The 275,495-nt window shown below is 38.3% G+C and overlaps 3 protein-coding genes across 5 annotated transcripts; all 3 read left to right on the forward strand.

Moving 5' to 3' along the window:
• The first annotated feature begins 101,045 nt into the window (after positions 1 to 101,045).
• LOC113109150 (activin receptor type-1) lies at positions 101,046 to 141,669 on the forward strand. 2 transcript variants are annotated; one of them, XM_026272734.1, is made up of 11 exons: positions 101,046 to 101,285; positions 117,924 to 118,024; positions 122,645 to 122,899; positions 130,977 to 131,240; positions 131,858 to 132,063; positions 133,635 to 133,734; positions 133,916 to 134,062; positions 134,809 to 135,084; positions 136,685 to 136,882; positions 139,873 to 140,003; positions 140,856 to 141,669. In XM_026272734.1, the coding sequence occupies exons 2-11, from the start codon at positions 117,931 to 117,933 to the stop codon at positions 140,982 to 140,984; spliced, it is 1,800 nt and encodes a 599-aa protein (XP_026128519.1). In that variant the 5' UTR covers positions 101,046 to 101,285; positions 117,924 to 117,930; the 3' UTR covers positions 140,985 to 141,669. The 2 variants fall into 2 exon arrangements, with proteins under 2 accessions (XP_026128519.1, XP_026128520.1); XM_026272735.1 differs by lacking the exon at positions 122,645 to 122,899.
• Positions 141,670 to 157,091: 15,422 nt separating this feature from the next.
• Positions 157,092 to 224,637, forward strand: acvr1c (activin A receptor type 1C). Of its 2 annotated transcripts, XM_026272737.1 has the most exons (9): positions 157,092 to 157,249; positions 189,390 to 189,620; positions 199,860 to 200,102; positions 200,235 to 200,465; positions 205,668 to 205,835; positions 216,478 to 216,634; positions 217,043 to 217,167; positions 218,780 to 218,910; positions 219,545 to 224,637. In XM_026272737.1, the coding sequence occupies exons 1-9, from the start codon at positions 157,186 to 157,188 to the stop codon at positions 219,668 to 219,670; spliced, it is 1,476 nt and encodes a 491-aa protein (XP_026128522.1). In that variant the 5' UTR covers positions 157,092 to 157,185; the 3' UTR covers positions 219,671 to 224,637. The 2 variants fall into 2 exon arrangements, with proteins under 2 accessions (XP_026128522.1, XP_026128521.1); XM_026272736.1 differs by lacking the exon at positions 157,092 to 157,249 and having other exon boundaries at positions 189,306 to 189,620.
• A 32,884-nt stretch (positions 224,638 to 257,521) lies between these two features.
• Positions 257,522 to 263,534, forward strand: LOC113109153 (cytohesin-interacting protein-like). Its single transcript, XM_026272738.1, has 8 exons — positions 257,522 to 257,777; positions 258,065 to 258,114; positions 258,202 to 258,256; positions 258,693 to 258,795; positions 259,606 to 259,699; positions 260,593 to 260,659; positions 260,876 to 260,942; positions 261,527 to 263,534. The coding sequence occupies exons 1-8, from the start codon at positions 257,604 to 257,606 to the stop codon at positions 261,943 to 261,945; spliced, it is 1,029 nt and encodes a 342-aa protein (XP_026128523.1). The 5' UTR covers positions 257,522 to 257,603; the 3' UTR covers positions 261,946 to 263,534.
• The last annotated feature ends 11,961 nt before the right edge of the window (positions 263,535 to 275,495 follow it).

Genomic DNA, 275,495 nt, shown 5'->3' on the forward strand with positions numbered 1-275,495 from the left:
AAAGCTTTAAAGGAGTAACGGGCTCCACCGAGTTGCAGGAAATGGGCAACATTACAACAGAGGCTGGTACATGGTGGGGATAATGCTAGGAGAGGTGTCTGAAAGAGCTCAGATACAAGAGGAAACGTAAGGTTTGCAACTCCATCCGGTGCAATTTCTCTCGGATGCGGGTGAAAGGGCAGAGCTGTACAAATAAGAGTTCTTCAATTATTCTTTACTGAACTTGCTGTCTTATTAAAAAAAAAATTTAACTGTATGCTCTGAAAAGACCAGCATGGTAGGTCACAGGCTGGGTATTGTTACAGATTTCTGTATGCTATTAGATTATCATTCTTTCAATTTAGGTTATATTAGTTTTGACAGTTTTACATTCTTCTTCTCTATATTTCTATCTATCCATCCATCCAAATTCATTCACGTTTATTCAGTTCTGAATTGTACACAACATTGCTTGAGTTGGCTATTTAGTTCTAATTAATTAAAAACATGATGAAATTTATTTAGATCAACCTTTTTATTTAGAATTTAGTCTTTCTTGATTCAATCTATTCATCCATCCATCCATTGCTTTTCTAGATAAATATGCATTCTAATTTAAACTGTAATTGAATCATAAAATTGAAAATTTATAATTGAGATGTAAAACAAATATAAAACAATGTTTACAAATTAAAATCCTCACTGCTTGAGATTGCTATTTTGTTATTTTTAGATTGAAAGCATGAATAAAACATTCTACAGATCAACCTATTTGCTTCTGGGTAGCCTACTTTAAATGGTTTTCTCAAGAACTAGTGCAACATAAAACAGTTTTTCCATTGCATCATGCTGTAAACTAACTGGAATCTGTATTTGCAGTCTTTTCAGTGTTGGGCAAAGAGTCATTGTAATAAATGTTACAATATCCAGGTGTGGTTCTGCTTAAGTGATTCCTGAAGATCCAACTGCAGGAGCCAAGCCATGTGGGAAGTATGGGGGCGGGAAAAACTTTTCCATGCTGAAACGGTTGGGTCTGGTGATAGCATCATATATACACAGACTGCGCGTGTCATTGACTATCACACATACTGAAATGCTATTCTCCTTCCTCCCTCTTATCCAGTTCTGCCTTGATTCAGGCCGGGCCCAACATCAGTGAGAGGAAGAAACCTGTAACTTCAAAGAACCCACTGCGGGCACAAACGCACTGTATGGAAAAGAGCCCAGTGTTGACTCAACAGTTCAAAGCTTAACGCTCCTTAACGTGTGCCCACTAATATTCCTACACACGAGAGATCACAAAATGCTCCTCATTAGGAACGATTTCAGAAGCAAATTGAACTTTATCAAAGAGCGATTGGAAAGATTGAGCCATAAACCAGGTCAGCTGGGGGTCAGTTTACACAACCTGAGAACAGCTGAGACTCTAGAATGGTCACTATGCAGACGCCCCATACAGGCTCAAGCCATGAACCATCTGTCTCGGCTTGTGGACTGAATTTCCACAGAGGCAATACCAGACCAGGGACTGGTTACACCAGCTGTGAATGTTAAACATTAGCATAGTTATGGCATAAATAGGCACTAAGATACAATTTATGTACTAGAAAATATTTTGTGTTGCGCCACAAAACTTGAAATGCAACCCAATCAATAAACAAAATATTTACAGAAGGAACACATACAGACTAATTGGAGTAGATTGATTTGCTTATTAATCAATCAATCAATTGGAATTATTGAAATTATATATATAAACAATACAACCACGTATAAAACAATGGTGGGAACTTCACATTGAACTTCACCCAGTCTCAGAAAAGTCTTAAGAACACTGGTACAACCGTACCCTGCTGTATTTTCAAATAAGTCACACACATTCGCACAGAATCAAGACGCATCCAAGTCATGCAATCGGGCTAAGCAGGAAGTTACGGCAAGAAAGAAATTGCACAGAATCTTTTATTTTGTTCTTGTAAGTAACCTCTAGCAGTCTCCTTATGTAATGTGACTTCAAAGAGCAAACTGCAGCAAAAGTGCAGATTAAAAAGGTTGGAATACATTGAACGAAAAACCAGAGTGCCCCTGGAGTGACAATAAGCACTTTTTAGATGAAACGTGAGCAACGACAGCGAATAGTGCCTTGGCATCAATTACACCCCTTCATCGGCACCCATGAGTGCCCCCCTCCTTGGCTCTTTTCATCTTCCTCAAACTTTCTCAAGAGTGAGATATTATCAGCATCATTAGTGTTTTTTTTTTTTCTAACATGCATCTTTTTCTGTTTATTCCGACACACTTAACAACTGAATCTAGAGTTTTCCCTAATTATACCACTTTTGTTTGAGGCTTTGTATGTATTAATGTACATGTCACAGCCTTTGGCAACTCAGTGAAATCAAATGACAGCTGCCAAGCAACCAGACACTTTCTACAAGTTTAAATCAGTTTTTTTTTTTGGATGAAACCATGGAACCAAAGTGCATCCCTACCGCGCAACACAACCATAAGTCTGGCAAGGAACCCGTATCCTAGTGCAGTCACAGCTTCAGAGGCCATGACTCAACTCACTAGAAGCATAATGCCTGCTTCATTGGGCTCAGAGAAACCATTTAAAACACGCACCATGGCTAAATGCCTCGCTGTCACAGTCCTTGAACTTAGAATTCGGGGGTGCGTCGGTGTGTGTGAGTGCATTTGTCTGCATTCGTTGGCCACGCTTGAGTCCGAGGAGCTCTAATCAAAAAAGGATTTGTCCGAACGTTTTAAACGTGCCTTCTTTTTTACGTTGCGACTGAAGGATTAGCACGTCTAATCATAAAACGAACAGATTGGTTGAAAAGAGCAGAACACGGTGGAATAATGAATGTAGGTATAAATTACACTGTGCTTAATTTAGCGAACACACTTTATTTTTATCTGATTAGCAAGAATGAAAACTGTGCTCAGATGCATTTTCACTCCGTCTCGTTCTTTATTTCTCATTTTCATTTTATCCCAAATGCATTTTTCTTTTCAGATATTTAATATTTGCTGACTTCTGTGTTAGCACTCCAAAATGGATGTAATATTTCAACTGGCGCTATGTATATCCACTTCTTCTCTGCGGACTCCATTACACTTCCCCAGGTGAGTTGAGACATAGCGAGTCATTAGGCTCTACGGGAAACTATGAGGTACCTGTCTGACAGAACAAGCCATTTCCTTTGTGACTCCATATTCTGTTCTCTATATTTTCCAGATGCTGTTGCTGAGGTACAATTAAGAACAGACTTGGTTTTGTTTCTGCATTCTTATAAATGCACAGATAAGGTAAACTGCAGATATTTAGATATTTCCAATGGAAAATATGCTCTTCACACAGTGTGTGTGACGTTTAATGGCTTCTGATTAAGTTTTTAGTACATTATAAAAAAAATAAAATAAAAAAAAATAAAATAAAAAAAAAAACTCCAGCCTTTTCAGCATTTAGCATCTAATAAAATAACCTTTCACAGTGACCGGCACTGTTATTTATCATAAGAGGCCACCAGTCAAATATAATATTGTTTTCGTAATATCTTATTTGATGATGCCAACAAATAAATGGAGAGTGGACAGAGAGTTTAGATGCATGTTATGCCAAACATAAAACAGGCTTTATCATATCTTAATCGCTTTGGCAAGGGTTATGCATATTTTACTAGGTAATTTACTGTCACCCTTGAAACTCTTAAAAAATTCATATAGTTGATGTTACGTATCAATTCAATTCACATAATTACTAATATAAATTTCAAGGGAAGCAAAAGATAACAATGCTGTATTATATATATAGCAGCATTTTATTATTTTTATTTATTATTTTTATTTATTTTTTTATTTAGATTTATTTATATTTATTTTTATTTATTTTATTTATTTTTATGGAAACCTTGATTACTTGATGAATACAAAGTTAGAAATCTTTTTTCACTTGCTGAGTAAAATCATTAATTACTTTAGAAGAAGAATAACAATAAACTTATTTTTCCATGTACGATACTTCACTTCTCAAAAATACCATGACCTGTTGAATTTCCCTAAAATGGAATTCCAGTTTGAACCCTGCTGTACTCACACTAAACTTGACACTTGTCACTCTTAATGGATGGACACTCTTGAGTCCGTATTATAGTAAAATATTTCCAGGTATCCAGAATATGTTTGGTCATGGGCTGAGTGATAAACTCACTTTTGATTTGAAGTTGAGCCACTCATGCGGACCACCAGAGCAGTCCTCGGGGGAAACATCAAGCCCCTATGAGCAATTGGTATTCAGGCTTTGAAACAGCCAGAGGCATTGCCCAAGGCAACAGTATGTCCGAAGAAGACAGCGGCCCCCATCCAGACCCAAGCTGACCCGACAGGGAGTAAGAGGAGTGAGTTTCACACCTGCCCTGTTTAACATGGTGGAGAGGATTCAAGAAGAATGAGTAAAGAAAAAGACACTTAATCAATAGTTCCTACCATCTGTCTCCTAGTTTTTGGGTGATTCGAATTTATAAATAGCCAATGAGGGCTCAATGTGTATGTTCATGCGAATGTGTTTCCTCAGTGCAGAGAGTAAGCAACTTAACAGGCCATCGCTGAAATCTCAGGGAGTTGCCAAGGTCAGACCCTATGAATCAATCCATCAGTCTAGATTTATATATATATATATATATATATATATATATATATATATATATATATATATATATATATATATATATATATAGATATATATATATATATATATATATATATATATATATATATATATATATATAAACTGCTTTGTACCCCAAACTTCAAATATCCTAAGAAGAACTTCTTTGTTCTTTGTCAAACTTTGTTAATGTTGGAAGAAGGTCAGAGGAGAAGAAGCCAACTATGGTTTAGATATATACTAACAGAAAAAGTGCTTCACATCCGCCGTCCTGGGTGTTGAAGCGCTCTGGAGAAACCAACAGCACATCAACAATGAGGCCTTCAGTTGAAGAACATCATCCAAACACATCCACCTCTAATCAATGTGTCATCACCTTCACTTCAAACTCTGAAGTGAAGTGCCGAGACATTCAGCTCCAAGGTTTTCTAGTTCACCGTTGTGCCGGGTGAATATGCTTCGCACTGAGTCCAGGTGAGTTACCATCTCAACTCTGCCTTACTTACTAATCAAACAGTCTTCCTTTTGAAATCTCAAATGTGAAACACGTCATTTAACAGCATGCTAATGAAGCTAATCTACTGAAGTTAGTACATGCCAATCGCCTTGCCCCCCTACTGGAAGTATTATAAAATGGTCTTTGTTTTCTTGAATTACAAACACATAGTCCTGCCCTCGAGCAAAGCTCAGCAGATCTACTGCTCTTTGTTTTTTAACTGAATGAAATATCTGGTATCATTCTGGCAATTATGGAAATTATGTCAGGATAAAAGTTTTTTTTTTTTATAAAAGTTTGCACTCATCAAATAGATTGATTTCATGGAATTGCACTCTTTTGTGTGTGGCTGTTAAATGTCATGATGTTCAGTTTCGAAACGTAATTTGACTGGGATGATGATCAGTAAGTATCAGTTAAATTTCAGTCCACAGCCAAACATGCATACTTCACTACGAATTTTTCACGCAATTTCATGCACTATATTAGCTGGTAAAAAAACACCATGTGAAATAAGCATTTTGCTTTAATTCCTAGTTTTCGAAAACACTTCCCGGGTGACTTACTACTTCCAGTTTTACATCCAAGAATGGACACTTCGCTATCCCATGAGGCCATGAGAAAGACATTGTGAATACAGAGATGGCAATGGAAACATGACAATTTTAGTATGACCAGATTTCATTCATACTACACACATTCATACAATATAGAACACTCTTTGTCAATATCACAAAGTCCATCAAATTTAGTACCTACTCGCTATGCAATTTTGGATGAAATTTGGAATATGGCACATGGGTTACATGAATTGCATTATTTATAGTACTTTTTGGATCATAGCCTATAGCCACTATGTTTCTGTATTGCAAGGATAGCAAAATGCATTGCATGGAGAAAGTAAGAGTATACAGGTTTTGAATGGTATAAGGATGAGTAAATAGGGCCAACTGAATTTAAATTGTAGGGTGGTTAAACACTTGCGTAGTCTGTAAAATGAAAGCCAAAGTTCTGCTTAGGTAGTATATTTCTACTTTATCTCAGATGGGGGGTTTCTGCGTTCCGTCAGCTGGGAGTTTCTCTATGGATTTCTCATTAAAACATCGGCAAGATTCAAAGAGCTTCATAAGAGATGAGATGTGAATCTGTTCTAATGATGTTTAGGTGAGAGTCCCAGACCCCAGAAATGCTCCCGGAAAACCTGTGAGGACTGAGACAATTAACTTGAATCAATCGATGCCACAGATCATTATAAAACATGAGCATTAGATGCCGTGAAGAAGGTAAGTATAACACACACATTCACTCTCTCTACTCCTCTCGCTCCGTTTTCCTTCCACACACAGACACACACGCACACACAAACTGGTAGCCTAATCCTCCCAATGTGTAAGTTATCACTCTACTGTAAATGTCAGGTAAGACAGCATACACTCATGAATGATGGATATATGGCACGTCCTAGTTTGCCATGGTTTCCTCCCTAGGCAGCATTACAGAACAGCTTATTTCCCGATCCAGGGCTTAGTGTTTGCAGCTATCACGCATTCCCAACACTCCCACCTGTGCTTGCATAACATCTACCTAAGCAGCCCAGTTACTGTACACTTAGAGAAAACCGGCAACCGGAGAGAAAGTTTCAGTAATACATTTCAGCAGCGCTGCCTTACAGGGGGACAATATCTTGAAGGAAATATTAGAAAATATTACATTTTTTATGCACCTGTGTAGATATTTCCATTTGAGCCAGCATCGCCCACCCAGCAAATGTATTTTCCCCCATGCACAAGATTTGAGTATATTGCTTCTATCTTTTCCCAGGCAGAATGTGCGGAAGTGACTGCTCATGCGAGCTTCTGTTGCTCGCCTGCTGTCTGCAAAATTTCAGCAAAAACAATTTTCCCCGCTTGAGGCCATCAGCTGAGAAGAGAGGCAAATTACCACAAGTGGCCAGTTAAAACGCCTTGCACTCTGCATGCAGAGAAACTCAATGGACTACTTTATGTCTTTTCAGTAGCATAAATCTACGCCAGACAGGGGGCATGCGCCTTAACAATTAGGAAAAAATCAAATTGTCAATATTGCCATTAAGGTAGTGTGTGTGCATGTGTGCGTGTGTGTATGTGTGTGTGTGTGTTAATATGGGATCTGTGCTCCTCATTCATTCACATTTTGTTTCTTTTATGCATCTAGATATACCAAAAGTTCAGTTGCATGCCTAAATGCACTTTTTGTAAGTCCTCATTAAAAATAATGAATCATACTCTCATAAAATCTCACGTTAAGACTGTCAGCACTGATAATGCACCTCTGATGAACCTTATAAAAACACTTTTCCAAGATGCCACCGGTGAGCACATTTTAACGGAGCTCTCTCGTTATGTGCAGTCATAAAGGAGTTCATTAATTTTGATGGTTAATCTACAGTCTCATTAATTGGTTTTGGTTAATTTCGTGGCCATGTCGTGTATAAATTACCTGTAGTACGCATAGTTGCTGCATGTGGTATGGACTTCAGTATACTTCTAAATGCAGGTCATTATTAGTGACTGCAAAGGTTTGTGGTACAGGATTTTAGTTTTTCTAAAATAGTACTAAAATAAATCCAGTACTGCACATTTTGGAGGTCTAACTGATTTATATTGTAAGCTCATTACTAAAGGCTCTAAAACCTGAAATTGGTGTGTCAGATAAAGGAGACATCTAAAATGTGCAGTTCTGGGGAAGGTTCTCCAGGATTGACAAGCACTGCTGTACAGTGTCTCCATGAGAAAGAGGTAAAAGAGAGCTGGCTGGCACATTTCTCACATATAGGGGAAAATGGGGCAAGAGGCACATATTTTTTTCGAATTAGGAACTGAATAGACATTTGTTTTACTGTTAAATGATGCTGTACATGCTTGATTCATCTGCATATATTAAGATTTATAATCAAACGCAAGCTGTTCTTGCTTCATGTTCCTTTTAAACTGTATTTAAGCCAAATGAAATGACTACAGAAGCCTAGGTTAAATGTTACAGTCCCTCAGGCTCACTCTGCGTTTTTAAGGGTCTTTGGAGACAGTTCATTTCCAGCCTTTACACAGCAACTTAAAGAAACGCTCTTTACCTTGTGCTGACGCCAGATTTAGGAGCACCGACAGCAATATTACAATCCAACAGGGTCTCTTTCTGGCTTTCCTCGACTTCCCAAACATTGCCAGAGAGGCAGATGGAGAGATACTGAACGCGTTTGTCCGGCACGCCGGGTACATGTTGCTCCTCCACAGTCCAGTCACAGTTGTGCGCGTAATGTTCTGGAGTGTCTCTGGCGCGTCCTTTCCGAGGTCTTGTGTGACTCAGGAGACCAATCCTTCACATTTATATCTTGAACTTCAATACTGTTAAACTCCTCTGTAGGTTTGAGTTTGTGAACAGTATGTTAAAACTTCAGTTTCAACAGTCCAGAGCACAGCAGACTGATAACAGACTTGTGTCCTTTCATTCACACTCTCTACTCTCATGCATTCACGTAATAAATGTTTGATCAATAGCCTATTCCCAGTCCAGCGCGCAAACGCCTCTAGTTCGCGAACTGTTGATAACGGTCCCCAGGATATGATTAGAGGGGTGATAATTCGCTCATAATCAATGAAGCTGTGCTATTCTCATTATAGTAAACCAAAAGTTAGTTCTGTTCCTGGCGCGTTGTTATCTGTTATGCCCAAGACGAGTCTTTTGCAGTGAAGGACCTCCCGTTCACTGAGTCCGCCCAGACGCAGAATAAGCTTCGTTCGGTTTAAGTAACTTTCCAAGTCCCGTTGCAGTGCGCCACGGTTTCGCTTGGTCCAATCGAAGCATGCTGTGCGTAAAGCTCCGCTGTGTACGAGGGTGCGAAACGGTATTCGTGAGAGATCAAACTGTCATGCTGAATGCCGCCCAGGAACCGGCCCGTTGCGCCGAAGATCTCCAGCATCATATAAGCAGCGGCTCAGAGAGAGCGGTGCGCGCGGAGGGGGCTGACGCACGGTGCCACCGCGCGGCGAGCTCCAATAAGACACGCAGCAAGACAGACGGGCGCTCGCTGCTGAATGCACTGGAATGAAGAGCCAGACAGTAATTCTGAACGGATGAACGGTCGCAACGACCTTTCAACAATGTCTCCATCACTCTATGAAACAGCGATTAGTGGCTAAACTAACATGTCTGTCTGGCCAAGCTTCTTCTGTTGTTCGCAGAGCTGACAAGTGATGGGTATCGACATTTAATTGACTGAATTGAATAGACACGACCTTTGGAGATTCCGGAACATCTAGCACATTCATGAGATATTACCCATTTAATTGCATTTCTGGTCACATTTCCGGAGGTCTCAGTTTTATTTTGACCCTTGTGCTTCTTTCAGAATTATAATCCTTCTCATATAATCTAATGAGAAAATCTATCTATCTATCTATCTATCTATCTATCTATCTATCTATCTATCTATCTATCTATCTATCTATCTATCTATCTATCTATCTATCTATCTATCTATCTATCTATCTATCTATCTATCTATCTATATCCCTCTGTGCATCTGTTTTGACCTTCTGTCTGATTGTATCTGCCCATCAGTCAGATTTTTGTTCCTTTATTTTTCCCCAGCACTCTATTTGCGTCAGTCCTTCCATACAAATAAGTATTGTGATGATTGCAAATTTACATTTATTTTTTATTTTATTTTGTTTTATATGTATTATGGCATTGCTGAAATTGTTGGCTTCTCGTGATTGAGCTTTTGTGTTTGTGTTCTTCCTGAACTGGTTTCCTAATTTGGGGACACTATAATCAGCTAAATGAATTATACAGCACAATAATATTTTAATAATGTAATGGATTACAGAGATAAAAGAGCGAATAAATCCAATTCAAAACAGGATGATGTACAAAAGACATTCAATTTGATTATTATTAATTATTAATAATATAACCCCCCCCCCCCCAACAAAATAAATGTAGCACATACAAAATACTTTCTCAAGAACATTTACATTTTAAAAAAGATGTTAAAATCATAAAAGATCATATTTCTCAGAGCAGAAGACAAGGGAGAAAAATGGAGAAAGACCAAATAGACTTTAAAAGAGAATGTAAAGATGTGTTTTGTACATCAGTCAAAGAAATCATTTGGGGCATATTGAGATCATGTCTGAGTTTTGCACTTTTGATCCAGTGAAGAAATACAAAGAGCCTGCATGCAGCAAAACACACCTACGCACGCTCTGGGTTGGTATGCATGCACACACACATGCACGAATGCAAACACATGCACATCTATATGTAAGGATTTGCTGTAGGATCTGTAGCACTTCACCAGAGTTGAGGTCAGATCGCATAAGAAGCCAACATCAGACTACTTTACAGGTCTGATTTCTCCTGCAAAGCCTGTTCGCCCACACACACAACACACATACAAACATACTTCAAAGACTATTGATCTTCTCTGGCCTGCGGGAAAAACAACTTCCACATCAAGTAGCGCTCCTTTGGGTTAATCATACATGTCAGAGGGCCAAAGCTAATATGTGAATAAACCTGTAAAGCACCTTCATGGCGAGATACAGAGGTCTGGGAGTGGACTAAGAACAAGCAAGCACTGGGAAAATCTGTATCTGGGTCTTCAGCTCTCGCACACTAGTGGTGAATCAGGGCTTCTGAACAACGACAACAACAAAAAGACCATTTGATCTTGAAAATCACAGCTCGATATGACAACAATGCTTCCCTCCACCACTGCATCTTTATTTCAATAACAAATTAGATCTGGGGAAAGGGAATACCGACTTAATGTTATATTATTAAAACAACAATAATTTGCATATTTACATATTATTATTATTATTATTATTATTAGTAGTAGTAGTAGTAGTAGTAGTAATAGTAGTATTAATGTATTATTAATGTATTATCATGATTATTATTATTATTATAATTTTAATTTAATTTAAATTTCATTTAATTTAATTATTAATGACATTTATTGATTCTTTTATTTAGATGATTAAATACCATCTAAATAAAATGATTAAATACCATGTTCAATACCACGACTTAGGTGCCCTTGAGCAAGGCATCGAACCCCCAACTGCTCCCCGGGCACCGCAGCATAAATGGCTGCCCACTGCTCCGGGTGTGTGCTCACAGTGTGTGTGTGTGTGTTCACTGCTCTGTGTGTGTGCATTTCGGATGGGTTAAATGCAGAGCACAAATTCTGAGTATGGGTCACCATACTTGGCTGAATGTCACTTCACTTTCACTTTCACTTTCACAAATTATAATTTTATTTAAAACATTAATATAAATAATATATATATAAATATATTTTTTTTTTCAATTTATTAATATAAATGAATACAACTATTATTATTATTATTATTATTATTATTATTATTATTATTATTATTATTATTATTATTATTATTATTATTATATTTAATGTATACATGGTTTATTAATTTTATCAATACAATTATTATTTAATAATATACATTATATTTTGGAGTATATAGCCTCCATAGTCAACATCATACATCCTAACTGAAATATAACTTCATAAGTGGCTCATATGAAATGCTTTTTTAGGCAGTTCTCATGAGAATTGCAAAAGAAACTCAACTTTATTGATTTTATTAAAGCGTGATGTTGACACGATCCTATCCTTATGAAATTATCTTCTTATAAGCATACAAATATGTAGCACTCTCTGTTATTGGTAAAAATAATAATAATAATAATTCCACATTTATAGTTATTCACTATTTTTCAACATTGAATGAATAAAATTTATAAATGACATTTCTCTTGCTTTGTCTGCCAACTTGAATGGATCTCTCTCTCTCTCTCTCTCGCTCTCTCTCACTGAACTTGTCACAATGCATTATAGGTTTTGCTTCAATGAGGTAAGCAAGCCTATGCTGTTCTCACTTTATCAAGAGGAACAGACTAATGTAAGAAAAGTACTGCTTTAGAATTTACCTCTAAATGGGATCTCTCACAGAATGGAACCTTTATGCAATATGAACGACATCAGAGAGAAACAGAGAGAGAGAGGGAGCTGTGGTGTGGAACACTGCTACTTTTGGAGAGACTGCCAGAGCATTCACTATCACAGAGACATGCAGTGCTGCAGGTTATGGGCTCGAATTAGAAGATTGTGAAATAACTTGCATTAAACAGTTTTAGTTTTTCTTCCACTCATAAAAATGCTATTACTGAAAGATCTAAGAGATTAGATTTAAACTAAATTGTGATGAATGATGACAGTGTTGTCTGTACAGATGCTTATAGTGGAATGTAACTTTTCATGCATGATCATAAATGATGAATTTTGCAAGGTTTATTGACCTGAAATGAATCAACATTGAACTTACATAAGCTGAAAAGCGACACTATTGTCTTCTGTAGAGCTGTTATAACTGAATTCAGTTTTAAGTTAAATTTTAAGCTTCAGAATGAAGTTTGCATTACTGCTTCTGTTATTTGAGTTAACTTGATTAGAGTGACAGATCAAATAAGGTCATTGTTATGTGGCTGTCAGGACATTAATATATGATTTCTAAGACATTTAGTGTGTTTTAGCACTGAAATATGGTGGCTGGGGGTACTGGGAGATTTCCAGATGATTTTTGACTGACTAAAGTCTAAAGTCTCGATGCTGCATGTCTCAGGTCACTCCTTCAATGCAAGCTTGTTGAACAGTTCACCAGATGAAAAGACAGTAGTCAACATTTGAAGTGAATCAAAATTAGTATTGGAGTCATCTACTTTTACTTTTTATACCATACAATATAAAATGGTGTTTTATAAGACAGGTAGGATTACGTTTACTGCACTTCTCATTTATTTCTGTGGTATCCATGAACATTGAATTGACTGTTGCACAACTCTGGCAGAAATTTAGCGACGTCAAGACTGTAATGTGATTGGTTATCAAGGCACATGCGATCCAAGTTGGCCATTATGATTTCTCCATTGCTAGAGACATGGACCATAGTATCTCCGAATAATAAGACCATTTCTGCACATTTCTTATGTACATTCAAATATCTCAAGCAAAAAAATAGCAATAGTTTTGTATACCATAGCTACTAATAAACAAACCAAACTATATATATATATATATATATATATATATATATATATATATATATATAATAGGAATGTGCCCATGATTTTTGACAAATGGTATGGTATTCATGTTCATATTTACTTTGCTTTTAATGTCTTAACAGTAACTGATTGACATGCTGTGCTAGCCTCTATAGATCATCTTTGGATGCTGCGATTTGTTCAGTTAAAGAAGATGTATTCTTAAAGTCTTTATCAAACTCTAATTCTCCACCTAACCTTTGATATTCAGTGCTGAGACACAGCTGGTTTGAACGAGGAGAGATGCTTGTTGAGGATTCCTGCACAGCTGCTGGAGTCTTACAGGGTTTTCAGGTGTGTTGGACTGACAGGTACTAGAGCTCTAAATAATGCAGGTGACAGCGACTGTGAAGGAGATACACAGAAACCGAGGAAGCTAGACAGACAGAGAGATTTGGCGAATGTTACTTTAATGCATTGCAGTATTATGATACTTCCTAATAAAAGTTACATTTACAGTATATTTAATCATTAAGCAGATGCTTTCATTCAAGGAGACTTGCAAATTAGGAAAAACAGAAACAATTTATCATACACGAGTCAACAATATTTCCAGTACTCCAATAATGCACAACAGTAGGGCTCCAGAAGTAAAAATCCCATTAATTTTCCATTTTTTCCCCCAATAATAACGTTAACATTACATAGACAGATAAATGTATTATGGAGCTCAGAGAGTAATGATATATGCTTTTATAAATGCCTTACGTCAGTAGAATTTTGATACTGTTGAAATAAATAAACAACTGAATTAATTAATGAATTAATGTCTTGTACAATTCTACAATTATTATTATTATTTAAAATTTTATGACTGTTCCAGGTAAAGAAAGAAAGAAAGAAAGAAAGAAAGAAAGAAAGAAAGAAAGAAAGAAAGAAAGAAAGAAAGAAATCAATCAATCAATCAATCAATCAATTACTTCGTTAATGTCAGATTACATTAAATGGTGTCTTTCATAGCTACATGAAGAATAATTATTTTTCATAGTTTATTTTTTAGTTCAAATCAAAGATTGCAAACTGGTTATTCATAATTAGATCAAGTTGGATTGACTCTTAATCTTGATTTTTAATCAGGCCTGATAGAAACTGGATGGTAACTAGACCTTATACATTTTACATTTTATATGTTATATCATCAATTAAATTTTTCATCTTCAGGTCTTTATTGGTAAAAAAAAAAAAAAAATAATAATAATAATAATAATAATAATAAAAACCTTAAGAAAGTAAGTATTTTAACTGTAAAGTCTGGCCAGTAAAGTTTCTTTAAACTGAACTGAACTCAGAAGAAAAGAGAAGGCAACGCATCAGCAAGTTTCTGATGCCAGAGCCAGTGTCATCATACTGTCACACTTTTGGAAGAGTAAACAAAGTGAAAAAGGAAAAGAAAGGATGAGAGAGGGGAGAAGAGAGAGCCCTCAAATCCCAGCAGGTACACACAGTGGCATTAATAGGTTGAAAGACAGGCTAATTAATGTAAGAGGCTTTAATCATTGCCATTATGACAGATGGAGACAGGCTCAAAAGCCAGTGGATTCTGCAAAAAGAAAATTTGTTTTAAAATGAGACTTTCAGAAACATAGAAGGAGGAAAACAGTCGTTTTTAGAGCCAGGATGGGGTGAATATTAGTTTGAGATTTCTTTCAAAAGAATTAAAAGCACGACTTAAGCCAAGATCTCAAGCTGGTAAATTCAGTGTAGAAGTGAGTTAAACGTTCTTTGAGTTTTCTCATTCACTCTTAAACATTTTTATAATTTATACTGTATGCAAACGAAAAGGGTCATGGGTCTATACACAATTTCACTGAACGAAGGTGTTTCAGTACATCTAAAACTCAAATGTTGTACATATACTGCCTTTTTCTCAGTATCTGTCTCTGAAAAAAAAAATTTAAAATAAAATGAGTGTGTGAAAACGGGGTGCAAGTCGTGGCAGTCTTATACTATTACACCTTGGTGGCATCAGCCTATTGAGCACAGAGTCTAAGAGTGAGAGGTTATGGTTAGGCCAGAAAGTTTCAAGATAAAAGGAAGCCAGAGTCTGGCTGTGTTCAAGTGTTATTGTGGTTTTCCAGGCCACTGCCACTGCACAAAACTCATCTTTCATTTCAGAGAGCAAGGAACTCCAGGTAGAGATGGAATTAAATTGAATCTTTCGATGACTCAGTTGAACTAATTCCCGAACCACTTGAAAATGGATAAAAAAAAAAATGCTTTATTCTAAAACATTGTATATATATATATATATATATATATTTTTTTTTTTTTTTTTTTTTTTTTTTTTCTTTTTTTTGAAGAAAACAAGTCACCCCAAAAAAAAGGAAAACAAAGAAAAAAGAAATCAAGTTTTCACCCTTATTCAGGTCATTCAAAATGTAGATGACTATGTTCTTCAATAAAAAAAAAAAAATGTAGAAATTTTGCATTACATACAGAAACTGCATTTTGACCAATAGGAAGTCCTCGCTTTCCCGTGCTTTGTGACAAAGTACAAAATGTCTTCTTCTTGCCCTCTAACAGGTGTCTGGCTGTTGTCCTGGTATCTTTATCTGATGGCATTGGAAAGTTTGCTTATGTTAGTCCACCAAGATCCAATTAAAATGTAGGAAATATTTGTCCACTATTCTTTTCAGAGAGGGGCCCCGCCATTATCTGGGCCCTGGAATGTGCTGTCCACTATAAGTAATATGAACAAATGTACCCATTACAGTATACTAAGTTTTTTACAAATATAGGGTATATTATACTATAATACACTACAGTTAAATCTAGGAAAAAACTTAAATATACGACATTATTTATTACAGTTTATCAGTTCAATGTAGTTAACAATAAAGCATGCTGTTGCGCTAATTAACAGAGTGTTGTAAATAACATAATATGTACAGTAAAATAAACTTTACTACAGTATGGTTCAGAAACACTATATTATTTACTATAAATAACCATATTATTATTATTATAATTTTTTTTTACTGTGAGTTTAGTCTGAATAAACATTTTGAAGTTAAAAACATCTTGATGGACTTAATATTAATTTTCGCTTCACAATTAACATTCATAATTAATGGATGGACGTGAGTCATGTGGATTACTTGTGGATTATTGTATTGTTTTTAGCAGCCTTTTGGACTCTTATTCTAATGGCATTCTGGACTCTCATTCTGGGAGCAAGTGATGTAAATATATATACAATAGTAAACTCATTTGCATCTCGGATAGCTTGAAGGCATCATCATTTCATTTTTGAGTGAATTATTCCATCTCAATGTAAAGGTGTCTAGAAGTTGCAATGTGAAACCTTAATTTTGATTTATTTATTTGTATTTATTTATTTTATTTTTTTAATACAAAGGTTCGCAAAGGTGATGTTCTGTAAATATTACCAAAACTTGAGGATATTTCAACTTTTGCTCAAACATGATTTGACCAGTGTGAATTTGAGACAGCTGTGCTTTTGGAAATCCATTAGCTATATTTCTACTTTACTTCAAACTGATACAGCAGTTTTCTCAAAACGAACCGTGCATATACTGAACAAGCTTTACGACAGGAATAGATTACATTTGAAATATATTAAAATAGAAATAGATTTTTTCCCCCACAGACACAATCATATTCTTCAGAACACACAAATCAATAGTTTGATACACTCACTGAAAGCTGACTAATCATGCCCCTACAAAATGCTTTTACAATAAATCAAAAAGACCTGAAGCATGCATGCACAATATCCATTATGAACAAAAGCACAAAATCATGACATATTTTATTACTGTGATTGTGTGTGATTTTCTCTTTGTAGCTCACAAGGTTTGGCTGCGTAATAACTACCCAGAGTCCTATTCATCACAAGGACGACAGCTTACAAAAATAATCCCTGGCTCCATTGTTCTGTGACTTTCTGACTCAGTCACCCATCCAGCGATGTTATAGAGCTGTGATTGCACTCCACAGTCCTCCACATGCCTGCCACTACACCATGGAAGTGATAACCAAAGCTTTTCACCTTTCTTCCAAACACAGAAGCCAACTGCTGCGTCAGAGGGCACGCTATGAGCACTATGATAGAGAAAGACAGTGGAGAGTGAACGGACAAGCATAAGGTCTCTGATTGACAGCAACTGGATAGTCATGGCACCTTTATTCGGTCGGCGTGATTTTGCCAAGGAAGACATGTTCCTGGATCAACATCTTCTGATGATCCTGGATCAACATTATTGTCCAAAAAATAGTCTTAACCCAATCCCTACCCCTAAACCTAACCTTACATATAATTTATTCCAAAAATCAGTTGGAAATGATAACTGATTAACAAGGGTGTAGAAGCATTGAACTCTGGTTGTAAGGTTTCAATGCAATTGCTAAAAACTATCTCAATTTCACATTAGTCACTTGTATTATGAGAAATATTGAAAACTTTTGTAGAATTGTGTTCTGCTGAGGAAGGGGTGTGTTCCATTTTAGGGTCTGTGGGAATGCTTCCAAGCCAGGTGTGACCCTGGGGCCACAAGAAACCGTTGTATGTTTTTACAACGGATTTGAAGATTTCTTTGTCTCTGGTCTGAGTATAAAAGGGAAGTGACAAAGCATTACTTTGGGAATCTGTATTCAGAAAAAAACCCATGCAATGTGTGAGAGTCTCTGGAGCACTGCACCAGAACTTTCATTGCTGTGTGTCTCTCTGCTATAAGGTATGATTAAAAATGAAATTGTGTTAAATACATTGTGCCCATAAAGCACACTCTATAGTTGTTTGTGCTACTACATGTGCACATAGGCAAGTTAAGTTTATTCTCTAAAATACATGAGTGCTTTGCTATGCATTTTTGACTGTGTGTCTTTAAATTAGGATAACTGTTACATGTGAGACCAGTTTTTGGATTGTCATTAAGGGCAAAGTCTTGTTTAGTTTTGTTCGGCATTTCCGAGCTTTTTCCCTGTTTGTTCCTTCCGTGTCTGATCTTGGATTGTTTATACCGACTGTGATTCTCTGCTGCCTCCCCCGACCTCTGCTTGTGACTGGTTCTGATTTTGGATATCCTTTTGATCATTGCCTGTTTGACCATTCTGTTAATAAAGTACTGCATATGGATCCGAACGTCTCCAACTCCATGTTAAAATCTGACTACATGTTTTTTTATTATATCATATACAGATTGTGTAGGTAACTATAAAGTTTACTGTGTACTTCTTCCAGTTTACCGGAGACTTACTTTAACGTGTTTCTGGAGGAGAGGATGAATTTGTGTGTTGTAAATCCCATAGCTCGGATTCAGCATGAACTAACAAGGTGGTGCACATCACCCGGGATAGATCAAATAACACAGTTGATATAAAAGTGTTTAAAGTACCAGATATATTTACTTGCACATATTTCAGAATCACAATTTCAGATATTTCATAATATAGTGAGCGTTTTTGTGAATATTTTGAATAAAACAGTAAATATTAAATACAATTTATCCATGTGTAATATATCTATTGTGGCTGCGTTGTGTCACATGACAAGCATGACATATCACCATTGAAACAATAAGGTGGTACATCCTAAAATGACAAAATAATCTCACACTGAGGTCTCAGCTACAATATTTTGAACTCACGTGCGGCAGGGTTAACAGCACATTTTCATTTATGGGTGAATTATCCCTTTAAGACTGCATGTTTTGTCTGTATGACAAATGTTGTAAATGCAGATTGTTATTAAATAAAGGCTGTTATATGTTGTAATATGTGTGTTTTTAGTGATTGATAGACACCAGTTAATAATTTTCTTAAACTCTGTATAAAATAATAACAAAGAAATGTCTTATAATGCCCAAATAATAAATCTTAGTTGAAGTAACATATGAAACACATGAAGTATATGATTACAATTTAACTGACACTATTTGTTGTAGTTTTCAAAATGTTTGACCAATTACATTTTAGTTGAATGGGCTATAACCAATAATAACTATTTCAGTTAAGGTTGAGCCAACTAAAAAATAACAATTCAGGCAACAATTTGAAGACTGAAATTGACTGAATGTAACAATTCTGAGGAACTAGTTACTAAATAATAATTAGCTAAAATAACTTGAAACTTTTTACAGTGTATATAAAACAATAGAATGATAAATAGTTAAAATGATAGAAAGAATGATAGAACAATCAATGTATAAAATGACAGATAGAAAAACAGAACAACTGATATTTAGAATGATAAACAAATCAATAGTTAGAATGATCCATAGAACAACTGATAGTCAGAGAACAACAATCGATATTTAGAAAAATAGATAAAATGATAGAACCATCAATGTTTAGAACGACAGATAGAATGATAGAACGATCAATATTTAGAAAAGTGTAGTCGATAGTAAGAACAATAGATAGAATGACAGAACCATCAATATTTAAAATGATAGAACAATCAATAATAAAACAATATAATAATCGATAGTTAGAATGATACACTGAACAATTGGTAATCAGAACAACAGAACAATAGAACAATTGATCAGTTAGAATGACAGAATGATAGAACCATCAATATTTAAAATACTAGATCAATCAATATTTAGAATGATAGATAGAATAATCGATATTTAAAATGATAAAACAATCGATATTTAGAATAATAGAACAATCAATTGTTAGAAAGATGCATAGAACAATTGTCAAGCAATAGTTAAAACAAAAGAAAAATTTACATTTAAAATGATAAAACAACTGATAGGCAGATCAATAGAATGATAGAACAAATGATAGAATAAATGATAGGTCACCCAAAGAATGATGATGATTTGGACACACACTTATACACACTGAATGAACTAGCATTAAGCACCTGAGCCACTGTGAAGCGGCTCTCAGTTAATCCAAAGGCATTTCGCACTTTTATTTGCACAAAAAGGGGAAAATTAATATTAATCTCCTCTAAAGCCAAAATGGAGCATGCTATTTAATAACTGATTAAACTGGAGGCAAAGAGCCACGTCCGACCGCTCAAGACCTGTCACTTGGCGTTGAAAACACACATTCTGTAATTCCTCAACTGTGTTGGGGCAGTAACCTAATCCTGAGTCGATGGTCTCCTCTAACCCCTGTGGACTTGGAGATTAAAATAGAGCGACCTGTAAATATACCCACATCCGAACAAAAGTACACAGAAATCCGTACACACACAGAGAAGCCAAAAGCAGCCAGCATTGCTGTGCGACTCAAAACAGATGCTCAAAAGCCCAGTGGTAATTGAATAGAATAGTAAACCTGCTGGACACCAACATCAAACAGTTCACTGATGTGTCTCCACCTCTTGATTCCAGTGGAGGTTGGAGAAAAAGCAAGTGGGAGAGTTAGCAAAGAAGCCTGCAAGCCCTTACAGTTAAGTTCTGGCCCTCACACAATCCTAGTTCAATGGCTTTTCCCTGGCAACAACCAATTTTCACAATTCCAAATGAAGAATGGTGGGTTCAAATGGCACTTTGCAGTAACTGAGGTTGTGCACCACATGTAAAAACAGCTGAAAACAAACTTCAGAAGAGCATTTGACTGGCCTGAGTCACCTTTATGGGCCTTTAGAATTTATGAGATTCATCTGAAGCTGGATTTCGGAACATCTGCAGTATAATCAGTAATTTAGTGATCATTGCTGAATTAATTCATCAAGCATCTACCTATTCAAACATACCAATTATGTAAGAGTGGCTTTGACAGAATGACAGGGAAAATGACAATTGAACAAGGCCAATTAAAAGTTGGCAATTATAATGAGCTCATCTGCATAAAAACTTATGCAAAGCTTCTGCATATTTGATTATCAAGTTAATTCATATGTTTTTGAAAACACAAACACTCTCGCAGATGTGGGAAACAGAAGTGAGAATGCTTTTTAAATATATACAGCCTTGGATATATATCTAGTGTCATTTATCTTTTTGAAGAACACATAACATTCTGCTGTGCTTGTGTTATAGATTAAACATAGCTCATTTTTCTCAACATCCTGTCAATCCATCTCATAGTTTGTGAGGATGTTGTAAACCATGTTAAATTTGGTGCCTACAAAATAAATAATAGTAATACAATTGTATATCGGAATAATACTTCCAATTAAAAAAACTGAAGTGATCTATTCATATACATAGCGATTTAATTATGTATAGAATGTTTTTTTTTTTTTTATATAATAATAAATAAATAAATAAATCTGTATTATAATTGAGCACAGAAAATGTTTATGACACAAGCCGAAGAATCAAGGAAGTGCAAGAGATGTGAAGAGAACCCAGAGAATTCATTGGTTGTGCATCCACTTCCATGTTGTTTTGTGACTGTTGAATTACAATATATATTTACAAATTATACTCTTCACATGATTGTGTGATTTCATTTATTGCCATCTGCTTTCTAGTGCTCAGAGGAACAGCTAACCAAAAAATGTCAATACACTGACAAAGACACACAAAAAATTGTATTTGTAAGAATAACAGAAATCCAACCCAGTAATCACTGTAATACTTCCTCCAGTGTAAAAGTGTTATCCTCTCGCACTAAAATTCAGCAACATGTTTGTTTTAAAAAATTTCCAATATTATGGTTAGAGGACTCTCCCATAAAAAAAAAAAAAAAAAAAAAAAAAAATTCTTAATGAACTTATGAATTACTGTGATGTTTTTATCAGCTGTTTGCACCCATTCACTTCAGGGGATCCACTGGTGAGCAAGATTTTCCTACTAATTTGTTCAGATGAAGAAACAAACTTATCTCAGACATCCTGGAGGGTGAGAAGGTTTTTTTAGGTGAATTATTCCTTTAATCTCATGCAAATGTGTTATTTATCACATTCTATGACATAATGCAGTACTAAATAGTACTCCAGATTTTAACTTCAGACCTGCTTTTACATTAAACCTAGGGTGTAATGAATTGAATTGGAAGGCTATATTCTAGCTTTACTCAATGCAATGGTATGCATCATAGAAACACTGCATGCATCTGGGACTTAAATTTCTGGCTTTTCTTAACAGTATTGTATTGCATGGCTTCTATAGCGCAAAAGTAAAATGGATCCATTTAAGATAATTTTATGGTCCGTTTGTGTCCTTTTTGAAGCTTCAATACCCGTTCACAGTAAGTGCATAAAAAAAAAATAAATAAATAAATAAAATAAAATCATACTTCTTTGTAATGACTAGAGGGTGATTTTGGACAACCTATTTATTGAAATCTGTACTATGAAAATAGTACTGAATATTGGGTCCCACTTTATATCAAGTGGCCTTAACTACCATGTAGTTACATCAAAAATAGGTACAATGTACTTATTTGTGTTCATGTTGTACTGCAAAACATGTTTGGTTGTATGGGTGGGTTTAAGGGTGGGTTAAGGTATAAGGGATGGGACAATGGTGTTATTTTAAATGTAATTACAGAAATTAATTATAGATATAATTACATGCAGGTATTTTTTAATATAAGTACAATGTAAAAGCATATATGTTGACAACAAGTGCATTGTATCAATATAAAATGTGACCAAATATAGTCTTAAAATGATGATTATACCCCAAAATGAAAATTCTGTCATTTACTCACTCTCATGTCTTTATATCATCACTCTTATATAATCAAAGATGATATTTTGAAGAATATTTTAACCATTGTTCTGCATTAAATTATTTTATGGACAAAACAATTTCCACTGCATAAAAAGGGACAGTTGTGAAGTTCTTAAGAAAGGGGGTTGCGGGGGCTGAATTTGAATTTGAACCAGTGTGAACAAAGAATCACTGTCACTTTAACAGCCTTTCAAATACAACCAGCCGGTTTCTTGTGACTGACACCACTGGCTGTGTTGAATGACTACAGTTGAGCGACAACAAGCAGCAGTTCTCCTTGTAAGGACTCAATTACATCCATTTAGGTTAGTAACATGAGCTTTAACACCCGGCATGTGGTGAGAAGTTTAGACAGGATTTTGACAGACACCATTTCCTATGCTTTTTGCCCCCTCTCTTTACAAGAAACAAGCAGATATTTAGTGGATTTGTAGGTCCAGGCAGATGCTGTTGTCATGTTATTGGCACGGTGAGGTCAGCGGCAGGCAGGCAATTGTTGGGGATTTCCAGTGTTTGTGCGGTGAGGCTGGGCAAATCCAGATGTCTTTACTGAACACATGTATGGCTAAGGCAAAAAGTGAAAAGCTTCACAGCTCACAATCTCCACTTCTCCTCCCCCGGTAAACAGAGGACCGGCTGATGAGCAATCATTCCACTCAGAGTTATTTTCTCCAGCATTTTTCATCCTGTAACCATCCCCCACACCGAATGTAGTTATTTTCCACCTACACATCACACGTCTTCAAAAGCCTTTTTAAAATTTCTTCAATTGCAGTGTGAGTGTGCATGCAGCTGTAAATCTTTATATTATCCCATGATGGTGCGTAATATGTTATCCAATAGCTCCAATAACATAATGAAAACAAATAAGCAGATCAATAATAATGACAAAAGAGTAAGTATTTACTATTTTGGGAACGATCATCATTTGGCAAATCTGGAATTGTAAAAATAGTAAATTTTTTAAATTGATTTCTTGCTTATTTTATGAATTAAATTAATATGTATACATCAAAATAAAAGACTACTTTGGAACGGCTGTGAAAGAAAAATTGCAAAATTATTGGTAACTTTAAAGACTGCCCTTTCCATTGCGATAAATCAATTTGCTGTAACTCTTTTTTGAATAGGATAAAATGATAGGGAGCCAAAAAATGTATTAAATAAATAAATAAATAATAATAAAATAAAATAATAATAATAATAATATATAACATACAACAATGATGAACATATGACACAACTATTTATTTTTAACTGCTTCCAGTATATGGCCAGTAAGAGACTATAAATCATTACGCCATCTAGTTAAAGAATAGCACATGCATTAAGTATACATTAACTGTCTCTTTAATCCAGCACATATGGACACTGCTGAATCAATATCATTTTAACTAGGACAGTGTCGATCTTTCAATGAAACGATGGCCCTCGGGGGATGTGAAGAGATTCATCCTGATATGAAAAGTTAAATGTTCCCATGAGAGGAGTTTCACTCGTCTGCTTTAATATGAATTATACGAACATTAAAGGCTGTTGCAAAGCAGCGGTGAATGAGAGCAACTATAGAGCCACATGGATATTCATAGACGAGGCCCTTGAGATTTTATGCTGTGTGTGTTAAACACATCACATCTTGTAGAAACCAGTAATTTTGGCTTTATGAGGAATTTAGCCCAACACTATACTACAAGAAATTAAAAGGCAAGAGTTGTCCTCAGGTTGTCCGTTTTGATGAAAGAAACTTGTTTTACTGATGTGTGAATTTCTGGCTCAACCAACAGTGTGAGAATGTGTTTGTCTGAAAAATAGAAAACGGGTGGAGGGTGTTTTGGGAAACCAGTTTGAAAAGTAACTAGTGGTGCATGCTGAGGGGTTCAAGACTCGAACCCCTTAACCTATAATCTGTGTCCTAATCAGGTGCAGTATAAAAGAAGCAAATTAGATGTGACATTACACAATAAATAAAATGCAACCAATTGGAAGTTATCTCTGCTTACACACTTTATATGCAATGCAATGCATAAATGCATGCATGCATGAACGAATCTAGTTTCCAAATATAAGGACCACATGATCACTTAATACTCATTTGAATACCCTAGCAACCAAACATGGGGACCAACCAGAACTACAAGCAACTGCATACTGCATCATCGTTTGTGCTACTGATGTGAAATATCTCTCAAATCATGCAGATTGTTGAGAAGAGTGATGAACATACCGTATTATGTGATCAACTATACCTTTTGGTTGAACTCTTATCAGTTTGGCTAGTAAATATTGACTAACAAAACCTTAGTGTGTGATTTGATGTGCATGATATATCAAAGCATGCTGATTATTGAGGATAGTGTTTTATATTACTTTTATAAGATTAGATATACAATATTCACCTGGCAGATTATGTAAAATACATAAACAATCTCAGATTTATGAGATGATTTATGATATTGTGGTCACAAGATTAATTCCCCAAATATAAACCTCAATATCATAAACTTTAACTTGAGATTCACCCTACTAGGAACCAAATGGGAAATGTTTAGACTCACATTTCCTTCAGAAATATACATATATTTAAAATCTAGTTATTTTTCCAATTCTGCGAGTGGCTTAGAAATGACACGCTTCACCTTTAAGTATATGCCAACTGTCCGTATCCGCTGAAGAAAGTTGGGTCTAATGTCTTCATGCTATCTAAAAAGAAAACAGTTGCAATTTCTCATTTTCCACCTTTTTCCATGACATTCTACTTGACCTTCCCATAAGAGAAGTACACTAAATGTCACGAGGTCCCATCTTCACAAAGGAAACCTTTGACCATCTGTGCTCAGAGTCTGGGTGGAACAGTGAACCTGGAGGAGAGAAGAAACGTGAGAAAGTGAGTCGTCACCAAGATCTTGATCTCGGCAGTCCGAGCGCTGTCTAATTACCGACTAAGGAAGGATGATGTGTTTCCAATTCCCCTTTATCCATACATAAAGTTCCCAATTAGAGCTCCCGTTGGTTCAGAGTAGACAGCAGAGCTGGAGAGAGCCATGACGGAGGCCTCCACCAGCAGGTGCAGCGTAGCTCACGGTAATTGACACACCGGCAGAGCGAAAAAAATAAAATAAAAACCTTCTCCATATTCCTTTCGAGCAGAGAGTCAAGCACCTGACAGCAAACTTCTAGTTTTTTCCTCTGTTCTATCACTCACGCTCTAGTTTTTTATCTGGCTCAGCTCTCCACTTCCTTGTATTAAAGACACGACAGATGAGAGATGCTGGTGTTCTTTCTGGGAGTATTTAGCTGCACTAGTCTCCAAAGTTCTGATTATAAAATGAGCCCAAGAGCCGTGTCGCTCGACATTGCAAAACAACCCTGCGAGTGAATACATCTTTCAGTCCATTTTTAAGTGAATTTCTGCCTGCGATGTGCATTCCAAGTCTTTATTAGAGTTACTAGCTGAAATACGACCACATATTCTCTGATTTGTTTCACTGGTCATGGTTGGTTGCACCAATGAGCTGATTTTCATTGATCCAAATTACCTGTCGGGTAGCCAGCAGATAGGGAAATATGAAGGCATAAATCTGAGTCCTTTCAGTTAATTTTCTATATTCTGTCTCTGGCAAAAGATCAGGCTATAGGACCAATCTGCTTGAAATTGATTTTCCCTCTCCCAAGTATCAAAGATCAGACATATCAGGCTAGTATGGAGCTACTTCTTTATGCATTTCAATAATTCATGGTCTCGAGGGAAATGATTTCAGTGAAAGAGTTTTTCAATTACATTGTGGCCGCGCAGGGATTTTTTTTTTCCTTTTTTTTTTTTCTCCATGCTTACTTGTACAAAGCTCAGGAATAGATGGCTACAACCAGATATTGCTTTGAAATCTCTTCCTATCATAATGTAAAGGTGAATTTCAAAATATACTAATAAATATGTAGCAAAGAAATTGGAATCATATACCCGGTGGGAGTGTAAAAGATAGCATGAGTGAAAAAAGGAGGAAAGAGCAAAAGAGTAGAGAGAGGATTGAATGTATGCATTGTCAGACAAGAAGATTTTTCCCTGCTACATTTTTTTTTTTTTTTTTTGATCAAACTGTTATTTTGTGGGAAAAGAGTGCCAAGACCAATACTGACATGGTTTGGTATGACACGAGGGTGAGTAAATGATGACAGAACATTCATTTGTAGTTGCGCTATACCTTTAAGCCAAACTCAGTTATGCTTTGCGCTGGTGGGCAGCTGCAGCTGGTTTCTCCTGTTCTGTTTCCTTGGAGATTATTCCAAAATTATGAATGTTGATGCAGTTTTCCCCTGGGAGAGCGCAGCTGTGGTCTCCTGGGGTCCCCTCTTTCCATCACCCCTTAATTACTCCTGAGAAGTGCTCAAATTTAGTGATTAACTGCATCAAAAGTGTTTTAATGAGAATTCATGTTTAATCATGCATGTTTTGTCTGGAAAACCACATGTTGTTTCAGCCTTTATGTGCACGTGGGGGAAGTGTTAAGAAGCAGGTGCGTGAGAGGGTCATTTTTCGCTTTTTTATTTTTTATTTATTAACTTTTGAGAATTTATTATTTCCTGGTTGCTAATTCTGGAATTTCAATTTGGAAATTTAATAAGAGCCATGCTGCTTTCAGTTTAGAGCAAGCATGGAATAAAGTTAATGGCTTATGTTGCCAGACATCTTTTTTTTTTTTTTTTTTTTTTTTTTTGCAACCACATTTTTTTCATATTTCTCAATTATCTCTTCGAAAATGAAGGTTCTGTTTTCTGGAACAATTACGCACATCCACAGCATTCAAACACACACACACACATATACACAAGCAGAGACTGGAGAATAATTACATCTGAAATACGTATTATCATTCTCAATTTCATGCAGTCTTATTCTAAGCATGCATCTATTTCCAAATTGATTACAGTTCTCATTTTCATAAAATTAGTTTGAATATCTAAGAGAGAGGCTCTCTGCCAGCTGGGTGGGACAAATCTATGGTGCTCAAAGATATATTTATAACTTATAATAGCATCAGCGTGCATTATGTATAGATTCTGTGTATTTATTTGTGTGTGCTTCTAGAAAAAGTCTTTATGTTGACCTTTAAGAGATGTATAAGGGATTTGTATTTTTATTTTAGTTTAATTAGCATATTTTGCAAAAGAAAGATAATGATTTGGCATTTGCGCTCTGTATAAATTGTTAATCATTCATAATTATTTAATACATTTACGTTGATGAGGAAACAACTTGAGTTTATTTATTAATTTTATAAAGCCTTAATCATTTACAGGTATTAAATATAATGCATTGATAATTTGCTCACACTCAACTTTGAAAACTTAAATTTAATTAATTTTCACAGCACTGGCTGAATTTGACCTGGAGAGAAATTATTAAATTATTAAGCAAATAACCTATGTGATAGAGTGCATTCAGAGGTTAGCATAAAAATAATTATATTGTTTATACCCTTTTTTGCTTTCTTAAGCAGAGATTAATTTCAATAAGAAAGTGACCATTTTTACCTAAGAAAGGTAATTAAATACGGTAGCTAAAATTATCAAATTGTTATTTAGCAGCTGGTTTTATGTAAACTGGATTTATTGCATATCAAAATGATTTTCCTTTAAGCTTGTGTTTTTTATGTTTGCAACAAGGTTGTACTTTTGGGTCAAGTATTCCACAAAATAGGTCTGTGCCAGAAACTCATCCACTTATTTATACAAGCTTTCTGAAATATTTATGATCAGCAAGCATATGATACGATCAAAGTAACAGAGCTTCTGTCTAATCCTGATGCTAATTAGGAAGGGTCTTCATCCAATCCAGAAACAGAACAGAAGAACGAAGATCATTTAGAACAGAACAAGTACATCACTCTACTGTGAATTTTTGGGACCGTGTGAGAAAATGAAATGACTAAAGTCACAGAAAACCTGACATGACAGGCTACAACTGAAGCTCCTGGAAAACATACACAGACCTTCAGAGGATCTCCTCCCCAGCATCTGCTGAGAGCCCACAGCATGGGAGAATTCACAGATGCGACCTTTTTCATACAGTATCTCAGATGTTTCTCCCAGACAAATGGAGAGAAAACAGATACTTTTCCATAAGCCTTTATCATTCTAATTTACTGAAAAAAAGAGCCCAACAATCTCACATCTCTGCTATATTTTAAATAAAAAAAAATATTTTTGCATATTTGCTAATATACTATAAAGTAATAGATCTCAAAATAAACAAAATATTGATAAAATAACAATATATTATACAAATTATATTAACAATAATACTTATACATTAATACATATTAAAATTAAAACCTGTAAATGTTAAATGTATTTATTTAATTAATTACATATGTACACATCTATTCTATTGTACTCTACTGTACTCTACAGGAAACAAAAACTTCCACACAAATGATCCCTGATTATTTTTTTTTAAGAATATAATATGCACATGAGACAACACTACATTACTGGATATAACACATTTTCTGATTGTTTAAACCATAATAGTGGATAAATTTCTCCATCCCATGTTCTGCATGTTAATATAAATTAGACTGAATTTTGCACTATGTAGCAGATAAATAGTCCACTTTAGTGGCTGAACAGAAAAAAGGCTTGACGCTCACTTTCCAAAATTATTCCATTGTCCACAGGATAGATTTCCAAACTGAAATAATATTTATTACAAAAAAGAATGTTTATACAAAATCAAAAAATCAAACTCTCATATAAATAAAGGATTGAAAAGATATAAAGTGGATTGAATCAATCTGTTTTCTATGGAGTCAGGCCGTGAGGTCAAAGACTGTTACTTCCGGTTCTGGCCACGCCTTCAGGTGAAGTCACAGGTCCTTTATTCCCACCTTCTGCTCCAATCCCTAGGTGGTGCCAACTCACATAACATTGGGTGCAATAGTTAATTATTTAACAAACAAAAATAAACCTTATTTTAGCTCCTACATATCCGGCCCCTAAATGTTTCAAACTTAACATTGAACATTTACATACATTTATACAAGGAGCTATTAATAATCTAAGTAATCTAATTACAAAAAAAAAAAAAGAATATATACTTTCCATTCATCTGATCTCTATTGATCATCTTCTTCCAACAGCAAGCACAGCTTTGTGATGGGCCGCTCCATAATGCTGGTCTTTGTCTGCAGTTTGACTGACCGGACCATCCCTTTTGAGTCAGGTTTTGTTTCTAGTATTCTTGCAAGTGGCCATGAGGATCGTGGAGAGGTAGGATCAACCACCACCACAATATCTCCAACTTTGAGATTAGTTCTTGCTTTACACCACTTCTGTCTCTCTTGCATTAGTGTTAAATACTCCTGTGTCCATCTCCTCCAGAACAAATCCGCCAAGTATTGCACTTGTTTCCACCGGCGCCTGGTGTATGAGTCAGATTTGGAAAACTCACCTGGAGGCAGAACAGGCTGAGAGTTATGCAAGAGAATGTGGTTAGGTGTAAGAGCCTCCAGGTCGAAAGGGTCAGAGGATACAGTGGTGATTGGGCGGTTGTTAAGAATTGCCTCAACTTCACAAAACAATGTCTGGAGACCTTCATCGTCTACAACTTGTTGGTGTAAAAAGGGAATTTAAGACCCATCTTGCAGACCTGATTAGTCTCTCCCACACGCCACCGTGATGAGACGCCCCTGGTGGGTTGAAACTCCAGTCAATCCCCCTTTGGAGCATGGCCCTTTGAATCTTACTGCTGTTCAGATTGGTAATGGCCTCTTTGAGCTCTCTGCATGCACCAACGAGATTGGTACCATTGTCAGACCAGATATGTTTTACCTGGCCCCTCCTACATATTAATCTTCTTATAGCATGGATACAGGAGTCAGTGTCCAGGGAGCTGGCCATTTCAAGATGAATGGCTCTGCACGACATACATGTAAAGAGTACGCCATATTTTTTGACAAAAATTCTTCCTCTTTTTGTTTCTATTGGGCCAAAATAGTCCATTCCAACATTTGTGAACGGTGGAAGATCTGGTAGAGTTCTTTCTTTTGGCAAATTAGCCATCTTTTGTTCCTCAGTTTTGCCTTTCAAGCGTCTGCATGTCACACACTTAGAAATAATTTTTCTTGCTGCTGTGTTGCCATTGATGATCCAATACTTCTTACGCAACTGGGCAAGAATATAATTTCTTCCACAGTGACCATACCTTTCATGAATGTGGCGTAGTAACAAATTGGAGGTGTGGGAGTGTTTCGGAAGAATGATGGGATGCTTCATGCTTTCTGACATCGTCGCTCTTGACAGTCGTCCTCCAACTCTCAATAATCCATCTTTTATCATTGGATCTAGTTTGTAGAGGGTACTCTTTTTTTGAACATTGTGTGGAGTCATTTTTAGCTTTTCAAAATCATTTGGGAAAGCTTGTCTTTGAGTGTAGGATACAATTTCCTTTTCTGCTCTCCCAAGGTCTTTCATAGACAAGAACTGACCACTAAGTGTTGATCTGAAGGTATGCAGCTGGGAAGCCAGTTTTTGATGTCTAGAACGAGTGCAGACATTGGTGGAAAGTTCCTTCCTTTTAGAAGCGAGTGCTAACAGGCTGTCTCCAAGCTTTTGGTACCAAGCAACAGCTTTAAGCAATCTGGTCCAATCTGAGAAGTAAGAAAGAAGCTTTTGGGTAGGATTCTGTTCATTTTTAGTGACCGTGTTGCACACAATGGTAAAACCTTTGACCTCTGGGTCATCTTGTCTAAGGGACACTTGTTTACACCCTTTAGTTAGCCAACTGTGATCTGGTTGCCAGAGGAATTTAGGGCCACATATCCATCTTTTGCTTTCCAGAAACATTGGTACACTCAGCCCCCTGGATGCATCATCTGCCGGATTGTCCTTACTGGACACGTACCTCCATTGTTGGGTACAGGTATTTTCTCTAACAAATGATACTCTGTTGGCAACATAAGTGTGAAATCTTGCACTGTCATTGGCTATGTATTTCAACACTGCCTCACTATCTGTCCAGAACAGTGACTTTTTCAATGGCAGCTGCAGTTCTGACCGGAGCATCTTGTCAACTTTGACAGACAACACAGCAGCTGCCAACTCAAGTCGTGGTATCGTCAACTGCTTTAAAGGGGAAACTCTTGCTTTTCCAATCATGAAAGATACATGGATGTTACCTTGCTCATTGGTCATTCTGATGTAGCTTACAGTTCCATATCCAAGTTCGCTGGCATCAGAAAAATGAATCAACTGAAAGGACTGTGGCTTACCAAATCCATTGGGTTTCTTACAGCGTGGCACACTGAAGGCTGCCAACTTGGGGAGGTCATGAATCCAACATAGCCATTGTCTTAATTGAGACGTGGGTATTGGCTTATCCCATCCATAGCCTTCTTTGCACAATTGCTGTAAAAATTGTTTGGCTGGAAGAGTGAGGGGTGCCAAAAGTCCAAGAGGATCAAAGACAGAGCTCACCATTGAGAGAATACCTCTACGGGTATGGGGTTTTTCATTGAGTATGATGGTAAATCTAAAGGTGTCATCTTCCACGTTCCATTGAAGCCCCAAGGCATGGTCAACTGGTAGTTTGTCCTTATCTAAATCTAAGGACCTAATGTTGTCCCCTCTTTTCTCCTCCTCAATGGCCGACAAGACGGTTCTACTATTACTCACCCATTTGGTGAGTTGAAAACCTCCCAAGCTGCACAAATCCACCAAGTCTGATCTCAGTTGCACTGCTTCCTGTGCTGTGGGCAGAGACACTAGGCAATCATCAACATAAAAATTATGCATTACTGTGTTGGTTACTAGAGGTCTAAAACAGCTGTTGTCTTCTGCTGTTCTCCGTAAGGCAAAGTTAGCACAGCTTGGAGAAGAGACTGCTCCAAAAAGGTGCACCAACATGCGATGATCTATAGGACTTTGCTTAATGTCCCCTTCTGGCCACCACAGGAAGCGTAAACAGTTCACATCTGATTTTGAGACTCTTACCTGGTGGAACATAGACTTTATGTCCGCCATCATTGCAATGGGTTCTTGACAAAATCTAAGCAGGACTCCAACCATTGAATTGGTAAGATCAGGCCCTTGCAACAGTTCCGTGTTCAGGGACACATCTTGATATGTTGCACCACAGTCAAACACGACTCTAATTGTATTCTTTTAGGGTGGTAGACTGCGTGATGTGGAATATACCAGGTTCTTCCCTCCACTTGATCCACCTCTTCCTGCGGGACCACCTCAGCATATCCTTTATCTATCATGTCACTGACAAAGGATGTATATTCTTTATGGAATGAATCACTTCTCTTAAATTTCCTTTTCAGACTCAGAAGACGTTGCATGGCCATGTGACGGTTGTTGGGCATTATCACATCCTTTTTCCGAAATGGTAAGTTGAGTGTGTAGTGTCCATCCAATAGTGAGATTGACTCATTTGCAATTTTAAGGAAACTTTTGTCATCAAATGACATTTCACGTTTTTCATCTGAGGCCTTTTCATTGAAGTCATGATTGTACTGACTAATCAGAAGCTTTTCCAAATTTGCTACAGATATTCTGTTTATGTCAGCAGATGGAGAGTCACAACTTATGCTGGATTTCCCTCCTCTTAAGGGTCCATTAACTACCCAACCAACTAAAGTCTTGACTGCATAAGGGCCCCCACCTTGACTGTTTACAATCTCCCATGGCTCTATAACCTTTGAGGCATTGGTTCCTATAAGTAGCTCAATGTTGCCATTAATCTCAGGGATATCAACCTTTTGCAGGTATGGCCATCTAACAAGATCTTTTTTGGTGGGTATGTTTTCCATGGTGACTGGCATTTCCTTCTGTGTGAATACATCAGGCAATTGTATGAAATTGGTTTTATCCAATCCAGAGATCTCTAATCCTGTGATTACATAAGTTGGCATGGACTTCTCGTGACTCATTGTCTTCAACAGGATATTAGTTCTTTTACATTTGACGTTCAACTGAGACATCAGACGTTCGGTACAAAAGGTAGCGGAACTTCCAGGGTCAATGAAAGCATAGACTGAGACGATTTTGTCACCTTTAGCAGCTTTGACTCTTACTGGAATCACTGAAAGGACATTATCCTGTATACCGGCCCCAATATTCCCACCAGCTGGCTGCGTAACGGCAGAGGAGTTCACGGTTTCTTTAGTGTCAATTTTCTTTTCATGCTTTACTTTTTGCTCTGTTTGCTCAATGTGAAGGACGCTTGGGTGCTGTTTAGAACATGATGTACAGGTGAGCCTCTTCCTACAGTATTTGCTGATGTGACCTTGATGTAGGCACCCAAAACAGATTCCTTTTCCTTTGATGAATTCTATCTTTTCCCTGTGCTTCTTTTTCTCGAGTAGCTTGCACTGCTCCAACGTGTGATTGCTGCTGCTACACAAATGACATAAGACTTGCAAATGGTTGTCAGAGGATTGCTGAGTAGAATGGAAAGCAGGTGCAGAAACACTAGTTGCAAAGGTACTTCCACCAGACTTCGGCTTGACTTTAGTGGGGAACTTGTCTTTAGTTTTGATTAGGGGTTTATCTTGAATATCCCCGAATATTGGGTCTGAAGCCACTCTCACTTGCTTTTCAACAAATAGGACAAGATCTTTAAATTGAGGCCTACTGTTATGGGTTTCTTGAAATTCCCAAACTTTTGATCGCCATCTTTCCCTCAGCTTGTAAGGAAGTTTCAAGACCAAGACTTTCATGTTGGATGACAAGTTAATTTCATGTGAGTAACTCATGTCCTCCATTGCATTACAACAGCTCCTCAAAAATATTGCGAAAGCTTGCAGAGATTTAGAATCCTCAGGTCTAATCGTAGGCCATTCTAATGCTTTCTTCATATAAGCAGAACACATGCTGAATTCATCTCCAAAGTTTTTCTGTAGCAAATCTCTTGCTCTTTCATAACCTTTACCTGGGGTCATGTGAAGACAACTCCTTACCAGATCTCTGGGAAAGCCACTGGTATATTGATCAAGAAAGTACAGTCGGTCAGCACTGCTATCCGTTTTTAGCTCAATGCCATATTCAAAAGCTCTTATGAATGGTCTGTACTTCAAAATATCACCATCAAAGATTGGGATATCTCTCTGAGGAAGACTTGAAAGCTGATGCTGCTTCACTAGAAGGGATGTTATGTCATTTTGGCGTTGAAGGATGTTTACCAAGCTGCTCAGATGTACACCAGAACTCGCAACAGACTCTGAAGACTGATCAGAAGACTGGTCAGATGCACTGGCTGTGGCTAGGTTTGACTGTGCATGGAGATTACCTGGACCAGGTGGTTGAACCTCCTTGGCTTTCTTCCTGACTGTATTGTGGCCATTTGAACGCTGTGGGATAGGACTGGGTTGAATATCCTTGGGACGAACACTTGGGGTTTGCACAACAGAAAGAGCTTTAGCGACCTTATCCAAAGAAAGGAATTCACACTCTGAAGCATAACTCTTTGAAGACATCTCAGCAAGATAGGATTCCATTGGCACGTTCACGTCGTGAGGATTAGATGTTAAGCCTGTTGCTGCTGAGGCTCCGTTATATTTACCAGCGGACTTCAAAACTGCGAGTTTGGCTGATGAGGCATCTAGCTGTGCTTTCAGCTCCAGAACTTCAAGTTTTTTCTTTAATGCTTGCCTCTCTTTGTTAAGTGCTTCTTCTCTATCCTCCAAGTCATGTTTTTCTCTGAGTGCAGCCACCTTTGCTAAAACTGCAGCTCTCTCTGCTTCCACCTGTAGACTTGCAGATGCAACTGAAAATGCTCTTGATTTGGATTCACGACTGGAAATTTGAGATATGCTGTCTTTAGGGGCAACTTCAATCTCCTGAGGTTCGACAGCCTTAGATACTCCAGACAGCCACTCAGAAACAGAAGAGAGAAAAGTGTTAATGTCTGCCATTTTAGGTTTAAACCATTCTGCTTCATCTTGCCTTGCTTCCTCTTCTGACAACAACTCCTGATAGGTTTCATGTAGAGATTTAAAATCATCCAATAGACTCACAAATTTATTCAAATTTTCTTTCACTTCTTGGTCACACGAAGCATCTTCCATAAGTTCAAGCATTATATTTTTCCTTTTCGTTAAGTGGGCAAGCTTTCCTTTTCTAGCATTTCGTAGCTTAGGCGCATGACCACTAATCTCTACATCCATAACAGTGCTTGATAAGTCACCCTTGACTTTCTCTTCATCAAACTCATTAGCGGTGTCTTCCATACTTGTCACTTGTTTGCTAGTTCAGCACATGGAATCAATATGCATGGATTTGCTATGTTGCCCGGCCCAGCAGCAAACTGATATAAAATCATCCAATGATCCACTTTTCCTATAGTAGACTTCCAACAATTTGCACGGTTTTACAATCAAATCACTCCATAAGCAGATTTCCATTACATATGAATTTCTGTTCTGTTTCCTCTTCTATCATTTCAATGACTTGATTCAAGAAATGCATAAAGCCGTACATACCATGCGGTCCAAACAAACAGTCAGTCAATGTGTTCATTGATTTACATGCACTTCACTTCTTCAGTTACAAGCACATTTTTTGAGATATCTTCCGCTTGTAGGAAGTAGTCTTTGACTTTTTGTAGCAGATAAATAGTCCACTTTAGTGGCTGAACAGAAAAAAGGCTTGACGCTCACTTTCCAAAATTATTCCATTGTCCACAGGATAGATTTCCAAACTGAAATAATATTTATTACAAAAAAGAATGTTTATACAAAATCAAAAAATCAAACTCTCATATAAATAAAGGATTGAAAAGATATAAAGTGGATTGAATCAATCTGTTTTCTATGGAGTCAGGCCGTGAGGTCAAAGACTGTTACTTCCGGTTCTGGCCACGCCTTCAGGTGAAGTCACAGGTCCTTTATTCCCACCTTCTGCTCCAATCCCTAGGTGGTGCCAACTCACATAACATTGGGTGCAATAGTTAATTATTTAACAAACAAAAATAAACCTTATTTTAGCTCCTACACACTATATATACAATGCCCTCCATAAGTATTGGAACAGTAAAGACAAAATAGCTTTCTCTGCTGTGGTTGGCTGTGTGGAGTCAAGACATTTGTTCATCCCACTATTTGATATGAGCATAAGTATTGGAGCAGTTGAATTTAAGGCAGATGTAAAAGATTAAAAGCTAATATTTAGTTGCATATCCCTTGCATGCAATCAGGGCAGTGAGTCTGCAACCCATAGACCAACCAGACCAGACCAAGTCTTATGCTTTGAAATTCTTTTCCCCAGCCTTTAATGCAGCCAATTCCAACTGTTGCTTGTTTTGGGGAGTTTCTGTCTTTGGTTTCTTCTTCAGCTGGTGAAATTAATGTTCAATCGGATTTAAATCTGGAGACTGATTTGGGCAATCTAAGACTTTAAATTTTTTTCGCCCTGACAAAGTCCTTGACTGAACTGGCGGGGTGTTTTGGGTTATTGTCCTGATCTAATATGAAGTGCTTTCTAAAGAGTTTGGTGGCATTTTCTTGAATATTGGTAGCAAAAATTATTTTGTACCCCTCCAAATTTATTCTGCTACTGCAATTATACTTTAAGTCATCATTAAAATGAAGAGGTACTGTTCTAGAGACAGCCATGCACGCACATGCAATGATACCACCTCCACCGAGATTTACAGATGAGGTTGTATGCATAGGATTATTTCCAGTTCCCTTTTTTTTTCTCCACACTTTTGCTTTCCAATCACTTAGATAAAGGTTAATCTTAGTCTCATTGGTCCATCAGCTCAGTTCCAAAACTTTTGTGAAGAATCTTGCTGTGTAGCTTCAGTAATTCTGTGTCAAATTCTCCTGTGGACTGTAGATTGACAGATCATCACCCCAGCTTTCTGGAGGTTGTTGGTGATTTTACAGTATTTACTATGTATTTTAGGGTCCATTTTCATAGATTTTATGATTTGTCTGTCATCAACTACTGTTGTTTTTCTCAGCCGAGCAGGTCCTCATTGGTTGCAGATATCACCGGTAGTTTCCAAACTCTTGATTGCTTGCTTTTCTGTCAGAGTCGACTTCCTCGTCTTCATCCTGGGTGTGTGTCATCATCGAATGCAAGACTTAGAATGTAGAAGCAATGGATAAGACTAATTCCCTGCTTTTAATATCTGAAGAATTAATGCAACCGGACACAGAAGAACACTTAGAAAGACCTGTGAGGCAACAGTTTCAAATACGTATGATCTCTTCGGATAGGGGGATGAAACTCTAAAAGTGCTGATCTTCTTAGCTGGCAAAACATCTTTGTGTTGAAACACCCAATAATAAAAATTTGACATTCTGTAGTTTTGTCTCATATTCATCACTTTAATCATATTTACAGATTTCTTGACTCCACAGCTAAAAGATCAATTTCGTCTTTACTGTTCCAATACTAATGGAGGGCACTGTGTGTATGTATGTATATGTATTACATATCACAAGCCTGTATCACAACATGCTCATGTCACAAACAAATATCGACATTATTGAATGAACTGAGGTAACAGAACTAAAAGCCTACATTCTTCTGGTCTTCTCTAGGACAACTGAAACGAATGTGAAAGTTTTCTGAGCAACCTGAGAGTGTAGATAACTCCAAAGAGTCTCCTGACTGTCTCTGACCATCTGTAATCAAGTCAGGAACCGTTTGTGGCAAGCCATCGGGGTTCAAACCAGTGTGGACCAGTCTCTTCACAATCAAGACAGCCAAAATGAAAGCCATTTGAGGTGGCAGACGAGAGATGCCGTGTTGATGAGAGAAGGAAGCATCAGTCTGTGGACAATCAGTTCAGAAGTGCTGTCTTTCCTGTGTCTGTCTCTGTCCATCTTTCCCTTTACCCAGTCCTGTATGTATCCCCATTACTGCTGTGGATCTAATGATATTCTCTACTTCACAGCAACAAAAGGACATGAAAAGGCAATCGAAGCGAAGCTTTTATATGTTGTGATGGCTACGGTTTAAAGAGATGTGTAAAGGGAGAAAAGGTTTTTGTTCCTCTGGTGATCAGTGTATCAAACCACCATTAACAGTAGACTCTCTTTTAAGTACCTTGCTAATAATACCAAAGATTAATCATCTCTTCCAAGGCTTAAATATTTCACTGGCCTCACGTTTCTCATTGTGGGCTATAAAGCTGTCCAGCGTGCTATGAGATGGGGTCAAACACTGAAACCCTTTATAGAGAGATACGGCTGAAGCCACTCAGTGGAGATGCATGACACATTCTATGAATTAAAGATGAATTACAGTGATGCTTTCCTTCTGATATTAACTAGAGAAGATCTAAAGCCTTAAAAGTGTGTTTGTAATGTAACACCAGGGGTTTCAAAGTCAAAATTAAAACAACATTTATTTTCACGAAACTACATAACATTCACCAAGTAATTATGCACAATTAAATGATTTTACCCAATTAAATAAATACATTTCGCTCTACTTTGCTGTTTTATTTAATATATTTGTTGGCATATGTATTTTATTGACCTTAACACACATTCACAGACACAAAATGGAAATAAATATGTGAAGAAAGAAAGAAAGAAAGAAAGAAAGAAAGAAAGAAAGAAAGAAAGAAAGAAATAGAATAGAATAGAATAGAATAGAATAGAATAGAATAGAATAGATTATTTACATAATATTCATCTTTATCAAGGAATAGATTTATTCACTGGTATCACACTCCCAATTGCATATGTCATATTATGCACACTGGTAAACTGTGTTCAAGTCGACTTTAAAATCAGATTACACTTGTATCATTTTTTTTTAAAAGTGTTATGTGACATCTGTAAGAGTATGGTTGCAGTCTGCAGTTCATTTCAGTCAATTCCAGTGAGGATTCTTCAGCCAGAAAGGTGTGGATGACTGCAAAACGGGAACTAAATTCTCCAACCATCTATGAAGGTTGTTAAAAGCTATGTATTTTGAACCATTTTGTCAGTACAGTTTTTGTATTTACAAAAATGGTTCAAAATACCTAGCTTATTTTTTGACACACAGCTCAGTTGTGACACACACAAAAAAAGATGTCCCAGGGTGCTCAGTGTAGCTCTGGCTTATAGGGGACCAAAACCAAATCACGATGTGCACAAAAAAATCGGCCTATAATTCTATATTTGTAGTCAAAACAGCAAAATACCTTTCCTACGGTGCAGTCTCAGAGAAAAAATAAATTAAATAAATAACTACAAGTCTTTCAAAATCTTCAATTAAAAGTAATGGAGGCCGAGGTGAATGGTTAAAATGAATAGGCAAAATAATGTAATAGTTACCAACTAGTACAAACCAAATGTTTCTTAGGTTGTTATTGTAGGTAATGCCGCCTTTCTAAATTCTTCTATTTATTTTAATGCTGTATTGCTACGATTATTGGAAATAATAGCAAATTACTAAAGAGAAACATTACCATTGGGATATTTTGAGACTGACAGTGAACTTGACCTTCAGCCTGCACATAGCTTCAGATTTCATCCCCTTACTTCAATGTGAGTCCCAGTGGTTTACAATCCACTGTATTCTGGTATTCAATGAGCACTTTTCACAATCTAAGGCCTATTTTGATACAATACAATGACTATAAAATATTAATAATATTTTGCACTACAACTACAGAGTACGAAAAAAATAAAAACACCTTTGGATCCCTAAATGAATTGTTCAGCATACAGACGAACACACAGACACTCCCCTGTTCTAAGACAGCGGTCAGACAAAGGCTGGCGTTATTGATTGAGATTGTGTTCTGATAGCCTCTCTCAGCCTGCGGTCACACCCTCTCTGTGTTCTTCAGACGCTCCGAAACGCCAGCGATCAATACAAGCCTCGCGCTGCTGCCAGCCTCTGCTTATTCTCTAACCTGGGGCTTCCTTTGTTGTTTATTTTTCCGTTTCGGCTCAATGAAACCGATCTGAACTTTAATAAATATCATCTTGTGCAGTGAAGTGCTCATGGAAAGGCGTGGCGTGTAAAGTGGCAGAGATTAAAATGTCTCAGTCCTTTAAATGTGTGATGTCTATCGGTGAGGCATAATGGTTTAGTTTAAAGTCTCCAGGATCGGTTGCTTGTCTAAATACACATGGACATGAATTAAATTAAAATGATGATGGTAATTTTTCTTCCTCGTGTACAGGACACGTTCAGTACACACTACAGCTAAATTGGGTTGTCACTACACCTTTTAGTGCTTAATCCTGTTCTGTATACACACAGTTAATTTAAAACTGAAATGACTACCAAAAAATCTCGGTATAGTGTCAACCACATTAATCAGTGTGAATGGAAGCAAATGGAACAAATAGTTGCAAACGACATATTTAAATGTATACTGTATTGTGTCTTCTCTGTATGTGTGGTGCAGTAATTCAGTGTGTGTGTTTTGAAAGTGTCGCCAGATCTTGCTAGAAAAAATAAAAAAATAAAAATAAAAATAAAAACTCTTAGAAATCTTAGAAATAAGTTAAATACAGTACCAAAATATTGGAACCTGCACCTGCATACTTTATTAACAAACTGGATTGCATTATAAACTGCGTCCTTAATAAGCATAACTTATAATGTGGATATTGCAATCATTCAAGAGCATGCAAAGTGTCTAAACAAATAAAACAGTAGTGGTTTAGATAAACATTACTTTGGTCATATTTTTTCGCTGCCTATATGTTACATACACATATAAAACTTTAATTTAGGGGTTTCACTTCTTATTTAAATGCAGTTGTCACTCCAGAAACTTTACAGTGTGCATGTGGCCAAATAAATGGTAACTTAACTTCTTCATGACCACTTTTCAGTGCTAACTGAGTTCTGTGGGTTTTCACCACCCACATTGTCGACCCCATTGCTCAATAACAGACTCTTTGGAAAGTTTATTGTCTATCAAGTACACAAAGACATATTTTTGGAGGTTAGTTTTAATAAGTGCTCATGTTGGTCACGGTCTTGAAAGTTAGTGTGCTTTCATAGAACGATAAACTTTTTTATAATTGAAAGACCATGGAAAATTAGATTTCTCATTAATGTGACCTAATAAAAACTCTTCAAACAGCTCTCTTCCATGTTTTTGGTTATATGCATTGAGTTTGGTTCTATTCACATCCTTTTAGTAATACTGTGACCCTGGTATCAAGACTAATTCATGGTATCAAAATGAATGAATGCACTTGTGATGCTAATTATTTTTGATTTGATTATGTACGTATTTTAAGGACTATGCATGCAACTAAAAGGCCATTTCTCAATCTCAGTGACCATTCCTTAAATGGTCTGTTATTCAGGGGGAAAAAAAAAGACTGGAAAAACTGTTAAGGACTTCTCTGAATGCAATAGAAATCTGAAGTATCTCACATTCCATTATGATTGTCTACCCTTCTGCCTTTCTTTCTACCCTTTCTCTGTTATTTCTCATCTTAGTATCAATGGCTTCTAGTATTCACATGCTCCTGCCTTCGCAGGTATCTTTTCATGCTCTATAAATTATTTTTTAGAAGACAAGCAACAATGAGAAATGCATTGTATTACAAATTATAATTTGTAAATATAATAAAATTGGGAGCATGCAAATATTATACATTAAAAGCTAATAGTTATTGGGAAAGTGTGATATTTTTTTTATTTATTTTGCAGTTTATATGGCTATATGGAAAAAAAAATGAAGATTTGTTTATTTTATTTTTTTATTTTTTATTTTTTTAGAAAGAGAGAGATCCTTTTGGGAGAAAACTTGGGGAAAATATTGCCAAACCAACTCAAAACGTTTGTTGTTTTTGGCCAAAAAAATAAGCTGAACAGATTTCTTTTTCTTTCTTTGCTTTAAATCTCTTTCTGCGTCATAGGCCACTTTCCCTCTGTCTTAAAAAACTTTATAATAGTTATTATTAATAATAAAATAATAGATAGCATAGAAAAAAATATATTTTGAAAATATTATTTTGAATGTACTAAAACAATAATACATGTATTTAAATAATGCTTTTATTTTTATATTACTATTGTAAATTTAGACTACAAATATTACAGCTTTTACATTTTACATTACATTTTTTTTTTTTTTTTATAGCTGCCTTCACAATATTGATTTTATTTTGAAAGATCGCTTGGCCATATACGTCATTGGTAGTAGCCAGATTTGGTTTAAACCAGTTACAACAAGTCAAATACAAAAGCAGATTCAGCAGATTTTCTGAAGTCAAATAGAAAAACTCTGGTGTGAATGCACACCCGGCAACCATCTGACCTGCAAACCTCACAAAAGCACTGAGCCTGATCACTCCAGCAAATAATAGACACCCAGCACACAGTTCCCCTCATAAGTCACCTTTCTGAAAGAGTGATTGTACCAATGAGTTGCACTGGGAGTCTGAGGAAAGTTTAGTGCAAGTAATGGTAGGGATTAGAGTTGGTCTTATCAATCTCGACCCCATTAGACTTTAATGTCTTCTCTTGGATGTCTTCCTCTAAAACAAAGGCCAGCATCTGGAGTGGCTATCACAGAACTCCCACCAGCTATCTGTAACAGATCGATACGTGCAACTCCCACACACCCGCTGAGTGTTGGCTGACATACAGAATCATACACACACACACAACACGGCCAGGGCTACAAAACAGTGCATCAAACTCCCATCTCATGGAAGATTTCCGACGGGATGTCTTATTTAAGCTTTCATGTCTGATTATGTAATACAGTGATGTATTTGAAATCATGGGTATAGAGAACAGCAGCCTACAAATCAGGCTCTTGTATGCATTAGCCTTAATGCATGATACTGTAACAGTACTGTTACCTACAATTCCCGAGGTTGCATTTGCATTTGAGTTATACTGGCAGATGCTCTTACCGAAGCAACTTACGTGAAAGCATTCACTGCCTATTGAACATTTTCAATGCAGGTCATACAGGACAGTGTAATTGAGTCACTACTCTAAGCTTTAGATGGCACGCCTACAAACCGCCCACAGTGATTGGTTGGCTTCATACAATACATTTTTCAATAGCTAGATCAGTGGTTTGCAAAACAGTCTTTCCTTTCTGGTAACAAACCACTTTGTGCAATAAAAAGGGTAAATGGTTGTCTTGTCGCACTGCAATCACAGTTTGACAGTCAAGCCGAGCTCAAGAAGTAATGTAGAGTCTGGAAGTTTACTTTAGCAAATTTGTTTAGCTTAATGGGTTATTAGCCAAGGTCACATTCACAACACATACTTACTGCCAGAACAAATGCATACATATTGTACATACATACTGTACATCTTCAAGTTAATTGTATCCAGTCCAAACAGTGCTAAACTGAGGGAAGAAAGACTAAACAGGACATGATGAAATATGATGAAAGATCCTCCTAGCAACCAAGAATTTAGTTTAAATGTTGAATCATCTAAAATTGAACAAACATTCTGTTTTTCTCTCCTCTGTTTATTTCTGCTTTCTTCATCACCAACATCTTCTCACCCTCAAACGCCCAAACTCACATGGGGTTTGCATGAAAAATCTCTCTCATTAATTTCAAACCAACTTGTCAGAGTGCAGTAATGCAATGCTCTGCGCTCCCTCGGGACGTTCTAAATTCAGCTGTGTGTGTATGCGTGTGCTTGTTTCTGGTGGGCCAGGTGTCGAAAGGGGATTTATCCACTGTTAAATGTGAAATTCTTTGAGAAAGATGATTAACATATCAATCAAGCATTAACGACAGGTTGTTTGACTTCCTGCATAACACTGTACACACATTTGAGTTCTCTGGAGGCTGACGCCAGGCCCTTTCAATGTTGTACGCACACAAAAACACACACACTTTCTCAGTGTCCGGCTGCACGCGTACACACTCCTGTTCATTAATCACGATGGTAGGCGAGTGTGACAGGTGAGCAGAAGGTGTGACACAGCCTCACCTTTCTCCATGCTCTGCAGGAATATAAACATCCTGCGGCTCAGCTATCCCGACTCATCCTGACCCTCCCCACCCCCACCCTTTTCATCTCCTGCCTTTTACTTGCAATGCAGTCACATTTCTGTTTTGAGCTTCCATACATGTGTTGTATTCCTGCCACCTTACTGCTCTCACTTCCTCTGCAGACATTAGCCACATCCCGCTCGCTCATTATGACATGCCACTTCACAGCATTTACAAATCAGCTTGTGCCACTCTGAATATCTCTGAATATCATCAGTTACATTAACAACCCATCAGCCTGCACCATCTTGAGTTTAATGGCTGAACTATATATTTATCCTCAGGCCATCCAAGATGCAAAAACGTCTCAATGATGGATTTGTTTCTTACAAACATGGATATTTTTCTTCACAACATGTTAATTGATGGACTGGAGTTGTTTTGATTACTTGTCAAAATATTCTGATGGCACCCATTCACTGCAGAGCATCCATTGGTGGGGAAAGTGATGTAGTGCTAAATTTCTCAGAAACAAAATGTAATTTTGGCTGATAGCTAAAATGATATCAGTGCATCCCTAAGGTTACACCAACCAATGGATGACTCATCCAATTTTGGCTGACATTTTCCAACCCTTCATATGACACTATTATTATTTTTCCCCCCTGTGAAAAAAAAAAAAAAAAAGAGAATTTCTGAAATTATTTTCAGAATTAAAATTATATGATGATTATCATAGGCTATACTGATTGTTAGACTCCAAATAGGACAACTTTAAAAACCGCCATCAATTTTTCTAAATAAACAGAAAGAAAGAATGAAAGAATAATAGTTTTGAAATGTTTAGAACCTTTAGAGAGAGAACTAGTGCTATGGTGATAGAAACAGAATAGAGAGATGAGAGATTGAGAGAGACACTGGCTAAAAGTATTTTAAACCAGATCTGATGTTTATTAAAGAGTCTGCTCCCCACAGGCCCACACTCATAGCACCTTAATTATGGAAGTCCTTTATTCATCTCTTACTTACCAAACACCCACCAGCCCTCGTGCTCTCCCCCACAGGCTCTTTTTCCCCCTCACTCTTTCTCTCTCTCTTGTTCTGTTTTTCTTTGGTGATTCCCCTTCACTAGAGGAGGTATCAGAGTATTGGATCAGTGGTAGCACCCTACAGAGAGCCGCTGTGTTGTTTTACCACAATCGAGGTCTTGATGTTTGTTTTCCACCTTCTTTAAAGCCTAATGTTCATCCAGTGATGTTAATTACTTGCGAGAAAACAAACATCCCACCAGAAAAAGAACTTTCTCGTGGAGTTTTCATAAAGATTTGAAATCATAGACTATTCTAACATTTACTCATCCAAAAATCACTGCTTTGGTGTCATGGTAACTAATATATATATATATATATATATATATTTAAAACTAAAATACAATGAAGTCATTTTAAATACAAATAAATCAAATATAATTAAACCATTTTTTAAATAATAAACTCCATAAAACATCTGCTCAATGTTATTAAATAAAAAGGCTTCCGTGACATATTGCGCGTACTACACAATGGCTAGTTGTCTGTAAGCATGTTATCAGGATACAGCCATAAATGTCATCATGGAGGAAAAGGATGCACATTATAAACTGTCAAAAAGTTCAATCTGCAGGTTAATAATTTGCACCTGAATCACAATAGACTATTCACAATAGATTATTCATAGCCTTCACTGTCAGATTGGCTTTTGTTTTCATTCATTTAGTCACATTCAGAGCCTTGTGCGATCTCTAAATATGGGTTCAAACTGTAGGAGCTGTGTGGAAAGATGATCAAATATCCACATTGAATGCTCAGTTCTCTTTCTTTTCTCTTTAACACACAGACACACACACATATAAGATGAATAGAGATTTTGTTTGAACATTTAAAACATCTCTCTCCTGTCAATCAACCTGACCTGTGATGTCATAAAGGAACTGGACAAAAAAAAATGTTTAAGGGAAAAGGCATTTTATGACCCTTTTATTATCGATAACAAAAGCTTGTAAACTAGGCTGTAGTGCTGCGAAATGCTTCACATAAACCTCTCATGTCATGAGTATGAAACAGCAAGAACTGACAACTTTGCCCTCAACATTAATTGAGTGCAGGGCAAGAAACAAAGGTAGCAACCAGTGATTTGGTTTTAAAAATTGAAAATAATAGAGAAAGCATGTGGTTTACACATCAAGGCACTGAAAGGTTGAAGCTCTTTCCAAATCACAACTTCCCATAATGCTTTGCTCTCATGATTGAACTGAAACTTCAAACCATAAGTCAAGGATTCGCTGTCCCTCAATTATTTCTCTCATTTGTGGACATCCCGCCTGCACCCCTGAGGTTATATCCATCATTATTTTGTTAACTGGTGATTTGACCCAGCTGTGGAACATCGGGTTCAGTCATAGAGGGTTGTTTACTCTGACAATTACCTTCAACCCCCTACTCACTGATTTCTCCAAAGCCTCCTGCGTGGCACATTTTGCCACTTTTTAACAAACAGTTATTTGCATAATTTATATAAGTTTTGAAGCAACTTTCTGACTCTCACAAACAAGACCTGTGGGTGCATATGCCATTAAATCCCCAAATTACTACCCAAATAACAATTCATCCCAAAGTGAAAATTCTTATATTTATTATTGTCCATGTCAATCCATGTCAATTCCTGTATGCTTTGTTTGAATAATCAAATTATTATTAGTAAAAGACACAGCTAAAATATATTCTATTGGCTTTCTTCTAATCTTACTTGGCTAATTGTATTTCATTTCCTTGTTTTTCGAATAGACATCACTAAATGCCACTACTGTATATTTAAGCTGTATCTTAAGGGTCGCTGATTCAATCCTACACTTTGAGTGATAATTAAGCAAAAATGAAAATTCTGTCAAAATTTTCTCACTATCATTCAGTTCACAGTCGTTCAGTCCTCTGTGACCTTCTTTCTTTGGGCAATACAAAGAAACATTTCTGAAAGTTTTAAGGTGACTAAATTTTCACTTTTGGATGATTATTAATTTTAAAAATGGTATAACCTAATTTAGCAAGAGACTGAATCACCCATTTGACTGAATAAATGATATTTGAACTGAATAGTCTTTGAGTTTAATAAAACCAATTAATTTAATGTCACCATATTGAAATAAAACAATTATGGCATTTTTACAGTGGTTACATGGTGAAAATATTAATTCAGCATAGTGAGACAGCAGTGGAATGAAAGCCACTTCTCCCACTTGCATCTGAAGATACACTTAACTGAGAAAGAGTCTGAAAATGAATGGAGCTGTTAAAACTGATTAAATGAACCTGAGCCAGCCCCTTGTCCTGCTCCTGCAAACGTCCCCTAGTGCATGTTCTTGTCCCCACCATGCACATCCATTTCATCATCTCACACTTTATCTATTTGTAGTTAATTCTCATTCATCTACATGACTCTTTCCCCCTCCCAGACTCAGCCTGTTCTCTGTTATTATTGGAAGGCAACAGGATTGGTAATTGTATTCAGCGTGGGAGAGCCCTAAACGCCTTCCCCTTGGTGAACGTTTGAAGTTCTGCTTCCTTTCTCCATGATGGATTTTTAATGATCCTCCCTATAAACGCAAAGCCAGTTGTTCATGGCAGCAATAGCAATAACTATCAACAAACTCTCAAACAGGCCAATTAAAAAGAAGGTAATATTATGAACTGCTCACCCGCAAAGGTTAAATTAAGCTGGTGTAATGAGACTGTCTTGCATAAATTCATCTTCATTGTCTTCAGCACCCGCTGAAATCACTGTCAGCAGAACATGCTTTCCCTGTGATCTCCAAACAGTGCTGAGAATTCAGCAGAGCGCTTTAGGGAATATTGTATATGATCACACCATCATATCAAAGAAATTCATACACCTCTGTACAGACCTCATAAATTTGCATAAAGCAATCCTGTCCTCTATGTAACAGTGAGAGGAGAAGAATTAAGTCAAGGTTAGTTTGATTTTAAATTACTTTTTTTTTTTTTTTTTTACTTCTGATTCACTTTCTAAAATAACTCCTTTAAAACTTTCCAGCAAATTTTCCACATTTTCAAGTTATTAGACAGACAGATAGATAAGATAATATATTGGTGGATGGATATAACACTGGATGGGTGGACACATGGAACAATAAATATAATACTAAATAGAAGGATAGAATGACAGAAACAAATGGATGGATGGAATGACAGAATGACAAACAATGGATTGATGGACAAATGAAAGGATGGAGCAATTGATAGAATGACAGAATGACAAAACAGTAAATGGATGGATGGAATGTTAAATAAAAGGATAGACACAATACAATGACAAAACAGTAAATTGATGGATAACGATAGAACAATAGATAGGATGACATACTGTATAGAATGATAGATAGAACAACAGAATGGCAGAACAATAGATGGATGGATAAATGCATTGAACAATACATAAAGTGCCAAACGATGAATGGATGAGTGACATATATAATGATAAATAGACTGATAGATAGAATGCTAGACAGATGGATGGAGCAATAGACAGAATGAGAGAACAATGGATGGATGTATGGATGTATGGAGTTAAAGTGAAAATGACATGACATGTGACCAAGTATGGTGACCAATACTCGGAATTAGTGCTCTGCATTTATCCCATTCAAAGTACACACACGCAGCAGTGGGCAGCCTTTTTTTTTTTTTTTTTTTTTTGCTGTGGTACCTGGGGAGCAGTTGGGGGTGCGATGCCTTGCTCAAGTGCACCTCAGTCATGACATAGAAGGTGGGAGAGAGCACTGTACTTTCACTCCCCCCACATACAATCCCTGCTGGTACAAGACTCTAACTCTGTAACCACTAATCCACAACTTCCCCAGGGAGAGACAGATCATTGGATGGGTGGATAGGTGAAATGATGAATAGAACTAAATAGAATGATAGAACGAAAGAAGGAGGGATAGATTAATGGAATAATAGAATGACAGAAAACAGACAGAATGACAGATAGATAGAATGCTTGCTTTAACACAGAGTTTTAATTACTTATCCTTAAATTAATAATTACATTATATGACTGATGGTTTGCTTCCATGATTGACTGTCTAGATAACCAGCTTCCTCTGAATAAATCCACTAATGTACCACTGTAAGCAATGAATATTTGTGTTAACAGCATGGAGGCTCTGGAAATTTCCCAGACTGCAGTCAAGCATGTCCTTCAGCCTACAGGTGACCCCTCCCCTCACAGCATAATTGTTGTAATTACAGTATAATTTGGGAGTTGTTTGGGGCTGTTTCTCTTTTGGGAGATCATTAAACTGTGTGTTTAGTGAGACCTGTAGGCCAGCGCTGGCCACAGATGCACACTCAAATTAGCAGTACAGTCATTCTAAGGAAACCAAATGAAACGAGCCCTTGGGTTTCCGTGGTGGGTGTTTGCTCGCGCAGCTGGGCCTCATGTAAAGTGTAGCAGGCAGTCATGGGTAATTAGCACCTACTCAAAAGGTGAAAAAGCGTTTCAAAAGCTCATGAAGCCTTTCAAGGGTGATAACTCCACTGGAACACACTTAGGAATTTGGAAAAGGGTAATCCATTTTGAAGTAGGTAACGGGAAGATTATGTACTTTTTAATGGGATGTTTAGTGCGGATGTGTTGACATTACGCAGCGGGCCACGACTGGTTCAACTACCTAATTTTCCTGTAACATTATCACATAATCCATTTTTAGAGAACAAAAAAGTAGGGCACAGCACAAAGTTTTGGTGTGAAAGAACAAATTAGTCCTTTCACATAAATTGTATTGTAACACAAGGCACTGAATTCCACTGTACAGCATTACCTCTTTACGCACTGCTCAAACTTTGTAATATGGTGTAAAGTGAAGCAATTATAACTTAGTAGTCAATACATATTCATATGTCTGTCTATGCTGTCTAGTTTATAATTCTCACATGATTTACCTTAAGATGCCATTTAGAGGACAAAGCACAATAAGAAAGGTTTATAAACTTTAAAACTGATTAGATTTCCAATGCCTCCAATTTTAAATGGATGGATGGATAAAAAGCAAGACAGAGTGATAGATAGAACAATAGGATGGCAAAACAATGGATGATAGGATGAAACGATATGATTACAAAACAGTGGATGGATGGAAATTATATAATGACAGAACAATAAATTAATGAATTGATGGATGGATTGAAAGAGTAACAAAATGACAAAACAATGGATGGAAGGATTGACGACATTAGAGTGACAGAACAATGATAGATAGATGGATGGAATAATAGACCATCAGACATACACCACCATGGCAAAGCACAAACAGAATTGTCACAACTTTGTAAATTGATATAGTATATATAAATTTATATATACATATTAATAGAGCTCTGTTTTGATAAAGCCCCTCCTTCTGAAACACAAATTGTGCTCTGATTGGTTAGCTGTTAATCTGCGATGCTTCTGTAACTTTGTCACTGCCGTTTTCGTCTGCCCACGGTTTAGATCTTATAATGCCAAATCAAGACAGATCATAGCAAATGGGAGATGAGAGAAGAAGAGGACAAGGCAAGCTGATGGGAAGATGCAGTCATAAAAAAAGAATGAAATGGAGTCACTGATTGGAGCGAGGGAGGGGGCGAGGTTGAGCACTTGAAATAGAAGGTCTATTTACTGGAGTCTGATTGCATATCCATTCAGAAAGGTCACAACAAGAGGCCCCTGTTTCGTGTCTGTAATCTGGATGCTCTGTAATTAACACATTATTTACATAAGCATGCATGTAAAAACCTTTTTCAGACTTGTCATATTTCTCATTCGCTCCAACTCCCCTTGAAAGTCTTTATTCTCAGTTTCTTGTTCTTGCAAACCGAACAATCTCACACTTCATTTCTCTGCTTGTTTCAATGTATAGTGATTTTCTCAGCTTTCTTCTTCCAGGTTTGATCGCATGTGACTGACGCACTGAAAGAGCTCATTGATATTAATGCTTTTCTGCCACTTCTAAACCACATAATTTTAAATCACTTACAGAAAATTAAAGGCATTATATTTGATTGGTTTCTGGGTTATGATTAACCACTGATAATTATTATTCGTCCTCTTTAATTCTTAATTACGCTTTGGGTCAGTGTCCGTGGCTCACTGGCTATCTATATTTCAGGCCTGAGATCACGGGTCTTCCACCACTGAAAATCAGCAATAAAGAAAGGAAATCAGAAGATAACATTATGGACAAGAGCAAGAGCTCTTCTCATCCAAAACAAACCACAGAATGACATTAAGGACAGCTCCTTGTCTTTAGGTCAGTATTAATACATACAACACTTCTTATTGCCTGTTTTTCCTGAGTGGATTCAAGAGACCTTTGAACATCAAAGCCTCTGCCTCCTCTTTTCTCTTGCGCTCACAATGTCTCTTTCACCCTGTTCCGTGCTCCTTCTTTTTCTGACCCCTGATGTGATATTTAAAGTTGCACTTTGATGTGCCTTTCTAAAATGTGTCCTCTCTGTCCCATTCTTCTCTTTGTCTGTATTGTGTTGTGTTGCATTAGCAGTATACTGTCGTCTGCAATACTCCCATGTCCTTTTCACCTAGGATCTTCTAAAAACTCAGCCCTTGGGCTACTAGTTGCTGCTGAGAGAACATACTTCCTGTTCAAACAGGATGTTGAGGTAGGACATATCAGTTGGCTCATTGGTTTTGTTTATTAAAACCATGGCTGGATCATTGCTAATAGATTGTCATTTGGGATGGCACAATTTACAAGTAGCTTCACCTTAACTTAAAAATGTATACTTAACTCGGTACATTACGCTAAACAAGCAAATATTCCAATTAAAACAGTATTCATCCATTGCATCCAATTTATTTGTCATAATAATGGGATTTTGTATTTTTTATATTGGTAAAATACATAATTTTATGACAGACAGATTATTTGGTACGTCCAAAAGGAAAGGTTTTAGACCAAATTATAAAAAATGCATTAATAAAAAGAAATGGGTTTTAAGAATTATTAAACTGGTTGGTGACGCTGTCCCCAAACTTCTCAGGTACACTCAGAACTAATAAAAACATAATCTGCCATTATATCTTCAGTGGTTGGGTCCTAATAAAATAGAGCTGTCTAGCTAAACTCCTTACTGAATGTGGTATATTAATAATATCATGTTTAGTTTTAGTTGTATATTCGCTCCGAGAGACAGTTTTAGCATCCTGCTCCTCTGCCAGAGAGGATAAGCTAAAACCACCCTTCTAATCCCTCAAAACTGTGACCAGTAATGTTATGAAAAAGACACCGATGTCAGGGTGCAGGGGAACATGAAAGCTAAATCCTCAGACATTCATTTTAATAAAGGTCTCAAAGCGAGGTGTTGAAGTCTAGTCGTGTAATTCCTGACATTTCAAAGTCAATGCAATATCTCATTGTTCCTTGCCTTCGCATATTGAGACATGAGTCGGATTAATTGTACAGTAGATGTATCCGCGGGTGTGTGTCAAAAATGGAATATGAGCCAGACTGGTCCAATAGTTCAACAACAATTGGCCTCAAAGTCTCATGCTTTATTTTCAACAGTAAAATAAAGCCACCTTGAAAGGGCTTTCTTTGAATTATTTATTGGAGTATTTTCAAGTATATCATTTTATTTTGTCCATCACAGAATATAACAGTGTTGTAATCAAAGCCTAGATCAAAACAGATACATATGTGCAGTATATATTGATGTTATGATTTTTTTTTTTTTATAAATGTACAATATAGAAAATATATCTATCTATCTATCTATCTATCTATCTATCTATCTATCTATCTATCTATCTATCTATCTATCTAAGACTTTTCTTTTTAAACATAACTATATTTATTGATTGAATTCATCAATAGCAATGACTTTAGACGTATTCCAGCAATAATACAAAGTAAATTAAATACTTATACAATATCAAATTAAACTTGTATCTCTTCCATCAATGTTTCATATTTAAATTGCAAAAAAACACACTTATCACATCCTAACCTACTGTACTTGAACAAGATAGTCATGTCCCATATGGCACATGTGATAGCCAACATGTGTCAGCGCTTCGCTTGACCTCTACAGCCAGGGGCGTAGCAAGCTTTTCAAAAGTGTGGGGGATGGATGTGGTTTGTTTATAAACAATAAAAATGATAAACACATTGACAGAGGGGTACAAAATGCAGGGTTTAAAGTTCTCTGGCACTTGTGCGGGTTTTCCGGCTTGCAGCGCTTGGCTGGGAAAAAAATAATCCTACATTTTAAAAAAAAAACCCGCAAAATCAGAAAAGGGGAGAAAAAAACGCCCACACAAAGCTTTTTCTCTGGTGGTATAAATAATGTAACAATTTACTGTTTTAAAACATTAAAATAATATACACTTTTATTTCATAGTTCTTCAACAGGTATGCAAACAATATCCCAATAATAGCAATTAGCATTAGTCTAAAAAACGAAATATAATACCGAAAACACTCGACATGTCAACAAAACGATTAACAGAACATCTTCCCAAACACATATCAAGCTTATTTAAAAAAACTCTAAAGCATAAACACTCATTCAAAGTACCTGGAAAAGGGAGATGTAAATAACCATAAGTTCCCGCCTCCTCAGCACGAGCTGACCGATAACACCCCAAGAGAGGCGGGACTTAAGGCAGAACAGCCAATCATCAGCCGGTCACACTCAGAGCCGGTGTCAAGTTTGAGAGGGAGGAGGGAGGAGGCAGCCGCGGCGAGCGCAAACACAGAACGGTCAGAGAAACGGAGGACCGACTGTAGTAAGGCGTTTGTGCAAAACTGCGGAAAAACTGCAGAAAATGTGCGGGTGTCGAACCCTCTCACCGGGAAAAGTGTGGGTGTTAAAACCCCCACATCCCCCACGGGTGCGACGCCCCTGTCTACAGCACATTCCTATCTGACAGTTTATAAAGCATTAAATCACCAAAGCTTAGATCCGAGGTGAAAACTGTGAATAGTAAAACATATTTGTACTTGAATATATCAACATCTACTGCACTTCTTCTCACTACACTGCTCAGAGGGGACTTTCTCAGGCACTTCCTCTGTGAAGTTCTGGCATTATTTTGTATATTGGGTAGCCCACTTACTATGTGGCATTCTTGATCTTAAAGAATAAATCCAGCTTTCATCAACACACTGCTGGAATGCAGAAGCAGTGCATAGTACTTGCATAAAAAACAATGTTTAATGGATACAATGAATAATTCCAGTTCCATGATTTGCTCTTTAAATAATTAAATTATTAAATGCCACACGGAAAAGAGCTAGAATGTAAGACTTAAGACTGTCTGGAATCTTTAATTATGAATTTAAGTTGGTTAAATAATTATGAAAAAAAATCATATGGGTTTGGAAAAAAAGGATGTGTAAACAAGAAAGGAATTTAATTGTAGATTGTTCGATTGATTGATTGATTGATTGATTGATTGATTGATTGATTGATTGATTGATTGATTGATTGGTTGATTGATTGATTGATTGGATAGCATAAACTAATGGTAACACCTGACAGGTATCGCTACAATTGTGTTTTAAGAAATCACACCATGAACTTGAACACACACACACATTCACACATGTATATACAGTGTCAAAAAAGACTCCCTGCTGAGTCATAGTATTTTATGTGGAAAGCTGGGAAAAAAGTACTTAATCACATCTCAGTCCTACAGAAAAAGTGTAGTGAAGTGGGGAAAAAAACAGACACTTGGATAGAGAGACAAGAGCCCATGGGAGTCTGCCTGCAACGGGGTAGAAGCGATAGTTGAAAGCAGGGAAAAGTAAGATTAATGATGGTAGGAGAGGACTTCTCAGGACGGTGAGACTAACACTGCTCTCTGGTCAGACCACAATTCTCTTTACATGCCTGCGAAACACAGAACCTCTGACTTCCTGTCTGCGCTTTCCATTCTACTTCTGTCTTTTACTATACACACAAAAACAGAGAAAATATAATCAACCTATCTGAATGACTTTATCATTTTTAGTGGTGTCTATAATTTAGCTATTGACAGAAAAACAACAGGGGTAATATATTACATATCTGTAAGAATGGACTAATAGTTCAAGTCTGGCTCTGATAACTATCTTAATGTTTTGGTCAATAAAAAAAAAAATTATACAAATAAAACAATGAAAGCTAAAAGTAAATTTAGGTCTCACAACATTATAATGAAAATTATAATTTGTAAATTAGATATTTGTAAAAAGTAAATTAAGTGTTAAACAGTGTTAAAGTAGACCAAATCCGCTGGAAAACCACAGACTTGGCAACACTGAAGCAGAGGTGACCTAATATAATTTTAAGATAAAAGTGAAAATGAGCATACACAATTACATATCCAAAACAATAAAATAAAATAAAATAACCAATATGTTACCAATATTCTATGCATCCCTACATTTTTGTATTATTAGAAATGGCTACTTAAATTGTCAGTAAAACATTGTCAAACATCACCAAAAATATATAGATATTTATAATTATAGAATTATAAACAGATTATAAATTATAAGCTTGTCTGGTATCTTAACTGTGAATTTTATTATATATATATATAATAATATTATTATTATTATTATTATTATTATTATTATTATTATTATTATTATTATTATTATTATTATTATTATTATTATTATTATTTTATTTCATTGATTTATTTATTTTTAATGATAATGGTTTTAAATCAAGCATGCTGATCTCAAAAAACGACCAGCATCATGATCACACAATCACTATGTTCCCAATATATCACAATTGCCCATAGAAAGCCTTCTTGCTTTGGTGTTGTAACAACTGTGCCGACAGGAAGATACACATAGAGGACTATCCAATATGACTGTCAAATGATAGTTTGTCAGAGATAAATATAAAGTAATGCTTTTTGTCTTTCACTATAAAATCAGATTATGAGAGTAGAAGTGATTCCCTTTTGCATGAATGTGATTTTGAAATACTTTTTCTCTCATGCTCAGATCAAGATTCAAATTACAGGAATCATAGCTGTTCAAGCCAAAAAGCTCAATGCATCCAGAACCCTTAGGCAACTCTAAAGAAACATCAAAGATACTGATACCAAAGTTAATTCTCTGAATAGTCGGTGTGTTTTAAGTCTGTTGTATATTGACGTGCATGAAATCTTATCATCAACAAACTTAAATCAAAGCCATTTGATTTAAATCAGCATTCCCATTCACATCAATATACTGGATAAAACAAACAAACAAACAAAAAAAGGATTTGGACTTTAATTCAGAATTTGCTAGTTAATATCACAAATAATTATGAAGATATACAATTTACCCAAATAATTGTTTTATTAGCCTACATTTATATATATATATATATATATATAAATGTAGGCTAATAAAACAATTATTTGTATATATATATATATATATATATATTTTTTTTTTTTTTTTTTTTTTTTTTACACAATTTGAAATCTTCCATTTTTGCTCATTGGTGCTCAGATTTACTTAACCCTCAAATGTAAAGTAACTAATCACAGATTAAATATTTCACAGAATATTTCACAGAGTCACAGAACAACAACTCGAGCACCCCTGCCAAAGATGCACTAACCTCTAGCCATAATCAACTTTTCGTAAACCGTATTTTCATTGGCCAGCTGCTGAATTTTCCTATAATGCACTGGCAAAACATCTAAATTTAGACAGAATGTGCAGTTCTATACTGCCAAATGCCCATCATGAAACAAGAATTTGGCTTTGAAAAGCACACCGTAGACCACTCAGTCCCTAGAAGGGAGAAACGGACACAGATCTTCTTGCGTCTTGGTTTCAGGACACAATCAGCTCCAGCTGAGCAACAACAGCAGAGACCGCACTGCTGGAGGAAACTTCAGACTTTAATGGGATTACTCAGACATACGCTAATCGAGTGAGCGCAGGTGGAGAATTAAAAAGATCACAGCCTCCTGCACAAACTGAGAGACACACTTAAAATAGAGACAAAGTCCTCAAAACTCTTCTCGACTTAAGTTTGGTTTGGCCATCGCTACTTGTGAAACTATACTCACAGTGAACATCTGACCTACTTTTGACCTCCAGTTCACTCAACTATTCTTTCAGTTAAAGGGACAGTTCTCCCAAAAATAAAAATGTACTCAAAAAAAAAATATTTACTTACATTTACTTATGTCATTCCAAACTTGTTTATTTTTGTTGAACATAAAGGACAATATTTTGAAGAATGCGGGTAATCAAACATTTGATGGTCCCCATTGACCTCCATAGTATTTCTTTCCATACTATAGAGGTCAGTGGGGAGCAACAACTGGTCCCTAGTTTGGTACTTCACAATATCTTCCTTTGGGTTCAGCATAAGAAAGAAACATATACAGGCTTGGAATGACATGGGGGTGAGTAAATAATGACAACAATTTCATTTTGGGGTTAACCATTAACTATTTTGCAGAGAGAAGAGAAAAAAGCAGACATAAATTTACAAAGTGGTGGGCAATCAAGTAGCCAAAATTTCTAAGCACAACAATGTCTGTGGTTTGTGCTGCAAATGTGGCATTCCAGTATTGGAATACCTAAACCTCACTGCAATTGCAGTCTTATTCTAAAGAAAAATAGAGTGTTGTTAAATCGATTACATTGTTAAGAATGATTACAAATGATGCTGCACCAAATGGCTGTGTATAAAAGAATGAATCAGTTTTGCAATCACTTGTGCTTTGTGGATCAGAAACTAATAATTTTAGGGAAATGTTAGTCATTTGAGACTGACATAAGAATCGTTTGATACGTTTCTCAATTTTCATTAAGATTGCAGCTTCCTAATCTTTCAAGGCCACCTCTGAGAGAACTTTTCTGTCGCCAGCGAAATTGGTGTGCGTACTTACCTCAGGCAAAGCTAAACAGCAATATCCTGCATATGCAAATGAAACACAAACCAGTCATATGCAACCTTATTAACATGCACGAAAATCATGTTGCCACTTTGAGTTCAATGAGTCATCAAGATGGTGTTGCTAACAGACAATTACGACAAGCTGGGGGGGGGAAAAGTCCTTTAACAGATACTTCTTTTATCCATACAAATTAAATCCTGCTCAGTCTAAAGAGATTTCTTCCAGTCCCTTGCTTGCCTTTGAGAGCGAGTTAAAATTGCATACTATTATGAATGTCTCGACCACTGGGAAATTAACAGATGTTACCCAGCACCTCCATGCATGACACTATTTCCAACAAACAACCAAAATGAAGTTTCCCAGGGCATCACGAGTGTGGATAACACAACGACCCGATATTCTCCACGGCCTGCGAATGATGGCCTTCTGTGCTGACTCCACAGCTATGGTATTAGCCTGTTTGCTGCCCTGAACCTTACAAAGCCTGCATCCTAAAGCCAATTCAATAACTTCACAGACAGCATTTTAGTATGAAAGATAGTGGATTCAGACAGACTTTCAAGGCAACACAACTTAACCTCTTTGCTGTCACCCCCCATTTTTGGCATGGAGACACAAGTGACATACCCAAAATAATAAGGTTGCTGCTCATAAGTCTTTCTGACTAGATACATAATCAACATATTTCACAAAGCTGACATTTCAAAGTTTAATCAGAATTACTCATACTGTTATGATAATAGAGATATATAAGCTCAAACATAAAAACACACAAAAAAAAAAAAAAAAAAAAAAAAAAAAACACACACATTGCTGTCGCATCAGGTCTGGCTCGTCAAACTGCCCCATTCATGATTCTATTGTTCTCAATAGAAAAATCTTTCACACATCCTCCAGGTATGAGGCATTATCCTCATTATTCCTTTATCATTATTATTTTGTTTTATTCAGCCATTAGTAGCCTTTATTCTAGCATTGCAAGTTTTAGCAAGCCACATCGCTTCAATCCCAGTACACATTTACCCAACTATTAAAAGTCTTTCTAAAAAAATATTATTATATACTATATATTATTAAATATTCTTTTGTTGGGGTCTGATCTCACAAGAATTATGACAAACTACAACATGAAGAAGAACTGCACCTGTTCTGCAGCTGCATTAAAGCTAACATGAGCATTAAGCTACATAAGCAATTTATGACATTATTATAGTACACTTTTACTCAAAACACACTTTAAACCACCATCAAGTGTTGTTATATCACTTTTATATCACTGCACCAATTATAATTTCAGATGTTCACATTCTTTTTTTGTTATGGAAATACCCCAAATCTCAAGAAAATGACATACAAACCATATACAATTGAAATTGAGCGTTTATTATTTGAATATTCCGTAAGTACAGAAGTTTCTCAGTGTTTGCTGTGGTCAGAAATCAATGCCAAAGAGCATGGGAGCTTGTGAGAAGATGAGACAACAGAGTCTCACTCCTATTTGTCACATACAGCCATTTGGTCATTTCCCTCTCATGTCCATAAGCCGACGTTGAGGGTATCCCCTATTCGTCACTTGACAACGTAGAGGGGGTCGTCCAAAATTTGAAAGCAAATCGCTCATCTTTGGATTTTGACGCAATCAGATAGATAAGGAGGCAGACCAATCTGTGTAGTATTCCAGAAAGCACAGTTAATTTACCATCAGCTAAACCCTGAACTTTCGGTTGATTAACCCCAAACCTTGCTTACTCGAGGTATGTGGTTCCAAAAACACGACAGACATGTGTCACTTTGCTTACATCTGATTGGTCCAATTTCCGTTTGAGATCTCCAACTCAGAACATAACCTGCCCCGGAGCAGGTTAGCCATGGAGTGTAAGTTACTATGGCAATGAACACTGCTAAAAGCCAAGCCACTTACTTTGTACATGGTACCTAAAATCCAGGATTGGTGCAAACTATCTGAAACTTAACTGGCCAGCCGGCTAATCCGGCATCATGGTACAGGCCCCAGGTCTCTGTGAGTCATAACGCGAGCATGGAGTAAACATACAGAGACAGGCCAGGGAGAGGCTAAGTTTCATCAGATCGCCTAAATCAGTGAAAAAATAAAATAAAATAGAAATGATGATTCTTTCTGAAGAAATATGAAGTAAACATGAGTAAATATATTTATATATCTCCATGTGTATGCATCTTTGGACTATAAGCCTTTATTTTTGCTGTTCAGTGAAGCTATGTGAACACAACCTCTGCAGACATGACTGAATGCATGGTTTTGGAATTCCTATTCCAAAATATGACACTTACAGATTTATTATTTAGCACTACTGACAAATTACTAAATTACTTTCACTGCAACAATGTTTTATCAAAAACAGTGGTCAAATATCGAAGCTAGAGTCTTTAATATTTCTACTGATGCAAAGTTTGACTAGATCAAGTAGAGTGTGATGTTTCAACATGCTGTTAAAGTGAAACAACAAAAATCTGGGACTGTTGCCGATCTTTGACAGATAAGGGGTTAATGTGGTGGCACACAGAGTGACCTGAGGTGGAACACGGCATGACTCTAGAAATGGAAACTATAAAACTATTGGGCTGGGTACTGACACACATTTCTCGATTTGTTGTGATTCGGATCTTGACGTGATTAAATTTCAGGTAATTTGGAAATAAATCAGGTTTTGGATTTATATATATATATATGTGTGTGTGTGTGCTGTAAACTAAATACGGAACACTCCCGCTTGGTGCTACAGTACTTAATAATATCACTAAAATAAAAATAAAGTATTAGGGCAGAACATAAGGCAGTTGTTATATACATTTTCTAATTATTATATCATTATTATATATATATATATATATATATATATATATATATATATATATATATATATATATATATATATATATATATATATATATATATATATATATATATATATCATAATTATTATCATTATTATATATTTTATAAAAATATAATACACTATTTAGATTTTTTTTTTCCTTCTAGCAAAATGATGATTTTTGAACATTAAGTGGATTTACTGAGGCTATACATTATGTTGTTTACAAGGTATTTATGGGTATTTATGTTCATAAACTTTTTAAATTATGATTATATATATATATATATATATATATATATATATATATATATGAGCATCATATTGATAATGAAACTACAATAATAGCTTCTAAACAGGTTCTAAAGCACTTCTAAACAAAATGTTTTAACATAGACTAAATTGCTCCAAAATGCTGACCTAGAGTGAATTGAAGTGAGCTTTAGCCATAAGTATTTTATGACAAAAATGCTTACTGGAAATGGAATCACATTGAAAAAAAGGGACAACAATTTACTTTTTTATTTTTTTTATATATTTTTTATTATTAATTTACTTCATCTACCACCAGCCTGTTTTATTCTTTCTTACAAATGCTGAGACAAATGGTATGTGTTTGTATGTGTGTTACACATGACACTAATAATGTATATTAATGTGTCTTGATGTCTTCCTATCCATATACAGTTTCCAAAGGCAGCACTCTCAGACAGCCACAGAGGAAAGAGAGAGTGTGTAGATTAATCCTACTCAGACAGTGTGGAAACTCAAGCCGGACAGTGGCTGATGATTCACAGACTTCAATCAGAGCACACAGGAGATGAGGTAATCTGGAGTCAATAAAGACCAACAGAGTAAGGGTGAATTAACATGTGAATGGAAAGCACACAATCACAAGTGAGTATTATTGCATACACCATACCCTATAATTTATACAGTCAGTAGGATTTAGTATTATAAGTAGTACAATACAGTATGTCCCCACCGATTTGGAAGGCTCTTATAAAAAATAAATAAAAAAAAAAAAAAAAAAATGAAAAAGTTTCTGGAACAGATAAATACAGGATGCTAAAAATAAAAGAAAAAAAGGGGGGGGGGTGAGCTCAATAGCTGTCCAGAACCCAGTTGGTCCATTTATTTTTACTTCATCCACATATATTAATAACCCACCAATAGAAGGGGAATATGGTTTTAGAACCCACATATGTTGTGAAACCTAATTCCAGGCAATTTCAGCAGCTCTGTGTCACGTGACAAAAAATGCCAGATTAAATGTTTTGTATTTTGTTCACACAATTTGCTACTTTATAATTTGTTGACATAATTTGCTACTTTATAAACAGGAATGCATTCTGTACAGTATTAAGTAGTAAGCTTCATTCTCTCCGGCAAATCTGTCTGTGTTGTCTTTGTTTAATGTTTCTTTGTTTGTCTTCACACATTGCTTTGTCTTTGTTTATGCCTGCCATGTGCTCCTGTGGTCCCACTTCCTTGGTCACACCCTCTTGTTTAGGCCGTGTCTTGTCCTCGTTTCTGTAATTGTGCTCAACTGGTCTTTGTGTACTCTTCTTCCTTTATATTGTGCTGTTTTTCCTCTCGTGGTTGCTGGTTCATCTTGTGCCATAGAAACAGTTCCATTCTTGCTCTGTTACTGTTTAACCTTGTTGTGTTTTTTGCTCTTGATTTTCTGATTTTGGTTTAGCTCTTTAAAGGTACAATTTGTGAGATATTTTCAGTAAATATCCGAAAACCACTAGGCTAGTGTTATATATTTTGTCCAGCTGATTATTAACAATATCTCTAATGTTTTCAACCACTTGTAAATCATGAGAAAATTCCCATTCTAAACAGTGACACGGGGCAGTGCAGTCGCCTGTCGATGACGTTAGTTTCCCTATGTTACCGCCTTTACTGATGTAGAAACCACATGAAAACAGTGTCGTGGACAAATGCTGAAGTAGTGTATAGCGTCCAGCAAACCACTAGCTTGCTTCAAGCAGTTCCTTATTTACTTCTTCTTGCACGTTTTCTGGTGGATTGTGTTACTTATTTATGGAAAATAATTACCGTTTACCGTCTGCCACTGGTTCTGTGAACAAGGACAGCTCCTGTAAACGTAAGCGTACGGGCCAACCAAATGACCCAAGAAGAGTTTGGGACAAGAAGAGAGAAAGAGCGAGGATCAATATCGGTGTTGCATTTTTATAGATGGAGAGAGCTTCTAGACAAACTTCAACTAGAAAGAAATGTCGATCTCGCTTGTTTTACTCGACAGGTGAGTTGCTTGATTCGTATCTTAAGAGAAAACATATACTATTATAATGATCAAAAAGATTAGTATTATGGGGCATACATGCCATACTCGTGGGCATCGCGTCTGATCCATAGTCTGATCGCGTCTTTGCATTGACTTTGTATGTAATCTACTCGCGCAAATCATTGAACTCGTGTTCAGTTTATGTAGATGCAGTGTTATTGCATTTGGTTATTTACTGCTTTATTTACACCGCCTTATTTCACGTACAAGTTAAACAATGTAAATAAATACAGTTATACAGAAATATGAATCAATCATTATTGCAAATGATATTGGTAAGTTCAAAATAGCATTTATTATTATTGATTTGAACACTTGAAACTGTGCTGTGTTATCACACCATCGAATTGGACAAATATTCTAACATCTATGACTAAATATTTAGTTGTAAACCTTCCATTACTCGGGTCTAATTCAATATAATAAAATTATGACATCAAACACAACATTTATAAAACTTTACCTCATCCGTTAAATCCATGATGTATCTTTCTGTCTGGTTGATGGTCAGGCTTGGTAGAACACAACAAATCCCATCATTAGAAGACAACAAATCCCATCATTCCACGCTCCTTCTTAGCCACGTGATTGTTATTGTTTTGGTAGTGCACCCTCTATTGGCAGGTCATACAACCTGTACCTTTAATAATCTTGTTTATATTTAATTGTAATATCATATGTAGTTATTCTTCAGTCTTGTTTCTACTCTTGAACTGTTTATATTTTATACTCTAGATATTTTTCAGTCTAAATTTGGATATTTCCATTACATTTTTTTTCTGTGTGTTGTGCTGAGTTGTGTTGTTGTGTGGTTTTGATTGGTGCCTTGTGTATTTGTTTGTGTTCCCTCCAGTCCTGCTCCACCAGCCTGAGACTCCCTGCCTGTTAGTTCCCCAAGGCAGCCTTCCAACCTAGCCTTGTGCAGAGAACTGTATCTCTGATGCGTGCTTTGAGCTCCTTCCCATGGCTTGCATGCTCTGCTGTTCTCTGCTCTGGATTTCTCCCCATCCTTCCACCCAGATTGACCAACGACTTACCCCAGACTGTCTACCTCTCAGGGCATTGATCTCACCCTGCTGGTTGGAGCTGTCCCAAGATTATCCACCCCTGTGCTGTGAACTTGTGTGTTTTCAATAAATCTTTTTTCACTCGCTCTGCTTTTGGGTCTCTTCCTGTTGACCGTGACATTGATCTCATTAGTATCCATCTCGACTGTTTACACATTCACAACAATGTGTATGTTGAAATGCACAACATGGACATACTGACAGCATCAAAATGTAAAAGTATTTATGAAATGCATTCACAGCTTTAGAAACCGAATACATTTTATAAATACTTGATATTAAATGTATATTACATTTGTATAGCTACTTTTTACAAATATAATTTTACAATAAACAAATTAAAGCCCCTTAAGACCCTTTACCCTAAAAATATAGAAACAGTTTTGCATGCATATTTTTAAAAGGTAACATTGTCCGATGAGAACTTGGTTATTGTGGAGTGCAAGTAAATAGTTACATATTTAAAAAAAAATAATGATATAATTAGATGGATGTCATTCTGTTGTGGCTTCTAGATATGAAAAACTGAATAAATATTTGAATAGGGAACATCCAATCCTGAGCCGTAACATTGCTAAGCGCTCACTATCATTTTGGAGTGCAGAGGAAGGAAGAAAGCATTAAACAACTAAAGGACACAGATAAAGCATTTTGGGGAGAAAAGAAATGAAAAGGTGAATGACATGGATGTGAAAAGACAAAAAGGAATAAAACAGATTTGTAAAGGGCACCATTTACAAATCTATCGTACTCCCTACCAGGCTCAGATTGAGGGATTAGATCGCATTACTTAGGCTGCTTTTGTGTAGGCAAATCCTGGGTGGAAAGAGACCCAGTGAGGCTTCTGCTGACAAGAAAGGGGGAAAAAATAGATCCTCTGCAAAAGCTCATGCTTTCCATCTTCCTATCTGGCCTATCTTTTCTCTTTCAACCTCCGTTGCTTATTCTCTTTCTACTCACAACTCTCTCTCTCTTTTCTCTCACTGTCATGCTCTGTCTTTTTAACACTGTCACACATGCGGTGTATGGAATATGACCTGAGACCCAATTTTTTCAGATTACGCTCATTGTGCAAACCTTATTAGCTTCACACTGGCCTTTGTCTCTTGGAAGGCTGCTAAAATCATATGAGAAATTTTGGGCCCCGTTGTTTTTTGTGTGCAAACAAGTGGAAGTGTGAAAAGAAAACAGGGTGAAATGCAGAAAAATGAGCCTCGAGGAGTCACATTATAGTGTTTAAAATGCAAGTTTTGCAGTTTAAGGAAATGTTTTAGACTTTCAGAAATGTAATCTGGTCAAACTAAGGCACATTTTTTTTGAACATATTCTAGTTAAAAAAAAAAAAAAAAAAATCAAATCCCCTTAAATCAGAATAACTTTTGAGTTCTGTCCTACAAAGAAAAAAATGACACACACACACACACACACACACACACATACAGAGTTGTGTCCTGATATGTCACAAAAACACGGCCACACCCACCCACACACATGCACATATATATATATATATATATATATATATATATATATATATATATATATATATATATATATATATATATATATATATATATATATATATATATATATATACACATAGAAAGCATGATTTCATAATCCCTGTATTTTCGTTGCAAAAAACTCACATATATATCAGCAGAAAGTTGTAAAATGTTGCGTTTACTTCACACAAGTAAAGCGCCATTTTCCCCCTATTGGGAACCTTAGGCAGTGAAGTAATTATGTGACGTGAACATCATCTGCACACCCCGCGGTGAAACCAGGTTGAAACTTAAAGCGTGTAAATCATTCTTATTTGCCAACAAAAATAAGCTCAAAAGAGCGCACAAAGCTGTTTCCCGATTTGTTACATAACAGTGGCGCCAAATTATATTGCGAGAACTTGCGAAAACTGCGGTTTGATGAAAGAGAGAAAAAAAGGTGATTCCCCAAACACCCCCTTCTCACTACGCTACTAACACTGTTGTAGTTTAATTCAGAAGTTGATGCAACTTTACAGTTGTAAAATTGCACTTTTTTGTTATAGAACAGTACCAAAAACTTACAGTTGTAATTATATTAGTAGTATGTAAAATGATTTATGTTGTAGTAAGAGATTGCAACTTAAATATTCTGTGATCTAGTATGCTCGCTTATCATAGGAAGTAATAAGAAATTACTCTTTACGTTAAGGTGAGAAAAAGGTGTTGGGGAATCACCTTTTTTTCTCTTTTTCATCAAACCGCAGTTTTTGCAAGTTCACGCAATTTCATCGCATATAAAATATAAAATATAATATATATATATATATATATATATATATATATATATATATATATATATATATATATATATATATATATATATACACACAGTCCCTCCAGAAAAACGCGGATTTTTTTGTAATATATATAGACACACATAAATTTAGCTATAGATGTCAGGTAAACAAGTGAACATCCAAGCCTTTTTAATGAAGTTAGATGTTTATTTCTTTTACGAAGAGAGGCAGGCTTGCCACAGTAGGGTGAACCTACTTTGACTTATAGTACTAAACAATAGGCTAGTGACCAGGGTCATTAAACAAACTCAATAGGTGACCCTTAAGGTGTAAATGCACAAATTATAAGTCAATTTAACGCATTCAGTAGGAAGTAAAACACTTGTAAAAGGGAAAGATGCCTAGAACTGCAAACAGCAATAATGCAGATAAAGGACAATTGCTTCAAGAGAAGATACATTATATAACACCATTTGTAAATTATAACTGATTGTCTATGACAGGTTTCTTGATATACTGTTACAGCCAAAGCACCATCAAATCAACTGAACATAATGAATGTGTAATAATAATCCCCTTAAGAAAATATGCCATGTGTTTGCTGCCACCAATGAATAGCAAAAAGAAAACCAAGCAACTGTGAAAACCTCTGATTTGTCACGTGTCAAAATGATAATCATTTATTCCAGGAAGGGCATAACAGCAGCCCTTAATGATACATCTGCGAGACAAGTGAGACAAGCTAACAGGTCTCTGCTATCAATGGCTGAGTCAATGTGCTGCAGCATACTAAACAGAATGAGGTACTCAGGGTTGCCAGGTTTTCACAATAAAACCCGGCCAATTGCTACTCAAAACTTGCCCAAAACTAGGCCAATTGTGTTTCGAGGGGGATCCCCATTAAAAATCACATACTGGGGATGAAATACACACGTTATTAGGGGCATTTCAACCTGCGGGCATGAATAACAAAACGCTGCAAATGTTAAAGTAGCCCAGTTCAGCAGGAAAACCACGGACTTGGCAACACCGAAGGTAAAAGTCCATACTTTAAAATCACACTTTTTGGATGCAACGCATTGGGTTTGACGTAAAGGCTGATTTATACATCTGCGTCGGACCTACAGAGTAGCCTACGCATAGATGTACTACCTTAGGCCATAGCCTGACGTTCACCTCTCCAAAAATCGAACAGTGCATCTAATCTATTTGGACTGCAAGCGCTGTGATTGGTCTGCTAGAACCCATCTCTCCGTATGTATTTGAGTTTTGTGTTTGTTTATGTGCACTTTAATAGATTTTAATTTTACATCTTACATGAAATAAAACAAAGCAAAGAACAAGTGTCTTATTTAATATCAGTAGTTGTCCGCAACAATGTTGATCTGCCATGGTACAAGTCCATGTAGAGATTGAAATAATGCCATCTTCTCCTGTTCTGTTGTTGTCTCCTTCTGTAGTTTTAAATAATGCTTTAATGATTTGATATTTATTTGCTGCTGTCGCGGCTATAATGCTCCTCCGACGAGTCGCTTCTTCTTTGGTTCTTGCTGTGGTCTGCGGATTACACAAGCAACATGCACATGGACTCTGCAGACTTGCGTTTTGCATGTGTACTGCAAGTCGACGTGGACCACGAAGCAGAAATATAAATAATTTTGAACTTTCATGACCAGAAAAAGAAGCACTATTCTGTCATATGACTTAGGGATATCCGTCCTCACATTTCCATATATGGATGGAAGAATGTTTCTATTTATAAAGACAGTCAGGGGAGATGTTTCACAGATGAAACATAAAGTACTACAGCATATCAGACATAAATGAGTTCTTGGTTTATGTAACTGGATTAATTTGTCCTTCGAGAGTTTTCCCTTGATTTCGATATTTACATTAACTTAGATAATGTTTCATAAAACTCAGTTTATGAGTTATTCTCAGATCAGAAATGGAACATTATTGAATTTGTGGCTTTTCCTTTATTGTTCTTTTAGATTCTGACAAGGGCAGTTTGATATTTTTAATACAGGGATCTCATGCAAATAAATTACTTGCCAATTTTAAATAGCTAATAGTCTAATTTCTGAAACTTAATGCTGATCAAAACCCTAGATTAATTCCTTGCTTCTGTGGAACTCAAAATTAGATGTTAGGCAACTTTTGCTATCACTGTTTGGAGCACACAATGAAATATTAGATGTACAGCACATACATTTTAGTCTGTCCCTCACAGAAAGCTAGCATGACTTTAGAAGACATGGAATATAGTGCATTATTAAGTTGTGTGAACTTAGTTTATAGTTTTATGGGGCTTTTCCATATTTTTCTACCCCAGGAATTAAAGTTTTAATACCTCAACAATCTTCACAAATTCTCATTTTGTGAGTCACAGTAAAGTAAATCACAGGAGTTTGGAATGACATCAAACTAATTTTAATTTTTGGATGATTCCTTTAATGGAACTGAAAGTCTTTTGGTTTAAAATGGTTTATTTGCTATGTTTTAATTCCCAGGCTTAGATTTTGCTTTGCATGTTTCCTAAGCCATCTCTAAATATTCTTTATCGTATTATGCTGAATCATACTCCCTTTTACAAAAGTCTGCGAGGTATACCTATTTATCAGATGAGGTTTATACCACCTCTGAGTCGTTGCACTAGAGGCAAAGCAAAATAAATGTATGCAATATGCAGTTTTAAATAATGCACAACTCTGACTTTTATTTCAGATAAACTTAGATGCAAAACCTGGTCATTTCACTGCTTCCTTGTACTAATCATGAATTATTCATCAATGTTTATTACCATGCTAGCCAAATTACCAAACCTAAAGCGTGACTATCATACGTCTTCTGGCAACAGACAGCATCTTAAAAGTGCAGATGCTTTGCTTCCCTTAATGACACATGTCTACAAGTGTGATGCTCCTACCGTGAGCCCCTCGCATACCTTTCATCCTGCAGATTAACTTTCAAATATGTAGGGTGAAATTACAGCACTAGTAAGCGCTTGAAGCAGCACTGTCAAATTTGAGCCACTTTAGTCATTGCTGCACTCTCAGGTTTTCATTCACTACATTTGCCCAGACTCCACACGGCCTTGACTGTGTCTAATCTATTTAAACGCTCTCCCATTGGTTCTAATGCCAGGCTGGATTCATCTTTCTACTTTTTTGTAAATGTGATATGAGGTGGCATGCTATTGTACTGCCTTCTATCTTCTCATCTCTTTCTACACCTTTATTTTCCTCATCTATTGACACTCATCCTCTGCAATTCGTTTCCTCTCAATATTCAGTTGTGTTTTCTTCAAGGTCATAGGCAGTGACAGGTTATTTTTCTATTTAAGCTGCAATGCAATCTTTCTGTCATCTTCTAGAGGTGTGATCTCTCTCTCTCTCTCTCTCTCTCTCTCTCTCTCTCTCTCTCTCTCTCTCTCTCTCTCTCTCTCTCTGTTCAACAAATCACACTCATATTTCCCTACCAACTAGTTTGTGATGCAAATCCTATTTAAATCTGTCACTTGCTGGCACCGCAGGCCTGAGAAACCAAGAGCAACCTGTGTCAAATAATCACAGCAATTTGCAAAACAGGAACACATTTATGTTCTGTTCTAATACTCAAGGATAACATTCTGTAATGCAACTGATCCCTGATAATCACATGATTAATGATAAGCTTCTTTTTATGCATATTTACAGCCAGGCAATACTGGTTATTGCAACTTAAAATAAATGTATTATTGCATTTAATATATTTTAAAATGTAACTTTTTTTCTGTGATGGCAAAGCTGAATTTTCAGCAACACTACTCCAGTCTTCATTGTAACATAGTCCTTCAGAATTCATACTAATATGCAGATTTTCTGCTTAAGAAACATTTATTATTATTTTCAGTGTTAAAATCAGTGCTGCTTCATATTTTTTGTGGAAATTGTGATACATTTTTAATGATTCTTTGATAAAAAGAAAGCTCAAAAGAACAAAATTAATAATAAGAATAAATAATAAGAAATCTCTGTGGTTTGTCTTATTATGCCAGTTACTAACACCAGTCATGTGTTTCTTTATTTAGTATAAACTAGTTTCATTAACATTAAAATGTAAGACCATATTTTGTGTGAGAACCTTTTCTACAAACATAAAGACACTTTTATGCAATTATTTGCGAATGCAACCTACTGTGATCAGTATAAAATTAATGAAACCATGGTGTCTTGTTTCAAAGTATTTTAGATTCCAATTATTATCACAGTAAAATATAAATATATTTAACCTGGATTAACATTGCGTCTTGTAAAACTTCCATTTACCTTAGGGACACTGGAAATCACATAAAAAAAATGTTCTAAAGAGCATTGTATTCTACTGCATTTTAAGTCAAAACAGTTATATTTCTGAACCCTATTTTAGAATTTAGTCTGCTGAAGAATCTTTGTGCTGTCCAGTGACTCTCTCATTTTTAAACTTATGCTCTTGTGTTTTTCTCCTGTCACATCCTGCCCTCACTTTAGCTCCGCCTTCTTTGTGTTCTTTAAAGCAATTCCTCTTGAGAGCTGCACTCTTGTCATTTATATGTCCAACACCAAGTCCCCTTGGGGTCCTCTGTGACCTCTTCTGTGTACAACAACAAACCTGAGCTACGCTGTTGCATGTAATAGTGCGTAATCACTCTGACCCCGTGACCTGCGCAGGTCTGCGGGGATGAGATTGGAAGTGAGACTCGTATTCTTGTCCTTACTAACTGCCTCCAGCCATCACACTGAGCCAGGCATCATATTCTCAGGCCCCGTCCACACGGAGACGCGTTTCTGTGAATACGCACACATTTTTTATCGGATAGGCGTTTTGTCCACACGGATCCGCATTTTCGCAAGGTGAAACCGCTATTTTTTTAAACTGGGTCCCAAAGTGGATAAATTTGAAAACGCCGTCTTTGCGTCTTCGTCTGGACGGCTAATCCGTATATTTTCTGAAACGATTATGTCATCAGCCCACGTCTCCCCCCTAGTCAGACACCTCTACATCACGTAACAAAAACATGACAAACACTGAACGATTGTCTTTTTATTAACTAACTTTAACACTGATTAATAAATGTATTGTTCCATGTTCGTTTGTGTACCACGCGCAATGTTTATGAGCATAGTCCAAGTCTTCTTCTCTGTTTTTAGTGTATCTCTGTGGCAGAATTACAGCGCCACATACTGGTCTGGCATGTATACTACATCATTTTGCGGTTTCGTGTGGATATTTCTTGAGACGAGGAAAAAAAGATCGGATTGGGGTAAGCTCCATCTCCGTGTGGACAGGGCCTCAGTCTTGCCCTCTTTGCTAACCCTTTGTCTGTGGTTTGTATGATTGGGCCTACCTGATTACAGGGATGTAAGGCTGACGCCGCCTTCACACTGGCAGTTGAAATCAGCTCCGATACGGCTATGAAACGACCGGAAGTCATTCATTTCCTATGGAGATTCGCAGACCGCATGCGAATGGCTACGAACCGGGTCCGAACGAGTGCGGTGCGAAAAAAATCGTGTCCGTTGGTCATCCGGATGCGTTCAAAAAATTTAACTCTTGAGAAAGGCTACTGACGGTTCCTGTCCGACAATTCCAGCGGAAGTTGGCGTTGCTATGGTACTGATAAACAAAACTTGAATTCATAACTTTTATTAAAATAAATAATGATTTTATAACGATAAGTTGTCATGTCATTTTTTTTATTTTCATGATTTTCTCACATTATAAGGGCAGTTAATACAATTAAAATGAATAATTAAATATTGTGGCCCCCGCTCTCGGACACACTCGGTCTCTCTCCCTCGAGTGCAGGGTTGTAGCAGCCCTATATACCACTATATCACATTTAGCTGACCTGACATGCACATTCAGATACAGACAATATCAATCGTTCCAATCTCTCCGCCATTTTTGTTCTACTCGCTTCCGAAGCTTTTCAGCGGTGTAGTACGACGTCCACTGGGGGAGTATTGCGTATTATGGAGCTGATTTCAACTGCCAGTGTGAAGGCGGCGTAAGATGTCAGAACACGTCTGTGTCATTTTCAACCTGATGTCATTCACAAGATAGCAGGGATAAAATGGTTTGGCAGGGCTCAACAGTAAGAATGGCCTGATGGCCTGGTACCTGTATAAAAAAAAAAAAGTTTTGGGCCAGTTTACATGAGCATGACATTGTCCAACTATTGCTTCCTGTACCACAGGATTAGACTATAAATATGAGGGACACAAAGCTAGATTCCCTTAAACATCCATCACAAGGGGTAAAACCAAAGAATATTGCTGAGCATCACAAAATAGAAAATGGCTGTAAGAAAAGAATAAAAAAAAAAAACATTAAAAGCATTAAAAAAAATCCCCATTTCCACCATCAGGGCAATAATTAAGATGTTCCATTCAACTAAAGATGTTACAAACTCCAGCATATCCAATTTTCTGAAGTCTGGAAGTTCAAGCAGGACTTGCAATCTATTGTTTTCAGATTAAACAGTTTTTTGCTGGAGTTCCTTGAAATAATGTTCAGATACATGGCATCATTGATTATATCAAATCAAAAAATCTAAACCTGACTGCCTCTGCTAGAAAACTTATAATGGGCCCTTCGTTGGATCTAGCATTAGGACAATAATCCAAAACAAAAATCAAGATCAACACATTTTTTTTTTTTTTGAGCACAAAATTAAGCCTTTGCCATGGCCATCCCAGTTCCCTGACCTGAACTCTATAAAATGAGGGGGGTGAACTGAAGAGAAGAAGCACCAAAATGGAGCTGGTAATCTGAAATATTGTCAGGTATTGCCAAACTCATAAAAACTCAGAGCTGTTATCTTGGGAAAAGGACGTCGCAATAATTGGGTGCCAATAATTGTGGCCAACGTACAGAAAATCATTTATTTCAGAATGCAGTTTTTCCCCCACATTCTATTTTTTTATATATTTTTTATATATCATATATATATATATATATTAACCGCAAAAATCACAACAAGTGTCTGATCCATGAATTGACCACCAAATGTTCTGGTTCAATGACAGTTTGTATTTAAACAGTCCTCTTTATCATGCTGGTCACATCATCATGAGACCAAGACGACACCTAACAATTTATCAACAGTGCCTTGCCATTGCGAAGCTTCAAATGGGATGTTCTCAGAGGAAGGTTGCCACTGAAAGTGTCACAGATTGTAATCAGCTGGTTGCAACAGAGACTGGAAGAGTCACAGTAAGGCATAGAAGTGGATGACCTTTGGCCACATCCCATGCTGATGAATGCTTTATTGTAAACAGTGCCCTGTGGGACCGGATAATGAATGCCATTCAACTCCAGGCATGTTTAAAGGAAGTGAGAGACACCCTAATGTCATGTCAGACCTTTCAAAACCACTTACATGAGCATGGTCTGCATGCTAGATGACCTGACCACACCACCAGGCACAGGGAGCATTTGCGGTTGACAAGGAACCAGTGGGCCTCAGTGCTGTTCTCTGATGAAAGTCAAATCACAATGACCAGAAATTATGGCCGACAACACTGTTGGAGACATCAAGGAGAATTCTATGCGTCAGCCACTGTTGTCTGGTGTTACAGTTTATGGTAAATATCATTCAGCACTGTATAGGCTACTCTAGTACTGTTTAAATACGTGCTTTATTCAAGCCCTTTCAGCTCTGTGCGCTTTTTCTCTTGGGACGCACACTGGTGTGGATGACGTGCTTATTTTAACAGCACCAGCAACATGGGAGAGCAGCGAAATTATAGATTACTTCACTAAAACAGCAGAAAAAAAATAAAAATAAACAATGCTGCAAATAGTTATTTTCTTACTATCTGTTTATCTATCTATAACCTGTTCAAACCAGATGTGGCAAAACATTTCTGATATACATTTAGCATTATCAAACTGTCGGCAAAGAACATTTCAAAATAATCTTGTAATTATAATTTGGTAATTGTTGTTAGATGGCTACGATAGAACTTAAATTTTGAAACTACTGGTTATCTTTCTTTTCTGCTGGTTATTATTATTATTATTATTTTATTTTATTTTTTTTTCAGACATCTGCTTGGAAGAAAACATATGCCGCGTTTCCACCGAAATTACCCGGAACATTTGTACCAGGAACTTTTTTTCCCAGGAACGTTTTTCCCCCCAGACATGTTGCTTTCTGCGTTTCCACCACGGTGTAAAGTACCGTGTAGATTAGGCAAATAGACTGGTGACGTAGGTCTGCGCGTTTCTCAATACAAAGTACCGCTGATTAAAAAAAAAAAAAAGGTACGCTGATTTTGGACGTGCATCATCGGTAGTTAGTTCTGACCTCGTGCATTCGACTGGGGAGTGTGATGTCAGCAACAATGCAAATCCTGTAATTTTCCTTTCTGTATATTTACAATAAAACAAAATAGGATATAAAATACCACTGCCTCCTTTGGTTTTCATTTAAGCATAATAACAGCTGCAGAAATGTACTTAGTTCAGGGATATGTGTATATGCAGCCATCACAATGAAACGAAATATTATATATATTTGCCTTTTTTATTTTCATTTTAACATATAGATAAATTGAATACAGACCAAAGAAAACCTGTTAGATTTACCCCGCAGCTGAATTATATTATGTTTAACCACTAAAGAGACATCAGAGCCAGCGGCACATATCAGAAGATCTTTCCGAGATGAGGCTGCTCTCTGCGGATACATGCGGATACATGCGGACTGAGCTCCCGCTGATCGAGTGGAGCTCACCGTCTCTGAGATCGGCAAAACACATTTTTAAATAGGCGCTGTCTTTTATAAATAAACCACAGATTTTTAAACAACTACATTCTCGCCTGAAATACTTTTAAAATTACATTTCATGACACAATAACAGTAATATTTTGAAAATGTTGATCCGAATAAATGGTGGTTGAACTCAAACAATGCTGCGTGAACTCAACCAATCAGAATGTTTAGCGCCAAAGTCCCGCCCCCGAAAGTTCCGGAACTTTGAAAAAGTACCACCTCGCCAGCAGGGACTTTCTGAGGGTCATTTTTTTACCCGGAACTTTATTTAGTTCCTGGTTCCTGCGGTCGAAACACACCAAGTACCAGGCCAAAGTCCCTAGTTCCTGGGTAAAGTTCCTGCGGTGGAAACGCGGCTATAGAGACCGTGCCCTGGAACTGTAAATGAACACCCCTTTCTTTATTTATTTATTTATTTATTTATTTTTTTGTATCGTTTCGTAATATCTGTGCAACATATTTTCTTATGTGTCATGATAGGACTCTTGTTATAGAATTTTATTACAGAAGTACTGTTTCAAACCTGGTAATGAATTAAAACATATAACAGGCTGTGTGTACATTAACCTTACATCTTAACACCTATTTAAAAAAAAAAAAAAAAAAAAAAATTATATAGTCTATAAAGCAGCTTTGTGGGAATATTTCAACACATGTAGATTTTTTTAGCGAGTCATTAAATGACTTGAGACTCGAGTCGTTGACCAAAGACTCGAGACTTGAAACAGATTTCAGTGACAAAGACTTCAGACTTGACTCAAACTCAAACTCAAAAGACATGTGAACATCTCTGGTATCTAGTCAGTACAGAACTACCCTATATCTTGTGAATGGTACTGTGATAATACCAGAATAACATCATTAATCCAGTCATTGTGCCTCTACATGAGCAACACAGGCCTGATTTCATCTTCACGGACAACAATGCCCCAGCTCATCAAGGTCGCATCATCAGAAAACAGCTGCCGGAGCCTGGGGTACTTTAAATTGAGTAGCCTGCACTTTCTCCAGACCTGAATCCCATAGAAAATCTATGGGATCAGCTGAGTCGATGTGTAGAGGGTCATAACCCTGCACCCCAGAACCTCAATGACCTGAGGACAACCCTTCAAGAAGAGTGGAATGTCATGCCTCAGCAGACAATAAGTTGACTTGTGTACAGCATGAGACATCGATGTAAGTGATGATGAAGGACACATGACAAGTTATTGAGACATTGACTTTTTCATTGTTGTTGTTGTTTTTGTGTTATAGCCACCATTGTTGATAAACAAATATATATTTGACATTTATACATTCCATAAATTTCACCCAAAAGTCGAATACTTTTTGTGAGTAGTGAATATGAAGAGTTTATAGGTGCAAAAGCCTATAAATGCCATCTGAAATTTTCTTCTTAAATTAGCATTTTTATCAGGCTCCTATATTTGTGTTCAGTTATATCACTTTAATAGCAGAGAAAAGCATCTATACATTGCCATTAGAGTAAAATTACTGAACCTGGAACAGCCTCTTACACCTTTTATTCCTTTTCAGACAATTTACAAGTTTTGATTAATAAAGCATAATTCAACACAGCAGTTAAAAGCTGCACATACGGAAGTTAAAATAGCATGGTTGCATCAGCAAATGTGTCTTATATCAGTTTTGCATTTGTTAACAATATCGGATAGGTTTAGGGTTGGGTTTGAGGTAGGGCATACAGTATATCCAACATGATAGAGCATTTTTGCCGACAGTCCCCGGACATTTGAAATCTGAACCGCCGCAATATGTACCAGAAGCAATATAATAAAAACACAGCAATACGTAGCAATTTAAACGCCATAAAAATGTGCCAGGGTTCGCGAACTGAACCAGTGTTTTAGCACCACTCAGTGTACATTTCTCTTTGAAACTGCAGCGAAACGTGCAGTAAGGTACTTAAAAATGTTGTTGCACAAAAAGTGCAAAGAGGTCTGCATGTTTATGAGACACACATACACACACACGTTTGTTTTTGTGAAAAGTGGGGACATCCCATAGGCGTAATGGTTTTTATACTGTACAAACTGTATATTCTATGGCCCTACACCAACCATACACCTAACCCTAACCTTCACAGGAAACTTTGTGCATTTTTACTTTCTCAAAAAAATAACTCATTCTGTATGATTTATAAGCATTTTTGAAAAATGGGGACATGGGTTATGTCCTCATAATTCACCCTCTCCTTGTAATACCTCTGTCATACCCATGCCATCATACAGAGTTGTGTCCTGATATGTCACAAAAACAAGAGCGCACACACACACACACAGATATATATATATATATATATATATATATATATATATATATATATATATATATATATATATAAATAAAACAAAATATTAATATCATAATATATATCTTTTTTATACAGAAAAGTATTGTGCATTTTACTTTTTTAACCCTTTATTTATTTATTCATTAATTTATTCATTCAATATTTGCTAAAAAAAAAAAAAAAAAACGATGAGTGAAAATGTTGGTTGGGAGAATTTCTGATGGACCATAAAGTCTTTATATTTGAATCTGGCTTTCTCCTGGTACCTACAGTTTGATCTTAAAATAGGTTCTGTTCGTTGTTCATTTCTTTTTCTTTTCTTTTCTTTTTTTCAGGCCTGACAAACCTTCAATGCAAATAAAATAAAATAAAGAACAGATAGGATCAGAAATTTGAGCAAACAAGCTTGGATAAATTCTTTCCACGCATTTAGAGATGGCTGAACAGGTGATAGTAGTCTCAAAGGACAATCAAATACATCAATCACTTTCTTCTGATACGAGCAAGTAAATTATTCATCCTTTCCAAATAAAGGTCTCATCGTGGCTGCCAAGATATCAGTTTGACATATGCAATAGACCGAGAAACGGTGATGTAATCCACTTGCAAAGCTGTGAAACCTCAAACCTTATAACCTAGGGACACACACTTTTAATGAAATAGAAGACAGCGAAAAGAAGAAAAGAAGAGCATCATCAGATCAATAACCCTATCCAACTGGTACTCTGTTCTGCTCGAAGGTACCTTCAGAAACGTTTTAGGTGATGACAGCATGTGAGATCGTATGGGAGCAGTAAAGCATTCACATGGGACGAGGTCTGCTCTATGGCGTTGATTGAGGAATCACAACGGAGTCTGAGGGGAAAAGCGCACATGCTCTTCCCACACTGGAGCGTGCAATCCCAGTTGGAGCAGCTGTGGAGAAAGTCTGTCGAGAGTCTGCTCCAGTGTCCGGATGGAGTCGCGGGTTAATGTGGCGTCTCGTGGCAAGAGGGGGCAGGGGATGTAATTATGCTCAGGCTGAATGCTTACATTAATGAAGTTTTAGAGCTCAACGTTTCCTCAGGCCTCGCTAATGAGCCTTGCGCATAATTAGCAGCTCGCCTGATGAAGCTGTTAGGCTCAAGACAGCTTCCACCCCTACTGCTGATGACGTGCTCTACAGCGCCACTGATCGGCTCAAAGAAAGTCACACTGATCAAAAGCAGGCTTCCCAGATGGCTTTCATGGTGCGGAGCATGAGCGATCAGCTATACCAAGTTCTGCCCTCAGGCATCAGAGCGTCTACAGATCTTACATATCAGATCTTTTGTAGTTCAGTTCTGTTATTCTTTTCCTGGACATGCGTTCAGGCCTTGAAAATACAGCATGAATGACGTTCTGCTAATTGCTGCATTGTTGAGACCACCCTGATGGGAAAGTGGATGCCGGTGTCTAACTAGCATTAACATTTGACTACCAGAAATATCATGTAGGTGGTATATATATATATATATATATATATATATATATATATATATATATATATATATATATTTTTTTTTTTTTTTTTTTTTTTTTTTTTTTCATCTGACAGATGATTGCATCTAAAATGACTTATTTCAGGCAATACATTTGATCAGTTAGGCATTCCCTGGGAATCAAACCCATGGCATTGTTAGCAGATGCATATGCATGTTCTGAATGGCCTCTGGCTTAACAGTAGTCAGACTTTACTGTTGGAAGTTGTTGTTTTGTTTTTTTTCTTGTCAAACCCTTTTTTTGTTTGTTATTCTCAGATTTCTGAGTTTATATTTCACATCTTAGTTTTAATTTTCACATTTTTATTTATTTTTTCTTCATACAACAAGCTGCAAGTTAAAAATCAGAAATGTGAGATTAAAAAGTTTACTTTTAACTAACTCACTTCTTTCTTTCTGCATTCTCTAGCATTAGTTTTTGCTGTATGGAGAGTGATATTTTTTTCAACCTTATTTCCACTAAAATATACTATTTAAAAATGTAAAAAAAAAAAAATATATATATATATATATTATATATGTATCTTTATGTTCCATTAAAATGTCTTGAACAACATGAGGATGAGTAAATATCAACAGAAGTTTAATTTGTGAACTATTTTTTTAATTTTTGAAATTACATCATTATGCAATCTTGCTCCATGTTTCATATATTCTCACACATATAAATAGCTCTTCATGTATTAAGATATACATTTTTATATTTTAGAATAGGATTGGTTTGCACAGGAGCCTCATTTGAATTGCATGTGAATTATATAGGTGCAAATGAGACAGTTACCAATACTATACCACTGAAAATATAATATCCAAGACACTATGTGCTACTTCTGTCAAACCACAGCCTCTGTGCTTCATCAGTAGCATGTATGCACGCACACATAGACACACACACACACACACACACACACACGCAATCATTTCCCAATACCACGCTCCATCAGTCGTGACATGGATTAACTCTTTTCTTTTACACCTCTCCTACTTCACTTCCTCTGTTTCTTTGACACTTAAAAGCTCATATCTCAGACCTCGTTCAGACAAGACAAGCAAACTCCCCTCACATCACAAAACTCTCATGTTTCATCACTGATTGTCAAAGCTATATCTAGGCACACAGAAGCAGGCCGCCTCAGTATATCTCAGTGCAACAAAAGACCCTAGCGGGACTGTAGAAAATGCTAGATTACCTGGAAAGTGTGTTTGTTTTCATCGGAGGCATCTGGAAAGCTGTACAGGGCATGTTCGACAGAGCGGCAGCTGACTTGATGACCTTTCATGTAGCATTCATGTCAGTCATAGCTGGATTTGAGAGTGGAGACTGGAGAGTAAAGAAAGATGAAGGTCTGAGGGTAAATTGACCTTGTGTCAGTTCTATGGGTTTAGCAAATCCAACGGTGTGAAACCTCAATAAACATTTTAAGTACTGAGTGTGTCAGGCTGAATGCACTGCTGGAAGTCCACCTCATAGCACATGCACATACATACATTTCAGCCCACAGGCGTTTGAGATCAATAGGGCATAATTGCCCTCCATGCACCGCTCTAGCCAATAATCACAGAATGTGTGAAGAGTATTAGGGATGCTTGCAGAAGTATGTGTGTGTGTGTGTGTGTGTGTGTGTGTGTGTGTGTGTGTATTACTACTTACAAAGCCTTTAAAAGTCTAGCTACTGCCTACATAACTAGCCTTCTATCACACTACAATCCATCATGTTCCCTAAGGACTCACCCAATTCTAGACTCTTGGTAGTACTTAGGATATCAAAATCAACTAAATGAGGAAGAGCTTTATTTGGCTCCTAAACTTTGAAATAGCCTTACTGATAAAGTTTGGGGTTCAGACACACTCGCTCTCTTTAAATCTAGATTAAAGACACATCTTTTTAGCCAAGCATTCACATAATGTATCTTGTCACTTTGTACTTCAGCTATATCTGATCAAATGCCCATTTTCATTGTTTTGCTTGGGTTGAACACATCATCTTTGCTTGGCTACAACCAAGACTCCTTGGCTTAGACTCCTCTGGTTATCTCAATTAATAGCAGTAAAGTATGGAGTGCCTCTGTTGAGAAAAAGCTCAAAGAAATTTACTGGGGTGTTTTTCTCAAAATCATTGTTAGCTGTGGTCATGAGTTCCATTGAACTCTATTGGTTATGACGGAACTTGTGACTTTAGTTCCCTATCTGTTGATCAATATGAGTTATGTCGAATTACATATGGGGTCTCACTTGGGAAGCCAATCATCTATGAGTTTAAGAGAAATGTCAGTGAAAATTGGTGAATGGATTTTGTATAACTGAGCCACTCCCCATGCAAACGGGTATAAATAGATGACAGGTGCATCCACTCTTTAGATTTTCTGCGTCGGAGGACACTTTGGGAACGCCTTCAGCGAGACCATGCTCTCAATCACATGTGTAATCAGTCCAATGGTTAATGATAGTAGAGCACACTGCCCTCATGGAAACGCGATTGGGCTAGTTTTGGACTGAAGCAAGTTGGCAGGATTTGTTTTGAAAACCTGGCAATCCTGATCTGAACCATAGACAGTAAAAGAATGCATGTGCTGGAGATGTACTTATAATCACAGGAGCGTTTTTACTGACGAGATGTGCATGAAAATCGCATTTGATTTTCGCCTTTTCCGGCTTCTCCAGACAATGAGGGAACTGCTCCATCTTTCAAGAATAATCTTTGTGCAAATCCGGCATTAAACTGATTGAGATTGAGGAAGCTTGCTGTCCTCAGCAAAATGTGCTGCACATAGTATTACATGTGGATTATAATTTTCGGGAACTGTGTTAAACATAAATTGTAACCATTAATCTCCAAGTACAGCGTCCCTGGGAAGCCCAAACAAAGGTGATTGGACTCTGAAATGAAAATAATAACGTTTCGACGACATGGCGACAAACACAAATGCAGCTCTTCCTCTTCTCCGTCGGAGTGCAACAAGGCCACAACCCCTTTTTTATGTATTCATGTGGGCGGAGGTTAGTCAAAAAACTGTTTTAGTGACATCATTACTGCAGGAACTAGAGTGATGTAGTCCAAACGGGTCACTTTTTGTAGGTGAATTCTGTTAAAATATCTCGCTTGGCAATGAACTTTGAGCTTTAGAATTTTACAGATATTATTTATACTCTAAAAACAACATTACACACTAACAACGCTAGCATCACAGGACAAATTGGCAATAGATGGCATCACTTCATCAAAAATTGCTGAAAAAGAGTCTTTGGTAGTATGAATAATACGCAGAGAAAGGCGGCCACGAGATGAGACTATAGGTGCAGCATCAGAATATGATAGAGTAAACATAAAAGACTTATGTTTGGAAAACCCATTTTCACAGACTTATAAATCAGAAATACTAAGTCTATGCAAAAGCCCTAAGTCAAGTGTATGGCCATCCTTATGAGTATAAGCATTAACCCCAATATAAATGTCAAAGGTGTTCAATAAATGGGTAAACGCCTTAGCTAAGTGATCATTCATGGAGCAAATATGAACATTAAAATCTCAGAGTATAAGAAGCTTGTCATATTTCAGAGTCACATCACCCAGAAACCATTAAAAAGTTTGTATTATAATTTGGTGGTCGATAAATTACCGCTATGAAAAGAGGATCACCAAGATCTAAAACAAACAATTGAAGTTCAAAGCTGTTGTAATTACTCGCCACTGAGCGACAGGTAAAATTATCTTCATAGATAGATACAAGTCCGCCACTCCGACCAGTTATGCATGGGGAATTAAAAAAAACAAACATTTAGATAGCAAAGGTTCAGAGAAAGGGCTCAAATCACCTCTCAGTACAAAATAAAAAATCCAAGTTCTGTGTAGAGAACAAGTCACTTAAAATGAAAGTTTTGTTAATCACGATCTGATGTTTATCAAAGCCATCCTTAAAATCAGAGGTTTTAAGGCAGATATCTTGCATTGCTTTGCCCGGGGTAGAGGTTGAAGATCTTTCAAACACATTCCTCCACGATTAAAACTATTTTGCCAAAACACGTCAAACATGTCAAACTACTGCCAAACATGTGTCAGTGGATCCTGCACACTGTAGTGAGAAGCCACAGAATCCAGCTTGGTTCTCCTCTGCCTCAATTCAGTGTGACCTTTCCCACCCTGGTGGGCCCTGAGCAGGCTCTGGTAATGGAACAGAAGTAGACACTCTCTGAGGATGGAGGCCATCGAGGTGGTCCATCCTCACATACTGTAACAGAGTTCGGGTCCTAGAGCCAGTACTTCACCTCTCCGAGGAAGGATGAAGGGTTGCGTCCTATTTTAGATCTGCTTCTTCTGAACTGCTCAGTCAGTGGACTGAAGTTCAGCACGCTCACACTCAACGGGATTTACCTCAGACCAAGTCTGAGGACTGGTGTGTTATGGTCGATCTAAAAAAGATGCACATATCTCCATCCTTCCTCATCATAGGATGTTCCTGAGGTTTGCTTTGAGTGCAAAAGCCTACCAATACCGGTACAGTCCTGGAGTTCCTGCAGGCTCGATTCTCCACAGTGTTATCCCACTCCACCCTGAAGTTCTACGTGGTGGCCATTGTGGCCTACCACGCCCCTCTCTGTGGTCATTCAGTGGTAAGACACCCCCTAGCTGCATGTTTCCTCCGTGGTGAACTGAAGCCGAGGCCTCCGGCCAGAGAAGCTTATGCTTAGTGGTTGTTCAAGATGCTATTCCATACTCTCGACACCTCTGATCTCCCTTCTCCTTTGGGTGTCAAGGCTCATTCCTCCAGAAATTGGCCTTCAGGATGGCTGGCCCACCTACAGTACTCTAGCCACTCCTGGTTCCCTTTTTTATCACCTTAGTTGTGCTCTTCCACACTAAGCAGGGATTTGTAAGTCTGGTGGCATGGGCATACTCATTTCCAAAGCATCCTCCGATGCAGCTCAAATTCCTGAAGAGGAACATTTCAGGTTATGCATGTAACCATGGTTCCTTGAGGAACGAAACACTCCATCTTGGGGACATACATCCTGCATCCATGTCAGCGCATGCTTCATTCCTCGAAGCTGACGCTAGTTCCACTTCATGTGCTTTTATAGATTCCCTTCCATTGGACTGATTACAGATGTGATTCAGAGTGTGGTCTTGCTAAAGGCATTCCCAAAGCATCCTCCACCCCATCGTTTTGATCCCTTGAGGAACCATGGTTACATGCTTAACCTGAGACATTTCCTGTCCTCGGACAATGGCGATGAGCGTTTTCCTCCATCGTTGGACATTCAACAGTTAAAGGGCAATAAGCAGATTACCTTGTCACTTCCCATCCCAGTTTTTCTGCCGTGAGCAGTGGACCACTAGCTAGTGCTCTGGGAGATTTAAGGGGGTTAGTGAGATCTTCTTCGCCGGGCCACGCCCCATGGACCTTTCACCCCTTCCACAGCACTTGTGCTCTGTGGTTGCTGGGTGATTCTGCTGGGCTGTCTTTGGCAGTCCCAGCATGCCATTCAATGTGTCCCAGCGTGCCATTCAGTGTGCCACCGGGGGGCGTCAATTGCAGCATCGGGGAATGGGCTATTGATCTCAATGGATGAAGATTCGGTGGGGCTGACCCCCTCAGGTGTTGTCGCCACTTCAGAATCAGACCCAGAGTTGATGACTGTGCTAGCCCGGGCAGTTGTAAACATCAGGTTGGAGGTGAATACACTGCCCAGCCCTGAGTGTTCATGGCTGGATGATTGGTTTCTCGATGTAGAGTGCGGCTCACAACCACGTTTTGCTCTGGTTCCAAGTGACGTTGTCCTGGATGGCCAGAAGCCAGAGCAAAATGGACAGAAGCCACTTGTTTCCTTCTTCTGTCATCTCTACACTCAATGGCTGGGTGGCTAGGGGGTGCATCGACATTCCCAAAGTGGAGAGAGCAATTATGGTGCACCTGTGCCCGCAAAACACGGCCACTTGGAGGAATAGTCCATGTCTCCTGTCCAAAGTCTGTAATCTGTTGGTGGCTATAGCTGCTAAAGCTTACAGTGCTGTGGGCCAAGCTGCATCTGCATGCCATGGCAATCCTGCAAATTCACCAAGCCAAGGCCTTAACAAATGCACAAGGGTAGTAACGACCCGAGGTTCATGCAGGAGCTGCGCATGGTGACTGACTCCGCCCTCCAGTGATGGAAGTCACAATGGAGTCCCTCGGGAAGGCGATGTCCACTCTAGTGTTCCAGGAGTGCCATCTCTGGTTCAGCCTGGTCGAGATGAGAGATGTTGACAAAGTGCTCTTTCTTGACTCTCCCATCTCCCAAGCTGTCGAGGGCTGTGTCCAGCCTTTCTCAACAGTACAACAGCAGACTGAGGCCATAGAGTGCATCTTGCCACGACAAGATCATCTAGCTGCCACTGTTCCATTGCAGGGCATTCCTTGTCATCGTGGACACCCTCCTGCATCCTCCACTCTGAATCCACCATACGCTGAAACTTTGTCGAGGCCAGCGCATCAATATCCACACAGGAGAATGGCTGCCCCTGTGTCCCATCCAGCCACTAAATCCTCCAAGAAGACGACAAAGCGACCCTGACATGGGTAACCCGGAGATGTTGGAAACTGTTCTTCAGGATGTGGAGGAAACCATTCCGCACCTTCCCCCGGAGGAAGCCGGATCTCTGTGGCAGTCCTAAGTGACCTAACACCAGCAGCAGTAGACACTATAACTCAGGCTGCTAGAGCTCCCTCTATGAGGCCTGCCTATGCTTTGAAGTGGAGTCGGTTCATGAATTAGTGTTTCTTTCACTGAGAAAACCCCCGAGATGCTCGATTTCTCTTTCTTCAAGAAATGTTGGAGCGTAGACTGTCACTCTCCAACTTGAAAGTGTATGTCATTGCTATCGCAGCACATCATGATGCAGTGGATGGCCGGTCCCTGGGAAAGCATTACCTGATTGTAAGGTTCCTGAGGGGTGCCAGAAGGTTGAATCCTCTTAGGTCACCCCGATACTGTTCTCCCCAATTTGTTCTGTCTGAAACTTTTTTTTTCTTTGCAATTTGAAGTGTGCTACAAACAGGTGAGTGGGCCTGTACAAACCAAGTAGACACTTTTCACACACACTGCTGTATGTACATAATCCCAAAAAAGACTATATGTGTTTGTTCACAAGTTCATGCACCACAAATCATCTTGCACTGTTCCCCAGCCAGCTTTTTGACTCACAATATTTATCTTTGTACATGTACAGTATAATGTGAAGCATTAATATTGTTTGTATTTTTTTTTGTTTATAAACATTTATATATAGTTTGTTTATAGTCAAAATCTGTAAGTAGGTTCCTCTTCAGGAACTCGAGCTGCGTCGAGAACGATTGGGGAACGCGTCCAGCGTGACGTCTCTGAATAATATGTATAATCAGTCCAAAGGAAGGGCGAGACGTCATAGGCAGGTGACGTCAGAGACCAGGAAGCATAAAAGCAGGAGAGGCACAGCCGGCCCCAGCCTTTGTGTCTTCAGCAAGCGCTCTGTGTGTGTGTCAGTCGCTATTTGTTTGTGAGTATTATTTAGTGTCGTTTGTCCACTGATAAACTCCATTGTCAAAGCTTCAGTCAAGAGAAGTTTTGGGCGAGAGCAGGCAGCGCTCAGGCTGTGTGTTTTTCCCTGCCAAAAAAAAAAAAAAAAGGGTAGGGACACACGCAGCTCGTGTGTTGTCTGCTTGAGAGTGAAGCGCGCAGTGTCAGCTCTCGAGGGAGTTGACGGCTGCGATGCGAGCCTTTGCTTTACTCTCAGAAGGCTCTCTTTGAGGAGAGAGCTTTCACTGGCGTTTCTCGCGGTGCCAGTCCCGTTTTCGCCGAGGCAAAACGGTGGTTGTGCTCGCGGGACTCGCTTTCGGATCTGCTTGAAGGAATGTAAGACGGGCAAGCCCCTATCTTCTTTCTTAGCCACCAGATCCGGCGCCCGCTCTCGGTGGTCGGAAGCCCGCGTTTGCGGTACTTCTCCCCGATGAGAGGGCGCGACGCCGCTGCCTGTCTTTCTCTGAGGAGATTGATGTGGATAGGCGCCGATGAGCTCGCCAGTCACACAAGCACCAGTTACACAAGCATGTTATGCCTAATATTAACATAAGCAGCCTTAATGAAGAGTGGAGCTCGCGCAGTCAGCTCTCGGGGGGCTTTTTCTCACTGTTAAGCGCTCCGCTCTCGCCGGGCACACTCTGAGGACCGGCTACCGCAATAGCAGGAATCGCACATGATCTGGCGAACGGGTTGGAGACGGTTCGTCCTATCTCCGCCCGTGTTCACTAGATCTAGAGCTCGTGCTCGAGGCCTGGAAACCAGCGCTGCGGTTCTTTCGCCCTCTGAGACAGCTCGCTGCTGCTGCTGCATGCTCTCTCGCCGGGCACGCTCTGAGGAGTGTGTCCGTGCATGCGATCTTGCGGTCGCAGTCTCGCTGTGGCTGATGCACGGCGGCGACCGCGATAGCAGGAATCGCAAATGATCTGGCGAACGGGTTGGAGACGGCTCGTCCTATCTCCACCCGTGTTCACTAGATCTAGACCTCATTCTCGAGGCTTGGAAACCAGCGCTGCAGTTTCTTCACCCTCTGAGACAGCTCGCTGCAGCATCCATATTTCTCTGAGGAGATTTATGTTATTTGTGTGACTGAGTAGCATAAAATAATATATATATGTATATATATATATATATATATATATATATATAAAAAAAAGACATGGTTTCATTTTTATGTGATTTTTTCTACACCAGATCGCGTTGACTAGTCTGGTTGCTGACTACATTTAATTCTAAGGAATAAAATGACATATTTATCTGACTATGTGAAGTTAGATGTACAGGGGCTCTAGGGATGTGATTTCTTTTGTGAGAACACGTGTGTACCGCTCTCCCTCTGAGGAGGTTGAGGCGGTCAGGGGCTGCTGGGCGGAGCAGTCCCAACCGTGTTCCAGCCCCACGTGCCGGGGGTGTAACTTTTGTACTCCGCAGACGCTAGAGTCAAAGTGGCGCTCCCAGGCCGAAGGCTTCTAGTAGAAAGCAGTTCTACGGACTGTTGTTATCGCTGGATAGCCTTCATCATAACGTCCTGACGCCTAGGACGTTTTGAGGGCCAGCTCCCTCTGGGGAAGAGTGGTGTACACCGCATTACACGGTGCCCGTCTCTCCTCAGTGCCCTCAGGAGATCATTCTGCCAACCCTGCCGTTGTTCCAGGGCGCAGCGATCTCCGGCGAGCTCTTCTCTCAGTTACCGCCCGGAAACGTAGCGGTGCTGAGAGGCTCGCTACCTCTACGGAGGTCTCTAGAGCAGCTAGTACGGTCATCCCCTGCTGGTCCACCGCTTCAAGGCACCGAGCTAGTGGCTCTAGGCGCACCAGAGGCAAGTCTCGCGAGACTGGTTCCCTTAGGAGGTCGCATGGCGGTGTGGGAGCCCCTGCCAAGTGTACTTCACGGGGTCCTGCCCCGAGCAGGCTCTGGTCTAGTCTTCCTGACAGACGATACGGGTCTGAGGACCGTCGTTTTTAGGAGACTTCAGCTATGATAGTCCTGATGCTGCAGCTCAGGACCTCGGAGGGCAGGCCCCTCTGGGGAAGAGCGGTGTACACCGCATTACACGGTGCCCGTCTCTCCTCAGTGCCCTCGGGAGATCGATCTGCCAACCCTGCCGGTGTTCCAGGGCGCAGCGGTCTCCAGCGAGCGCTTCTCTCAGTTACCGCCCGGAAACGTAGCGGTGCTAAGAGGCTCGCGACCTCCTGGGAGGTTTCCAGAGCAGCTAGTTCGGGCCGTCTCCTGCCGGTGCGCCGCTTCAGGGCACCGAGCTAATTGCTCTGATGCAACCAGAGATCAGTCTTGAGAGGCTGATTCCCTTAGTAGACTATATTGCAGTGTGAAAACTACTGCCAATGTGTCTCAGTGGGTCCTGCACACTGTAGTGAGAGGCCACAGAATCCAGTTCTGGTGGGCCCCAAGCAGGCTCTGGTAATGGAACAGAAGTAGACTCTCTCTGAGGATGGAGACCATCAAGGTGGTCCCTCCTTGGGTTGCAGAGTCAGGATCCTACAGCCGGTACTTCACTGTTCCGAGGAAGGATGAGGTGTTGTGTCCTTTTCTAGATCTGTGCTTTGAACCTCTCAGTCAGGGGACTGAAGTTTAGCACGCCTGCACAGGCCAAGTCTGAGGACTCGTGTGTCACGATCTATCAAAAGATGCACTTATCTCCATCCTTCTTCATCGGAAGTTCCTGAGGTTTGCTTTTGGGGGCAAAAGCCTACCAATAAGGATCTTCCACTGGCCTTGCACTCTCACCCCACACTTTCACGACTCAACCACATTGACGATTGGTTGATATCAGCTCAATTTGAGCAGATGACGGTTCGGCACCGAGGTGTCGTTCTCGCTCACATGAAAGAGCTGGGGTTAAGACTTAACGCCAAGGAAAGTGTGCTTTCTCCAGTTCAGAGAACCACTTATCTTGGCATGGTGTGGGATTTGACCACGATGCAGGCACGTATGTCACCTGCTCGGATCGAGTCGATCCTCACTGCAGTCGCGAGAGTGTGAGAAGGCCGGTCACTCACTGTCAAGCAGTCACAGAGATTGCTGGGTCTGATGGCAGCTGCGTCCAACGTGAATACTATTGGCCTGCTGTACATGAGACCCCTACAGTGGTGGCTCAAGACCAAGGGGTTCTCCCTGAGGGGAAACCAACTTCGCATGCTAAAGGTCATGCGGCGCTGCCTACGTGCCTTGGAAATGTGGAGGAATCCTTGGTTCTTATCCCAGGGCCTGGTGCTGGGAGCTCCTTGTCGCCGCGTGATGCTAGCGACGGATGCGTCCCTCACCTGCTGGGGTGTGGTCATGAGTGGCCACCCTGCCCGTGGTCTGTGGAGTGGTCGCCATCTGACATGGCACATCAACTGCCTGGAGATGCTGGCCGTGCTTCGTGCACTTCGTCAATTTCTCCCAGACCTAAGAGATCACCATGTGTTGGTGCGCACCCCGTGCCCCGTTATACAACTAGCGTACCAGATCCTTTTGTGGGCCCAGGACGAATTCCTCTTGCTCAGAGCAGTTCACATTCCTGGGCATCTTAATATGGGAGCAGACATCCTGTTGAGCAGGGGCCGAGGCCCGGGGAATGGCGGCTTCACACTGAGGTGATGAAGCAGAGTTGGAAATGTTGGCCAGACTCGGGTGGATCTGTTTGCGACTCGAGAGACATCGCACTGTCCCCTCTGGCTTCCTCTGACTCATCCAGCTCCACTGGGGCTGGACGCCATGGTACACGACATGGCCGAGGCTTCATCTGTACATTTTCCCCCGATTGCTCTGCTCTCGGGAGTTCTGGAGAGAGTGTGCCGGGACGGAGTCCGGCTGCTGTTAGTAGCCCCGTTCTGGACGGGCCGGGTATGGTTCCTGGGCCTGATTTCTCTTTTTGATGGCACTCCATGGGAGGTTCCCGTCAGGAGAGATCTCCTCTCGCAGGCGGAGGGTGCGCCCCCGCATGGAGCTTAGAGGCTGTAGGTGTTGTCTCTGAGGAGGCACGACTCTTAGCTTCCGGTCTCTCAACCGAGGTTGTATGACCGTTCTCCAATCCAGAGCTCCCTCAATGAGGAAACTGTATGCCTTGAAGTGGAAGCTTTTCACTTCTTGGTGCGGAGACCGCCAGCTCGACCCAGTTAACTGCCCGGATGGTACAGTGCTGGAGTTCCTGCAGGCTCTCCGCAGGGTTGACCCACTCCACCTTGAAGGTCTACGTGGCGGCCATGGTGGCCTACCACGCCTCTCTCGGTGGCCAATCAGTGAGCAGAAACCCTCTGGTTACATGTTTCCTCCATGGTGCGCTGAGGCTGAGGCCTCCGACCAGAAGAAGCTTATGCTAAGCGGTGATCAGGATGCTGTCCTAAGCCTCGAGTCCTCTGATCTCCCCTCTCCTGGGGGTCAAGGCTCACTCCACTAGAAGTGTGGCGGCCTCCAAGGCCTTCCTAGCAGGTGTCTCTATGCGTGACATCTGCGAGGCTTCGGGGTGGTCCACGCCCTTGACCTTCGTAAGATTTTACGGGCTAGATTTACGAGCCGCTCCAGGCCCCTCTGTTCTCTCGTCCTAGCTGTGCAGTTTCCCACACTGGCAAAGATTTGTAAGTCTGGCGGCGTGGGCATTCTCGTTCCCCAATCGTTCTCGACGCAGCTCGAGTTCCTGAAGAGGAACGTCTAAGGTTACGTATGTAACCCTGGTTCCTTGAAGGAACGAGACGCTGCGTCGCAGTGCCACACTTCCGGCATCTCTGGCTGGCGCTTGCTTCATCCTTTGAGGCTGGGGCCGGCTGTGCCTCTCCTGCTTTTATGCTTCCTGGTCTCTGACGTCACCCGCCTATGACGTCTCGCCCTTCCTTTGGACTGATTATACATATTATTCAGAGACGTCACGCTGGACGCGTTCCCCAATCGTTCTCGACGCAGCGTCTCGTTCCTTCGAGGAACCAGGGTTACATACGTAACCTTAGACGTTTTTGTGCATATAACTTCTAACACATTAAAAACAGTCTTACAGCATTGCAAAACAATTGTATTTCATAAGGCATAAGCATCCTTCAGTTTGGCAAGATTTGCACTGAATATTGAATGAAACAGCTTTCTCTAATAGAGAGAAAAGCTTTTGAGCAGATTTCGGCTAGATTTCACTTCATTTGAACAGAAGCAGTATTTCAACATTACTGCTCTCAGAAACCTGTTTATGTGCATATAACTTCTAACACATTAAAAACAGTCTTACAGCATTGCAAAACAATTGTATTTCATAAGGCATAAGCATCCTTCAGTTTGGCAAGATTTGCACTGAATATTGAATGAAACAGCTTTCTCTAATAGAGAGAAAAGCTTTTGAGCAGATTTGGGCTAGATTTCACTTCATTTGAACAGAAGCAGTATTTCAGCATTACTGCTCTCAGAAACCTGTTTTTGTGCATATCACTTCTAACACATTAAAAACAGTCTTACAGCATTGCAAAACCATTGTATTTCATAAGGCATAAGCATCCTTCAGTTTGGCAAGATTTGCACTGAATATTGAATGAAACAGCTTTCTCTAATAGAGAGAAAAGCTTTTGAGCAGATTTGGGCTAGATTTCACTTCATTTGAACAGAAGCAGTATTTCAGCATTACTGCTCTCAGAAACCTGTTTTTGTGCATATAACTTCTAATACATTAAAAACAGTCTTACAGCATTGCAAAACAATTGTATTTCATAAGGCATAAGCATCCTTCAGTTTGGCAAGATTTGCACTGAATATTGAATGAAACAGCTTTTCTCTAATAGAGAGAAAAGCTTTTGAGCAGATTTCGGCTAGATTTCACTTCATTTGAACAGAAGCAGTATTTCAACATTACTGCTCTCAGAAACCTGTTTTTGTGCATATAACTTCTAACACATTAAAAACAGTCTTACAGCATTGCAAAACAATTGTATTTCATAAGGCATAAGCATCCTTCAGTTTGGCAAGATTTGCACTGAATATTGAATGAAACAGCTTTCTCTAATAGAGAGAAAAGCTTTTGAGCAGATTTGGGCTAGATTTCACTTCATTTGAACAGAAGCAGTATTTCAGCGTTACTGCTCTCAGAAACCTGTAAACTGACAATCTTGAGTATAGAAGCTCAAACATAAGTTTTTGTGCATATAACTTCTAACACATTAAAAACAGTCTTACAGCATTGCAAAACAATTGTATTTCATAAGGCATAAGCATCCTTCAGTTTGGCAAGATTTGCACTGAATATTGAATGAAACAGCTTTCTCTAATAGAGAGAAAAGCTTTTGAGCAGATTTGGGCTAGATTTCACTTCATTTGAACAGAAGCAGTATTTCAACATTGCTGCTCTCAGAAACCTGTTTTTGTGCATATAACTTCTAACACATTAAAAACAGTCTTACAGCATTGCAAAACAATTGTATTTCATAAGGCATAAGCATCCTTCAATTTGGCAAGATTTGCACTGAATATTGAATGAAACAGCTTTCTCTAATAGAGAGAAAAGCTTTTGAGCAGATTTGGGCTAGATTTCACTTCATTTGAACAGAAGCAGTATTTCAGCATTACTGCTCTCAGAAACCTGTTTTTGTGCATATAACTTCTAACACATTAAAAACAGTCTTACAGCATTGCAAAACAATTGTATTTCATAAGGCATAAGCATCCTTCAGTTTGGCAAGATTTGCACTGAATATTGAATGAAACAGCTTTCTCTAATAGAGAGAAAAGCTTTTGAGCAGATTTCGGCTAGATTTCACTTCATTTGAACAGAAGCAGTATTTCAACATTACTGCTCTCAGAAACCTGTTTTTGTGCATATAACTTCTAACACATTAAAAACAGTCTTACAGCATTGCAAAACAATTGTATTTCATAAGGCATAAGCATCCTTCAGTTTGGCAAGATTTGCACTGAATATTTAATGAAACAGCTTTCTCTAATAGAGAGAAAAGCTTTTGAGCAGATTTGGGCTAGATTTCACTTCATTTGAACAGAAGCAGTATTTCAGCATTACTGCTCTCAGAAACCTGTTTTTGTGCATATCACTTCTAACACATTAAAAACAGTCTTACAGCATTGCAAAACCATTGTATTTCATAAGGCATAAGCATCCTTCAGTTTGGCAAGATTTGCACTGAATATTGAATGAAACAGCTTTCTCTAATAGAGAGAAAAGCTTTTGAGCAGATTTGGGCTAGATTTCACTTCATTTGAACAGAAGCAGTATTTCAGCATTACTGCTCTCAGAAACCTGTTTTTGTGCATATCACTTCTAACACATTAAAAACAGTCTTACAGCATTGCAAAACCATTGTATTTCATAAGGCATAAGCATCCTTCAGTTTGGCAAGATTTGCACTGAATATTGAATGAAACAGCTTTCTCTAATAGAGAGAAAAGCTTTTGAGCAGATTTCGGCTAGATTTCACTTCATTTGAACAGAAGCAGTATTTCAGCATTACTGCTCTCAGAAACCTGTTTTTGTGCATATCACTTCTAACACATTAAAAACAGTCTTACAGCATTGCAAAACCATTGTATTTCATAAGGCATAAGCATCCTTCAGTTTGGCAAGATTTGCACTGAATATTGAATGAAACAGCTTTCTCTAATAGAGAGAAAAGCTTTTGAGCAGATTTCGGCTAGATTTAACTTCTTTTGAACAGAAGCAGTATTTCAACATTACTGCTCTCAGAAACCTGTTTTTGTGCATATAACTTCTAACACATTACAAACAGTCTTACAGCATTGCAAAACAATTGTATTTCATAAGGCATAAGCATCCTTCAGTTTGGCAAGATTTGCACTGAATATTGAATGAAACAGCTTTCTCTAATAGAGAGAAAAGCTTTTGAGCAGATTTGGGCTAGATTTCACTTCATTTGAACAGAAGCAGTATTTCAACATTGCTGCTCTCAGAAACCTGTTTTTGTGCATATAACTTCTAACACATTAAAAACAGTCTAACAGCATTGCAAAACAATTGTATTTCATAAGGCATAAGCATCCTTCAGTTTGGCAAGATTTGCACTGAATATTGAATGAAACAGCTTTCTCTAATAGAGAGAAAAGCTTTTGAGCAGATTTGGGCTAGATTTCACTTCATTTGAACAGAAGCAGTATTTCAGCATTACTGCTCTCAGAAACCTGTTTTTGTGCATATAACTTCTAACACATTAAAAACAGTCTTACAGCATTGCAAAACAATTGTATTTCATAAGGCATAAGCATCCTTCAGTTTGGCAAGATTTGCACTGAATATTGAATGAAACAGCTTTCTCTAATAGAGAGAAAAGCTTTTGAGCAGATTTGGGCTAGATTTCACTTCATTTGAACAGAAGCAGTATTTCAACATTACTGCTCTCAGAAACCTGTTTTTGTGCATATAACTTCTAACACATTAAAAACAGTCTTACAGCATTGCAAAACAATTGTATTTCATAAGGCATAAGCATCCTTCAGTTTGGCAAGATTTGCACTGAATATTGAATGAAACAGCTTTCTCTAATAGAGAGAAAAGCTTTTGAGCAGATTTCGGCTAGATTTCACTTCATTTGAACAGAAGCAGTATTTCAGCGTTACTGCTCTCAGAAACCTGTAAACTGACAATCTTGAGTATAGAAGCTCAAACATAAGTTTTTGTGCATATAACTTCTAACACATTAAAAACAGTCTTACAGCATTGCAAAACAATTGTATTTCATAAGGCATAAGCATCCTTCAGTTTGGCAAGATTTGCACTGAATATTGAATGAAACAGCTTTCTCTAATAGAGAGAAAAGCTTTTGAGCAGATTTCGGCTAGATTTCACTTCATTTGAACAGAAGCAGTATTTCAACATTACTGCTCTCAGAAACCTGTTTTTGTGCATATAACTTCTAACACATTAAAAACAGTCTTACAGCATTGCAAAACCATTGTATTTCATAAGGCATAAGCATCCTTCAGTTTGGCAAGATTTGCACTGAATATTGAATGAAACAGCTTTCTCTAATAGAGAGAAAAGCTTTTGAGCAGATTTGGGCTAGATTTCACTTCATTTGAACAGAAGCAGTATTTCAGCATTACTGCTCTCAGAAACCTGTTTTTGTGCATATCACTTCTAACACATTAAAAACAGTCTTACAGCATTGCAAAACCATTGTATTTCATAAGGCATAAGCATCCTTCAGTTTGGCAAGATTTGCACTGAATATTGAATGAAACAGCTTTCTCTAATAGAGAGAAAAGCTTTTGAGCAGATTTGGGCTAGATTTCACTTCATTTGAACAGAAGCAGTATTTCAGCATTACTGCTCTCAGAAACCTGTTTTTGTGCATATCACTTCTAACACATTAAAAACAGTCTTACAGCATTGCAAAACCATTGTATTTCATAAGGCATAAGCATCCTTCAGTTTGGCAAGATTTGCACTGAATATTGAATGAAACAGCTTTCTCTAATAGAGAGAAAAGCTTTTGAGCAGATTTCGGCTAGATTTCACTTCTTTTGAACAGAAGCAGTATTTCAACATTACTGCTCTCAGAAACCTGTTTTTGTGCATATAACTTCTAACACATTACAAACAGTCTTACAGCATTGCAAAACAATTGTATTTCATAAGGCATAAGCATCCTTCAGTTTGGCAAGATTTCCACTGAATATTGAATGAAACAGCTTTCTCTAATAGAGAGAAAAGCTTTTGAGCAGATTTCGGCTAGATTTCACTTCATTTAAACAGAAGCAGTATTTCAACATTACTGCTCTCAGAAACCTGTTTTTGTGCATATAACTTCTAACACATTAAAAATAGTCTTACAGCATTGCAAAACAATTGTATTTCATAAGGCATAAGCATCCTTCAGTTTGGCAAGATTTGCACTGAATATTGAATGAAACAGCTTTCTCTAATAGAGAGAAAAGCTTTTGAGCAGATTTGGGCTAGATTTCACTTCATTTGAACAGAAGCAGTATTTCAACATTACTGCTCTCAGAAACCTGTTTTTGTGCATATAACTTCTAACACATTAAAAACAGTCTTACAGCATTGCAAAACAATTGTATTTCATAAGGCATAAGCATCCTTCAGTTTGGCAAGATTTGCACTGAATATTTAATGAAACAGCTTTCTCTAATAGAGAGAAAAGCTTTTGAGCAGATTTGGGCTAGATTTCACTTCATTTGAACAGAAGCAGTATTTCAGCATTACTGCTCTCAGAAACCTGTTTTTGTGCATATCACTTCTAACACATTAAAAACAGTCTTACAGCATTGCAAAACCATTGTATTTCATAAGGCATAAGCATCCTTCAGTTTGGCAAGATTTGCACTGAATATTGAATGAAACAGCTTTCTCTAATAGAGAGAAAAGCTTTTGAGCAGATTTGGGCTAGATTTCACTTCATTTGAACATAAGCAGTATTTCAGCATTACTGCTCTCAGAAACCTGTTTTTGTGCATATAACTTCTAACACATTAAAAACAGTCTTACAGCATTGCAAAACAATTGTATTTCATAAGGCATAAGCATCCTTCAGTTTGGCAAGATTTGCACTGAATATTGAATGAAACAGCTTTCTCTAATAGAGAGAAAAGCTTTTGAGCAGATTTCGGCTAGATTTCACTTCATTTGAACAGAAGCACTATTTCAACATTACTGGTCTCAGAAACCTGTAAAATCACAATCTTGAGCATTGAAGCTCTAACATAAGTCATACATCATTAGAAAGAATGGCATCTACGCTAATATTAGTCTGTTTCTCTCTCATTCCGATGTCACTCTAGCCACCAGATTCAGTGTGTATCCAGATCAGAGGGTCACTGCAGTCACCCGGATCCAGTACGTATCCAGACCAGATGGTGGATCGGCACCTAGAAAGGACCTCTACATCCCTGAAAGACAGTGGAAACCAGGACAACTAGAGCCCCAGATACAGATCCCCTGTATAGACCTTGTCTCAGACGACCACCAGGACAAGACCACAGGGACAAGACCACAGATGATACTTCTGCACAATCTGACTTTGCTGCAGCCTGGAATTGAACTGCTGGTTTCATCTGGTCAGAGGAGAACTGGCCCCCCAACTGAGCCTGGTTTCTCCCAAGGTTTTTTCCTCCATTCTGTCACAGATGGAATTTTGGAATGTTAATGATTGTTGTTCAGTTGCTTTGACGTAATGTATTTTGTTTAAAGCGCTATATAAATAAAAGTGACTTGATTTGACTTGACTCAACAACGACCTGTTCGTTATCTGGCTCGGCTCGGTGTTCATCTTCAGTTCTCTCTTCACAGCAGTTCCGTCAGTGTACTGTTTGAGTAAATGAATTACTTCGGGATATTTGTTTGTTTGAACTCAGAGAGAGTGTCAGCCACATTAAAAAAGTTAACAGCTTAAGTCATTTGTGGATTAATGCGTATTGGAGATGCGAACCATTTAAAACGATTCAGTTCGATTTGTTGAACTGGCTCAAAAAGATACGGTTACATTTGAATGATTCGTTCACAAACCGGATAGCACAATCTGCCTTGTTTTGAACTCTCTCACAACAGACACGAAGAGAAGACAATGCTGATTAAAGTCGTAGTTTTTGCTATTTTTGGACCAAAAAGTATTTCCGATACTTAAAAAAATTCTAACTGACCCTCTGGTGTCACATGGACTACTTTGATGATGTTTTTCTTACCTTTCTGGACATGGACAGTAGACTGTAGACACAGTTTCAATGGAGGGACTGAGAGCTCTCGGACTAAATCTAAAATATCTTTAACTGTGTTCTGAAGATAAACAGAGGTCTCACTGGTTTGGTATGACATGAGGGTGAGTTATAAATTACATAATTTTGATTATTGGGTTAACTTACCCCATTAAGTAACAGTAACATAGGTGTGTTTTCTGTAAATACACTAAAACGTCACTAAAAGTATGCTTATATGGTTTCTCGCAAGGTTTTTTTCTCCATTCTGTCACCGATGGAGTTTGGGTTCCTTGCCGCTGTCGCCTCTGGCTTGCTTAGTTGGGGTCACTTCATCTACAGCGATATCGTTGACTTGACTGCAAATAAATAAACATACACTATTTAAACTGAACAGAGATGACATCAATGAACTGCCTTTAACTGTCATTTTCCTAATGAATGTTGTTCAGTTGCTTTGACGCAATGTATTTTGTTTAAAGCGCTATATAAATAAAGGTGACTTGACTTGACTAATATTTAGTATATTCCTTAAAAGTGAAACAAGGAATATAATTATTAACATAGTATTTCTACTACACTTTTTATGAATATATTAAAGCATGCTTGTGTTTAGCATATTCCTTAAAAGTGTAGCTAAGCATATACCAAAGTGGTTCAAGTAAACTTTTTAGAAATACATTAAGAGTATGCATGTATTTAGCATATTTATTAGAAGTATAACTAAGCATATATTTAATACATAAGTACAAATACACAACAACATTTACTATTTTTAACATTTTTCCCCCTCATGGGGACTGCAGGCTGGTCCCCACAATGTAAAAATTTAAAGTTTTATTATCCATACATTTGGCACACACACATATAGTGTTTGTTTTAACATTGTAAACTGTATGTCTTTGCTATTTTTATTCAGATGTGTCACCAACCCATTTTACCATGTTTGTTATAAGGTAAGATGTATTTCTATAATAAAGATAAATACATTATATACAAAATGTTTGTGAAAATTGTTTGAATGCAGATCTACAGTGTATGATGACCACATGAAAAACTAAACTTTACTACAGTATTTATTACAGTTTATCAGTTATTACTATATGCTGTAGCATTCATTAAATTGTTATAAAGACTATAATTTATACAGAATAAAAAAATGTATGGTCCAAAAATACTACAGTACTTACTATAAATTACTGAGCTTGTAACTATATTTTAATAACTTTATGAACCGTAATCAGAACCGGAACCATTATGTGGAACCGGAACCGGGAAATTTCTAACGATTCCCAACCCTATCCAGTACATAACTTTACTTTGATGGTGCTTTTTGATCATTCTGTTGACAATAAGAAACGTTATACTAGTGAGATATCAAAATAAACTGAAACCCATTCTCTTTCCTTATACAGCCATTTTCGGAGATTTACTAAATTAGCCTAGGCCTACTATATTTTTTAATAGTGCTATATAGCTGTGTCATATATATATATATATATATATATATATATATATATATATATATATATATATATATATATATATATATATATATATATATATATATATATATATATATATATATATATATAAAAAGAACTATGGAGAAGGTTGTGTTCAGATTAAGCTTCTATATCTACATACCCTGAACGTTATCTACGTTTTTTAAACCAGAAGTGTAGGTTATCCAATAACCTATCTCTGTAAAGTTACCCGGATACTTAAGTTTTCACAACTTGTAGTGAGCTATGTGTCATAACCAGGAGGGTATTCCAGAAAACAGGTTATGTGACATAAGCTGCTTTCTGGAATACCCTCCTGGTTTTGACACATAGCTCACTACAAGTTGTGAAAACGTGCGCGAAGGAAATGATTATGGGATTAATTGCCGCTAAATAATGTAATGGGAGTCAGTGCGTGTGAGTGCGTGGGGTGGGGGCGCTCCTCCTACTGCAGGCATGTCCCACGCACACAACCAAACCGCTAGTAAAACACACGAAAGCAGGAAGGATCCAGCACGAGTCATTTTCAGTGGTAAACATTGCATGAAGTTGATGAAGTTTATGGATATAGACAGAGAATGATCGCTGTCTGCTTCACGACAGGATTCACGACGTTCATTATATCTCCCAGCTCTTCTCTTTTCGACGCTTTGTGAAGGTAAAATATATGCTTTTGTTTTGCCTTTATTGAAAAGTCGCATCTATGCTTCGATTTACATTAAACTTTTTGTCTAGATAAATCAAATTATAGGAGTTTGTACTACTAAAGTACAAAATGAGAATGAGAAAATGAGAAACTTACTCTTTACTGCATTTATTTGAACACAGACTTTTTTGTTAGAGTATACTAGTGAAGTCGTGTGCAATTAAAACACATCCAAAGTGTTGTGCAAGATGAATCAAAGCCATCAGATACAGGATCCGAAAGGCGTCCTTTCAAGTTTCCTCTAGGTTATTGCGTAATGTTAAAGCACTGGACAAAGGATTGTAGAGGGCTGTAGGGTGACTCGATGGTGCAAAATTGCGGCCAGTTGATACTTTGTTGTTGTGCCTTTGTGATGCTGAAGAGAGTTAAGGGTTCGTCTCTCACCTCAGCTGGAGCCATCAACTCCACACTGAGCTTTCAGCATAACAAAGACCAGACAGGCGTCTCATTAAAACACCCAGCCAGATCACACCATGCCATTTACTTTTTGAAACAACATTACTTGATATTTTACAACATCATATGAAATTACAGATTGGATTAATATAGTCTTATATTGACTTGCACAGCACAAGTTTGTGTCCATTTACAGTTGCAACAAAAGATTGGCATGCCAGCCACAGTGGAAGAATCACTTAAAGGTGATTCAGAAGTGACCCCCCCCCCTTTATTTCTACACACTGCCACCATTCTTTTTCAGTGTTCTCTGTTGTTGGTTTCTTAGGTGTGTGCCTGGCAAAAAAAAAAAAAAAAGTCACAGTCTGGATTTAAATAAGCAAATACATATGATTTCAAGATTTAACTTTACTCCAGTGATTTATACTGTATGTTTCATGTGTATGTTTAGCAACAGTTATTTTAACACTAACTAGTGCAGCTCATAGATATTTATTTCTCAGACAACCATTTTCCTGGTTGACAATACCAAGATTCACCAGGCTCAGTTTGTGAAAGAAGTCCTGGGGCCCGTTTCACTAAGGAGGTTCAACCAACTCTGAGTTTAAACTTGTACTCTGAGTTGACTTACCCTGAGATGGGAAACTCTGAGTTTTCGGTTACAGAACAGCTGAAATTAGTTGGTTTAATAAACTCTAAATTGACTGACTCTGATGCTAATTACAGAAAAAATGTACAGTGAAAATCGTGATATATTCTATTTACCATGTAAAAGTAGCAGTTCTTTGCAACAGGCTAAGTGTAAATAATTAGATGCTAGTTATACTTTATACTGGCAGATACATACTAGGCCCATGTGCACCTCAGTATTGCTATACATTAACAGGATGATTACATTGTAAATAATAATAGATTGTAAATGATTATATTAATTACAATTATAAATAGTTGTATCATTATTAAACACTCGTTAGGCACTTTACTTTCATTTTTAGAACATTTTCTTAATTTTTATTGGAAATATATTCTAACGTGACGTGATGGGAAAAGTGAGAAGAACGAGCTCTGCAAAAACCAGACTCTAACCTAATCAATCATGTTAAAAGCAAGTTTTCCGCTCCCAAACATTACTGCCTACGCCATTGAAGCCATTATTCACATGTGTAGAATTCAACCTTATGTGTCGATGGAGGGTGAAGCTACAGTAGATTTGCACTTAGTAATGGACACTCCGAATAATCTTGTTTTACATTTCCATTTAGATTATTTGTATTACCACACTGATATATAAAATTTTACTTAAGTAAAATTCACTTAATTTAGACCCCCCCCCAGGAAACAAGACTAAGTATCTTATATAGTTTTCTTATATAGAAAATCTATCTTTATTTAAAAAAAAAAAGAAAAACACACTTAGTAAGAATAGCATTTTTCCAGCATGCATCAATGAAGTGTTTAAAAAGGGGGAGGAGACAGAAAGAAACTCTGGGTTTACCGAAGAAAACCTGCTCCTGAACAGGTTAGGTTTATAGAGTTAGTTACTACGGTAACTGACTCGGAGTATAAGTTAGCTCTCTTTCAGAAATGGTCTTGACTTACCTTGCTTTCTCGGGTTTGACAAACCTCCCATTCTGAAACAGAAAACCTAGAGTTTCCCTCATTCAGGGTTAACATATTCAGAGTTTTCACTTAACCTCATTTGTGAAACAGGCCCCTGACCTTAACCATGTTGAAAATAAGGGATATACTGGAGCAGGCTTTTGACTGTCCCTGTCATAAGTTGCACATAATAATATTTTGTTTGGCTGCCTTTACCTTTGATTTTATTGTACATTCATTGCGGCATCATTTCGACACAGCTGCAGCTTTTTCTTGTGATGGGAGAGTTTTGTGGAGTTGAGGCAGTGCTTGCATCGCGATCTCAGTGATTCCTCATGGAACGTAAACTAAATAACCTGTGAAATCTAAATTGAAGGGTTCTGAGAATGTTCAAAATCTGTATTTATTTTATTGCTTTACAATCGTTTTGTTGTCTTTAGGAATCCTGCAATAACTTTATTTTACATTGATATAAAGCAGATGCAATTTTCTTTGTTCAGATCAAAATGTTATGACAATTGTAAACTTAGACTGTGAACCTTTAAAGTAGGGTCTAAAAATATATGGTATTTTTCTAAAATACATTTTCTACATAAACATTTAACTAAAGAATCCTGCAAGCACTTGAATTTTCCCCCCTTTACTCATACTGCACAAAAAGTGGTTCATTAACATGGAATGTAACAGGGACTGATTATTGCAAATGCAGATGCCAGTTTGTTCTGGTTAAACAATTTTTATTTATTTATTTTTTGCAAATGTTTGCATATGGTGGTGTGTTCTTAATGTCAGCTTTCCTAAAAATATATCCTATTCCCAAAATAAGAAATATCCCAGTATATCACCTTGCTTACAGTATCGCAGTGTATTGCAATATATCGTATCGCAACCCCTGTATTGTGATGCACATTAGCCCCTTTCACACTGCGATTCCAGCAAATACATGGGTGAAGGGTTCCGGATTTTGTTCCCGGGTCATTAGTTTTTGCACTTTCACACTGCCAGTGATTACCCGGGATATGTGCGTGCTTTCACAAAAAACCTGTAAAGGTCCCGTAATGACACGTGACATCACGGCGTGACATGTAATGTAGTCGAAAACATAAGCACGTTATACTTTCACTGAAGCTGGTGAACGATCTCAGTGTCAGCGCAGAAAGCGAAGAACTAACTGATCTCTGCTTCATTACAGTTTGCACATATTTTTTTTGTCGCGAACGTTGATCTTCCTTCAAAACAGCCAGTAAAGAGTCGCACGCTAACGTGTGTCATCCCTATAACACGGCAGTAGATCTGGCTTTTGTTCACACGGCGCTCGTCCCAGGATTGAACCTGGCAATGTTACTAGGTCCCTGACCCGGGTTCAATGCCGGAATCAATCCCGGGATGTGTTTGCTTTCACACAGAAGGCTACCCGGCAATGTTCTGGCAATTTGCTGGGTCCGACATGCAGTGTGAAAGGGGCTATTGTATCACCAGATTTTTGGTATCGGTACAAACTATCTCTCTCTTATGAATATGATTAAACTAAAGACTTTTTGGAGTTATGAAGGATGCAGTAGTACTCTATAGGTACTCAATATTAACAGGATATTGAGTGAAAACGAGCATTTCACCCCCCCCCCCCTTTAAGGAAAGAAAAGGGTTTCAGTTTATTTTGATGGTCCATTTATCTCACAAGTTAGTTGACTTGTTGGTGCAACATTTCTTATTGTCAACAGAGTGATCAAAAATGACCATCAAAGTAAAGTTATGTACTGAATAGGGTTGGGAATCGTTCAAAATTTTCCAGTTCTGGTTGCACCTAACGGTTCTGGTTCTGATTCTGATTCCAGTTCCATTAAAATTATTAAACAACTATTAAAAATTAGTAGTAGGGAAAAATGCACAATACTCAACTACTCAGTGCTCAATACTGTTTATTACTTATTGTCAACTAAGTTTGGCAATGTCAAAATGCAACATATATTACAGTATATAGATCTTCATAAATAGGGTTGGGTATGGTAAAAAAAAAAAAATGGTTCTGGTTCCATTTAAATGAACTGTTATTATTATTTACATTTTTTTACCTTAGTTGAATGTAGTGTTGCCGGAAGGTAGTAAGTAATGTTATCAAAGGCGTGAGTGCACATACAGTTGAGAGAAACGATGTGTTCGGTAGTTAAAGACGCGATGGGGCACATCACATCTATGGAATGAATGTCATTGGAATGAAACTGCTTAGTAATTAAAGATGCAGGGTGGTGTTTCTGTTATTTGCTTTGTGACATCCTTTATGGGAAATGCCGAAATGTCAGAACACCGGTGGAAGGCTGCTCACAACGCTTGGTCACGTCTTGCACCAGAACCATTTTCGGAAATGAAACTTAAAAATTGCTCACAGTTCTGATTCTTTTCAAAGAAGTTCTGAATAAGAACCGGTTCTCGGTTCCCAACCCTAGCACTGGATCAGTTACTAAATCACTGCAATAATGGTCCAATCATAAACCCATTCGATTGGGACTTTAGATTGATGACGAAAAATGCATTCATGTGCATTTCAAATGTCAGAGTGTACATTCTTAAAGGGGTCATATGATGCGATTTTAATTTTTCTTTTCTCTTTGTGCATAAAGAAGATCTATAAATTTCCAAAGACTAAAGTCTCAAATCCAAGGAGATATTTTTCATAAAATTTAAGCATCAACCATGGCTTATTTTAACATGCCCCTAAATGTCTACATCACGAAGATTTGCATAACGCCGCCAAAATGTTCACACAAAGAAAGTGCACTCTAGAGTAGCACTTGTTGTTTGTCGTTTCTCTGATCACAAATGGATATATGGTTTTATGTTTAGGCATAGCAACGCATAAAAAGACAGCATGTCATTATAATAAGTAATTATGTCCCCACTGGATGCAAGAAATGCAAAGTTTGTAATGGGTTTTATTGGTTTTGTCTCGTTGAGTTGGGACACAGTATGTTAAGGGGAGTAACATTTCCGTCATACACTTGAGGCATTCAGCCAATCACAACACACTGGATAGCTGGGGTGAACCTCACTATTCAGAAGGATGAGCTTTGTAAAAATCAAATGCGTTTCAGAAAGACGTGTCATAGAGGAGCAACAATAATGTACATTATGTGGAAAATGTGTTTGAGCCTTAAACTGAATAAACACATTGCATTACACCAAATACACAAATTAATGTTCTTTTTAGCAACATCATATGACCTAGGGCTGCATAATTATTTGTATTTCTAATCACAATAAAATTATGGATGCCGAAATTACATAAAATAGTCGGGCTAAAAGCGGGCGTGCTAGTGCGTGCCAGGGCCAGTCACTTTCCCACTGTCACTTCTGGGGCTTCATCGTGCCGGGTCGGGGCTTCCTCGGGGCCAACGGCCAGGGTTTTTTGGCCCCATGAAAACCTTGGGCCAAAGCGGGCCAGATGGGGCTAGATGAGTGGTTCTGAACAAAGGAGGAGTATCTCCACATCTGGAGAGCGTCAGCCCGCGGATCATTTCAGAAAGATAACAGCTATAACACCAGCAGTAAAAATGTTTTTAAATAACTTGAGCTCAAAACTCACTTTCAGTCAGCAGAGAGTGTATGAAATAACGCGATCCAATTCGATGTGGATAATCACCATAAAAGGCAGAAATATTTATAAGTGATGCAAAAGACTCATGTATCACTTATAGTAAAACATTGATGCCTTAGAATTTAAATATTTCACAAAGCATGCAAAAAAAGGCTGCTGTTATCATGTTCATTTAATGATCGCGCATGTTCCAGTGATTTATTTCTTATTAGTTTTCTGATAACTTCTCTTTGTTGGTGAAACTATTTGGTTGCGTGACATTGTTCCTGAGAGGCATGTAAAGGGCGGGTCTGCGCTGTTCTGGACTCAGTGCTACCGACTCGAGGCTATTAGCTCCGCCCGGCCCATTTTTAGCCCTGGCTCGCACTGGCCCGACAGTGGAAAAGCGTCTAGTGTAACTAGGGCCAATTAATTGTCCAAGGTCTGCTTGTTATTATGCAAGCTTAAGATGCATCATTTTTTTTTCTTTCTACATTTTATTGTAAAGGTTTTTCCCAGGATTTTAATTTTAGTATAACATAATACCAATCATATATATATTTTTTTTATAATTTAAAGAATAATAATTTAAAGAAAAAGTGCTGTTTATTACAAGTGTAATTATGCAAACGTGGCAACTTGTCACATGTGACTTTGAACTTGAAAGAAATAGGATTTTAATTTTAAACAAGTCAATAATTGATTCAGTGTTGACTCCTTTTGAGAAACAAAAACTTTAAAGGGCATTTTACACTTGAAATATTTGACCCTGGGTCATTTTAAACCCTTGGTAAACAGAATCCTGGGTCATTTTTTCTTCATGTTTCACACTGCTTATGCTTTGCCCAGGTTTAAAAGTTGTTCCTGTATATTTATAAGCTGCTTCACACTAGTGTTGGCCGATATGGTCATTTTTCAAATCATCATATCGTCAGCCGGTGAGATCTATACTATGGTAAATGATATTATCGTTTATGGGTGGAGTAAGAGAGAGACTCTTTGTTCTTGTCAAAGCATAACTATTTGGTGTTTTAAACCACGCAGGTGCGCGCGAGAGAGAGCCTATGGAATCATCAATAACTGAAAAAAATATACATTCCAACATACTGATAAACTAATGTTAAAAATAAAAAGACTATTTAAAACAGCTTGTTCATATATAGTCGAAAGCTACTGTCATATCGCACGTCCTGTGACAAATTGGCAGTATCTGCACATGGAAGTTATTAGTCTAAATGTTCTGCTGAATCAGTCAACGGTGAAAATCAGTAGTTTCATTTAAAGTCCAACAGTTTAACACTAATATTAGACCTAAATGAACATGTTAAATATAAAGTGTTCAAAACAGGTAAGTTCATATATTTGGAGTAAAATTCAATTGAACTGATGCATCAGTCATACAGCGCTCCAGACCGTGCACCCCATGACGAACCCGACGCAGCACCACAGAAAAAATAATGAGATGCATTCTGACATAACTGTGGCATTAAACTCGGGCTGTTTCTCATTATGCATTCTTTAGCGATCTTGCTTCCTTGTCTTCTCGCTATACGTCATCATTAACCGTCGAAGTTCAATTACAATTCTCAAGAACGCAAGTACAGAGGATGCATGAAAGTGCCCGGATGTGCTCTTGATATCGAGGATGCATCGAGTGCAGACTTGAGAGAATCGAGCTGTTAGAAATCCCAGAAGACACTCCGGACGGCCGGTGTATCGAAACCTGCAAGCTTTAAACTCGCTCTTCCAAATACTTGATGGCTCTTGGGAGTAAAAATTTATCGTTTTGTTTTACTTAATTTTAAAGTTGTATGAACCAGAGTCTGCAGTAATTTTATTGGCATATTAAAATGAATCTTAGTCATAGTTAAACAAATAACTCTGTAAAAGAAGATGATATACAATATACACGGTATGTAAATATTATCTATAATAGTTTGCAATGTTTTAATAATAATATTACATGATATGCTGTGATTATGTGGTCAATTTAGCAAGAAGGCAGCACATCTCAATACTCATAAGGGTGTGTTCTCACTTCCTTCCAAGTTCTTCCGTCCAGTCTGAGCACTGCCATTCCGGCAAATTCACGGGTAAAGTGTTTCGGCAATTGTTCCCGGGTCGCTAGATTTTGCACTTTCATACTGCCAGTGATTACCCGGGATATGTGCATGCTTTCACACAAAACCCGTAAAGATCCCGTAACGACACGTGACATCAGGGCGTGACGTGTAATGTACGAGTCGAAAATGTTAGGCATGTTATACTTTCACTGAAGCAAGCAAACAATCTCTGCGTCAGCGCGGAAAGTGAGGACCAAACTGATCTCTGCTTCATTATAGTTTGCAAATTTTTTTGTCGCGAACGTTGATCTTCCTTCAAAACAGCTGGTAAAAGAGTCGCGCGATAACGTGCGTCATCACTTTGACACGGCATTAGATCTGGCTTTTGTTCACACAGTGCTCATCCTGGGTTGAACCCGGCAATGTTACTAGGTCCCCTTTCACACTGCACGTCGGACCCGGCTTATTGCCGGAACATTGCCGGGTCGCATGCTGTGTGAAAGCAAACACGTCCTGGGATTGATTCCGGCATTGAACCCGGGTCGGGGACCTAGATTTAAGGTATTTCACTGCACTTTAACGAGTAATCTGAATGGCATATATATATATGTGCAATATTTAAAATGAGCCTTCATTGACTGAGGCTGTTTCTCAATTCCAAGAACGTAAAGAACGGACTTGTGTTCATGGAGACCGGTCTTGCCAAGCTTCCTTGAGCCCCTTTCACACTGCACGTCGGACCCGGCATATTGCCGGGTCGCCTTCTGTGTAAAAGCAACCACGTCCCGTGATTGATTCCGGCATTGAACCCGGGTCGGGGACAGAAGCCCCTTTCACACTGCCATTCCGGCAAATACACGGATAAAGTGTTCTGGCAATTGTTCCCGGGTCGCTAGATTTTGTACTTTCACACTGCCAGTGATTACCCGGGATATGTGCATGCTTTCACACACATCCCTTAAAGATCCCGTGGTGTGACGTGTAATGTACAAGTCGAAAACATTAGGCACGTTATCCTTTCACTGAAGCAAGCAAACGATCCGGGAATCAGCGCGGAAAGTGAGGAACTAATCGATCTCTGCTTCATTACAGTTTGCACATATTTTTTTGTTGCAAACGTTGATCTTCCTTCAAAACAGCGGGTAAAAGAGTCGTGCAATGTACAACCATCACAAAACACAAATACAGTCGAGGATCATCAGGTAACAGAACACAGTATTAAGAACCAAGGGTTCCCAAACTTTTGAGGGGGTTATTTTAATAATTTCAGCAATTTTTTGTTTGTTTTGTGGACTAAATGTTCATATCTTTTATGTACAATATCTTACTCGGGACAATACTAAATAAAAAATAACATGCATTTAGTATGATCCCTCTTATTTTTTGAAAATTACTCATTTTTTCACAGATTCTGCAAGGGGTGACCAAAATTTCGAGCCCCACTGTATTTTGGTTTAATACATGAATAGAAGAATGAGCCTAATATCTTCTTGACTATAGACAGAAACATCTGCTATCATCTATCTCGTCGATACACGATACTATTCGTCTATCGGTACAGCCCTACTTCACACTGCACATTCTTAAACCCTGGGTTAACATTCCTATTTACATATTTGATATGACAGTGTCATTGATTGGACAAATGCACCATGAGACATAATGGGGTAAAAACCCCATTTCTAAAAGTGTGAAACCTATCCTGTATGAGAAAATGAGTTATTAGACCATTCAAAAATGTTATTAGAGCAAATATTCAGGAATTTTTTTTTTTTTCAAAAAATCTTCAATAAAGGGACTTCTTTTATCAGTGGACACAGAAGCCAGACATATTTATTTTCAAAAATGTTTGATTTGACCTAGAATGAAAGCACTAACAGATGCAGGTAATCACACACTCTCTCTTTGAAAGAAATGAATAAATGAATGAGAGAATGAACGATTTACTTAAATAATACTTTATTGTGTATTGCCATACACACAAAGCATTTTACAATCATGTGGGGGTGGGGTTGTCTCTCATCACTACCAGTGTGCAGCATCCACCGGGATGATGCGACGACAGCCACAGTACAATGGCACCAGTGTGCTCACCACACACCAGCTACAGGTTGAGAGAAGAGAGAGTCATAGAGCCATCATCTTTCTTTGTCTTAATACTTCACTCCATAATATCCTGATACTAGCCGCATCTGTTTAACTTAAATGGCAGAGTTTAGTCCATGGAAGTAAGTACTGACTTTACTCAAGTCACAGAAAGACAAACAGTTATTGAAAAAAAGGAACAAAACTGGAGTCTTTAACTCTATGGTGTCAGCTTTGCTATAAGGAGGATGCCAGAAGAGAGGAGTGTTAAACAAACTTTGAGAGTTCAGACAAAAAAATAAAATAAAGTCCCAAACCAGCTTGAGACATAAGGGCAGATGAACAGGAGTAATGCAGCAAACTGTGCAGAGGCAGTGTGAGAGCTGATCAGACCAACAGGAGTAAAGTCCAATACAAAAGGCAGGAGTAAAGTTGAGTTCAGTTCAACAGCCTCTGGAGATGTACTGGCACTGCTGACAGATGCTGTGTGATAATTCAGAGTGTTTATTATTATATATATATATATATATATATATATATATATATATATATATTTAAATATAGTTATATTTTAAACCTTGAATAAGTACTAATTGGACAGCAACATGGTTTATTACAGTTATGGTGTCCACATCCAGATCTTTACTCTACAGTTCCTTCCTCCGCTCAGAAACTTTGCAGCTGCTATTTCACAGTTGGATAAAGTGTGTAATTTGTCCACCCTGTCTGAGATGGAGAGCGAGGGTGAGCAATCATTTTTCTGTGCACTGTAATCTGGCTGTCAGAAACAGCTGGCGGTGTGGCTAGAACAATGCAAGGGAAAGAAAATAGAGAGAAGGAGAGCAGAATGAGGCTAGTAACGAGCGAGAGGATCGTTGGTTGGCAGAGCCCTGAGGGGGGATAAGATTTTAGACATCAGCATTTAGGGCAGATGGAGTTGTGTGCACACATATGGCTGCACGTCTGAGCATGAAATACAGGTACGACTATCTTACATGTTATCTGACTGTCATGTGTGTATGTTAGACTTTTCATGTGTTTGTTGCATGTTGACATGCTTGTAAGTTTTGGGTCTTATCTGGATCAATCTTTGTTTGATCTGATTCATCTGCGTCTTTCTGGCAGTACAGGCCTGTATCTGTTCTTTACTGAAAGCAGGTGGATTTTTGCTAAAAATAATCAAGATAAAAGGCAGATAAAAATAATCAAGTGCATAATCAAGTGCATGATAAAAGATCTTGGAGCCAGATCTAAAAAAGACTTGTGCTCTGGAGAGTGGCTATTGATTTCTGTACTGCCCCTAGTCTGTCTGCATTTGCTACCAGTAACCCTGGGATAAAAGTCTCACTCTCTTTTTAACTGTTGCTTCTCTGCTTTAGCCACATTCATCTATAATGCTAGAATGACTGCTATAACTGGATATAGAATATATCTGTCAATTCAGTTGGTTAAAAGAATATAGAAGAAGACTAATATTAGTCTACATGAATAATTAAATTACACTTTTTGTGAGAACCAGAATTGGTTGTATTATATTGTATCATGTGGGAAATCTACTGTTGAATAATGGATTTAGTTTAAGTAAAAAATTGTGTGTTTATGCAAATATGTTACAAAATAAGATGTTCATTTAATTTCAGAAATTCTCACCATCATTTGCCCAACTACAGCATTTCAATTGGCTATTAAAATTTTTACTTTTTAATAGTAATAAGTTGTGAACTGTTTTTAAGCAATTCATAGTTTCACTTCCTGAACAGTGTAATCAGTCACAATGGCCATGTTTACACCTGGTATTGACATCCAAGTTGTATCATATGCAAACATATAGAGTGAATGTATCTATGCTATACATTATTAAACTTGCAATAGAGCAAACAAACATCTTGTTCATGTACTCATATTTTCATCCTTTCTTGTCTCCTGATTTAAAAAAAATAAGTAAAAAAAATGGTTTTATAATTGGCAGGTTGTTTGTACAGACAGAGCAATAACAAGTCAAGTCAAGTTACCTTTTTTTATACAGCGCTTTAAACAAAAAAGATTCTGTCAAAGCAACTGAACAACATTAATTAGGAAAACAGTGTGTCAATAATGCAGAATGACAGTTAAAGGCAGTTCATCATTGAATTCAGTGATGTAATCATCTCAGCTCAGTTTAAATAGTATCTGTGCAATCATTTGCAATCTAGTCATCGATAACGCTGTAAATGAAGTGTCCCCAACTAATCAAGCCAGAGGCGACAGTGGCAAGGAACCAAAACTCCATCGGTGACAGAATGGTTAAAAAAACCTTGGGAGAAACCAGGCTCAGTCGGTGTCTTTCAGTGCTGTAGAGGTCCTTTCTAGGTGCTGATCCACCATCTGAGCTGGATACGTACTGGATCCCGGTGACAGCAGTGACCCTCTGATCTGGATACAGACTGGATCTGGTGGCTACGGTGACCTCGGAATAAGAGAGAAACGAATATTATAAAACATTCTTTTAATGATGTAGCAAGTACATCAAGTCTTATGTGAAGTGTTCCTGGTTCCGGTTTACCTAGTGTAGGTAATCTTGCATAAAACCCAGCTGTGTGTCTGAGTTTTGTCCTCTGATTATTGCAGTAGCATGTGGTCTCTGTGTAAATGAACAGGCACCAGGGCTGTTACTATCAGTGCATTTGTTGACTGGGCACAAGGCATCTATCTATTAGCATGTTCTGTAGATATTGAAAGCCATGTGTGTTAGAGCCCGACCGATATGGATTTTTGGGGGCCGATGCCGATATTAACTCGAAAAGAGCCGATTTATATGCCGATATTTTGATTTTGAAAATAAACTGGATATTAGACCCATTTCCTATAAACTGCACTTACACAACATTCAATAGCAAAATATCTGCCTGTTCTATGTATGTGGTCTGTATAAACCATTTTCCAGAAGGGATTTATGTTTAAAAAAAATCCCTTAGATTACAGTCTCAATGACTAAACAATTGCACATCAAAAGTATATATTTTTTTAATGATCAAAAAACAGTCTGATTTTAAACATTTAACACTTTTACTTTCTTCCAGTTGAAGCTGGTTTTAACAGTATGTGTGTGTACTGTAAATAAATAATAATACTAAAGTTAAAGTATTTGCAGAAGTAGTCCCACACTTTGCTGCTACAGCATTCACCTTTTTCAGCCATCTGTAGGGCAGAAAGAGAGACAGAGAAAGAATAAGCATGTGTATTAATAATATCACCATGTATCATTACTCATGTCATCATTAGAATTATAATAATAATAATAAACAGACATCTCCTACATAGGCAAAAATTAGAATATATATATATATATATATATATATATATATATATATATATATATATATATATATACACACACACACACACACACACACACACACACACACACATATATATATATATATATATATATATATATATATATATATATATATATATATATATATATATATTTGTCAAGCAATAGGTATTACTTATATTTAACAATATTATTACAACACTTTCCTGTTATGTCTGTAAAGCTGCTTTGAAACAATCTATAAAAAAATTAATTTAAAAAAAGCGCTTGTTCAGCTCACATTTATTTACATGTCCCCTCTGGTTTAATAATTTCTGACGCACCTACTGTAGTTACTGTAACTACACTATATTTGCTCTCACAGACACAATCACAATGGACCCGTATATCTTCTCTTTGTGCAGTCTGAATCAAAACATTGTAATGCGCTGGTGAACGTAAAGTTAGCCTACCGTTACCGGAAGATTACGGAATCAGTTCGAAGTTGAATGGTTAACGTTAGTGTCATGAACACACCGCTGTCAATTTTGAGAAGAACCACCTTCAAACAAGTTAATGCACGCTGTACATAACTTCATAACTTCTAGTCATTGACTGATTACACGCTCCCCCCTGCCACAGTTACGCGGTCATTATGTGGGAAACACTGCAGATATATTTAGAATAAGTTAAACGCTAACGTTATAGTTTGACCTCTTATTAACGTTCACACACTGGAATTAGCTTTGTGGCTAATCTAATATAGCAATGCATTAGTGGCTGTAAGTGATGTTACAGAATATTTAGAAGTGATAATGATAGGACCGTTAGCTAGAACTACCACACCGTTTTTATATACAGTGTATAAACGAAATCATTTCACATGACGAACGACATACTCACCGTCAAAACAGTACAGTACATCTCCGTGGCTTGGCTGATCGCTTTCTTCTATAGTGGATTTCTGGCGCTGTTGTCAACTGCAGAGCTCCCTCTGGTGGGCAAACTATGCAACACTCATAACATGAGTGAAGCATGAGACTCTGTTTCTCATGTTTCATCTGCCGTTATAAACGCTGATGCCGATTTAAATGCAATAAGCTCATATCGGCCGATAATATCGGCTGGCCGATATATCGGTCGGGCTCTAATGTGTGTGTGCACAATCGATTTTTTTTCTTCTTGTAACCGTGTAAACAACTTAAAGCGTTAGTTTACCCAAAGATGAAAATTAGACCACAAATTACACACCTTGAAATCATTCTAGGTGTATACAACTTTCTTCTTTTCAGATGAATCCAGTCAGAGTTATTAAAAAAATTGACCTTTTTTTTTTAAAGCTGTTTGATGCCACTCAGCAGATGTTGCACTGCATCAGTCCAAGGAAAATGTAATAAAAAAAGCAACCATTAAGAAAAACGGTCTCACATGGCTCCCGGGGGTGAACAAAGGCCTTCTGTAGTGTAATTTTTTTAAAGAAAATTATCCATATTCAAAACATAATAATTTATTGTAGCTTACACGAACAATTGATCATGAGTTCGGTGCTGCGCATGTGTCGCTGTGTCTCGTGGAAACCAGTGTTTGTTAACCGGGGCAAAGGAAGGCAAAGTTTCTTTACTTTAGCAAAGGAAAAATCAGTCTCCTCTGAACTTCGTTTACAACAGTGAGCGCAACCTAGATTCAAGTGATTATTAAGTTTTGAATATGGATATTTTACTTACAAAAATTTATCGATTTGCTACAGGATGCCTATGTTCACTCGAAGCCATGTGAGACACTTTTTATTTTTAATGGATTGCGCTTTTTATTAAACTTCTCTTGAACTGATGCAGTGCAACACCCACTGAGTGGCATCAAACCGCTTGAAAGATCAAAGATAATTTTTTAAATAACTCAACTGAATTCGTCTGAAAGAAGAAAGTCATATACACCTAGGATGACTTCAGGGTGAGTTATTTATTGACTTATTTCGATTTTTGGGTGAACAAACCCTTTAAAACAAAGAAAAAGGATGCTCCTTCTGCTGTCTCGGTTTATGTCAACTATGTGGATTGTGTTATTAGGGGGAAGTCGTGGCCTAATGGTTGGAGATTCAGACTTGTAACCCAAAGGTTGCTGGTCCGAGTCTCAGGCCGGCAGGAATTGTAGGTGGGAGGTAGTGAATGTACAGCACTCTCTCCACTTTCAAAGCCACAACTGAGGTGCCCTTGAGCAAGGCACCATACCCCCAACTGCTCCCGGTGCGCTGCACCATAAATGGCTGCCTAATGCTCTGGGTGGGTGTTTACGGTGTGTGTGTGCACTTTGGATGGGTAATTTGCAGAGAACAAATTATGAATAAGGGTCACCATACTTGGCTGTATGCACATCAGTTTTCACTTTACAAAAATAACCAATATTCAGTGTATTGTAGTAGGCACATATTTTTTCCTTTTAGGTTTGTTAAATTTACTGTCAATTAGGTAAGTAAAATATATTTAGTGTTGGTCTTTTTATCTCATTCCAGTTATCTAATATAATTTTATTCAGATTTTCTCCATTCACCGAAGTGCTGCAGGTACATGATGTGTGAATGCTCATTGTTTATCCTGCTATTTTTACATCTAAACAAAAAATATATATTTTTAATTGGTCACAGAAATGTATTAATTCAATTCTAATTTTGTAAGTTAAATGATGGTTAAAGGGGGGGTGAAATGCTATTTCATGCATACTGAGTTTTTTTACACTGTTAAAGAGTTGGATTCCCATGCTAAACATTGACATAGTTTCAAAAATTAAGTTGTACGTTTGAAGAAGTATTTTTCTTCCAAAAATACTCCTTCCGGTTCGTCACAAGTTTCGCAAAGTTTTTCCCGAGTATGGGTCTGTGTGACGTTAGATGGTGCGGAATTTCCTTACATGGGTCCTAAGGGCACTTCTCCCGGAACAGCGCATGTGCCCGTAGAGCAGAGCAAAAACATTCACTGACCAGAGCGAGAGAGCGAAATGTCACCAAAGCACAGCACAACAGTTTCAATACATACCACATAGAGACGTCCTGCTGTAGTCGTTGCTGCTGCTGCTCTTGATCAATTTCAGCCTCGGGATCTGATTCTGGATCATAAATATACGGCTGAATCTGTCTGTTAGTCATGGTTTGTTTTGGATGATGGTTTTTTTCTTCACGGTAATGTCACAGCTTCCAGACGCTCTAAACGCAAAAGCTTACGCGCGCTCGTCATTCTTTAGCTCCGCCCACACATCACGCCTCCAGCCGCTCGTGTTTTTCCGGGAAAAAACGGTACAGACTATCTTTCTCTTATAAATATAATAAAACTAAAGACTTTTTGGAGATATGAAGGACGCAGTACTACTCTATAGGCACTCAAGATTAACAGGATATTGAGTGAAAATGAGCATTTCACCCCCCCCCCCCCTTAATGATCATTTAACAAGCCACAGTTGCCCACAAATTCAAAATGTACTCTTTTCGTGAAACCCTTTTTTTCTTTTTTCTTTTTTTTAAAGGTGAAAGTTTGTGATGTTTGTAACACTGTAATCATGTTTTGTTGTTTCTCTGATCTTTTTTCTTTTAGGTCAGTGATGATGCCTATTTTCTTCAGGCCTGTAATGTTAAGCAGTAAGATGTTTCTGCTGTTGACGGTCATGTTGGTTTCACCTGCTGGTTGTATGAAAGGTAAGACTGACAAGCAGTTAGTTGGTGGTTTTACTATATATTTTCTGTGTATGACTGGGCATTTATAAACTGCTAAACTACTTTTATTTAAAAATGTAATTTATTTCAGTGATAAAGTTGATACTAGTCTTCATTGTCACATAATCCTTTAGAAATCGTTCTAATATTCCGATTCGTTGTTCAGTTACTATTGCTTCCCACACATATACTTACTTGGTTTGTTAACGGCCGTCCAGGTATGTATGGAGAATTTTTTTTTTTTTTTTATCCTCATACTTTTTTATCCACCCAGAATAATAAAACCACCCATGATCGATTAACTAGTGTTATATCTCCCTTTGCTCTACATGTTTCGTGTCTCCTTGTTCTGTGTGTGCAAGAACTGTTTACTCCTGCTGATGTTACCAAATGCGTTGCAGAAATGCCATGGATATTTAACAGACATAGGGCTAGACAGTGCGGCCGCTTCAGTCACAAATAAAAATAGATTTGCGCGAACTATAAAATGTTTTTAAGGAGCACGTGTGTGAATAAAGCAAAATCCCTCCGGATGAGTTTTCTTAAATTTACTGCCATAAAAATTCTTCAATACATGCAAACGGTATGGTAAAGCAAATGACTTTAATGATCATTTTAAATCATCTTATATTTTGGGGATTGAAAAACATAAATCCCGATCGATTTCCAGACAGCGAATCGATTATTAAACTTCAAAATGATTTCATAAAAAAAAGTGCTGCACGTTGCAGTGTCACAAGGTAGCATAGTTGCGTGTTAAACAGACTCAACAGTGCTTAGTTCAGACTGCTTCAAAGTGATTCTCAATGTATGGCGCACATTTACAACGTGATTGCGTTAACGGGAGACACTTATCGGGCGATTAAAAAACAAATATCGCCATTTAAACTATTCTCAAAGTTGTGTTGAGAGTTGGGTCTATACTAGACGAGCTATGATGACTTTCACCTTGATATTTTATCGCGGATGTATGCCTAACCGAATTGCACTGTAGGGGGACGGGAACAAGTACTGTGCCTACTGTGAAATTACCACATCAGACGTGATGTGCTAACATGGATGCAGCTGAAGCCACCGGTTTGCTTCAGGGAATTATATATTTTTCAAGAAGCTTCTCAATAGAAACCTCAACAAGACGCACGCCTGTTTCACACATAATCCATCTGCAGTCCGTGTGCGTTACGTATGTGGTGCTGAAGCAGCACGGGCTTATACCCGTTGTGCTTTTTTACACAGGACGCGTTTGCAGTCCGCTACTCAGTACGTAAACGATCGCTGCACTGCTGCAGACGCACCATTCCTGGAACGCACTGACGGACCGCAACAGCGAGAATGCTGTGTGTTTTTGTTTTTCTGGCAATTATTTGTATTTTGGTTACACAATTAATTGTATTTACTTTTTAAATTGTATTTCCCCACAGGAAGAAAAAGACTAAGAACATTATTTCACACACGCACACACACACACACACACACACTCACACTCACACACTCACACACATATATTAGGACTGTAGCTACTGAATATTTTAGTAATCGAGTATTAGTAATTGTATTCTACCAAAAATTACATGGATTAATCGAGTAATCGGATAAAATGTGTTTTTGCTTAATTGAAGTGCAATATTAATTATGCAAGAGAAAATAAGACTCCTGGGTCTCTTAAAATGAACAACTTAGTTTCCTTTTTTAGAAAAAAAAAAAATTGTATTTTTTAAATGCATAGAATGCAATGCATACATAAAAAAAAATTAATTATGACCCATTGTTTCTCTGTCTGTACTTGTACTGTGAACATTTAAGTGCCATCTCAGTTTCTGAGATGCACATTAAACATTAAACACATAAAACATTAATTTATCTTTTAATTATTGAAAATTAAGCAAACTTAACTTTTTGGTAAACAAAGGGGATTTACTATTAAAAATAAGACATGGAAGAAATGTTGTGTGATTAAACCTAAAAAAAAAAATATTTTTTTTTAGTAGTAGGCTATGTACATTCTGATGAACAATAGTAATACGTATCTGGCAAATACTTATCTTTAAACCTGATTTTTATTATGACGGGTTAATGTACCTTTACAGTTCTGTGTATGTGATGTGACGCTAGTTTTACTCAAATCAAATGGTCAAGTGACTGTCAGAGCAGTTCTGGAGATGTTGTTCACATGTTCACGCGCTTCAGTGTGTGTGATAAAGGAAGTCACAGTTCTTCTTCATTCATTAACAGAGACACGCAGAACATGCAAGATTCATATTAAATAATAGACTGTTCTGGCTTAATATTTACAGATATTAGTCCATATCGTGATTTGATATAAGTGCAATGACCAAATTTTGATTAATTCATTAAAAATTTAGCAAATTCCGTGCCATTCTGCGTTAAACTGTAAATTCAGTTTTTATGACTGGATTCTACGATTCCCTCCGCGTTTTCTGCATTGCAGAAATCACATGGCCCTAGTTGTGGTATGCCAACTCTATCTTGCAATGGACACACACCACAAAGTTATCTTTACGTTTGCCCGCGCCTTCAGATCAAAACACTGCTGACTCCTTGCAGTATGCGATTTTGGACGCAGCGCTTGTATCTCCTTCCGCTTTGTGAGTGACGTAAATGTGTGTCACATAAAAAAAATAATTGCGAAAGAACCTGATGTAAGATCTAAAATAAATTAAAAGAGGCTTCGAGTCATTTTTTGTAATCGAGTTACTCGAGGAATAGTTTCAGCCCTAATATATATATATATATATATATATATATATATATATATATATATAATGTGTGTGTGTTACTAATATAGGTAAAATCTCTGTCCCATTCACTGAGAGACACTATATGACAAAGGAGAACTCTTCCATTTAAATGATGCAATTTTGCATAATTTACAACTAATATAATAATACATAAAATTAGTATGTAATTAAATGTAATAGAAGCCTATGTAATTTAAATGAATTTCAATAAATGAAAATTTTGAAAAAAATCACACATTATTTGTAATTTGTCACATATAGTAGACCATTTTGTGCTGCAGGTAATAGGAGGATTTTCCACCAAGCTACCACCACAAGTGCAGGTGCATCTCAATAAATGTTGTGTAAAATTTCATTAATTTCAGTAATTCAACTCAAATTGTGAAGCTTGTGTATTAAATAAATTCAAAGCACACAGACTGAAGTAGTTTAAGTCTTTGGTTCTTTTAATTGTAATGATTTTGGCTCACATTTAACAAACCCACCAATTCACTCAACAAATTAGAATACTTCATTAAAAAAAAAATGAACTTTTTAATGAATTGTTGGCCTTCTTGAAAGTATGTTCATTTACTGTACTTGTACGCATTTTGCTTGACGATCCTCATAAGGCTGCGGTTCTCTCGGTTGGTTGTGCATGTTTTCCTTCCACTTAACTTTCTGTTACCATGCTTGGATACATGCCTTGTGAAGGGTGTTAATGGTTTTCTTCTGGACAACTGTTAGATCAGCAGTCTTCCCCATGATTATGTAGCCTAGTGAACCAAACTGATCAGACCATTTTGTAGGCTCAGGAAACCTTAGCAGGTGTTTTGAGTTGATTTAGCTGAGTGGCATGTCACCATATTTTAATTTGTTGAGATAGAATAGGTGGGCTTGTTAAATGTGAGCTAAAATCATCACTATTAAAATAATCAATGACTTAAGCCCTATTCGGACGGGACTAGTTTTACAGGGGGTCGTTAGAGAAATCTGCGTTTCACAGACGTACTTGGTGATTTTAATCCCGTCCGAATCTGCCACGTCTGTGTTTTTCTCACACAACCTCTGTGATAATTCCAGAGCAAATTACCTACCGTTTTTCAGCAAACTCAGTGATCCTCTGAGAAAACTAATCCCGTCCGTACAAGTACAATAGTACAAATAATAAAATCAAGAGCAAGATCGCGTAAACTGTTAATACCGGCTATTGTAATATCAGCATCAGGTAAGATTACTCACGTTCATTTATGTACCCAGTTACATAATGTTTTAATTACATTTAATTAAAAAAAAAAGGAAAATAAGTTAAACTAAAGGAACCACAAATTAACATGGTTTTGCTATACTAGCCATTAGTATTTATTGTGTAATAATACTAACGCAATCATTCTGAATGAATGCAATGCACGCATACAGAGCGCGTGATCTCTGTGACGCCCAGATGCACAAATCAGACCCTCCCACCTCTGTAATAAACACAGAGATGTTAGTCCCCTCAAACGTAGTTTAGAAAACTAGTCCCGTCCGAATGGTGCTTTAAACTACTTCAGTCTGTGTGCATTGAATTTATTTAATGCACGAGTTTCACAATTTGAGTTGAATTAACATCTCCTAGTGTGCTACGGATGATTGAACAAACTTGACAAAAAAAGACAACACCCCAAAAGATCATTCATGACGGCAAGTGATTTTAACCACACTAACCTAAAACCTTCCCGCACTCCCACCTCAGTTGTTACCGAGATGCAATAGGCATGCTGACATAAAGGTGCTGTAGTTGAAGAAAGAGGAATATCCATGTGTCTTGGCTGAGCATCTCATAATTGTAAATGAAAGGAAATGTCTTGTGTGTTTTCTACAGATAAAGGCAGCACTGGTGACGTTGAGTGTGTTTGCGAGGGGTTATCATGCGATGATGTCCAGCATTGTTTGGGCTTGCAGTGTTTCTCCTCCCTGTCTTCCGAGAACGGGACAGCCTTTCAGCAGAAAGGATGCATTGTGGGTAGTGAAGAAGTGGCAATGCGCTGCAAAAACTCCCAGACTGTGGACATGCTGATGCACTGTTGCAAGGAAACATTGTGCAATATGAATGTTACCTTGGAGATGCCAAGTACAGGTGAATCATTTAAGCAATAATTGTTTATTTGTTTAAACCTCACACCTTAAATGTACAGAAATGTACAGAAGTGTATGATGTGTAATGATGAGAGGGTAAGTACTCCACTCATGCTATTTAAAGGGTTAGTTCAGCCAAAAATGAAAATTTAAGCCATACGTTACTCACCATGAAAATTCAGTTGGTGTTATTTTAAAAATTGTCTGAGGTCAGCTTTGTGCATGCGCGCCTCAGAAGTGACGCACGTGGAAATGCAGCAGAGAGATCAAAACAAAACAACAGTCACTAATTACAGGTGCATCTGAAAAATGATAATATCATGGAAAAGTTACTTATTTTTTTGTAATTTAATAAAAAAAGCAAACTTTCTTATATTCTAGATTCATTGCACACATACTGAAATATTTGAGTTTTTCTTTTATATTAATTATGATGGTTATGACTTTCAGTTTAGGAAAATGTAGAATTCAGTATCTCAAAAAAATCTATCAAAGATCAATCAAAAAAGGATCTACAAAAAAGAAATGTTCAAGATCTCCAAAGCAGGTTTAAGTATGCACTCAATAATTGGTTGGGGCTCCTTTTGCAAGAATTACTGCTTCAATGCAGTGTGGCATTGAGGCGATCAGCCTGTGGCACTGCTGAGGCGTTATTGAAGCCCAGGTTGCTATGATAGCGACCTTCAGCTCCTCTGTATTGTTTGTCAGATGTTACTTATCTTCCTCTTTACAATTCCCCACAATAGATTCTCTGTAAGGTTCAGGTCAGGTGAGTTGGCTGGCCAATCAAGCACAGTAATATCATGGTCATCAGACCTCTTGGAAGTGGTTTTGGTACTGTGTGCAGGAGCTAAAGTTCTGCTGCAAAATGAAATCAGCATCTCCATAAAGCTTGTCAGCAGATTTAAGCATAAAGTGCTCAAATTTCCTGGTAGATAGCTGCATTGACTTTGGACTTGATCAAAACACAATGGACCAACACCAGCAGACATCACGGCACCCTGAATCATCACTGACTTAAGAAATTTCACACTGGACTTTGGATTCTGTGCCTTTCCAGTCTTCCTCCAAACTCCAGACCTTGATTTCCAAATGAAATGCTAAATTTACTTTCATCTGAAAAGATGACTTCGGACCTCTGAGCTAGGGCTGGGCGATATGGAGCAAAAAATATATCTCGATATATTTTGCTATATCTCGATATACGATATATATCTCGATATCTTTACAGGAAAAATAACCCACAAAAAACTACTTCAAAAACAAATATGGCAAATATTACATGTTAAGGGGCCTATGAAACATTTTATTTTTTTCTTCACCATATGTTTTATTGTTACCTAATTCTGTGTTTTAGCATGTGCAATTATTTAAATGCATAAAAACAACTTAATTAGTTAAAAACAATTCTTAAAATAGCCTTATGTGAAATGTTTTTTTCCCTTCAGAAATTCTGTGTATTTACATTTTTCTGATTATCAAATGAAGGCATAAAACATTCATTTAATTTATCTTTTAATTATTAAACTTTATTTTTTGGTAAACAAAGGGGATTTACTATTAAAAATAAAACATGGGAGAAATGTTGTGTGATTATTCCTTATAAAATTATGTTCGTTTCATTTTAATAGTAGTAGTAGTGGGCTATCTACATTCTGCTGTACAATAGTAATAGATTTCTGTCAAATACTTTTATTTTGACGGGTTTACCTTCACAGTTCTGTGTATGTGATACCACAGTCTATGATGTGATATGAGCTAGTCTTACTCAAATCAAACGGTCATATGCTCATGAAGTGACTCTCAGTGCAGTTCTGGAGATGTTCCTCATGTGTTCACGTCTTTATTTAGAGAGAGGAAAGACAATGAAATCAGCGCGAGCGTTATGCGAGCTTCCGTGTTTAATGAATGAAGACGCGCTTCTGCTCCATTCGTTGACACAGACACGCAGAACATGCAGGATTCATATTTAAATAGACTTTTCCGGGTTAATATTTGCAGATATTAGTCCATTTCGCGATTTGATGTAAGTGCATGACCGACTTTTGATTAATCCATTTAAAATTTGACCAATTCCGTGACATTCCGCGTTAAACTGTAAATTCCATTTTTATGACTGGATTCCGTGATTCCGTCCGCGTTTCATTGGGCCCTACAGTAGACATCTGCCAGCCTTTCGCCATATAATGGAGCCAGTTGTCTTTTTTTTTTTTTTTTGACTAGTTCTCTACACGCGAGGTGAGAGGGGACAAAAGCAAGGAGGCGGGGGGCGAGCGAGCGGGGGCGAGCACAGCACAGGGAAGGCAAACAAGCAAAGTGGCGGAATCAGAATATAAACAATATATCGATATATACGATATGTCAAAATCCATATCGTGTTTAAAAAATATCTCGATATATTTTAAATATTGAGATATCGCCCACCCCTACTCTGAGCAACAGTCCAGTTCTTTTTCTCCTTACCCCATGTGAAATGGTTCTGAAGTTTTTTTTGTTTTTTGTAATATTTTTTTGTTTTTAACTTTTTTTTTTCTGGTTCAAGGGTGGTTTGGTTCTAGGAATGTGACAGCTGTAGCCATTTTTCTGAAGATGTTTCAGTGTGGTGACTCTTGATGCGCTGACTCCGGCTTCAGTCCACTCCTTGTGAACATGGCCTTAGTCAGGCTTTGAAAATTAGTGAGGTCCAGGGGGTTTCTATAATAACCTACTTATTATAGAATTTTGATATAATACAAATAATACAACTAATTAAATGCACTAACACTTGAAAAGAGACAGAAATGTAGATGCTTTTGGAGGGATGCTCGTTTTTAAATCATACCCTATTTATTGCATCAAAGTTTGTTAATACGTTACTATATTTATGGGGTTGATCATTTTATCATGCAAGTTGCAACCATACATATTGCTGTTATATTTTTTATTTATAACCATTATATAGCTAATAACTTTGTCTAGTGCTCTTATGAATGTTTATAGCATGATTTGTGAAAGTTTAACTACTATACTGAATGACTTAGCATAGACTTAATGGCCAGTATTTTGTGTATTTAATTTAACTGTACCCTAATATACGTGTTCTACAGATCTGTGCACTAGTGTTAGACAAGGTTTTGATAGCATTGATAATGTGGCGTAGAAGGAAAAACGTATGTCATATGTATTTTGATGTGATCGACCCAGGTTCGAATCCGCCTTTTGGCTAACTTTTTTCTCCTTTCTGAAATTTCAAATCACATCAGAAAAGGATTTATTTTCAATGAAAATGAAGTAATAATCAAAAAGCTGAAAATGAAGTTTTGGTAAGAGTAGGTGTAGGGAGGGCTTTATTGTGGCATCCATTCACACTCAATAAGTTATTGCATACTGTTTTATAATGTTCTACAATACTGAGGTTTATATAATTGCCATTATTTGAAATAAGTAATATAAATAGCAGAAAATCCTGCTATTTTAACATAGTAAAAATCTAATCTATAGCTATTTGCACTTAATGTAAATAGCATATCACAAAAAATGCTGCAATTTGCAGTTATTGTAAATAGCTGCTGACTTTTTTGATTACTGACAGACTAATGCCGGTGATGAAATGTTGCCAGATATTGCTATTAAAATAAACAAAAACCTTTAAATAAATAAACTGAAATTATTTCAAATATTTTGGAAATTAGATCAAATGAAGTTATCGCTGATCCTAAACCTCAACTTTCTACTTTATTAACTTTCTAAAGTGTCAAATTAAGTGGAAAAACAAGTCAAAAAACGCTTATAATAGCTGGATCTGGCTGTGCCTTGCGCTCTCGCCCATAACTTTCTGAAGACTCGTTCACTTCGGAAGCATCTCGCAGCTATTCTTTTCATACCAAGGACGCTAAACATTCACGAATTATACATGTAGACATTCATATGAGGATTTTAGAATCAAATTAGTCAATCAGAGAACAAATTGTATTTTAGAACATGAAAAATTTACAGAGGTCCAGACCTTGGTGACCTCATAGCTAGCTACGGGCCTGCTTGTGAACTCTCCCAAGTTCTTGAATAGGGTTTTCCTGACAATCTTCCCAAGGCTGTGGTCATCCATGTTGCTTGTGCACCTTTTCCTACCACAATTTTTCCTTCCAGTCAACATTCTGTGAATATATTTTGACCTTCTGTAGCTTACCCTCCTTGTGGAGGGTGTTGATGATTGTTTTCTGGACCATTGCCAAGTCTTGTAGTCTTTCCCATAATTAGGTTGCATGTTCTAAACTAGCCCAAGAGGTACCCAGTATTTATACTCAAAATTAAATAAAACTAATTAGGCTAAAAATTTAATATTGCACAGTTGCTGTATTAAAAATTTTCCTAAGCTGTAGTCCTAACAATCAAAAAAAAAAAAGGAAAAAAAATGCTATATATATATATATATATATATATATATATATATATATATATATATATATATATATATATATATATATATATATATATATATTTATATTTATATTTCAGTTTGTGTGCAATGAATGTAGAATATAAGATAGTATTTTTTGTAATATAATTTAAAAAAATCTAAAAGATCTTTTCCATGATATAATTTTTTTTTAATGCACCTCTTGATGTACAACACAAGGATTTGTAAATAAGAATGTCGGAGGATTTCGATATCGAAGCCAAAAAGTTTTCCTTTGACAAAGTAAGGAAACTTTGCTACCTTTGCACCTGTTAACAAACATTGGTTTTCACGAGACTCGCCGGCGCATGTGCAATGCTGACTTCATACATCATCCTCGTGGAACTGCTTTCGTTTTACTACCGTGAGCGGAAGCTAGATTAAAGTGATTTATTACGTTTTGAATATGAATATTTTTCTTACAAAAAAAAAAACGCATCGATCTGCTACAGGAGGCCTTTGTTCATCCTCCGGAGCCTTGTGTTTTTCTTAATGGATGAGCTTTTTATTAAACTTCTCATGGACAGATGGAGTACAACACCCACCAAGTTGCATCAAAATGCTTGAAAAGTCAAAGACTATTTTTTTAATTAACTCCAACTAAATTCAAAGAAGAAAGCAATATACACCTTCGGGGATGACTTCGGGGTGAGTAATTTTTGGCTTAATTTACATTTGTGGCTGAATTTGCCCTTTAAAATAGGTGAATCTAACAAAATTGGACAAACGCATGTCTGGATCACATTTCACCCCCAAAACAAATGGAAATTTGCATTAATGTACATACATCTGTTTCAAAGTACTTACTCATTTAGCCTACTGCCCAAGATGCTGGAATACACTCCAGGATACCTGCAGCCCAAAATGAGAAAAGTGGTTTTAATAACGGATGGATGTAATGAATGACTCAGTGACACAATACAAGCAAAAAATAAATGAATAAAATGTCAAACAATTTGCACTTACAGCAGGTAAAATAAGTATTGAACACGTCACCATTTTTCTCAGTAAATACATTTCTGAAGGTGCTGTTGACTTGAAATTTCTGGCATCCTGGCTAAATTTGCCCACTGGCCTCTGTCCATCATGTCCTCCTTTTAATCCCCATACACTCATTGACTTCATCACTCTGTCTCCTCTCCATCATTAAGATGGTGCCTGGTGGGCGTTCTGGTGCAATATTGCTGCCCTCTAATCATCCAGGTCGATGCTGCACACTGGTGGTGGATGAGGAGATACCCCCTGACAATGTTAAGCACTTTGAATGCCTAGAAAACCACTATATAAATGTAAAGAATTATTATTATTATTATTACTATTATTATTATTATTATTATTATTATTATTATTATTATTACAGCCAAAGTAATCCATCCCTACAAAGAAAACAAAACAAATAAATTCATAAATTAAGCTATTGTGTAATAAAATGGAATAACACAGGGAAAAAGTATTGATCATGAGGTGTCTTGAATCTGTCATTACCAACTAAGGCTTTTGTATGATGTTTTAACCCTCTGAAGTCAATTAACGCCTATACGAATCATGAGGCATTTTCTCGTGATAACCCCGAAAAGAACTTAAATTACACTTTCAGTTTTGATCGTACAGATAAGAGCAATACATCAATCGAATCTCTAAAGGGTTTACTTTTTTTGTATACAGACATAATAACAACAGAACTTTGTGCACTTTTAAAATAAAGATAACAAACAAGGTGTGCTGTCTGCAGCCTTTGTCTGCCGTGATCTTCATTTACAAACATGTAATTAAAATGAACTGTAACTCATTGAATACTCAACGAAGAGACATGAGAGAGATTTATAAAAAGCCTGACATGTCTACTTTTAAACTAAACAAGTGCTGCCGAAAACAGATATTATGTGATAAAGTAATCAATATGAAAACAATGCAATGTCAGTTTTTCACGTCTCCCTTCATTATCTACTAATGCGACCACACCCCTGCGCTGAACGCGCTATTCAGATTCTAATGTTTCACTGAAGCGCGTGGCTTGAATATGCCACACAACAGAAGACAACACAGCAAGACTGTTCTTCATGATTTATTTATTTTTATTTACTTTTTGCTTCGCAATGAGAGGAATAAGACATGATTCACCCCAAAAAGATGTGATGTGGTTGAGGATTTGAGATGTGGACTTCCTCAGAAAAAAAGAATGAAACACTTTATTCAGCGTGATCATAAACATTAGTAAGTCTCTTTTTATTTATTTATATACTTGTACTAGTTTTCACATAACATGTAAACATTTTACATGTTAGACTTTTTCCAAAGACTTTTTCCAAACTATTATTCCTGACTTAATGTATAATAAAGTGAAATATTATGAAGTTTAAATAACACTATACAAAACTATACCATTCAAAAGCTTGACGTAAATAATATAAATGTAACAAATAAATGTAACTGTAAAAAATGTAAAAAACAATGCCGTTCTTTCAATGTATCCCCCCTAAAAATACAGAAAATGCCGCTCTTTCAACATTAATAGTAGTAATAATAATAATAATAATAATAATAATAAATAATAAATGTTTTTTGTAGAAAATAAGATTGTTAAAAGGATTTCTGAAGGATTGTGTGACTGGAGTAATGATGCGAAAAATTCAGTTTGAAAGTCAGCTTTGATTGTTCCTAATAAACTGTTTAATTGGACTCGTCAGTGGATATTAAATTTTGTTCTGGGATAATTAAATATATTCAAAATAAACTACAAACATAAAATTATATAGATTTATTTTGTCCTCACATTTTTTCTTGTAACTCCTCCCTCTCAGTGACGAACCTGACTGAAAGGCTCATTATGCAGGCCTTTGTCTTCTCAGGTGTATATCGCAATGATATTCATGATAGTTGACGCCTACTCGCATATGACTTTTACCAACAAAAAGTGTCTGTTAAAATTTAAATCAATATATTGTTTTCGGTAAGTGAGTAAACGAGATGATTTTCACATAATTTAGAAAGAAAAATTCTAGGCTACAAGCTCCAGTTTTCAAAAGTCCCGGGATCCAACGTTCTGTATGTGTTTTATGGCCTTACTCAAGTGATTTAACATTTTGAGTTTTTCACTAACCATGCATAACATTTTTTTTCTTCTCAAAAACACAATCATGTACATACATGCTGCTTGCATATTATTATAGACCAGTATGTGCTGATTACAGTGAAATTAGACTTTAGCCATTTATATGTGTATAATAAACTGAAAAAAGCACAAATGTAAGGGCATGACAAAACTTCTCCAGGCCCCCAAAATACCCTTAGACTTCAGAGTTAAATACATTTCAGTAGTTCAATACTTTTTCCTTGTCATTACATTTTATTACACATTATTATTTTTTTATTTTTATTTTTATTTGTTTTGTTTTCTTTGTATGCATGAATTAGTTGTTACCGACATCTGGTGAAAGTTTCATATCAACTGCACCTTTAGAAATACATTTGACCTACTGTATATCTGTTGGATTTCTTTTATTTTATTGTGCATGATTCAAATAAAAAAAGTAGAGTGTTGAAAAAAAGTAAAAAAGTTGAATTAAGAAAATAAAAAAGGTAGCCATTGCAGTTTTATTAAGGCAATGTTTTTATTTGATTTTTTATCTTCTCTTCTGTCTAGATGAGGAGTTAAGGGTAGCACCTACAGAGCATGAATGTGTGTGTGAGGGTCGATCATGTGCAGCAGGGGACCGCTGTAAGGGTCAGCAGTGTTTCTCCTCTTTGACACTGAGTGATGGGACACCAGTGTCACAGAAGGGCTGTTTTAAGGTGTATGAACAGGGAAGGATGACCTGTAAAACACCTCCGTCACCTGACCAGATAGTGGAGTGCTGTCAGGCTCATCTGTGCAACATGAACCTCACTGTGAGACTTCCTGTACGAGGTAACAGACATTAAGCTCTCACACCTTCACCTCCATGTGTATACACCTTCATGTGTATATGTATACACATGTATTTTTGATTATTATTATTTTTTTTTTTACATATACTTCTAGGTTCCATCCATGTCTTATATTGTATGTTGGTATTTTAGTATCAGTAGCGTTCTGTGGCTTGACATTACAATTATTTGTTTATTGTTCATTTAGTAATAGTTTGTATGTAACTTTTATGTTTAGCTCCGTTGCTAATCAAGCCCACTTAAAAAATCTAAGCAGAGACTTCCGAACTGCTTGAACGGTACATACAAGTGTGTTTAAATAGAGGTGGAGCTTCTTTTTTTAACTCTACAGGACAATGGCCCAGCCCCCCCCCTCCCCCATCCCTGATCTAAACATTTTACATATATTAAATATCCATGATTTGACACAATTTTAAAACTCCCTGTTATTTCTGGGGTTTCCATGACAAGAAGTCATTGTAATGAAAGAAAGAATTACAGTGAAAGTTAAAATGTGCGTAATGTCATCAGCTGAATTTTGTATTTTATTTTATTTTTATTTTTGAGATTTTCTTCAAGGTAAAATGGTTTCTTTTTAAATCTCTGTGTGTCTCTCAGTGGTGGAGGGCCCCAACTATAGTGTGACAACGCTGACCATTGTGATTGTGGCTCCAGTCTTCGTTCTGATATTCCTGTCTGGTGTAGCTATCCTGATCTTCCGTTGTATTCACCATCACCAGATGGAGCATCTGACTGCTCATGATGCAGAGTATGGCCCCATCGATGGTCTGATTGCATCTAATGTGGGAGAGAGCACACTCGCGGTGAGAAAAACCTACACTTACCAAAGTCTGTAATCAGTCTGTGATTTAAGCAAAGTAAAGCTGTGATCAAGTAAAGCTTTGCTTTTTTGCTCTTGCTGATAAAAAAAAGTGAGACCAAAAAAAAAAAAATGGATCCGGGGGGTTAATAAAAGTTAATAAAGTAGAACTTCACTTCAGAAAGCCTTTAATAACCTCCCAGAGAGCACCCTTTAATGATGGATTTATACAGTTTATTTTTTTATAAAATTGTATTGGTTCATAAGAAGAAAGTCATATACACCTAGGGTGGCTTGAGGGTAAGAAAATCATGGGTTAATTTTATTTTTTTGTTGAACTATCCATTTATCCATTGCCACAAAACCAGCACTAAGGGTCAATTGTGTTTTATACATCATCTGAAAGCTGAATAAATAATTTTACATTTATGTAGGTTTGTTAGGACAATATTTTGACTGAGATAACCATTATGAGAAAATCATCGTCTATAAAGATGTCCATACCAAGTTCTTAGAAATGTATATTACTAATAAAAAAAATATGTTTTGACATTTTTACAGAAGGAAATTAATAAAATATCTTAATGGAACATAATCTTTACTAAATATCCTAATGATTTTTGTCATAAAAGAAAAATCTAAATTTGTATACATACAATGTATTTTGACTATTGCTAAAAATATACCCATGCTACTTATGACTGGTTTTGTGATCCAGGGTCACATATGTGGTTACACTTCCAAAAAAAATAAGGACATGTGCCATAATAATACAATGCTATTTTTTATTAATTTACATACAGGTAAATGCTTTTTTTAGCTTATTAATTAATAAAACATCTGATAAATCCGTGCAAAACTTTACAGAAATGTAACATCTGGAAACTAATTTGTTTTGTGTGTTTTAAATGGTTTCTAATATCAACAAGACTTTGTTTATGCTGACATATGATAAAATCATATCTTTCTGTTTAAAAAAAATTTAGACAGAAAAGTTGCAGGGTTTTGGTGAGTTTGTAAGTATTGTGATGTGTATTTGCTGAGCTGCCTCTTTGGTTGCTGTTGTTGGATAATTTTCAAGCTATTTTCAAGGATCTTTGTGGAGTGCTTGGCAACCAAAGCAAATATTTAGCGTTCTAATGTTTGCCTGAGAATAATTAAAAGTCTGTGCCAGTGCTGGGAATGAGATGTTATTAAAATACTTAAAAAAATCTGTTCTCCGAAGCCTAGGAGGTTACTGCTTTGATCCACTAAAATTGTTGATTAATGTGTTCAGACCGTGATTCTAAGGATCTTAAGGGTGGCTAGCTCTGAAGCTACCATTTTTTTTTTAGGATCGTGCAGTAATTATTCCCAGTGTTTTGCAATTCTGCTCTCTAACAGTATCTCTCCATGATGCAAACAAATGGTTATAATGGCTCTTGTGGTCTGGGCCTCTGGTGCACATTTTGGAATGTGGCTGTTCATGGAGTGCTCTCTAGTGTATAAGTGTGTGTATTGCAGGGTCCAAATGTAGCTGTACTAGAGTTAATGTATAGCTGTATATATTTTTTATTTTTTGCCTTTCTCTCTCAGGATCTGTTGGATCATTCCTGTACATCTGGTAGTGGCTCTGGACTACCTTTCCTGGTTCAGAGAACAGTAGCCAGACAGATCACTCTCAGCGAGTGTGTTGGTATGTGCTCACACCATCTTTCCATCATTCTTTGTTATGTTTGTGTGCATAGAGCGTTTCTTAGATTTTGTTGTACAGGTTAGCAGCTCATTTTAAACGCCAAATTACTCTGTTACTTACATATATTTTACAACCTCACTTTTGAGAGTATGTCCTCAAATGTTTGTGTGTTTTCCTTCAGGTAAAGGTCGATATGGAGAGGTTTGGAGAGGTCAGTGGCAGGGAGAAAGTGTGGCTGTTAAAATATTCTCATCCCGAGATGAGAAATCCTGGTTCAGAGAGACCGAAATCTACAACACTGTCCTGCTTCGACACGATAACATTCTGGGTAAATAATTTTATAATGAAAGATTTTATTCCCATAGAAATTTCCATATTTTCCAGAATATAAGTCCCAGTTCTCTTCATAATTTGGCTGGTCCTGCGACTAATAGTCAGGTGTGACTTATTTATCAAAATGTATTTGACATGAACCAAGAGAAATTAATCAAGAGAAAACATTACTGTCTACAGCCACGAGAGGGCGCTCTATGCTGCTCAGTGCTCCTGTAGCCTACACTGAGCAGCATAGACTACCCGCGGCTGTAGACAGTAATGTTTTCTATTGGTTCTTGGTTCTAAATAAATGCGACTTATATAGAAGTCACACTGGACTATGTTTTTTTCCTTATCATGATATATTTTTGGACTTATACTTAGGTGCGACTTATAGTCTGAAAGAAATTTTTTTTTTTTGAAAATATATATATATATATATATATATATATATATATATATATATATATATATATATATATATATATATATATATATATATGAAGTTTATTTGCAAAAACAGATATTTTCAAAAATAATGTTTTTAATTTTGTTGTTTTTATTTTAATGTGTTAGTTTGATTGTTATTAATTGGAATGCACAATAAAAAGTACAAAAATGAACATGATCTGTTTTGCAGATTAACTCTTCATATGCTTTCTTTAGGACCCTCAGTTTTTTAACATAAAACGACAATAAAACATGTTAATTGCTCAACCATAACTTTACCTTAAATCATGTTTACTTTGTATTTTTCAGGCTTTATTGCATCTGATATGACATCGCGTAACTCCAGCACTCAATTATGGCTAATCACACATTTTCATGAGATGGGCTCTCTCTATGATTACCTGCAACTCAGCATGCTGGATGCTTCTGCTTGTTTGCGAATGGCACTCTCGATTGCCAGTGGCCTGGCCCATCTGCACGTGGAGATATTTGGCACACAGGGCAAACCAGCCATTGCTCACAGAGACCTAAAGAGCAAAAATATTTTAGTGAACAAAAACGGCCAGTGCTGCATTGCAGACCTTGGTAAGAGTAACTTCTGGGTGAAGCAGTTATTGCATGCATGCTGTTGTTTCATATGCCATTCATATTAGAATATTTAAAATATTACTGTGAAGTGTATTTTGGACAACATAAAAAAAAAAAAAAAACACCATGTGATAAGGTTATGTGTTTTGATGGCAGAGTTGTTTCACTTTTTAATTTAATTTCAGTTGTGCATTAAACTGTCAATAATCACAGTAGGTATAATCAAAATAATAACACATTATGGTTAAAGTATGCACATGTTTATCTCAGGTTTTCAACAAAAATAAATTTTTTGTTAGAAGTACTTTCTTACTACACCGATTTAGTTCAAGCATAAGTGATGAGCAATTGTCATGTGGTGAGCAAATCTGAAACCATTTTCTAAATATTCAGTTACCCCTGAAACCCCTTACTCAAACCAAAGCCGTTCAACCTAAAGGACCATTTATATTTATGCTTATATAAACTTTATATTTTCTTTGAAAAAAAGATTATTTTTATGTGTGTATTTATATTGATTCAATGAATCATAAATCATACAGGTTAGATTAATGGACGTTTATGACCATTGAAATATCCAAATATTTTGTTTCCTTCCATCAATCTGTCACTTGTTGTTCAGTTTCTAATAATTAAAATCATTTGTTTGTTCCCTCAGTATTTACCTGTTGAACATGTTGCCCTTTATATACAAATAAATAGAAAGCAGAAGCAGGATATTTGCTCGTGGAGGATGGACACTTTAATTTATTTCTTTATTAAATTCACTTTACTCACTCACTTAGTTCCTGAGTCCATTTCTGTAACACCAGGCTGTTTATTAGAAGAGATCACTGTTGTTTCCCCCAAAACCTTAACGAAAAACCCATTAGGTAGCTTTCAGCTAACACAAACTCTTCTGTACACAGGAAGTGGAACACAAGATGTGTTTTTTGTAGAGCACTTCAGACTACATAAAGCACATTAACAAAATGAGCATGTTGTTTTTAGAACATCGATTTGAAAACATGTTGCCCTCATGGGACTAGACATTTTCACTTTGCAATTTTTTTTTCTTGAGACTCAAAGACATGTTTTTCAGTTACTAGACCTTTCTGGGTTGTTCAAGTTTACTTATTATCTCATTAAACTGAATTTTTGTATATCCCCACAAGAGGGTGCAATGCAACATTTAAAAAGCAAATGTACTTTTCCCATCATAATTTCAGCATATGCATCTCCGATACATCTCAGCATTTTAGATGACGTTCTTAACAGTGTACAAATGTAGTTAAGCAATAAAGTGCTTTCTAAAATGAGAGCCCCTTTCCATAATCATAAATAAAATTTGTAAATTATTTCAGTAGGAAGGAATCAGGCAAAGGGAAGATGTGAAAAACCCTTCCATGGGATCTTTTAAATTTAGAATGTACGCAAAAAGTGCTGTACCAATACACAGGTTTTTAATCCAGGGACCGAATTCCTTAAAAGGGTATGCCTTGCCCTGAAATGATTATTAATTCTGCATTACGTGGCTTAATCTGTATTGTGCAAAGATACTGATAGATCCTTTACTATATGATAATTATACATATGGTCACACATTTATCTTCTTCAGGTCTCGCCGTGATGCATTTTCAGGACACAAATGAGCTGGACGTAGGGAATAATCCTAAAGTTGGGACCAAGCGATACATGGCCCCTGAGGTTCTGGATGACTCTATTCAGACAGATTGCTTTGAGTCTTACAAACGAGTCGATATCTGGGCCTTTGGACTTGTACTGTGGGAAATTGCTAGAAGAACAGTTAGTAATGGTAAGAAAAAATCTTACACCTGATTCACTATAACACCTGTCACTTGTTCCTTTTTTTTTAAATGTATCTCTGCTGTTGCACTTTGAGATGGTTTCAATATGGAGAGTCAAATGATGCAAGGAGGAAAAGATGGTGCTCTGTGTCACTTAGCAAAAATTATCCGGTTATATTATTATAAGGCCTAAACACTCAAAATGTCTATGAACAATAGTGTGTGAGATGAATGTTTGTGTCCCCAAAACCAAGGCACACAATGAATACATGCTAAGTGCCAAACACAAGTAAATGTTCTATTTTGCCAGATCACTATGGTGGATGATTATGTTACTGTCAATTAGTTAAATATGTGCTCTGTAAGTAAAGTAGTGTAGTGAAAAGTCCATATTGAAACGGAGTAATAATAATATTATTTTTATTTTTGATTAACAATGATGGTTTAAAAAGCCCTTTTAACTACACCATTTATGTAGTAACCTAAATTAATGTATGACATTAAAATCAAATTGTTGGATCCAAATAGGGCAAAGAAATAAAAAGTTGGCAACCCTGATGCATTTTAATTTTAGTTTTTCTTTTTCTAATTATGACTTAAGATGTTTCAGTGGCTAAGAAGAGTCATGTGAAATTGAGGAGTTTGATTCATGGCTTCAAGCATATAATCAGTGATTGTTATGTAACCCACTGAGGACTGACCTTTGGGCGTAAACTGGAAAGATATTCTGTAATGATGGTAAAAGCATATGCTTCCTTTTGTAAATTTGGATGGTATGCTGCTTGCAGCTAGGCAGTATTGTATTTTAGTATGATGTTATATATTTGGAGGCTTTTGAATCTATATGGGAGATATTATACATTTTGTTGTCCTGCTCTACACAATATATTCTATTATTATTATTATTATTATTATTATTATTGGATATTAGAGTCACTTGTGTCTTGTTCTGTTCTTGCAATTATTATATTAGATATTATTTTCATGCGTGGGTTTTTATGGAAATAACTTCTCAGTATAGGCATTGTTTATATGGATGGACATTTAATTGTTCTGTTACAGGGACCTGATTTTAAGAAAGCACTGAAAACTCAAACTAAGATGTATGAGAAGACGACATGCAGCGGTGCCCTTTGCAGAACATATTACTTGGTGTTTTTCTACCCTGGCCCATTTCAGTGAGGCAAACAGGGTATATGGTGCTTTGGCATATTAATTTTCCTCATAAGATTATTATATTAAGTGTCAGTTTTGATCCATTAATACAATAAGTTTAAAGGAATATATGGAGGTGGTTAGCACTAAATGTGTTTAATTATTTTTTTATTTCTACCCTGCCACCACTACAATGTTTGCCCATTAAATTACCATTTTTTTTTTTTTTTTTACATCCATAACCAAAGATTGTTGGATGTATCCCACATATTGTTATCAGAACTTCATGTTTTCTATGGCAGGAGTGTATAGAGCAGGGTATATTGAAGTAAGGAGTTGTTTATGAGAATAACCGTTTAAAATTATTTAACCAGATAACCCAAACTAGAACCTATAATCAAATGCAGTTTTGTAAATATTTGTTGCCGAGACTTGTTGCTTGTCTTCTTGACAAGCTATAGAAAAATATAATATTTTTTCCAGAGTACCAGCAGCATTGTGTAGAGGGTGTTAGACTTACAAGAAGTTTACTACATATTGCTAATGGACAAAACGAGGTGTAGATTCCATTCCGCTCTAAAAACTCTTGGGCTCAGGGATTTGAAAATTAGCAAATAGCAATTAAGAATGGATCAGAATTTGGCAAAATTTTGGAAAATTTTGGAAAATTTCTCATGTTTTATCATGCATAATTACTATTACATACAATTATATACATAATTATACTATGCATAATTTTGGGATACTGCAAATGGCACAGGTAATAAGGTTACTTAGGAACATCACATTACTATTAGTGCAAAGGGAAATTATGCATGGGGAAGTTGTGGCCTAATGGTTAGAGGGTTGGACTCCCAATCGAAGGATTGTGAGTTCTAGTCTCAGGCCGGACGGAATTGTGGGTGGGGGTAGTGCATGAACAGCTCTCTCTACACCTTCAATACCATGACTTAGGTGCCCTTGAGCAAGGCATCGAACCCCCAACTGCTCCCCGGGCGCCGCAGCATAAATGGCTGCCCACTGCTCCGGGTGTGTGTGTGTGTGTGTGTGTGTGTGTGTGTGTGTGTGTGTGTGTGTGTGTGTGTGTGTGTGTGTGTGTGTGTGTGTGTGTGTGTGTGTGTGTGTGTGTGTGTGTGTGTGTGTGTGTGTGTGTGTGTGTGTGTGTGTGTGTGTGTGTGTGTGTGTGTGTGTGTGTGTGTGTGTGTGTGTGTGTGTGTGTGTGTTCACTGCTCTGTGTGTGTGCATTTCGGATGGGTTAAATGCAGAGCACAAATTCTGAGTATGGGTCACCATACTTGGCTGAATGTCACTTCACTTCACTTTTTTAATATACAGTCAATGTCCTGTTTTGTAAAATGTTTGACTAAAAAACATTATAAAAAAGTGTAGTTAGTTTAGTTAGTCCCACATATGGCTTACATGCAGGTCTAAAGTTCGTGAGATGTTACAATTACAATGACTTGGGTCAAAACTGCGCACATTTTAGTTTGACTTTGTCTGTGTATGATTGTAGGTGCACATTATTCGACATCTGCCCCCTTCACACTGAAAGGGTCATTACAGTAATGTCTTCAGAGGCTTGTCTGATGCCCTCTGTGTGTCTCGTCTAAAATGGGTCCCTATTGCTCCCTTTGGTGTAATAGCTTGTACTCTATATATAATCTGCACTGCTGCCGTTCTTGATGAAGCTGAATTTTGTACAGACACATTACAGTTGGCACAATTGGTGCTCAGTGATTATCGGTGTAATTTGATAACCAGTTTAATAACTTCTGAAATTAATGGCTGGTCATTTTTTTTTTGGTTGAGTTCCTAATGTGTTTTGTCTACACTCACTGTGCAGGTATTGTTGAAGATTACAAGCCCCCATTCCATGACGTAGTGCCGAGTGACCCAAGCTTTGAGGACATGAAGAAAGTGATCTGCATAGACCAACAGAGACCAAATATCCCAAACAGATGGTTCTCAGACCCGGTCAGTACCAGCTCATATACCTTTACAAATTAAGTTAATCAGTCATTATCTTTGAAAAACATTATACCAGGTCCCAACCAGATCCAGTGGCAAGCAATGTATCTTCCACATTGAAAGTAAAATTTTAATCAGTTTGAACATATTGAATAGAAATGTCATAGTTATTGTTAGTTTGGAAAAAAACTCTTAACGAGGACAACAATGTTGTATCGCTTTTTGCATTATTGTCAGACATCTAGACAGTGTTAAAGGGTGGTGGGTATTAAAGGTATAAATCTTCACAAAAACAAAACAAAACAAATGAACGAAAAATTTTTTGCTGGAAATTAAATGTGAACATGGGTTTTATTTTATAAACATGCAGTGTTATTATCGGATAATTTAATTAAATACTTTGCATGTGAAAGGTATTTAATTTGATTTCATTTTTTTTTACTCTCTTTTTATTTAAGGACACAAACCAAAAGAGAAGATTAAAAATTGCAAAACATTTCTAAATTTAAATATAACAAATACATTTATTAAGTAAAACTAATATTATTAACAAAACATTTCTGTTATTCTTATAATATTACTTTTAGTTTCTACTCTAAATTCTTATTTAGATCTTGAAATGCTGAAGCTCACACCACAGTTGAATTTTTTTATTTAACCTTCATTTAACCAGGCAAGTTCTTATTTTCAATTCATTTATATGAACCCATGTAACCTTGTGTAAAGAAGAAAATGATTGCTCTCTAACACCCACAAGGATATATCCACTGCAGTTATAAATATTATTTAGCAAAATCTTCATTGTTTTTTACCTCCCTTTACTTGATATCAGTCTCTTGTTTTGTTTTTATGTTTCAGACTTTAACATCAATCGTTAAACTTATGAAGGAATGCTGGTACCAGAACCCATCAGCCAGACTTACAGCATTACGCATCAAAAAGACTCTGACAAAAAATTCTTTGGACAAAATCAAAGCGGACATATGAACTACTGCCTTATGGGAGACCTTAAAAGCCTTTTTACTGCGCCCAGTTGATGTCTCATCTGGCAAACCAACCAGGAAAAAAAAGATAATCTGGGCTTAGTACTCTTGTAGAGGCACATCATATTTATTTTGAACTTAAAGTGGGGCATATTTGGCATCCAAAAGACTGAAAGACTGCAGACTGCTTTTCATATGGGAGTTATTTCTTTTAGCAGATAGGATTTTTGAAAAATCACGTTCTGTCACATTACAACAGCTGGGCATTTGAAGAAACTGCTTTAGAGTTAGTTCACTCAAAAGTTGACAAACTTACACATCAGACAGTTCTAGTTCATAATACAGCAACACTACTGCAGCCCTACAAATGATTTGACTGCAACCCTACAAAGAAAAGAGAAATAGCTTTTCATTTTGGCTCTCTATCACTGTCATTTATAGTGTAAGTAGACCATAAACACAATACTCAATCAGTCTGTCATGAACAAATGATGAGTGTTAAGGTTGCACCTCAGTCTTTATCTTGATCCACCCTCTGTTGTCCAATGTGTTAAATCTGAAAAGTTTTGTATCACTGCACATTTAGCATTATGTATTTGTTTTTTTGTTTGTTTCATATTGTCTGTAAATAAAGATGCTTAAGGAGTAAAACAACTTAAATAAACCTACAAGATCCCGAATTCAAGAAACAGATATCTGCAAATCGTTTTTGTTTATCAAATAATTCACACAGTTATTCGGCAGACATATACTTGGACCAGCCTAGTCTCCTCTAGATCTTTTTTTATAGATAATTTAATTGAATTGTATGGAAAATGTATATATTTTTTAAACATTGAATAAAAAAAATAGGCAGAATAGTTTAAGAGAGTTACAGATTAAGGCTAAATTAAGTTGTTACTACTAGTTTGGTGCCAGATGTGTGTGTGTTTGTAGTTATTGATCATGCATATGAATATACTTTGTGCGTATAAAGGCTCCAAATGTTACTTGTTGTGTATCACTTTTTCTTTTAATTGGTGGAAATGCAATCAGTTTTTAGTCCAGTTAAACATTACATTTTGGGTTACAATTTATTGAGATTATTTAATTGCTGGATATATGGAAGGCATATCTCGTCTTGCAGTGAAGTGAAAATATATAATTTGATAGCAATCTTTCCTTAGAAAGCCACGTTTCTATCGTTTGTAAAACTGCATTTTTCCATCTCAAAAATATATATAAATTACGACCTATGCTCTCAATGTCAAATGCAGAAACATTCATTCATGCGTTCATGACCTCAAAGTTAGATTATTGTAATGCTTTATTTGGGTGGTTGTTCTGCATGCTTAATAAACAAACTCCTGATAGTCCAAAATGCAGTAGCTAGAGTTCTTACTAGAACCAGATTAGCCCGGTTCTGTCAACACTGCACTGGCTCCCTATCAAACCTTTTATGGATTTTAAAATCTTGCATATTACTTCTAAAGCCCTGAATGGTTTAGCACCTCAGTATTTGAACAAGCTCTAATTGCACAATAGTCCTCCACATCCACTGTTCTCAAAAAAAAAAAAAAAAAAAAAAAATTATATTTAGTACCCAAACTCTGGAATAATCTACCTAACATTGTTCAGGAGGTAGGCACAGTTTAAATCTAGATAAAAAAAAAAGAAAAAAGATCCACCTCTTTAACCTGGTTTACACATAACACATTCATAATATTCAAATCTGTTAAAGTATTCACTAACCTCAGTATCTGAAAGTGTTAAAGATATAATATCATCCTCCTAAGGCTCTCTGTCGTCCGTCGACGAGCGCGAAAGGGAAAGCTCCACTGAGCCAGATCCACCTGTAAATCCCACAAGCTCATTCTTCTCCGTGCCTCAGCAGCAACAGGTCCTGAACTGCGGGAAGCTGATGGCAGCTCTTTTTTTTCTTCTTTTTTTTTCCCTCAGAAAGAGAGGCGAACGAGAGCGGAGCTTTTTCATTGAAAAAAAAAAAAACGCTTACAATGCACGCAGATTCAACACCGGTGGACCACAATCAAGTAATCAATACCATAGTATAAAATTTGGTTTGCACCTTTTGTCAGTACGTGTCAGACTCAGCTTCTCCAATAAAAAGATGAGATCATAGTGGGTTTTTTTCGGTTCTCCGGCCAAAATATGCCGGCCCTAGGATCGCTCCTTCTCTGACATACACCACCTCCGAGCTCTGGGCTTCGTCACACCCGCTGCTGTTCTGCTTGGCCAGCCACGCGTTTTCGGCGAATTTTTCCCCGGCATCCGCTCATAATTCGGTCATGCCTACAATTCCTCGAGAGCCTCCCGATCGAGCAAACCTTGCCTTTTCTGACAAACTAACTGCGGAGTTACCCGTCTGATGCCGTGAGTATTTAACTCAGATTTTAACGTCAGATGCTGCAAGAGCTTTCCCGGTCGTCCATGTGTATTGAACTCTCGTCAAAGGCTGCAAGAGCCCTCCCAGTCAAGCATTCTCTGTCTTTAGTCCGACTACACAACATTACCTTTTCTATTTTAGGGCCGGCAAGGCTGACCTGGTTGATGCTGTGTGCTCCCATCGAAGGTTGGAGAGAGCCTCTCAGCTAAACAACTATAACTTTCCCCTTTTACAATTGGCAAGACTTACCCATCTGGGTATTCAGCAAGTATTCAGCTCCCACCAGATGTCGACGAGAGCCTCCCGGCCAGACATCTTTACCTATCTATTCTACAGCCAGCTAGGCTTACTCGTTCGATGCAGTGTGATCCCATCGGACGTCGGGCGAGAACATCCAGGCTAGATAACCTTACCTTTTCCTTCCTACGGCTGGCGAGACTTACCCGTCCGATGCGTGTGCTCCCATCGGATGCAGGCGAGAGCCTCCAGGCCACACAACTGTACATTTCCTTCTATGCCTGGAGAGGTTTACCCATTCGATGCCGTGAGTAGGAAGCTCCCATCGGATGTCGGCGAGAGCCTCCCGGCTAGACAAACGTAACTTTTCCATCCTTTGGCCAGTGAGGCTTACCCATTCGATGAGTGTGCTCCCATTGGATGCCGACGAGAGCCTCCTGTTCAGACAACTTTTTCCTTTCCTTTTTACAGCCACCTAGCTCAGTGGTTCCCAACCTTTTTCCTTGGGGCCCCCCCATGTACATATTTAACAATCCGGGACCCCCCCCCCCCCATATATATATATTAGTGCGGCGAAAAAATTTATCGCATCCAAAATAAAAATGTTTGTGTTTGCATATTATATATGTGTGTAATGTGTATAATTATTTTGTATATATATATATATATATATATATATATATATATATATATATATATATATATATATATATATATATATATATATAAACACATATATGCATGTATATATTTAATATTTTTATTTATTTATATATAAATTATTTATATTTATATATAATATAAATTATGTATTACTGTATATACAGTATACATGCAAAAAAATTAAATACATGCATATGCGTGTATTTATATACAAAATAATTATACACAGTTCACACACACATATATGATGCAAACAAAAACTTTTATTTTGAATGCAATTAATTTTTTTCCCAGCACTAATATATTATATTATATTATATTTATATATATAAATAAATATATATATATATATATATATATATATATATATATATATATATATATATATATATATATATATATATATATATATAAAAGGGGTTTAACGGTTCACAAAATTCACGGTTCGGTTTGATATTAAAACAAACATAATAAAGTGTGATATTTTTTACTTTGAGTAATTCTGGAGCTATAATTTATTCTTCTTATGAGCATATAAAACAAAACAGCTTCTTGGAAAAAATGAAATATTGTAGTAGTTATAAACCAAGGTTTATTTTATTTCAGATTAACATTTGAGGGCAGCAATTGTATTCATAATGACAAAATAAAACCGACGTAATGTTACTTGAAGGCATTATAGCCTACTTTCATGGTTGCAGTTAGTCTTACTACAGTAAATACATGTTGAATGTTGCAGATCTGGACACTGGATAGTTCATTCACGGCACAATGTTTCTTCCTGGTTTACACGTGCTGTTTAATCCGTTAATAACAGAGAAACGTGAATGTTTCTCTCTAGATCTTGCAGCGATGTTATTACTTCTGTGGCAAATTCAAATGCTTTCTTTACTGGATCTCTTATTAGCGCTGTGTAGTAACAGCATCGCATGAACACGATCGGCTCGCGCTGCACTGGTCCAAACTGATAAACGGTCCATCAACCACACAATAACGAGCAGTTTCGTTCCGCTTGCATTATGTTTGCCATTTGATGTTGGGCACTGTTGTGGTCGCGCCGACGTATCTTACATTATGAGCGCGCTTGCCACGCGCAACGCGCCTACATTTGAAATAACGAAATTGTAATTGATATCGGCATTGTTAGCATATGATTTTTTTAAAAACTTTGAAAAAATATTTTTATATAAAATTATTAGTAGAACATTTTATGCATCTTTATTCACCTCAAAGCATATCTGCTCCCGCGCCCCCCCTGTGAACTCTGGGGGCGCGGACCCCAGGTTGGGAACCAATGACCTAGCTGACCTATTCAATATGCAAATATCCAGCTCCAGTGGGAGGCTGGCGCGAACCTCCTTTTCCATTCTACGGTCGTCAAGGCTTACCTGTCTGATGCTGTGAGTACAAGCTCCCACCAGACATCGGTGAGAGCCTCACGGCCACCCAAACATTCCTCTTCCATCCTACGGCCTGCGACGCTGACCCAGTGATACAGCAAGCACGAAGTTCCTATTGGATGCTACAGCCTGCGACGCTGACACAGTTATACAGCAAGCACGAAGTTCCTGTTGGATGCTGGTGAGAGCCTCCTGGCCACACAACTTTACCTTACATCCGTCTTACATACTCCTTGTCGGTCAGCCCAAAAACCTTTTTATCTGCCAAACTGAGAGGACCTAGACGTCCTGAGTCTTATTCTCCGGTCGGAGGCTTCATGGGCCCTCTCAGTCAGCCATTTGCCCTTCTCCCACTGAAAAGCAGGGGCTTATCAGCCAGTAGGGCTTGCATGCAGACACAGTGACCTATTCCAGTTGAGGCAACTCGGACCATCCTGGTCGGGCTAAACAACCACGCTGGTCCTCCTCATCGGCCGGTATGGCTCACTGTTCCAATGCTGTGAGCTCCCGTTGAGCATCGGCTCGAGCCCTACCGACCGGACGCCCCTAACCATGTAGTCCAGTACCTGCAGCCGGTAGGGCCTACCCTTCCAACGCTTAAGTCTCTCCCACTGGAGTACGTAGGCTCTTCCGGCCTGCCAATGAGATGACTTCTCCGAAAAATTTAATCAGCCCCCGCCAGTACTCAATGCTATTTTTGGGGGCGTTCTTGATCTGGCGACTGTCCTCTTGTTAATTTGCTTTTTGGGGTGTACTATAGGTTCGGCCCATTCCCGTGCTCCGAGCACTTCCTCAGACAGCATGCCAAATAAGCATACCATACTTCAGCTAATTATATGTAAGTGTGAACTCGTGAAATAATGTTTTAGTAACAAGGAGTGCATCAGATACTTAAATCAACTAATCAACACCGGTGGACCACAATCAGGTAATCAGTACCATAGTATAAATACTGCTGACTTACCGTCCATTGATGGTTTATCAGGATCCCTCCTCCACCCCATCTCCTCACTTAGAGTTCACTTTACAACTAGACAGGGAAAGGTGGGTACTCTAGGTCGGGATTCCCGAGCTCAGAGCCCTTCCCCAGACAGCACGCCAAATAGGCATACCATACCATGCAGGTACTGGACTACATGGTTAGGGGCGTCCGGTCGGTAGGGCTCAAGCCGATGCTCAACGGGAGCTCACAGCATTGGAACAGTGAGCCATACCGGCCGATGAGGAGGACCAGCGTGGTTGTTTAGCCCGACCAGGATGGTCCGAGTTGCCTCAACTGGAATAGGTCACGGTGTCTGCATGCAAGCCCTACTGGCTGATAAGCCCCTGCTTTTCAGTGGGAGAACGGCAAATGACTGACGAGAGGGCCCATGAAGCCTCAGACTGGAGAATAAGACTCAGGACGTCTAGGTCCTCTCAGTTTGGAAGATAAAAAGGTTTTTGGGCTGACCGACAAGGAGTATGTAAGACGGATGTAAGGTAAAGTTGTGTGGCCAGGAGGCTCTCACCAGCATCCAACAGGAACTTCGTGCTTGCTGTATCACTGGGTCAGCGTCGCAGGCCGTAGCATCCAATAGGAACTTCGTGCTTGCTGTATCACTGGGTCAGGCTGTAGGATGGAAGAGGATCAAAAGCCAACAAGGAGCATCCAAACGCAAGTACACAATATCTCCTAATTCTGGCTGAAACTAGTGCAAATCTGTGGCGAGTGGGGCGGGGCCGAGAGGCGTGGGAACGAGGAGTGAGGCCAGGTGTAGTGATTGAAGATGAGCTGCACCTGCGCCCCACCGCCAGTATCGAGTCCCACGTAGGAGATGGAAGGATATAAAACTGGAGCGACGACCGTGAAGGACGAGAGAGGACCAGGCCTGGGACATATTTTATGTTTTGGCTTTTATTTGTGCGCGTCAGTCGCCGACGCGCTGTTTTGTTTATTTTTGATTATTAAAATGTTTTGATTGTCCGCCGGTTCCCGCCTCCTTCTTACCGATGTATATGGAGTTTTAATATCGTTAAAAAATCTTATTAAGAAAACTAACTAAGATTAAAGTGCTAGTAGATGATTCTCTCAGATTGCGGTCAAGAAATAGTGTTTAACGCTAGACACTTGGGACTCCATTCATCCTCTGTTAATAACATCACTTTTCTCTGTCACTGTTTGAATGAATGTTTGTGTGTTTTTCGTTAGTTTAGCTTGTGTGTATTAGAGTAGTTCAATAAAGTCTTGTTTGATTTTACATACCAGTGTCTTGGACGAATAGTTGATAAAGAGTTAAATATTAATTCTGAATAATTTGCATACTAATTCGGTTCTTATTCACTGTAATTCAATACCCTTTAAGTTATATTGATCTTAATTCCCTTATTAATCTTACAGCGTGAACTCGTGAAGTGCATTTATGTGTGTGCTTTCTATCTCTGTGAGGTTGTGACCTAGTTATCACCCCTATTTTATTAAATAATAGTAGTGTGACTTGAATTCACTTCAGTCTAGACTCAGGTAGGCCTTTAATTTAGTCATGAATGTCTGGGTCATAACTGGAGGTTCCCTTTTGTACCGTACCAGTGGCTGTTGTACTGAAGTAGGTGCGAGTTCAATAAATGTCACTGATTTCTTCTGAGTACTCCAGTCTCAAATTTGGATAAGGAATGACAATAGTGTATGATCATTCTTTTATATTTCCAATCCTTGACCTTCAAGGATCAAGGCCATGGACAGCCATTTTGCAGTGTGCACACTATAATCCTTGCATTCTCTTTCACATTTTTGAGTTGTGGCTTTTACCTCAAAGCAGAGGTTCTCAGAAATTACTTATGTCAGCATCTGAATCAATTTTAAAGTCTATGTATGTTCCTTGACTCTAGATTGTGACTACTCATCCTCCACTTTTGGCATCAATGTGAGTTAACAAACTAAAGAAGTGTCTTATGTTGCTGCATTTCTGTGGTTTGCTGGCGTCATGGACGTGGGTTCCAACTTCAACAAACTGACCCTTGTCCTGCATTTGCAGCACTCCAGATTGTTTTTGCAGTTCACATATCCCATTTTCCATGATTTCTTCTGCCTATTTTACATCCCAACTTAGTAACATGCTCAGTGTGGTTTTGTTTTGAGCCACACTGCTGTCGGGGATTTTTTTTTCAATTACAGAACATCCTGAGATCCCGAGATTACAAAACATCCTGAGATTGCTAGAAATGCATCATTTACAATGAATTACGATGCAAATAAGTTCTGATTTTCTTATGGCCACTTATACAGATGGTAAAAACACAAATGTGCCAAAGTAAATAATCCACTCTCTCTATTCATATAGACGCGTTCACTTTGATAGCCGTGATCATTCAGTAATAGCGAGCTGATTTGGGCTAATTTGCACTCAAACAGATAGTAATCATTCAGATACATTCACATTCAACATAAAACACACTCTCACATATATAAAAACTGCTGAAAAATAAAACAAACAAAGAAAAAGGCGATCAATATAAGTTCCGCCTCCATCAGCTAACAGGTGCGTCAGAGTGCGTCACGAGGGAGCGCCAAAATTCTAATAAACGATCTTTCGCCTATTTTTCATTCATTATTTTTTCCGGTGGATTGTCTCATTCTGTTTGTGACACTGTACACTGAAAAACCATGCCGTGTTTTTACTACCAAGATGCAGTTTCCAACTGTGAGTTATTCCATAACACTGACAAGTGTTTATGAATAGATTAATAATAGTCAAATTAATAATTAGATTAGTATTAATAATCAGATTAATAATAGTTTTTAATAATAGTCAAAAGTGGATCTATGACTTCTGGAGATGCCCGTTTAGGAGCTTAGATGGAATAGGGTCTAACATATGTGTTGTTGGTTTAGATAATTTAACGTCTCGGTTACGTATGGTACCCAACGGTGAATATTTATATTTAACCGAACGGTGACTGATGAAATTGGGATATTGCTTTGGTAGACCAATCTATTTTGAGTATAAACTAAATGAGCCAATCCACATTGGCATGCAATTATTGCGTGAGTATAAGAAGCCAGCAGGTGCAATGCATACCAGGTTTTCGATGAGGAGCCGAGCCGGAGACCCAGCAACTCAGTGGCAGTACAGCAAATTGGGATCCCTACCAAAGCACAACGGGTGCTGCCCCTTCCGGTGCACTGTGTGAGCCACCTGCACCCCTATTAGGTGTAGGCCAGGCTCGGAACTTGTAGTTCCACTCACCTTTGTCAAAACACTACCTCACTGGGTGAGATTGGATAACACTGGGAAAATGGACCGGTTCTGCTTGGAACAGGGATGCTGCGGAAGCCCCATCCTTCCCGAAGGAGTTTTTGGTAGCAAATACGCATATAGCATATGTTTAGGTGTATATGGAGAAATTTTAGGTGATTAAAACCCTCATAAAAGGCAGAAGTCTGACAGAGAGACATGGGCTCTAAGGCTATACCATGGACTATAAGCATATGAGTACCGCTTAGGTCTCAATATGGAAACCAGCCTTTCATGGTTCTCATGGATTCACTATAGAGGACTGGCGCCGGACATTCCACCGCGTCCAACTGCTTATGGTGATGGAGGATCTCAACAGGGTCTACGGACACTCTGGAGCAGTTTTAGTAAGCAGTCAATAACTGGGGCCTCTAAGTGCCACTACTCATTTGAGGTGAGAACACAGGAGGATACCGACTCTACACAAAGGCTATAGAACCTAGCGAACCTAACCTCAGCTCTATTAATATCTGTCAGCGAGGCACCATGAGCCATGAATGGGCAGGGCACACCCTGTGCCTGATAAGTCAGGGTTATGGCATCCACAGTCCAGTGAGCCATCCTGGCGGGGCTAATAGCCTCGGGCTAGTAGCACGAGGCCAGAATAGTGCAGGGTTTCCACAGTCAGGGCCTGAAGCTCTGCTGAGCATCACTAAAACACACCCTTTACATGCCTCTCAGAACAACGTCACACAACCCCATCATTTCACCAACAAAGAGAAGTTATCAGAAAACTAATAAGAAATAAATTACTGGAACATGCGCGATCACACAGGAACATGATAAAAGCGGCCGTCTATTTGCATGCTTTGGTAAATATTCAAATTCAAAAGCATCTATGTTTTAACTATAGAATAAGTGAACATTGATCATAATGATTTAATTTATCAGGACTCAAAATTAATCACACATAAATACACATTTCTATTTTATTTATTTATTTATAATACTTATGAAAATAACCTGCTTATTCGGTCGAGTCTGTTTATGTTTACTTGTAGCCACAGTCGTCTATAAGTCACATTTAGAACGAGTGATAATGTCTCTATTTTTATAAAAGCTCCCGAACAAAAACATGTTATGATCGGAACCCAGGGAAACACGGGAGCCGAGAGATCCAAACGCAGTGTGGTATTTATTGGGTAATCCATCCAAACGACAAACAAACAGGGAAGGAACAGGAACGGGAACAGGAAACTCGGAAGACGGGGAAACTCAGAAGGCAAGGAAACTGGGTGACGGAATAAAAGGACTCCATGAAGACAAACAGAAAAAGACTGGTTAATATAGTCAGGGTAATGGTTAACAAGTGAAGACACCTGAGTGCAATTAACAGGAGTGCAATTACTGTGATGAAGGGATAAGGATTGTGGGAATTGTAGTGCCTACGGTGAGGTGCCTATGGGGAAGTGAGACCACTAGTGGAGACTCAGGGAAACAGAGACCAGACAGCGTGACATTACCCCCTCCTCCACGGAGCAGCTACCAGATGCTCCACCTGAACACAAGAAGAGACCAAGGAACACATAGACCAGGAGGGAGGTGGAGTGGCGGAGGACCAGGGGGAGGGACGGAGGGCCAGGTCCATAGAGGGAAACTGAGAGAAGAGCAAAAAACAAAAACAAAAACAAAACAACAACAAAACACAAGTCCAGGAAGGAACATAACGTTCATTGGCCCAGGGCCAAACCGACAGGGTAGGAATCCAGAGAGGAGCAAGGTGGAATTGGAGCCATGCGGTCGAGACAGAAGCCCACAAGGGCGACGCAGAAGACCACCGCATCCGTGCGGTCGAGACAGAAGCCCACCCGGGTGGTGCAGAAGACCACCACATCCATGCGGTCGAGACAGAAGCCCACCAGGGCGGTGCAGAAGACCACCGCATCCGTGCGGTCGAGACAGAAGCCCACCCGGGCGGCACAGAAGACTACCACACCCGTGCGGTCAAGACAGAAGCCCACCAGAGTGGCGCAGAAGACCACCACATCCGTGCGGTCGAGACAGAAGCCCACCCGGGCGGCGCAGAACAACACAACATCTGTGGGTTCGAGACAGAAGCCCACCTCCCGGGCGGCGCAGAAGACCACCACAGTGGATCAATGACACAGTAGAGCAAGTCTGGTTAAGAAAGTCTGAAACAGAGAACATGAACCAGTTAAGGGTGGCCTCCGTGGCCACAACAGGATCAGTCGAGCACTCAGAGAGTTTGGCTGAGACGTGACGAGGCTCTGGAAGTTCAGCCGAAATGAGGAGAGGCTCTGGTACTTCTCCCGAGACAAGGAGAGGCTCTGGTAGTTCAGCCGAGGCGTGGAGAGGCTCTGGTAGTTCAGCAGAGACGTGGAGAGGCTCTGGTAGTTCAGCAGAGACATGGGGAGGCTCTGGTAGTTCCGCAGAGACGTGGAGAGACTGGTAATTCAGTGGTGTTTAGACTGGATTTAAAAAGATCAATGATGACTTGACTCTGCTCATGAAGATCATTGATGACTTGACTCTGCTCATGAAGGTCATTGGTGACATGACTCTGCTCATGAAGATCAATGGTGACTTGCATTTGTTCATTAAGATTAATTGTGACTTGCCTTTGCCCATGAAGATCATTGGTGACTTGCCCTTGCCCATGAAGATCAATGGTGACTTGCCCTTGTCCATGAAGAGCACTGGTGACTTGACTTTGCCCATGAAGATCACTGGTGACTTGACTTGACTCCGTAGGGTCAACGGTGACTTGCCCTGACTCCGGAGGGTCAACGGTGTCTTGCCCTGACTCCGGAGGGTCAACGGGAACCTGACTCGACTCTGGAGGATCAACGGGAACCCGACTCGATTCTGGAGGAACGGGAACCTGATTCGACTCTGGAGGGTCAACGGGAACCTGGTCAACGGGAACCTGACTCTACTCTGGAGAGTCAACGGGAATCTGACTCTACTCTAAAGGGTCATCGGGAACCTGACTCGACTCTGGAGGGTCAACTGTGGCTGTCATCTTGGGCAGTGGTGCTGTACCGGCGACCATCTTGGGCAGTTGCTCTGGGCCAGCGGCCATCTTGGGCAGTTGATCTAGGCCAGCGGCCATCTTGGGCAGTGGCGCTGGGCAGGCGGCAATCTTATGCTGTGGCGCTGGGCTGGTGGCCATCTTGCGCTGTGGGGCTGGGCTGGCGGCCATCTTGCACCGTGGCGTTGGGCTGGCACCCACCTTGTGCTGTGGTGTTGGGCTGGCGGTCCTCCTGTTTGTAGACCCCGCTCTAGAATCTGCCATCCCACAGTGAGAGACAGGAGTGGCTGGGGCATTCCACGGAAGCCGATGTTGCAGGTAGAACACGAACTCCCAGAAATTAAAAGCGTCCAACTGGTACATCTCCCTTTGAGGCACCAGGTCATCCAGACCGGTGTTAAAAATGTCTTTTAGGGCCGCATCATTGCATCACATACCATCCGCCAGTTTCCAGAACACATGTGCCATAGCAACCACCTCATTCCCCTCTTGGCGGAGGGTGGTTTATCTTATATATTTAGCCCTCCGCTCCACCATACCGGCTGGGGAACGGGAATGAAGTCCCACACTGCTGGATCTCGACATTGATGGAGTCCTTCTGTTATGATCGGAGCCCAGGGAAACACAGGAGATGAGAGATCCAAACGCAGTGTTGTATTTATTGGGTAATCCAAATCAGAATCCAACAAGCAGGGGTCAAAACCATAAATCCATCCAAACGACAAACAAACAGGGAAGGAACAGGAACAGGAAACTCCGTAGATGAGGAAACTCGGAAGGCGAGGAAACTGGGTGACGGAATGAAAGGCCTCCATGAAGACAAACAGAAAAATACCGGTTAATATAGGCAGGGTAATGACTATCAAGTGAAGACACCTGAGTGCAAATTAACAGGAGTGCAATTACTGTGATATCGGGACAAGGCTTTGTGGGAATTGTAGTGCCTACAGTGAGGTGCCTATGGGGAAGTGAGACCACTAGTGGAGACTCAGGGAAACAGAGACCAGACAGCGTGAAAAAACATTATTATATTTTTTTATGATAGGCTACGTGGAGCTAAACTCTCGAGACGAGGCTTGTGAAGGATAATAAGTTACTAAATAAATACATGATCGTGATAGAGAATAAGAAGCTGACATCTGATTTCTTCAAGCTGTCATATTTACCATGTTTACTGTGGTAATGTTAATGCCTAGCGTGCACAGACTTTTGCATCGTTATAAATATTTTTGCCTTGTATGGTGATTATAATTCACATCAGATCAAGTTATTGTAAAGACTCCTGCTGACTGAAAGTGAATTTTGAGCAACTTATTTAAAAAAGTGTTTAATGCTGGTGTTAAAGCTGTTAGCTTTCTGAAATGAATAGCAGTGCAGACTCTCTATTTTTATAAAAGCTCCCAAACAAAAATCATTATTATATTTTGATCATATGCAACGTAGAGCTAAACTCACGAGACGAGACGACAGATAAAATGTTATTTAATAAATACACAATTGTGACAGAGAATAAGAAGCTGATATCTGATTTCTTCAAGCAGTCATATTTACCATATTTACTATGGTAATGTTAATGTTTAGCATGCATAGTCTTTTTACATATTGCAGGTTAACCGATTGGTATTTGAAGGGTGTTGTGGGAACCTTGTGCACGTAGCTAGGCCGGGGCCTCAGGATTACCTGGGATTCAGCCGGCCCAAACTCTAGTCACAAACCATCGAACGAAAATGTATGCAGGTTCCCAACATTCTTGATGGAGGCCATTGCAAGCAGGAGCAGAGTTTTCAATGAAAGAAACTTTAGCTCAACTGAATGCAAAGGCTTGAAAGGGCCCTGCTGTAGTGATTTAAGCACTAGAGTCGGGTCCCAAGATGGTATAGAGGGTGACGGGGAAGGATTTAACCTCCTGGCCACTCTAAGGAACCTGATGACGAGGTCATGCTCAACTATAAACTTCCCATTCACTGGGTCATGGTATGTAGAAATAGCGGTAACCTGGACTTTTAGGGTGAAGGGAGACAGCCTTCACTCCATCTCTTGCTGCAGAAAGGAAAGTACGACCACAATCGGGCATCGTCGGGGGACTTCTTGGGGAGAAGAACACTACTCAACAAACAGGTTCCACTACAAGGCATAAACCTGTCTCGTAGATGGTTCTCTTGCCGAAGTGATGGTGTTCACTACCTCCTGGGGTAGGTTGCCTACAACCTCTGCATCCTGTCCAGGGACCAGACATGTAGCTTCCAAAGGCCTGGATGTGGGTGCCAAACAGTGCCCCATCTCTGAGTCAGTAGATCCTTCCTCAGAGGAATCAGCCAAAGAGGAGCTGTCAAGAAGCCCAGTGTCTGTGCGAGAAGGCTCACTGAGGGAAACACACATTTGCGTAGGCCCTGCAGCCAGCTGTGTGCCAGTGCATCCATGCAGAGTGTAGAACAGCTGGCAGTGAGAGGTCTCTGGAGAAGCAAACAGGTCTATCTGAGCGGCTCCGAACCATCGCCAAATCAGCTGGACCATCAGGTCATGGAGCCGCCATTATCCTGGTAGCATTGCTCAAGACAGCTCGTCGGCTTGTACGGTTAAGCAAGCCTGGAATGTGAACAGCATGAAGTGACCTCAGAACCTTCCAACTCCAAAGGAGGAGGTGGCGTGTGAGTTTGACATGTGACGGGAGTGCACATATGCCCCAGGAGCCTCTGAAAGAGTTTCAGTGGGACCGCTGTTCCGACCTTGAATCTCTGACCCTGAGACAGGTGACCTAGAGATGGAGGGATCTGCTCTTCGGGAGAAGGTGAATGCACCACTCCCTCCTCCGGAGGAGGGCCGGGTTTAAATCTTTAGTTAAATTTTTTTCCTGCCATTGGCCTCACAGCCAATGGTACCCAATTACTTGACAAAAGAGCATTTTCCTAGCAGTTTTTAATGCTTTTCTGTAGGATAGGGTACTTTCCAGCCATGCAGTATGAAATATCTCTAGTTTTGTTTTCCTTCAACTGCATCCATTTTCCGGTCTGCGCTCTTAAGGGAGTGAGTGTGCTAATTATACCACGGTGTCAGACTCACAGCCAATGGTACCCAATTACTCGACAAAAGAGCATTTTCCTAGCAGTTTTTAATGCTTTTCTGTAGGATAGGGTACTTTCCAGCCATGCAGTATGAAATATCTCTAGTTTTGTTTTCCTTCAACTGCATCCATTTTCCAGTCTGCGCTCTTAAGGGAGTGAGTGTGCTAATTATACCACGGTGTCAGACTGTTTTCCTTAATCTTTCTTAAGCGTAAGGAGCAACTGTATCTAAAATGCTAGAAAAGAGAGAGTCCGTAGTATATGTTATATCATCAAGTTGTCCTGAGCTATTAGATATGGTGAGGTATTGAGATTACTCAGGAAGATTACTTAAAAGGTCTTTTGTGGTAGAAGTGAAGGAAGTCTTGCATAGAGTCTCAGCATGTCAGTCTATATCATGATCCTTTTAAATACCACAAAGTCATCTTATTATTTTCATGACAATAAAACGTTTAACAAAAAAAAAAAAAAAAAAGTTGATCACTTAAATAAAATGAAAATGCATGCATACATAAATAAATAAATACAATTTTGCTGCTATTGAGGTGGAAAACGGTTAAGGTTAGGAACAGGTTTAGTGATATGGTTAGGTGTAAGGGTGGGTCAAACTCAGCAGTGTAATTACAGATGTAACTACAGAAATAATTACAAATGTGCTAATAGGATAGGGTTTTCAAATACAAGAACAATGTAAAAACATGTATGTACACAAGTACATTGTATTAAATGATTAATTTATATTTAAGTACATAGCTAAGGGCACTTAAAGTTCTATAAAGTGGGTCTATGTGTTATCGCTTAAAAGCCATAAACTCTCTAGACCAATCACAGCAGACAGGTCCTAAAACTTCTATGATTCCAGGAATTCTTCTTAGCTGGAAATTTAATAACTATTATATTCTATATTTCTTCAATTCTATAGTCTTTACCAAGGTTATTGGTGTTATCTAGTAATTGTGTCTGAGTTTCTGGTGCACCCCTGCCGCTGCTGCTGCTCTCTCTCTTTCTCTCCCTCTGTAATCCTCTTACATTAAGCCACAAGAGGCGGAGCAAGTCTTTCTCTACATGTTTAGTTGATCTGGGGTTTATTTTGAGTGAAGCAATGCAAGCAATCACTGAGGAAATGCAGCAGAACAGAGTCATGATGATTTTGTCTATAAAGGTGGATGTATTGATGCGCAGAGAGTGACAGATGCCATGTCTTATCTCAGGTGCACAGAAGCGGCGCTTTTACTCTTCACATTTGTGCAACTCACTGCAGGTACAGTTTCTGCTTTACCAGTTCACTCTGTACATTATTAAACATGTTTTTTGACCAAAAGTGGAAGAATATTTGGGACTGCAACAGTAAGTAAAGCTGCAACTTTAAATAAAGCTGAGTTAATAGTCATTATAATATGTTGTGTAATCTTCTTACTGTATTTAGATGACGTTAAACTGATGTGAACCTAATGACCGCCTCATTCTGCTATGATTATTCTTAACTTACTTTTTTTAGATGGACTCTGAGCATTATGTAATAAACTGGTTAAAGTCAAAAGATCAGACCAGTGCTGGGTGAAACAGGTGTTCACAGGTGCGTCCAGATCACTTAAAAGCACAGACTTGTGTGTTTACTTAGGAAACCACATCGTTAAAGGCTAATTTACAGTGCACCGACAGACACTGCCCAAGGGCACTTATTTTTACTGACTGAACATGTTCAATCTGCGTGTATAATGAAGTAATGTTCTGTAATCTGGTGATCATCCTTATTGGTTAGCATCTGACGGTACAGTGATGAATTACCTCTAAGAAATCATTTACTTTTCACAGACATGAGTAAATGGGCAAATACAGAATGGTATTTTTATTTCAGTTCAGCTGGAATGAGAAGCAGGAGAAATATATGAAAAGATTTCAAGAGTTTGACCTTTGTGAGGCAAAGAGTTAGTAAATGTTCAATCTAAGTATTCAGGTGTTTCAATAAAGATTGCCAAAAAAATGAAGATTAAGATAGTAGTAATAATAATAATTACAATAATGTACATTTATCAGATGCTTTTATTGCATTCAGTCTATAATTTTGTTTTTACCAGTATGTGAGTTCCCTGGGAATGGAACCGACAACCTTTTGCGCTGCTAATGCAATGCTCTACCACTGAGGCATCATAAATTTTGTTTGTTTGCCTTTTGTAGTTTGTCAAGCCCAAAAGAGCCAAAATGAGGAGCTAAAAAAATAAATAAAAAAATGGCAAGGCGCACCAGAGCACCGTCATTATTTGGCAGGCTTCAAGTTTCATTGCAGTAGGTAGTATTGTCAAGATATTCCATAAAACACTATGCAGCTCCTTCATTTTAAATTTGATAAGTAGTTAAATAAAAGCTCTTTGAGATATCAGCAAGTTTTTAATAGCATTTTACCAGCATGGTGTGATGATGATCTGTGTAAAATTCGGTGAAGGTTGCACAAACCATCCAAATAGAGCCCTGTAGCTCTAACATGCCTGGATCTTGTGGGGAGAAATACATGTAACAGTCTTAGCACGGTTACTGCCACATTTAATAATAATAATAATAATAATAATAATAATAATAATAATAACTTTTTTGATTAACAAAATACAAACTATTAAAACTATTATACAAACTATTTGGTCAAACTATTAATAAATTATTATTACTTACATTATTCTGTGCACTGCTAAATCTCCTCACGGGTTGTCAAAGTATACCAAGTTTCATCTCAATATGCCAAGTATTTTGGAGATGCAGGCTCAATTTGTTAAATTCATTAAAGCATTAAATGAGAATGATTTGGTCTATGAAAAAGCTCTTGATACATTTTTGGCAGCATTATCTGAGGATAATTATAATGAGTTAATTGTCATGAACATTAGACAAAATGTCTAGTTTGAAACTGAATTGAAAATAAAATGTCATATGAAAAATTACGTCATATTGTATATTTTACTTGGTGTGAGCCAGTGAATCTGAGGAAAAAACATTTTATAAGCATTTTCATTTAATCATTCAGCAGTCACTTTTATCTAAAGTGACTTACAAATGAGGACCAACTTGCTATGATTAGGCTATGGTTAATGATCAGACTGTCCACTTCTAACTATGTGCTTCTAACTTTCCTATGGTTCTATAGGCTGCCATAGACTTGAGCAGGAAAAAGAAGAACACTAAAAATAACAAAAGGTGCCTAAGGAACTTCTGTGCTTGGATGCTAGTAATTTTTTTCACAGTTCTGTTGAGCTTTTCTTAGATATTCAAAGCATTTTTTATTTATTGTAAAAGCACTTTTAAATTGTCACAGTACATAAGTCAAGTCAAGTCAAGTCACCTTTATTTATATAGCACTTTAAACAAAATACATTGCGTCAAAGCAACTGAACAGCATTCATTAGGAGAACAGTGTGTCAATAATGCTAAATGATAGTTAAAGGCAGTTCATCATTGAATTCAGTGAAGTCATCTCTGTTCAGTTTAAATAGTGTCTCTGCATTTATTTGCAATCAAGTCAACGATATCGCTGTAGATGAAGTGACCCCAACTAAGCAAGCCAGAGGCGACAGCGGCAAGTAACCGAAACTCCCTCAGTGACAGAATGGAGGAAAAAAAACCTTGGGAGAAACCAGGCTCAGTTGGGGGGCCATTTGTCCTCTGAGCAGACAAAACCAGTAGTTCAATTCCAGGCTGCAGCAAAGTCAGATTGTGCTGAAGAATCATCTGTTTCCTGTGGTCTTGTCCTGGTGGTCCTCTGAGACAAGGTCTTTACAGGGGATCTGTATCTGGGGCTCTAGTTGTCATGGTCTCCGCTAGGGGTGCTCCGATCACGATCGGCCGATCGTTATGCGCATCTCGTCAGTAAAGCCGGTTCTCTAATCAGCTGTTAATTCCATCAGGTGCGCGATTTCACATAGAGCAGCTGTTACTACACAGAGCTGTTGTTAATAGAGAAGATGCGCAAATCACGTTAATTTTCAGCGTTTATTGGCCCATCTTCTCAGTTAACAACGGCTCTGTGTAGTAACAGCTGCTCTATGTGAAATCACGCACCTGATGGAATTAATCGCTGATTAGAAAACCGGCTTTACTGACGAGATGCGCATTAACGATCGGCCGATCGTGATCGGAGCACCCCTAGTCACCGCTGTCTTTCAGGGATGTAGAGACCCTTTCTATGTGCTGATCCACCATCTGGTCTGTATACGTACTCGATCCGGGTGACTGCAGTGACCCTCTGATCTGGATACAAACTGGATCTGGTGGCTATGGTGACCTCGGAATAAGAGAGAAACAGACAAATATTAGCGTAGATGCCATTCTTCTAATGATGTAGCAAGTACATAAGGTGTTATGTTAAGTGTTCCCGGTTCCGGTTTACCTACTTAATGCAGCCTAAAAATCCTTTCACGGATTTGGATATTAAAAGCATATTAGTATGTTATGTGTAAGCCAGGTTAAAGAGATAGGTCTTTAATCTAAATTTAAACTGCACGAGTGTGTCTGCCTCCCGAACAATGTTAGGTAGGTCCCACTTTATATTAAGTGGCCTTAAATACTATGTACTTACATAAAAAATAAGTACAATGTACTTATTGTGTTCATATTGTATTGTAAAACACTTTTGCTGCTATTGAGGTGGGATAGGGGTAAGGTTAGGGAGAGGGTTGGAGGTATGGGTAAGTTTAAGGGTGGGTTAAGGTGTAAAGTATGGGTCAACATTGTAATTATACATGTAATTACAGAAATTAAATACAGATGTAATTACATGTAGTTTTTTTTAAATGTAAGTACAATGTAAAAAGATGTTTTACACAATAAGTACATTGTACTAAATTATTAATTAAAATGTAAGTACATAGTAGTTAAGGCCACTTAATATAAAGTGGGTCCGTTAGGTAGGTTATTCCAGAGTTTAGGCGCCAAATAGGAAAAGGATCTGCCGCCCGCAGTTGATTTTGATATTCTAGGTATTATCAAATTGCCTGAGTTTTGAGAACATAGCGGATGTAGAGGATTATAATGTAAAAGGAGCTTATTCATAACTGAATGATAGTTAGTGGTGATTGAGACCAAAACTCCCATGACCATGGCTTTTAGTTAATGGTTAGTGATCCAGACTCCTAAGTCTGAAGATAAGAATTTGGTTGTCAGGGCTGTTGCATTGCATTGTATCTATTACATTATGAAGCTTTACTTAACTTCTCCTTTGAGAGCACGTGTTAAAGCACATGTGTTCATCCCAAATTATACCTTCAAATAAAATCCAATATAGAATATTATGACGAGTGGGGCAGGGCCGAGAGCTGTAGGAATGAGCGAGGCCGGTGGAGTGATTGGAAATCAACGACACCTGCGACACTCACCGGTCTTAAGTCCCACGGAGGAGATGGAAGGATGTAAAATGGAAGCAACGAGAGAGGACCGGGCTTGGGTTTTAGTTGTGTTTGGTTTTTATTTGTGCACGTCAGTCGTCCGTGAGGGGCTAACGCTCTGTTTTGTGTTTATTTTGTAATTAAAATATTATTTGATTGTCCGCCGGTTCCCGCCTCCTTCTTCCCACGAAAGAACTGCGTTACAAATATATTTGAATGTTTGATTTTGCAGATTTCAACTTACCACAGTGATGTCCCCTAGATTCTTAGCAAGACCTATAATTTGTTCCCTGTTTAATGCTTCAGTTGATTTATTCATCATAGTGTATTACAAATGGAGACATGTGCTTCATATTTATAATTCAGTAGTTGATTTAACTAATTTTTCAGATATTAGAGCTATAAAGAAATACAAATCTATGAAAGAAAACTTCAGAATGCAGTTATATGCTGCTGTTGTCACATACTGAACAGTACCTAGAGTTATGATGTACAAATGTTTGAAATATCTTCCCCTTTTAGCTCCGTGAGCATATTTCAGATAGTATCATTAGATTTATGAGCTTGTTTTCAAGAGAAGGCTACATCTGAGTTTTTAAGAGAAAGAGCAGCTTCAGTTAGCATTTGTGTTGTATTTTGCATATCTTTGATGAATGAATTAGTTAACTGGTGTATTAAAGCAACTATTTTGTAACATAATTATTTCTGTCTAAAATGAATAAGTTTACATTCTGAAAGACTACATGGAAGTTATAATTTTAACACAATGCAGCTTAAAGTTCATCTACACCTTAACAATTATTATATCAGTCCTCATAGATTACCTTTGAAAACCTTATGTTGAAAAGAAAGGCCTCAGAAATAGGAAGCGCACAAATATACAGCCATGCAGGTGTGTTACAGACAGCCTTAGATTATACTAAGCTGCATTATAGAGCTTTTCACTGCGGTCTGAGAGTAAGAACCTGCTTACATAACCTAAAAACCTCCTGTCACACAGCACAAATAGCAACTGGCCATGGGTTCTAAAAATATAGGTTAACAAGATTACTTATGTATTGCACTGGTTTATTTAAGGTTGTTTGTTGTTAGGCAATATCAAGACAAAGGACAATAATGATAGAAAGAGTCATTTTATACTCACTGGTCATGGTGTTTAGTGTTGCCCACAATCTCAAATGACTCAAAATTGTATCACCTTTTATTATTTATACGTTGACCTGTGGAGTATTTACTTTCACATAAAATTAAAAACTAATAATTTAAATATACTGTGTTAAAACACAGGCCTCAAATTCAATAAATGCAACAAAATGTTGCACACATTTCTGGAGATATTTTATTTTATTTTTTTTCTTTTTGCTACAGTGTAAGTATACCTTTTCTTCCCCCTTAGTGGACAACTTGGCTAGGTCACAGTTTTCACTTTATTTCTTTAGAAACTCTTGTGTAATTTTGGCAGTGTGGTTTGCATTGCTATCTTGCTGCAATAATCTTCTACCATCCTTCTGCAGACAGGGAGTTATCTAGTCAGTCAGTAATTTGATATTTTAACAGACCATCTATAAAAATATTAATCGGAATCAGTTATTCATAAAATGTGGATTCTGATCACACATTTATTTATATAGCGCTTTAAACAAAACAAAAAAAGGTTGTGTCAAAGCTACTGAACAACAATAATCATGAAAACAGTGTCAATAATGCAAAATGATTGTTAAAGGCAGTTCATCATTGAATTCAGTGAAGTCATCTCTGTTCAGTTTAAATAGCATCTGTGCAATAATTTGCAATCAAGTCAATGATATCGCTGTAGATGAAGTGTCCCCAACTAAGCAAGCCAGAGGCAAGGAACCAAAACTCCATCTGTGACAGAATGGAGAAAAAACCTTGGGAGAAACCAGGCCCAGTCAGGGGACCAGTTCTCCTCTGACCAGATGAAACCAGTAGTTCAATTCCAGGCTGCAGCAAAGTCAGATTGTGCAGAAGAACCATAAGAAGTTTCCTGTGGTCTTGTCCCGGTGGTCGTCTGAGATAAGGTCTTTACAGGGGATCTTTATCTGGGTTTCTAGTTGTCCTGGTCTCCGCTGTCTTTCAGGGCGGTAGAGGTCCTTTCTAGGTGCCGATCCACCATCTGGGCTAGATATGTACTGGATCCGGGTGATTGCAGTGACCCTCTGATCTGGATACAGATTGGATCTGTTGGCTATGGTGACCTCGGAATAAGAGAGAAACAGACTAATATAAGCATAGATGCCATTCTTCTAATGCTGTAGCAAGTACACCGGGTGTTATGGGAAGTATTCCCAGATCCGTTTTACCTAAATAATGCAACCTAAAAATCATTTAACGCATTTTGATATTAGAAGCATATTAGTGTGTTATGTGCAAACCAGGTTAAAGAGATGGGTTTTTAATCTAGATTTAAACTGCAAGAGTGTGTCTGCCTCCCGAACAATGTAAGGTAGGTTATTCCAGAATGTAGGCGCTAAATAGGAAAAGGATCTGCTGCCCGCAGTTGATTTTGATATTCTAGTTCTATCAAATTGCCTGAGTTTTAAGAATGCAGCGTACTTGGAGGACTATAAAGTAACAAGAGCTCGTTCAAATACTGAGGTGCTAAACCATTCAGGGCTATATAAGTAATAAGCAAGATTTAGATTAAAATCTATACGATCTTTGATAGGGAGCCAGTGCAGTGTTGACAGAAGGCTAATATGGTAATACTTCCTGGTTCTAGTAAAAACTCTAGCTGCTGCATTTTGGACTAACTGGAGTTTGTTTATTAAGCATGCCGAACAACTACCCAATAAAGCATTACAATAATCTAACCTTGAGGTCATAAATGCATGGATTTTAGAAAGAACGCAGAATACTAGCGTGCAAACTTACCACAGTGTGGATTTCGGAAAGTGCATATATGAAGGGGAACTGTCTCTGTGGCTTGGATTTGGGTGGTTACGGTGACCTTGGAATAAAAAAGAAACAGACTAAAATTGGCATAGATGCCATTCTTCTAATGATGTTAAAAGTATATTGGGTGTTATGGGAAGTGTTCCCGGTTTCGGTTGACCTAATTAATGCTGCCTAACAATTATTTAGCAGATTTTAATTATAGAAATGTTTTAGTGTTGTATGTGTCAGCTAGGTTAAAGAGATGGGTTGTTAAACTAAATTTAAACTAACATAATGAGTCTGACTCATGAACAGTGTTAGGTAGATTGTTCCAAAGTTTAGGAGCTAAATAGCAAAAGGATCTGCCACCCACAGTTGATTTGGTAACACTTTATTTTGATGGTCCCCTTTGAGCCATTCTGTTGACAATAAATAACTAAACACCTACATGACAAGACAAGACTAAAAGTTGGTTGGATAGGGTAATTATTTAACTCCAAGATGAGAGGGGCAGCAATCATAATATGTAAGGGTGCTTTCACACCTGCCTCATTTAGTTTGGTTGAATCGTACCAGAGTTTGTTTCCTCGTTTTGTGTGGTTCATTTGAATAAATAAGGCAGGTGTGAAAGCAGCAATCGCACTCGGGTGCGCACACAAAAGCTAACCAAACAAGCGTACCGAGGACCTTCTTGAAGAGGTGGTCTCGGTATGCTATCAAACGAACTCTGGAGCGGTTTGTTTGTGGTGAGAACATGATCTGACCTCGAACAGACCCAACTGCAAAAAGTACTGATAATTTTTGGACTAAACCAGCTGCCGTAGTCAGCTGTGCTGTGCATTGTGGGATGAGGAAGTGTTTGTTGACAGTTTGCACTTTAACATGGCAGCTCGTGGACAAACTTGGAGTAGTGAGGAGGTGCGGAGCCTCATAGAAATTTGGTCATATGACCATGAGCATGTCAGAGTTAAGAAGAATTAATGCACGCCTCCACTTGAAGTTACGAGCGATGCCCACTCGTCGTTTGCAGTGAATTAAAAATGTTGTTTTCAAGCCGCATCTGCGCTTCATTATAGAAATGTATTGTTTGCATATTGTGGTGTATACAAACAATGTACTAGATTCAGCCAGGGACAAAACCAGCCCGCGCAGTTGTCTCTTCATAGTTGTGTTGTCTCCGTGTTGTTTGCTGGCTTTCTCTTATGTTGGAATATTTCCACACATAAATTCTGACCAATCCAAAAGCAGTTTAGGAAATACACCATGGCCAATGAGTGATGTGGATGTTGTCATTCTACTGCATTTTGGTTCGTTTCAACTGGTTCAGACCGAAGCAATCAGTGTGGTGTGAAAAGGAACCCAAAAAGCTGAAAAATGCTACAATGTATAATTGTTTGCCCTTGGTTCGGACCAAATGAACCGAACTACAGATGTCAAAACACCCTAAGAATATACCATTCGCGATGTGTAATATAGATCTGGGGGATTATATCCTTGTGATGGGAAGACTGTATGGATTCCCCATCGTTTTAATAAATGTTTACACCCCAAACTGGGATGACACTACTTTCTTTACTCACACTTTCTCCCAAATTTCAAATATAAATATTCACCACCTCATTTGGGGGGGGGGGGGGGGTGTACTTTCTCCCAAATTAGTTCACAGTTTATCTAAAGTGTGCCCTGAATCCAATTCATCCCAAACAGTTAATCTTTTTCTTCAGACATATGGTTTGACTGATATTTGGCGGTTCAGAAATACTACCTTAAGGGGTTATTTCTTTTTTTTTTCACCAGTTCAACATATTTTCAGGAATTATTATTTTTTTTTATTGATGATAACATTCTTCATATGGCTTCTGACTGTGAATATCAAGACATAGTCATATCGGACCATGCCCCCTTGAAAATTAAGCTATGCATTCCAGGCATTAATCCTGGATACCGCCCGTGGAGGTTCAACCCCCTCCTTCTTCAAGATTTCGTGAATTTTGTTAAATCAGAGATCAGTCTCTTTCTATCTCACAATAAGACTCCAAGGATGTCTTATCTAACAATCTAGGAATCATTGAACGCATATTTGCTGTGACAGATCATTTTATATGGTTCAGTGCAAAGAAAGGCCACAACCGAACGTCAAAGGCAACTGACAAATTATATTTTGAAATTAGATATTATATACTGTCATGCACCATCCGATGAGATACTTAAACACCGTCTGATGCTTAATAATAATAATAATAATAGTTCCTTACATTTATATAGCGCTTTTCTAGGCACTCATAGCGCTTTTACTGAGTGTCATCAGCATAGCTATAATATAATATAATATAATATAATATAATATAATATAATATAATATAATATAATATAATATAATATAATATAATATAATATAATAAACAAAAAACAGATAGAAAAAAGAATACAGCAAGCTAGTGATAGAGGCCTTTTTATAAAGAAAATAGAATACAAAAAGATTAGAAAGGGAGTTAGATTTTTTTTATTTATTTAAAAGTCCCTAAAAGTGACTTTGTGCTGCTTAGGGGTGTTACACTCAAGCGATGTTCACTTGCAGAATGCAAGCTTCTAGAGGGCACGTAAGTCTGAAGTATTGAATTTAGGTAAATAGGTGCAGAGCCAATGGTGGTTTTGTAGGCAAACATTAATGCCTTGCATTTTATGCAAGCAGCTATTGGTAGCCATTGCAGATTGATAAACAGAGGTGTGACGTGTATTCTTTTTGGCTTATAAAAAATTAATCTTGCTGCCATGTTCTGGATTAATTGTAAAGGTTGGATAGACCTGGATGGAAGATCTGCCAAGAGGGCATTGCAATAGTCCAGCCTGGACAGAACAAGAGCTCGAACAAGGAGTTGTGCAGCATAAGATAAGATGAGATAAGAATCACTTTATTCGCCAAATGCATCAGCAGATACACAGGAATTTGATATGGCCATCAGTAACACACAAACTCAACACACAAACATATATGAGTATAGCTGCAAAAAGCATGCCTAAAACAATCAAATAAATAGATAGTCCAAAAATAGTGCTAGATCAGCTATTCATAAGGGAAATGGCTTTTGGAAAAAAACTATTAAGATGGCGTGAGGTCCTTGTCCTCACTGCTCTGTACCTTCTTCCTGAAGAAAGCAGCCTAAAAATGTAACTTGCTGGATGGGACTGATCAGCAGCAATTTTAGCCACCCTCTTCATGACTCTGGCCTCATATAGGTCGCCTCTGTCCAGTCAGCCTCTCTGCTGTGCGCACAATACGCTGTAGTCTGACCTTCGCCTGGGCTGATGCAGATGCAAACCAAACAGTAATGGATGCTGAAAGAAGGCTTTCCACAGTGGCTCTATAGAATCTAGACCGAACAGAGCTGGAAACTTTTAGTTTATGTAACTCTCTCTCTCAAAAAAAAAAAAAAAACAAAAAAAAAAAACATTCCACTATGAGCTCTCTTAAGAATGGAAGAACTGTTTTCCTCCCATTTCAATTCATTTGTGATAAGAGTGCCTAAAAATTTAATTGACTCCACCCTCTTCACAATGGAGCTCTTGATAGTTAGAGGAGGAAGGGAGGCGGGTGTTCTGCGAAAATCTATCACCATTTCCACAGTCTTTTGCTGATTAAGCTCCAAGTTGTTCTCATCACATCACGCAACCAATTTAGACACTTCCTGCCTGTAAGTAGACTCGTCGTTTCCCTTAATAAGGCCGACTAATGTAGTATCGTCTGCAAATTTAATCAGCTTGATGGAACCATTATTGGAAGTGCAATCATTGGTATACAGTGAGTAGAGAATTGGTGACAGCACGCACCCCTGAGGTGCTCCAATGTTAGTAGTCTGAGGATCAGACATGTGCTGGCCAAGCCGCACATACTGTTGTCTATCACTAAGAAAATCCATAATCCAGCGGCAGATAGAGGGTCCCACTCCCATCAGTGACAGCTTCTCCCACAGCTACTCGGGTAGAATGGTGTTAAAGGCTGCACTGAAATCTACAAACAACATCCTTAGATAGGAGCCAGGAGAGTCAAGATGGTCCAGAGCATAATGTAGTCCTAAATTGACCGCATCATCTACCGAGCGGTTTGCCCTTTAAGCAAACTGTAGTTGATCAAGATAAGGAGCTGTGATAGATTTAAGATGTGACAGAACCAACTGCTCCGGACATTTCATGACCACTGATGTAAGGGCCACCGGTCTGTAGTCATTTAGGTCCACAGCTTTGTTTTTCTTCGGCACTGGAATAATAGTTGATGACTTAAAACAACTCGGAACCCTGCATAAAACAATTGATTGATTAAAAATGTCCGTAAAAACTGGAGCTAGCTGACTAGCGCAGTACTTCAGGGTTGCAGGTGAAATTTCATCAGGGCCACTCGCTTTCCTTACATTTTTCGGCTGAATAGCCGATATACATCCTTCTCCTCGATTTCATTGTCAATATCAGAGGTGACTTGATCTTGAGGGCCAATGTTCTCCCCCTCTCAAAGTGTGACACCCCCGGGAGGGAAAGGGTGAGGGCATGGAGATTTCTCAAATCTTGTATAAAGAACATTGAATTCATTGGCCAGTTTAGCAGATGGAGTAATTTGTTGTTTTTTATTTTTATAGCCTGTCAAGTTCTTCAGCGACCTCCAAGCTGAAGAAGAGTCATTAATGCCAAATTGTTCCTACATATTCACTTTGTAGGCACTTTTTGCTTTCCTAAAGGCTTTATTTAACTTTTGTTTGGCCAGCCTGTATTCATCTCCATTTCCTTCTCTGTAGGCCTGTTCTTTGGTTTCCCTGAGCAGCCTGAGGGATTTTGTGAACCAGGGTTTGTTGTTGTTATATTTCACCACAGTTTTGGTGGGAATACAAGCTTGCTCACAGAATGAAATATATGAACACACATTGTCTGTATATGAGTCCATAGAGTCACAAGAAGCACGCATGGATTCCCAATCAGTGGTATCTAAACAGACCTGTAACATCCCAATTGCCTCTGTCGTCCATCTTTTAGATGTATACTGTACTGCCCTTTCCGTTTTAGTTTTTGTTTGTACAGTAGATGGGGACCATCTGAATTAAACCATTATCTGAGTTCCCAAGAGGGGCATGGGGAAGTGAACGATATGCTGCTTTGTGAACAGAATAAAAATGATCCAGTATATTTCCTCCCCGAGTCAGACAACTAACTAGCTGTTTGTATTTGGGCAGATCATGTTTCAAATGACATGCATTAAAGTCACCCATAACAAATAGTACAGAGTCAGGGTGCTTATCTTCAATGTTTATAACCAGCTCCGTTAGAACGTACTGTGCTTCCCGTGTGTTAACTTCAGGTGGAATATACTGTACACGCAACCGAATATCACAGAGGCAAACTCTCTAGGGGCATAAAATGGCCTGCAGTCTATAGCCAGGAACTCCAATAAGGGGTAACAATGTTTGTATAATACTGAAAAGTCAGTGCACTAATTTAAAATAATATAACAGCACAGACCTCCTCCTGATGTCTTCCCACTTCGTCCTTTGTCGCGGTCGGCTCTGATTAAGTTAATTCCAGGTAATTCCACCGCTGAATGTCCGGAATGTCCATGTTCAGTCAGGTTTCGGTGAAGACAAAAATGGAATATATACAGAAATCTCGGCTGGTCCTTAACAGTAGATTAAGCTCCGCGATTTTGTTACTGAGAGAGCACACGTTAGACAGGCAGACAGCAGGGAGAGGAACCGGGTGTCCCTGCTTCCTCCACCTGTGGAGAGCCCCAGCTCAACTCCCTCTCGCTCAGCTGCGTCGCTTAACTCTTGTCGCTGACTTAATGATATCCTCCTCAAAAGTCAGGAATTCAGCGATCAAGCTGGCAGGCATTGTTCCCCTAATGTTCATAAGCATGTCACGATTGTAGCTAAACTGCATATTTGGAAACACAACTGCGAACAACAGCAAAAAAAACAAACAGACAAACACACAGCACTGAGTAGCGAGTAGCTACCGTCGGATCATCAGGATGGAATGAGAGGTAGAGTTGAGTGTCATCAGCATAGCAGTGGTATGAAAAGCTATGTTTCTGAATGACAGAACTTAATGATGCCATGTAGACAGAGAAGAGAAGTGGTCCAAGAACTGAGCCCTGAGGCACTACAGTAGTTAGATGATGTGACTTGGACTCCTCACCTCTTTAAGATACTTTGAAGGACCTATCTGATAGGTAAGACTCAAACCACTTAAGTGTATTTAGTTAAATATATATAATATTTGTATTTAGTCTACAAAGAAGCACCAGGCAAGGTTGCCCGCTGTCTCCACATTTATTTGCCATTGCATTCGAGCCACTGGCAATAGGCAGAACTTCATGTTTATTCCTTTAATATTAGATAAAGACTTTGGGCTAAAAGTGGGGTTTGTACATTTCAAGATCTTTGTATAAACAACATTTATGTATCTTTTGACAAGCTGGTTAATAGATTAAGAATCCTAGGTCCCATTTCTTTAAATACCTGCAAATATGACATTTTTCAGTTTCAACATACTAATTGTTTTCCCTCATATCCTCCCACATCTATTTTTAAGATAGGACTGTATAAGCTCCTCAATCAGCATAGCCTGGTAAATTTAGATCATCTGAAGAATGAATGGGAGGAAGATTTGAATGAACAAATCCCAGAAACAATTTGGCAGAAAATTATTAAACATAAATACTCATCATCAAAGGTTAGGTTATCTAGATTATTTTATTATTATTTTACTAGTATTGTTTTATTATTATTATAATTATTATTATTATTGCTAGATGAAAAACAAATTCTGCCACAGAAAGTGTCAGCAGGGTGAAATAAAGAAGCATGTTTAGATTATGAAATACCTCTACACAAAGACACTATACTAGAAGAGATAGCTCCAATTACAATTACAAAAAGTCATTAAATGCCCCTGAGAATTCAACAGCTGTCTTAACAAATTAATATCTTTATCAAACCAGGTTTTCATAAATATATTCAGAAAATTACAATTATTATAGACATACTGTAATACTGGTGTGAAGAAAAATGTGCTTGTAAATTAACTTTCACCCCAAAAGTACTTACCTGTGAAAAGCTGACAATTTAACAAGCAGTTATTACATTTTGTAATCACACATTAACAAAATGAGAGACCACTAAGTTGGTCAAAAATGGTATTAGATAAAGGTATGGTATTCCCTAAAGAAAGAAGGGTTTTTTTTAAAAAATACTTCAACCAGTTAATTTTTAAGTGTTATTCAAGATAGAAAAATCTAAATAATCAAGACCACCGTTTTTAAATGAATCACCTTCCACACATTTTCTTATATAATGCACACAATCTTTTTTCCACTGACAATTTAATATTGTTTGATCAATTATCTTTTCTGAATTAATTGAAGAAGCAACATAGGTAAGCCTAGAAATAAATTCTGCCCAGCAGAGCACGACCTTTAAGAGATAAATCTCTCTGTAACCAAATATTAAGTCTGCTCTTTACTTTTTGGATCACAGGATACATTTTTTGTGAGATTCTGTCCTGTTCATTTTTGGCAATAGCCATACCTAAATAGATTGGAGCATCCTTTACAGGAATATTACAAATTAATTTGTCATGGCAACTCTTCAAGGCAAACAATTCACATTTTTGTAAATTCAAGCAAAGCCCAGAGGCACTAGAAAATATTTCAGTAATTTTGACAGCCGACTGAATTTGACAAGCATTTTTTTTTAAGAGCAGTGTCATCAACCAACTTACTTAAAGGGATAGTTCACCCAAAAATGAATATTATGTCATTAATGACTCACCCTCATGTCATTCCAAACCTGTAAGACCTCAGTTCATCTTCTGAACACAGTTTAAGAAATTTTAGATTTAGTCCGAAGGGTTTCTGTCCCTCCATTGAAAACCCATGTACGGTATACTGTCCATGTCCAGAAAGGTAATGTAAATATCATCAAAGTAGTCCAAGTGACATCAGAGGGTCAGATAGAATCTGTTTGAAACGATTTGCATCTCCAATAAGCATTAATCCACAAATGGCTTAAGCTGTGAACTTTTTTAACATGGCATCCCTCTTAGTTAAAATAAACCAATATCCTGGAGTAATTCATTTACTCAAACAGTACACTGACTAAACTGCTGTGAAGAGAGAACTGAAGATGAACACTGAGCCGAGCCAGATAACGGACGAACAATTGACTCATTCTCGAGGTTAAGTCATTAATGACATAATTTTCTTTTTTGGGTGAACTATCCCTTTAAGATACTTCTTCCTTTAACCTGAATTCCTTCTAACTTGATTTAATAAAATTACGTAATGCCTGAGCAACAATAAGAAAAAAAACTTGCATCCTTGCCTCAGACCGTATCATATATTTATGCCCTATCATAATAATTATAACAGCCATATCATCCTACGCCCCAGAGACTGGTTGCCCACTGAATCTAAGCAGGGTTGAGCCTGGTAAGTACCTAGATGGGAGACCTCTTGGGAAAACTAGGTTGTTGCAGGAAGAGGTGTTAGTGAAGCCAGCAGGGGGTGCTCGCCCTGTGGTCCGAGTGGTTCCTAATGCCTCAGTGTAGTGATGGGGACACTATACTGACAAAAAAGCTCTGTCCTTTGAATGAGACATTAAACGGAGGTCCTGACTCTCTGTGGCCATTAAAAAATCCCAGGATGTCCTTCGAAAGAGTACGGGTGTAATCCAAGCATTCTGGCTAAGTTTGCCCATTGGCCTCTGACAATCATGGCCTTATATCTACTGATTGGCTTTATCACTTCATCATGTCTCCTCTCCACCAACAAGCTGGTGTGTGGTGTGCGCAACATGGCTGAGGTTGATAGTGGTTGAGGAGATCCCCCCTTCTATGTAAAGTGCTTTGATTGCCCAGAAAAGCACTATATAAATATAAGTAATCATTATCATTATTATTATTATTATTATTATTATTATTGTAACTCCAACTGATTAAAAGTCAGATCAGAATAAAGAAAACACTAGTGTCAGGTTTTAAATCATCTGGTGAAAGTAATTTCACCTTCCCCTTGTACAAACGCTCTGGCTCTGACAAAATAAGCCGTTTTCCCAGCCACTCGAGCCTATTGAACCTCCGGACATAGCTTCTTCTTTTGCGGTCTCCTTTTGAGAAGTCCTCCAATAACTGCAGACCATTGTCACACAGAAATGAAGAATTTTCGGGCTGTCTTCCAAATTACATCTCTGTAGTTGCACAAAGAATACTGGATTATGGTAGCTCTTGGCCTACCACCATCACTGCCCTGTTGTGGTTTTCTGTGACGGTGAACAATATCAACAACTTCAAGATGTTTTTTCTTTTTACTGGGAAGCAAACCCTACAAATCCTGGAGACTTCAAGACAGCTGTTTTCATCACCCACCTCTCGAATACCTATGAGCATCAGTTTGTGTCGTACGTAGGTTTCTTGATCCTCCATTCTAATTTGCATCTAGCTAATCGGTTGTTAAACTTGATACACGTGTTGCTCTAAGCACATCACTGTAGCAAATTAAGCTCAAAAGGGACATGTATATAAATAGTTACAATTAATTATGATTAATTACAATTATTTATATGAGCTGCAAGTAGTTACTGTAGCAGAATTAAATTGCCATCAACTAATCTGTTCGTCCAGTGAACCCTTAGCGTAATTTAATATTATCTCTTGAAAGGATATTTCCATGGCCACAGAAAATAATTTCATTCAGTATTAATTAATTAAAGCATGTAGCAAAATTGGAATCATAAAGGTACATTGATTAGTAAGGCAAAATAAGTAACTCATGTAATTTGTCCAAAAGATTTTTTAAGTAAACACTAATGCAAACTAGTCTTACAAACAAACAGACAAACAAACACACATACAATCACTCAGACAAGCAAGAAAAAACAAATAAACAAACAAACAAACAATAAATATTAATAATAATAAAAAAACTTCCCCTTTAAATCATCTACAGTCGTGGCCAAAAATATTGGCACCCTTGGGAAATATGATCAAAGATGGCTGTGAAAATTGATCTGCATTGTTAATCCTTTTGATCTTTTATTTTAAAAAATTCACAAAAATGTATCCTTTCATTGGATATTAAGAATTTAAAATGGGGGGAAATATCATTATGAAATAAAGGTATTTCTCAAATATTCGTTGGATACAATTATTGGCACCCCCAGAAATTCTTATGAGTAAAATATCTCTGAAGTATATTCCCATTCATATTCACAATTTTTAGCACTCCAGCATGATTACAAACATGAAATTATCCAGCCATGGCTTCCTGTTTCACAGAAATATAAAGAGGAGGGAAAACAAAGACCAAAGACCAAATTGAGAAAAACGTCTAAGTTTACGTATGTAACCCTGGTTCCTCGAAGGAACAAGACGATTGGCGTTAAGTCTTAACCCCAGCTCTTTCATGTGAGCTAGATCGACACCTACGTAGGTGCTGAATCGTCATCTGCTCAGATTGAGCTGATATCAACCATTTGTCAATGTGGTTGAGTCCTGAAAGTGTGGGCTCAGAGTGCAAGGCCAGTGGAAGGCTTATTGGTAGGCATTTGCCCCCAAAAGCAAACCTGAGGAACTTCCGATGAAGAAGGATGGAGATAAGGCATCTTTTTGATAGATCGTGACACACCAGTCCTCAGACATGGCCTGTGCAGGCATGCTGAACTTCAGTCCCCTGACTGAGCGGTTCAAAAAGCACAGATCTAAAAAATATATAAAGAGGAGGGGAAACAAAGACCAAAGACCAAATTGAGAAAAACGTCTAAGGTTACGTATGTAACCCTGGTTCCTCGAAGGAACGAGATGCTGCATCAAGAACGAATGGGGAATGCGTCCAGCGTGACGTCTCTGAATAACGTGTATAATCAGTCCAAAGGAAGGGCGAGATGTCATAGGCAGGTGATGTCAGAGACCAGGAAGCATAAATACATGAGCGGCGTAGCCGGTAATCAGCCTCAAAGGATGAAGCAAGCGCCGGCCAGAGATGCCAGAAGTGTGACTTGAGGCTTAGGATAGCATCCTCATCACCTCTTAGCATAAGCTTCTTCTGGCCAGAGGTCTCAGCCTCAGCGCACCATGGAGGAAACATGTAACCAGAGGGTTTCTGCCCACTGACTGGCCACCAATTAGCTCGGTGCCCTGAAGCGTCAAACCGGCAGGAGACGGCCGAACTAGCTGCTCTGGAAACCTCCCAGGAGGCCGCAAGCCTCATAGCACCGCTACCTTTCCGGGCGGTAACTGAGAGAAGCGCTCACTGGAGACTACTGCACCCTGGAACACCGGCAGGGTTAGCAGATCGATGTCATGAGGGCACTGAGGAGAGACAGACACCGTGTAATGGGGTGTACACCACTCTTCCCCAGAGGGAGCTGGCCCTCAAAACGTCCTAGGCCTTAGGCTTCTGGACGTTATGATGAAGGTTATCCAGAGAAAACAAAAGTCCGCACTGCTTTCCACTAGAAGCCTTCGGCCTGGGAGCGCCACTCTGACTCTAGCGTCTGCGGAGTACAAAATGACACCCCTGGCACGAGGGACTGGAACATGGATGGGACTGCTCCGCCCAGCAGCCCCTGACCGCTTCAACCTACTCAGTGGAAGAGAGGTACACATGCGTTCTCACACAAGAAATTACATCCCTATAGCCCCTGTACATCTAACTTCACATAGTCAGATAAATATATCATTTTATTCCTTAGAATTAAATGTAGTCAACAACCAGATGATTCAACACGGTCTGGTGTAGAAAAACCCACATAAAAACGAAACAAAGTAATACACTCGTTGCCTCGGCACACATCAATCTCCTCAAAGAAAGACCGGCAGCACGTAGCGCCCTCTCATCGGGGAGAAAGTACTGCAAACGCGGGCTTCCGAACCCCCGAGAGCGGGCGCCGGATCTGGTGGCTAAGAAAGAATATAGGGACTTGCCCGTCTTACATTCCTTCCAGCAGATCCAAAAGCGAATCCCGTGAGCACAACCACCGCTCCGCCTTGGCGAAAGCGGGGCTGGCACCGCGAGAAATGCCAGTGAAAGCACTCTCCCTCGAGAGCTGACACTGCATGCTTCACTCTCAAGCAGACAACACACGAGCTGCGTGTGTCCCTATCTTTTTTATTTTTCTTTGGCAGGAAAAACACACAGCCTAAATGCTGCCTGCTCTCGACCAAAACTTCTCTTGATTGAAGCTTTGACAATGTAGTTTATCAGTGGACAAACAACACTAAATAAGACCCACAAACAGATAGCGACTGACACACACAGAGCGCTTGCTGAAGACACAAGGCTAATTACCGGCTTCGCCGCTCATGCTTTTATGCTTCCTGGTCTCTTACGTCACCTGCCTATGACGTCAAATGGGACTTGCTTCTATGGTAAGATGAAACAAAACAAAAAAGAGCTTTTTAGCAGCAAACACTCAAGATGGGTAAAAAGTACCCCATGTGTACAATGAAATATACTGCTGTATTTTTTTTATGTTGTGGGCCTATATTTCTGCTGGAGGTCCTGGACATCTTGTTTATACAGATGGCATATTTGATTCTATCAAATACCAACAGATAAAAATCAGTAAGTGGCTGACTCTGTTAGAAATCTTATAATGGGCCATGTTTAGATCTTCCAACTGTACAGTAATCCAAACACAATCCTTAAAAACAACACAGAAATGGGTCACTGAGCACAAAACCAAGCTTCTGCTATAGCCATTCCAGTCCTCTGACCTGAACCCTATAGAAAATGAGAGAAGTGAACTGAAGAGGAGAAGCACCAACATGGAGCTGGGAATCTAAAGGGACTGGAGTTATTCTGGATGAAGGAATGGTAACTGTTCTCTTGTCCCGTGTTCTCTAACCTCATCAGGCTTTATAGGAGAAAATTTAGACCTGTTAAACTGGTAAATGGAGGTTTCAAAAAGTATTGAATAAAAGGGTGCCGTTAATTGTGGCCAATGTGTATTGGAAATAAAACATTTATTTCATAAGGACATTTCCCCCCATTTTACATTCTTGTTATACAATGAAAGGATACATTTTGTGAATTTTTTAAATAAAAGATCAAAAGGATTAACAATGCAAATTAATTTTCACAACCTTCTTTTATCATATTTACCAAGGGTGCCGATATTTTTGGCCATGCCTGTTAAACAACAACATGTATGTTAGACCCTATTCCATCTAAGCTCCTAAAAGAGGTGCTTCCAGAAGTCATAGATCCTCTTCTGACTATTATTATTTATGATTCAAGTTTCATGATTCAAGTTTATTTGTATAGCGCTTTTAAAAAATTAATACAAGATGTAGTCAGCTAGACGATGAACATTATTAATATTATTAATTATTAATTGTTATATGATGCAGTCACACTTGTAGCAATATTTGTTAGTTCTGTTGTTGATTCAGGGTTAGCATCATCTGAGGTCCTCTGAGGGTTATCATCATCTCTTCTCAGGTGTTCTAGATCCAGACTGGAGTTTGTGTAATCCTAGTTACCACGGGACGTAAATCCCATGGCAAAAACATAGAAACAAAATAGAGACATCATTAGCATAGCTGCTGATCCAACAAACTAAAATTAGTTTAACCCAAGCTAATGAATAAAAATGCACATTTGATCAGATGCAATTACACTCACAATTTAAGATACATTATTCGAATGCTTGGCGAAAGAGATGCGTATTAAATCTAGATTTAAACAGAGAGAGTGTGTCTGAACCCCGAACATTATCAGGAAGGCTATTCCAGAGTTTGGGAGCCAAATGTGAAAAAGCCCTACCTCCTTTAATGGACTTTGCTATCCTAGGAACTGCCAAAAGTCCAGTGTTTTGTGGCCTTAGGGTGCGTGATGGGTTGTAGCGTGGTAGAAGGCTAGTTAGGTACGCAGGAGCTAAACCATTTAGGGCCTCATAGGTAAGTAATGATGATTTGTAACTGATACAGAACTTAATAGGTAGCCAGTGCAGAGACTGTAAAATTTGGGTAATATGATAATATTTTCTTGACCTGGTAAGGACTCTAGCTGCTGCATTTTGGACTACCTGTAGCTTGTTTATTGACGAAGCAGGACAACCACCTAGAAGTGCTTTACAATAGTCCAGTCTAGAGGTCATGAATGCATGAACTAGCTTTTCTGCATCAGAAACAGATAACATGTTTCGTAGCTTGGCAATGTTTCTAAGATGGAAGAATGCAGTTTTTGTAACATTGGAAATATGATTTTCAAAAGACAAATTGTTGTCTAATATGACACCCAGATTTCGGACTGTAGAGGAAGTAACAGTACATCCGTCTAGTTGCAGATTGTAATCTACAAGATTCTGTGTAGTGTTTTTTGGTCCAATAATTGCCCAATTGAGAAGTTACATCTGGTCTCGTTGAGATATATACCTGAATATCATCAGCATGGTGGAAGCTAATTCCGTATTTTCTAATAATATTACCAAGGGGCAACATGTATATTGAAAATAGAAGGGGACCTAGGACGGATCCTTGTGGCACTCTATATTTTACTGATGATAAATGAGATGACACCCCATTTAAGTAAACAAAATGGTAGCGATCGGACAGGTAGGATCTAAATCATCTTAGAGCCTGCCCTTGAATACCTGTATAGTTTTGTAATCTATCTATGAGTATGTCATGATCTATGGTGTCGAACGCAGTACTAAGATCAAGTAAGACTAGAAATGAGATGCAGCCTTGATCTGACGCAAGTGGCAGGTCATTTGTAATTTTAACAAGTGCAATTTCTGTGCTATGGTGGGGCCTGAAACCTGACTGAAATTCTTCATACAGATCCTTTTTAAGCAGGAAGGTGCTCAATTGACAGACACAACTTTTTCTAAATTTTTTGACATAAATGGAAGATTTGAAATAGGCCTATAATTTGCCAGTACACTAGGATCTAGTTTTGGTTTCTTAATAAGAGGCTTGATAACCGCCAGCTTGAATGATTTTGGGATGTGACCTAAAGATAACGACGAGTTAATGATATTGAGAAGCGGTTCTTCGGCTACAGGTAACAGCTCTTTCAGTAATTTAGTGGGTACAGGATCTAATAAAGATGTTGTTGGTTTAGATACAGTGATAAGTTTATTTAGCTCTTCCTGTCCTATGGTTGTAAAGCACTGCAGTTTATCTTTGGGTGTGATTGATGAAACTGAAGTGTTAGACGCTGTAGAATCTACATTCACTATTGTATTTCTAATGTTATCCATTTTATCAGTGAAGAAATTCATAAAGTCATTACTATTTAACGTTGGTGGAATATTTGAATCAGGTGGCGTCTGGTAATTTGTTAATTTAGCCACTGTGCTAAATAAAAACCTTGGATTGTTTTGGTTATTTTCTATGAGTTTGTGTATATGCTCTGCCCTAGCAGTTTTTAGAGCCTGTCTATAGCTGGACATACTGTTTTTCCATGCAATTCTAAAAACTTCCAAGTTAGTTTTTCTCCATTTGCGTTCAAGACTTGCAGACACAGTTTCTTTCTTGAGAGGGTGAGTATTACTGTTATACCATGGCACTGTATGTTTTTCTCTAACCTTTTTCAATTTGATGGGGGCAACAGTTTCTAATGTATTAGAGAAAATAGTGCCCATGTTGTCAGTCATTTCGTCTAATTCATGTGTAATTCATTTAACCTTTATTTAAAGAATAAGAAAAGAAAAGACTCTCTGAGATTAAACATTTCTTTTACAGGAGTGACCTGGCCAAAATGAGCAGCAGTACAATAAGTTGTAAGATTAAGTTGTCAATGTCATAATGATATGTCCCCAAAACCTTCAAACTGGCTCTTATTTAGCCTCTCATAAAAAAACAAAAAAAAACAAAAAAGCAACTAGACCCCAAAGAACTAATTAATTACAGACCGTTCTAGAATCTTCCTTTTTTGTCCAAGATAATAGAAATGGTAGTTTCCTCACAGTTATATTCCTTCTTAGAGAAAAATGGTATCTGTGAGGATTTCCAGTTGGGATTTAGACCTCATCATAGTACTGAGAATGCTCTCCTTAGAGTTGCAGCATGGTGTTAGCTTTCACTGTTATTCTGAGGATACTCAGCTCTATATTTCTTTGTGGCCCTGAGAAACATACCAACTTAAAAAATTAATGGAATGCATACTGGATATAAAAACTTGGATGAGGAGTAATTCATACTGCTAAATTCTGATCATACTGTGGCCAGGAACTGTGTTCCTGTTTATGGCTCCAACACCATAATCAAATTTGCAGATGACACCACGGTGGTAGGTCTGATCAAGGATGACGACGAGTCAGCCTACAGGGATGAGGTGCAGCACCTGGCTGTGTGGTGTGCCACCAACAACCTGGAACTAAACACCCAGAAGACAAAGGAGATCATTGTGGACTTCAGGCGGACTAGGAATCATGCACACACACCCATCTACATCAACGGAGCTGTAGTGGAGCGTGTGTCAAGTTTCAAGTTCCTTGGCATCAACATCTCAGATGACCTCACCTGGTCCCTAAACACCTCCACCCTGGTCAAAAAGGCTCAGCAGCGCCTTTACTTCTTACGGAGCCTTAAAAAAGTTCACCTCAGTCCCAGGATCCTTGCTGAATTCTACCGCTGTACCATTGAGAGCATACTCACAAACTGCATCTCAGTGTGGTACAGCAATTGCTCCGCATCTGACCGCAAAGCACTCCAGCGGGTGGTGAAAACTGCTCAACGGATCACCGGCACCCAGTTAACATCCACCGAGAACATTTATCAGAAGCGCTGTCTGGGCAGGGCAAGAAACATCATCAAGGATGCCTCTCACCCTAAACATGGACTTTTCACCCTCCTTCCATCCGGCTGGCGTTACAGAAGCCTACGCTCTCGAACTAGTAGGCTCAGGAAGAGCTTCTTTCCTGAGGCTGTGACACTTCTGAATTCCGCACCACCTATCTAACCTGCACCTGCTCTTTTACTGCACTGGTCACAGTACTTTACATACATGTATTGCACTACTCAAATTTTGCACAGACTGCACATGGTTAAATCCATTACACTATAAACTGTCTAAGTGGTTACTGTACAAGCACAGTAGACTATTTCTACAAAAAATCATTGCACTACTGTTATTTTGCATATAATAGATTGTTCAACAATACTTTGCACACTCATTCAACTGTATTTATTACCACTGTTCTCACGTTCCTGCTATTCATAATGTATATATAATCCTTCATTGCTCTGTTCATAATGTACATACAATATCTACATTGCATTCATATTTATATTCTGTATATACTCTGCTCAATACTGTATATAGCAACTCCACTGTACATTCTGTATATCATAGCTTTACTTACTCTGCACTTTTATGTATATAAAACACTATATTCTTGCACTTCTGGTTAGATGCTAACTGCATTTCATTAGCTCTGTACTTGTACTCTGCATAATGACAATAAAGTTGAATCTAATCTAATCTAATCTAAACTGTCCTCCTGACTTAGCCTGGGTTCTCCCAAGGTTTTTTCTCCATCCTGTCACCAATGTAGTTTTGGCTTCTTGCCGCTGTCGACTCTGGCTTGCTTAGTTGGGGACACTTAATTTCCAGCTATATCATTGACTTGATTGCACAGAAAATATTTAAACTGAACTGAGCTGGATAATCACATCACTGAATTCAATGATGATCTGCCTTTTTTGCATTATTGACCTTTTTTATTATTATTTAATGCGGTACAGTTGCTTTGACACACACTGTTTTGTTAAAAGCGCAATATAAATTAAGGTGACGACTTGATCTATGATTTCTGGAAGCACCTCTTTTAGTAGCTTGGTTGCAGTTTTATCTCTGATAGTATTGATCTTGGAAGTAAAGTCTTGACACATAGGAGATGCACTCTAACTCCACATATTCTTTACGGTTTAGCTGCTGAAGAATACCTACTTAAGTGCAAACATTTAATGAAAACATGTGGAAGGCTTTCACATCTCAGTGGTCAACATTTGGATCGTCCAATAACCCAACTGTCTTTCGACTGTTGTCATCTCCATTCAATAAAGTCATGCAGATGATGTAATGATCCTTATGATGATCTTGTGATCCTTAGTGATCTGTGGAGTATGGATCCAGAGTTGAGGAACAAAATTGGTAAATGGTGTCTGGACCAATCACTCTCTGCTCATAGGAATAATGTACAGTTAATAATGTCAGTCTCCTTCTGCAACCACTGAAACTCTGCTAGGACTTGTGACAACAGTTTATGGACGTGGAGATATGTGTCCATTGTTGTTCACCTTCTTTTCTGTGAATCCACTCCACCAGATGCTGGGATGGCTGTATAATATTTATTTTTATATATTCAGGGGAGGTGATAGCTATATTGATTGAAGCCATGCCTCACATTTCTATACTTGTCACACATCTCAGGGGAAATATGTACTCTATGTCATGACTGTTGCCTTTGCCAACAATCAGTGATTGAAGGAGACTTTTGGGGGTGCTGGTGGATATTTACATAAGTCGTCCTGTCAGAAACTAAGAATACTTTAAAAGATTAAGGAATGTAGTGGTGTTTGCAGTCATAGTAATTGGTTAAGTGAACAATCATAGCACAAGAAGCAGAGAGCATGGCAGAATAGTACAGAGTGAAGTGCAGCAGAGGTGTCAAGTAACGAAGTACAAATACTTTGTTACCTTACTTAAGTAGAAATTTGGGGTATCTATACTTGAGTAATTATTTCTCAGCCGACTTTTTACTTCTACTCATTACATTTTCACGCAAGTATCTTTACTTTCTACTACTTACATTTTAAAAATAGCTTAGTTACTGCCATTTAATTTCGGCTTGTTTTCATTCCGGCTTGTCATCATTCAAAAAAAGAAAAATCCTATCCAGATAAATCGCGCAATCCGGATGGAGTGAATTTGATTGTGGTTGGACGAGAAGTATAAACATATAGCCTATCATTCTGACACCCTATTGGTTTGTATGCGATCCATCCTACCTGCACATGACAGTGTTGGGTTAGTTTATCAAAAAATATATTTCTTAAAAGTAGGGTTGGGTATGGAACCGGTATGCACCGAACCGAATAAGGACGCAAATTTCAGTGTCTTTAAAATGCCTGAGCGATTGATTGAAATGTATTTTTTGGTTCTCCGAAATGTACACAAGAAGCACGGGTGCTAGGCTTTTTTAGCGGGGCTATAGCTTTTAGCTCCATAAACTGTACACAAATTCACCATCGCCTCAGAGTCAGTCCCCTTAAATTTCATATGAAACCGGTGTCAGACCGGTCTCCTCTCCGTCTTTCAGTGCCCTCTTCAGCAGACTGCAGCGGAGCAGTGTGAGCGGACTCAAACAAAGACAGAGGACACAAGGTGTGTGTTTATCGGTAGATTGTAAGAATATCTGTATCTGTGCAGTTCTTTGCCATTAAAACGGTTTACAAAAGGTCACGATGGAGCAGTCGGTTTCTCATCTACTGTAAAGTTTTCGCTGTTCACCGCTCATCACACCACAGCTGTTTCCTCCAGCGAAAATCTAGCCCTTAACACATTTGAACGAACGCATACTTTAATTACACTTATTTAAATATGCTTAATTTAATTATACATACTTTATACATACACTAGCTACTTCGCAAAAGTCTTAGGCACATTAATATTTTCACTTAAAAGAAGGGTTTTCGGCCAGTTATTTCTATATTTGGCTGTAGTGTGTCAGTAGAAAATATCAGTTTACATTTCCAAACATTCATTTTGCCGTTGTCAGACCGCTTTCAAAATCGCACTAGATTATTATTAAAATTAATGGCAAACTGATATTTCCTACTGACACAATACAGCAAAATATATAAATAACTTGTTAAAAACCTTTTTTTGGGGTGAAAATACTAATGTGTCTAAGACTTTTGCACAGTACTGTAGTTTACAAATGACATTGTTGCTACTTTATGAAGAATGACCATACAGTAATTCACAGAACCACTTAAAGACAATGACAGACAGCACTCATCTTAAAGCAACAGTAGGTAAATTTTGTAAAAATGTATATAAATAAATATATTTTTTTACATATTTGTGAAACCTGTCATTATGTCCTCACAGTAGAATATGAGACAGATAATCTGTGAAAAAATCAAGCTCCTCTGGCTCCTCCCAGTAGTCCTATTGCCATTTGCAGAAATTTGCGCTCCTGGTAAGAAACAACCAATCAGAGCTGCGGTTCGTAACTTTTTTTTGTGTTCAAAATTTACAAAATGTATATAATAAGCAAGTACAAGTACACCATGAATCCATTTTCCAAACTATGTTTTTAGCCTGTCATGAATCACTAGGGTACACCTATAATAAGTGTTTATATCCGGACTATTTTCAATTGCTTCGGGGTACTGCGGCGGAGTAACCCAGTATCTTTGTGATTCATAAACAGAGAAGTAGCTCCGGCTACAATGTTCTTCCGCAAGACACAAGCAGTTCTGTTTATTAACCGCTAGAGTGTCAAAAGTTACCGACTGCAGCTTTAATCAAAACTTATCAGTCATAACTAAATATCAGAGTGAGTGACAGAGATACAGTAAAAACATTATGTGTGGTTTTGTATTAAATAATGACCCAGATTATGAAATATATTTATTAGCATTAGAGTAAGGGAAGCACAACTTGGGAAATGAGAGCATCCAAGGAGAAATCTATGAATTTATTTTAAATATTTGTAATGTTCTTTAATGTTTTCCAAGGTTTTTTTATTTTTTTTTGGGCTCTTTTTGTTTTAAAGTATCGGTTCAGGCAGCGTTTAGGCACCGGTACTGTTTTAAAAGTATCGAAAAGGCACTGGACCCTACTTAAAAGTTATTATTTCTCACTACTGGCTCATTTACCAAATGGGTGCTTTCTCTTCATCCTCCACAAATTAAGCTACTGTAGGTAGTTTGGTAGCGAGACATTTAAATAAATTAGTGCTTGCGATTGACAATGTTGTGATAAGTAGGCTGTAACAACTTTATAACTCGTTAGCCCCCCCCCCACTAGACATAGCACATGTATATAGCGAACACAGGAAGCTATCAATCAAGAAGGTATCAGGATTATGAGTTATTTTTCATTTTTAGTTTTTGATTAATCACTTGGATTAATTATTCATTTTGATAGCACTATAATGTTTATTGTATATAGACATCCATACAAGGGTAATTGTTACTAAGCCTGCACCAGTGTTCTTATCCATTGCCCTCACAGATTCATGCAGCTAAGCTTGGATGTACATTTACATTCCATTAAAGGTTATTGATGACATGCCTCTGAAGATTGACTTTTTTGCACCATAACAATACTTATAGGCAACTAGTCAACATATCTCTAGTTCTTTAATGTATTTGCATTGTACTAAAGTGTGTACATTTTCAATGGGCATACATGCAGCTGAAACAAGTAACATAGTGCATCCCAAATTTTTCAGCATTAACATTTTAATATAATATTATAGTCATTATGGCCTATGGGCTTTTTTTTTTTTTTTTTTTTTGACGAGGTGAGGTAGGGCACAATAGGCCCCAGTCTTGCAGCCTAAGCTTTTGTTTATATTTGTTCCCCCTTTTTACTTTTATATTTTAAGTAGTTTTTTAAACCAGTACATTTACACTTTTACTTGATTGAAAAGCTTGAGTTGATACTTCAACTTCTACAAAAATCTTTTTAAACCCTAGTATCTATACTTCTACTTGAGTAATAAATGTCAATACTTTTGACACCACTGAAGTGCAGAGTGGTTAGGAATATTCGAAGTGGAGTGGTCTTGTATATGAACACACTCTGTTACAACAACAATGGCAGAACACTAGCTCTACTGTAAATGGTAATTTAATGAGAAATAAAATAAAAATAATTTAAATAATTCTTAAATATAAACAACAGATAGATAAGAAATACAAAAAAGTAAGGTAACACTTTAGTATAGGGTCCAATTCACACTAATAACTAGTTGTTTATTAGCATGTCTATTATTAACATATTGGCTGTTTATTGGTGCTTATAAAGTACATATAATGCATAACATCCATAATCCTACCCAATACCCTAAACTTAACAACTACCTTATAAACTATTAATAAACAGCAAATAAAGGGTTAATTGAGGCAAAAGTCATAGTTAATGGTTAGTTAATAGTGAGAATTGGACCCTAAAATAAAGTGTGACCAAAAGTAACAATATAAACAAATAAAAATAACAATAAAAGCAAATAATAATAATAATAAATGTTAAAATAATGATTTAAAAAATATAAAATAGTTAAGAATAAAAAGCAGACTTACCTGGCTTTAAGTGGACCCTTGGAATTTCTAATTGACTTGATCCTAATGATCTGAGAGGTCTGCTAGTTTTCTATTCAATGAGCATATCTGCAATGTTTTTAAGGTCCTTGGACATTGAGTGATTTATAAAGAAGTTTAAATAATTGTAAAATAAGTTCTTAATGCAACTGGGACCCAGTTTAAATATATGCTGATATTTTATGGTTCTAGTCAGAATCCTGGCATGCAGCGTTCTGGATGAGCTGCAGCTGTCTAATGGTCTTTTTGGGAAGGCCGATGGAGAGTCCATTTCAATAGCCCACCCTGCTGGTGATAAAGGCCTGAACATGTTACTTCAAATGTTTACTGGAAACAAAATGCAATATTTTTAAGATGATAATATGCTGATTTAGTTATTTGGCAGAAGGAGTCAAATGGGGCTGTCATTAGGTGGTAAGGCTAGACAAATCTGTTTTACAAAACAACCAATAATTTGTAAAGTTTTAAACTGTAGAAATGAACGAATTAATCAATACATGCATGCTGCATAAACAAATAAACAAACAAATAAACAAACAGATAAACAAACACACACACACACACACACACACACACACACACACACACACAAATACACAGAGAGAGACAAACCACTCCTTTTTTTCACAACATCAACCATAGCCATACTGTTCCAAACAAGTCTTCAGTTGAGGTGTACCATTTATCTGGTCAAAAATGTGTGTGACAAATAATTTATTCCCTGACATATAAAATCCATTTTCTAATCTGACAGTGATAGACTTATTTCTTTAAGTTCTATACTGTTCAAACAATCAACACAACTAGCTTAAAAGTATTATATTTCACCAAACAACACCAAAAAATGGCTTAGTTAAAGGGGTCATATGATGTTGCCAAAAATAACATTATTTTGTGTATTTGGTGTTATGAAATGTGTTTCTGTGGCTTAAGGTTCAAAAACACATATTCCACATAATGTACATTATTGTTTCTCCTCTATGCCCCTCCTTTCTGAAATGCATTGTTTTTTATAAATCGCATCATTCTGTAAAGCCAGGTGTGCTCTGATTGGCCAGCTATCCAGTGCATTGTGATTGGCCGAATACCTCAAGGTTGTGATGGAAATTATGCCCCTTGGCTTGCCATACTGTGATGTGTGTCCCAGGCAGAACACAAGACAAAAACAAGAACACCCATTACAAACGATAATGGGCCATTTGTTGCATCAAGTGGGGACATAAATATGGATTATGATTATGAATATGGATGACTTATACTATCTTTTTACTTTTTGAATCGCATCGCGCCGCATAAACATAAAATGATGTCTGCATTTGTAATCGGAGAAATGGTAAACAACAAGCGCTACTCTAAACTCATGTTTGAATCATCAGTGGCAGTTCCTTTAAATATGTAAACTTACGTACTTTGAGTAAGTCTTTGAGTCAGAACAGCCAGCATTGTAGTCTCCTCTCCCAGGATCAGGAAACAGTCCTCCATAAAATGCACTGCTCACATCTGGATATTTGGCTTGAACTTTTCTGCAACACTGTTGTAAATACATCTTAACCACTGATTTCCAGTTGAGTCCTCTTTTGGAAGGCCAAACAAAATAGCAAAACACAGCGTCTGTCTCCACAACATGGCGGCGGCAACAATACTACAGCGAGAAACAAAGTTATGCCTTCTTTCTTTGAGTGATCATTCAGGTGCACTGTAAAAAATAAGTGTAATTTTAACTGTAAAATATTGTAAAAACGCTACGGAAAAAAACTGATAATAGGTTAACAGTAAGTTCCCGTACTATATACATGGAAAAACTGTAAAAGATCTAACAAAGCATTTAATGTAAATTTACAGTAAAATTCTGTTAATTATACAGCTTTTAGAAGTAAAAAAAGAACAAATCAATGTATAATTTACAGTCTAAAACTGTAAACTGATATTCCCAGAATTCCCTGCGTGACACTCCACGTTTGAAAGTATTTTGTTTAAATAATCAAGTTTTTAAATAGTTCTTGTTATCAGTTATGTACATTTGAGCTTTATGTTACATCTTCTGTTGCTTAATGAAAGTTTTTTGCATTATTTAAGTATCACGTGTGTTACCATGATGGTGTTTTGTGTTTCCATAAATGTGCACCTTCTATATGTTAATATATACTTCTGCTTGTGATGAAGCTACTTGTGATGAGCTTTGATACTTCATGTGGCTTTCTCTTATTCAGTATCATCTTTATTATTATGGTGGTTGTCAGTATTTTCAAGGTACAAAACAGATTTAATTTTGTGTGTTGTTGAATTTACTGGTTTATATTCACATTTTCTTGTTTGTAAATTACAGCTTTATATTGTAAAATTAACAGTTTTTGACGTAAATGTTTTTACAGTTTTCTGTATTTTTACAAAATTATTCTGGCAACCACAGCTGCCAAAAAGTTTTTGTAAAAACAACAAGAATTTTTTTACAGTGTGGCATTATGCAAATCTTCCCACACCATGACATAGACATGTGGGCGTGTGTTTAAACAAGGCATTTTAGGAGGGCGTGGTTTTCTTTGCAACTTTAGGGATCTTATCTATTCATAAACAGCTTGTAAAACTCCAAGGAGAAAGGAAATCACAGCATATGACCCCTTTAAACAGATAACATTTTAAAAAATATTAATAATTTAATAATTTAATAATTTAATAATTTTATAATTTTATAATAATAATAATAATAATAATAATAATCATCATAATCATCATTAATATGAATAATGTTTTTAGCATGTAATTTATTTATTTATTTTTGCCAAATATCAATCTGTTCATCTTTTTTCTCAGCCTTAAAGTGTGTATGCCCCTTGTGTGTAAACCACACCTGTGAGACAGAGGCAGAAGGAGCATGTTGGAACTCAGTAATGCTCATAAATGGGAAGGAGGAGGTTGTGAAGTCTTGCCTGTCCCCATCAGAGCTCAAGGGTCAGGTGTTCTGCTACAGCTCTCGATATGTCTCCAAACGCAACTGCTGCTTTACAGACTTCTGCAACAATGAGACGCTACACCTCAATCCAGGTATGACAGACCTTTTTCATTTCATTCTTAAACTGTCTGTTTCTAAAGAGTGTTATATTCCATTATGTTAACAGTTTTGTTTTGACTGTAAAGCTTTTGTATGCAATAAAATGAAATAAAATAAAATAAATAAAATAAAATAAATTAATTTATTTTTTTGTCAGTAAATGGAAACCATCACCATCATGTCTTCGTCTCTCAATCACAACACATTTGAAGTGTTGATCCTCTTCTTCTACCATGACATAACTAGGCTGGCTGTGCCAGTGGATAGCCAAAGGTTATTAATAATGTGTATCATAGCTGGGCAGTTAAAATCCTCTGAACAGCTGTCTAACAGGTCACACACAACTGTTGCCTTGAGACTGGTGCACCAGAGTAAAGGTCAGCAAAGGGTGTCCTTTGTGCCTGACAATTTCAGAAAAAAAGCCATTAAAAAAAAAAAAAAAAAAAAAAACCTTTAAAAGATTTCCATTTACAGAGCCAAAGAAGTATATCTACATAACATCATTACTACATCTGGGGACTCCAGTATACAGATTAGTGGTCAAAAAATATGAGGTTATCAGAGGCTGAACTATTAAATTTGAACGGAAACATTTTATGAGATGATGTCACTCCCACAAACATAATGTCAAAGATTAAATCATTATAATGAAAATTGAAAATGTCAAAATGTTTGCGAATTGCTGCGCTCTCTTATGTGATATTGGCGGAAGGGGATGATAATGTTTTAAAGATTAAAGATAAAATATTATGAGGGTACACTGTAAAAAATAAGTGTAATTTTAACTGTAAAATTTTGTAAAAACGCTACGGAAAAAAACTGATAATAGGTTAACAGTAAGTTCCCGTACTATATACAGGGAAAAACTGTAAAAGATCTAACAAAGCATTTAATGTAAATTTACAGTAAAATTCTGTTAATTATACAGCTTTTAGAAGTAAAAAAAGAACAAATCAATGTATAATTTACAGTCTAAAACTGTAAACTGATATTCCCAGAATTCCCTGCGTGACACTCCACGTTTGAAAGTATTTTGTTTAAATAATCATGTTTTTAAATAGTTCTTGTTATCAGTTATGTACATTTGAGCTTTATGTTACATCTTCTGTTGCTTAATGAAAGTTTTTTGCATTATTTAAGTATCACGTGTGTTACCATGATGGTGTTTTGTGTTTCCATAAATGTGCACCTTCTATATGTTAATATATACTTCTGCTTGTGGTGAAGCTACTTGTGATGAGCTTTGATACTTCATGTGGCTTTCTCTTATACAGTACCATCTTTATTATTATTGTGGTTGTCAGTATTTTCAAGGTACAAAACAGATTTAATTTTGTGTGTTGTTGAATTTACTGGTTTATATTCACATTTTCTTGTTTGTAAATTACAGCTTTATATTGTTAAATTAACAGTTTTTGACGTAAATGTGTTTACAGTTTTCTGTATTTTTACAAAATTATTCTGGCAACCACAGCTGCCAAAAAGTTTTTGTAAAAACAACAAGAAATTTTTTACAGTGTACATTATTAAAATAATAATGATGATGCACATGCATAAATACATTAATAACAAAATGCAGTTATCCATTAAAGAAGAAAAAAATATTGTCCACTTTAATTTAATGGTGACTTTAACTAATCTATCATCTATCTATTTGAAATTATTATAATTTGTTATTTGTGATTTTTGTTTCATAAAGAAGTGTAACATCATATCTAAATCTTAAGTCTAAACCAGTCGCTTATGTTTGTAATTAGCACTTAAATGTTCTTAAAGATAATTTATATATTATACATTTATTTTGGAAAGTAAATTTTAAGGAATTTGAGTAAAACAAAAAACGTATAAAATTTTTTTTATATTTACTGACTAGAGCGAAATCAATGTTAAGTAATGGGAACTTTCTGGAATGTAAAGTTTTTTTTTCATTACCTGCCTGTGAATAAGACATCACTTGTGTTTCTTCCAATTAAAGTACTGGCTAAATGGGTGATAGGTGATTCTATAAAACTTTTTCAGTCTTGGCCAGTGAACAGTGTATGTTCTGCCTCTGTTGTTGTGCAAATACATTTTCACAGCTATTGGTTGGAGTTCATCAGGTTATAGGTCAAGCATTGTGAAACCTAATGCCATGTTGAAAATGTGATCACAACATTTTAGTAAAGGTTGTTTATTTACAGACTGTTTAAAGCTTGTTTTGGTGCATTTCTGACAAACAAGTTGTTAAGCTATTAGTACTTATCTCACAACAGACAACTAACAAACTAACAACATTTATGCTGCTGTTTTTAATTGCATTAGAACAAAATAAAATCACAAAGTATTACACAGTACAAAATACTTATCTCACAACAGACAACTAACAAACTAACAACATTTATGCTGCTGTTTTTAATTGCATTAGAACAAAATAAAATCACAAAGTATTTCACAGTACAAAATAATCATGAGGTTAGGTTTTGAAAGATTGACTAGCAGTATCACATGTATGATCAGTTTGGATTTTTGCATTAAGAGTTTTGAAAATGTACACCTTTGCCTGACACTTACAATAAACAACATAATTTAGGATAAAACTGAATGGAATATTTGTTATAAAATTGAGATTTTTTTATTCTGATTGAACTGGCTGAGCCGCGTTCAAAGCTCTTGTAAATAAAATACAAACATACACCAAGGTGCTACCGCCTTGTTGTAAACACAACTGTTTCTGACACACTACGTTGTTGGGTGGAAAAATACTGGTTTTATTAATATCATTATTATACTTTATTTCCTCTGTTTTATTCTGTGAAACCTTACTACAAATATGGAATAACCATTTTATAAAAGCAATAAGTTCCGTGAAGCAGTGGTTTATTTTTTTTTATTTCTTTGGTGTGCCATTTATGTCTGGTGATGAAAATGCACTTGACCAATGCTTCACATGTCCTGCAAAGTTTAGCTCCATCCCAAATCAAATCAAATCACACCTTTAATTTTCAAGCAGAGGATTTTCGTTACATTTTTTCCAGGATCAGAGTTTCCCTCTTCTTTGTTTGACATATAAAATAGGCACTGACACACCGAAACTGACGAGAAACACCAGAGGTCCAGAATATCCAGATTTGCTTAAAACATTCCACAGACACCACACATTCACATGACAAGGGCTGTCAAAAAAATTAAAATCAGCATTGACATTTTTATAAACATGAGAGGTCATTGCGGTATAAAAGTACTGTAAGTTCCAAACCCTTTCCTTTCTACAAAAATAGAATTTGCATATGAAACCAAGCTTTCATAATGACTTGTTACTATTTCATCCACATTGTGATGGCAAATTTTAGTAAATATTTGCATCTGACCATCTCTGCAATGACACATCAATGTCTACTTTACCTTATCTGTCAGTAGCCCGCCTAGCAGCAGGGCCAGTCTAGAGCCAAGAGGTACTCATGTTAACAGGCACCTAAAACATCAACTAGCAGATTTGTTTGAACAAAGATTATAATCATGGGGAAGACAATCAGATCCTGAACTTTTTTTTTTTTTTTTTTTTTTTTTTTTTTTGTATTTTTTTTTTATTGCCAGTAGTGTTCAGTTTACATCATATATGAATCTGTTAATACAGCAAAATGAGAATAGTTATCGTGATGATGTGCATTTGACAATTAATGTTACTGCATGGTGCCAATGTTATTCATTCACTTTATTTATTCACATTTTATCAATGCTATTTATAATGTTAAGGTTTTCTAACCATTTGAAATGCTTGATCCCTTCTATAATTCTCGGGCCACATCCTGGACAGACAATATATATATATGTGTTTGTCAATAAATAAATAAATGAATATAAAAGTTATATATATATATATTTATTTATGTATTTATTTATTGACACACACACATATATATATTGTCTGTCCAGGATGTGGCCCGAGACGCTGGGATAAGTTACAGCATCCCCATGAAGCTAGAGAGGACAAGTTGGGTGGATAGATGTGCATATGTTTGAGATTGTATTTGAAACTGTCTGGTATTTATTGGTCATTGGCCTCTCCATTTAGCTCTGACGATACTCTATGAAGTTTCCTTCATTGGCAAAAAGCCATTTTGGTCTCAAGTGGACTGACTTACTGGCTGTTTTCGTAAACAGAGGAGGCAAAAGGGAAAATGTGTTTTGAAATACCTTACTCTGGTTGTTGTCATTGGTGACCCTGTACAGATGTGTTCAGATCATGGCCCACTGGGCAATTTTAAAAACTCAACTTTTTCAAAGACTCACATGTAATGCTTACAGTCTGTATAGTTGCTTTTAGTAACTTGTTATAATACATTTATGGCAGAAAGTTTTGACCCAATATATAAATGATTGTTATTATATTGTTTTTTTAGGTGTGTTTTTGCTAAAAACTACAACGTATTTGTGTGGTTCAAAACTGACCCTTGGTTTTCTCGCCCACTCTATGTCTGAAGGACAGCAGCTGAAAGATATCTCTGATTCTTATTGTTTATTGCATTTCACACCTCTGTTCATGTGTTTCTAGTGAATAGTTTATTTACTTCTTAGTAAAGTCTTACTACTACTACTACTAATAATAATAATAAGTGAGTTGATGAATTGAGTGTGAGTTTGCGAATTAATAATTGAATAATGAGTTAAATTCTGTGGTGCTGTGGAGGCTGAGATGCAGAGCTTTAGATGATGATAAGTGTAATGATTATTCACTGTTTGGCCTGACTGGAAAGAGTTCAGATTTCATATTCAGTCCGTTTCGCAAACAGTTGTCTAACCTTTCTCCCCGGAGCCTCTGACACTTAAGCCAAAGGTTGTGATCAGACAAGGTCATAGTGGTCTGGGTTGGACAGGCCATACGGTGCTTTTGCCAAATCAGTCAAAAATATTCATTTATAATCTTATTATATTGGCTTGTCTGTCTTTCTATCTGAAATGAACAGCACATTCCAGGCCCCTCTCTGACAACAAAATTGGAGAAATGTTTGCTTCATTTAAATGTATCTTGGTGGACTAGCACAGTGGCTTGTAAACTTTTTTAAGGTGAATTTTTTTTTTCTTTTAGGCGTGACCCATATATGCAATCATTTACATGCAATGTTAAATAATAAAAATGTATGTATAGCTCTGGGAGGATCAGTCCTGATCAATTAGTGATGGTGCTTCTGAAATTAGTGAGGGTGCCCTAGCCTTCATGCACATATATTTTTACTCCACATAACTTGCAAAAATGTACCATGGTCCTCTTAGCAGCATGAAAAACTTTTATTCAAATTAATTGATTAGCCTATATATAGCCAAGAAAGCTCCCTTTATAATTACTAGAAAGCTGTCACTCTTTTCAGCTTAATGTCTGATCTCAGGAACTTCCATTTAAAACAATTGGTCGCTCTATACTGAACAATTGATCTACCGTATTTTACGGACTATAAGTCACACTTTTATCATAGTTTGGCTGGTCCTGCGACTTATTTATCAAAATGAATTTTACATGAACCGTGATAAATTAACCACGAGAAAACATTACTGTCTACAGCCGCGAGAGGGCGCTCTATGCTGCTCAGTGCTCCTGTAGTCTACCACTGAAAACATAGAGTGTCCTCTTGTGGCTGTAGACGGTAATGTTTCCTCTTTTAAAAAATAGTAGGCTAAATCAATTTGCGTGTGCACAATTTGTGTGCACAATTTAGCAAATCGAGGGAACGCAATAGTAAATCGAGGGAACACAATAGTAATCGTGTGCACATTTTAGTACATTGAGGGAACAAATTAGTAAATCATGCGCACAATTTCTTTTTTTTGCATTTAATGTGTGGGGCTCCGTAGCTAGCAACCACATGACAGCATAAAACATTACCAGATGAATATAGTTTACATAGGGGTTGCTTCTATTAACACTTAATTTCTGGCAATATTGTCAATTTGAGTGCACAGACACTATTTGAAGAGAACGTACTCGGTTACTAACGTAACCTCGGTTCCCTGAAATACGGGAGCGAGTACCCGTATTTTATAATCTAAGACGCTTATGGGAAAAACTCCTTTTTTCTCCTGAACTGAAGCCTTATTCAATCACGCAGTGAAACTGCACGGCCATTGGTTCGTGCAGTGTTATTAAAACAAACCAATGGCTCGGCAGTGGTGCTGCACGAAACTATGGCAGCGATGCCCTCCAAAGCCTGCCCATTATGGGCGGGGAATCTGGCTATATATTGCCTGCTTCACCATAGGAATTCAGGTTACTTCGACTGAAGCGACGACTGAGTCGTGCAGCCTTTTAACATGGCAAGGAATGCAGTACTCATTGCCGTATTTCAGGGAACAGAGGTTATGTTAGTAACCGAGTACGTTCCCTTTCAATACTTCACTCGTACTGTGTCGAAGACGCTTATGGGAACCCAGTTCAATCACGCCATGCTAAGGGGGGACGACCAACGCAATCATACTTGATCTATGATACCAAGATATGACAATAGCAACTAGGAGCAGAATAAGCTCAATGAGGTTACGTCTGGCCTAGCCTTATCATCCCGTGTTCGTATTGCCTCAGTACCAAAGGGACCGAGTGCATACGAGCAGAGATTGAGTCTTGGGCAAAGAATGGCCAAGAGCATGCAAATGAGGAACAAAAAGGTGACTTTTACACAGAAAGTACCCTAGCATGAAGTGCTGGGACATCTAGATGATAAAATCTAGCAAATGTGGACGGCGAGTTCCAACCAGCTGCCTCACAAATTTCTGTGATAGTCACACCACTAGACCATGCCCAGGACGAAGACAGTTCTCTCGTCGAATGGGCTCATACTCCAACTGGGCTTTGCAGGCCCAAAGAAGAGTAGGCTAGCTGGATTGCATCCACAATCCACTTTGAAAGCCTTTGCTTTGAGACCGGTAACCCTCTGGCGTAGTTTTCAAAGCATATGAATATCTGCTCTTATTGAAGATCGCATTATTGGAGCAGAATGCTCTATGTAGACTTTTAGAGCCCTCACTGGGCAAAGCAGATTCAGCTGTTTCCCAAAAACGTCCCATATCTTCTGAACTGTATGCGGGTGGAGCCTCCACTCTTCTGAGGAGACTCCGTTTCTTGACAGCATATCCGTGCCCTTTTTCAGTTTGCCCTGCAGATGCACTGCTCTCAGGGACCCCAAGTTGCTCTGGGTCCATTCCAGTAGTCGCGACGTTAGTCTGAAGAGACGCGTTGATGACAGGCCACCTTGGTGATTTATGTAAGAGACCACTGTCATACTGTCTGATCTGACCAGCAAGTGGTTGCTCCATAGGTCTGACAGGAAGCTCTGGCAGACTCCTTGAACTGCAATCATCTCGAGGCAGTTGATGTGAAGCCTGCTCTCCTCTTTTAACCATCGGCCGAAAGCGGGTTTCCCTTTGCACAGCGCGCCCCAACCTTTGTTGGACACATCTGGGGAGATCACTTACCTTGTGCAAACCATACCAAGCGGAGCACCCTGTTCCATCTATTGCATGTTCCTCCAAGGGGTCAGGGCCAAAATGCAGTCCTGACTCACCTTGATATTCAGACGTCCGTGACACCACGCATGAGGTGGAACACGCGGTTTCAGCCAATATTGGAGGGGACGCAAACATAGCAGCCCGAGCTCCAGCACCGGCGATGCTGCTGCCATAAGACCCAGCAACTTCTGGAGTGTTTTTAGGGGTCGAGTAGCACCTATTTTGAAAGAGGCCGTCAGTCGTTGTAGAGCCGTGGCACACTCCTTCACCATTGTTGCCCTCATCGTAACTGATTCTAAGACTGTTCCCAGAAACGATATCCGTTGGCTGGGGGACAGCGAACTCTTGGCAAAATTCACCCTGAGCCCCAGGCACTCCAGATGGCTGAGGAGCAAAGTTCTGTAACCCAATGCCTCCCCTCTGACTGAGCTAGAACTAGTCAGTCGCCGAGGTATTTGAGAATGCAGATTCCCTTCTGCCTGAGAGGGGAGTAAGCCGCATCCATGCACTTTGTAAACGTGTGAGGCGCCAGAGACAGCCCAAAGGGGAGGCCTTGTATTGGTAAGCCACACCCTCGAAGGCAAATCTCAAGAACGGCCTGTGATGGGGGGCTATCTGGATGTGAAAGTAAGCGTCTTTCAGATCCAGCGAAAATAACCAAACCCCTGAGCGTATTTGTGAGAGGATTTGTTTCAACGTGATCATTCTGAAGCGCCGTCTCACAAGGGCACGGTTCAGATGTCTTAAATCGAGGATGGGGCACAGCCCGCCATCCTTCTTGGGAACTAGAAAGTAACGGCTGTAAAACCCTGAGTCGCAGTGTGAAAGTGTGGTGGTCGTCTTGCGAACTGAAGGGAATAGCCGTGTTTTATTATTCCCATGATCCAATCTGATATCCCGGAATGGCTTGCCATTGTGAGGCCCGGATAGACGGAGGTTGGATTAACTCGATTGTTTGTCTGCCACGGGGAGACATAGCACTCGTCAGTGTTATGTGAGGAAAACTGCTCTTTTTGTGAAGGAGTGTGTTTTTTATTTTGTGCGCTATAACAGCGCTTTGCTGTCTGGGCACTAAAAAGGGGGCCCATTGTTTGCAGTAAAAACAACTTCCTCACTGGGGGAGATCGGCGCATCCAGGAACTGGGCTCTGTCAGCATCCTTGATCTCTGTGAGGTTAAGCCACAAGTGGCGCTCCAGGACGACCAGGTTAAACATTGAGCGGCCTATGGCCTGGGCAGTGCTCTTGGTAGCACGTAGTGCTAAGTCTGTTGCACTTCTCAGCTCCCTGAACGTGGCGACATCTGGGCCAGACTCATCAGTGGCGGCAAGAAGATTGGCCTGGAAGACTTGTAGCACTGCTATGGAGTGGAGCGCCGTGGCTGCTTGCCCTGCTGATGAGTAAGCACGCCCGGCGAGCGGGGTTTGGACGGATGGTTGGCTTTGGCTTTCCATTCAATGGCCGTGGGCGGGCAGAAATGCATGGCCACAGACTCGTCCAGCGGCGGCAATCGCTCATATCCTCTCTCTTCAGCACCGTCAATTGAGGTGAGGGCGGATGAAGATGAAGTATGCAAGCACGCCGAGTAGGGGTCGTGCCTCGATTTTGTAAGCTCGTCGTGGACCTCCGGGAAGAACGGGGAGGAGACCATTCCAGACCCAGCTCATCCACTGCCCTGGAGAGAACGCAGATAACTTTGGCGTCCATCCCGAGTTTCGGGCGGCTGGGTTCAGATAACATCGAGAGGGCGGGGTCCGGCGAGCCCGCCAGCTCCTCAGCATCTGAAGCAGCTAGAGACATGCTGTCCTCTAGCAGTTCTTCCTCAGTCCCTCCAAACAAGACCAGATCACTCGCAGCAGCAGAGGGACATTGGTCTGGCTGAATAAAGAGGACTGGGGAATCCACTCTGGGCGGAGAAAATGAGGCATGCAGGGGCTGAGCCGGCATGAGCTCGCTTTCATCCTGTTGCTTTAATCCTCTGCCCTGCCTTTTCTTCCTTACCGGCTTGCAGGAGGAAGAAAACGGGAGGGTGCGAGGAGCAAAATCACTCTCTGAAAAGAAAGCGATTCGTGAGCGCAGAGAGGCGATATTCATGTTCTCGCAATGAAACAGGAATTCCTCGCGAGTGCTGCGTCAGCATGGCGTTTCCCCAAGCACACGACACACTTGCTGTGCCCGTCATCAGCATGCAGAGGGGCTCTGCACCAGCTGCAATGACGAGACAGCATTTGAGAAATTGCCTTTCCAAGTTCTGACAAACTCTTTTATTGTATAATTCTGAGTTGTATTTTTCAAGAGTAACTCATCCTAGAGAAACAAATAGCAAAACAATAAAAAAAAATTAAAAAATAAAAGTAATTATTAATAAAGAAAAAATATATAGAGTTTAAAAAAATCTCATGGCTTTACTTGAGTGCTCATAATTTAAATATATAGAGTTTAAAAAAATCTCATGGCTTTACTTGAGTGCTCATAATTTAAAACGGCAACTGTCAAAACTCTCTTTCTCTCACACATGCAGTGGCTCCACTATGTCATGCATCATGTCATGTTATATATGCTAGATGGCTACCTCTCTCCACAAGTGTTGTGTTTTCGTTCAGCATTATTTCCACCTTGGTTTTTTTTTTTAAATGTCCTCACAAATATACTTATCAAAGACGTGTTACATCAGTTGACATGGTTCTTAAATATCATCACCATATAAAATACAATGCATGAGATGAGCAATATATGTGTATGTTTTTTTTATTTGTTGTAGAGCCACCGCCTGAGGGGTCTGGGTGGAGTCAGCTGGAACTAGCAGCCGTAATTCTTGTGCCATCGTGCCTGGTGTGTGTAGGTGTCATTCTGGGAAAGTGTGCCATACAAAACCTGCGGTGCAACCACATAAAAGCCCACAAACAGGATCCAGAGGAACCCCTGGATGACCAGACTCTTGTGTCACCTGACAAATGCCTAAAAGAGCTTATTTATGACATGAGCTCCTTTGGCTCAGGATCAGGTAAGATATGTCTGTGCTCATCAAAAAAATGGAAAAAAAAAATGAAAAAAAAAAAAGAAGATTGTCAAATGTTAGTTAGTGTATGTTTTTTTTTTAACCCTTCAACTCACAGATTACATGATATTCTTTTAGGACTGCCACTATTGGTCCAGAGAACGATTGCTAGAACTATTGTCCTGCAGGAGAGTATTGGGAAGGGGCGCTTTGGGGAAGTGTGGAGGGGCAAATGGAGGGGGGAGGACGTCGCTGTGAAGATCTTCTCCACACGAGATGAGCGTTCCTGGTTTCGTGAGGCTGAGATTTATCAGACCATTATGCTACGCCATGAGAATATTTTGGGTTTTATTGCTGCTGATAACAAAGGTAACACATTTTATGATTTTGGTGTTTGAATGCATGACAATACATGAAGAACAATTATTATTATTATTATTTTTGTGTGAATTTATTACATTTGTTAAATATATCCATTATAATCATAGGAGTAATCATGTTACATTGCATTACAACATTTTTGTAATATTTCCTTAAAGGAATTTTCCTTCATTTGTTTACTTAATGATGCTTCAATATATGATGCTATTGTCAGTGACCAGGTATGAAGAACAATTATTATTATTGATGAGTTTGTTGGTCATTGTTTATCACTTTGTGAAGGCAGCTCTGCCTCAGACTCAATCCAAGATGGATGAGCAATTGTTGGCTAGCCTTTGCACACATTATTTTCTTATAGGGTCTCCATCAGGTAATAATAAGAACTTTAATAAGATAATAAAATATTTTTTTGGTATGGATAACAAACCTAGGTGTTTCTGACTTCAACATCTCTAAAAAGTTGGAGAAGAGATATGCTAAGATGCTGGGGGTCTGAGAGATGCTTGCTGCTAATCTGTTGATAGCTTCGGCACCTGCTTGGAAATTACAGCCTCTGCCTCCAAATCCCTGCAGAGCTTCATCTGCACTGATCGGCAAGTCTTATATGGCTGCTTTTCAGACAGGTTTGGCTTTATGCATTATGATGGTGTTACAGGCAGATGTCCTTAAGGACATACTGTAGATGAGGGCTCCAGCTTGACAGCTGAGGCAGTCAAGGAACTCAGGCAAGCTTCTGACTTATTCCTGCAGGCTACCAAGCACACAGCTTTCTTAATGGACGCTCCAGACTTTCAGAGAGAAGTTTTTTGGCTGTTACAACTGCTGTGGATCATCTAACTCTTCTTTCAGATTGTTTGGCCTGGTGACTTCACCCAAAGATATGTTAGTATTCACCCCACAACTGTTAGTTCTTTGAAAACTCGATATTTGATTAATGTATGCTTCTCTGTTAGAGAAATAAGTCATAGAAGAAATGTCTCCTTCTCACAAGGCCAGTATTTTCTGAAAAATGATTAGTTGTGTCTGATCCTGGATTTGCGTCCAGGTAGATGCGCAAAAAATTTGCAGTTTAACAATTCTGACAGTGAAGATCATTCTGTCTAGAATTCAAACCCGAGATTTTTTCATGACGATCCATCTGAAGGATGCATATTTTTGTATTGAGACCATCCAGAGACACAGGAAATTCTGTTTTGTGTTCTTGGAAATGGATGTTTCCAAACTTATCCTGTCCAGTCATCCTACTACTTGTCCACTTGATCCGATCCCCACTCACCTCCTTCAAGCGATCTCTTCTTCAGTCATACCTTCACTTACTCACATTATCAACTCCTCTCTTCACTCTGGAACATTTCCCTCAGCATTTAAGCAGGCTCGGGTAAGCCCACTGCTTAAGAAACCATCTCTAAATCCAAAAACTTCTTCCATTCATTGCAAAGACACTTGAGCAGGCTGTGTTCAACCAGCTCTCTATGTTCCTCGTACAGAACAACCTCCTGGACAGCAACCAATCTGGCTTCAAAAGTGGCCACTCAACTAAGGCTACCCTGCTTTCGGTTACTGAAGCCCTGCGACTGGCAAGAGCAGCTTCAAATGCTCAGTACTCATCTTACTGGACCTGTCTGCTGCTTTTGACACGGTTAATCACCAGATTCTCCTGTCCACCCTCAGAAAGATGGGCATTTCTGGAACCGCACTCCTGTGGTTGAAGTCCTACCTCTCCGATAGATACTTTAGCTTGTCTTGGAGGGGTGATGTTTCTAAGTCACAACAAAAATCTTTCTAAGTCTTGTTCTCTCCAGACTGGACTATTGTAATGCTCTCCTGGTGGGCCTTCCTGCATGTACTATCTAGGCTCTGCAATTTATCCAGAATGCAGCAGCGAGGGTTGTCTTCAATGAGCCAAAAAAATCTCACATTACTCCTCCCCTCATCCGGTTACACTAGCTACAAGTAGCCACTCGCATCAAAATCAAGGTACTGATGCTAGCCTACATGACGACCACTGGCACGGCACCAACATACCTAAACTCACTAGTTCAATCTTATGTGCCCTCCAGAAGTTTGCGCTCTGCAAGTGAACGACACCTTGTGGTGCCATCTAAAGACTCATCTTTTCTGCCAGCACTTAACCAACCGATACTAGTGCTTTTCTTTTTTTTCTTGTATTTCATTAAAAAAAACAAACAAACAAACAAACAAAAAAGCCCTGGCTATGCGTTCTGTACTAGACTAACTAAGACTTGTAATGGCACTTGTATACTGTTTTTATTTTCTTGTTGATCTGATTGCTTCTATTGTTCTCATTTGTGAGTCACTTTGGATAAAAGTGTCTGCTAAATGATTAAATGTAACTGAAACATCAAAAGGGGAATGCAGAGAGTGGAGGCTACACTTTTAAGTAGTAAGTCTGATCTGGCAGAGATTCAGAAGTGCAGAGGTGGATCTGTTGCTTCGAAAAAACAGCACAGTGCCCTTGTTGGTTCTGTCCCCTCCATAACTTTTGGCAAGAGATGCTTTGGCTTTGCAGTAGCTATTGGTCAACATGTACATTTTCTGCTGATATAGCTGATCTCAGCAGTTCTTTTAAACAACCAAGGAAGACAGAGTTTATCTTCTGTTAATTGCTCCATTTTGGCCAGGTTTCCTTGGGAGATTCCAGTTAGTCCAGATTTATTTATCAGGCTTCGGGCACTATATGGCAACCTCATCCAGGGACGAATATTTGGGTCTCCATCTCCATTCTGACTAACTGTGATTTTTCCTCAGATATAACTGAATGCCTTTAGTTGACAGCGTTTTGTTTCCATGGTGCAGAGAGCAAGGGTTGGATTTGGTTCACAGGGTTGTGTTTGCTCCCAAGCTGTTTTGTTACAGTCCTATTCTTCTCTGCCCTTTAAGTCTCTGGAGAGTGGAAAGTTGCACAGGCTTTGCCCAGTTAGGGCATTAAAGGTTTACTCTGACCACATAAGCCAGTAGAACAAGGATCAGCTATTTTTTTAAGGTAACTGTAGCAGGGAGCTGCTGCTACCCTGCAAAGGATATCTTATTGGGTGAGAATTGCTATTTGCTAAACTTTTTGAGGTGCATGGTTATCTTCCTAACCCTATTTGTTTCTGCACACTCTATTAGAGATGTGACTTTTCCCCTAACTTTGCTTAAAATAGAGTCCTTATAGGATATGCGTGCAGTGGCAGGTTGATAACCCAGCAGTTACCCAGTATTTACCTCATTGTTCAGTGCTGTAGTATACTGTTCTCATAGAAGATATATTAGAACGTCTTCTTGATTACGTACGTCTTGTTCTCTACTCAGGAAACCAAGGTTGCATACTTTACCAAAATGCTTTGTTAAATAAGTTATTGCTCCTCATGCATTTTGCTTTAGGTTACCAAATCAATGCAAGTTTAAAAGCAAAGTCATAATTTAATCCCTTAATGTCATTCCAAACCTGAATTTCATACACATTGAAATTCCAATTCCAAACATTTAATTTACATACACACACAGTTGCAATCAAAATAATTTGACTTTGCTGCTTCTAACAATTTTTCTTTTCAAATTTTTTTTTTTTTTAATTAAATTAAATTAAATTAAATTAAATTAAATAATTCAACAAAGGTATCAGTAAACTATTTACCAAATATATCAAAACACATTTAAGTGATTTTGAGAACATAAAGTTGATGAGTAATGAGGAAAAAAATTGAATCAAATTGTCTTTAAACATTCATGTACAAAATTATTCAACCCCCCAAAAGTCAAATCTTTTAATTTTCATAACGATTCAATTTATGCTTCTTACAAGTGCTTAGAAGCTTATGTCACCTCTCTACTACAAACATAGGTGATTCCTCACTTGAAAAAGCTTTCATATCACTGATGATCTTTGGTTTACACATTACCACTACTTTCTTTAAATTCCAACAAATATGTTCAATACAATTTAAATATGAAGACGGATCAGGCTTCTTAAGAAAATTATATGATAAATCCCTGAACCAATCATAGGTAGATTTCAATGTTTACTTTGGGAAGGCTCTCCTGCAGAAAAAGTCCATTGATGATCAAGCTTTAGTCTATGCACCAAAGGCATCTTTGCCAAATTGGCATGATACTTAACATAATCTATGATGTCCTTAATACAGTCAACAACTTAACTTCCAAAAGCAAAACACCCTGACAACAATACAGGCACACCTCCATATTTGGCCATGTGTATGGTGTTTTCCTGCTTATATAAGCATTGCTTTTCTTGCACCAGTTATGTATAACCAGATTTTATGAAGTGCGACCTGATCTACAGTTTGTTGAACCTGGAACAAAATTGTGATTAACCAATCAGATTTGAAGAACCAGTTTATAGTTTTTGTGAAGTTTGGCTTACAATCAGAGTTTGATGCTTGTACATCAGTCATTCATATATAATTTTCTCTGATTTTAGGTATTACTCATGCTTGATATTAGTTGGAGGTGTAGGGATATGGTCAACACTAAATTTTGGGATTACAATGATAATAAAATTAAAATGATATTCCAAGGTCAACAAAATATGTTGACTTAGAAACACATCTAATTCAACAAAATCAGGAAATGCCACCAGATATACTGCAGATACAATGGGTCCAAAAAGTTCCAGTTAGGTCACATCACTCCATATTTTAATCTTCCAGAACTACTTATTATCTAACCTTTTATATTCTTTCGCTCAAGAGTAGTATTCGGGAAGATGCCCTAACACGAAGGCCATAAGGGTTATTCTTATTCTCTGCAATAAAATGGTATTTCCCTCCTTCTATCAGGTCATCTTGCAAATCTTTTACAGTACATTGCAGATTTTTTCTCAGTTGCTCTAATCAAAATGTTTTATGATATTGAATCATTTTGACTGCAAATGTATATATGAAATACACTTGTGAAATAATAATGATTAAAAATTATGAGGTCAATTATTATTGCATATAGAGTCACGTACTGGTGTGAGGAAATATTTTATTTAATTAAAGTTATTAAATCAAATCAAAATTAAATTTCAAGTTGATTATATTACTTATGAAACCAGCATGAATTTAAAGAGTACATTTCTAAGAACATGCCATGTTTTTTGGATTTCAAAAAATCTGGTATGTTCTTTTTCATCTTGTTTGAATGTCCTGCATTGTAATCTCTCTTTTTTTCCTCTTTCTTCAGATAATGGCTCATGGACACAGCTGTGGCTGGTGTCTGAGTATCATGAGCACGGGTCTCTTTTTGATTACCTGAACAGATACACAGTATCAGTGGAGGGGATGATAGTTCTGGCACTGTCCATTGCCAGTGGCATTGCCCACCTGCACATGGAGATTATTGGCACTCAAGGTACTGATCGAACGCAGGAGTAATATGGGACTATGCAATGAAACATCAGTTTGATTTTTGTTTTGTTTTGTTTTTGTTTTTATTTCTCTGTGGGAGAAACACCTTTAGTGGGAGAAAACACTTAGTCGTGGAAATCCATCTTCTTTTGTCAACACAGTGTAAAAAATGAAATAAATGTAGTTACATCTTAAGTGGAATACTGATCATGGAATAAATGTAATTAATATGTAAGACCAGAACTCGTTATCTGGGTTGTAGTTCAACACAAACTGGTAGTCTTTGAAGCCCATGCTTAAGTAATTGTTAGAGATGTAGGCAGAGATCTGCGAAGGGTCTGGCTACAGACTTGGATTGGCACTTCCAGACTTGCATTTTAGACAGTTGCACTTTCACTAGTGAAACGACTTGCAGTCGTTTTCATTTTTTATTTTGTTATATTTATTGATTACTTTTTGATTGAATCTCCCAGCATTTTATAGCAATAGCCAGGTGGTGAAAATAAGAAAAAAAGACACTAAATTAAGAAGTCACTTCCAATCGCCACTTGCGCACTCTGCTACTTGCGATGTCACTTGCAATAGACACAAATCCTGCTTATTGTCAATGGTGACAAGACGCTGTGATGCTTAAATTAGGAAAACTAATTTAGTACTATAACTTACAGGGTCCTGCAAGAAAAAGACCTGGAAATCTGTACTGCATGAGAACATCAGAATATGACTGCAATACACAAAATTATATTAATAAACTGTATATTGAGTTGTATATTGATATTTAATAGCATTTTAATACATTAAAGCCATATTAAGCGTTTCTGTTTTTTTTCTATGGGAGGAAAACTTAGCGCATTGCGTTCATATTGAGAACTCTAGATCAGTGTTTACTCCAACCTCATCTGCTACTCCACCTGGTTGCTCAGGGGTTCTGGCTACTTTTAACCAATTTCAGCCCATCTCTCTCATTGAATTGAGGAATTTAGTATCACATATGAAACCTATACTACTTCATCTTTTGATTCTATCCCCTCTTCTATTATAAAGGATGTTTTTGATGTAGTCGGTCCCTCCATTCTGGTCATCTTAAATCTATGTCTTACATCCGGCACTGTCCCTACATGTTTTAAGCATGCGGTTGTCCAGCCCCTGCTCAAAAAACATGATCTCGATGTTAAACTCCTAAATAACTACCGTCCCATTTCCAAGCTTCCTTTTATCTCAAAGATTTTGGAAAAAGCCGTTCTGTCACAGCTGCTCCCTTTTTTGACCACTCACAATATACTAGAACCTTTTCAGTGAGGTTTTAGATCATTTCATAGTACTGAAACCGCTCTGCTCAAAGTAACCAATGATCTTCTCCTTACACTAGATTCAGGTGATAGTGCCATCCTGATATTATTGGATCTTATTGCCGCCTTCGACACTATCGATCACAACATCCTCCTTACTCGCCTTGATCAGCAGGTGGGCATTAGGGAGACTGCATTACTTTGGTTCCGTTCCTATCTCAATGATAGGACTTTCTCAGTATCTATTGGCAAGTTCTCCTCATCCTCTGCTTCTGTTTTATATGGGGTCCCTCAGGGATCCTTCTTGGGTCCCATGCTTTTTAGCCTGTATATGCTCCCACTGGGTGACATCATAAGGAAGCATAACATCTCTTTTCATCTCTATGCAGATGATTCACAGTTGTACTTGCCTCTAAAATCTAGGGATTCCATACAATCTCTTCTGGACTGTCTCCAAGACATTAAAACTTGGATGGTTAATAACTTTCTCCAGTTAAACAGTGACAAGACAGAGGTGATTGTTTTTGGTTCTCCCAAGGCAAGATGCACTGTGGTACAACATTTAGTTAACTTCACTCCATTTATCAAACCCTATGCTAGAAATTTGGGTGTCATTCTTGACTCAGAACTCTGCCTTGACAAACAGATTAGTTCTGTTGTTAAAAATAGTTTTTACCAGCTCAGAATAATTTCCCGCCTGAAGTCATTCCTATCTTTTAACGATCTTGAGACAGTTATCCATGCCTTTATTACATCACGGCTGGATTATTGCAATTCCCTCTACTTGGGCCTCCCACAATCATCACTTAGACGTCTGCAGTTAGTACAAAATGCAGCAGCGTGTCTTTTAACTGGCACTAGGAGGCGTGAGCACATCACCCCCATTTTGGCATCTTTGCATTGGCTCCCAGTTCCTTTTAGGATTCAGTTTAAAGTTTTATTGTTTGTTTTTAAGGCACTTAATGGGCTCGCCCCGACCTATATCACCGACCTTGTGCAACCATACTCGGTTCAAAGGTCACTGAGATCCTCAAACAAAGGGCTCCTGCTTGTGGCTCCTGCTCGCGGCTTAAACAGAGAGGTGACAGAGCCTTTGAAGTTGCTGCCCCACGTTTGTGGAACCAGCTCCCCCAGGATATTAGATCTGCCCCCTCCATAGCTACATTCAAATCCAGGTTAAAAACTCATTTTTATTCCTTGGCTTTCCTTGTTCCCTAACCTGGTACCTCTGTTTGTTTTCTGTATTTCTGTGTTGTGTGACGTAATATTGAAGGCTTATTTTTATTAATGTTTTATATAATAATGATTATTCAATCTATGTGTTTATATTTTTATTGTCTTTTTAGCTATTCATTGTCATTCTTTCACAGACATTCTTTGGTCAGTTTTGCGCTGTGTTTAAATGTGCTTTATAAATTAAAATTACTTACTGACTTACTATATTTTGCTGTTTTGTGGCCACAACATCTTTTTCTTCTATTGATGACTTGCAGGACCATGTATGTTGTACTACTAAATTAGTTTTAATCATTTAAGCACCACAGCATCTTGTCTCCATTGGCAACATGCATGATTTCTGTTGATTGCAAGTTATGTCATAGGTGGCGTAGAGTGCAAGTCGTGATTGCAAGTGACTTTGCCAGTTCCCTTCAGGAAATCGAGCTGTGTTGAAATGCTATGGGAACGCCTTCAGCGTAACCACACTCTGAATCATGTGTGTAATCAGTCTAATGGATGGGCAAGACATCACAGGTGGGGTGACTGTTGATCTAAAATCAGTCTTGTCCCCTTATAATTCAATCACAGGGCCGAATACCAGTTGCCTTGTCAAAAATCTTTATTGACATATATATCAGGCATAGGAGAGAAACTTGTTATCTTTGCCAGCTGTATGTTCATTTCTCCATTTCTCCGTTTCTAAGTCTCTCAGTTTCTCAGTTTCTCAGTTTCTCAGTCTCTCAGTTTCTCAGTCTCTCAGTTTCTCTAAGGCTTTAACAGTGACCATGGCTTATATACCACTGACCAAGTTCCTTACAAGGTACAGAAACATGTTGGTTTGTTTAAAATAGAATGTATACTTCATGCTAACATCAGTTGGTATATTTATACATACATACATTGGTGGAAAGAAGAAACCACCCTATGCATCAGTGGAACATATTACATACACGTTCAAGTAGACATTCTGGTATGGTCAAAATTAGTTCCTCTCCCTGTATCTGTCATATAATCCTACATGTTCATGCAGACTTAAACTCATGCAGTAAACTTCATCATGCACTAAAACTTCACAAATAAATAAGTAATATTAAAATAAAAAATTTTTGGTCTTCAGTGACATAAAGACCAGGAAGCTTAAAAGCACGTGCGGTGGATACAGCAGTAGCTTTCTGTCATTCAGCAAGCGCTCTGTGGATGTGTCAGTTCTCTCCATTTCTGTGTCTTATAGGCTGTGTGTTCCTCCCTGCCGGCGCTACATTACTGGTGGGAATACACATAGTCTGTGTTGTCTGCTTGTATTTCAAGGGAGCTGGCTGCCCGTATTGTGAGCAATAGCCACTGCATTTGCTTTGCTCCCCTGGAAGGCTCTCTTTTAAGGAGGGAGCCTTCACCAGTATTCCTCATGGTGCCGGCACCTCTACTGCCAAGGCAGAGTGGCAGCTGCACTCATGGGGATCGCTAATGGATCTGGTGGAGGGAATGGAGTCATGGCAAGTCCCTTTCTTCTTCCTCACCCACCAGATCTAGTGCCCGATCTCTGAGATCGGAAGCCCACTCCGCCATTTATTTCCCCCAGGGAGAGGGCTCAACGCTTCGCCTGTCGGAGCCTGGCCTTCTTCCCCAGTCTCCACATTGAGGTGTTGAGTTCATGGGTAAGACCCTTCTCAGCGGTTCCTCTCTAACCACTCTCTAGCTTTTGGGGTTGCTGGGTGGGAGCAGTCCCTTCCATCTACCAGCTCCCCATAGTGGGAGACCAGGGTCTTCTAAGGTGAAGCCGGATCTATCTGCGGACTGTTCTTCTGTCTAAGATTCCTCAGCCAAGGAGTCATGGCTCATGACTTTAGATGGCATCTCTCTTCAGTGCCCTAAGGATCTGCTAACCCTACCACCCATGGTGCTTTAGGCAAAAGAGGTCTCCGGCGAGCACTTTTCTCAGTTTCCACCTCGAAATGCAGTGGTACTGAAAGGCTCGTTACCTCTTCAGAGATCTCTAGAGCAGCTAGCTGGGCTGTCCCCTGCCGGTCCACTGCCTCAGGGCACCAAGCTAGCAGTTCTGATTACACCAAAGGTCAGTCTCAAGAGACTGATTCCCTTATTAGAATATTTGCCAGCGTTGAAGCTTCTGCCAAATGTGTCTCAATGGGTCCTGTATACTGTAGAGAGAGGCTTCAGAATCCAGTTTGGTTCTCCACCTCGCTTTCTGCATGGTTCTTCCTATACTGGTGGGCCCCGAACAGGCTCTGGTAATGGAACAAGAAGGAAATACTCAGTGGTGGCTCAAGACCAAGGGGTTCTCCCCAACAATGATGAGATGCCTACATGCATTAGACGTGGAGGAAGCCTTGGTTCCCTTTCAGTTGGTCACGTTCTATGTTACGTCAGGAAGAGAATCACGAATGACAAATGGGAAATGAGCCAATGGTATACAGAGTACCTTGGTCTGTGGAATTTGCATTGTGAGCTCCGTCTATAAGCTAATGGCCTACTGGGAATGGAGAAAGTTGAATTCTATCACAAAAACAGAGACCACTGTTATCAAAAGTATGGGAATACTTTAAAAAGAGGACAAATAAAAAGGCCCTTTGTTCCCTTTGCAAAACCGATATGGTGTACCACGGCAGCACAACTGCGATGCGCGAGCACCTCAGAGGAAAACATCTTGGCGCTCTCCGGTGTTACGTTTAACTGGTTATCATGTGATCTGGTGACCAACTTCCTGTTTCAGGTCTGATATTCTTGCGCTTGCGGCATTATGAAAACTTTAGATGTTTTTAACTCGAAGCGGTGCAAACGCGGCTGGAAAAAACGAGTGCGTCGCGACCGCTTCGCTTCCATTATGAGTTCGCCTTTTGCGAGCATTCATTGGAAATAACGAACTTGAGCGCGCAAAAGACGAGCCACCCCGAATCAGCTCCAGATCTCTGGAAACCATGCTAAACCATAGCAGAACCCTGACTACATTTTATGGTTTGTGATGCTAAAGAACATTTCATGACGTCTCAGACTACTGTAAATTTATGGCTACTGTGGTTTAATTAATTAAACGCTATCATAAACTCATATTTACCATAGTAAAATAATTTTCTTTGCCTATTTATTATTTTATACTGTAAAAACTTCAAACACATTGGTTGAAAATGAATAAAGGTTGAAATATTATATTAGTAGTTAGTTAGTTATATTATATTATATTAGTAGCTCGGACGCCCTGGCACACAGCTGGCCGCTGGGCTTGCACAAGTATGCGTTTCCCCAGTGAGCCTTCTTGCACAGACTTTATGCAAGATCAGGGAGGATGAGGAGCAGGTCCTCATGGTTGTGCCTTTTTGGCCCAGCCGTACCTGGTTCCCCCGAACTTGTACCCCTCGTGACATCCCATCCCTGGCTAATTCCTCTGAGGAAAGACCTTCTTTCTCAGAGGCGGGGCACCCTCTGGTACCCACGTCCCGATCTTTGGAACCTACATGTGTGGGTTCTGGACAGGTCACGGAATGTTTAGGTACCTTGCCACCTCAGGTGGTAGCTACCATCACTTCAGCTAGAGTCGTGTCCACCAGACACGCCTATGCTTTGAAGTGGAACCTCTTTGCCACTTGGTCTTCTTCGCGTTATGAGAACCCCTGGAAATGCCCGATCAGGTCAGTGCTGTCCTTTCTTCAGGAAGGGTTGGAACGAAGGCTGTCTCCTTCCACCCTGAAGGTGTATGTGGCTGCCATTTCGGCTCACCATGACCCTGTTTAAGGTAAGTCTTTTGGGAAGCATGATCTGATCATCAGGTTCCTGAGAGGGGCCAGGAGGCTCAATCCGCCTCGCCCTTAGCAAGTTCCCACTTGGGACCTCACAGTAGTTATATCAACAGTACAGAGGGCTCCCTTCGAACCCTTTCTCTCAGTAGAGCTAAAATTTATATAATTGAAAACTGCGCTCCTGATGGCTTTGGCTTTGGTGAAGAGGGTTGGGGATTTTCAGTTGACGAAGTGTGCCTGGAATTCGGGCCGGCCAACTCTCATGTTATCTTGAGACCCCGTTCTGGGTACGTGCCCAAAGTTCACACCACTCCTTTTATGGATCAGGTGGTGAACTTGCAAGCGCTGCCCCTGGAGGAGGCAGACCCAGTCCAGGCACTGCTCTGTCCAGTACGTGCACTCTGCACTTACGTTGACAGAACTCAGACCAGCTCTTTGTTTGTTACGGAGGCCAGCAGAAGGTAAAGGCTGTCTCCAAGCAGTATCCCAATGGATAGTGGATACTATTGTACTGTCTTATCAGGCTCAAGATCTGCCATGACCCTAGATCTTTGTATTATGTGTCTTTCCCTTGGCAAGCATCTTGCCAGCTCTGTAGTTGAAACTTCCACCCTGCGAGCTGGTAACCTCAGAGTTTAAGTGTATCTACACCTTTTGCTTAATACCTGCCTTTGAAAGTCTTCCATCGAGCAGGAAGCCTGCTAGCATAAGTCCAGCTGGAATATGCTACCCATTGATTTTGTATCAGCTATAGGCCCTCACTCGTGCTGGCTTCATGACAGGGTGCTATCACTTACACGGATCACTGGCAGACAGTCATGTGGCGTTTTGTAAGGGACCCCATTCGTCAGTCTCTTTCTGACGTAATGTAGAACGTGACCGACTGAAAGGTAACATCTTGGTTACGTATGTAACACTCGTTTCCTGAAGGAGGGAACGGAGACGTTACGTCCCATTGCCATATTACAGTTCCATTGAATGGCCGGGTCTTTGGGCTCGGCTCCTCAGCAAAACTTGCTATATATACATATTAATATACATGCTCTTACATACATGCTCTGTGGGGTGGAGCTCGTGATGCAAATTCATTGGCTTGTTTTGTAACCACTCGAAGGTGATTGGGCTCTCGGGCGAGATCCCATTCGTCATTTATCAATCTCTTTCTGACGTAACGTCTCTATTTTTTTCCTTCAGGGAATGAGTGTTACATATGTAACCGAGACATTCTTGTCTCTGGGCCTCTTGGTCTGCTGGGAGCTCCTTGCCTCTGCATAAACACTAGGGGACCGTCACCAGTTGGGGAGCAGTTGGGGGGCCGCTCAGCCCGTGATGTGTGGAGCCGTCAACTCCACGTGGCAAATCAACTGACAGGAGATGCTGGCCACGTTTCTGGCATTGAAACACTTTCTCAGAGACCTAAGAGATTGCCATGTGTTGGTCTACACCCACAACACTGTGGTGGTCTCTTATGCCGCGTTTCCACCGAAATTACCCGGAACATTTGTACCAGGAACTTTTTTTCCCAGGAACTTTTTTCTCCCCAGACCTGTTGCTTTCTGCGTTTCCACCGCGGTGTAAAGTACCGGGTAGATTAGGCAAATAGACTGGTGACGTAGGTCTGCGCGCGTTTCTCAATACAAAGTACCGCTGATAAATTTTTTTTTTTAAAAGTACGCTGATTTTGGACGTGCATCCTCGGTAGTTGGTTCAGACTTTGTGCATTCGTCTCAGGAGTGTGATATCCGCGACGACGCAAGTCCGGTAAATCTATAAACAGCAGCGTACTTGATAACTTCAGTCTGCTCGTCATGGCTACTGCAATTTTCCTTACTGTATATTTACAATAAAACGAAATATGATATCAAATACCACTGCCTCCTTTCGTTTTCATTTAAGCATAATAACAGCTGCAGAAATGTACTTAGTTCAGGGAAATGTGTATATGCAGCCATTACAATGAAACGAAATATTATATAGATTTGCCTTTTTTATTTTCATTTTAACATATAGATAAATTGAATACAGACCAAATAAAACCTGTTAGATTTACCCCGCAGCTGAATTATATGTTATGTTTAACCACTAAAGACACATCAGAGCCAGCGGCACATATCAGAAGGTCTATCCCAGGAGAGGCTGCTCTCTGCGGATACATGAGGACTGAGCTTCCGCTGATCGAGTGGAGCTCACCGTCTACGAGATCGGCGAAACACATTTTTTAAATAGGCATGATCTTCATAAATAAACCATAGATTTGAGTTTTAAACAACTACTTCTCGCCTGAAATACTTTTAAAATTACATTTCATGACACAATAACAGTAATATTTGAAAATTATCCGAATAAATGGTGGTTGAATTCAACCAATGCTGCGTGAACTCAGATTGCTTTGGCTACTGCAATTTTTCCCTCAGTATATTTACAATAAAACAAAATAGGATATAAAATACCACTGCCTCCTTTCATTTTCATTTAAACATAATAACAGCTGTAGAAATGTACTTAGTTCAGGGATTATTGTAACGTTATATACAGCCATTACAATGAAAGAAATATTATATAGACTTGCCTTTTTATTTTCATTTTAACATATAGATAAATTGAATACAGACCAAAGAAAACCTGTTAGATTTACCCCGCAGCTGAATTATATTTTATGTTTAACCACTAAAGACACATCAGAGCCAGCGGCACATATCAGAAGGTCTATCCCAGGAGAGGCTGCTCTCTGCGGATACATGAGGACTGAGCTCCCGCTGATCGAGTGGAGCTCACCGTCTACGAGATCGGCGAAACACATTTTTAAATAGGCGCTGTCTTTATAAATAAACAACAGATTTGAGTTTCAAACAACTACATTCTCGCCTGAAATACTTTTAAAATTACATTTCATGACACAATAACAGTAATATTTTGAAAATGTTGATCCGAATAAATGGTGGTTGAACTCAACCAATGCTGCGTGAACTCAACCAATCAGCATGTTTAGCGCCAAAGTCCCGCCCCCGAAAGTTCCTGAACTTTAAAAAAGTACCACCTCGCCAGCAGGGACTTTCTGGGGGGCATTTTTTTACCCGGAACTTTTATTTAGTTCCTGGTTCCTGCGGTGGAAACACACCAAGTACCGGACCAAGTCCCTAGTTCCTGGGTAAAGTTCCTGCGGTGGAAACGCGGCTTTACATCAACCACCAGTGAGGTCTGCATTCACACCCCCATTACAGGCTGGCACAACAGATCTACTGCTAATGGCCGCCCCATTCTGGCTGGGGTCCCTTCTTGATGGCTCTCCATGGGAGATTCCCATCAGGAGGGACCTCCTTTCCCACCAATGTTCACCCCTGCACAGAGCTGTGGAAGCTATGGGTGTGGCACCTGAAGGGGGCACAGCTCATAGCTTCTGGTCTCTCAACCAAGGTTGTTGAGACCATCCTCCAATACAGAGCTCCCTCTATGAGGAAACTGTGCACCTTGAAATAAAAGCTTTTCACATTTTGATCAAGTTAACTGCCTAGTTGGTACAGGGCTGTACCTCCGTTCTCTCGCCCTAGCTGTGTTCCTCCATACTAGGCAGGGACCTGTAAGTCTGGTGGTGTGGGCATACTCACTTCAATAGCGTTTCGACACAGCTCTAGTTCCTGAAGGGGAACGTTTGTATGTTACGCATGCATGCGTTCTGCAAGTGAACATCGCTTCATTGTGCCATCCAAAGAAGCACAAAGTCACTTTTACAGACTTTGAAATTAAATGTTCCTTCCTGGTGGAATGACCCGCCCAACTCAATCCGAGTCATTAGCCATCTTCAAGAATCGTCTTAAAACACATCTCTTCCATTTTTATTTGACCCTCTAACTTTAGCACTCACTATTTTAATGATATTCTTAAAAAAAAAATAACTACCTTTTTATTATTTTGTTCTATTTTATTTTAATTTATTATACAATATATATATATAGCTTGCTCTATTCTATTCTATTCTATTCTATTCTATTCTATTCTATTCTATTCTATCTGTTTTCTTTTTCTTTTTCTTTTTTCTTTAAAAGCCCTTAATTGCTACTTGTACTGCGTTTAAGCTAACTGAGACTTATTATAGCACTGATATATCATTGTTCTTTTTTTTCTTTTTTTTCTGATTGCTTCCATTGTCCTCATTTGTAAGTCGCTTTGGATAAAAGCATCTGCTAAATGACTAAATGTAAACGTAAATGTAAGTCCTGAGTACATGAGCCAGTCATACCTAATTAATCAAAATAAATTAATAACGTGGAATAACCTGTAATAAAATTGTCACTTTTTAAAATATAATTAAACACTAAGGACTACCTTGAAAATGCTTGGTCAGGTATATGATGTGCACTGTTATTAAATTGGCTTATTGCTCTTGTGACAGGAAAGCCTGCCATTGCCCACAGAGACATAAAGTCAAAGAACATTCTGGTAAAGAAGAATGGAACTGCTGTGATTGCTGATCTTGGTTTGGCTGTCAAACACGACTCCAACACCAACACTGTTGACATCCCCATTAACCACAGAGTGGGCACCAAGAGGTTAGACATTATTTTTCTTACATACATTGTTACTTTAAGTATTAAATCATAAAAAATTCAGTGTAAGAGCCAGTCACTGTATTTGAGTCAGCGGTCTCTCAGTAAAAACATACAAGATAAAAGCATTGGTTGCATGTGCAGACAGGTGCTATAATATGACTAATAAAATTGTTCTATTTACTATCATTGTCTGTATGTTTTAGGCTTTGGATTTGTGTAATTAAGATTCTTGAGTGGTAAAGAGCATGTATCTTTGCATTTATGTGTGTCTGTGTGTGTTTGTTCTCTGTTCCTCTCTGTGAACTCTTCATTGTTTGTTTTCAGGTGTATGAAGTCATCTTGATGGGGGTTAATGTGTTCATGTGGTGTGGGTACATTACTCTAATGTGAGTGTGTTTGTTTCTACAGGTATATGGCTCCAGAGATCCTGGATGATTCCATAAACACGAGCAGTTTCGAGTCATTTAAGCGTGCTGATATCTATTCACTTGGGCTGGTGTTCTGGGAACTTGCTCGCAGATGTTCTGTCCAAGGTGCCTTCCTGTGTTAAAGATTGTTCATATACAAATAAGTATACACTAGCAGTGGACTGATTTAAATTATGTTTTTATCCATGCATGTTTTGAGTAAATAATGGTTCCTTATATACTAAAATGGCCTGTGTGTGTGTGTGTGTATGTGTGTTTTATATGTGAAGCAAATGACAGATAGATAGATGATGCCTGTTCAGTGTTCAGAAACATTGCCTCCTTGGGTCAATTAGAGGTAATAGGAAGTATTTCCTTAGCAATAATATAAAAATAAATAATATATATGGTAAAGGTCAACAGACATTATGAGAAGTTTCGTCTGAGATAGTTGAAAGACAAGGTGGTGTCATTGTTTTAAACTACAGTATTTTATAGACCTGAGAGTAAACCCATATCCTGTGTGCTACTACTAATGCTACTACTCACATTTGAAAAGGCAGTCGAAACAGTATTTACACAGAAGTCTTAAAGACACATTTGAATACAACACCTTGTTCAATTGTTCAATAACACATGGTGACTGTTTAGACCAGGGGTTTTCAACCTTATTTAATTCGGGAGCTAGTTTTTAAAAATGAATGCTATAGCTGAGAGCTACCAATGTTATACAGTAGCCTACTTAAATCTCTTAATGTGTCAAGTGTCAGTGTTGTTAAAATGTGCTTGATATATATATATATATATATATATATATATATATATATATATATATATATATATATATATATATATATATATATATATATATATATATATATATATATATAAGCCAAAAAATAGAATTAGCAGCACAATGCACTTTTTATTTACATAAACAGTGAAAATCATCATCAAAAATTAATCAATCAATCAATCAATCAATCAATCATAACATTATCTACATGTTGAAATAAAGTTTTGACCATTTTTAAAATGATAACAAATCAGCCTTTAAATATTGTTTTTCTGATGAGTCAGAATTATAAATTAAATTAACTGGTCCATAAAGAGTTCTAAATAAGCTAATGTGCATTCTAAAAGTCTCAACACTTCTGATAACAAAGCAGGTTATTTTCCATCAATCAGTTAAGATCAACAACAAAATTCTGGTCTGATTTTGCATTGCATACACAAATATGTCAGACTGAATGAATTTGCAAATCCATGGTTTGACAGCAGAGGAAGCTTACGAACTGCAGAACAGAGCTTGTCTGGAGCTGTCACTGTAACCTCTGTAAACAAAGCTGCGCTGTGCTTGCTTTATTACGCATTACAAAGGGGGGAAGATGGAATGCAAATGCAAACAAAACTTTTCTGAAGACAATCGGTTTGCTATTATGCATTCACACAAATAATGGAATCATATATTATTTCATTTAAATTCCCCCAGCAGTCTGCCTCCAGTCATTTTTTTCCACACAAAACGAAACAGTGTTGCATCTGCGTGAGACTCACTGAACTGTATTTACTGTGAGTTTATATTATTATATATTTTTTAATCGCGATACTCAAATACGGGTATAATGAATTCAAATTCATAATGAGATGATCATTAAAATAACCTCACAGCAGTCTGGCTGCAAGCTGCTTTTTATTTTATTTTTATAAACTCTTATGAATGCCTTGTGCTCTGCAGGGATTTATGAAGATTTCCAGTTGCCTTATTATGACCAGGTGCAATCAGACCCATCAGTGGATGATATGAGGAAGGTGGTGTGTGAACAGAAACTACGACCCAACATTCCCAACCAGTGGCAGAGCTGTGAGGTTTGTGTGATAAACCTACCATTCAGGTGACATTTGATAATATGTCATTTATATGAGGAATCTATTGAAGTTAATAATAATGTTGCTAATGTAATAATGCTTTGAAGGTTTATACTATACAACTACATTATTTTCTTTTGAAAACATCTTAAATTAACATAATAAAATAAAATGCTCCTCATCATAATACTACTTCTTGGTTATTTGTGTTTAACGAGTTCGTTCACCCTAAAAAAGAAATTCTCTCATTAGTTACTCACCCTCATGTTATTCCAAGCACTAGTTCTTATTTTGTTTATTTTTGTTCAACAAATATCAACTTTTAAGAAATATGATTTTCCTGGACACAGAAAATAACTTTTCCTACTATGTACAGTGTTGGAACCTGTAGCAATATCAGTCTGTTGAAGGTACTTTGGGAACACTGCAACAATCTTATTAACTAATCTACAGAATCCACAATAACTAATCTAAACATAAACACACATAATTATACATCTCTATCCAAGTAAACACAATGAAACAAGATAAGAGATAAATGTTTTCACATAGATTAAACATTGTTTCTGCTTCAAGATTTAAGTAGATAAAAGTATAGAATCACTTTTGTGCTGAACGCTTGTGTTTAATTCAGGCACTGAGGGTTATGGGTAAGATCATGCGGGAGTGCTGGTACGCCAGTCCAGCTGCTCGGCTGACAGCACTACGTGTCAAGAAGACTGTACCTCAGGTAACTGTGGTCAAGGACATTAAAGAGTAAGCCAGTGGCCTGGTGCCCCTCTTATCTCTGTCTGTCAGTGTTGTTGTGACATTTCAGATGCTCAGTTGAGATGCCAAAGATTCCAGGAGCTTAAGAGGGAAATGTTATCTTGTGCTTTCTAAGCATTAGGAGAATTAACGAAAGAGAGTGTATTTTGTTTCTTAACCAATAGATGGTGATAGAGTACTGATACTGTATACTGCTACCTCAACTGATCCTGTAAGTGTCAAATGCTTGGAGTTGCACTTGTTATGCTTTGTGCCATTAATGTTTTGCTTGGTGTTACTTAAAATTACACAGTGTTAAAAATATAAGTTGAAATGTCTATACACACACAGACCAACAAACAGGACCAACATTTTAAGACCATGTTTTGATGTCAGACAGTGTAATGTGGTCTGAAGTAGCTAAGCTTGATTTTTCAATGTGCAGATTGTGGTTTCCTGGAACTATTTTTCTACTGTTTACCACAGCTCTCATCATTTTCGATTGTACTGTCTAACTGAAGGAGGATTTCCTGTAAACCCTATCATTTCTGAATGTAAAAAGAATAGTTTGCGTTTTGTGTATATGCAAATGTCTGGGCCAAATCCTGATGTCTAAAGCAAAAAAAGGAAAGAAAAGAAAAACAAGAAAAAAAAAAGAAAAATAAAAAAAGTTATGTATCTGATCATCCAAAGCCTTTTAACCAGATTCTTCTCAGAGCAGGGGTCTCCAACCTTTTATATTTCACAGACAGGTGAAAATATATATGTGGACCAGCTGGATGTCAATGCAGTGTTTGAGGTGTGATCATGTTAACTATTACATTAAATTTACATGAAATCAGCACAACTATATGATTCTCATAACTATTGATGTGATTATAACAACCTAATTCAGCACAGGGTGAAGTTCTGGAGATTTTACACCTACCTGTAGCCTGTTATATAGATTCAAATTCAGGTGCAGCTCCTTTGACTCAAGAAGTTAAACCAGACAGCCATGCATTCGTAGATGCTGCTCTGTCTGCATATCCCAATGTAAAAGGATCAAATATGCCTGATATGTAGTAATTCAGGGACTTGAAAATCTCTGCTCCAGTTTTACTACTGTAGCTGACATTAAAAGCACCCATGCACTTTGGCTTGAAATATATTGCTCATAAACCAGTATGTCCATTGGTCAATTTGTCAAGCTGCAGTGCATACAGTGACTTGTTTTGCCTGTCTAACAATTGTACTTCAATTTCATTTATTCTCAGTCTGAATGTGGTAGCTGAAAGGACTTCTTTAGTGAGATGGTCAGACATCAAGTATGACTTTTAGTGCAGCCATGGCCGTAGCCAGACTTTGAAAATTAGTGAGGTCCAGGGGGTTTCTATAATAAACCCCTTATTATAGAATTGTGCTATAATAACCCCTATAAATACAACTTAATTATATATCCTATTTATTGCATCAAAGTTTGTTAATACTATATTTGTGTGGTGGATTACCATGTTATGATTATGTTATGGGCTTTATTGTCCCAATAAGGTGACATCCATTAAATTAGACTCAATAAGTTATTATTGCATACTCCTCCAATGTACTACAATACTGAGGTGCAGATAATTGCCACTATTTGCAGTAAGTAGTATAAATAGCAGAAAATCCTGCTATTTTAACATATTATAAATAGAATCTATAGATATTTGCACTTAGTGTAAATATCCGCTGCCTTTTTTTATTACAGGCAGACTAATGTCGGCGGTGCTATGTTGCCAGATGTTGCTATTAAAATGAACAGAAACCTATAAATAAATAGAAATAAACCAAAATTATTTAAAATATTTTGGAAATTAGATAAAATAAAGTTATCACTGACCCTAATCCACGTGTCAAATTAAGTGGAAAAACTAGTCAAAAACGCTTACATGAAAGCTGCGTCTCGAGCTCTCACTTGAACTAACCATGGACACTAAACATTCTGAATTATACATGCAGACATTCAAATGAGGAGTTTAGCAGCATATGAGTCAATCAGAGAACACATTTTATTTTTGAACATGAAAAATGTACAGAGGTGACCTCATAGCTGGCTACGGCCATGAGTGTGCCATGTTTGTAGACATGGTGGCTTTCATTGACCCATTTGCTACACATGCTCCAAAGCGTGTGAACGGCCCATAGCCACAAAACCTTATTTAAGTTATATTTAAGTCATCACATTTTTGGTTAAAGGCAGCTTTCCTTTTTCTTATCAGTAGATGCATTATCGCCATTCCATGTTCTTTTCCTGCCTTCTTCACTAAATAAATTTTAAGGGATGTCTGCTGCAATAGTGGAACTGATGTTCTTCTGAAATGATAGCCTCTCCATTGAATTACATAGTTAGCACTTTTTCAATAAATTATGTTTTGCTGCAGACATTTTTCCCAGATTGTTCTTGTGACTAGTAGCATACAATAGAACAGAATAGAATATATATATATATTTTTTCATTTTACAGCTGTTCAACAAATATTTATTTCTCTCACATTTGAAAGTACACGCATACAAAAATGTACATTAAACAAAATATGAACAATGATACAGAAAAAGTAAACAGCAAAAATGTATACAGGTAGACAGTGCAAATGTATATATATATGTGCTGCACCACTACACCGATAGCTGTATGAGTGATAAGTGTATAGTTCTTAGTTCAGTTTTAAGATGGCAAGCAGGTAAAAACTGTTCCGAAGGGAACACGTCCCAGCCAGGATTTTAATAATGCCTAAAACATCCAGAGCAGTTTGACCAATAACATGCAGGTATTGTACATAATCAACCAATCGTGGGGCTGTGTGTGAGAAGGTGAGATCTAGAGGGAACGATCAAAGCGATGCAAATATGCACACTTGTTTGTTCGTTCATTCAATTGACTTGAACCGCCGCTGCACCCAAATCCCAAAAAAACAAAGTGCGCCACAATGCTTCAAGTCAAACCAACAAACACACGTGAAAACGATTCGAAAGCATAAGGAGCCATCTGCTCTACTCTTTATAGCTCTCATGAATGTAACACAACGATCAACCTGCACAGTGCAAATAGCCGAAACCTGGATATTTTAGGCAATATTAAAATCCTGGCTGGGACGTGTTCCGTATGAACGGCGCATATGGTCACCCTATGTAGATGTCAGCAAGTGAAGGTAGATGTGCACCAGTGATTTTCTCTGCAGAGTTGATGACTCTACAAAGCTTTTTTTTTTTTTTTTTTCTCAGCAAAAGTTCAGCCAGCATACCACACCAAAAAGCTATGCTTCCTACTGAACAGTGGTACAACAGTGACACAAGCAGCTGCTGAGACAGGTTAGCTTTTTCTCAGCATCCTCAGAAAGTACAGCCATCGCTGTGCCTTCTCGATCAGGGACATTGTGAAATTTAATGGTTGTCACCCTCTCCACCATTTCTCCTCCAATGTATAAAGGAGGTTGGTTCCTCTTTCTGTTTCTGGCAGTTGATGATGAGCTTATTTGCTTTAAAGGTGTAGAGTGCAAGGTTGTTATTAATGCACATTAAGACTGATAGCTGTTTTCTTGGGGAAGGGCACAAAAGTAGCAGACTTGAGGCAGTTGGGGACAGTGCATGTGGACAAAAAGAGGTTGAAGATGTTATAGAAAACCTCTGCCAACTGATCTGCGCAATCTCTGAGTGCCCTTCCTGGAATGCTGCGTGGACCGGCATCCTTTCTGGGGTTGACACTACAGAGCATTTTTCTGAGCTCTGCTGTATTTAACACAAGGTGACAGGCTGTCAGTGGATGGTAACAGCACAGACACAGTCTCGTCCGTGCTGGCATGACATTAAATGGGATGTAGCCTTTAGGTTGGGGACCTCTGATCTAGAGAACTTCTGAATGCCAATGTGAAATATATGAATGTGAAGAAAGTATAAATTTTATACTGTTAATACTCAAGTAGTATTTTATTGCACTATAAAAAGGCTCTAAGCTGCTCAAGTATATAAATCGACATTCAACAGGTTTATTATTCGACATTCAACTTCTATATTTCAAATGATGGAATAGCCCAGCTAATCTAAAACCAAACATAAAATGTTTTGTGTGTATAAATAGTCATGGGAGTGTATTGGAGCATTTTAATTTCTTAAAGTTTATAACTGCACAGCTACTTGTCTGCTAAATATTGTGCTTTACGTCTTTGTGTCTTTGTGTTGTTTCACTGAGATGTAAGGCTGTTCACTAGGGATTTCTCTATTAGCAGTCCCGAGATGTGTGTTTGTGTAACTGAATGTGTGTGATATATGCCTTGTGAAGTTCTTGTGCATACAGAGTTCTACTTTTTGTACAGCAATGTAATCTAGAACATTCTTGTCTGTAAATTATATCACTTTGAATGTCTGATTTGGGTTAAAATTGCCTGTGTTGTTGTGAAACTAACAAAGCTTGTATTTATGGAATTTTACAAACTCTTATAAAGTATATGCATATGATGCATGTTATATTTTAGTCTTAAGTCTTTCATCAGACATGGACATAATTTGCTAAATGCTTTGCATAAACATCCATATTATAATATTTAATCGGTACCAATAAGTGTTTTCATTCATTTTTTTTCTATTAAAAAATGGTCTTGTTTTAACCTGTTTTAGTCATTTGCGGAAGCATTAAATGCTAAAAAGGAATTGGAGGAAATGTCTGGATGAAACCAAATACTTAAAAACTTTGGAAAATCTGCACCATTTACAGCCTGATGCTGTTGAGAAATGTTGTAGCTTACTATTTTTAATTTGGGTATTTAATCTGAGATCCTAACAAATGTCACTGTTTCAGCCTACAAAGTGCTGTCTTATGTTGTGAGACAGAACAGAGGCATTTTTATGAGGAGGGTGGAATAGATTATGTAATATATAGCCACTGTCTTTTTGTGAGAAGCATTGTGTTTTGTCTTGTAGCATTGTGTTTTGTATGTAAACCATAAAGTAATAAACTACTTTTCATGATTTGTGTTCTTTTTTATTTCCACATAGTAATGTTAAGTTAATTAGGACAACAATTAAGACATTAAAGCTGCAAGAAATTATGAAATGGCCCCCGTATCAAGGCTCATTGCCACCTGGTGGCTTTAGGAAAACAGCAAATTGTGGGCAACATGCATTTAAAGTGGAAAATATAGGAGGATTATATAAAAGTCATTTATATCTGCCAAACTTCTTGCTGCCAGCTGGTGGTGCAATGATTATGAATGTTGGCATGCAGATATATTCAGGCCAGGAGGGTCTCTTCCCTGTGCATGCACGCTGGTGTCCTTGTGGGTCCAGGAAGGGTGTTTAGATGGAATCCCACGCTGCTAGAGCCATGAGCTGCCGGATTCACTGTCCAGTCGAGAGCCAAACCCGTTATATGGCTGTTAGGCAAGGATGCCAGGCCATTTTTCCCTGAAAAGCGGCATGGGCAATGCAGGATGAAGCCAATCAGAAGAAGCTGCTGCCCCTCATTCCCCTCAGTCAGCCAGTAACTATAATAACACCATATAAAGAACCTGTCCAGGTGGTGCTCAACATTCTTTAAAGGCCTGGAGGTCCGCCATGACTTTGCCCCCTCCTTTATAGAGGTCACAGAGGTCAGTTAATTCTCAGCACATAGAGACTCTTTCACCTAGATATCACACTATAGAGACTGTGTCTGTTCCCCGAACTAGAAAATACAAAAAACGTCCAAACCAAGTTAAGGTTAACAATTTAATTGAGGTTCAACAAATAAAAAACAAATGCAATATGGATAAACAAATGATAAAGATTGGCTTATTGAATATCAGATCCATTTCTACGAAAACACTTTTTGTAAATAATATGATAACTGATCATAATATAGATGTGCTCTGTTTGACAGAAACTTGGCTAAAACCTGATGTTTACATTATTTTAAATGAGTCCACCCCCCAAGATTATTGTTATAAACACGAGCCGCGTCTAAAAGGCAAAGGGGGAGGAGTTGCTTCAATTTATAACAACGTTTTCAGGATTTCTCAGAGGGCAGGCTTCAAGTATAACTCGTTTGAAGTAATGGTGCTTCATATAACATTATCCAGAGAAACCAATGTTAATGATAAATCCCCTGTTATGTTTGTACTGGCTACTGTATACAGGCCACCAGGGCACCATACAGACTTTATTAAAGAGTTTGGTGATTTTACATCCGAGTTAGTTCTGGCTGCAGATAAAGTCTTAATAGTTGGTGATTTTAATATCCATGTCGATAATGAAAAAGATGCATTGGGATCAGCATTTATAGACATTCTGAACTCTATTGGTGTTAGACAACATGTTTCAGGACCTACTCATTGTCGAAATCATACTCTAGATTTAATACTGTCACATGGAATTGATGTTGATAGTGTTGAAATTATTCAGCCAAGTGATGATATCTCAGATCATTATTTAGTTCTGTGTAAACTTCATATAGACAAAATTGTAAATTCTACTTCTTGTTACAAGTATCGAAGAACCATCACTTCTACCACAAAAGACTGCTTTTTAAGTTATCTTCCTGATGTATCCGAATTCCTTAGCATATCCAAAACCTCAGAACAACTTGATGATGTAACAGAAACTATGGACTCTCTCTTTTCTAGCACTTTAAATAAAGTTGCTCCTTTACGCTTAAGGAAGGTTAAGGAAAACAGTTTGACACCATGGTATAATGAGCATACTCGCACCCTAAAGAGAGCAGCCCGAAAAATGGAGCGCAGCTGGAGGAAAACAAAACTAGAGGTATTTCGTATTGCTTGGCGGGAAAGTAGCATATCCTATAGAAAAGCATTAAAAACTGCTAGATCTGATTACTTTTCTTCTCTTTTAGAAGAAAACAAACATAACCCCAGGTATTTATTCAATACAGTGGCTAAATTAACGAAAAATAAAGCCTCAACAAGTGTTGACATTTCTCAACACCACAACAGTAATGACTTTATGAACTACTTTACTTCTAAAATCGATACTATTAGAGATAAAATTGCAACCATTCAGCCGTCAGCTACCGTAATATCAGACAGTGCACTATAGACCCCCTGAGGAACAGTTCCACTCATTCTCTACTATAGGAGAGGAAGAATTGTATAAACTTGTTAAATCATCTAAACCAACAACATGTATGTTAGACCCTATACCATCTAAGCTCTTAAAAGACGTGCTTCCAGAAGTCATAGATCCTCTTCTGACTATTATTAATTCCTCATTGTCATTAGGATATGTCCCCAAAACCTTCAAACTGTCTGTTATTAAGCCTCTCATAAAAAAGCCACAACTTGACCCCAGAGAACTTGTTAATTATAGACCAATCTCGAATCTCCCTTTTCTGTCCAAGATACTAGAAAAGGTGGTATCCTCACAATTATATTCCTTCTTAGAGAATAATGGTATATGTGAGGATTTCCAGTCAGGATTTGCATGGAAATGAGCTATAATGATGAGAATTTTCATTTTTTGTGAACTATCCCTTTAATGCTGATCTATAGCTTGATGAAGAAACACCAATGATGCCAGTGAGACAGTGGATGAACCAGAAGTAAACTGGAGTGATGAAAACCTCTGAGGAAGGCTAGTGGCTAAACTTTCTTCACAGCACAATGAGCTCAACTACTGTGCCTGCAAATATGAGTTTAATGTTATAACATAAAAAATATTCCATCCTCCAATTCTGAATTCATGCTTACATGTCACATTTCAGTGCTTCATTGTCAGATATATTAGGAAACATTGAGAATTCATATTTATCCCAATATCTAGCAAATTTGAATACATGTATGTTTTTTTTAATACTGTGATAACAGCATTATGCATCAAGTGATAATTAACAAAATAGCTATATTTGGAAAAATAATAAAACTAATAAATGTTGCATTTTAAAGAAAAAAGGCACATATGTTTCATCAACACTTGACCTGCTATTACTATTTCTTTCTGATTGATTGCTGTTATTCTCATTATACTGTAAGTAATTTCAGATAAAAACATCTACTAAATAAATAAATATAAGCAAAAGTAAATGCACTACAGAATGCATAGGCTACTCCTTTATGCCATGTTAAAGGATTTTTAAATTCTTTCAATTTGTAAACTCATGTTATCCCCAAGTTTCCCAATTACAGTTGTGGGTTTCATATTCTGAAGTTGCACCTGAATGCCTCCTGAAGTTGTTTTTATGATAATTACAATAGCACATTGTAACAATGTTCTTATGTTGGGAAGAAGGAGGCGGGAACCTGCGAACATTTAAATATTTTAATGATAAAACAAGTAAACACAAAATAGCACAGACAGAACAAAAATATAAGATAAAGTCCAGGGGTAGAAATGGGCATACATTTGCAATTATTCACGCACATATCGTGATTTATAAAAAAATAAACTTGACATAAATATGTACGCACCATACAGACATTCTAGACCATTTGTATAATCTCTTTTCGATTGTAGCCTACAACCACAGCTGCATAGAGGTGTTAATCTCATGTGAAGTCAACTCTACAAAATACCACTATATTTTAAGGATATAACAAAAATAAATGGTAAGATTTGCATGTTGCTTTTTTAATTACTCTGTCAGTGATGTGCTGAATCAGACAATACACTGCAATAAACATGGACTTATCTGTTTCCATTAAATTTGTTAAAATATGTTCATCATATCCGCAAAACTGCATACATTTATTTTAATGTGAATTGTATAAATTTTTTTAAATGTTTGGCCTTAGTAAAAGAATGAGATCAACTGAAATATATCTGATAACTACTTTAAAACATTTTGTTGTTATTGATATTTTTTATATATGTATTGTAAAATCATAAATATTGGCAAAAGTGGCATTATAGTCCTTATCTCATATTTCCTTAAAATATGTGTTAAACATGGTGTAACATGCATGGAAATTATATGCAGATACGTTTATCCATAGTAAAACTAGGCTAGCTCTATATACAGTATGCAGGGGCTCCATATATAACGATTCTTCTCTTGAACCCCCCAATCTAATTTTATATTCAAGACACAATACTAGAGACAGAGTTGTAAAACTTCCCACCTAAAGGTACCATTCCTCATTGGCTCACACAAATACTAAGGGTGTGACATCACCCGATCAGGGTGGTTCTTTTAGATTCAGAAATTCCAGGAGAAGATGCTGAGATAAGAGCCTTAAAACCCACCCTAAGCTGATGAATGAATTGATTCGCTGGCCTTCGGCCTTGGATTTCCATTCATCAAGATCCTCTGATTCGAACTGTTTTTTCTCATCAACTCATTTGGAGCCCCAAAGTGCATCAGGACTCTTTTTCAAACAGGCGAGACGTGCAAGTATCAAACTTAGTCTTATTAATTGATGCATTAAGTATCATATGCACCTTTTACAAAGTTGTGTTTGAACTAAGAAACTGATGTTTCCTTCAGGCTGTAGATGTGCTGAATATCAAAGTGTATGATAGATGTGTTTTATTTCTCCTCTCTTTACTGCTTAAGCTTTAACCCGTTTACCTAAGCCCACTGCATTCTTTTGTATGTGTGTGTGTGTATGTGTATATGTTAGACTAGTTTAAGTGTTTATGTATTTAATAAAGTCTTATTTGTATCACACTTGAGGTTGTTCATTATTTGCTCATAACTGAAGACCCTAATCATGCAGATTTTTGCTACATGCTCTGAGTAGTACTGTACAGTAAGTTTATTGACCAGGAAATTAACGTTCTTAGAATTGACAGACAGTTGACACTGAGAGGTATGAAGATTATGAAGAGTTGAATTTTCTGCAACTTGTGAGTTGAGCTGTCCTCATGTAAATGCATTAACTGTCTATAACAGTAATGTCAAAGGGTGAGTGATTTATATAGCTACTTAATAATATTTTGAGCTCATTTAAAATTCTAAACAGCAACAACAACAAAAGCCTTCTTTGTTTATCTTTTGATTATTTATACACTTCTGCAAACAGCAGAGTACTTGACTACTGCAATTTTCCTCACTGTATATTTACAATAAAAAAAAAACAGGATATGAAATACCACTTCCTCCTTTCATTTTTCATTTAAACATAATAATAGCAGCAGAAATGTACTTAGTTCAGGGAAATGTGTATACATACAGTCATTATAGAAACAGAAAATTAATATATAAATTGCCTCTTTTATTATCGCCGACTGTGAGTGACGTCACTTCCCAATGCAAACACAGGCCAATAAAATGGCCCCACCCCTGTCACTTGATTGACCTGTTTCCGAGTAGACGTTGGAAATTCAAATGCAAAAGGAATTGCCATTCCATTTGAGTTTTGGCAGTTTACATGCACAGTACAGAGAGAGTGAAAAGGCAAATGTGGTAATTAATATTGCTATTTAAATATGACAGGCTCATAGCTCGTAAGATATAGGAAACACAATTGCAAACGGACTTTGCATTTCCATTTTAAATTTGGCAGACACTGTGCATTCGCTTAAATGAAAATGCAAACGGTAATGTGCGATTTGCATTTGGATTATGTCACATTTTATGCGTCCACAAATTGAAAACACAATTGCAAATACAATTTGAAATTCCTTTTGAATAATGTCTGGAATATCATTCCATACATACATGTATCTATATATAAATAACCATAATGCAATCACTCAGATAAAAGTCAAACTAAAATGTAAAGTATCTTTAATTACCGTAAATGTGGTTGTTTATGGATAATGTTTCTCACTTCCTGCTATTATGGCTGCCACTGAACAGTTATTTGTGTGCTCCCCTTAATAATTATAAATAATAAATATTCAGTCACTGTAATAAGTCAAGTCAAGTCACCTTTATTTATATAGCGCTTAAAACAAAATGCATTGCGTCAAAGCAACTGAACAACATTCATTAGCAAAACAGTGTGTCAATAATACAAAATGACAGTTAAAGGCAGTTCATCATTGAATTCAATTGTCATCTCTGTTCAGTTTAAATAGTGTCTGTGCATTGATTTACAATCAAGTCAACGATATCACTGTAGATCAAGTGACCCCAACTAAGCAAGCCAGAGGCGACAGTGGCAAGGAACCGACACTCGGTGACAGAATGGAGGAAAAAACCTTGGGGGAAACCAGGCTCAGTTGGGCGGCCAGTTCTCCTCCGACCAGACGAAACCAGTAGTATGAAGTGTGAATTCTGCCAAATCTAAGGCTTAGCAGGAGAAGGAGAAGGAGCAGTCGACCCTTCCGTCGCCGTCAGTCCATGTCCATTTTTGAATGGGATTGAATGGGAGGGCAGACGACAGACCCGCGGCGACGTCACGGCGACATCACAGTTGGAACCAATCATAGGCGGCGACGTAATGACGGCGTACGTAAGAAATTTATCAAAAATAGTACGTGTTCTAAGTACGTCTGAACTAGCTACGTTGCCTTAGATGACGCCTGATATATATGCCGTATCAATATACATCGCCTCAAAAGACGGCTGATATATACATCGTCTCAATATACGTCGCTTTACACAAAATGTAAAGTTTGCATTACAGTAGATGCATTTGTAATAGGTTGTTATTTAGATATTTCCCAAACTTGGTAATAGTGCATAATAATTACTGCATGAAGTCTATTTTGTGTTTGATAAATTCTGTTTATCTGTTAAGTTGGTGTTGAAGTACAGCACATTAATGTTCAGTTTGCTTGGATGCTACAAAAAGTAGGGACAAACTGAGAGGAAATGCATGATTTCTGCTTGAATTACATTTCTTTGTTGTTTCCTTGTGATCTTGACATAGAAGAGTGTAATTTTAACAGAAATAAAGTTGTATTTATAATAGATATTCATTAGACATTCGATCTTTAACATTAAATGCGTCGAGAACAAAGTCGTTCTAAGCAAACATGCTTAGGTTTATTAATTTATAATATTTGGGACGCTAAGGCTGTGATATTAAGGTTGTCCCCTAGATGGCGCCATGGGATTGATTTTAACCCAAATGTGCTTCGAGAAGTTTTAATTCCTCATGAATTGAATCAAACGCGATGATCTACTTCATTTGCATAACTAGCTGACAGTATAGTTTTATATAATTACAGTACATATAAATCTTTGAATCTTATATTTATCATTACATTAACTTTTATAGACATCAATAAGACATAAAACATCAAGATAGGATTAAATACAACCCCAAATCAGAAAAAGATTTTTAAAATGCAATAAAATCTAAATCTTATAATAAAATTGTAATTCTATTGTTTATTTGATTTTCAAAAGTGCAAAGAAAAGATTTTCAATGTTTTCACTGACCAAAAATTGGTAATCTGTAAATATAACATAACTGGGACAGAGACATGTTTAACACTGTGTCCCAGCCACTCATTAAAATTACAATGTTTAATTGTTTGTAAATTAAAGATACTAATAGTTTTTTTACAAGACTTCAGCTGCTCATCAGTCTGTGGTCATCATTGCCTGGATGTCCTTTTCATGATGGGTTAGGGTTCATGATGTTCAATATAGGAGACAGATCTGGACTGATCTAGAACATTCACTCTGTCTCTACGAAACCATGCTGTTGTAGCACATGAATGAGAGAAGGACAGAATGAGAATAACCATAGACTTCTCTTGAAAGATGTCATCTTGATGGCAGTATATGTCTCTGTACAATACCAATGACATGTAATGCCTCCATGTCAGTGTACCCTCACACATGCCAGTCACCAAGCCTCTTGCTCTGATAAACCCCCATCCAATAACAAATATTTGCTTTTGCATCTGTCACTGGTAAAAGTCTGGATGGCCCATTGGTCTTTGGGACTGAGAACTCATCTGTTTTTCCCAGTGGACTCATCTGAGCACATCACACATTTCCATTGTCTCTGACTATCTGAGAGAATCCGTGGCATCACTGTATAGAAATGATGTATAGCTTTCTGATGAGTCAAACCTGATACACTGACCTATTACCAATTTACTCTGATTATAGACAGTTTGAAACCTTTTGGCCCTGAAGCTTCACCTCAGTGAAGGTATTGTTTTTGCTTTGACATACACAAAAATAATGACTCATAACTCAAAAACTGTATCAAGGAGAGTCAAAAGGATGGTATCATTTGATAGAAATCTTTCTATATTTTTAGAGGGAAAAATCTTTGCCCTCTGAATATTCTCAAGTGGAGAAATAGATGATGAAATGTAAAAGAAATTTGCGAGGTCAAAGGATATTTTTTTATATCTCTCTTATATTCATCTCAAGATAAATCAAGCGCAGCATTAGTTCAGTCAGGCCATGGAGGCAAGGCTGTGAACAGCTGATGTGGTCATCTGTCAGAACGCTCCAATCACCACCTCTCTCCTATTAGACACGGGACATATATATACGTGGTACCACTGCTCGGTAAGTATGCTCAACGGCTCGCAACCCTCCCTCCCTCCCCATTATAAGCATGAGCACATTACTGCGCACCTTGTGGCTGTCGTCTTCTTTGTTTCAGATCACTAAGGCTTCCAAAATCTTAGCTGGTGGACCTCACTGCAGAGAGACACCCATCTTCACCAGTGTTGGGGGTAACGCATTACAAAAGTAATGCATTACAGTAATTTATTACTTTTTCCTGTAACGCAGTAGTGTAAGGCATTACTAATTAATTTTCAGTAATATTTTACTCGGTACATTTTCAGCAAAGTGTGTGTTACAAAAAAAAAAGAAAAAAAAAAACCTTTGCGAGACCGCGAGATTTCAATAATCTCTCTCTTGTTAATGTTACTTTGTTATTGCGTGACATAGTCCAGTGAAGGCGGGTTTTACAGGAGTGGCGCGAGGCATGATTTCTGCCCCTGCTGTGCTCGCGAGTCACGCTTGCCAGTGGAAAAGTGGCTAATGAAGATGGCGGAAGACGACTGTTCATTCACGAGGTGGTAAGCAGTTAGGCTATGTTTAGCCTATATGTTCAGTTCTGTGGACTAAAATGACTGAGGCTAAGGGGTTGGTCCACCAATTGCACTTTATACTTGAGAAAGCACAGCCTAAGCTATGTTCATCATATGCACTTTGTGCATGACAGTTTTGTGTTGTAAACCTCTTGAATTCAAAGAGAATAAAGTAAAACAAATGTGCATCTTGTCATGGCATTAGAGTTTACTTATGTTGTGTCTTATATTAATAGATCCAAGCTATTCACGGATATTGCCAGATAATAATTTTACCTCTACCATACTTTTAACAGACTTTAATCATTTGTGATTTTTCTGTCATCCTTTTTTTTTTCTTGAGCCTTCACTTTGCCAATTATATGCTATATTGTTAGTAGCCTGGATAGCCCACAGTCATTATGGAACATCAAATTGCCTTCTACTGGATGTAAAATGCTCTGTATTACATTTTGTCATTTTAGAATTTTAAGTTCTACCTTGTAGTTATTTTCGTGAAAGTAACTCAAAAGTAATACAGTAGTAATGTAATGTATTACAATTCTGAGACAGTAATATTGTAAGGTAAAGTATTACATTTAAATAACAGTAATAAGTAATCTATAATGTATTACAGTTTGGAAGTAACTTGCACAACACTGGTCTTCACAACCAGGCTACAGGATAGACGTCCCTCTGCCACATCTACATGATTATCACAGTTTGCTTTAAAGACTTTATTAAAAGTCTTAATTGTTATGTATTTCTAAATTCATGGTTCCAGGGGTTTAATGTTAAAGCTCTTGTATGTTCAATTATTCTGGGAGCAAGAACCCCCATAAGGAACCATACCGCCAAAGATAAATTGTGTTAAATATAATCAAGTAAACTTGCCAAAGTGGTTCCTGTCTGAAATAAGGTAGGAGAAAATTTCATTTTTGGTGATATTCTACATAATTCATTCATGTATGTGAATTACATTTTATGGTGATATCATGAAGTAATCAAAAGTTACAGCATTTGGAACCAAGGAACCGCCTTTCTCTTAGTCCTTGACAGTTTATAAACTTTTGTTTTGAATTTCAAGTTTAGTCAAAGTCCTAAATAATTACACTTGTTTTATTTTACTATGAGACCTTTCAAATTACATATGACAAAAACTAACAGAGCTGTATGATGTTTCTGACATATTAGGGTACAAGGCACAAAAAAAAAAAAAGATTTAATTTCTTTAATTATATATAGTTATATAAGTTATAAGTTATATAAAAGATAAAATACAGAAACATTCTAGGTTTTATATTCTGCTTGCCAAGTGTTCAAAGGATATTTCCAACTGATTTCTTTAATTCATGGGTTTAAGTATTATTATTCACACGAAAGATGAAATGGGTTGTTTTGATTTTAGACTCATTTCAATTGTGAGAATCTGCTGTAAATAATTATATGACATTTTCCACAATCAGAGCATGTGTTATGAAATGACCAGCATAAAAATCCACGAGAAAGTTACACAATGTGCACACTTGGTGTTTATAATTAGATGATGAATATCTTTAGATCTATGACAGATTATGGTAAACTCTTTTTAATCAGTAGAATTTCCTGAAAATAATGACATCCAATTATGAGAATGTTTTGAGAAGTTATGAATAAAAACTTGTAGCATTGGGCCTTTTTTTCTTTGCTGCATCATATGTATCCCTGTGACCCTGTCTGATTTAATGTGTTGTGCTTTATGAGGAATATCTATCTATCGATCTGATCGACTGATTATGGTAAATTTTGTTTTATTAATCAGAAGAATTTTCTGAAAAGAATGTGTAATTTTTCAAGATCTAGGCATGTTTGGCAAGAGTGCAACCTCAGATTTTTTTTTTAATATATATATTATTTAATTAATTAATTAATATTTTGCTCAGCTCCATGTCATAATTAATTTTTATGTATTATAGCTTTATGAGAGATATCTTAGGATCTAAATGATGGATTTTCTGCAAATAATGACATGCCTTTTTCTATGATATATGATACTTCATGAGGTTACGAACGAAATCGCCATTACAGATATCTTTGATGTTTTTTTTTTTTTTTTTTTTTTTTGCCAAGCTCCTGTGTAGTTTAATGCGTGTTATAACTTAATAGGAATATCTTTAGATAATGACGGATTATAGTGATCTGGGGCTCTTTTTAATCAGGAGAATCTAAATAATGGTATTTATTTTTGTTTTATGTTTTATAAAGTTATGAGCAAAAAATAAATAAAGCCCAAAAATAATATTACTAACATTCATTAGAGCTGAGACATTCGAAGCTTTTAAATAAATTTTGGTTATTTCATTCAGGGGTTACTCACTAATTTGATTATTTTTCATGCAGAAGGTGTTCTTTCACTTTCATTATTATTTTTATTATTATTATTTTTGCAGCCATCAAAATTAAAATGTGTTTATATTTACAAAATATATTTAATCTTTTAAATTATTTTATTTGTACTTTTGTTAATTAAACAACAGTTAAAGATTAAAGATTTTATTGTAAAACATTTACAAAAACTCCAACCGATAATATATTTGTTATTAAATGATTAAACTTTCATCTGAAACATCACATGGTTTTCTTGTTGTGACTTTACTCAAGTTTAAATATTTAATAACCATTAAAAAAAAAAATTCTATTTTGTTTTCAAGTCATCAAAACAGTTGGATCATAATATGAAAGTATACTTTGATTTTTATTCTTAGTATTTTTTTTGTTTCATTTATAGATTTCTCACAATCCAAAATTATGATTCAGAGAATTGTGATGGCTTTAAGACCTCTTCTCACAATATTAAATAAAGCAGTGTCAATTTTTTTATACTTTGCTTTATTCCATGCAAGCAGAGTACGAACAATGTTTAAGTAATGAAATCTGAAAACAGCAGAAGTCAACAAATTAAAAAGGGGGGAAAAAAATACCAGAAAATAAATTGATAAACTTCTAAAGTGACAAAGTGGCAGTGTTCAGGACTGAGCTCCTATCAAACATGTGAGGTTTGGGGCAGATTGGACATTGCTTGCCTGAGTTTGCACTTGTCAAATCTGCATCAAACTTCACATCTTTGATAAGAATCCTGTCCTGAAGACATCTACATGCTCATATTCGGTAATAGTTATAGCACCACCTACTGGCAACAGGAAGTTTCATGTTGGCACTATTAGCAACACAGTAAAATATGCCATTGTGTGCTAAACATGCTATAAACATGGTTTAATACGGCTAGCAACACTTAGGGTGCATCTCAATAAGCTCCTTTGTTCAGTATTCAGGTCACTGATCAGGAAGTCTGCCATTTTAAGGGCTGTCTCAATTGGGAAATCCTTCCAGTGCAATGGAATGTTTGCTCCCTAAAAAATCAGACAATGCACCTTAAAAACTAGGGAGCATCGGAGCTCACTATGCTCCCTTACTGGAATTAATGTTACATTTCTGAAGTGTAAAACATACAGTAAATCAGTTGAGTCACTATTACCAGTGTTCGAGTCCGAGTCAAGTCTCGAGTCCTAGTGTTCGAGTCCGAGTCCAAGTCCGAGTCACCAAAGAAGAGTCAGAGTTGAGTCCAAGTCGAGTCACTATTACCAGAGTTCGAGTCCGAGTCGAGTCTCGTGTCCCGTATTGGATTTTTTAATTATTTTTTTGAGGAAATAATAGCAACCAACTGAGTTGGTAGTCCATTATATGAAGAAAACATCCTTAAATGTTTTCCTTAAAAAGCATTTTAAGAAAAACCACCATGGATATCCTGGATGAAATTGGGAGGAGTAAATGATTAGGAAATTTTCATTTTTGTGTGAACTAATCCTTTAACACTGTATTACAGAAATACATTCGGCGAAAAAAAGAAACGTGAATTATACAAGACACTGTATCTTAAAGATACTTAAAACACAAAAATCAATACTATATGCAGAGAGAGAGAGAGAGAGTGTGTGTGTGTGTGTGAGTGACCGAGTGATTTAGCGTGAGTGCGATTGTATGTGTTCAAGTGAATGTGTGTGTGTGACGGCACGCAACTGGTCAGAAAGCAACGTGTAACGATAAGGGCCATTCACATATCGTACTCGGTTACGAACGTGACCTCGGTTCCCTTTCGATACTTCACTCATACTGCGTATGGGGAAAAGCTCCTTTTTTCCTCGATACTGAAGCCTTTTTTCAATAACGCAGTGCAACTGCACTGCCATTGGTTAATCTGTAAACTTTTTTAAACCAATGACAGCGCTGCGTAGCTGCGCGAGCCTGTGGCGATGCAGCGTGCCAAAGCCCGCCAAAATGGGCGGGGCGAATGGCTATATAAGCAGGCAATCGCCAGAGGAAATCAGGTCATACGACTGAAGCGACGACACTGGACCCGCAGCCTCGTGGCACGGCATATAACGCAGTACTCGTACCGTATCTCAGGGAACCGAGGTTACGTTCGTAACTGAGTACGTTCCCTTTCGATACTTCACTCATACTGCGTATGGGGAACGAATTCAACCACGCCGTGCCACGGTAGGGAACGACAAGACTTAACTTGAACACCCTGGGGTCCAGAGGATAAGTGAGAGGGCCGGAGCCATCGAACCCTTGACGCTACACTGCTGAGAGGGAGCTAGCTCCCTGGAGGTGGTATGATGATAGAGTCTGCTAGAGGCTGTCGTATCAAACCGAAAGAGCCCGAGCATGCAAGGTCGGGATATCCAAGTTATAGAACCTGACAAAAGTGGACGGCGAGGACCAGCCGGCCGCCTCACAGATGTCCTTGATAGAGACACCACTAGACCAGGCCCATGAAGAGGCCATCCCTCTAGTAGTGTGGGCTCTAACTCCTATGGGGCACTCAAGGCCCATAGAGGAGTAACACAGAGCGATAGCTTCAACTATCCAATGCGAGAGGCGTTGCTTTGAGACCGAAGACCCTTTGGTGCGGTCACCAAAGCAGACAAAAAGCTGGTCAGATTGCCTGAACGGCTGCGACCGCTCAATGTAAATTCTCAAAGCCCTCACTGGGCAGAGTAAATCCAGCTCTCGCTCACCTGACAACGGAGGCAGAGCTGAGAGGGAAATTACCTGTGCTCTGAATGGCGTCGAGAGCACTTTAGGTACGTAGCCATGCCTGGGTTTTAAAATGACCTTAGAGTCATTGGGCCCAAACTCAAGGCATGCAGGGCTCACCGAGAGGGCCTGCAAATCGCCAACATGCTTGACCGATGCTAGAGCAAGTAGCAGAGCGGTTTTGAGCGTTAGGGGCCGAAGGTCAGCTGGTAGGTCCTTTGAGTGCTCCAAGGACCGTGTGAAGGTCCCAAGTGGGAACGGTGAGAGGACGTGGGGGCTTCAACCGCCTAGCACCTCTCAGGAAACGCACAATGAGGCTGTTTCGACCCACTGATTGGCCAGCAATAGGAGCATGAAATGCTGCAATGGCTGCTACGTAAACTTTGAGTGTAGAAGGGGTGAGACCCTTTTCTAGACGCTCCTGGAGAAATGACAGTATCGGAGATACATCACACTCAACAGGGTCTTTGTTTTGTGCTAAGCACCAGTCAACAAAGACTGACCATTTTTGGGCATAGAGGCGTCTTGTAGACGGGGCTCTTGCCTGAGCAATGGTGTGTAGCACGTCCCCGGGGAGGCTCAGGAGTCCCATCGAGGGACCATACATGCAGAGCCCAGAGTTCTGGCTGTGGATGCCAGATTGTCCTGTTCGCCTGAGAGAGGAGGTCCCGCCTCAGGGGGATCGGCCATGGGGCTTTCATGGAAAGCCTGAAAAGCTCCGAGGACCAAACTTGGGTCCTCCAGAGTGGGGCCACTAGGAGGACTCTGTGTCTGTCTTCCCTGACTCATCTGATGACCTGAGGGATCAGAGTGATCGGGGGAAAAGCATAAAGAAGGAGGCTGGGCCAGTTGTGGGCCAGCGCATCTGTTTCCTTTGAAAAATAAGTTGGGCAATGAGAGTTGCTTTCTGAGGCGAAGAGGTCGACCTCTGCCTTCCCGAAAATCTCCCAGATTTTGAGAACCGTCTGGGGACGGAGCATCCACTCGTCCGAGGGGACATTGCTCCGTGAAAGCATGTCTGCTCCCAGATTCGTCTTGCCAGGTATGTGTGTCCCCTTGAGCGATCGCAACCTGGGTAATGCCCATTCCAAGAGGCGCTTTGCCAGTGCGCAGAGGCGGCTGGACGAAAGGCCGCCTTGGTGATTTATGTAGGACACCACTGTCATGCTGTCCGACTGGACTAGGATGTGGCGCCCTTCCAAGATTGCCTGAAAGGATTGAAGGGCTCGTTCTACTGCCAGCATCTCGAGGCAGTTGATATGGAGATGGCTTTCTTCATGTGACCACGAACCGAAGGCTGGTCTGCCCTCGCACAGAGCACCCCAACCCAGGTTGGACGCATCTGTTGAGAGCACCGTCCTTCTGGAAACCGCCTGTAGGGGTACTCCACGACTGAACCAAACAGGGTTCATCCAAGGCTCCAGGGCTGCTAGACAGGCCTGGTTGACCCTGATGCGAAAGCAGCCGTGCCGCCAAGCATGAGGTGGGATCCGGAGTTTCAGCCAGTACTGCAAGGGCCGCATTCGTAGGAGGCCGAGCTGTAAAACTGGGGAGGCGGAAGCCATCAGCCCTAGCATCCTCTGAAAGAACTTCAGAGGGAAACAGGCTTTGTTCTTGACAGAGGCCGCGAGCTGCTGAAGTACCAGAGCGCCCTCTGTTGATATGTACGCCCTCATATTGACGGAGTCGAAAACTGCTCCCAGGAACGTAATATGTTGGCTGGGGAGCAGTGAGCTCTTGGCGAAATTGACCCTGAGTCCTAGGCACTGTAAGTGGCTCAGGAGCACGGATCTGTTGTGGTCTAGCTCGGTTCGTGACTGGGCTAGAATGAGCCAGTCGTTGAGATAGTTTAGAATGCGGATTCCCATCTGTCTCAGAGGGGAAAGCGCCTCGTTCATGCACTTCGTGAAAGTGCGGGGAGCTAGAGACAGCCCAAAGGGAAGGACTGTATATTGGTAAGCCACACCCTCGAACGCGAATCTCAAGAATCGTCTGTGATGGGGGGCTATCTGGATGTGAAAGTAAGCATCTTTCAGGTCCAGCGAGAAGAACCAGTCCTCGGGGCAAATCTGCGTGAGGATCTGCAACAACAGTGGGCCCAGGTCGCACAGCAGACAGGCGAGAGAGCTTCTGGGGTGGTCCGGCCGCGGCGGGACTTTGCCCCATCCTCTTTCTTCCCCAACGATCAGGAGGATTTAGAGGGCGTCGGGTCCAGCACAATCCTTTGCCGGGGGCCCTGACGTCTAGGCGGTTTAGCGCGCCTAGTGGGGCGAGCTGGGTGCTGCTCCTTAGGGGGCGCCGCCTGAGGGGTAGAAGGGGCAGGTTTGCTCTGGTGCTGAGTCGGCGCAGTCCTGGGGCGACTCGGGGCAGAGGTGGAGCGCTTGGGCAGGAAGTGTCGCATGGCTTGGGACGACTTCTGTGCTGCAGTGAAGCGTTCTGTAAACCCTTCTACCGCTGGTCCGAAGAGGCCGCATGGAGAGACTGGGGCATCGAGAAAGGCCACTTTGTCGCTCTCCTTAATCTCTGTTAGGTTGAGCCAGAGGTGGCGCTCCAGCACAACCAGGTTGGCCATGGATCGCCCGATGGCCTGGGCCGTGGCTTTCGTGGCACGCAGAGCCAAATCAGTGGCGCTGCGGAGGTCAAGGAAAGCAGGTTCACTAGAGCTAGACTCATCCAGGGAACGGAGAAGCTTTGCCTGGAACACCTGCAATATGGCCATGGTGTGCAGAGATGAAGCGGCTTGGCCCGCAGAAGTATAGGCCCTGCCAGCCATGGCAGAGGTCATCCTGCAGGGCTTGGAAGGAAGGGCTCTCTTATTTTCCCACCCCACAGCCGCGGGGGGACAGAGGTGAGCAGCCACGGCCTCGTCCAGGGGCGGCAATTGCTCATAGCCCTTCTCCTGAGAGCCATCTACTGAGCTGAGAGCTGGAGAGGAAGTGCGTAGGCGGGCCGAGTAGGGGGCGCGCCACGACTTTGTCAGCTCATCATGAACCTCAGGGACGAATGGGGCAGGTCGCTGGTGGGGGGCCTGGCGGTGTCCTGGCGGTGTCCTGGCAGGTACCACTCGTCCAGCCTGCTGCGTGTCGGCTCTTCAGGGGGGGCCCACTCCAGATGGAGTTCCTCAACGGCCTTGGAGAGGATGCGGAGAAGCTCGGCATCCATCCCAGCTCTGGCGTCGATGGGCTCCAGTGACGGCAAGTGGGCGGGGTCAGAATCGCCGGCCCAGTCCTCCGTTTCAGAAGCCGCGAGAGACATGGAGTCGTCAAGCGGCTCGTCCTCCGATCCGCCAAAAGTGACGAGGACGCTCGCTTCAGCCGAGGGACGCTGCTCTGGGCGTGAGAAGAGGACAGGGGACGGCTCTCTCATTGGAGAGGGTGAGGCACGCGGGCGCTGAGCCGGCGTGAGCTCACCCAAATCCGGGCGCTGAGCCCCTCTTCCCCACTGTCTTTTCCTGGCCGGCTCGCGGGAGGAAAAAGACGGGAGGGCGCGAGGGGCGGGATTACTTTCATTAAAGAAAGCAATCCGCGAGCGCAGAGAGGCGAGACTCATGCTTTCACAAAAGCAGCATGAAGTCTCAGTGAGTGCAGCCTCAGCATGGGGTTTACCCAGGCAGAAAACACACTCACCATGGCCGTCACCCTCATGCAGAGGGGCTCTGCATGTGCCACAGCTGTGGCGCGTCATGGCCGTCGCCGTTAAAACGGCGTTAGAAACGCTCTTTTAGAGCGGTGAAAACCGCTGGAAAAGCTCTTTTACGATCGCCGGATGGCGGCAGGAGATCGCTGAGAAGCGGCCGGAAGCGGGAAGCGGGCGGCCCGAGATCGGCGCTGAGAGCGGCTGTCTGTAAGTACGCCAGCGCTGCAGGTGGTCGGCGGTCTCAGCTGGTCCGCTGCGGTGCCTCTTCGACGGCGAGAGCTCGTTCCAGGCGAAGGCGAAGGCGTTCAGCAGAGATCCAGCGAAGTGAAGTCGTCGCTGAAGGAGTAAGATCTGATTTCCTCTGGCGATTGCCTGCTTATATAGCCATTCGCCCCGCCCATTTTGGCGGGCTTTGGCGCGCTGCATCGCCACAGGCTTGCGCAGCTACGCAGCGCTGTCATTGGTTTAAAAAAGTTTACAGATTAAACCTGCGTTATTGAAAAAAGGCTTCAGTATCGAGGAAAAAAGGAGCTTTTCCCCATACGCAGTATGAGTGAAGTATCGAAAGGGAACGCATGTTTTGCGCGCTCAAGTTCGTTATTTCCAGATGTAGGCGCGCAGTATGCGTGCTCATAATGGAAGCGACGTGCTCGTTTTTTCCAGGTGCGTCCGCACTGCATCGAGTTAAGAACATCTCAATTTATCAGAATGCCGCAAGCGCACCGCGGGTCATGTGACAAGAAGAGTGAAGTATCGAAGTGCTGGCTAATGCTAAACGTAAATACAGTAAGATTGTTATTCATGCCGGCGCTAATGATGTTCGACTTTGCCAGTCGGAGATCACTAAAAATAACTTTAAAGAGGTGTGTGAACTTGCAAGCACGATGTCAGACACTGTAATATGCTCTGGTCCCCTCCCTGCTTACCGTGGTGACGAGATGCATAGCAGATTGTCATCACTCAATGGCTGGATGTCTAAGTGGTGCCCACAGAATAACATAGGTTATATAGACAATTGGACGAGCTTTTGGGGCAGACCTGACCTGTTTAAAAGAGATGGTTTTCATCCCTCCTGGGGTGGCGCCACTCTTCTGTCTAGAAATATGGCAAATAGTCTTAGTGTTTATACTTGACTAACTGGGGCCCAGGTCAGGAAGCAGACAGACTGGCTAAACCGACCGTCTGCTAGCTGCCTCCCGTCACAGAGGTCAGTTAATTCTCAGCACATAGAGACTCTTTCACCTAGATATCACACTATAGAGACTGTATCTGTTCCACGAACTAGAAAATACAAAAAACGTCCAAACCAAGTTAAGGTTAACAATTTAATTGAGGTTCAACAAATAAAAAACAAATGCAATATGGATAAACAAATGATAAAGATTGGCTTATTGAATATCAGATCCATTTCTACGAAAACACTTTTTGTAAATAATATGATAACTGATCATAATATAGATGTGCTCTGCTTGACAGAAACCTGGCTAAAACCTGATGATTACATTATTTTAAATGAGTCCACCCCCCAAGATTATTGTTATAAACACGAGCCGCGTCTAAAAGGCAAAGGGGGAGGAGTTGCTTCAATTTATAATAACGTTTTCAGGATTTCTCAGAGGGCAGGCTTCAAGTATAACTCGTTTGAAGTAATGGTGCTTCATATAACATTATCCAGAGAAACCAATGTTAATGATAAATCCCCTGTTATGTTTGTACTGGCTACTGTATACAGGCCACCAGGGCACCATACAGACTTTATTAAAGAGTTTGGTGATTTTACATCCGAGTTAGTTCTGGCTGCAGATAAAGTCTTAATAGTTGGTGATTTTAATATCCATGTCGATAATGAAAAAGATGCATTGGGATCAGCATTTATAGACATTCTGAACTCTATTGGTGTTAGACAACATGTTTCAGGACCTACTCATTGTCGAAATCATACTCTAGATTTAATACTGTCACATGGAATTGATGTTGATAGTGTTGAAATTATTCAGCCAAGTGATGAAATCTCAGATCATTATTTAGTTCTGTGTAAACTTCATATGGCCAAAATTGTAAATTCTACTTCTTGTTACAAGTATCGAAGAACCATCACTTCTACCACAAAAGACTGCTTTTTAAGTTATCTTCCTGATGTATCCGAATTCCTTAGCATATCCAAAACCTCAAAACAACTTGATGATGTAACAGAAACTATGGACTCTCTCTTTTCTAGCACTTTAAATACAGTTGCTCCTTTACGCTTAAGAAAGGTTAAGGAAAACAGTTTGACACCATGGTATAATGAGCATACTCGCACCCTAAAGAGAGCAGCCCGAAAAATGGAGCGCAGCTGGAGGAAAACAAAACTAGAGGTATTTCGTATTGCTTGGCGGGAAAGTAGCATATCCTACAGAAAAGCGTTAAAAACTGCTAGATCTGATTACTTTTCTTCTCTTTTAGAAGAAAACAAACATAACCCCAGGTATTTATTCAATACAGTGGCTAAATTAACGAAAAATAAAGCCTCAACATGTGTTGACATTTCCCAACACCACAGCAGTAATGACTTTATGAACTACTTTACTTCTAAAATCGATACTATTAGAGATAAAATTGCAACCATTCAGCCGTCAGCTACAGTTTTGCATCAGACAGTGCACTATAGACCCCCTGAGGAACAGTTCCACTCATTCTCTACCATAGGAGAGGAAGAATTGTATAAACTTGTTAAATCATCTAAACTTACAACATGTATGTTAGACCCTATACCATCTAAGCTCTTAAAAGAGGTGCTTCCAGAAGTCATAGGTCCTCTTCTGACTATTATTAATTCCTCATTGTCATTAGGATATGTCCCCAAAACCTTCAAACTGGCTGTTATTAAGCCTCTCATAAAAAAGCCACAACTTGACCCCAGAGAACTAGTTAATTATAGACCAATCTCGAATCTCCCTTTTCTGTCCAAGATACTAGAAAAGGTGGTATCCTCACAATTATATTCCTTCTTAGAGAAAAATGGTATATGTAAGGATTTCCAGTCAGGATTTAGACCGTATCATAGTACTGAAACTGCTCTCCTTAGAGTTACAAATGATCTGCTCTTATCATCTGATCGTGGGTGTATCTCTCTATTAGTTTTATTGGATCTTAGTGCTGCGTTTGACACAATTGACCACAACATTCTTTTGCATAGACTTGAACACTTTGTTGGCATCAGTGGAAGTGCATTAGCATGGTTTAAATCGTACTTATCAGTTCGTAGCAGTGAATGAAGATGTATCATATCGATCACAAGTGCAGTATGGAGTACCTCAAGGCTCAGTTCTAGGGCCGCTACTCTTCACGCTTTATATGTTACCCTTGGGAGATATCATCAGGAAACATGGTGTTAGCTTTCACTGTTATGCTGATGATACGCAGCTCTATATTTCCTCGCAGCCCGGTGAAACACACCAATTTGAAAAACTAATGGAATGCATAGTCGATATAAAAAATTGGATGACGAGTAATTTCTTACTGCTAAATTCAGAAAAAACAGAGGTGTTAATCATAGGGCCTAAAAACTCTGCTTGTAATAACCTAGAACACTGTCTAAGACTTGATGGTTGCTCTGTCAATTCTTCGTCATCAGTTAGGAACCTAGGTGTGCTATTTGATCGCAATCTTTCCTTAGAAAGCCACGTTTCTAGCATTTGTAAAACTGCATTTTTCCATCTCAAAAATATATCTAAATTACGGCCTATGCTCTCAATGTCAAATGCAGAAATGTTAATCCATGCATTTATGTCCTCAAGGTTAGATTATTGTAATGCTTTATTGGGTGGTTGTTCTGCATGCTTAGTAAACAAACTACAGCTAGTCCAAAATGCAGCAGCAAGAGTTCTTACTAGAACCAGGAAGTATGACCATATTAGCCCGGTCCTGTCCACACTGCACTGGCTCCCTATCAAACATCGTATAGATTTTAAAATATTGGTTATTACTTATAAAGCCCTGAATGGTTTAGCACCTCAGTATTTGAATGAGCTCCTTTTACATTATACTCCTCTACGTCCGCTACGTTCTCAAAACTCAGGCAATTTGATAATACCTAGAATATCAAAATCAACTGCGGGCGGCAGATCCTTTTCCTATTTGGCGCCTAAACTCTGGAATAACCTACCTAACATTGTTCGGGAGGCAGACACACTCTTGCAGTTTAAATCTAGATTAAAGACCCATCTCTTTAACCTGGCATACACATAACATACTAATATGCTTTTAATATCCAAATCCGTTAAAGGATTTTTAGGCTGCATTAATTAGGTAAACTGGAACCGGAACACTTCACATAACACCGTACTTTCTACATCATTAGAAGAATGGCATCTACGCTAATATTTGTCTGTTTCTCTCTTGTTCCGAGGTCACCGTGGCCACCAGATCCAGTCTGTTTCCAGATCAGAGGGTCACTGCAGTCACCCGGATCCAGTACGTATCCAGACCAGATGGTGGATCAGCACCTAGAAAGGACCTCTACATCCCTGAAAGACAGCGGAGACCAGGACAACTAGAGCCCCAGATACAGATCCCCTGTAAAGACCTTGTCTCAGAGGAGCACCAGGACAAGACCACAGGAAACAGATGATTCTTCTGCACAATCTGACTTTGCTGCAGCCTGGAATTGAACTATTGGTTTCGTCTGGTTAGAGGAGAACTGGCCCCCCAACTGAGCCTGGTTTCTCCCAAGGTTTTTTTCTCCATTCTGTCACCGATGGAGTTTCGGTTCCTTGCCGAAACCGTTTGGGGAAGTCATGGCCTAATGGTTAGAGGGTTGGACTCCCAATCGAAGGGTTGTGAGTTCTAGTCTCGGGCCGGACGGAATTGTGGGTGGGGGGAGTGCATGAACAGCTCTCTCTCCACCTTCAATACCATGACTTAGGTGCCCTTGAGCAAGGCATTGAACCCCCAACTGCTCCCCGGGCGCCGCAGCATAAATGGCTGCCCACTGCTCCGGGTGTGTGCTCACAGTGTGTGTGTGTGTGTTCACTGCTCTGTGTGTGTGCGCATTTCGGATGGGTTAAATGCAGAGCACAAATTCTGAGTATGGGTCACCATACTTGGCTGAATGTCACTTCACTTTCACTTTCACTTTCACTTTCACTTTCACTTTGCCGCTGTCGCCTCTGGCTTGCTTAGTTGGGGTCACTTCATCTACAGCGATATCATTGACTTGATTGCAAATTAAAACAGACACTATTTCAACTGAACAGAGATTACATAACTGAATTCAATGATGAACTGCCTTTAACTATCATTTTGCATTATTGAGACACTGTTTTCCAAATGAATGTTGTTCAGTGCTTTGGCGCAATGTATTTTGTTTAAAGCACTATATAAATAAAGGTGATTGATTGATTGAAGAACTAACCAATCAGCTTCATCCTTTCCAGCAAGTGCCCGAGTGCTTTGGAAAAAAAAAGTAAAGTGAGTGACGTCAGTGAGTGTGTTGTCAAGCAAAGAGAGGGAAAAGAATAGATCCCGGTCGGTCTTGGGCATGAAACAGGAAACACCTTATATAATTTTTTTAACAACATTTTAGTCAAAAACAACGTGATGAATGCTCAAGTCCGATTTTATATATCCTCGAGTCCGAGTCCAAGTACGAGTCATCAGTCCGCGAGTCCAAGTCGAGTCACGAGTCCAGAGAATGGAGTGTCGAGTCGGACTCGAGTCCAAAGAATAGAGACTCGAGTCGAGAACTCCATCACTGGCTAAAGCATGTTTATTTAATTAACAATAGGCTACATAATTGTCCTGTGGTATGCTATTTTGTAATGACAGCAAGGAGTGCTATAGGTGCACAATATTGAACCAAAATTATAGATCAATCAATCAGTCACCTTTATTTATATAGTGCTTTAAACAAAATACATTGCGTCAAAGCACTGAACAACATTCATTTGGAAAACAGTGTCTCAATAATGCAAAATGATAGTTAAAGGCAGTTCATCATTGAATTCAGTTACGTCATCTCTGTTCAGTTGAAATAGTGTCTGTTTTTATTTGCAATCAAGTCAATGATACCGCTGTAGATGAAGTGACCCCAACTAAGCAAGCCAGAGGCGACAGCGGCAAGGAACCGAAACTCCATCGGTGACAGAATGGAGAAAAAAACCTTGGGAGAAACCAGGCTCAGTTGGGGGGTCAGTTCTCCTCTGACCAGACGAAAACCAGTAGTTCAATTCCAGGCTGCAGCAAAGTCAGATTGTGCAGAAGAATAATCCGTTTCCTGTGGTCTTGTCCTGGTGCTCCTCTGAGACAAGGTCTTTACAGGGGATCTGTATCTGGGGCTCTAGTTGTCCTGGTCTCCGCTGTCTTTCAGGGCAGTAGAGGTCCTTTCTAGGTGCTGATCCACCATCTGGTCTGGATACGTACTGGATCCGGGTGACTGCAGTGACCCTCTGATCTGGACACAGACTGGATCTCGTGGCCACGGTGACCTCGGAACAAGAGAGAAACAGACAAATATTAGCGTAGATGCCATTCTTCTAATGATGTAGAAAGTACGGTGTTATGTGAAGTGTTTCCGGTTCCGATTTACCTAATTAATGCAGCCTAAAAATCCTTTAACGGATTTGGATATTAAAAGCATATTAGTGTGTTATGTGTATGCCAGGTTAAAGAGATGGGTCTTTAATCTAGATTTAAACTGCAAGAGTGTGTCTGACTCCCGAACAATGTTAGGTAGGTTATTCCAGAGTTTAGGCGCCAAATAGGAAAAGGATCTGCCGCCCGCAGTTGATTTTGATATTCTAGGTATTATCAAATTGCCTGAGTTTTGAGAATGTAGCGGACGTAGAGGAGTATAATGTAAAAGGAGCTTATTCAAATACTGAGGTGCTAAACCATTCAGGGCGTTATAAGTAATAACCAATATTTTAAAATCTATACGATGTTTGATAGGGAGCCAGTGCAGTGTTGACAGGACCGGGCTAATATGGTCATACTTCCTGGTTCTAGTAAGAACTCTTGCTGCTGCATTTTGGACTAGCTGCAGTTTGTTTACCAAGCGTGCAGAACAACCACCCAATAAAGCATTACAATAGTCTAACCTTGAAGTCATAAATGCATGGATTAACATTTCTGCATTTGACATTGAGAGCATAGGCCGTAATTTAGATATATTTTTGAGATGGAAAAATGCAGTTTTACAAATGCCAGAAACGTGGCTTTCTAAGGAAAGATTGCGATCAAGTAGCACACCTAGGTTCCTAACTGATGACGAAGAATTGACAGAGCAACCATCAAGTCTTAGACAGTGTTCTAGTTTATTATAAGCAGAGTTTTTAGGCCCTATGATTAACACCTCTGTTTTTTCTGAATTTAGCAGTAAGAAATTACTCGTCATCCAATTTTTTATATCGACTATGCATTCCATTAGTTTTTCAAATTGGTGTGTTTCACCAGGCTGCGAGGAAATATAGAGCTGCGTATCATCAGCATAACAGTGAAAACTAACACCATGTTTCCTGATGATATCTCCCAAGGGTAACATATAAAGCGTGAAGAGTAGCGGCCCTAGTACTGAGCCTTGAGGTACTCCATACTGCACTTGTGATCGATATGATACATCTTCATTCACTGCTACGAACTGATGGCGGTCATATAAGTACGATTTAAACCATGCTAATGCACTTCCACTGATGCCAACAAAGTGTTCAAGTCTATGCAAAAGAATGTTGTGGTCAATTGTGTCAAACGCAGCACTAAGATCCAATAAAACTAATAGAGAGATACACCCACGATCAGATGATAAGAGCAGATCATTTGTAATTCTAAGGAGAGCAGTCTCAGTACTATGATACGGTCTAAATCCTGACTGGAAATCCTCACATATACCATTATTCTCTAAGAAGGAATATAATTGTGAGGATACCACCTTTTCTAGTATCTTGGACAGAAAAGGGAGATTCGAGATTGGTCTATAATGTACAAGTTCTCTGGGGTCAAGTTGTGGCTTTTTTATGAGAGGCTTAATAACAGCCAGTTTGAAGGTTTTGGGGACATATCCTAATGACAATGAGGAATTAATAATAGTCAGAAGAGGACCTATGACTTCTGGAAGCACCTCTTTTAGGAGCTTAGATGGTATAGGGTCTAACATACATGTTGTTGGTTTAGATGTTTTAACAAGTTTATACAATTCTTCCTCTCCTATAGTAGAGAATGAGTGGAACTGTTCCTCAGGGGGTCTATAGTGCACTGTCTGATATGATACGGTAGCTGACGGCTGCATGGTTGCAATTTTATCTCTAATAGTATCGATTTTAGAAGTAAAGTAGTTCATAAAGTCATTACTGTTGTGGTGTTGGGAAATGTCAACACTTGTTGAGGCTTTATTTTTCGTTAATTTAGCCACTGTATTGAATAAATACCTGGGGTTATGTTTGTTTTCTTCTAAAAGAGAAGAAAAGTAATCAGATCTAGCAGTTTTTAATGCTTTTCTATAGGATATGCTACTTTCCCGCCAAGCAATACGAAATACCTCTAGTTTTGTTTTCCTCCAGCTGCGCTCCATTTTTCGGGCTGCTCTCTTTAGGGTGCGAGTATGCTCATTATACCATGGTGTCAAACTGTTTTCCTTAACCTTCCTTAAGCGTAAAGGAGCAACTGTATTTAAAGTGCTAGAAAAGAGAGAGTCCATAGTTTCTGTTACATCATCAAGTTGTTCTGAGGTTTTGGATATGCTAAGGAATTCGGATACATCAGGAAGATAACTTAAAAAGCAGTCTTTTGTGGTAGAAGTGATGGTTCTTCGATACTTGTAACAAGAAGTAGAATTTACAATTTTGGCTTTATGAAGTTTACACAGAACTAAATAATGATCTGAGATATCATCACTTGGCTGAATAATTTCAACACTATCAACATCAATTCCATGTGACAGTATTAAATCTAGAGTATGATTTCGACAATGAGTAGGTCCTGAAACATGTTGTCTAACACCAATAGAGTTCAGAATGTCTATAAATGCTGATCCCAATGCATCTTTTTCATTATCGACATGGATATTAAAATCACCAACTATTAAGACTTTATCTGCAGCCAGAACTAACTCGGATGTAAAATCACCAAACTCTTTAATAAAGTCTGTATGGTGCCCTGGTGGCCTGTATACAGTAGCCAGTACAAACATAACAGGGGATTTATCATTAACATTGGTTTCTCTGGATAATGTTATATGAAGCACCATTACGTGCCCTCTGAGAAATCCTGTAAACGTTGTTATAAATTGAAGCAACTCCTCCCCCTTTGCCTTTTAGACGCGGCTCGTGTTTATAACAATAATCTTGGGGGGTGGACTCATTTAAAATAATGTAATCATCAGGTTTTAGCCAAGTTTCTGTCAAACAGAGCACATCTATATTATGATCAGTTATCATATTATTTACAAAAAGTGTTTTCGTAGAAATGGATCTGATATTCAATAAGCCAATCTTTATCATTTGTTTATCCATATTGCATTTGTTTTTTATTTGTTGAACCTCAATTAAATTGTTAACCTTAACTTGGTTTGGACGTTTTTTGTATTTTCTAGTTCGGGGAACAGACACAGTCTTTATAGTGTGATATCTAGGTGAAAGAGTCTCTATGTGCTGAGAATTAACTGACCTCTGTGACGGGAGGCAGCTAGCAGACGGTCGGTTTAGCCAGTTAGCCAGTAGATCACATGTTATAAGAAAAATGATCAGTGATGCGCACTTACAGTACTTCAATATTATGGTGGAGACTGCTGGATTCAGACCCAGCTAGCAGGGAACGTTCTTAGAACTTTGGCTAACATTCCGTAAAAGATTTGAAAATGTTTGAAAGAAAACATTTGAATGTAATGTTTGAAAAATGTTTAGCATGTTTATAATAATAATAAAAAAGTTCCTATAACGTTAAGTGAAAACTGAGCTAGAACATTCTTCCTGCAACATTTTGAGGATGTTTTGAGGATGTAGTTGAGGTAATATAATATAAAATGTTATCAAAAACACATTGGCACAATGTTTCAAGACATCAAATGAAGAACATTATCTCTACTACATTAGTAGAACATTATAAGAACATAATTGAGGCTTGAGGTGATCAACATAGAACATTTTATCCACAACATTTTGAGGATGCTGTTGAGGTAACAGATTATAAAATGTTTTCAAAAACACATTGGCACAATGTTTCAAGACAACAAAGGAAGAACATTCTCTCAGCCACATTAGTAGAACGTTACACTGTAAGAACATCATTGAGGCTTGAGGTGATCAAATGTTTTGTTTAAAACGTTCTTCTAAGTGATGGTCTAACAAAGCTACAACATTTTGAAGATATTGTTGAGGTAACAGATTATAAAAATGTTCTCAAAAACACATTGGGACAATGTTTCAAGACAACAAAGGAAGAAAATTCTCTCAGCCATATTAGTAGAACTTTATACGAAAATTGTTCTTCTAATGTGATGGTTTAACAAAGTTGGAACATTTTATTCACAACATTTTGAGGATGTTTTGAGGATGTTATTGAGGTAACAGATTATAAAATGTTCTCAAAAACATATTGTCACAATGTTTCAAGACAACAAAAGTAGAACATTCCCTCAGCCACATTAGCAGAATGGTTTAAGAACATCGAGACTTGAGGTGATCAAATGTTTTGTTTTAAACGTTTTTTCTAATGTGACGGTCTAACAAAGATATAATATTTTATCTGCAATATTTTGAGGATGTTTTTGAGGAACCAGATTATAAAATTTTGTCAATAAAACATTGTTATCTTGAAACATTATCACAAAGTAAGAACATTCTCTCAGCCACATTAGGAGAACGTTATACGAACATCGAGGCTCGAGGTGATGAAATGTTTTAATAAAACATTTTTCTAATATGATGGTTTAAAGAAGAAAGAACATTTCACCTCCAACATTTTGAGGATGTTGTTCTGATAATAATAATTATACAATGTTTTCAATAACACATTGGCACAATGTTTAAAGAAACAATGTTTTCAAACAATAACTGATTTTAAGAAGGGGAAGAAGCATTTCCAATCGTGTTCTTGTTAGCATTGGTTACCTGCATAGAAACACGTGCAGTGCATCAGAATGGCCTCAATGCAATTGTCTAGTATAGGACCAATGATAATAGCTTACTGTACAACCGCATCTGCACGGAGGTGTTGATGTTGTGTGAAGGCATCTTCACAACATAATGAAAAATACAACTATATTTGAAGGATATAACTAGGAGAAAATGGTACGATTTGCACGTTTTCTTTTTAAAATACTTTGTCAGTGATGATCCAAATCAGACAATTGTATTTACACTACAATAAATATGGGCCAATCTGTTCCCTTTCAGTCGGTCACTCTCGACGCCATGTCGGTGACCGACGAATATGGGATATCGCTTCGATAGACCAATCTACTTTGAATGTAAACTAAACGAGCCAATGCACATTGGCATGCAATTATTGCATCCAGCTGCCGCTGATCACTGCATGAGTATAAGAGGGCAGCAGGTGCAATGCAAACCAGCTTTTCGCTTCAAAGCCGATCAACAGTGTCGTTCTGCTTACCTTGAACGGTGTCTAAGGTGAACTGCGAGTTCAGCACGCTCTGGGAAGCTTCCTGTGTTGGCTGGACGGGGCTATAGCGGCGGTCGTTCTAGTATCGAGTGGGTTGCACACTTCAGGTTGCACTATCCCCTGTCGTGTGGCTCAGCACTGAAAGTGTTTTTTCCTAAAAGAGCAAATTTTCTCTAAAAGGTCTTCATGGGTGCTTCTTTTTAAAGATGACGTGTCGTCCTTTTAAGGATGCCGTTTCACCCGTGCGTTTCTGGGTGCAGTCGTAACCTGGCACCAGGTGATGGTAACGATTGCTGCCTCACGTGTCTGGGCGTCAAGCACGCTGAGGTGGCTTTCGTGGATGCGTCATGTTCCCATTGCGGGAAGATGACCATCTCGGAGCTGCGAACCAGGCTCCGCTACCTGAAAGGGGGGCTCGTTCTGGCGGACAGACGAGGTCCACTTCCGGTAGTGGCTCGGGTGGTTTGAGGGTCACAGTGGTGGCAAACCCCGCAGGGAACCAAACCTCTGGGGACCACCACTCCTCTTGCACCTCCGATCCAGACACCCCTCCTTGGCCGGTTCCTCTGAGGAGGGATTTACTGACTCAGAGATGGGGCACCATTTGGCACCAGAGTTTGAAAACTCCATGTCTGGTCCCTGGACGGGACGCGGAGGTTTTAGGTGACCTACCCCAAGAGGTAGTGAAAACCATCACTTCGGCAAGAGCACCGTCTACGAGACACGCTTATGCCTTGAAGTGGAACCTGTTCATTGAGTGGTGTTCTTCTCGGCGAGAAGACCCCCGAAGATGCCCGATTGCAGTCGTGTTATCCTTTCTGCAGCAAGGGTTGGAGCGAAGGTTGTCTCCCTCCACCCTCAAAGTCCAGTTTGCTATTGCTGCGTACCATGACCCCGTGAATGGGAAGTCTCTGGGTAAGCATTACCTCATCGTCAAGTTCCTTAGAAGGGCCAGGAGGTTAAATCCTTCCCGGCCCCCCTCTATACCCCCTTGGGACCTGACTCTAGTGCTTAAATCACTACAGCAGGGCCCATTCAAGACTTTGCATTCAGTTGAGCTAAAGTTTCTCTCATTGAAAACTGCTCCTGCTTGCACTGGCCTCCATCAAGAGGGTAGGGGACCTGCATGCATTTTCGGTCGACGATTCGTGCCTAGAGTTCGGGCCGGCTGACTCCCAGGTAATCCTGAGGCCCCTGCCCAAGGTTCCCACTACATCCTTCAAAGACCAAGTGGTTAACCTGCTAGTACTTCCCCTGGAGGAGGCAGACCCAGCCCTGGCTGTGCTTTGTCCCGTCCGAGCATTAAGGTGCTATGTACACTGGACACAAAGCTTCAGGACCTCAGACCAGCTCTTTGTCTTTTATGGAGGCCGACAGAAGGGGAGTGCCGTCTCTAAGCAGAGGATGGCCCATTTGACAACTTCACAAAGTCATTGAATGTTGAATTTTCAATACAACTGAAATATTTGAGAGAACATGACATAGGATGACTTCATAAATAGATGTTGATTTTGCTAAATTGTGTTTGTTTGTTTTTTTCTCACCATTACAATGACAAGCTTTCTGTTTGGTTGGGCACTTTGAACTTTATTTGGATTATTTTGGATTTATGTAGTTTACTTTTAGAAAGTGTTCTATCTTTGAATTAAATAAGTAGGCATATTTCAACATAGGCATAGACATGTGGGGGTGTGACAGGGCTTTTTAAGGGGGTGTGGACGAGTCTTAACTTTGATAAAGAATATCTCTTTGGATTTGAGACTTCAGCCTTTGCAACTTACAGATCTTATATGACCCCTATAATTGAATTAAGGCAACAAGTTTGCACAATTGAATTAAGTAAACTCAACAAATTACTTTTAAAGTTAAGATTACTTAATTGAATTAAGGCAATTGAGTATACATATTCCTCCTATATTTACAATTTTAAATGCTTATTGTCCACCTTTTGCTGTTTTCCTAAAGCCATCGGATGGTGGTAATGGCTGGGGAGAACTCCACAAAGAATGTAAACCTATTTTCTAAGGCCTTTAAAGTTTGCTCCCTTTTTTAAACAGTCATCTGCTTCCAGAATTCGGCTCAAACCACTGGAGATAACATTTCACATAACTTTTATGTCCTTTTGGGGGATTGAAACTTTTGGACCCCCCTGACATTCACCACATGGACAAAAACACCTGAGAGTTCCTTTAAATATCTTGTTGTGTTCTGCAATAAAAAAAAAAAAAAAAAAAAAAAAAAAACAATTAGTTAAATGAATAAATAACAATAAAAATGCTTGACTCTTTAGATTAAGTTGAAATTAGAGGAAGTAATTTCCCTCTCATTTCTTTTTTGTGCTCTGACCCAAAGTTACCTTTAGCTGTTAACCCTAAAACATCCTGACTGATGACTAAACTAGGTAGTTCTGCCTCAGTAACCTGCAGATATGACAGTTTCAGTCTAACTGTTAAGCAGTTGTGTGTGCATTTTTTGTGCATGTGTTGTTTGTCTGTATCTTAGACCCTTGACTGATTTTAGTGTTCACTGGAAAATACGTTACATATCTGTGGTTTGGTCTAACATTTCCCTGAATCAACAGGCCTATTCAGATGATGCATCAATGGTGTCACATATCAGATCTTATGAGGGTTCTTGAGATGAGAGTTCAAAATGATGTGGGTATTATTGCAGACCTTTACCACTGAAATCAGTTTACAGTGAAGTCCCAACACAAGCCTCAAAAATCTAGATTATTACAACTCTGCGCAACTAATTCAGGTTCAAACATATTTAAGTGATCAATTGGCAGATTTTATGTTAATGCAGTGCTAATACTGGATTATAAGAGCTTCAAGGCATGCCATGTAATCATTGTCATCTAAGCATTTTTGTGGATTTTTTTTCTGCATTTATTTGCCTTTTGGTATATATATTCATATAATTTAGTGGCTCAAGTCATCAGGTACTACAATCTTGAATTTGATTCTTGCTTTGAAATGATCTGTCTAAAGCTCTACATATGCATAGGTGACAACTATTGTATGTATTATTTTCTATTTTTTATTTTTTTTTATTTAGTTATTTTATTTATTCAGCAGTGTATAGTTAGCAAATTAATGTAGTATAAATGTTCAATTTTGATCAGGAAAAACTGCACTGGTGTCACGTCGGTATCAGCAGGTTGCATTATCACTGTGTTGGACATGAAATGAGTGCTGATTGTGACATCATTGTATACAAACCTTTTAAGTTCTATGTGAATGCATAGGTGAACAATTTGGAATCTAAACTGACCCTCTGCTAGCTGCCTAATGTCACAGAAGTCAGTTAATTCACATAGAGACTCCTTCACCTTTGTGTAGATCGTGAAACATAATTGACTGTCCACAGAGAAAGAAAGAGGTAAAAGCTATGCAGCACTATGGATACAGGTGAAAGATGAGATAGATCTGATACTACTGTGGTTCTTCATGCATGTTCGTTCTAAGACTGCTGCAAAGTTCTCAAAGGAGCTCAAGGCTAAGGAAGGAAACAGTCACAAGCAGATGTGCCATTTCTGTCCACAACACACTTGACAAAGATGAAAAAAAGTGAAAGAATAGAGAAGAGGAAAAAGGAACCATATAGAATGGTTAACATCCACCCACACACTGATTCTCGATGTTTTTAGTTCCTGACACTCACGTGACACGGGTATATCCGCTGTGTATACTATAGACAGATCACACTGAAGCCTGCAGCTGCATACAGTGTGGTTCAATGCATAAGGAGGCACAATGACATCCAACAAAAACTTTAAAGCACCTTTAAAACAGCTGAGCAGCCTGGACAGCTACATAATCGAAAACTCTCAAAAGAAGAAAAACATACTGTGGCGACGGTGTTCATTTAATAGTACCAAAAATTCGAATACTGAGGAGATCAGAGATGGGACATTATCACGCAGAAAGGTGGGACAATCATTGATAAAATTTTGTTATATATGTTTATGGCAACATGAATGCTGAGAGATTATAATTATATAACCTGACAAGTGTAGGTCTAACATTCATTTGATCAAAATATTCTACAGGAATGTTAATGGATTACAAAAAAAAATCTTATGCAATTTTTTTTTTAAACTTTAGACATTCAGACATTAAAACATGCATTCAAGCAGGTTCCTTGCAGTTTTAGAATTGCAGATGATTTCTCATTAGTAAATTATTTATTTCATCTGAGAATTACTCTTTTGCAGCTGCACAGAACATACTCTGCATCTCTAGTGGATTACACTGATCCTCAGAGGTAGGAATGATTTACTGATTCACTTCATTGTGAATATCTGATGACCCTCATTCAAATTTTCAATGCATATTTCTCCTTTTTGCACAGAACCATGGTTATATTGGAGAAACAAGACAATGAAGCCTTTGGATTTGAAGTTCAGGTATGTTTTATACCCATAACCAATGGTTCATAGTATCAAATGCATTGTATTTATTTATTTATTTCACACAAGTGCAATTTCACATTAATAAGTAAACTTTTGTCTCATGAAGTATATGTAGGCTAATTTCTGAATTTAATTGCCATTGCAATATACCACAGAAATTATTTGCAAACAAATTACTTTCACAGAACAAATTTCTTGTTGCAATTGCCCTTTTATCCAGTGTCAATAATTTTAGTGGGTGTATAAAGTTTACATATTGTGTTCTAGCTGAAAACATCAATATTATTTTTTTTTTTTGTATGTTTTGTGTCAGGTTTTTTAATGGTTTAATTGTCCACAAATATTTTGGGGCAATTGTACATACACAACTACAATCAGTATAACAGGCTCATTTTAAATGCTCCATTGGGATTTATGTCTCTTTGTGCAGACGTATGGTCTCAAGGTGAAGAACAGCAGTATTGTGGAGATGTGTACATTTGTTTGCAGTGTGCAGGATGGCAGTGCAGCCGAAACTGCAGGTTTGACTGCTGGTGAGCTGTTTTCCGCTTCCTCTACTTAGAGTGTTACTCACTCCACCCATCTAACCTGACCCTGTTTACATGGCACTTTCCCACAAGCCTACATGCCATCTATATTTAACACAGCTGATGCATTGCTCTATTTGGTTTTTACTTACTGTTATTTCATGTTCTCTCACATATTTTTTTACCTTGTTTTGGACCCTGTTTTAAACAGTCAACTCTCTTTTAAGACTATACTTTTGTGATTTCATATGTGATACTGTCATGAAATTGTTGCTTACATTCACTACTTCCATTGCTGAAAAGGTTGCAGGGACCCACTTTATATTAAGTGGCCTTAACTACTATGTACTTACATTTTAATTAATGATTTAGTACAATGTACTTATTGCTTACATGTTTTTACATTGTACTTATATTTAAAAAAAACTACGTCTGTATTTAATTTCTGTAATTACATTTATAATTACACTGTTGACCCATACTTTACACCTTAACCCACCCTTAAACTTACCCATACCTCCAACCCTCTCCCTAACCTTACCCCTATCCCACCTCAATAGCAGCAAAAGTGTTTTACAATACAATATGAACACAATAAGTACATTGTACTTATTTTTTTTATGTAAGTACATAGTATTTAAGGCCACTTAATATAAAGTGGGACCGGTTGGAGTGCTGAGCAATGTGTCCATGTGAATGCATTACATTTGCATTGTTTTCTGTTCGTGCGTGTGTGTGTGTGGAGTGACATTATTGGCAGCTCTGTATTAACTGATAGCTCTTTATTTATTTATGTTTATTGCTCTCCCTTGACAGGTGACATTATATTGTCAGTAAATGGAGTCAGTATTGAGGGGTCTACCCACCAGCACATTATTGAGTTGATTCGAGAATCCACTAACATGCTGAAGTGAGTATAAGTATCAGAAATGGGATGTTTCTGCTATGGTCAAAAATGATGCCTTAAATAATGCAGCTTGTTAATAAGATATGTACTATTAAGTGATCAGACTCATGTAAGATAAAATAGATGGAAAACTAATTCCTAGGAAAACCTAGGTCCAGTGGCACACATACCCATTATTTGTGAGTATAGTTAGAATCTACTTTAACAGGATAAACTGAAATACATGATATTTCAACATAACTTCTGCTCACAAATGTGTGGGCTGCACTGGATCATTGTAAAAAGATAAGGTAAAAATCATATAGAAAAAATAAAGCTTGCACTACTAGCTATGGAAAATGTAGGTCAACTGTGATGTAACCAATATTAATAAAAAAATAAAATAAAATAAATAAATAAATACAAAGTACAGAACACTCTAGCAACCATCAATTAACAAATTACACTTTATTTTGATAATCCACTTTAGACATTCTACTAACAGTAAGTAACTACATGTCAACTAGTAGTTAGTAGACTATTAGTAGACTGTCTGCTTAATATCTTCTAACACTTTCTTTGTCAACTTATTGTCAACTTCTACTAAATCTAAACCTACCCTAACAGTCTACTCTGAGAGTTAGTAGACATGTAGTTTCAAATGAATGAGAATTAGTTGACATGTAGTTGACATATAGTTACAAAGTTACTTATAGTTAGATTAATTTCTGAAGTGGACTATCGAAATAAAGTGTAACCAATTAAACAATTTATTTATATTATGTGTGGGTCTGATGTAACTAATACAACAGAACTGTAAAAAAATAAATAAAACGAAGAAAAATAAATAAATACCCTATGACCCATTGCATGTTAATTTGAATTTTTCGTATGTTAATTTGTGTTTTTGTGTCAAGGCTGGAGACGGTCAGTGGGAATGTTGTGAAAAGAATTGAATTAGAGAAAAAGATGCGCTATCTTAAGGTGCGTATTTGTGCATAATTGTGTGTGTTTACCACATGTACACAAAGCTGAAACTTTACTTAGAAAAAATCAAAAGCATGCATTTTGTATAATAGTGTATGTGTTTCCATGAATGCTGAAACATCTTAATGAATGCTGATCAACATACTGTACATGCACGTTTACCAGAATGACTCATAAATGCTGATCTAGTTTCTGTGTTTTCTCTCGGCACAGCAAACTCTTCGTGAGAAATGGGTGGAACTGCAATCTCTAACACTTCAGGAAAAGCGTCTTACTCGAGGTGAGAAAAAAAAAAAAAAAAAAAAACTCTATACAGCTGTTCAGACAGTTAGACGCCAGTGTCTTACAGAAAAGTGTATATCCCCTGAGAGAGTTAACGTTTGATTTACAACATGAATTTAAAACAAATTAATTTACATGAATAATACATAAATGAAAAATGTTTAAAGGTTTACATCCACTTGGTTCTTTTTATGATGTTGCTTCCTCAGTGATTATCCACAGTTTGTATGGTTTGTGATAGTTGTGCATGAGCTCCTGTTATGTTATTGACCAGTGATCCTCAAATCTGGCTCACGAGATCCACTTTCCTGCGAAGTTTAGCTCTAACCCTAATCAAACACGCATCAGTTTGCTAATCAGTGTCTTCAGGATCATTAGAAAATCACAGGCAGGTGTGTTTAATTAGAGTCTGAGCTAAACTCCAGATTTGAGGATCACTGTTATAGACGTTGTTTAACAAAACGGTTTAAACAAAGTTGTTAAAAAACCTTCACCGTGCCCATCTGTTTGATACTCTGATGCTGAACAGGCTGAATTTTTAGCTGATTTTGAATGACTCAGGTGTCTCTGTCTGTGTTCCAGGTAATCTGAATGAGAGTGCTCAACATTTGTCTGTTGACTCCCTGCTGTCTCTCTCATCTCCAACTGGCCGCTCTGGGCATCGTTTTTCCAGTGACAGCAGTTGCCGCAGCATAATGACAGATGACAGTGAGGATGCAGCCTTCATGTCGTCAGTATTTGATGTCTCAAGTCCAATTAGCCCAACTGAGCCAAATGAAGGCTTCTTCCGGCTGGAAGGGGGGGCATTGCGACCCTTGACAAGAACACGCAGCATTAGCCTGACCAGCAGTAACAGTTCACTCTCTCCGAGCTGGGAAAATTCATCTTCATCCATGTTTGGGACACTGCCAAGGAGAGGCAGAAAAAGTAGCGTCCGCAAGCACATTCTAAAGTTCATACCGGGACTGAATCACTCCGTAGAGGAAGAAGAGGGTAGCTAAAACATAATTTCTACCACAACTGACTGTTGATCTGATGAATCCTTTGTAAGGACCTTCAGCGGTGGGAGATTCATACTAGTTTGAACTCTTCTGTTCTCATAACATTCTAGAATTCATGCCATACAAGAAATCTAAAATTTCATGACTTTCTTGCTTAAAGTGTTCATGAAAAGAAGGGTTAAATCTCACATGAGCATTATGGACTGCATGGCAGCAATCTTTGTATTATTTTCTGCCTTTTTCTTTTTTTTTTTTTTTTGTCAAGGGACCAAAGCATTATGACTTCCCCCAAGAAATAAACAACTGGCATTAACCAAGCCTTGGAAAGTGTATGCCAGAAAGCAAATGCATTGAGAGAATTGTGCACATTGTGTTTTAGATTTCAGTCCTGCAAGCTCATGAATGTGTACTAGTTCCCACTTGATCTTGTAACTAATCAAGAACTTATAGTCTCATATCTAATATGTGTATCTCAAACATATATATCTCATATCTGTTGTAGCATGCAAATGTGTGGTTTAAGATATACTTAAGGGTGGGAGGAAGCCCCAACTCTGCAAAGGCTTGTTGCTTCTTAATATAATTTTATAATACACTCCAAAATGTCTTAGACCTAACACAATTCAAGCGTTCTTTACATTTGCAGTCTTCAAAAGCCAATTTTCTAATATGGATTTACTACAGTGTTGATGAAGCAAGAATCTGAAAATAGAAAATAGGCTACATGAATATTAACATATGTGGTTTACTACTGCCTATGGATTTCAATGAATACTCTGAACCCATTAGTTTAAAATAGGACAGTGCATTGCAAGATAATTGAAAATAAATACGAGATTTGTTACCACAACATCAACATATAAATGAATGTTATGTATATCAGGAAGTCCTTGAGAATATATTCCTTCAAAATATGTTTGTAGCTTAAATGTCTACAAAATGACAAGTAACCATTATGATTCATTATGCCTGCATGCTTACTCTGCCTAGTAACCAGATTTTACAGCTACTGTAGGTTTAGTGTTAAGTTTAAAGTGTCTTGCATTCATCTTGCAAAGTTAATGCAATCTTATCGATATCAGTCAAGTATTTTTAGGTAGTTAATATTAAGGTTTGACAGCGTTGTTTCAGGACCAACAGAAATTTTCAAAGTCCATCAATTTTTCACCAAAAACAGAGACAGTGAAATTAGACGTCAATTGAATAATGCACAACATTATTTTGCTGCACATCAAAATATCATAATTAGAACAATTAATTAAATAACATATTTAAGACAATTTATAGTCAATGCTCTCATAGAGTATATATTTGTATTTATTTATACTCTTTCAGAATTTCATCCTTATCTCAGATTAGATTAGATAAAAATTTTAAATCATCAACTGCATGAAAAAAGACTGCTCTGTAGTGAGTGTGTAACATTACGTGCTGACTTGAAAAGACTGTGATGGCATGAGAGACTGAGCTCCAAACCACAGCAGGTATAGAGAAATGAATAACAGGATGTGGTCTGATGAAGGTGCTACCATACCACCCTTTTTTACTTTCGTTCTTAAGTGATCCCTGTAACAGAAAATTGTATTTAAACTAAATTTACTAAATAATACAAATAAGTATTTATAAATAATATATTTAAACTAAATTTGAATATATTAAAAAAATATTAATTATTTTCTATACATAATAAATGTGAAAACCAATGTATGGCATGTGTTTTTCTTTCTTCTTTCTTTCTTTCTTTCTTTCTTTCTTTCTTTCTTTCTTTCTTTCTTTCTTTTTCCTTTTATTTATTTACCTTTATCGTGTTGAGGGGCATTCTCTTAAAAATAAAAATAATACATAAATAAAAAAATAAACTCCTCTCTTGATGTTGCTGCTTTCACCTGCATATAACATAGGAAATGTGCTTGAAACAGAAAGAAAGACTCCCTCGAAACATGGTTCTTTATTCTCTATTTTGTTTAATTTTTTATTAATTTTCTTTATTGAATTTCAGCATTATGTTGTCCACATTTAATTAGTTGGCAAGTTTTTTTTTTTATTAGAATCAATAATCAAATTACATATTTTGTATTATATTTGTATTACAAGCTCAGCTGCCACTCTAGGCAAAACACAGCCATGCCACTCCCACTTTACATTCAAAATGAAATGCGCAAGTGGAGGCCTGAAGTGGCCATTGAAAGATTTTGGTAAAATTCCTGGTAAGCAGCTTGACATAACCGTTGTTCAGTATGCAGAAAGCACAAGCCTTCATAGATCATTTTCAAAAAGAGACACATAAATCTGTTCGTCTATACCTGTGGACCACCTTGAACTCAACCTGTTAACCATGGGGGTCCATTATGGGACTCACAGATGAAAGTGCCCTACCTAACCTCAAAGTTGCAACAGTTCCTTATTTTAGTGTGTTACACACATAATTTTAATAAAGAAAACCCTTTGGGCTTTACTTTTCATCATCCAGAGTTGATAATACTCAAAAAGATTAAAAGTTATAGACACTGAAGTAGCTTGAAAAAAACTGTATCACACTGATCTTTTTTTTCTATTTGATATAAAAAAACATGAAATCAGTCCTGGAGCTATCTACAAAAGTAATGGGTTGAATGTTTATATTTCTAATCTGAAGAAGATACCATGAAAAATGAGATTCCTGCAACCATTTTTCCAAAACTATGTCTAGTCCCCCCTCCCCGAAATATAATTTTTTTTTTTTTACCAACTGTATTGAACGGTTCTACAAACTATTTTAGTCATTAAACATACCACTGCATAGTTTTTCAATTATAAAACAATAGCTAGAATCTTAAGACTTCATATAAGTGATAGCACCAGAAAAATACAATAACAAAAAAATGAGTAATAAAAATAAATAAGAAACAATTATATATATTTTTAGCTATGTATGCCGATTACAGAACATCTTGAGATTGTTAGAAATGCAGTATTTACAGTTTTCTGCATATATAGTCAATTATCACGTGCTGACATGCTGATGGCCATTTATAGAGATGGTAATTATACAAATGATGCTGTCGCCTCTGGATTGCTTAGTTGGGGTCATTTCATCTTCACCGATTTTTGATTTGATTGCAAATTAATGCTGGTCTCCGCTGTCTTTCAGGGCTGTAGAGGTCCTTTCTAGGTGCTGATCCACCATCTGGTCTGGATACGTACTAGATCCGGCTGACTGCAGTGACCCTCTGATCTGGATACAGACTTGATCTGGTGGCTACAGTGACCTTGGAATAAGAGAGAAACAGACTAATATTAGCGTAGATGCCATTCTTCTAATGATGTAGCAAGTATATCGGGTGTTATGGGAAGTGTTCCCGGTTTACCTAATTAATGCAGCCTAAAAATCTTTTAATTGATTTGGATATTAAAAGCATATTAGTATGTTATGCGTAAGCCAGGTTAAAGAGATGGTCTTTAATCTAGATTTAAACTGCAAGAGTGTGTCTGCCTCCCAAACAATGTAAGGTAGGTTATTCCAGAGTTTAGGCGCCAAATAGAAAAAGGATCTGCCGCCCGCAGTTGATTTTTATATTCTAGGTATTATCAAAATGCCTGAGTTTTGAGAATGTAGCAGACGTAGAGGATTATAATGTAAAAGGAGCTCATTCAAATACTGAGGTGCTAAACCATTCAGGGCTTTATAAGTAATAAGCAATATTTTTAAATCTATACAATGTTTGATAGGGAGCCAGTACAGTGTTGACAGGACCGGGCTAATATGGTCATACTTCCTGGTTCTAGTAAGAACTCTTGCTGCTGCATTTTGGACTAGCTGTAGTTTGTTTACTAAGTGTGCAGAATAACCACCCAATAAAGCATTACAATAATAAAATGCTAATGCACTTCCATTAACGCCAACAAAGTGTTCAAGTCTATGCAAAAGAATGTTGTGCTCAATTATGTCAAACGCAGCACTAAAATCCAATAAAACTAACAGAGAAATACAACCACGATCAGATGATAAGTGCAGATCAATTAAGGAGAGCAGTCTCAGTACTATGATACGGTCTAAATCCTGACTGGAAATCCTCACATATACCATTTTTCTCTAAGAAGGAATATAATTGTGATGATACCACCTTTTCTAGTATCTTGGACAGAAAAGGGAGATTCGAGATTGGTCTATAATTAACTAATTCTTTGGGGTCAGGTTGTGGTTTTTTTATGAGAGTCTTAATAACTGCCAATTTGAAGGTTTTGGGGACATATCCTATTGACAATGAGGAATTAGTAACAGTCAGAAGAGGATCTATGACTTCTGGAAGCACCTCTTTTAGGAGCTTAGATGATATAGGGTCTAACATACATGTTGTTGGTTTAGATTATTTAAAAAGTTTATACAATTTTTCCTCTCCTATAGTAGAGAATGAGTGGAACTCTTCCTTTGGGGTTCTATAGTGCACTGTCTGATGCGATACTGTGGCTGACAGTCGATTTTAGAAGTAAAGTAGTTCATAAAGTCATTACTGCTGTGATGTTGGGAAATGTCAACACTTGTTGAGGCTTTATTTTTCGTTAATTTAGCCACTGTATTGAATAAATACCTGGGGTTATGTTTGTTTTCTTCTAAAAGAGAAGAAAAGTAATCGGATCTAGCAGTTTTTAATGCTTTTCTGTAGGAATAGGATACTTTCCCTCCAAGCAATACAAAATACCTCTAGTTTTGTTTTCCTCCAGCTATGCTCCATTTTTCGGAATGCTCTCTTTAGGGTGCGAGTATGCTCATTATACCATGGTGTCATACTGGTTTCCTTAACCTTCTTTAAGTGTAAAGGAGCAACTGTATTTAAAGTGCTAGAAAAGAGAGAGTCCATAGTTTCTGTTACATCATCAAGTTGTTCTGAGGTTTTGGATATGCTAGGGAATTTGGATACATCAGGAAGATAACTTAAAAAGCAGTCTTTTGTGGTAGAAGTGATGGTTCTTCCATACTTGTAACAAGAAGTAGAATTTACAATTTTGGCAATATGAAGTTTGCACAAAACTAAATAATGATCTGAGATATCATCACTTGGCTGCATAATTTCAACACTATCAACATCAATTCCATGTGACAGTATTAAATCTAGAGTATGATTTCGACAATGAGCAGGTCCTGAAACATGTTGTCTAACTGTGGGGAAATCTAGAATATACATTGATAGAATAGTATAATTGTTATAAGATAATTGTGAGTTAAAAGCTAGACCCCCCCCATGTAATAGTTTTTGTAATTTCAGTTATTTTATTAATAATGGTTATTTAATTATTCAGTACATGCATGTCAATTTGTAGTATACAGCTATGTGATGGGTGTCCAGTTGGTGGCAGTAATCCAGAGAAAACCCCCCGGAGAAAAACCTAGAAAAGAAAAGTTAGTTCACGCGAGTTTTTGAACGAGACTATCAGTATTGAGTCATGTTGTACTGTGTGGTACGGAGCTGCTGCGAATGACGCTGGCTGAATAAAAGAACCCAACCAAAACACGCTTGTTCATTCCTTCAAGTTTGCTACATAACCCCAATAGAGTTCAGAATGTCTATAAATGCTGATCCCAATGAATTTGTGATAATTTGTGACCAATTAGATTAATTAACGAGAAAAGCATGTAACTATTAAGGTAAAAAAAATATTCACTGACAGACATAGTCTTGGAGAAATGGTTGCAGGAATCTCATTTTTTATGGTATTTCCTTCAGATTTTAAATAGAAACTCATGAGACATGTGACTTTCAACCCACTTTTCTAGATTGCTCCAGGACTGATTTCATGCATTTCTTATTTAAAAAAGTAATTAAAAAAAAGTGTGGTGAAAAAAAATAAAAAATAATTCAAGGCATTTCAGTGTCTATAACTTTTAATCTTTTTGAGCATTATTAATTCTGGTTGATAAAACACACAGCCCAATGGGTCTTCTTTCCAAAGAGACCACAATTATGTGTGTAACACACTGTTAGGAAGGGCACTTTCAGCTGTGAGTCCTATAATTGGGGGTGCTGGCTAACAGGTTAATTAAGTTATTCCTTGCACCTGTCTGCCTTTCATTATCCTGTATTTATAAGCCTTGTCCTTTCAGTCTGTGGTTGTAGGGTCTACAAGTTACATACGTGTGTCGTCCTTCTGTTTCCACATTGGATTTACCCCTGTGTTTGATTTACCCTTGTGTTGGATTTAGCCCTGTGTAGGATTAATAAATTCTTATTTAATTTATCCTAGGCTCTGTGTTTCTACTGGGTAGCACATCGTAACACTAGGAAGTTGTAACAGTGGCCCACTGCACAGGGCTGCCTTTACCTTGGTTAGGGCCTGTTGGCACAGCTCAGTCCACTGGACCAGCTCTGGTGCTTCCTTTAAAGTGAATTCAGTCAGCTGGCTGGTGAGCTCCGAATTATTAGGAATAAGCCTTCTTTAATATCCTGTAAGCCCCAGGAACACTCCCTTGTGGTCTTAGAACTTGGACAGGCCGCAATCGCAGGTGTCCTATTGATTTGGGGATGCACCTGCCCATGTCCAAAGTGGAAGTCCAGATACTGTACCTCCACACTCCCAATTGCACACTTCTGCAGGTTCAGCGTGAGTCCAGCAACCCTCTTTGATCTCAGGACAGCGCACAGATGTTCCATATGCCACTGCCAATCACTACTGTTTTGAATGAGCACACCTTTTTTAACAACCAAAAAGTATTGTTGTATGTTGCGAAAGGACAGACATTTCTCTTGTTGATAGCAGAGGAGCGGATCCAGTGAGAGCTTGACGGGGTGACACGGAATGAAAAGGTTTTACTGGAGTTGCACAAGTGGAGACTGCACAACTATAGCGACCACTCTAAAGTGGCACTAAACTGCAGTGCAAACACAAACCATGTAAACCCAGTAGAGGCTTTTGGAAACTCCCGGATCAGGAACAACAGATGCTTCAGCCATTTATCCTAATTTATGACATCCTCCTTTACAAACTTATGGACTATATATTTTAATGTGCAATTAAATCATTCCACCAAGCCATCTGTTTGTGGGTGATAGACCCTGGTGCGAATCGATTTAATGCCCTAAAGTTTGTATAGTTTTGTATGTGACATAAACGCTGTGCACAGATCAGTGAGAATTTCTTTATGGATTCCCACTGGGGAGATGCCTTGAAACAGCAGGGCAACCTGGGTGACCGTGACATAGTCGTGGGTATTAAACACCGCCCTACTGTTCCGATCAAAACATTAAAACAGGTTCTCCCCACTCAGTGATGCACCCACTGAGAAACCTGATGAAAATGCTCTAGTTATTGGCGATTCTATTGTATGAAACGTGAATATAGAGACACCAGCCACCATAGTCAAATGTTTACCGGGAGCCAGAGCGCCTGACATCTTGGCAAATTTAAAAGTGCTGGCTAATGCTAAACATAATTACAGTAAGATTGTTATTCATGCCGGTGTAAATTATGTTCGACTTCGCCAGTTGGAGATCACTAAAAATAACATTAAAGAGGTGTGTGAACTTGCAAGCACGATGTCAGACACTGTAATATGCTCTGGTCCCCTCCCTGCTTACCGTGGTGACGAGATGCATAACAGATTGTCATCACTCAATGGATGGATGTCTAAGTGGTGCCTGCAGAATAACATAGGTTTCATAGAAAATTGTACAAACGTTTGGGACAGACCTGACCTGTTGAAAAGAGATGGTCTTCATCCCTCCTGGGGTGGCGCCGCTCTTCTCTCTAGAAATATGACACATAGTCTTAGAGTTTATACTTGACTAAATGGGGCCCAGGTCAGGAAGCAGACAGACTGGCTAAACCGACCGTCTGCTAGCTGCCTCACGTCACAGAGGTCAGTTAATTCTCAGCACATAAAGTCCTAGATATCACACTATAGAGACTGTGTCTGTTTCTTGAACTAGAAAATACAAAAAAAAACATCAAAAAAACAATTTAATTGAGGTTCAACAAATAAAAAACAGATGCAATATGGATAAACAAATGATAAAGCTTGGCTTATTGAATATCAGATCCCTTTCTACAAAAGTGCTTCTTGTAAATAATATGATCACTGGTCATAATTTAGATGTGCTCTGTTTGACAGAAACCTGGCTAAAACCTGATGATTACATTATTTTAAATAAGTCCTCCCCCCAAGATTATGGTTATAAACATGAGCCGCGTCCAAAAGACAAAGGGGGAGGTGTTGCTTCAATTTATAACAATGTTTTCAGGATTTCTCAGAGGGCAGGCTTCAAGTATAATTCGTTTGAAGCAGGGCTGGACTGGTAATCTGGCATACAGGGGCAAATGACCGGTGGGCCGACGCACATAGGGGCCGGTCGATATAATATGATTTTATTTTTTATTTTTTAATTGGCCAAAGACCGGCCCATAAAGCAGGGACAGCGGCCCATTGGTTCATTTTCCATACTGACACTGGGCTGGCCCAATCATCTCTTAACAGGCTCCACCCCCCCCCCCCCCCATCTTGTGTCAGATGCAGTCAGTGGCTCAGAGACAGAAATCTTTAGGATTGAGAAGCAAAAGCAAGGGGGGTGCGGAGAAGTAGCGGGCCAAAAAAATTTAAATTCAACATGTGCAAAAATAACCGACATGTTTACTGCTGTAGCTTCAGTTTCCAAGCCTACAGTAGCTGACGACATTTTACAAAAACAGGTGAATATAGCACATGGAGGTGACTAGCCATGGCAGCAGGTGGAGCAGGAGGAGCAGGTGTCTAATAGTGAAGTCAAGGAGAGACAGAGTGAGCAGGAGAGTGTAATAGAAACGGTAAGCATGGTAGCTACATGATTAAAAGGGAGGGAGTATTAATCAGGGCGGGTGCAGGAGGATAGTGTGATGATTTAACGTTACCTAAATTAATTCATATTATAATAAGACAACATAATCGTTGTCGCTATTATAAAGTTTGTCAGATTGTCACCTACTGCACTAGCCACTCAGCTAAAGTCAAATAACACAGCATGAGATATTTTGCATTGTTTTTGTAGCTAGGTTAGCAGAGTTAACTTATTCAATTGAACTTCGGCTGACTATTCTAATGTTAACCCTTTAAACCCCATAACGGTCATTCAGCCCTTCTCTAGAAAAACTTAAAATAATGCCATTTGATTATTTAAATTATTAATCAAAATGGCTGCGTATGGCTGAGAGAGAGAGTCGCCCACGACGAGTTACACGTTGGAAGAGAGGTAGCTAACACATGATATTTGGGGAATAAAACCCGCCTTGCATTTTGAAAGCTGTATATTTTTGTTTAGCTGTTTATTCAACGAAGTAGATATTTTCTCATGTTTCTAATTAATTTACAATATCATTAATATGCAATATTAATGGTGAGTAATTTGAATATCATATATATTATTAGGATGTTTTGTGTGAGTAATTTGGTAGTATAGTTTCATTTTCTTTTTTTTTATGGGAAGTATCTCAACAATGAGAGCTAAATGTTGTTTGGTGTCATATTAAAGAGGGGTTTGTGCTCTATAAAACAAAGTAGCATATACTTGCAATTGTAAACTAGTTTTTCTGCTGTCTGGTTAATTGAAAAAAAAAAAAAAACATTTCTTTTTAGAATTATCAGAATTCTACATCCATATTCTATTGTGTTCTAAATGATTAACTAGCTTTTATAACATGGAGCACATTGTCCATCTAGAAATCCTGCTCTTCAAGAATACAGGACTATATAACCAAAATGGATTCTTACTAAGTGTACTTTTAATAACTCTTCCAACAATTTAATTATCTCTGTCTCTCTGTCCTTCCTCTATAGTCAAGCCAGGTTTAGTTAGCAGTGGAGGAGAGCAACTTTGATCACCAGGGAGTCAGTCAAGAGATAGTGAGTACACTGGTCCATGGCACTTAGTTCTCAGCTTTGTAGGGGTTTTTGGGAATAGAATGGTAGATATGCATATCTACAGCGACCGCAAGGATGGTGTACTGGTTGGTTGTGTACGACCGATTGTGGTGGGCCAATCTGAGCAAAAATGCCAGGGCCCTTTTTTGTCCCAGTCCAGCCCTGGTTTGAACTAATGGTGCTTCATATAACATTATCCAGAGAAACAAATGTTAATGATAAATCCCCTGTGATGTTTGTACTGGCTACTGTATAAAGGCCACCAGGGCACCATACAGACTGAATTAAAGAGTTTGCTGATTTTACATCTGAGTTACTTCTGGCTGCAGATAAAGTTTTAATAGTTGGTGATTTTAATATCCATGTTGATAATGAAAAAGATGCATTGGGATAAGCATTTATAGACATTCTGAACTTTATTGGGGTTAGACAACACGTCTCAGCACCTACTCATTGTCGAACTCATACTCTAGATTTAATACTGTCACATGGAATTGATGTTGATGGGGTTGAAATTATGCAGCCAAGTGATGATATCTCAGATCAATATTTAGTTTTGGCAAACTTCATATAGCCAAAATTGTAGATTCTGCTTCTTGTTACAAGTATGGTAGAACCATCATTCTACCACAAAAGACTGCTTTTTAAGTTATCTTCCTGATTTATTCAAATTCCTTAGCATATCCAAAACCTCAGAACAACTTGATGATGTAACAGAAACTATGGACTCTCTCTTTTCTAGCACTTTAAATACAGTTGCTCCTTTATGCTTAAGGAAGGTCAAGGAAAACAGCTTGACACCATGGTATAATGAGCATACTCGCACCCTAAAGAGAGCAGCTCGAAAAATGGAGCGCAGCTGGAGGAAAACAAAACTAGAGGTATTTCGTATTGCTTGGCGGGAAAGTAACCTATCCTACAGAAAAGCATTAAAAAATGCTAGATTCAATTATTTTTCTTCTCTTTTAGAAGAAAACAAACATAACCCCAGGTATTTATTTAATACAATGGCTAAATTAACGAAAAATAAAGCCTCAACAAGTGTTGACATTTCCCAACACCACAGCAGTAATGACTTTATGAACTACTTTACTTCTAAAATCGATACTATTAGAGATAAAATTGCAACCATTCATCCATCAGCTACAGTATCGCATCAGACAGTGCACTATAGACCCCCTGAGGAACAGTTCCACTCATTCTCTACTATAGGAGAGGAAGAATTGTATAAACTTATTAAATCATCTAAACCAACATCATGTATGTTAGACCCTATACCATCTAAGCTCCTAAAAGAGGTGCTTTCAGAAGTCATAGATCCTCTTCTGACTATTATTAATTACTCATTGTCATTAGGATATGTACCCAAAACTTTCAAACTGGCTGTTATTAAGCCTCTCATCAAAAAACCACAACCTGACCCCAAATAACTAGTTAATTATAGACCAATCTCGAATCTCCCTTTTCTGTCCAAGATACTAGAAAAGGTGGTATCCTCACAATTATATTTCTTCTTAGAGAAAAATGGTATATGTGAGGATTTCCAGTCAGGATTTAGACCGTATCATAGTACTGAGACTGCTCTCCTTAGAGTTACAAATGATCTGCTTTTATCATCTGATCGTGGGTGTATCTCTCTGTTAGTTTTATTGGATCTTAGTGCTGTGTTTGACACAATTGAGCACAACATTCTTTTGCATAGACTTGAACACTTTGTTGGCATTAATGGAAGTGCATTAGCATGGTTTAAATCATACTTATATGACCGCCATCAGTTCGTAGCAGTGAATGAAGATGTATCATATTGATCACAAGTGCAGTATGGAGTCCCTCAAGGCTCAGTACTAGGGCCGCTACTCTTCACGCTTTATATGTTACCCTTGGGAGATATCATCAGGAAACATGGTGTTAGCTTTCACTGTTATGCTGATGATACTCAGCTCTATATTTCTTCGGGGCCCGGTGAAACACACCAATTTGAAAAACTAATGGAATGCATAGTCGATATAAAAAACTGGTTGACGAGTAATTTCTTACTGTTAAATTCTGAAAAAAAAAACAGAGGTCTTAATTCTAGGACCTAAAAACTCTGCTTGTAATAACCTAGAACACTGTCTAAGACTTGATGGCTGCTCTGTCAATTCTTCGTCATCAGTTAGGAACCTAGGTGTGCTATTTGATCGCAATCTTTCCTTATAAAGCCACGTTTCTAGCATTTGTAAAACTGCATTTTTCCATCTCAAAAATATATCTAAATTACGGCCTATTCTCTCAATGTCAAATGCAGAAATGCTAATCCATGCATGTATGACCTCACGGTTAGATTATTGTAATGCTTTATTGGGTGGTTGTTCTGCACGCTTAGTAAACAAAGTACAGCTAGTCCAAAATGCAGCAGCAAGAGTTCTTACTAGAACCAGGAAATATGACCATATCAAACATCGTATAGATTTTAAAATATAACCGGAAACACTTCACATAACACCCGATGTACTTGCTACATCATTAGGAGAATGGCATCTACGCTAATATTCGTCTGTTTCTCTCTTGTTCCGAGGTCACCGTGGCCACCAGATCCAGTCTGTATCAAGATCAGAGGGTCACTGCAGTCACCTGGATCCAGTACGTATCCAGATCAGATGGTGGATCAGCACCTAGAAAGGATCTCTACTGCCCTGAAAGACAGCGGAGACCAGGACAACTAGAGCCCCAGATACAGATTCCCTGTAAAGAACTTGTCTCAGAGGACCACCAGAGCAAGACCACAGGAAACAGATGATTCTTTTGCACAATCTGACTTTGCTGCAGCCTGGAATTGAACTACTGGTTTCGTCTGGTCAGAGGAGAACTGGCCCCCCAACTGAGTCTGGTTTCTCCCAAGGTTTTTTTTCTCCATTCTGTCACCGATGGAGTTTCGGTTCCTTGCCCCTTAGTTGGGGTCACTTCATCTACAGCAATATCGTTGACTTGATTGCAAATAAATGCACAAACACTATTTAAACTGAACAGAGATGACATCACTGAATTCAATGATGAACTGCCTTTATCATTTTGCATTATTGAGACACTGTTTTCCAAATGAATGTTGTTCAGTGCTTTGACGCAATGTATTTTGTTTAAAGCGCTATATAAATTAAGGTGATTGATTGATTGAAGAAGAAAATACTCAGTATACTATGTCTGTCTCCCTCTCTCTCTCATACCCATTTGATACTTTTGTTTATTTGTCTTAAATTATGTCTATTTTAAATTCTAACGGTCTCTTGATTATAATAATTATTTTCAGGCAGGGAGTTCTGATAGGAAGTTAGGAACTGTTGCAAAAGTTATATACTCAGTATACTGTATGTTGATTTGAAGATGCATGTGTTATTATGGTCTAGTATTGTATGTCACATGTTTTGTAGTATAGTATTGACTGATATAATAGTTCTGAACATCCCCTCTTCTCTTCTGCTCCTAGATGATGTACCTCCCAAGAAGAAAACAGCCTTGGACCAGATGTTTGGCGATTTCCACACTGAGAGACCACAGACAACAAAGAACGCAAGGGAGAGAGCTAATGAGGAATTTTTTGAGTACATAGAGAAGGATTCTTAAAGTCTGAGTGGTGTCGTGTTGCAGTGGTGGAAAATCAAAAAAAACAAGTGGATCTTCCTCTGCTTTCAGCATTGGCAAAGAGCTATCT

Source organism: Carassius auratus, chromosome 9 (genome assembly GCF_003368295.1).
Source record: "Carassius auratus strain Wakin chromosome 9, ASM336829v1, whole genome shotgun sequence".
NCBI lineage: Eukaryota > Metazoa > Chordata > Actinopteri > Cypriniformes > Cyprinidae > Carassius > Carassius auratus.

Coding starts and splice junctions, on each gene's coding strand:
- LOC113109150 (XM_026272734.1), top strand. CDS start 117,931: ATGATGCCTATTTTCTTCAGGCCTGTAATGTTAAGCAGTAAGATGTTT. Junction 118,025..122,644: donor ACCTGCTGGTTGTATGAAAG/GTAAGACTGACA, acceptor TGTTTTCTACAG/ATAAAGGCAGCACTGGTGAC. Junction 131,241..131,857: donor TGTGAGACTTCCTGTACGAG/GTAACAGACATT, acceptor TGTGTCTCTCAG/TGGTGGAGGGCCCCAACTAT.
- acvr1c (XM_026272736.1), top strand. CDS start 189,323: ATGTTTTTAGCATGTAATTTATTTATTTATTTTTGCCAAATATCAATC. Junction 189,621..199,859: donor GACGCTACACCTCAATCCAG/GTATGACAGACC, acceptor TATTTGTTGTAG/AGCCACCGCCTGAGGGGTCT. Junction 218,911..219,544: donor ACCAGTGGCAGAGCTGTGAG/GTTTGTGTGATA, acceptor TGTTTAATTCAG/GCACTGAGGGTTATGGGTAA.
- LOC113109153 (XM_026272738.1), top strand. CDS start 257,604: ATGACATCCAACAAAAACTTTAAAGCACCTTTAAAACAGCTGAGCAGC. Junction 257,778..258,064: donor GGACATTATCACGCAGAAAG/GTGGGACAATCA, acceptor ACTCTTTTGCAG/CTGCACAGAACATACTCTGC. Junction 260,660..260,875: donor AAAAGATGCGCTATCTTAAG/GTGCGTATTTGT, acceptor CTCTCGGCACAG/CAAACTCTTCGTGAGAAATG.